The sequence below is a fragment of the Zeugodacus cucurbitae genome, chromosome 5 (genome assembly GCF_028554725.1).
Source record: "Zeugodacus cucurbitae isolate PBARC_wt_2022May chromosome 5, idZeuCucr1.2, whole genome shotgun sequence".
NCBI classification, from domain to species: Eukaryota; Metazoa; Arthropoda; class Insecta; order Diptera; family Tephritidae; genus Zeugodacus; species Zeugodacus cucurbitae.
In genome coordinates, this window is record NC_071670.1 from 60,374,360 (window position 1) to 60,600,000 (window position 225,641).

General features: G+C 32.3%; 11 protein-coding genes across 16 annotated transcripts; all 11 read right to left on the bottom strand.

Annotated features, from left to right (window-relative positions):
- Positions 1-203: 203 nt before the first annotated feature.
- Positions 204-112,982, bottom strand: LOC105219502 (transcription factor mef2A). 6 transcript variants are annotated; one of them, XM_054232182.1, is made up of 6 exons: positions 107,663-108,555; positions 106,576-107,487; positions 105,309-105,840; positions 100,827-102,574; positions 32,629-33,018; positions 204-4,808 (listed from the first exon to the last, which is right to left on the bottom strand). In XM_054232182.1, the coding sequence occupies exons 4-6, from the start codon at positions 101,764-101,766 to the stop codon at positions 2,914-2,916; spliced, it is 3,225 nt and encodes a 1,074-aa protein (XP_054088157.1). In that variant the 5' UTR covers positions 101,767-102,574; positions 105,309-105,840; positions 106,576-107,487; positions 107,663-108,555; the 3' UTR covers positions 204-2,913. The 6 variants fall into 6 exon arrangements, with proteins under 6 accessions (XP_054088157.1, XP_054088156.1, XP_054088155.1 ...); XM_054232181.1 differs by having other exon boundaries at positions 105,309-105,842; positions 107,611-108,555; XM_054232180.1 differs by having other exon boundaries at positions 106,565-107,487; positions 107,611-108,555.
- An 11,542-nt stretch (positions 112,983-124,524) lies between these two features.
- LOC105219503 (putative exonuclease GOR) lies at positions 124,525-126,221 on the bottom strand. The gene has a single exon (XM_011195679.2). It carries the CDS (start codon positions 125,916-125,918, stop codon positions 124,548-124,550), a length of 1,371 nt encoding a protein of 456 aa, XP_011193981.2. The 5' UTR covers positions 125,919-126,221; the 3' UTR covers positions 124,525-124,547.
- A 3,329-nt stretch (positions 126,222-129,550) lies between these two features.
- LOC105219504 (uncharacterized) lies at positions 129,551-131,620 on the bottom strand. The gene has a single exon (XM_054232189.1). The coding sequence runs from the start codon at positions 131,618-131,620 to the stop codon at positions 129,953-129,955; it is 1,668 nt and encodes a 555-aa protein (XP_054088164.1). The 3' UTR covers positions 129,551-129,952.
- Positions 131,621-136,050: 4,430 nt separating this feature from the next.
- On the bottom strand, positions 136,051-139,718 carry LOC128922157 (FK506-binding protein 5-like). The gene is made up of 2 exons (XM_054231797.1): positions 138,497-139,718; positions 136,051-138,296 (listed from the first exon to the last, which is right to left on the bottom strand). The coding sequence occupies exons 1-2, from the start codon at positions 138,591-138,593 to the stop codon at positions 136,051-136,053; spliced, it is 2,343 nt and encodes a 780-aa protein (XP_054087772.1). The 5' UTR covers positions 138,594-139,718.
- Positions 139,719-158,064: 18,346 nt separating this feature from the next.
- Positions 158,065-160,188, bottom strand: LOC128922290 (putative exonuclease GOR). The gene is made up of 2 exons (XM_054232251.1): positions 159,915-160,188; positions 158,065-159,594 (listed from the first exon to the last, which is right to left on the bottom strand). Exons 1-2 carry the CDS (start codon positions 160,009-160,011, stop codon positions 158,297-158,299), a joined length of 1,395 nt encoding a protein of 464 aa, XP_054088226.1. The 5' UTR covers positions 160,012-160,188; the 3' UTR covers positions 158,065-158,296.
- Positions 160,189-163,985: 3,797 nt separating this feature from the next.
- Positions 163,986-166,477, bottom strand: LOC128922158 (putative exonuclease GOR). Its single transcript, XM_054231798.1, has 2 exons — positions 165,875-166,477; positions 163,986-165,554 (listed from the first exon to the last, which is right to left on the bottom strand). The coding sequence occupies exons 1-2, from the start codon at positions 165,969-165,971 to the stop codon at positions 164,257-164,259; spliced, it is 1,395 nt and encodes a 464-aa protein (XP_054087773.1). The 5' UTR covers positions 165,972-166,477; the 3' UTR covers positions 163,986-164,256.
- Positions 166,478-173,829: 7,352 nt separating this feature from the next.
- On the bottom strand, positions 173,830-174,988 carry LOC128922159 (putative exonuclease GOR). The gene has a single exon (XM_054231799.1). It carries the CDS (start codon positions 174,986-174,988, stop codon positions 174,089-174,091), a length of 900 nt encoding a protein of 299 aa, XP_054087774.1. The 3' UTR covers positions 173,830-174,088.
- Positions 174,989-180,273: 5,285 nt separating this feature from the next.
- Positions 180,274-182,006, bottom strand: LOC128919771 (putative exonuclease GOR). Its single transcript, XM_054231800.1, has 3 exons — positions 181,910-182,006; positions 180,945-181,589; positions 180,274-180,896 (listed from the first exon to the last, which is right to left on the bottom strand). Exons 1-3 carry the CDS (start codon positions 182,004-182,006, stop codon positions 180,274-180,276), a joined length of 1,365 nt encoding a protein of 454 aa, XP_054087775.1.
- A 7,714-nt stretch (positions 182,007-189,720) lies between these two features.
- On the bottom strand, positions 189,721-198,281 carry LOC105220610 (uncharacterized). The gene is made up of 3 exons (XM_054231801.1): positions 197,767-198,281; positions 196,159-197,446; positions 189,721-190,859 (listed from the first exon to the last, which is right to left on the bottom strand). The coding sequence occupies exons 1-3, from the start codon at positions 197,861-197,863 to the stop codon at positions 189,980-189,982; spliced, it is 2,265 nt and encodes a 754-aa protein (XP_054087776.1). The 5' UTR covers positions 197,864-198,281; the 3' UTR covers positions 189,721-189,979.
- Positions 198,282-206,987: 8,706 nt separating this feature from the next.
- On the bottom strand, positions 206,988-208,788 carry LOC105208966 (exonuclease GOR-like). Its single transcript, XM_011179075.2, has 2 exons — positions 208,570-208,788; positions 206,988-208,447 (listed from the first exon to the last, which is right to left on the bottom strand). Exons 1-2 carry the CDS (start codon positions 208,670-208,672, stop codon positions 206,988-206,990), a joined length of 1,563 nt encoding a protein of 520 aa, XP_011177377.2. The 5' UTR covers positions 208,673-208,788.
- A 7,513-nt stretch (positions 208,789-216,301) lies between these two features.
- LOC105208953 (uncharacterized) lies at positions 216,302-219,745 on the bottom strand. The gene is made up of 4 exons (XM_011179062.3): positions 219,241-219,745; positions 218,054-218,222; positions 216,955-217,266; positions 216,302-216,882 (listed from the first exon to the last, which is right to left on the bottom strand). Exons 1-4 carry the CDS (start codon positions 219,594-219,596, stop codon positions 216,472-216,474), a joined length of 1,248 nt encoding a protein of 415 aa, XP_011177364.2. The 5' UTR covers positions 219,597-219,745; the 3' UTR covers positions 216,302-216,471.
- Between the last annotated feature and the right edge of the window lie 5,896 nt (positions 219,746-225,641).

Consider the following 225,641-nt stretch of genomic DNA (forward strand, 5'->3'; position numbering starts at 1 on the left):
GATTTTCCACGATCCATTCAACTACTGACCCCACCCCCTCCCTCCACAGCTACCACTGCCAGTGCAAGCACGTGACTTGTGCAAATAAAAAGAGATTTTTTGTTTTTGTTTCAAATTATCGTAAAAAATAAATCGAGCTTTATTTTTTAGCAGCCATAAAATATCTCAACAAAAGTGTTGGATGACATTTTATGTTCGTTAGGTTTGTTTTTTGTTTTGTTTTGTTTTTGCATTTTGCATTTTGTTGCCATTTTGCTTTTCAAGGCTTAAGTTTTGCTGATAATTGATTTGTTGTATATATATTTTGTGTGTTTGTTTTTTACATTTTGTTGTTGTTGTTGTTTACTTTTACTTAATAGTAAAGCAGACACTAGTGAAAATGTGCGCCATACAAAGGTGTGAAAATCGAGTTATTGTTAAACATAATAAAGTAAATGTAAAGAGAAGAAGAAAAACTTACAATACATAAAAACAGCAATAACAACATTGCTTTGCTTGACATTTGCTTTTTGTTAAGTTAAGTTTTGCTTTTGCTTTTGCGTTTTTCTTGTTTTTTTTTTTTTCTTCAAGAAAATTTAACAACCTTTATATGCTCAGCTTGTGCTACATATGTATGTATGTTTGCTTGTATATACTATGTGTATGTATATGTAGTTTTAATCATTTTTAAAAACTAGGAACATCTTTTTACAATTTTTTTTTTCGCTTTACAAATACATATTTTTATTTTTTTTCTTACTTTGCTTTTTCATACTTTATGCTTCTTGCATATTTATGTATGTTTGTTTGTATAATTTTATTTATTATAAACAGCGCAACATTGTTGTAAAAAATATTTCTATTTTTTTACTGCTTTCTTTTACCAACTCTTCTTTTTTGGCCTACAGCCTGCCTTTGTATGCAAAATGTTTAATATTAAAAAAAAAAACAATATTTCTCGCAATAACGCTACAAAAAAATTACAACTTATATTTCTTGCTTTTCTTTTACAAAATGATATATATATTTATATATGTATATATGCTTGCTAACGTAGTAAACTTACAGCTAGTATTAAAAAAAATTACTAAACTAATTTTGCATGAAAATGGTGGGAGGTCAACAAATGTGTTACCACCTTACAAACGATTTAAAAAAAATATATTTTTTTTGTGCTTTTAGGTATGTTTTTAGTTTTTTGGACATTACTTGTGTTTTATATTTAATTTTATTTTTTTCTTAGCGAAATTATTATTTTGTATTAAAATAATTTTTTTTTGTTTTTATTTTGTAATTTTTTAATATTTTTGTCTAATCGTAAATGAATGATGTAATCGTCAATAAATAAAAAAAATAACATGTTATTATGCAAAATGAATTGTAAATTAATGAACTAAAAAGTTGCAAATGTTAAATCGTATGTATGTAGGTATTTTAACAATGTTAAAAATTAACATTAACAATGTAAAATTTGAACTACACTCTCTAGCGTAGCTCTTACATGTATGTATGTATGTTTGTATGTACGTTTTGTGTAAAAAAAATGTTATGAAATGCAAATACATAAAATAATATTCGTATGTTTCCTTATGAATGTGGTTGCAAATCGATATTTTTTATATGCCTATTGAACATTTGTATTTACAAATATTGGTTTGAAAATGTATTTCGAACGAAAACTAGAGTTTGGCAAAATTGGAGTGAAATTTTACAAAAAATTTTAGACAATTTTAGACAATTTTTTTATAAGAAAAAAACAAATTTTTCAAAAGAATATAAAAAAAATTAAAATTAGTTTTGAAAAAATTTTAAAAAATTTTTAAAAAAATTTGGAAAAAATGTTGAAAAAGTTTTGAAAAAAAATAAATAAAAATTTAAGAAACAAATAAAACAAAGATGGAAAGCAATTTTGAAAAAAAAAACATATTTAAAAAAATTGGAAATTAGTTTTCAAACATTTTTGAAAAGCAAATAAATAAAAAAAATTACAATTTTCAAATTAAAAAAATATTCAAACTTGATTTTTTTTTAAATAAAATTAAATTCAAAATATTTGAAGGAAAAAATAATTGTAATTTTAAAAATTTCGAAAAAAAAATTATTTCAAAACTTTTTGAAAAATAATAATTAAAATTTTTTGTAAAAATAAAAATTTAAACATTTAAAATAAAAAATATTTTTAAAATTAAACAAAAAAAATTAGTATTAAAAAAAAATTATAATTTAAAAATTATTTGAAAATTAGATTTTTGAAAAAAAAAATCCATTTCACTCATTTTGTCTATTTTTCGTGTATTTAACAAATCTTTTTCTTGTTAAAAAAAAAAAAAAACATTTTTCGATTTCACTCATCATGATTCCATTGAATTTACGTAGGTGGTGAACTGAAAAATATAAATGAGAACAGCGCGCGCTAGTGCAAAAAATCACAGCAATAAATCAGTACATTTTTTAAATAATTCCGCTCCATTTTTTGTAATGTGAACATCAAGCAGCTTTTGAATAATAGTTAAGAGATTTCCCACTTTCTTCTGGTACGGTTTTGAATTACATAATTGACGCGAGTCACGGCGTTTGGACAGCGCCAGCAAGTTGATACTCAACTTTAAACTTTACAACATATACGCTATATACTCTATATACTATATATAATTGTATGTATGTTTGTGTGTTTTGCGTATGCCTGATTAATTAGTAAGAAATGAAACAGAGCTTGTAAATTACAAAAAAAAAAAAATAAAACAACAACATTTTCATTTACAAGTATTTAACCAGTTACAATATATATACGCACACGAACACAATATACAATATGTATATGTATGTATATAAAAACACAGACACTCACTTAAACTCAGACACACAAAAACAGTGAAACAGCCCACTGTTTCACTTGAACCCCCTCTCAAACATACACACTCCAAATCCACTCGCTCAATACGCCGTCGGTCGCATCTCCTTGCGTACTTTCCACAACATCAACTCCAGGCAGGCGCGTGAGTCCTCGAAGCTGCTGTGCCCCGCATCGCCACACTGTATGTCGCGATTGAGACACGCCTTGGTCAGGTTCTTGAGCGCGCGCCGATAGGGGAAACCACTCGAGTGTGGGAATGCGATCGATGTGTCGATAATGCACTTATGTACTATTCGCAGCACACGCAAATCATTGTCCAACCCGTGACCGATCAGTATAGTATCGGCGTCGATCAGTTGCAGCAGATCGCGCTGCACTTCCGCGAGCGTCTTCACGCTCTTATTCGAGTGTGCGCAGAGATCTTTCTCGGTAATGCCCGAGAAACGTGTATTATAGTCGACAATTTCGACTTCGGGTCGCACGAAATGCTCATAGACGAGCTGACCATCGTAACCCACGACCGTCACCTTGGTCACTTCGAGTCCGCGGCCGGTGAAGGACATCTCGCAGTCGAGCGCATACACTTTCGTCGGTTTGTCATCGCAACGTGCACGTGTATGCACGAAATCGGTGTAGGGTCCATTAATGCCGACCACAGCGCCGGTCCAAACATGCAACGGATTGCGTGAACAACCCTCTGTATCTTTAGTGCCTGAACAGCAGGTGTATTGTGTGGTATAACCCTTGCTGCCCGTGTACAGATTATACAGTTTACCCCAGTGGAAAGTGCAGCTCTCGTAACTGAGGTACTCACCGGTCTCGGTGACGTGGAAGGTGCGCATACAACGTACACACTGCTTCTCCAACGACTGGTCGTACTGTGAGAATATCTGATAGCTGCCGTCGGGTGTGAAGCATGCTGTCGTGGTGGCGGGTTCATCCTCACCGGCTTCGCTCGAATCCGAGTCCATTGAGGGTGGGCTGGAGTCGCCTGAACCTTGACCCGAATCTGTTGAATTATCACCGCCGAGTGTCCATTGTGTTTTAAAACTGGCGGTGGTCGTTGTGCTGCTGCTGGTCGACGTGTAGTGCACTTGCAGTCCATCGACTGTATTGACGACATCCGTTTTGGTGGACGTGTGATGTGTGTGTACACCAGAAGGGCGTGGTAGACACTTGTAGATCTCAATGCAGCCCTCATGTATGGCGCTCTCAACGGGATAACCGTAGACGCGCAACAAATTCGGATCGATGATATAACGGCGCAACTGCTGCACCAATTCCGGCTCCGACATATTCAGTTTGGTGTGCTGACGCAACGGTGGTGCGAGTGCGCGTGCGATCTTGCGGAAATTCTCCGCATTACGCTTGCTGGCGGTGGGCGAGGCAGTGGGTGAGCAATTTGCCGAATTGGTGGGTGAGCTCGCGGCCGACGAAGTGCTCGAGGCCGAAGATGAGAGCGAATAGGTGGATGATGCGGAGGAGAGTGCGCTGCATACTGATGAGTTCGATGCTGAATTGGTGAGCGCGTGTGCACCGCCATTAACCTTAGAATTATTGTTGTTGTTGCCGTTGTTGTTGTGCTTATTGACCGCCTTCAAAGCAGCTGCTTTAGTGCACTGCTTACGCAAATTAACGCTGGTGGCCTTTGCTGTTTGTTGTTGCTGCTGTTGGTGTTGGTGTTGCTGTTGTTGCTGCTGTGCGGGACGTCGATTCTCTTTGCTGTCCTCATCGACATCCATGGGAATGGCTTGAAGTTGGTCGTTGGCGCTCTGCTCATCGTGACGCTTGCGGCGGCGCTGCTGTCGATTGCGGCGCGCCTTATTGCCAGCTTTCTTATCCGGTTGCGACATCACCGCGTAGACGGCGCTCAAGTCTTCATTGCTGGAGCTGGAGTTGAGGTCATCGCTGGCGGCCGCATCGCTCGAGGTGCTGTTACGATGTGCGGGATTGTGGCGCGCGGCCAACATATTGTCTGCAAGAGAGTAGAAGAAGCAAGGGTTAATTGGTGGAAGATTGTGTGAGGAGATATAAAAGATAATGATAATATATACAAAATACATATTGGAAATCAATTGAAATGCTAAACTTGTTGGCGTGCGCGCGTCCTTGAGCCTAAGCGCGTGAAGTTGTTAGTAAACTCAACACGCGTTCAACACTTCTGGTTTTACATGGCTTATCGCGGCGTCTAACAAATTATCGACACTACAAAGCGCTCATCCACACGTGTGTGTATGAGTGCGTGCGCTCCTCGCCAGCCACTTTGTACACTGTTGGCATAAATCATAAAGCGCTCAAGTCAAAATATTAAAAAAGAAGAAATATGAACTTAATCCCTCTGTGGTCTTCATAAATAAAAATTTGTCTTTCACATCGCGCATTATGACAGTTGCAGCTGTTGTTGTCCGTCCGAAAAAGTAAATATTGATTCTTTTGTTTTATTCATTGTATTTTTGCTGTACCCTTAAGTAAATGACAGACAATCGGCCAATTTGGTATGGCTCGTGTATATTTGCACAAATTAGCTTTGCAAATAATTTATTTAGTTTCGATTCAATTATTTGCAATATGTGTGCGCTCCATAGATTCTCTCTGTATTTTATTTTATTTACTTGCAAGCTTTTTTTTGATTTTTAATTTGTAGCTTTGTGCGCTTTATAGAGTCTTCGTGCAATTTTGATTGTGTGCCACTGATTTTGGCAAAGATAATTCGACAATAAATTAGTTATTTTGATCGCATTTATGATAGTATTTGGCTAAATGAAGCGATGGTATTGAATCTTATGACCAAATTGAAGTTGATTTGGTTTTTAATGGAAAACAAAAAAATTTCAAAATAATTTAAAAATAAAAAATATTTAAAATTAAAAAAAAAATGTTTTGGCAGAGTTGCCAAATATTTGAAATTTTTAAGAAAAACATCTTTTATTAAATATTATACTACAAAAATAGTAAAAGGGAAAAAAATTATAAAATGTAAACAGAATATAAAAAAATATTTAAAAATGAAAACAATGTTTTGTCAGAGCTGCCAACTATCTGAAGTTTTATAGAAAAAAAATATTTTACAAATTATTATACCGATGAATAGACACTTACACGTAAATATAATTGTCGTAATAAAATAATTTTTTTTCAGGGTTGCCAACTGACTATTGAAAATTTTTCGATATTAAGAAAAAAATTAAATTTTTATTTTTGATTGCTCATTGCGTGAAACTATTTGGTGTTTTTCAACCAGAGTTACCATATTTTGTTAATTTTTTTATTATTTTATTCTTAAATACCGACTACTAAGTAATTAAAAAAAAAAACAGAATTTACTGCTGAAAACGTAGTCAAAGAGAACGATATTTATACTAATTTCAACCACAAAATATTTTATGAAAATGTTGAAAATTTATTTTTAGGTATTTTTTATTAAATTTGTTAAACAGGGTTGCGAATTAAATTGGATAAAATTATTGATTTCATTAAAAAAAAAATACTGATTTTAATTGTGCGAATTTTTGCACTATTACAAATTTTTTAAAAAATCGTTTTGAAATTTTATAAAAATAAAAATAAATTTGAAAAGTGAAAAATTAAAAAAAATAATAACGAAAAATCAGCAAAATTTAATTAAATTACCGAAATTAATTAAGAATTTTTATTTATTTTTTAGAGTTGCCACAATTTTTTTACCAAAAATTTAACGAATGTTTTCACTTGCAAAAAATGTTTTTAGTAAATTGATCTCGATTGAAATTTCTAATGAAATTATTCAAATTTCTCATTAAATATATTTAAAAACACCACACATCAAATTTTCCTTTTATTACTTATTTAGCTTTTTAATGCGAAATTGATACCTTAAATGCACACGCTCCACCCACATAATCACAAAAATTCATTCATTCAATTCTCAGGCGTGTGTAAAAAAATATTTATTTCCTCATTTACAAGCGTTTACAGGGTACTTGCGAATGATTTAAATAAGTAAATGTCTACCGGGCGTATACGTAACCTCAGACAGGGCGTTGGTTATACATGCATACAAACATATATTTATAAAGGTATGTCAGTCAAGCACACTCACTATGTAAATGGGGAAATGAAATGCGCTCAAGCGTGCCTTACTGCGCGCATGCATGTACATATTTACATATGCGAGTATGTATGTTTGTATGTGTGTATAGGCGCATGTTATAAATAATTTATTGTATGCGGAACGACGCTGATATCGCGGCAATTTAAAGGAAGTAAAATGTATTTTAATTTCATTTCATTTTATTTCCTTAGGCTTTTTATGACAAAGCCATGTAATGTGTGTATCCAAGTAAATAAGTAATTTATACATATATGTATATTTATGGTTGTGTAAATAATGAAATGTGCGTAATTCGTGGGCGGAAGAGATTACTACGTGCGCCTGCTTTGATTTATTTAAATTATTTGTTGTGTAATTTTGTTGTTGTTATTTTTATAAGTGATTTATTTTAAATTTTTATTTTTTATTGGTTTTAGCCACATGTAGTTACACGCCATTGAGGAAGTATTTTTTTGAAGGATGAGTTGAGATATTTTAATAAAAGTTTGTAACACAGGGTGTATTTATAATACTTAAATACATATGTAAATAATTATATAAAATTAAGAAAAATTAAATTTAAATTAATTATTTTTTATATTTTTTGTGTAATTTATTTAATTAATTTTTAAATAAAAAAAATTTTAAATAAAAAAAAATTTAAATAAAAAAAAATGTTTAAATAAAAAAAAATTAAATAAAAAAATTTGGTATTAAAAGTAAAAAAATTTATTATTTTTATTTTTTTTTATAAAACTTTTTTTTAATAAAAAAAAAATATTTAAAAATTTAATTAAATAAATTACACAAAAAATATAAAAAATTAATATATATCATAAAATAACATAATATTATATGAAAAAAAATTTACAAAAAAAAAAAACAAAAACAAAATTCGCAGATATGTTTATTTAGGGGCGCCTATGAAAACTTGAACCCATTCTATGAACTTCATATTAACTTTATTATAATTTTGTGGGCGTAACAGCATAGGTACTTCTCAGGCTATTGACACCAGTAGCGCCTCACCATTCACAAAGGCAAATAAACGAGAAATTAATGCCGGCAAGGAGTGTGCTTTATATACAAATAGGTTGATCATATATATATACATACATAAGTATATATACAGATCTACATACATATATAAAATATATAAGACACATGACACTCAAACAGCAACCATATATGTTCATTAGTATGTGCGCTGTATGATCAACAGCGCCTTAACTTCCACCCAAAATCATGCGCTAAGCGCTAGCTTATACACTTGTCACCGCCGTTGAGCTTGACACTTGCCAAGGACACGCTGTTCAAACACTGTCGCGCTTAATTTATGGCCGAAAAGTCAACTGGCTTTTTTTATGTCGAGGAATATATTTTCTTGATATGAAAAGACATATGTATCTACCACATGTCTGTTTATATGTATGTATGTTTGCTTTGATAGTGGAGTTTTGTTTGCTCGTTAAAATGCTGCGTACGTGTACTGAAATTTTAGCATAAACTGAAAACTTAAACAAACAAAAAAAATAAATAAAAAAATTGAAATAAAAAAATTAAACAAAAAAAACTATAAAAGCAGCAAACAAGAAACCAGCAAATGCTGTGCTGCTTCAAAAAATGAATGAAAAAATTGGAGATATATCTCGTTTAAATGGAATTGCTTAAAACATTGCTTGTGTGTGTGTGTGTGTTTTAACTACAGCAAGCTCTGCAACGTGCTTAGCATTTTGAGGAAGCATTTGCGCTTCTGATAATAATTTGCTTATGCAGTTACGTCAATTGTATGTGACACAGGTACATATATATTATATGAATATATAACTATAGATCCAAAGGTCCAAAGAACGCCTCATACAAATTCATAGAATCACACTTATTGCCATTACTTTTTTTTTAATAATTAAATATGGAACTGACGACAGCTTGAAATTATTGTTATCGCTTCAAAAATTATATTTTCATTCATTTTTATTTGAATTTAGCCATTTTGCAATTATGGAGTAGTACCAAACTAGTGCTCAAGCGACCATTTATAGTAATCTCTGTTCTAAATTGTTGTAATAAATGAGAAATATAATTATTTTTGTTAAAAAATACATTTTTCAAGTTTTATATACCAGTCCGAAACTAGTACCGTATGAACTAGTTACTTTGAAACCAGTTTCAAACTGGTTATTTTTCAGAATTTTGTGCCAAAGCTTTATTTTTGTATTTTGTTATTCATACAGTTAAAATATAGTTAAAAACCAACTGGACCATATGTAACTAGTTGCGGACTAGTTGGTGTTTTTTCAAAAATTAACTTGAAATTAGCAGCACTTCTGTAAAATTATAAATATTTTGTACTCTTTGGGTTAATATACTAGTTTGAAGTGCCATAACTCGCACTCTTCTGCCATAACTCATCAACTCAAAATGATCAAAACACGCAAATATTGAAATGTTAGTTATATACATACTTTGTAAGTATGTTAGCCTATTTTATGCTTCAGTGTATGCAATTCATCATTTATGGTCACTAGCAAGCAAGCAAACACTTTCGTGAACATTTCATATTATTATATCTCTTTTTTTTCTCCAAATATAGACATTCAAAACACTGACCTTAGCTTTAATTGAATTTTGTTGTTGTTATTGAGTGTTGTGGTTAGTACACAGTCAAGCCTTAGCAAATAGAATATTCTATTCGCATTTATTTTTGTTGCACGCGCATATAAATAATGACACAAAAAATATTTATGGCGCATAAACTAAGAAAAAATGACAAAGTAGAAGAAGAAGCAGCCGGAGAAGAAGAAGCGCTAATACTAGACATGAAAAATATACTAATACTATATAATTGTGGCTAAAAAAATTATATTAATAAGTGCTCAAATAAACTTCAGTTGATTGTCACGTAAATTGGCCGCAGCGGTTGAGTGGCGAATATTAATATTAATAATAATAATAATAATAAATTTAATATAATTCATTATGTCTGTAGAGGAATATGTATGAGGAAAAATGTTCGTAACTCAATTTATGATTATTATTATTTTTTGTTTTTGCTAACAATTAGCTAGCATCTGGCGGCGCCGCCATTAGCCAACTGAGTGCGTGTGCATAAAAATTGCTGTGTGTATGTATGGATGTGTGTGTAATTAAAAATATTTTTTAGTCAAATATAGCTGTGTGACTCCAGCTGCGTACTTCATTGCTTGCTGTTGACATTTTCATGCTGACCATCACTATGTTTGCGCTGTTTCATGCTAGAGATGAGCACTGAAGTCGTTTTTTTTATAGAAATTGAAATTTTTCTATAATAAATTTTTGCTTATTTGTTTGTGTGTGTGTGTTTATTATGTTGTAATTATAATTCTGCGTACGAGACAACTATTAATAAAATACGTCTATACTATAAAAATTTAATTGCTTATACATAATTAATGCTGTGGCTCAGAGTGGGACGTGCAAGCCCATAAATGCTGATTGGAGCTAGTGGAATTTTTTCCATGCGTTCCATTGGCTGTCTTATCACCAAAAATATGTGACGCGGCAAGTTTTTTTATTAGTTGTAATTTTTGATAGTTTTGCGGTTGTGGCGTTTGGAAGTACTGAATGTAGTATTTTTTTTTTTAATTTTAGTACAAATTATTAAATATTGCATAATTAATTTTTGTATGTTTTAGTTTTGAAAATTTTGTTTTTCAATATGTATTCCAAGTAGAAATATTAAAAAAAAATGCATAAATATTATTTAAAAAATTTCACAAAAATTCTTTTACGAAAAAAAAAAATTTAAAATTTGTTGAGAGAAATTATATAAAAGAAAATTATTTTTTATAAATTGAATTTAAAGTTTGAACTTAAAGAAAATAGTATACATTTCATAATTAAGTTAAAAATTACATCAATTTAAAATAATTAATTTTTTTTATAATTTTTATGATTTTAATTTTAAGTTTTAATCAAAATAAATCAAACCAATTTTATTTAATTAATTTAAACAAATTTTATAAATATGATTTTTGAAATCAAAAATAAAATAAAACAAAATTTTTTAATTAATTTAAAATTTTATGTGAAATATTGCTTTCTAGTTTGAAATTTTTTCCCTAAATTTTAGCAAAATTTTCATTTGTAAATTATGTTAAAAATATGAAAATAATTTGAAGAATTTATTTAATTTATAGTTTTAATCATAATAAATCATATCAATTTTATTGAATTAATATAAAGAAATTTTATAAATAGGATTTTTTAAATTAAAAATAAAATAAAACAGAAATTTTGAATTAATTTTAAATTTGATGCAAAATATCGCTTTCTGGTTTGAAATTTTTTCATAAATTTTAATAAAATTTTTATTTGTAAGTTATGGTAAAAATAAAAAAATAATTTGATGAATTTATTTAAAAATAATGCTTAGAAAAGCAATCAAATTTTTTTAATTATTAAAAATTAAATTCGAATTTGTTGATATAAAATAAAATTATTATTACACACGAACAATATATTTTTTTATTTATATTTTTTTTTGTATAACACAAAGCTAAATTAATAAAAAAAATCATAAAAAAAATTAATTTATATTTAAATTTAAACAAAAATTTATATTTAAAAAATTCTGAAGAATATTTTTCAATATATAAAAATTACAATAATAAAAAAGTATTTAAATTATTTTTTTTTTTTTGTAAATTTGAGCAAAAATATGCCTATATTTAAAAAATTCTAAAGAATTCAATATATAAAAATTAAAATAATAAAAAAATTTTTTTTGTAAAATTTCAAATATATAAATATAAATGATTATTTATTTTTTTCCCAAAAAAAATATTAAACATTTTTTTTGTTTTTTTTTTCCTAAAAAATAAACATTGCAATTTATATTTAACTCCTGCTAGCAATCACAGCGTATTATGTTACTAATTACTCTATACTCAAACGCTCATACTAGCACACCACTAAAGTGCATATTACTAAATCACTTGCAAATATATTACATAACACCTTGGTAACTAACTAATGAACAGTGTTAACCAAAGAAAAATAATAGCAAAAATAAAGCAGAAAACTATTAGGTTAAGCTTGAAAAAAAAAAATCAATGAAAATCACTGCAGCAAACGCGTTGAGTCGCGCAAAGTCAATAATGCAGCAACAACAATAATAATAGCAACAGCAACGCTAAACGCAGCACGCGCTGCATATTTATGTTAATTTATATTTAATTACATCATCGCACAGCAGTGGGCGCATAGCAAAACGCGGTAATAATTGCATTGGAAGTGGTGTACAACAATAACAGCGCACATACAGAGGCAGAAATATATATATTTATTTATGCATTTAAATACATACAGACTTATTTTTATGTTTTATATATGCAGACAGACATGTATGAATGTGTATGTGTGTGTATGTGTTAGCTGTCAACAATGCAATTATTCATAGTTGTTGTTGTTGTTGTTGCTGCTTTTCATATTGCTCACAACGAGGCTATTGACAGTGCCATGCAATTGCAATTGTTTATAAACAAACCGCATTGTTGCTAACAAGCGAACAATGGACGGCCGCACACTAACACACACATATACACTGCTATATGCATATATGTATGTGTGCATGCATTTTCAATGCTGCCAATTGACTCATAAGCCGGCTGCAAATTGTTGACAACAACAAAATTAGCCAATAAATTGGCGTCGCACAAACAGTTAAGCGAGGTTAGTTATACGCCAGTTGGAGAGAGAGAGAGAGAGGTGGGGTGGCGTGTTGCGGTCTATAGTCACTAGCCGCGAACAGGTGTGTGTGTGTGCGCGAAAAAACATTAAATAATATAAAATAAAGAAAAGTAAGAAAATGAAACAATAAACGCGCAGCAGACAGGCGTTGCAGGCGCACGGACAAGCGCGGACGCACTTGACAGTCGCGGGCCATTTAAGGCGTCATCGAGGAAAACGACATTCGCGAAGTTAACGTCACGCTGACACGCCGTTGTTGTTATTGTGCTTAATGGATTGCAAATAAAATTGTTGTTGTTGTTTTATTTATTATATATATGTTACGTGCTTATGAGCATATAGTATACATATATGCTAAGGTGTTGAGCTAAATTGCCTACGCTTAGGTTGTTTTTGTATTTTTTGTTGTTAAAAATAAATATTTTTTTGTGTCAAAATGGCTTTACGAATCTTCATAAAAGCCTAAAAATTATAAAAATAAAAATATGTACTTAAAATTTCATCAAGAATACGTACTTCTAACACTAGAAATTTTATTGTTGTTCTTAATTGTGTCATAATCTTGTCTTTGATTGAATGCAAGCTACTGATATACATTTTGTTGGTTGAATTCTATAGAAAAAGTAGTAGAAAGTGTCAAAATGGCAAAATTTTAAAGATAGTCTAGTAATGGTCAACAGTAATTGAGAGTTAGTACCGAAATTATGGCTTTCAAAGACAAATATGAAGAGGTTGCTTAGCTTTACTAAAAGCGGAAGAGTTAGTGACAATTATGACAGATTTAAAGCTGTAAAATTTATTTAAAAATTGTTAAAAATCCATAATATTAATAGCTAACTGGTTACACAACTAGTTACCAAATGGTTATGTTTAGCTAAATATTTGCTTACTAATTTTTTTTTCATCAAAATATACTATTTTTTCAATAAAAATGTACTAAATGTGCTAAAAAATTATTTTTAAAAATTTCTTACAGCAGCTTTTAATAACATAACAGTGTACTGTTAATGCAACAGAGCCTCTGTTAGAAGCACAACTCTACTGCTATGCATATTTTAAAAGTTTTTATTATTTTTTGTATCAATTTTCCACAACAATTATAATTTCTACACGTTTCATTTCGTCGTATTCTTTGTATATTCAATAAACTGCTTAACAGTAAAACCATTTAACATGGCAACAATTGTTTACACTGTTCAATACTAACAGCTGATGTTATCAGTAAATATATTTGTTCGTGTTAAATTTTGATTTTTAGCAAATTCTGTAAAACTCTAACGGCAAAAATTTCCATCACAAAAAGCTAATCAATCGTCTGATTATAGTGAAATTATGAAATCAAAACAAAATAAAGGAAACATGTGTAGTCTATCAGCTGCCAATCAGGCAAACAAATTGCTATCTTTTACAAAAAAAAAACGCTTTCGCTCCAATACACAGCCTGCCTCAATGTACAAACGATTTTATTAATTTATAACATACATACATATGTATGAAGGGAGTGTAGAAGAAGAGCACATGTTTTTGGCTGTTTACTAAGAATTACAGTGGATTTGGAGGTGATTACACCTATATACTACACATATATAATTTCATACCTGTTCACTATTTCTCATCAAAAAGAACACAACAAAATATACAATATAAAAATTAATGCACAACAACAACAACAACAACAGCAACATTAATATACATATCACTGCCACCACCAGCAAAAGTAGCAAGAACAGTAGATAGAGCGACAGCAGAGGAGCGCAGCGAAAATTGCTCAAGTTGTCAAGTTGTCTTGTGTGTAAAATGATTTTGACATTTTGTCATTTTGTGTTGACATACTCAGCATTGTTGTTGTTGTTGATGGTGGTGGTGCTGTTGTCGTAGCTACTACTTGCTTGCGTGTGAGTTTTGTGTGCGCTCGCACAGGCCACACGCTGCTGTTGCCTACAAATGGTTTGTAAGGAATTTTAAAATTTGCCGGCCAACAAATTGCGCTGACAATTCATAAAATTCATATTATTTATAAAATTTTTTGCATATTTTTTTAATGCTTTTTGTTGTTGTTTATTTTTGTACGAACTTAAAATGCTAATGAAGTAGGAAATAATATTTATGTTTGCTTCTATAAAGTGCTTCCCATGCGGGGAGATTTTGTATGAGGAAACAGGGTGCTTAAATGTGTAGATATGTATGTATGTATGTAAATTTATGTAAACAGGTGTGTAAGCCTTAATTTATGGCAGACATTTAATTTTAGGCGTAGAAATATTTTTTTGTCTGTCGACACATTGAAAGAAAACAAACTTTAACTATTTTGAATAAAAAGTGAAGTCTTAAAAAAAATTTATTGAATTTTAAAAATATTTTGGAAAAAAATTTCGAATAAAATAATAAAATAATAAAAAAATTAAAATTAACAAATTTCAAAAAAAAAATTTTAATTTTATGGGTTTATGTTGGACATTTTAGAATTTGTGAAAAAATTTTAATATTTTTTTATGGTTTTGATTTGTTATAAACCAATACTATTATGCCATTTATCAAATTTTAAAATTTTAGTTTTATTTTTTTTATAATTCTATTTAGTTCAACATACCTATTAGTTCGCTGTCACGCTACAATTCTGTAGTGATAATCATCAAATGTGCTACTGAACACGTTGTGGCGCTAATGAAAACAATAGCAAAAAATTTTAGCGATATGCTAATGGCTTTCTATGCGACGCAAAAGCATTGCTGATAAGCTGTTCGTCATTTGTCAACGACAAGTGGTTGATAGTAGCGCATAACTTATGATGCATGTATGTATATACAGATTTTGGTAAATTTTTTTGTTTGTTTATCAATTAGAGTGATTATTGTATAGTGAATGAGAGATATTTAAAAAATTTTTTTGGTAGTGTATATTTTTTTTAAAAACTTCTTAAGTTCATTTTACTGAAAATAAAATTATAAAAAAAATATTTATTTTTTAATTTTTTATTATTGTAAAAAAATATTTTTTTTTATTTTTCATTGTAAAAAATATTTTTTTTTTTAATTTTGTTATTGTAAAAAATATTTTTTTAATTTTTTTTATTTTTTTAAATATTTTTTAAGACTTTTTGAATTTTTTGAATTTTATTTTTAATATTTTTTTATTTTTTAATTTATTTTGAATTTACCTAAGAAAATATCATAAACAATTATTAAATTGTACAAAATTATATATTTTTCAAAAACCGCAACTAACTAAAATGTTTATAAAATATTAATATTTGATATTTTAAAGAATTTTTAGAATTAACAAAATTCAAAATTATAAAAAAAAAAATATTTTGAAAATTTCAATTAATTAACCTTAGCTTTCAAAAGATTAAAGAAATTTCAAAGTAAACAAATTTCAAAATTTTTTATTTTATTTTTTAATATAATACTTCAATATGTTAACTCCATATTTCAAAAAAATTCCATATAAAGAAAAAAAAATTCAGAGTTACCAAATTTAAGAAAAATTACAACAACAATGTTGAATCAAAAAAATTTATAGTTTCTAACACTGAAGATATTTCGAGTTAACAAAATAAAAAAAAATTAAAAATTACAAAACTTTGAAAAAAAAATCGGAGCGTTTTGAATTTTATTTTTTTTTTTATTAATTTATTTTTTTTTAATTAATTAATTTATTTTTTTTATTTAATTTTTTTGCCTTTTTCTACTTCATTTTTTTTAATCTTAATTTTAAATTTTTTTATATTTTTTGTTACTTTTTTTACTTCATTTTTTTACTTCATTTTTTTTTTTTTAATTTTAATTTTAAATTTTTTTATAATTTTTTTGATTAAATTCTTCTTTTTCCTTCAATTTTGAAAACGTTCTCCACTGTAATAACTCATTAAAATATGATCGCCTGCTGAGTAGTGTTCTAAACATATGCGATGAGCTACCACTGCTAACTGCTTAGTATGGCGCTATCGTTGCTAACGACCATACAAACATACATACATACAATCTATATATATAAACTTACATATAAATAAAAGCAGCACGTTGCGGCAGTTAGAAAAGCGTGTAGACACAAATTTATTTATATGTACATATATATTTCAATTTCAACTGTTGAAAAAAAGGTGCTTGGTCACTTACAAGCGTCTTTTCTTTCACATTGTCTTCTCTCTTTGTTGTTATTGCTGTTGTTTTTTTAACACGTCCTGCGTCGACACACATACCTACAGCACGTACAAATGATTGCTGCCAATGCTGTTGGTGATTATTACCTATTTCATTGTAGCGACAGCAGCAACCATGTGCTTGCCTGCGGTAAGTCGGTGATCGTGTTCAAGGCGAAATGCGTAAATGCGAGTATATATGTATTATAAATAAATATATTTATTTCTAGCAGCGTTTTGTGACAGATTTCGCACGCCATACACGCCAACCACGCGCTTATCTCGCCTATCTCTCTATCTCTATACATTTACTTATCAATTTATTTATATTTGTATTTGAATTTTTGTATTTTTGTTCTTAAAATGTATTAATTAATTATTAAACAAATACGTATTAATTTCAAGCGTTTGCTGCTTATCTGCTTGGAAATATTACGAGTTTATGAAATATAAAACATGTGTTCTACTTAATATATTCGCATGCATAAATTGTGATCCGCGCGACGACAGTGCGTATGAGTAACCAGCAGCTGTTGGATGACATGCAATACATGTAAATATGTATGCATGTATATATGTATATGTATTTATTTCTGTGCATTATTATGCGCATTTCGTTGCTTGCACTCCACCAAATAGCCGCACAAATATCTATAAATAAATTGTGACACAGAAACACAATTTCCAAAAAGTTAGCCAAGTATGTTTGTCTATATATCTCTATATCTCTATATGTATGTGTGTTTGTCTGTTGTTTATTTATTGCAATCGCTTAAGCATGAAAATCAAATCAACTATGCTATGCGATGTAGTTCAATAAATTAGCACAGCAAAAATGAGACCATATAAAGCATTGTCCACAAGCAGAGCTGCAATGGAACTAGATATACTCATATATAGATATATATAGATATATGTGTATGTATGTACGTGCAATTTGGCGCATAAAAGCCGTTAGCGCATTTGAGTTTCTTTTGTTCGGCATCTAACAGACATGCAAAATCAATTGTAACTAGAACATAAGTATATTTCACTGTAGTTAATAGCCGTTTAACAGGCATATGGAAATTAGAAAAAATAACAAAAAATATAAAACTACAAAAACAAGGTAAAAAACAACAACAAAAACAGCAGCATAAAACAACAACAATAAAACATAAGACAGCAAAAAAGAATCATACCGCTGCCACTTGTTCGACGACCTGCTTATTCATGCCCAGAAATACACGCTTACTAAGTGCAGCTATCACACGAAAGCAGGTAGTAGTTACGAGCAGCACGCGAAACTTAACGCGGCCACCAACTTGTAAAGTGTTCGAACAACACACTTTCAACCATAATCGCATAACTTTGTTAGTGTGTGTGCGTGTGCGCTCGTGAGCCGCATAAGTTTGCCAATAATAATACTAACAGTGCCATAAAAAAAAGTGCCGGCATTTTCAAGGTTCAATTTTTTCCTAGCACTTCAATTGCCACTAACACACGCGTTACTTGTTGTTCTTGATTTTTCTTATACACTAATTTTTTCTGCTTCTTCTACTACTTCTTCTAACATTTTTTTCTATTTTTTTTTGCATTTGTACTCAACACGTTTCTGTTTGTATTGTATTGTGTGTGTTTTTATTGTTGCCAGTTACTAAGTCTATGTCTAGTATTTGATGGCGGCATAAAGTGTGAATGATTGATTTGAATTAAGCCGGTTTGTTGTTGAATTGTGGTATAGTCCACAAGAACAAGTCATAATGGGGTTTTATGCAAAAAAAAACAGTAACAATAAACCTAGTATTCGCATACGTCGGCGGTGAACTTGTTACCGGGTAAATGTGACAGACAGTCTAACTGACAAACTAGTTGTTGGCGACCGGCATTTACACGCTCCGTTAATTAAGCGGTCAGTCACAGTGGTAGTGTATTGACTGTTATAGTCTGGGAATTAAGATGTCAGTGAGTTTCATTGTCTAGAATCTTGTTTTAAAGTCATTTAATTAATATTTGACTTGTTAACTAAATCATTTAGTCAATCAATTTACCTTTGACTTGATTAGTTTCAAAGTCATTTAATTTCTATTTGGCACACTGACTAAATCAGTTAGCCAATTAATTTATCTTTGATCTGATGACCAAATCAAATAATCAATCAGTTAGTTATACAAGTCAATAGTCAATGATTTTATTTTCGACTAATTAGTTAAGATGTAAATTTATCATTAATTGATTAATTTCTCAAAAAGATGAAACTTAAATCACTTAGTCAATTGGCTGTTTAATCATTTCATTTATTAGCGAATGATAAGTCATAAATCTAAGATTTATTTACTAAAAAGTCAGTTTAGTAAGTTTCCTCTTCCCTGAATACACATCAAAGTCAATTGACTACTGAATCATTTAGTTTAATGACTAATTGCTACTTGATTGTTTTGTTTCACCGTAACACTGATATTTAATTCCAATAATTTTTTCAGTCAGCTAAGTTAGACAGCAACAGTTGTTACTGTCAATAAGTTAGTCACTGAATAAGTCAATTTGCAAGTTAATTATACAAATATAAATAAATATTGCATATAAATCTTTTAAGTGATCTAGTTATAGTGATCTAAGTTAATTAATTAATTAATTGTTTAATTAGCAAAGTCGTTCTGGTGATTTTCAAGTAATTTCTTTATTTAGTTTTTTTAGTTCGAGACTTTATTAATATTTGCTAATTGAAATTAAATATATAATCATTCATAAAATAAAATTTGAACTAATCAGTCGAACAATTAGTCAGTTAATCGCTAAGTCACTTAAAAACTATTGACTTACTAATGATTCATATGGAATCTCTAATTCACTTAGCAACCATGTTCTTACTACAAATGATCAAATAATTTCATTGGTTGTAAGTCACTCATCTACACAGAAATAAATCAGTTAGTGACTAAAATATCTTTTGCGTTAGCTCTTAAGCCTAGAGTGGTGTGCCTTCTGCTGATTTGCAAAGTAGCAAAAAATCTACTTAGAAACACGCATATTCTATCTAAAGCTACTTTGTCTTCAATTTTGGTTGTCACGTCTGTATTTTTGGCAATAAAGTTATTAACAAAAATGATAACTTATTTTGAATTGACTGCAAAAAAATATCCATTAAATTCTTATTTCAAAAGCTTTCAGCTTCGTCAATGGAGCGTGGGCTGTTAATAATTATTTGAAGTGGTTGAATGACACTTCACAAAATACCAATTATTCGCATAGACTATAGATTTCATTAATTTTCGATAGATAATGACACTTGGCGAATATTTAATGTGTGTATTTGCAAGAATATTATCGAAAGTAAAATGCTATTTATTGGAAAAAAAGTAATTAATGACAGGCAGGTAACAACTGGTTAAAAGACTTGAAGTAGTGTAGTACAAGTAATATATGGCATTTTTGGTATTATTTTGGTATTTTTTATAAACTAAGTAATAATATAAGTAATTTACCAAAAAAAATTAAAAATTATTAAAAAAAAAATTCAAATTATAAAAAAAAATTAAGAAAAATTAAAAATTATAATATATATATTATTATTAAAAAAGAAAAAAAATGTTATAATTTTTTTAATATAATTTTTGTGAATTATTTTATAACAAGCTTTTAATTTTTTCTTTTGGAAAAACAAATGAAAAAAAAAAAATATTTTTATTATATTTTTTTTAATTTTTTCAAAAATTTATTCAAATTTTTTTTTTTATAAATATATTTTTTTTAATAAAAAAAATAAGAAAAATTCATATTTAAAAAATTAAGAAAAATTTAAAATTAAAAATTATAATTAATTATATTATTATTAAAAAAAGAAAAAAAGTTGTAATTTTTTTAATAAAATTTTTGTGAGTTATTTTATAACATGTTTTTAATTTTTTTCTTTTGGAAAAAAAATTGAAAAAAAAATATTTTTATTATAATTTTTTCAAAAATTTATTCAATTTTTTTTTTAATTTTTTTTTTTTTAATTTTTTTAATAAATAAATTTTTTTAATTACTTATAATTAAATATTCACTTTTTATGTCAAAAATTTATTATTTCGCTATTTAAGTTTGGTAATTATACATCAGCTGCTGCATCACTGCGCTGTAAACCCAAAAAATTTACAATTATAATGAACTGTATTTCAACAGCAAATACATTTCAGAAAATCCAAAGTCATTCGTGCAAAGTGCAAAAGTGAGATGTCACAAGTCGCTCTTAAATAACTTTTATTGCACTTCACCAAGCCAAGTAACTAACTGTAATTGCAATTAAGTGCCGACTTAAGTGATTTGAAGAGTCAAAAGTTGTATGCAATAATTGCCGCATAACGGTAACCAGTTAATTGCGTTATAATTTATAGTACATAGCTAACTATTGTATGTACATATGTATGAAGCTCGTATATACCTAAGTGAGGAACTAACGCAATGATTAAGTGCATATGCGCAACCTAACACACACATACATAAATATGTATACGGACATATATAAGTGAAATTGCATGCCTGTGTTTCCAGCATATGCGCTTATTACTATTACTATTATTTTATTTTATTTTTTTTCCTTTTTTCCAAAAGCCACACTATAAAACTTGCAAAACGGAAATTAATTGCAAACTGAATTACAAAGTGTTATTACACTTGGCTTGTCGGTTGGTTGAATGGCTTTTTACGCTTTAATGAGCGTGCTAATGGGTAATTGCAACGTTGACTGCCAAGCATTATGATATGTGTTTGAATGGGTACAGAGTTGCATATGCAGTTACTGTCAGGCGTACATACATACTCGTATGTATACATACATGCAAGGGAGCATAGTGTAAGCTATGCAATTATAACGGTTAACAGCAGCGTTAAGCCAAGTTAGCACAAGTCAAGCAAGAGCGAGAAAATTTTATATAATATAATATAAAGTTCATTAAAAATTTAATTAAGATTTTATAGAAAATTAAAAAAAATTAGTATAAAAATTATAATTAATTAAATTCATAGTTTATAGTTACATTTTTTATGATTCACTCCTACTAAGGCAGCTTTTGAAATTAATTAAATATGTTGAGTTTTTAAATTATAACAAAAAATTTTGATTTTTAAGTAATTTTATATTAAAATAAAAAATAAAAAATTTATATATATTTTTTTTTTTAATTTTTGATAGTTTCATTCATTCCTCCATGGTATACAGTGCGTATACGCAACATATTCTGCCAACTTCTATCATTACATGCTACTTTATGGAGTTATTAAAAGTACAGTAAGCAAAATGTGTTGTAATTGTTGTTGATTTTTTTATTTTTTATCAAAAAGTATACAACTGAAAAAAATGCATGCGAGAAAAAATATTAAAAAAATGTCATGACATAAAAAAATTAAGTATTCAATTTCAAGATGATCCCCTTAAATTTTTTATTATTACTTTGATGTTCTTCAAACATTTGCATTTGAAACAGCACTCCAAACACCACTTGGGTATTACCCCAGATATTGCTTGATCAAATTGGAGTAGGGAATTCCTATACACTTGAAGACCGCACATAAATTTTGCGCTATCATTAGCTATCAAAAAAATTGAGCGCACGTTTTATTCCAAGCGCTCATCTTAATAGCTACCCCAAAGCCAGTTGAGCGTAGCTTTCAATGAGCTGACAAGCGCTTACTCTAGCGTGTGAAGATGACAAAACTCAGCGAAAACCACACAAGCACATACACACAGAGATGTATTTAGAAATACATTATACGCGCTATTACTCATTAAAAGCTGAAAAAAGCGCGCAATAAACATACGAAATTTCGTATTTCAACTACACGATTTGTGGTGATTGTGTACTTGTATATACGAGTAACGAGTATTTCGCGCACTAATTGCGCGCACTTGAGCAAGCGAGCGCTTGTGACACGCTTAAAGCGGCTTTGCACAATTAAAGGCAATGGCTAAACAAAAAATAGAAAACAAAAAAAAAATAGAAAACAAAAAAATCAAAAAAAAAAATTTTTAAATAAATAAACTCGAAACAGCGCAAAGTGGCAGCAGAAAAACAAAACAAAAAAACGCAAACCACAATCCACTGTCAAGTGTCACCTTTTAATGGCGTGAATTTATAACTTTTAAGAATATTTGGCTGAAAAAAGTTCTACACACAACACAGAGTTAAGCTTGCAAAACATCTCCAGCGCCAAAGCAGCTCATTTAGGTGTTGTGTAGAATTAAATTTTGCTCTCATGTTGCGCTACTACTACGCATTTTAATTGACATACTCGTCGAGCTTTCGTGTGTTTTTTTGTTTTTGAGCAGATATTTCAAGTATATAATATATATATATTTGTGTATAATATATATACATTTCGTGAGTATACACCTAGTTATGGGTATCTGACTACATAATCTGCGGCCAATTACGCGGAATTTCAAGCTAATATATTTTGGTGTTTATTATAAATAAATTTTTGTTTTATTTTCGCTTCATTCCTGTATTACTCGTCTTATAAATCTGATAAGCACATCAAAATGCAAATTCTTCCATCAACATATTTTCATTTTGTTGCAATTATATGCAGTAGTATGTGTCTTATTGAATTTATTGGATGAAATTTAAGAGTTCTTTGGCCCAAATATAGCATAATTTTTAAATTTTAAGGTGTATTTAATATCATTTAAATTTTTTTATTGCTAGTTATCAATTTTTGTTAATTTCTACATTCCACGCTCCTAAATGTAGGCAACATTTTCTTTGTCGATTTAGTTCTTTTTAACCTTTTTCTCTTTTTAACTTTCTTAACCAACTAATTTAACCAATAACGTTCCAGTAATACTTTTTCTAAATATTTTCATCAAAATAAAAAATTTAAAACTTCAAAACTTTGCTTTCCATACATTGAATTATCTTAATGTCTTCACAAATATTTACAAATTTGCCTACCAACTACTCACAGCTTTTAAAAAACATTCTTATAAATCATCACATTCGAAAATTCCTAACCAAAACCACCTCTTGCGTCTATTATTATATCATGTTCACTGATTCATTTGTGAATTCAAAGGAATACCAATGGCAATTAACAAATGATGCGGCCTTTGATAGTTAAATTACCGCAATTTGTATGCGATTTATACTGATTAATCACAATTGCCACTTCAAAGTAAGCATCAAAGCACATTTAAATGCCAGGCCTTGTGTATTTATTGGTGAGTCATAACAACAAAGTGTATTGATTTTATTTTGGTTTTCGATTCTATTTAATATTATTTGATTTTATTTTTACTTTTAAATTTATTATTCTAAACATATAAACGTTGAATAACAATAAAATCGCTTGCTTTTGAAGAAAATTTATTTGATAATAAATTATAAAAAGCTCAAATGGTTAGGCACAGTTATTAATTTGTTAATGGTACTTGAAATAATTCCAAGCTGACTAAAGTGAAAGTATGAACAAGAAAGCGGAACTGATAATATTTTATAATTATTATTTTTTAATTTTTTATTATCAGTGATTTTTACTTAATATATTAGGGCTATAAAAAAATTAATTAATTGAAATAAGTATTGTTATTGTATCTTTTTATTTTTTTATAATTCTTACACTGAAAAAAGAAAAAAAATTAAAAACACAAAAAATAGAAGTCGAAAAAAAAACAAATTTATCTTTAAAATAACTGTAAAAACCTGCAAATGAGCTACAAAATGCTGAAAACCCGCTTGTAGGCCATCGCACACTGTTCACCGTACGACCTCAGTGGTGTCTACCATAAAGTTAAGCGCTAACATCGTTTTTATGAGCCTACTAAACACTCAAATGGGGGTTAGGGCCCACGTGACCCCAATGATAATGCCGCAGCGGACGTTAGAGTAGCCAACTAAAGGAAATTCGAAGTCAACGACTTGCAAATTTACAGCAAAATTGTGTTAAAAATAGACAGACTTGCATGCGGACTGGCAGACAGACAGACAAACGGTCGGACAGACATAGACGAAGATAAAGTGCAATCATAGAAGTGGAAAAAAGTAATGATTTACTTCGGTGCATGTAAGTGCATATACTTAAATATATGTGCTCATGGATATATGTACTGTACGCTATCTATCGTTTGCTTGTTGTTATTGTTTTTATTGCATGGTATATTTAGACTGTAAATATTGCAATGACTGGCTGATGGGTCTATACAAATGCATGCGCATAAACATTGACAGCCGGCCGGCCGGCAAATGCCTACACTAAGAAGTTAGGGCTTGTGTATGTTTGATGTGTGGGTGCCCTGTAGGACAATGAATGAAATGTTAAAAAAACCTAATGATAAAAAATGCTAAAAAATGAAAATTTTTTTTAATAAAATTTAAATTAAAAAAAATTGAAAAATTTGTTCATAAAATTTTTTGTAAAATTTTTTTTTTATTATAAAAATAAAATAAAAAAAGATTTAAATTAATTGAAAATTTGTAATAAAATTTAAATAAAAACAAAAATTTTTAAATGTTTTTGTAATATTTTTGTAAAAATTTTTTTACTATAAAAATTAAAAAAAAATTATTAAATTTTTTTTCAACAAAATCAGCATAAATTCATTTAAATAAAATTTATCAAAAATATCTTAAAGCACCAAATTGCGTTCGCATTCCCTACAGTCTCTATATAAATACTTTTTAAGCGATTTACAGTTGAAATATTTGCACTACACACACTCACACACGCATGAACGCATCATCATTTGCCGTATGCTTTTATTGCTTGAAAACTATATGCATGGGCGGTCGTGTGCGGCAATAAATGGGAAAATTGCAGGAAATCTCTGTTTAAAAAACACACCGAGCAACAACACAAACAAACAGATAGCTTAGGGCAAGACAAAAAACAGAGTAAAAACAAAAAAAATGAAGTCAAATCCAATTGCACTAACTGCCCCAATGCGTGCGCAGCTATAGCCGCCGGATGGACAGATTTTGTGTTAACATAGATATGAAGATGGATAGATAGAGAGATATATACATAGAGATATAAGCGTGCATATAATTATGCGAGGGTGGCGTTGAAGCAAACGTAGAATGAGTGAAGGTGAATTTTGGTGCAATATTTAACAAAAAAAAATTTTTCTGGTAAAAATATTTTTTATATTTTCTGGTAAAAATATTTTTTATACTAAATTTTTAATTTGTTAAAAATATATTATAAAGTTCTTGCAACTATTAATATACGTTTCGTTAAAATTTTAATTGAATATAATTTTTTTTATTATTATTAAAAAATGTTTATTTTATTTTTTTACTATTTTTACTATTAAAAAAATTTTATTTTATTTTTAATATTTTTTTTAATTTTAATATTTTTTTTTATATTTTTATATTTTTTGGTTATTATTCTATTTTTTTATATTTGTTTATAATTTTTTATTTTTGTTTATTTTTATGTGTTTTTTTTATTTTTTTTTTCTTTTTTTAACAAATTTTTTTTTTTTTTTTTCTAAAACACATTTCTATCTCAAAATGCCACATTTTTCACAATTTGACCCAGTTTTCCCAGTTTTATTTTTTTTTTAATATTTTTTTTAATTGTAATATTTTTTTTTATATTTTTTTATTTTTTTATATTTTTATATTTTTTTATATTTTTATATTTTTTTATAATTTTTTATAATTTTTTATTTTTTGTTTATTTTTATATATTTTTTTTATTTTTATAAATTTTTTTCATATTTTTTTTTTTCTAAAACACATTTCTATCTCAAAATGCCACATTTACCCCAGTTTCCCAGTTTTGTGCATTCCACACACTTGGACAAAGCTGTCAACTAGTTTTTAACTGTTCCAACTGCTCATAGCAACCAAACAAACTAAGCCAAATATCAATATTGACACTCATAATTCAAGTATAAACAAAATTGAAGTGTCTTAAATTACGCAAATCATTTAGCGTTGTACTTGGCTTATCGCTAATTCACCACTTTAGCACACTAACACACTTAAAAATATATGGCGCTTAATATAATTGCAAAAAAAAAGAATACCTGAGAGTCTCTGAGAGATGTCAGTATGATGCAATCTAATAGTGTAATTGCGAATGAATTTCTAATAAGGATGTGCTAGCTTCAAGGTATTATATAATAATCGAGAAATAATTAAGCAAAAAACTTAAATTTAGTTGAAGTTTTTAATTTAATTTTTTATTTTTTAAATATTTAATTTTTTCTAAAAAAAAAAAAAAATAATTCTTATCAAACAGGAGTGCAATGAAAAAAATTTAAAACAAAAATTTTTCACCCGTATTGTAAACAAATATAATCAGTTAGTTATAATTGCAAATCTCACTAAAATATTTTTCGAAAAAATCGATTTGTCAGCTCAAAGCGTGAATTGCTTATCACTCGTTTATTTTGAAAACAACCTTTACTCGTTTTACTATTTATAAATTGCAACGCAAAATGACAACACAAAATTGGTGCATATATATATTATTTCACATATATGTAATGTATTTATATATGTTTGTGTTTAGCATGAGTTTTTCGTAAACAAACCATTAAAAGTGGCCTGACGAATTCTCGTAACGATTTGAGGACTTATTTTAGTAGTCATAATATTTGTGCGCGAAAATAGAACACAACAGAAAGTATTGTGATAGGCTATAGAAATACTCGTAGTATACTTGTAAATGCCAAATTGAAATACGCAATTTCGTACGTAATTATTGACTTGAGCTGTAATCTGTTGCAGTAACAGTTGTAGAACGTACTCATTTGAGATGAAAGGAAGCCGCTGTTATTTACATTTTTGTTAATAATATTTTTATATAATTTTCAAAGTCATAAATTTCTAGAGAAATTTATATGGGAAAATAAAGAGTGTTTGAAAAAGTGGGCGTGTCAAAATGCATATAGTGTTATCGAACACTTTGAAAGTATCCATTAAAGAGTATTGAGAACCATTGTTAGAATATTTGTTACTCGTTTCATTCACTCAAAAAGTTAGATTCAAACGATTCTAATATTTTTCGGAAAGATCGAGAAAAATGTTCCGAAAAAATGTCAATATTTTCATATAGAAGCTCTCTGAATCCTTATATCCATCAATAAATTTTTTACTTATTGAGAAAATTTTTGATTAAAGAGAGTTTCATACTTAATGTCTTCAAAAAGTTTTGTGATATAATATTGAGATCTACTACAGAAATATATCAAACACACATATACTACTGATTAAAGCAAGAGCTTACCAAAAAGTGTGCGTGGCACTTTTCGCAAATGCTGAATTTTTGTGACGAATGGTTTCGAAAGTTCATAGAACCGAAATTTGATATGAAGTGATGTAGAAATATAGAGAAAAAATATTGAGAATAGGGTTGTCATACCAAAAATTTTAAATCAAAATATTTACTTTACTAATATTTGAATTTTTTTTAACAAAGTTATACACTTTCTCTGAAGGAGCGAAGAAATTATATGAGGTCTTCAAAAATTATTTGGATAAGCGAATTTTAAATTTTTTAAATTTTTCTTTTTTATTAAAATGTATAAACCTTTAAATTAGAAAATAATTATAGGGACTAACACACAAGTCATATTAAAAAATAATAATAACAAAAATTTTGACATATTATTAAAAAAGAATTAATTAAATATTCAAATTACTAAAAAAAGACTACTCTCACTCACAAAAACTTTCCATAATATTTTTTTAAAAAATACTGATAATTACCAAACACTCAAGGCAATATTAAAAGAAAAGGTAGAAAAAGGCATGCCAATACTATTAACTCATCAAGCAATTGGCGTTGGGAATCGCGTGAGTCAGCAAACGCAGCGGCAAATTACTTAATTTGGTTAAAAACAAAGGTGCTTACAAATTTCATATTTTTACTATACTTGAGTACAATTTGTATAGCTTTTGTATGTTTTTTTTATATTTCTGTTTCTGATTTTTTTTTCACTTTTTTCTGTGTTTTGCCAGACAAGCAGAATTGTTAAGTATTAGTCATCGTAGAATCGCACACGATAATATGTAAATAACTGTGTATTCAGTGAAACACGATTTATATGGCCACTTGAAATGGTAATATGCAAACAACAACAACAACAATAAGAAAAACAAAAAAATCATGTCACAGTTATCAATACTCATTTGGCATATGACGAAGTCGCTGACTATGGAGTTGACAGCGGTATTAGTAGCGACTTTTTTTGCGAAAATAATATTACTAAATTGTTTAAAAATATCAAGTGAAGTAGTTGAAAGAGTTATACACGTTTTGTTGAAGATAAAAAGTTTCGCTGGAAATTCTGTCATGAGTGAGTTGACTACGCGCTGGAGATGTGCATAACTTTGTTTTTTTTTTAATATTTATTGCTGTTGTTGTAATAAATAAACTTGCAGTAACAGTTAGCTGGAGTTTCACGCCCAAGAGTCAAATGTCAAAATACATAAGTGGTTGGCGCTGCAATTTGCTGCTAAATGATGCGCATAACCGGACAACCAACCCATTCCGGTTACGACTGATTAAGGCGTGCATATATTTCTCTCTGTGATTTCTAAAAAATGCAAAAATATTTTCTACTTGTTTATGGGCTTGCAGTCTGTCTGTGGTAGATTGTCAAAGTTTATAAGTGCCTTTAGTTGTGTTGATGTACATTAAGCTTGGGAGAGAGATTTGCCATGAGCGTAAAAAATTAAAAAAATAATTTAAAAAAAAAATCTAAAAAATTTAATTTAATAAAATTAAAATTTGTTACATATTAAAAAAAAATAATAAAAAAATTAAATTTGTTAATTATTAAAAAAATTAATAATTTAATTTAATAAAATTAAAATTTGTTACATATTAAAAAATAATAATAAAAAAATTAAATTTGTTAATTATTAAAAAAATTAATAATTTAATTAATAATTTAAATTATATATTTAATTAATTTAATTAATAATTTATTTTTTTTTAATAAATAAAAAAAATTAATTTAATAAAATTAAAATTTGTTACATATTAAAAAAAATAATAAAAAAAATTAAATTTGTTAATTATTAAAAAAAATTAATAATTTAATTTTTTTTTAATTTTTTTTTTTTTAAATAAATAAAACAAATTTAATTTAATAAAATTAAAATTTGTTACATATTAAAAAAATAATAAAAAAATTAAATTTGTTAATTATTAAAAAAATTAATAATTTAATTTAATAAAATTAAAATTTGTTACATATTAAAAAAAATAATAAAAAAATTAAATTTGTTAATTATTAAAAAAATTAATAATTTAATTTAATTAATTAATAATTTAATTTTTTTTAATAATTAACAAATTTATTTTTTTTATTATTTTTTTTTTAATATTTAACAAATTTTAATCTAATTTAATTTAATTTTTTAGGTTTTTTTTTAAATTATTTTTTTATTATTTATTAAAATATTTAATTTATTTTTATGCATGAATAATATTTTTTATGCTTTCAAATTAGTTATTAATTAATAAGAACTTTTCAATTTATTAAATTTATTATCTATTGAGAAGTTTATAAAAAAATTATTATAATTAATTTAAAATATTTTTCTTTATAATAATTTGTTTTTTTTTTTGGTACAATTTAATTATATATTTTTATTTATTTGCTTTCAAATACTTTAAATTATAAATTAGACATTTTAATATATTTTTCTCATTTAAAAATTTTCATTACTACAGTTTAATTTTTTTAAATTTATTTTTGAAAATGTTTATATTTTTTAATATTACGTTTTAAAAATATTAAAAAAAAAAAATAAAATTTTATTAATTTTTATTATAAGCAAAAATATAAAAAAATAAAATCTCCAACTCATTATTCATTTAAAAAAGGTTAAAAAAAAATATAAAAAAGAAACAAAAAGTAAAAAAATAAAGAAAACAGTGTTGAGCGCGAAAACTGGCTAGTCAGTTTAGAAGTTGAGGAAAAAAACTGGAAATGCGCTTTGGCCTGAAAAATGAGGTGCGAAGCTAACACTTCCTTGTTTTGGCTATGACTATGCGCGCACTTGAGACATTAACATAATTAAGCAATAAAATGATCGCTAATTTGGGCGTTTGTGAGGCATGTTTAGGACATGGCAGGGTGGAGATATGTATATCAATAATACAAGATGTGTCAATACGCACAGAGTACCAGACTTAAAAGTCAATAAATAAAAAAACTTGCGTATTTTTTTAAACTATTTCAACAAAACATCTGTTTGCCATAAATGAGTCAGAAATATTTTTTTTATTTTTTTCTAGCCATAAATGCGTCTTGCCTCATTGTGGAGGCGCAGTGTATGACGCGGCGTATGTGGAACATTTCATTTCAATGCGTTCAAAAACTGTAAAGTGTTTATAATCATTTCTATTTCAACGTCTAATGTTCTTCACACATTTTCGTTTCTTTAATTTATTTTTTTATTCATAATTTTATAGCATTTCGCATAATTGAAAATATTTTGCTTTTAAACAAATATGCACACTCAATTGGCTGCCAAAGCGATTTTCGTAAACTTTAACAATATTTCACACTTATTTCCGCCACTGCTACAATTTGCAGACTTTGCTTTGTATTTTTTTTTTTTAAATTCTTGCTTTAACGCCCTTAATGGCGCTGCCGCTGAAAGCAATTTCATTTCAATTCCAGGCATGTTTTAATGTCGTGGCACATTAGTTCTGAAGTAGTCGTAAATAAAATAAACAAAGGACCCATAAGCATTTATAGCTTATGCCGTAAAACTATAAAATTTCTAAATAAGTAGTTGTGTGAAAAAATCTCGAAAAATATGATTTATATTTTTAAATAAAGTGATTTCAACATTTTTGTATACATTTTGTTGTTTTTTGTATATATCATTTGTTTATTATTTTTGAATTTTTGACTCACGCATTTGCTATTTAATACAACAATAACAACAAAACTTTTTTGTATTCTCCATACAAGTAGCGCCACGTTAGCTTTTTCTAAATTTAAGCTCACTGGAATGTTGCGCTTCACTTCACACTTAGTGTTTATTGCAACAAACAATTTAGTTGTGTTAAAATCTGTATATATATATATATACAGTTGAAGCTAATAATATATCAATTTCATATTTATAATTTTTGAATAACTGAAGTGAAATTTCCAATATTTTTTTTTAATATTTTTTAAAAACTAATATTTATTATAGCTCATTATTGATATTGTTTCATATTCAGTCAAGAAGAGAGTGAAAAATTTTAGTAAACATTTTTAATGAAATTTTGAGTCGAAAAATTGAGTGAGAAGTTGAGTGTAAAAAAATAAACGGAGTGAAAAACTTGGACAACATGTTTAATTATTTTACTTTGGAAGAGTAAAAAAAATGCTTTTTTGGTGTACCTTGCCATTACACTTTACCATAATATCTCCGCCAATCTGACTCATTCATGTACTAGTACAATTTTTTTTAGTCTCTCTATTGGTCTAAAAGTACGTTAAAATGAACACATCCATTCTTTCACATTCACACACATTCATTCTTTATTCGAAACAACGATTGTAAATAATTTGAGTTCGTTTTTTTGAATGGAAATTTTGAGCGATTATTTTTTTTCGCATATCATCGAAAAAAAACCAGTGAAAATAACTTGAGTTAAAAATTGAGTGAAAAGTTTTGAGTCAAAAATTCTGAGTGAAAATTTTGAGTGATTATTTTTTAACATATTTTAAAGAAGGCTAAAAATAGTTAGCATATGAAACGCTGCGCCAACAAATTGTACAATCAACAAACTGACACAGACTTATAAATATCCAAGAGAGCCACTCGGCATAATTCATTCATATTTGTTAAATCAAATGAGTCACTCTTATATCATTTTGTAATATAACTTATTCTACTCAAAAAATAATTTTAACTAATTTGTACTCACCTTCGGCGCATGAAGATATATACCGATGATCGTAACAGTAGACCATTTCACGACCCAACCAATCATCAACCGTATATTCGGTTGTACGTTTTTGTGTTGTTGTTGTTATTGTTGTGGTATTATTTTCCTGACGTTTAGCGTTCAAACGCGTTTTACGTTGTTTCTGATTATGTTGCTGTGGCTGTGATTGCCGATGCGCATGATGATGATTATGATGTTGTTGTTGCTGTTGATGACGTCCATTTGTAGAAATACCCGAATCGGATGAATCAGTTTTAGCATTCAATTGTGTATTGCTACTATTTTGCTGTTGTTGTTGTTGTTGCTGATAATATCTAGGGTTACGTATTTGTTGACCAACTCTGCTACCATTACGTTGCACAGTGTCATCTGCAAAGAGTGGAACAAGAGAGAGAATCAGAATTAGCATTTTTGTTGTTGGTTTTTGGTAAATAAAACTATGAATGAGCATAGAAACAACTAAAATAGTACGAAATTAAAAAAAATACTGTTGTTGCTTTTGTTTTTGTTGCTGCGGACATTGTGCTTTATTGCGCCATTGTTTTGTTCATTCTAACGGTGTTATTTAGAATAGATAGAAAAAATGCAAAGTAGCATAAAATGAGACCGGTAAAAATGCAAAAAAAAAACGAGGTAAATCGGAGAAAAAATATTTGAAATTTAAAATAATGAAAATTATTGTTGTTGCTGACAAAGAATGCTAATACTGCATAGCTAACGGTTTGCGCTGGCGATTTCATATGGTTGGCAGCATAACGAGTTTGCATTGTATTGCGAATCAAGTTTATAACGAGTAATTTTATGTGCAGTTTTTTTTATGACAACCGCAGGTACTTTTTATATTTTTTATAGATGCATAAATATGCAGATATATGCATTTTATTTAGCTATGAGTATATTAGTGGGGTTTTATTAAGAAAAAATATATGGAATTTTTTTTAAACAAATTTTATCGAAAATATTTTATAACTTCACTGAATTGCGCAGGAAATTTGCTTTTTGTAATCCATTTATGTGCCAATTTTCTGTTTGCAATGGCTTACTTGTGCGAAGTATAGTACTTTTTTATGCTTCAAAAGCAATACTAATGTGGTTTTTGCAATATTTCAAAGAAATACTTTAGTTATTTTCAGTAAAATTCCTTTCAGAAATATATGAAAAGCTTCAAAATGCCATCAGTTATAAAAATACACACACTTTTCATTCACACATATCACTCATTTGTAATTCTGCTCCAGTTTATGCGTAATTTTAATGACTTAATTTGTGTTCCACAAGTTCAGACTCAATATAACTCACGAAATATGAGTAAATATTAAAATAATTTTATTTATTCCTACTTTATAATTAAATAATCACCACCAGTTGTCGACCGGAAGTATATAGCATCATCATTTCCGTTAACTAATTTGAGTTATTTTAACCCAAATAATATTTAAATAAATTGCACTTCTAACACCTTCACCTAAAACCGTATTTAAGTTTTATTGCTAATATATTTTATTTAATTAACCATTAATTTTCCAAATGTGTTGACAAATATATATTAGTTGTCGCGTCTTAAGCGCCGGCGCTTAAAATTCTTTCACTGTAGCAAACATTGAAATTCGCACCATTTATCTCGGTCATGTTCACTACACCTAAATTAATTTAATTTTTTTGGTTTTGTCTTTATTTTTGGATATTCTCTATTGAAGCTCTTAATTTATTATCTATTTAATATGCATATATTCTGCATATTTTGAACTTTAATAAACAAGACTTTTTCATTTCTTTAATGACTATGAAAAATTTATACTTGTTATATTATAGATTTTAAGTATTCTGCATAAATTACATTATTTGGATACTCAATAGCTTTGTGTTTGTAGATATATATTGCTGAGTAATTTTGCAGTTTATTTGTTTATTTTACTTGGTTGGAGATAAATGTTTTTATACAAGGGGTATAGTAGTTTATTTTTCAAATTTCAAATGAAAATTATAATATTTGATTTAAAATTTTGAAGTGCATTATACATGTATTAGTACACATTCTTTAACCAAAACTGCTTCAATAAATCTTACTTAAATCCAAAAAGCCTGTACAACCCCATTTAAAGTTCTCTTCAAACTCTCTAGCTCAACCCTCTAGGTCAGTAATATCATATCAAATATATAATCTACTTCATTTCATTCAAATTGTCTACCATTCTGGAGTATTAAGTCCATTTCTCTTCATTTTAGAGCGGAAATTCAACCTTAATTTCTTATCAATAATGAATTTTGCAATATTTTTCTTGTTGCCAATTCCATATTTATAAAATATTTTGGTTGCCACTCACGCGTAATTGGCAAGCAACACGTTTTTGAACTACTTAAATTATTTTAAAGGTGATTTATAATTATACATAAAGGGTGCAATTTAGGAATCTTTTGTTGGAAAAAGAAATTTCGTTTTCGAAGATATTCGAAATTTTCATTATTTACAATATTTTTATTCGTATTTAGGCAATGCGCCAAAATGTAGGCAACGATTTTGATGCTATAATAAGAGATATTTTATTTATTTCTCAAGAAAACATGATTTTATTTGAGATATACAATAAGTGAGAAATATAAAAAATTTAAAGTGACATTTTTTAATAATTTAATTTAAATGAAATAGTTTAAAAAATTTTAATTAAAAAAATAATTTTTTTGAAAAAATTAAAATTTAAGTTGCGCTGAAAAAACACCCTTTACACTATCAAATCATATATTTTCTATACCAAAAATTATATCAGCTGCTTCTTTCGTTTATCTCCCATCACAAGTGTGACTACCTGAAAACCTAAACATATTTAATCACTCTCTAAATTTCCAAGTGCATACTAAGTTCCATGTTAAGTTTATAACCGAGTTTTAGTCGATAAGTTTTTCAGTGTGTGTAATAGGCGCACAGCACTTAGCAGCTGGCTGGTGACTAAAGTCGCCTGATAACACACAGAAAATGTGTGCAAATATAAACATGGAAAATAAATGACACAAACACACGCCTTCCGCTTATCAATCTGAACTGAACGATAAGATATAACTCGTAGTAAAATAAGATACTACAATTGGCGCTTTTTATTATTTTTTATACAAACAATTTTGCGATACGAGTATATGTTTATTGTGTGTGTGTGCGAATATAATCTGTTGTGGCGAAAAGCAAAGGCGGTTGGGAACAATAATATGATTTTTATGAATTTATGACCGCCGCTTGCGGTTATGTACGATTCTAACAAACCAATATTTGCAGGAAGCTTTACACACCATAAGTCAACATAAACGCTATGACATATCAGCTGCTCGTGATGGCAGGCATGCGTATATACATATGTATATATATTACACATATATGTGTATAGTATATATGTATGTGCTTAATTAAATAAAAAGCTTGTGCGTTTTAATTTAGTGATAGCGCTGGCTTTTCGGTATTCACAAAATAAATAAGCGAAATATTGCGTCGTAGCGAAATTCTAGCTGTAATTGTAAAGTAGCTCAATAATTATACTCGTATGCTATTACTAATGCTAATGCTAGCTGATATTTTTTGTTAACTTAAGTGCGTTAAATATTCTGGAAAAAAATAAGAATTAAATAAAAAAGTTGTTTTGACGTCAATCAAGTAGATTACAAGATACTACAAAAAATCATATACATGTATATTTATATGTATTTAATTGTATTTAGATATACATATATAGTCATATGCTTTGTGTGTGATATGATTTTCTTATATCATTTCCTTGTTTACAATCGCCATTAGCATACTAAATACGCATTAATAATTGTATTGATATTATGATTACCACAAATGGAGTGGAGTGCTCACATAAGTGACGCTTATGAAACAGTGCAATTTTATTTTTTGTTAACCCAGTAAGCATATTGTCTGGAAGGTTGTATAAAATGAGGAAGATATTAATGAGAAAATCACAAAAATATATATTTTTTATTTTTATTATTTAAAAAATAATTTTAATTTAATAAAAAAATTAGAAACAAAATAAGAATAAAATATTTAATTAATTACAAATATAAAATGAAAAAATTATAAATGAAAACTGTTTAAATAAAAAAAAACTATAAATTAAAATAAAATGAAATTGTCAAATAAAATATTAAAGAAATGTTAGAAAAAACTAATTTTTTTTTATGAAATTAAAATGTTTTGTTTATAATATAAAATACAAAAATTTGAAAAAAAATATAAATTAATATTATTTTATATTAATATTTTAAACAACAAAATTAATCTAAAAAAAATAATTTAATAAAAGAAATAAATAAAAAATGAAATTGTCAAATAAAATATTAAAGAAATGTTAGAAAAAACTAATTTTTTTTTATGAAATTAAAATGTTTTGTTTAAAATATAAAATACAAAAATTTTAAAAATAAAATAAAGTAATATTATTTTATTTATAGTAATATTTTAAACAACAAAATTAATCTAAAAAAAAATAATGTATTAAAAGAAAATAAATAAAAAATGAAAATAATATTTATTGATTATAATATATATAAAATAAATCAATATTATATTTTATTAATATTTTGAACAACAAAATTATATACAAAATTAATTTATTAAAAAAATACAAAAATATAAAAAAAAGTATTTATTTATTTCTGTCATGCAAAATGCTTAGTAAATTTTTCTTACTTTTACATTTTTTTATAATTATAATTATTAATTATATGTCATACAAAATTTATTCATTTTTGTCAATTAAAAATATTCAGTAAATTTAGCAAGCAATTTTAGTTTAAAATAAGTATTTTATCAAAATAATTTCTTTTGCCTTTGACTTGACAGAAATTTAATTTAATTTACTCTAAAAATATTTTTTTTTTTTCAATAAAATTTATAATCTAAAAATTTTCCATTAATTCATTAAGCCTATTTAATCCTTTAAACCTCAAAACCTCAAAACCCTGACCACAATAGCAATTTCTGAAGAGCGCTCATCCGCTTTTATCGGGACTTCCGCGAATTTTGCAAGCATTGATTGACAACAATACAACGCACGATTATAGCACAATATCATTGGCTGACTGACTCACTGCATTGATAATTAATTAAACGCAAGTGTTTTTTTTAATAATTTTCCTTTTTTTGTTTTTTTTTTTTGTATAGCGATTTGTCATTTAGTAGGCGTGTATCGACTTTTATTTCCTCTCTCCGCACGCTGCAAACTGCCGCAAACCAGTTTGTCGTATGCAAGCCTATTTATACTTTTAATTGCCGCTATTCACACGTATATAAGTATATCTGTAGATGACCATGTGTGAGTGTATGTGCGTTTGTAGTTGCGCATGCAATTTAATCAGCAGAAATTTCATGCACTGCGTAATGAATACTCACCGCCGCTGCTGCCTTATTGAAAATGTAATCAATTGCGCATGCCAAATTGTAAATATCAACGTTTTGTTATTGTTGTTATTGTTTTTGCATACAGATTTGGGCCAATGTACATTATTTCATTACAACAACAATAATAATATTGTTAAATTGAAACAAATAAATAAATAAATAGGCAAATGTGTAGTGAAATGCGTCATCGTATTGTGGTAGACGCCAACGCCAGAATGACATTCACATAATTTTAATGAATTTGCCTTTTACAATTTTATTTGATGCGTGTGTGTATACAAACAAACATACATATGTACATATATACTATATTAATAAGTAGGAAGTAGCTGCATGTTAGGCGGAAAAATAGTTCAACGCACACGCACTCATTAATGAAGGCGGCGCCTATTTAAATGTTTGTGTGTGTGCGTGTGTGTCAATTGCCTCGTATAAATTAATTGAGTGGAAATAATTGAAACGCACAACAATAAAGTGTTGCAGAGAATTATATGTACTTAAGTATCGCGTTGTAAACAGTTCAATTATGTTTTTGTTGTGATCAATTAAATTTTTATTATTTTTGTAATTTACATGCTTGATTGAGGAAAAATAGTTGAAAATAGTAAGGCAAATTAGAAATTGACAACAAATTTATGAAATTTAAATCTAATATTTTTTAATTTAATTTTTTTATAATTTTTAATTTATTTTATTTTATTTTATTTTTTATTTTATTTTTTATTTTTATTTTATTTTAATTTTTATTTTATTTTTTTTTATTGTATTTTAAATTTAATTTAATTTAATTTTATTTTAATTTATTTAATTTTATTTAATTTTATTGTATTTTAAATTAAATTAAATTTTATTTTATTTTAATTTATTTACTTTTAATTTATTTAATTTAATTTTAATTTATTTAATTTCATTTTATTTTTATTTCATTTTATTTTACTTTATTTAATTTTATTTTACTTTATTTAATTTTAATTTATTTAATTTAATTTAATTTTATTTTATTTTTTATTTTTATTTTATTTTTATCTTATTATTTTTTATTTTTATCTTATCTTATTTTATTTTATTTTATTTTAATTTGTTTAATTTTAATTTAGTTAATTTAATTTAATTTAATTTCAATTTATTTAATTTTATTTTATTTTTATTTTATTTTATTTTATTTTATTTTTATTTTTATTTTTATTTTATTTTATTTTATTTATATCTTATTTTATTTTCTTGTATTTTATTTTTATCTTATTTTATTTTATTTTATTTTATTTTATTTTATTTTGTTTTATTTAATTTTAATTTATTTAATTTAATTTAATTTTATTTTATTTTATTTTGTTATATTTTATTTTATTTTAGAACACTCAATTTTCATTCAAATTCAAATCAAAGATGATTCAGTCGCATTTCTACCCTTCAAAATCCAAGCTTAGTAATTGACTGAAAATTTTTAAATATAATATTATGTTAAAACCCACAACTTAAGATAAGAACAAAGCACTTGTTTCACATAAATGAGCGATATGTATTCAGCATAGCGAATTTCTTGGTATTTCAATGAATGATATGTTTTATTATAATTACGATACATGACATGTATATTTAAATTACACATACCTTAAGTTTATGAAAAATGTGTGGAAGTCGCTGTGCTTACTTAGAAATATTTATTTCTAATTAAAAATGTTATCAATCATTGAATATTCCAAAGCGAGCATGAATCTGTTCGTTTTCTGAATACGTTGTAAAATGAGCATTCTTACACCATTTCCTTGTAAACTCAAACTGTTATATAAATACGCTCCATGCATTTCCAATGACTACAAACTTTCCCCAGTAATTTCCTAATCACCTAACAAGGATATGCTTTACTTAAACAAATTACCTACACTACTTTAATGGCATAATTAATGAAATGTACACACAATATACCGTTAGTTTACGGATTCCCACACTCACAGTAGCTGCCTGTCGTAATAAATATTCATTAAAATCGAGCCAGAGGCGAGCTTGTTTATGCAAATCTTGACATTTATTTGCAATTAAAAACTCTTCATATGAACCTGGGCGAAAATGATATGCATTGGAAATTTTCAATTATCACCCATGTGCTGCTCATGGTAGGCGAATCGAAATGAGCAGTGTACACAGCATATGAGTTCGTATTTTATACACATTTACTACTTTTGCATAGAAGCCGACTTGATTTATGACAGCCGGATGCTGTGCTGAAGGCTTTTAGCATTTTATAGCGGTGTGTGCAGCTTATAAAAACGCAAGCAATTTGCTAATTTGCCAATTAATTACCCTATGACTTTTGTGTTAAAAAAAGCAATCAACAAAGTAATAGGGCGCTATAAATTAGCTAGTGCACCGTGTAATGTTATATTTGTCGTCTCATGTAATGGAAACCTTGAGGTGTATGCTTTGATGAAGTGAAGAATAGTAAGTAGAACAGAAATCAATGGCACATATTTTTGTTTTTTCATCAAAATATGTCACTCATTTCAACACAAGGTCATTCAAAAGTGATAAAAATATGTAGACTGAGAAAAAGTTTTTTCAGTTTTTGTAGTTAAAAACAAAACTGAAAAACCAGAAATATCTGGCTACAAAATGTAGATTTTCTTCTATGAAAAGCTTAGAAGTAATTTTGGTTTTTAATATATTATTTGGGATTTTAATATTTTATTATATTTTTTGAAATCACTAAAAAGCGCTATAAAGTATATATTGTAAGAAAATACTACCAACAACACTGGAAAGTGTAATTTTTTAACTTAAAAAAAGCTCACTGTTTTTCTTTGAACTTTAGAGTATGCGACTTCGCTTAGATGAGCCTAAATGTATACCTTATTTTTCAGTTATTTCTTAATTTCTGTCTGTCATATCAAAATAACAACTTTAACTGATTAAATACAAGTTAATTTATTTAAGCCAGAGAATAGCTGGCTACACCACTTCCAAAAATAATTTAAAATATTAATTATGTATGTCTATGATTTTTCTAATCCTAAGTTCAGCCTAAATGTAGGCAATACTACTTTTACTACTTATTTATTTATGCTTCTAATTTTAGTACAAAATTATTATAAAAATATACTTGAAAATATAGAATTGCAGTCAAAATAGATTTCATATGTTCAAAACAATGCCTTACTACTCATATTTATTTATGATTATTTTTAAATCCACACTAATTGTTTACTAAATATTCGTAAATGACGTGCACGTGACGCTTTCCGCTCGGCCACACACGCAATTACGCGCACGAGCTTTGCCAAAATTTAATTTTTTTTCTATTTTGTATAAATATTCCAACAAATAAACTAAAAAATTTAAGCTTACTGAAGGGAGAAAAAAACAAATGAAAACAGAATATATGAATTACCAACCAGAAAAAGGGGGCAAAACTGTTTGCATTTAGTATATACTTGAGTTGTATTTTTAGCTAAACAACAAAGTCATAAACAAACACCGACCGAATATTTATAAAATAACCCACTTTTGTGATATTTATCTGTGTTTCAACACATTTCACTTTTCACTTTCCATTTTCAGTTTCAATTTCAAAGCGAAAGATCAACGTCAACAAAACAACAAACGTCTGCACAAATAAACTATGCAAATGCTACAACAACTATACAACAATAAATTTGCTTTGCAGCCTCTTGCAGTAAAAATAAGCATACAATTATAACAACAAAAAATAGAATATAAAATAAAAGTCGCATTCAAGCAGAACGGCAAGGAAACAGCAGCAGCTTTATATGCCTTTACAGCAAGAAAAAAATGAGAAAAATTATGTAAAATGTATATGTGTGTGTGTGAAAAAATACAATTGTGCAGTGATTTGTGTAATGTGCGCTATGAGCTAGCTGTCATTATTAATGAAGCTATTAGCAGCAGAGCGGCGACGACGGCAATGTCACAGTTGCTTGCGCGGCATTTCGGCATACGCGGCGTATGAGTAACATATAGCGAGTGCAGTTGGAAAGGGGTGAGTGCAGTTTTGTATTATATATATTATATTTTTTTCTATTTTATTTCTTGTTATTATTTATTATTTTTTTTTTGTTTTATTTTTTGCTTACTAAACTATTTTTAAATTTTTTTAAAACCCATACATTTATGTATTTATCAGGTATCTGCTTGTCTCGTAAATTTGATGAAAATTATGCCGAATGTCAAAACTAATCAAGCGTATAGTGTATATAGCATATATACACATAGTGTGTTGATTTGTTTAAAGAAGAAAAGCAAAAAAAAAACATTGTTGTGCGTTTATAGTTTGCCGGTCTGTATAGGCTGTCGTCAGAAATGAAAAGTGATTAGGGTAATTTGTACGCAATGAGTTGAAGTGTTGTGAGAGTTGAATACATGTACACGAACAAACAAAACAGACATATATATGGTTGTATATGAAAATTTAGGCATATTATTGTATGTTCGGGTAGGAAAAATATGAAAAAATCGTTAAACATAAAGCAAATAAGTAAAATTGATTGATGATGAAGAGTATTATTTGCCACTTTACATTGTTTATATAGATATCAACTAAATAATTGTTTTTTTTTTTAATGAATATATATATTTTTTTTCATAATACTTATAAAGTATTAAAAACAATAATTTTGATTAAATTTTTTTTATTTAAAATACATTTAAATATATTAATTTTCATTAAAAATAATTTTCAAAAATATTTTTTTTTATTAAAATTTATTTAAAAATATAACATCAATTTCCATGATTTAATTTTTTTTATTTTAAATTTATTAAAAAAAATAATTAATATTTTAAATAATATTTTTTTTTTTAATATTTTATTATTATTTTTTAATGAAAGCTCTGTTCATTTAATGAAATTATTTTTTTTTTTTAAATATATTAAAGAAATATTTTAAATATTATTTTTTTTTTAATATTTTATTATTTTTTTATTAATGAAAGCTTCAGAAAATTAAAAAAATAAAATATTTCTTTCGATATTTGTAAAAGTTTTTATGTTTCTGTTCTTCAATCATTTGGAAATCATTTTCAATGAAAGCTTTTCAGTTGTATGAAAGCTCCGAAGATTTAAAAATAACACAATTTCCATGCATAATTTTTTTTAAATAAAATTTATTTATAACTATAATAATAACTTGTATTACTTATTTATTTATTTTACTTAAATTGATTTAAAAATTCAATAATAATTTTAATTTTTTATTTATTTATAATATTTATTTTTATATTTTTTATTAATTCTAAATATATATTTTTATATACCATATTTTCATGAAAATATTGCATGCCATAAATTTTCCATTATCAAAAAGTAAATATAATTTTTCTAAGTCATTAAAAATGTTATTAAAAGCAATAAAATTAAATGTTTATAAGACAATAATAAAAATAAAATTACTAAATAAATTTCATTAAATAAATATTATATAAATAATGCTGAGAAAATACATTAAAATTTTATTACTTTAATTAACACACAATATTTATAAAATTACAAAAAATAAACTTAAACTGCCAAACCACACTGTAATATACACTTGTAAACCACAAGGAATGTAAATTACGATAACACAGCGCTTATCTAAGCGAATGTATAAAAACATTTATCATTTGTAGTTTTCCATGTGTTTCAGCATTTCTCGGTCACATGAACTTCATAAAAATTATAATTTTACAATAATTGAGTGCCTTATGTGCGCATATTTACATTTGCAATAATAACAAATAAAATCGCTTAATATTTCATAAAACGCCACAAGCGTCAGTGCAGTTATGTTGAAATATTTATGAAATCAAAATTTATAATTAAACCATTTCAATTGTTTTTGTTGCTCTTATTCTTATATATGTTAATTAGCAACTGCTTGTGCAGTCGCAACACGTCTTGCCTTTACTTCGGTGCACTGAACTCTCTTTGTCGTTGCTGCTGCTCATTGTCAAGTGCATATCGAAATCATTTTCTCGATATTTTTTTAACTTTTTTGTTTTTGTTGTGCTTACTGACTTTCATAATCATGAGTCGCTTGTGCAATTGCATTTTTTTCGCTAATTGTACTATATGCAATAAGTTACGGTAATAAGTAACTGTAATAAGTATTTTTAAATTATTTTTTTATCTGTTTACATAAGGGTTAGTTAATTTTTTGCATTATGGAAATATTTACAATTTTTTTGCAATTTTTTTAGAAATGGATAAGCATAACTGCTTTCATAATATTTACGTAATAATCTTCCAAATAACTTTTAAATGAAAGTTCGCTCGATTTAGTGAAAGCTTTAGAGAATAATGTTATGTCATAATTTAGAATATATTTTTACGATACACATATTTTTATGTTTTTTAATTTACAATATTTTTTTAATGAAAGCTCTCTTTATTTAATGAAAGCTTCAGAAAATTAAAAAAAAATGTCTTTCAATATTTGTAAAGGTTTATATGTTTCTGTTTTTCAATATTTTTCTAATGAAAGCTTTTCAGTTCTATGAAAGCTCCGAAGATTTCCTATTATATCAAAGTATTTAAAAATTTTGTAATAATATGTACTTCATTCATTGTAACATTTTTCTAATTTTCGTTTCTATAATGAAAGCAAGCAAATTTCAAGGCTGAGCTTTTAAGATTTACGAGCACACAAAGCTCTTTTCATACTAAATAAAGCTGTGCAACAATAGAGTGTATTTACAGCTCTCTCACAATCACTTGATTGAATACTATGAATATTTATAATTTCATTATAATTTATATTAACTGGTCTGTCATTCACTAGTGCTTTTGTGAAAGTTTCACATCTATGGCGCAAGTCACAGTCAGTCTATCTTCCGTTAGTCATTCCCAGACAAACATTTTCGCTTATACATTACTTCCCAACAAATTTCCCATAATTTAACTATGCTCCCACCCACATTTTCCTAACAAAAAATATTTTTTTTTTGTTAAAAAATTGAAGAAGAAAACGAATTAATGGACAAAAGCCAACTTTCTCTTGCAAAGTGCAAACATACATATTCACACAGCTAACGAATTTTAACAGTATATGTATATATATGTATTTTAGCATTCTTTCAAAATCACTTGCATTGCGCAAATCAGAGAGACCAGCAAAACCCAATAATTAAAAGCGAAAATATTTACAAAATAATAATCACAAAAATTCCACAAATAATTTATGCACATTACTTTGCTTTGAAATTGCTTATTTCAAATGGCTAACAATGCAGGAAAATATAAATGAAAGAGAGAAATATTCGAAAAATCTGGTATTTCTATTAAGGGTAATGTATACCGTTGTATGAATGGCTGTGCATTTTCAAAATAATTGCTTTCGAACGTTTAAAGTATGATTAAATAACTGTTGTTTAAATAATACACTTTATAATTGTTCATAAGCTTAGAGCTGGCAACTAAACACTGGCAGCAAAAGTTAAAAATGTGTTACCGTTACGCGCGAATGCGGCCATTTCACGGCAACTTCATTTTCAAAATATTTTCTCATTGCTCTTTTTCTTTTATTTTTTGTTATTTTTGCTTTTGGTTTTTGCAAACTCTTACGATATTTTTTTATATTTTTTTATTGTTCATTTGATCGGCGCAATTTTCTCTGAACTAGGCAGTTCGGGTCTTAATTAAAATTCCATTTTTTTCACTCATTCATTAGTCTGTCTGTTTGTAAGTTACTGCAGACATATTAAAAAAATTTCCCTGCATTTGAAAGTCATCAAACAAGTCCATATGAAATTACTCGTGTAATTAACATTTAATAGGTTGATAAGAAAAAATTTTATTTGTACGAGTACGAGTACTTGCTGGCGGTCATTTGGCAAGACAAAGCATTTATTTGTCCAGCATTTTTTGCTTTATAGGTTAGTTATAACTCGTATTTAATGTCACTTTCTATGGCAATAATTTCTAGAGCGTAAAAAAGTTGAAATAAATTTGCACCAACTACTTCACAAAGCACGAATTAGCTGAGAAAAATTAGAATGTGTAGTTGAAAGTTCAAATGTGATGAGAAAGCGGTACAATTAACGGTAGTTGTGGTTTTCTTGCGCACCTTTTGGCTTATTTTTCCTTTTCAGCTCTAAAAATAATATATACAAATTTTTAGTGAAAGCTCTAACTTTTTATACGTGAAAGCTCGTAAAGTTTGAGTGCTTTAGCGTAATTTTGAAATTTGTTTTTAATGTAATAAATTACAGCCCGTAAATTAACTTTAAAGCAAGCCATGAAAGCTTCCATGAAAGCTCAGCTATTGTCCAAATTGTTACCAATGTGTTAATAAACATTTTTCATTTTGTTGGATATGAACGTTCCATATACCATGTTTTGAGTTTAAATTTTCTTTTTCATAAAAATGCAGTTATTTCACTTTAACATCGAAATGTGAAAGCTTATTATAACTGTGCAATGAATCTTAAATTTTTACCAACTATATACTAACTGACATATTTGATTTGCTTAAAAGCTAGTGAAAGCTTTAAAAGTATTTGCTGCATAACAATGAATTTGTGAAAGCTCTACAAAATTTGTAAATTTTTCATTTGAAATTTTTCTCGACGACAATCAGTCTATCTTATTAATGAATTATAAATAAAAATTACGAAGAGTCTTTAATTATATTAACTGTTAAAAAAATTAGTATAAAAATTTATACCCAAGCCATGAAAGCTTTTAGGAAGAAGAATTTTGTTTTCATAATAATTATTGAGACCGTAAATTTAAGGGCTTACGAGAATTTTTATGAAAGAAAATGCTTAAAAACTTGAAACTTTTAAGCAGTGAAAGCTTTATGGAAAGCTAAGCTTTAATAAGCAGAAAAATTACTAATTTTTTTTTAATGTTGAAATAAAAATCACGGGTATTTATAAATTTCACACAAATAAAGTATAATTTTAGCTTTGCGCCACTTCCGCCTGAAAAATTTCCAAGCACGGCGAAACTTACTCATCACCGAAATACAAGTTAAATGCGACATTTAAACATTAAGCGCATACAAATTAATTGAAAATGTTGGGCGTATAATTTAAGAATTTTATTTGCTTTTAATTATAATTTTATATTCATTTTTTACTTCTGAGAATATTTAAGAAATATATTTTTGGTGAGGGAAATTTCGACATATATCACCAAGCGTTGGTGGTTTACTGTGTATATTTGCGCCTTTGAGCATAAATCACCCGCGTTATTGTGGGTTTTATGTGTTTTTGTCCAAATTGAAAAATCTACATAGTGGGCCACCACAGAAATCATTCAAAAGTGTTGTAGAAACGCGTTTATTGTCTTTATTTTTGTATCATTTATATTGTTTTTTTATGACGTTTTCGACGTTATTTCGCATTTCACACGCACTTTGTCATAAATTCAAGCTAGTGACCCTCACCGCCAGCGATATTGCATGAATGCGAAAAATGTGAAATTGCGGTTCCTGTTTTGTAGACTCATGTGATTCTCATTTATTTGATTTTTTTGTATGCAAAAATGATTTTAAAAATATCAAATTTATTTTGAAATTGTTTATTAATTATTATATATTAATTTATAATAAAATCAGAATTTAAAAAAAAAATATCTTCTAGTAACAGTTTGGTCTATAAAAATTGAGACAAATTTCGAAAATTCAATAAAATCAACTAAAATAAATATATGTTTACACATATTTGTTTACAAAAATATTTGTTTTCTCATTATATTATATGTTTAGAATTTAATTTTAAATAGCATAACACACTAGTTGTTGTTGTTGTATGGACATTTTTCTTGAATGATCTTCATTCTTCTTCATTGATAAACAACGCGGTGGCACGTACTCATATGCTCTACAATGCGTGGGCGTGTTCTAAATACAGCCAGTTCGAATTTGTTTTGAAATTTTTCGAAATAATCAAATAGCGAACTGTTTTCAAGATTTTATTTTCGTACAAATATTATAACCAAATTAAGTCGCTATTTAAAATTCAGCATGATTCACCCCAACTGAGTCATTTTGTATTGACATTTTTACACATTTGTTTTTGTTTTTTTTCTTTTATTGTTTACCTTGTAATCGTCTCTTATACCAAATATGCAGAACATGCTGTGCACAACTATCAGCTCAGCTGTCAAACATCAGCAAAATGTCACTTTCTTCACTGACGTACAGCATACAGCATATTTGCCATACCCACTGCTGCTTTTAGTAATTCTCTTTTGCGCGGCAATTCGCTGCTGTCGAAACACGTTGTCCTAGTCGTCTTCATTAATTTGTGATGTTGAAGATTTTCGAAAGAAAAAAGACGCGACGTACCAGCTCGTACCTGGCGCCTACGACATAACAAATGAATTTCTTTCGACATTTTTTTTGTTTTTGTTTTGTTGTCTTTTTATCGATTTCGTTTTATTGCATTTTTTCTAAACAACGCATTTTGTTGTATTTCTTATTGTTGTTGTATATATAATTTTTTTTATATACGTAAGTGGTTACCGGTTACTGGCTCTTGACTGCTTTGAGTTGAATGAAACGCCTGCGCAGCCTAGCCGTTGTTGTTGTTATTCTAATTTTGTTTTATTGATTTTGAATTATGGGTTATTTGAATCGCATTTTGAGAGGAACGTAAACAATTCTTAACGCTTTATTGTTTTAATGGGCTCGTTATGTTTGTTGTTTGCTTTGTTTTTTTTTTTTTCTTAGTTCTAATTCAAGTTTGGTGTTCTTAAAATGTTGTTGTTGTTTTTTTACTTTTATTTCAGTTTTACATATATTTTTCGTATGCTACTTCATTTTTTGTTATTTTTTAGCTGATTTTTTGTTCGGAATTTAACTTATTTTGTTTTGATTTTCGCGAACTTTGTATTCTACCAAATCATTTGTATGGTTATACTGTTATTTTCTTTAGATTATTCTCAGAACAATTACTCACGTTACATTATAACTGTTGTAGAATTCCTTACTTCCAAATAAGCAGTGATTCGCCAAATTGTGTGGTATAAACCACAGTTTTCTACAAACTAATCTTTTGTTTCTTGGATTCTTAAACTATAGTATTAATTTCTGTGAGAACTCATGCCAAAATTAAACTGTTGAATACTAAGAAATGTATTTTTAAAGATACAAATTGTGTCATAAAATTGGGAACAATACAGCCTAAGCTTCACATGAAAGCTTCGCAAGTTAACATAACTTCAACTAACCAGTTCCCAACTAACCTCACTTAAGTTAGTTGTACTCAAACTCTCTTCAACTTCTTTCAAAAACTCTCTGCAGGTCAACAATTGCTTCTATTTTTAATAAATATCTCTTATAGATACCTAAAAACATAACCTATAATACTATTAAATATAAGACTCATAGCATGACGAACTAATACTCTCAAAATCACAGAACAAAGAAATTTCTGACTCATCACATAGCACGCTCCTTTTAAAGATACGAGTACTTAACTGTAAATGACACAAGCGAGTCAATAACTTTAAGAATCTCAGAAACTTAACAGAGCATGAAGCCATCAGCAGCGAAAAGAGGTGTGTTGCATTTATGGAAGGAAGTAACAGCAAGAAAAGTCTCCCTCCAGTAGTCACATATATAGATTTGTGGAATTCAGTGAGTGTAATTGAAAAAAGTCAACGACTTGAAAAGGAATTTATTTCGCAATTTGTAATGCCATGTGTGAGGAAGCGCTTGGCTGGCAACAAGAGCAAGCAAGCAGCATTAATGACTAATCTTCAGAGAATTGGCGCGCAAAAAGCGATGCCAAGCCTGAATATGCGCGGGAAATACTGAAAATGATTTTGCAAAAGTTAAAAATAAAGAATACTAAGCATTGCAAAAAATAGTAGTATAGAAAGGAGAGGAGATGGCAGTAATTGGTAATAATCACTGTAGCAGCATGGCAACAGTAGCAAGTGGAGTGTTTAATGGTTTAAAATTTCTATGAGAGTGCAAATTTCTTAAGAGAAAATAAAATGAAAAAAAAATTCTCACGACGGAACTGGTGATAAACACTTTTATGACTCCTAGTGGAAAATAAAATATTTTATTACACTTTTGGTAATAATAAAATTTTGAACCGAGTGGACTTTGGTGAGAATATTATTTTTAGCCAAAGTTAGGCCAAATTCTACACATTTTAGAACGCGTTAAAAATTAATAATAATTTATGAAAATTCTAACTAAATCACAAAGCAGGAAAAAGAGCCTCGGGAGCACGAATTTTGAGCGAAAAAATGTTCTCAACAGCGAAGATCCCCAAAACGACTTCAAAATCATTCAAAAAACTACAAAAAAATGCACATAAATCACAAAACTGCCTTTTACCCGCTTTTGACACAAAGTAAATCTCCGACAAAATACCGTAATACCGTTAATTTCTTACTAATAACACTTACGAAGTTATTAAGTCATTTCTCATTTTTGTACAGCACCGTCAGCCAGCGTAGGCTTAAGAAGCTGATAAATTAATTGCTGCAAACTCGTTTTTCGTGGTCGTCGTGGTTAACGAAAAATAAATAAATAAATAAATATGACGCCAATAATGACGCGACAATGGCAACAACATGCTGCTGTCACCATTGCCGAATTAAAAAGCATGACCAACGATGACAGCACCGTGTTGCTGCAGACCACAGTGGCACACACTGAACATATGGCGTATTATTAACTGTCATTGGGTGAGTAGTATATAGTATTGAAGACTTCAGAAAAAAAAATTAAAAAAAAAATATGGAGTTGAATGCTACTCGAAAAGGTTAAAAAGAAAATACTGGCAACATTGAGTCATATGATATGAGGGATTATATACACTAGTATATTTCACAACGCCAACACCAGAAAACTTGCAACCGAAATTTTGGTTATGAAAAATGGAAATAGCACATTAAAAGTGTGAGTGTGAGTGTGTGTGTGTGTGAGGCGCATGTGAAGAGAGTGACTTCATGCTTGTAAGTGGTGTCTACGCCGCACAGCAAACTGGTTATTTGAGAAAGAAGTGAAAGTTACAGGCGCTTTATTAAGTACACACTTTTTACCGAAAATCCAAGCGTGGTACGGTACTGACAGAAAGTAAGAAACGAGCAACAAAAACAAAAAGCAAAAATAACAACAACAACAAACAAAATAATACTAAATTAAAATGCATATAAGAAAGCAAATGTGCTACTTGAAATGACAATGTGCAGTCGGCCAAGCGAACAACAGCAACAGCAACGACGACGAATAAAATGGGGGAAATTGGCTGGAAAGCGTGTTTTTGTTGTATATTTTTATATGTATGTATGTGCGTGCAATCAAATGGAAAAAAAATTGGGTTTTTAGACGAAAGCAGACATGAAATTGAAGCGTGTTTAAATAACGAAAGAAAAGCAATATTTTATATGCGATGGCATCTTGACTTTTATTATATGCACATAAATACACATATGTATATATGCGTATGTATGTAAGTAAGCGGAAAGTTGCAAGCGCTATTGAGATTAAATCTGCAAGCGACCATCACAACCGCAAGCGGAGCGGCAAAGTGGAGACATGACGCCACCAGCGCTAGAGAAGACAGAGAAGAGTTGTTGGTTATGTAAAGCGTACAATGTTGGTTAAATGAAAAGGTGAAGATGAAGAAGCAGCAGCAACCATACAATACGGGGTGTTATGTGATGCCAGAAATGAGGAAGACTACCGTTAATGGTTTGATAAAAAGTTGCAATGCACGGGAAGTGGGTGAATAATGCATGTTGCGGTTAAAATTACAAGGAAGCTTTGTGACTTTTTTTAATTTTTGCTTAGATTTTAATAAAAAATTAATGCATGAATTATTTTTAAAATTTTTACGGAATATATTTTCTTGAAATTTACAGAAAAAATGCATAAATTATTTTTAAAAACTTCATATTTTTTTCCGATTGTATTGAAATCGATGCTCACATTGTTGAAAAAAAATTGAATAAAAAATTATTAAAAAAATTAAATTATATAAAAATTACTTAAAAAAAGAAAAATTATATAAAAGAAATATTTTTTTGAAATGAATTATTATTTTTTTTTTTTTAATAATTTTTTTTATTTAATATTATTTTTTAAATAATTTTTTTTTTTAATAATTTTTTTTTTAAGTTGATAAATTATTCTTAAAAAATATAACGTTATTTATTATTTAATTTCACTGAAATTGTTTTTAATTATTACAAATAATCCTAATAAAGAATGTAAGTTATAAATAAACTATTAAAAAAATAAAAAAAAATTAAAGAAAAATAAAATTAGCGAAAAAAAAATATTTTTTTTTAATGATATTTCATTTTCATTTTTTAATGATATTTCATTTTCATTAAAAAAAAATATTTTTTTTTAATTTTTTACAGAATATTTTTTACTTCATTTTTACAAAAAAAAGTGCTCACATTATTTTTCAAAAATAAAAAAATGTTGATTAATGCTAAAATAAATGCTTAAGTTATTTAAAAAAAAATATATAATATAAAACTTTATAAAAAAAAAATATTTTAAAAAATTTATAATCAATTTAACATTAGTTTTTTCTTAAATTTCACTAACAAAACTTGTTTAATCATTACAAAAAACCGTAATAAAAAATTGTAAAAAAAAAAATAAAAAGAAAGTATTTTTGAAATAGTGCCAATTATAATGATTTATAGATATGTTATAATGACCGACAAGTTGTTTTGAAAAAAAAAAAAATATATTAATAAACAAATTTTATATTTTTTATTTATATTTTATATTTTTTTATTACACTTAATTGTGAAATTTTCCAAGCCACAATCTTCACAACACTTCCTCTATCTTTCACAATCTTCACACATCTTTTTTTATTATCTACAAAAATTAAATTTCTTCAATCAACAAACGAAAATTATAATTGATTTAATAAATTCCAATGTCAGCGTCTGTTTTATATCCAACAAAAACTATGCACAAAATTGCTGCTGGTAGAAGACGCCCGCCTGCCGGCCTACCAACGGTGTTTTTTATTACTCAATCAACAAAACAAAACAACGTTGAATGATACCACATCATTTTGTATGTTGTTTCAAGAAAGCACAACTAGACTGTCTATAATGTTAAACAGCGTACACCTATTCTTGAAAACTCAAGAATTTACAATTTCTTGTTTTTTAAAAAGAAACAATTTGTGTAAATTTATATTTTGTAAACAGCAAGATTGTACATATTCCACACAAAACTTTTGGTTTTTACATTTTTATAAATTTTTCTTGGCTCTGGCCTGCTTGAGTTTATTACTTGCGATTTATGCGTTCCTTTGTTTTGTGCTATTTATTTATTAAATAAAATAGCTAATAGGATGTATCAATGTTTAAAATAATAGGTTTTGCTGTGGGCAGCCAAGGTCGCGCAAATGTTTATTGTTTGGACAATTGCCACAGACGGTATTTTTTTCAATGTTCCAAAAAAGCATCTGGTCAGTGCCAAAAAAATATATATGATTTTTTGTTTCGTAGTTTAGACTGGTCTACGTAACAGTGAACACGCCCTTGCGGGTTTAACAATTTCTATTTGTTTTCTTAAATAAATTGCGCAGCTTATATTATTCTCTTTCTTTTCACCACTTTTCACTTATTCTTATATTACTTTTCGGGAGTGTGAAAGTTTATGCTTTTTGGTGAAAGCTTTTATGTATTGAAGTTCTGTAGAGATGATTTTATTCATTCTTATTTAAAATAAAATTCAAATAATATCTATGAAAGCTCCGAAAGCTTTATTATGATTTTTAATGAAAGCTTTCACGTATTTAAGTTCTGTAGAGATGTATTTTATTCATTCTTATTTAAAAATAATAATCAATTAATTGTTATGAAAGCTCTAAAAGCTTTGAAAATAAGTAATTTTTAAAGCTTTCGGCATTTAAGCTTCCACTTCTCTAGTAAGGATCAACCAGATCAACTCATTAGCAATGAGCTTTCAGTCTAAAATCACATTTTGAACAGAGAGCTTTCATTTTAATTTTTATTTTTTACATATAACAAAGGTTCTTTTAGCATTTGTGAACTAAACAGATCTTCACCGAAAGCTTAGAGCAGCTTTTAAGCTTCCACTCCTTCCACCCCTTGGAGTGGTTAGCTCCAGTTGTATATAGTAGCTGAGCTTTCCCTTTGAACTACTATTTGATCTGTGAACTTTCACCTCCAGCTTCATTTTACATTTATATGCATTTTATAAAAAAAAAATGCCTTCCTATTTTAAAACCTTGCCAATCCTCACATACGAACTCTCCCCAAAAATTGCATTGCTAATTTTGTATTCACTTAAAACTGATTTTTAGAAAGTTGGTTTGCGGATTCACCAACGTCAACCAATTTTTTGTGTTATTTGTATTAATATAAACTGAGATCAAATGTAGATTAAGACATTATATCATCACGACCTTTCACCAAGCGCCCTACTTACTAACAATCAATTTAAATATATTCATGACTATATTATGCAAATACGAAAATCAAAATAAACAATTCAGCTGCAGTGCTGCCCGTTTACATAATCATATTGGAAATGAAGGCACAGGCAAACAAAAAATCAGCAAATCTCAGCATAACACCAAATTATGAGGTTAAATAAAAATCATAATAATAAAGCACATTAAGTAAGCATGAAAGCTTATGAAAAGCAAGTAAGCGAGAAAAAATCGAAAAAAAAGCAAAAAAATAAACGTCACACACTTTCTTTCTTGTTGAGAAAGGTCCAAGTGTTAATGTCTTAAATACATACAAACAAATATTACAAAACATATAACAACAACAAAACATAATTCATGCAAAAACATGAATAATCGAATTTCAATATGACAACGCGCAGATATAAGCTTTTGCGAGCTTAAGCGTACAAATAATCATAAAGGCATATGCGAAAGACTTGTATGCCTCTGTGTGCGCCCACCCTGTATCTGTATTTGTGTGCCACTTCAAAGCCATGGAAATTTTACTAACTTCACTGGCTGACGTTAGAAACAAGTTTAAAGCAAAACTTTTATTAGCCTATAATGCATGTGGAAATGAGTAGAGAAAGGTTGTCAAAAAGAGCACACAACAACAACAACAATAAGGAGAACAACAACAACACCGCATCAACGCCAAAGATGTCTTACAAAATAAAGCAATTCAAGCATTATATACTTGTAATTCAACGAAATCATGCGATCCCAAAAAATCAAAGCCAACATAGTCAAAAAGCAACAACAAACAACAACAAATTCATCAGAAACATAAAAATTTAGCGAAGCGAAGCAAATGCGAAAGAGAGACCATATTTAGTTGCTTGCATATGGCTGGTGTGTTGCTGCCTTACGAGTGTAGACTATAAATGGAAGGAAATACAAGTAAAAGGTAAACAGTAAATAAAGCAACAACACCAACAACAATAAACTAAATAAGACACTAAAAACTTAATGCAAAAAGCAAACAAACAAAGCAGCCAAGCAGAAGGCAGCAGCAATGAGTGCGGCGAAAACGCTTTCTTTCATTATGCCATGAGCATGCTGGCATTTGAATATATATATATGTATGTATGTACATATATAAAATTAAATATATAATATATAAGCATTCATGCATACGCACCAGCATGTATCACATGTCTGCGGTCAGCTAGCGCTATCACAGCTCATCATCACATATCGGTTGTGCGTTTGAGCTACTTTCGGAAATTATTTTACTTTTTAGCATTTTCAATTTAATTTTCTTCATTTTAATCTTCACTTTTTTCGTTTTGTTTATTTATCATTAATTTTAATTTTCTTTGCGGCTGGCGGTAGACATGATCCATGCTGGGATTTTCTTGATATATGGGTGGGATATGTGCGCTGTTGTGCACCGCAGGCAGTGCAGTTGCGCTGTGGGTAGCTTCAATGCTTTCAAATTAATACCTTTTCCTTCAATGAATTGGATTGGAAATAAAATTTTGAAAATTTTAGAATTTTTTAGTACTTCAAATTAACTACTTAAATTAATACCTTTTCCTTCAATAAATTGGATTCGAAATTTTTTTTTGAAAATTTCGAAAATTTCAAAATTTTTTAGTACTAAAATTGTATTAGTTCTAAATCAGTACTAAACTTGAGTGGTAGTATTTTTGATCGAAATATTTTGTATCGAAAATTTTAACTTCTTTTAATTTTTTAGTACTAAATTTGTACTAAAATTGTACTAGTTCTAAAATAGCACACAACTAGTGTGCTATAAGGTGAAATGTTGTCTTTTGAATAATGTGGAGAGTTCCAAAATGCACCGTATTTATTAAAACTATCAAGTGATAGTTCTAAAATAGTACTAAATTTTGCAATTAGTACTAAACCTATAAAATTCAGCATTAGTATTTAAAAAAATAGTAATTATTACGACAATAAAATTTAATTCAAAACTAAATACTCCAAAATAGTACTAAAAATGGTATTAAATGCCAGACTAATAGTATTAAAAATTCTTGAAATTCGTCATTGAATTTTTTTACATATTGTTATATGTACCAGATATTAAAAAATATATTAGCTTATGTAATATCTTTTGGCAACCTTAGTACTAAAATAGTACTAAAAGCTGAAAATAAGCGGTACTAAAACTTAGTTTTACTTTAAGTACATTGAAATACTTCTGAAGAAAGCCAGAGATAAGATTTAGTACACTTTAGTAGCACATTTATAACCATTTTAGTACAATAAACGTAAAAAAAGAATTGTACTAAATTTGAAAACTTAGATTTACTTTTAGTACTCCAAAAAAATAAAATTTTAGTACAATAGTAGAACGATCAATAAAAATCTCTGTACTAAACTCTAAAAGTAAGATTTAGCACATTTTTAGTACAACAATGAAATATTTATAAGCCTCAAAAACTCAAATTTAACCCAAACGATTTCCTACAGGGCTTTAGCTGCAAGAGAGCTCCAATGTAATTGCAGCTGCAGCGGAAATGTGCATGCGTAGCACTCATATAGGTATATATGTACTAAGGAAATATATGTATATGTAGCTATAAATACATCATATGTCACGTTGTCTGTGTTCACCAAACCGAAATGAATGAAATCTTCGCGGGAGTCATATGCTCGAAATGTTGTAAAAACAAAAAGAAAGCGTGTAAGTCAGAGAATACACAAAGCAATTAATGCTAAGAGGAAGTAAGCTTGAGTGGCTGGTGAGATGTGTGGGCAGGTGTACGCTTCAATAACGCCTAGGGAAGCACTTTGGAAAGCAAGTACGCATGAAAAACGTGAAATGAAATTCACAAAAAAATTTCGAGTTACTGTAATTTTCGAAGTACAAGCAAGCAACAAAGCATATTTGTTATGGCTTTTGTGCGACCTGCACGCATACACGTGCGCATAGTGACCCATTAAAAGTGATACATGCGCATGCGCACGCGTCGCGGTGTAAATTTTGTAGCACTACGGCATACTTATAATGAAAGCTTGTAGAAAAGTGTGTAGAAAATGCTTGAAGAGAGTAAATATATTATTTTAAAGAAGATTAAGATGGTTTGTGTGGTTTTAGAGGAAAGTTGCTGGAGTTTCTGGTAAAAAATTATTTTGTAAAAATATTTTTAAAATTCATTTAAAATGCATAAATAAAATATATTTAACCCTCCATGCCTACAAAATGCTAATTTTTTTTTTGTTCACCTACAGTTGCACTCAAACTGTCACTTCCCTTTGTTTATTGCTGCTGGCAGCAATTTATGTATTGTTTGCTGGCTTTTTGTATTTGCTTGCCGCATGCACGGCTGTACAAAAATAATTACAATTGTTTCCATGCACATTTTCCAGTTGCATATTTTTGCATACAAATGTCGCCCCATTTACTTCACTGCCTGCTTACTTGCAGCTACTTCATTGGCGCGCACTTCACACACACACACACATACATCAACACATGCTTGTATGCATATTTATGCATGTGGCTCCCTGCCCAAATGCATTTTAACGCGCTACCCCACATTGCATGCACGACGATATGTACCTTTGTTTGTTTGTATGTTGAAGCGTATTTTATGCATTAATTGAGTGCTGCTGCCACCAGCCATAGTCGCTTCATTTTGCGTGTCTGCACGTAATTTTCAGTGGCCGCATTTAGATATACTCGTACACATAGTTTTTTTTATTGTTGTAGCACATTTTTGCATGTGCAATTTTTAATGTAATTTTTACCATAATATTTTAGTTATATTATTGCCGTTATATACACCAGCATGTTAAGCGCTTTGTTGGATGAAAATTAAAATTAATTTTTTTTTTGAAAATTTATTTAATTTAATTTGGGTTGGAATAAATTTTTTAAATCATATATTACCAACATATAAGTCATATTTAATAAAAAAATAATAAATATATATGTATATTTTAAACAATTTATAAAAATAGCATAACTCGACTTAAGCCAGTTTTTCGAAATTTCACTAAAAAGTTTGCATTTCAAAGTTAATTTGTTTATTTATGCCATTTCTAAGCTTTTTTTTGCGAAAAAAAGTACAAAAGCAGAATAACGGTATAAATTTCAAGCACATAAACAAGCTTATATAGGTTATGTAAGTAGATATATATATATATTTTTCCGCAAAACTATCGCTTTGCCGCTTAAAGCATTTAATTAAGATTAATGAAATGCCAAAATATTAAATAAATAATTTGCGAAAATTATAAACCAAATGAGTTAATGAAAATCTAAGACATAGCGTAAATACGAAAAGCGCGCAAAGCTAATTAAATGTTAAACAGATTTCATAATACCGTAATGTGGTGCGAAAAATATACAAAAAAAAATTTAAAAAAAAATTATGAAATTTTGCAAAAAAATAAAAATAAATTAAAAAGAGCGAAAATTGCCACAAAAGCAGATACAAACAAAAACAAAGTGTCATAAAGATGCGAAATATGTGTGAAAAAAGTTTAAAAAGACTTAACTGCATTATCTTGAAAAATATTTGCGCGCAAACAAATGCCATTTAGAAAGCAAACAATAATAAAAGCTTTGCCAAAAACTACGCCACAGCAGTTTTTTTTTTATATATTAGGTATGAAAAAACTTAACAAAAAATATTAGAAAAAAATTTAAAAAAAATTTTGCAATATGAAAAAAAAATAAAAAAATAAAACATTAAAAAAATATTTGCAAATATGAAAAAGGAAATATTTAAAGCGTGCAAATAAATAGCAAAAATTATTTCAATATTTAGCAAACATTGCATTTCATTGCAGATAATTAGCTGCTTTGACGTATACCATATATGTTATTATTAACTAGAAACATTTTTTAACTAGTTGAGCACCTTGAACTACTTTGGAAATATTTTTTTTTCTCATAACTAAGCGACAAATATTTTTAGAATATTTTTTCTGACCTTTTTTATGAGAAAAATACTACCGGGTATCTAAATTATATATATATCTAAATCATAATACTTTAAAAATATTTTTTTTTACTCATAAATGAACGACAAATATCTTTGAGTATTTTTTTTGACAATATTTGTGAGAAAAAAACTTCCAGATATCTAAACCATATATATATGTATGAATATGGCATGTAAGCTTGCTAAAAATATGAATTATAGTTAAAGCGCCTAATTGTAGGCAATATATTATCGCATACACACTGATATTTCCGTTAACAAAAATTACATGTTGCCTACATTTAGGCTAAACTCGATTTCGAGTTTTTAAAAAATATATAAGACTAGAGGTTAGAGGAGTTAATGCAAAAATTATTACTACGAGTTTAGCGAGAATAAAGTGTAGAATGCTTATAAATAATTCAATAGTCAAATATATTTATGTATGCCTCAAATAAAGTCTTATTCACATCTATATAAATTTAAAAAATTCTAAATCTCTTTTTTTCAATTTCACTATTTTTTTCCACTATTTATCTCCCCATTTGTCTTTACTACTTACACACATATGCGCTAATCAAACAATCATGTCAACTTGTTCACATTGCCGATAAGATTTGTTGAGCTTGCTTGTGCTAATGTTTTACTACGCTTTCTACAATAGGTAGCATCATTATATGATATCAAAAACGAAAAAAAACAACAAAATATGTGTAACCACGCGCACCGCAAACCACAGCTGATAGTGTGCCATAAAGTAACAAAAATCGCACTCAATTTGCACGGACTGAACAGTCTATACCTCCTGCTGCCTAGCGCCGCGTTGAGTGCTCACACTCAGTCAGCAACAATTGAAACATGAAAAATTCACAATCTAAAAATGAAAAAAAAAAAACCAAAACATCTGTAGTGCTTGTTATATTTAGTTAGTGCAAACAATTCAAGGTGATGCCTTGTCGTCGTTTCTTATCAGCCTTTCGCGCACTTTAGCCGCATTTCGATTTGAATGTCACTACATTTCACCGCAGATAGTTCATATTGCTTATCGCCGCTCATATTTACGGAAATCATATGCTAGTAATTAGTTTGCGGTGGTTTTTAGCTTTTTGAATAACTTTTGAATGATAAAGCAAATTTCGTCCTTTAATAACATTTGAGAATGCTATATTATATCAATAAGTTGAATTTCACAATGCAGAATGTGATAATATTGTATGAATAATGCGAAGAAATCACTAAGCGCACTTATATCATATTATCATTTATTTATGATCTATGGTAAATGATAACTTTAGAGCTTACAATTAGTTGATCACGCGTGTGTAAAATCTGACAAATTTTAGGTATTAAAAATATTGAAAAATAAAAGCAACATATTTGGTAATAAAATTAAAAAAACAAAAATTTGCCTCGTGGATAAATTATTCGCCGCCACGCACAAATGTATGCTACATTTTTTCATAGCAAAAATCGTTGCCTACATTTAGGATGGAAAATTAAGTGAATTAAGTTTATGAAATAAAAAATACTTCTTTATTATCACTACTAAACCGTGAATATCTCGCCATCAGCAGTCATATCTGCTACTTGCTTAGCTTATAACTCCTTATTTATCAAAAAATACTACCAGCAGTTAAAATACTAAACTTAAGCCATTAAATACTTGTAGAAAATATTTACAAATATGAAACGTAATATCATAATCAACTAACAGCTATCTTTAGCCTCTATGTTTAAAGTTGACAGGAGAGCATGCGCTCGAAATGACGTAAATGGCAGCCGAAAATCGTATTGTAAATGACGTGTACCACACTTTTGTTTACCAAACAAATACGTAAAACATACTCAAGTGCTAATACTTTAATCAAATGTGATTGCATTAACATAAATAAATGCGAAGTCATGAAAAATATTAGCTTTCTATTCAAGTGTTATGTAATAGAGCGCGTGCAATAGCATTAATTTTCTCCGGTAGCTAAATTTTTTTTAATTTATTATATTATTTTTGTTAAATGCGAAGCGTGACTAAAATTAGTCTAGACGGTAAATTTTATGTTTTCTCTAGTTTTTTTAAACTTGCTCTACTTTTAAAAACATAAGACTGTGGAGAATTGCAGTTGAAATTCACTGTTTCTTTTTTGAAGTGCTGTTCAAAAAATTTATTTTTTATTTTTTTTTTTATTTATTTATTAAGTTTATTTTATCACCTAAAGAAATTATACCAATATTTGCCAACAATGTTTTTTGCGTCACATTTGTCGCTCATTTTGTATATTTACGAGTTTCTAACGTGTTATATTTTTTTTTTGTGTTTATTTCCAACGTTAAAGTGAAATGAGGTTTGGGATTTCCCCTTAAGTAATTCATGCCGGCAAATGTTATTAAATAGGTTAACTATTTTGCCATATCGTATTTGTATTTCAACCGCGAGAACAATTTTTATTTTTATTATATTTTTAATACGAGTTTTTTTGAAATTCAGTATTTTTTTTACAGTAAAATTTTTAGAAAGAAATTTAAATAATATTCAAATTATTAATAAAAAACCAAAAAAAAAATTAAAGAATATGATTAAATGATTTAAAATTTTATAATATGTTAATTCAATAAGATTAAAAAAAATATATTTTTAGTAAAAAAATATGAAAACAAAAATATTTTTTTTTTGTTTTATTTAATTAAAATTGTAAAAAAATTATTTAGGTAATTTTTTAAATAAAAAAAATTTTAAAAATATAATATGTAAGTTATTAATACAAAACAAATAATGAAGGTATATGATTAAAAGATTTAAAATTTTATAAAATATCAATTCGATAAAATTAAAAAAAAAATTTTATTTAAAAAAATTGTGAAAAAAAAATTTATTTTAATAAATAATTTTAATTTAAATATTTAAAAAAAAATATTTTATTTTTTTATTAATAAAATATTTTATTTTTTTATTAATTAAGAAATTGTAAAAAATTATTTCAATATTTTTTATTAATTAATGAAATTGTAAAAAAAAATATTTTATTTTTTTATTAATTAAACAAATTGTAAAAAAGTTATTTTTTCTTATATAAAAAATATTTTATTTTTTATTATATTATTTTTATATTTTATTTTTTATTAATTAAAAAAAATTATTTAAGAAAATTTTTAAATTAAATAAAAAAATTAAACATTTTAAATTTTTTTTAATCCATAAACTTAAATTTTTGCTTGAAATTAGAGGAGCAATTTTTAATTTTTTTTTTGTTTTTTTTTTAATATTATTTTTTATTTTTTTTTATATTATTCTTCTTGTTTCACTTTCTTAGAAACACTTGAACATTAGAAATTATATTATGTTAAATAGATTATTTTTTTTAAATATTTTAATTTATTTAATTGGTATATATATTTATTCACATTTATTTGTTTTTTTAAGCAACACGCCAGAATTTAAAGCAATTAATTTTTTTTTTTTCACTCACAAAAATAGTAAACTTTATTACTTAGGCGCGCAAATTTTTTTTTTTGAAAATAACACTGTTTCATGATTCTAAAGCAGCTAGTTGGCTTAGACGAATTTTGCTCTTTAATTGAACAAAAAAACTGGACTTATTATTTGTCACCATTTTATACAAATTAATTATAATCCCACACAATCTCGACAAAATTAAAATTAAATTTTATAAAAAATATTAATAAAAAAATTACTAAAACTATATGATACAAAAAATTATGATTCCAAACACACGACTAAAGTAAAATTAAATTTTTTAGGAAAATATTATTTAAAAAAGTTTACAAAAAATTAAAACTCACTTTTTCGCCTTATCCGCCGTAGCACAAACGCCAACACCACAACAGCCAAAATCGGTACAGCCAACAGGCTAAGCACCTTATAATCCATGATATCCAAATGCTCGAGCATATCAACGTAGTAATCCATTTTCAATACAGTTTTTTTATACACTATTTGCACACACACAAATTAACAATCTCTTGTAAATATATGTATGTATGTATATTTGATATGTTTGACTTAAAAAGTAGTCTGCGACACTGCACTTTAATTTATTCTGTCCGACTTACGAGTAACAGTCCTTTTCACTTGAAGGCGTACGCGCGTTTATTTGCTAATAAGCATAAAAATGTCCTGCGACTGATACTTTACACAAACACAGTTATACACTTAACACAACTGAAACAGTGCCGCCTGAGAGCGTGGACAGCAATTTGCATAGATATATTTAGAATATTTAGAATGTGCTGGCGACGTGTTCCAACCACCGCTAGTCACGTATGAACGCAGCACAACGCAACGGAAGATTTCTTGTGTTGGCTTTTTCGACTTGCCTTGTCTTGCTTTGTCGGTGGTATCAAGGACCACGTGTTGTACTGTACGACGCGCGCACCAATACGTATGTAGTGTCTGCCGCGTGGGTTCAATATCCTTTTGCTAAATGGATCCTTGCTGCTAGCTGGCGGACTGCTCGTTGGTGCTCTCTTGCTTTTCTTCTGTTGTTTGCTGCTTTTATGGCTTCCTGTGCGACGACGCTCGCTCTGTCGCCTCTTCAACAGATGTGTGCGCCTGTTCTTTGTTGCTCTTCGTGCCTTTTTTAGCAATCACTCACTCGCTGTTGGTGATTTTTTTTTATACGTGCACTTAAGTATCCTTACGTGTTGCGCGCTCAGTTATGCACAGGACGCGCGTTATTTTGCTGCTATACAGGGTGTTCCAATAGTTTATTTTTTTTATGGAAAATGCTGCTTTAGTGTCCTTGCGCAATTATTTTTCTTATTTTTATTTTTGTATTTGTATTTCTTTACAAAATTCTCTTTTCTCCGTTTGTTTGCTTTTTTCTTGTTTCTTTGTCTCAGTACTCTTATTCCGTTTGTTTGCTGCTTGTCTCAATTGTCACATGTGCTTTTGCTTTTACAAAGTTTCTATTATGTTTGTACAGTGTTAGGTTGGCGTTGACGATTTGCATGTGTTGTTGTTGCTGTTGTCGTATATATTTCATTTGGCTGCGCGCTGGCAGGACATGCAACTCCATGTTCAATTGCAATTGCACTGTGTTAACGGTGTTGCCACACAATTAATATTTATTTAATTTTGTATTTTTCGCTGCACTTTTCTACTAAGTTTTAACCGTTATGCGCGCACTCGTTGGCTTGCTAACACACACACACATAAGTACACGCGTACACTTTAAAACTTTTTGCACTAAATTTGTTGTTGTTGTTTTTTATATATTTTTATTTTTGTTTTCTGAAATATTTGCTTTTTCTCTATTGTTCACTTGTTGTTGTTGGCTTCACTGCAAAAAAATATTAAATATTTTATATGAATTTCATGAAAATTATTTCAATAAACTTGCATTCGGCTTTGTTTCGCACGTTTTGTTTCGTTCAGTGAACGTGTCACAATACACAAATGCATAGCGTTTTCTTGTTTTGAAGTAATTTTTTTTTTTTGAAGTAAAATTAAATTTCTTTTAAATGTCACGAATTGCCACGCTTTTGTCAGGCAAAATCATATGATAAATTGTTTGACATTTAGTTTATATTTTTTGAAATTTTTTATTATTTTTTTTATCCTAAAATTTTCTATTGTTTTTTTTGTATTTTTTTTTTTTGTAATTTTCGTTTCACTTTGCGATTTTTTTCGTAAAATTCTCCAAACTAACACGCTGTTTACACTTTGTCGAAATGTTCAAATTTTGAAGCGTTTATATATTTCATTATATATTTTTTTGTGTCTTCAGCGCGCTTTCACGACAAATTATTATTTATAGTGTCACAAATGTCGCGACATTTAACGCTCTGACAGCGTAATATTGTTTTTAGTTATGCATATACAACTTTATATATGAACATACGTACATATGTAGTACTTATATATATGTATACAAATATATATATGTATGTATGTTTATTCACTTTTGTTTTTGCTTGCTGAAAATTTTCACGTTTTGTTTTCCTGCATATTTTTGTCTGTATGTGACTTTGAAGCGCGCTGAATTTTCACACCCACACGACGTCAAAGCGCAACAATGTACTTATATATATAGAAAATCAACTATTTTGACGCGTTGACAAAGTATTTTCAATTTATTTTTGCTTTGGCGCTGAATTATATTCATTTATGTGCTTTTGGGTTTGTAGGCAAAATAATATTTTTATTATTCTATTTTTTGTTGGTTTTTTATTAATATAATTTCTATACGATTTTGATTAATAATTTTTTTTATCATATTATTATTTTTTCTATTTATAAAATTATTATTATACTTTTGTGATATTTTTAGCATTTATTTTTTATACAATTTTTATTTTATTTAATTAAGTATGTTAAAATATTTTCATATCTTTATTTTTCCACAGTTTTCAATTTCATTATTTTTGTTTTTGTTTTATGTTTTATTTTATTATTTATTTTTATATTTTAAATTTTATTTTGAATTGTAACTTTTTATTTTCTTCTTAATGTTTTTATTTTATTTTATTTTATTTTATTTTAATTTTAATTTTAATTTTAATTTTAATTTTAATTTTAATTTTAATTTTAATTTTAATTTTAATTTAATTTAATTTAATTTAATTTATTTTTATTTTTATTTTATTTTATTTTATTTCATTTTATTTTATTTTATTTTATTTTTTTTTATTTTTTTTTTATTTCATTTTATTTTATTTTATTTAATTTTATTTTATTTAATTTAATTTTATTTTATTTTATTTTATTTTATTGTATTTTATTTAATTTAATTTTATTTAATTTAATTTAATTTTATTTTATTTTTATTTAATTTTATTTTATTTTAGTTTATATTATTTTATTTTAATTTATTTTATTTTACTTTATTTTATTTTATTTCAATTTATTTTATTTTATTTTTTCAAAATATTTTTCAAAGTGCTCAATAATCATCCATTTATTTTTCCAATAATTTTTATTTTTTTATTTCTATTTTCATACTTTTCTCACTTTTTAATAACCACTTGTGTTGTGCTGTTCGCTCGTTTGTTGCTTTTCAAATTAATTGATTAATGTACTTGATTGTCAACAAGCTTTGATTAGCTGTAAGCATGCGAAAATTGACATGCAAATAACTATTTATGCAATTAATTTTCAAAAACATATATATTTTTCAACTTAATCTTTAAAATTTTTTAATTATGTAATTTACTTTTTTTAATATTTTTAATAACTGCTACACACACTTTAATTATTTTGGATTTTTCAATATTTTTCTCAACATGTAGATGTAAAACGTTTTTAATTAACCGCATGCCAAGTTGCTCGTAACCGCGCGCAAGTGTTAACACTTTGGCCAATCGTACTGAACTAAACGCGCACGTTGAAGCGGCAGTCGTACAAGTATTGCACTGACTGCCCGTTGGGTGTTGAGCAAAAGTCAAACAGAAAAAAATCATACAAATAAACGAATGAGTTAGCAGAGCGCCAAAGTAGTCGGCAAGCGGCGCCATGCTCCAACTTTCTAGCGAGCAAGCAAGCGAACGCAAGCTTAGAGAACGCCAACAACTGCTGCAGAGCGCCAAATATAGCGCGCAAAAAGTTTGGCGCATTGGCAAACCGGTTTTTACTACGATTTTTTCGAAATATTTGAAAGAGTTGAGGAAGCTTACCTAAACTTAAATAATAAAAATTGATTTAACTTATATTCTAAAAAAAATAAAATCATATTTTCTTAACAAAAAACTTTATTTTTAACAAACATTTTAAAAATTTGTATTATTAATTAGAAAATACAGTAATTTACCCGCTCAACACCTCAAACACCCACTTTCTCTCGCTCTCTCACACTCTTTCTTACACACTCTCACGCTAATTGCAATGTTTTGCACGTTGTTCGAAAATTCGAAGTTCGCATTGTGCTCCCCACGTTGGCCCCAACAAGCATGTGCTATTCAATGCTTTTAAATATATGTCTCTCTTTTTCGCTCTTTCTCCCTGCACATTGCAATGGCCCCGCCTGCACCGGCACAGGCCTCCAACAGCAACTTGCGCGCAATTCTTCATAACTTCTTTACCAAACCCCACCGCTTGGAGCCGGTTAAATTGATTTTACCGGGAAAATTTTTTATACACTGAAATTCCGCAAATTCGCCATGCCTTTGTTAGAATTCATAAATTGTGCAATTTTTATATAAAAATTACATGACACTACGGTCTTTTGATAAATAAATGTTATATATTTATATCTATGTGTAACGATTTCCTTGGGAAATTAAACCGCATCCATTTCGTAATTATGACTTTGCTCTGGTAGCGGAAGACTGTTTATCTGACTGGGTACACACAGCAATTGTAAACAAAGAATATATGGATTTGAGTTTGTGTTTCAAAATTTGTGACTTCAAGTCAACACAATATGATGACATCGCCAGTCTGAATTTCAGCAGATGCAACGGTCGTTTACCCAAAAAAATTAGAGTGAAGAATAAGGGGGGTTTACAGTATACAACTCATTATTAATAACGAATAAGGTTAAGCGCAAAGTGCAACGAATATACTTGTCATGGTGGATTTGAGAGAAAATTTGAGGTTAGGTTAACTAAAACGTAGAATTTAGATCGCTTTTATTTCGTGGAGAGTTCTTCAACCAATTGGTATGAAATATAAATTTTAAAAGACTCCTGAACTCAATAGATCACAGTTCACAAAACTCCTTAAAAGAGTGAGAAACAAAAATTGGAGGTTAGAATAATTGAGACTTAGATTTTATCTCACTTGGAGGTTCATTCAATGTTTCCTTCTTCCTAAACTAATTTTAATAAAATAACAACTTTTTAAGATTCTTAATCAGTAGAGATCACAGGTTGTTGGTGTTGTTTTGGAGACAGAACACATTCTCAAAATAATGTTGGAGAATGCCGAAGAGTTCAAAATCGTTTCCGAATGAAAATCCGAATTTTTATTGTCTACTATTGACCCGTTTGTTGTTGGATCATCAAGTCACTAAGTTCGTTGAAGTAATATAAGCCTTGAGATTTACTATGCCATCTGTTAAATTATGGATATTCTAGAGCCTTAGATCAGTATAGTAGTTCTCGACTCTCAAATAGCAGTTTGATGAAAATCTTTAGATCACCTATTAGCGGTTAGATTAGATAAGATTAGATTATACAAGTCTTATGTCCTTTCTTGAAGTCAATAGGACCAAAAAGGTTGTGAAAATTGAGTTCTAAGCCTCTAAGCCTTTAATTGTATATATGTCTACCAATAAAACAAATTAAATAAAGATGGCAACTCTCGCGCCGATTAATATTTAAATAAAAGTTGCACTTTTCAATAATTTGTTTTTAAAATCAGACAGGGTTGCCACCTGATTTTTTTTTTTTTTTTGTAAAAATACTTGCTAAAAAAGCCTTGAAAATATACTCAAAATAAAAAAAAAAATTGTGCCAAATCGGTAATAATTATTTTTTTTAAATAGTTATACATTGTTTTTAAAATGATTTACTTTTCAGTAAAATAATTATTTATAATTTTTAATTTTTTTTTTAATTTTATTAAAAATTATAAAATAATTATTTTATAATTATTTCAGTCTTTAAGTTTTTTTTTTTTGCTTTTCACTGATTATTTTTCAATAATCTATAATACTTCTTCCTTTAAAATATAAAGCTTCCCACTAACAATAATTTTAGAGTATGCCTCTTGCTACTTCACTTTCAAGCCTCTATTTTCCATAAGTTATCAATTATCAATATTTATTAGCATGTGTCTGTTAAATACATATGTACATACAAAGTATTAACGAATATATTTACAATTGACGACACGTGCGCGTGGTAATTAAATACATAATCAATAAAATACAAACAGCAACCTTGCCCTTAGTATTAATGAAAAAAGTGAAAATATACACAAACAGATCTGGAGATAAGAATTTGTAAATATATAGGCGCACATGTCTTTCTAGTAAAACTAAAGTCAAAAAACTCGCTTAGCAAACACACGTGCTTTTTTTGTTCTTGTAAATTCCCATACTTTAAATACACATAATTTCTACGCAAACCGGAATACCCAAGGCATTTTGTAAGAGACGTCAAATGACACACGCAAAAGCAACAACAATAACATTTGAAAGCCTTTCCCAACGCAATACAAACTGCCCTCCAACTGGCGCTTTGGATGACAAATACCAATGGCAATCACCACACTTCACCGCACCAACTCTCCTGCTGTCTTAAATATGATACATATGTTTGTACGTAACCATGTGCGCTCAGAAGCTCCCGTAAAGAAATCCCAATGCGATTGCCATTCATAGTTATCGCTAAGCGCCTGTAGCTCCCTGAGATTTTCACTCATACTCCTCACTGAGGTGAGCAGAGAGAGAGGGTAGTTGGTAGTTATAGCAACACATTTTCTTGTCTGTCAGTTCGTACTTTGATTCATTGATTTGGTTTCCGTTCGCAACTTCGCAACAATCCATGTGAATGCGGTCAACACGCGGCCAACATGTGCGCCAAGTCGAGACAACTCAAAAAAGCCCTTGATTATCTACTTCCCGTTTGATAGCGTGCATACATACATACATACATACTTACTCACCTAGAGATATGGATAATCTGCGAATATTATAATAACAGGTATGAGAAAGCGGTCAGGTCAAAAGAATGACAAAGCAGTTTATTTATCTTTGAACGCACACCAACAAGTGTGTCTCCCCACCGCCTGCCAACTAGTCTGTTATTCCCGCCAACGAGTATACAAGCTTTAGAATAAGTCGTGATTAACCAGAAATTCCATGGAAATCCCACTGCATGCTCGAGATGACTGCGCGCCTGTTCAACGTTATGGCATTTTGCCAGAATTGATAAACTTGTTGAGTTTTTCGTTTTCCGTTTTACTCAACGCCGGCGGTGCGCATAGGGAATGACGTGTTTTAGTTGCTTTTTAGTGATAGCCACTTCGTCATTCAAAGATTCAAAGAACGTGGAATACCCGGCTGCAGTGTTGGTGAGTGTGAGAGACTGTGTGAGAGCGTGAATCTCTTAGTAGCTATGAAGTTTTTTTTTATTTTCGATAACTATTTGTTGAGAGCATCGCACAGCGCATAATAGTGAGCGCGTATATTTTGAAAAGCTTTTTCGGTGCGGCTTGTTGGGCTTTTTCGATTTCGAAATTTCATTTTGTGGCGCGGAATGTTACCATATTATTTTTTTTTTGGATTTGTGGGTATATTTTTTATTAAAATTTGGTATTTAAATATTTTACATAAATTGTGGTACAAATAAAAATATCACAATAGGAGAATTTCGTTCTAATTAGAGAAGCAATTTTCCTATGGAAAATATATAATTCTATATTCCTTAATATTATCTACTTGTTCTGAATTGTCAGTGCAATATAGTATACCAAACAGTAAAAAGAAGATTCTGAGCAATTTTTTTTAAGTATTCGAAACGAAAAAGAAACCCCCGGCTTAATTGTATTACAAATTAAAGATGCCACTTTTTTATAGTACTAATCTCAGTACCAATTTACATTGCTGAAGCAAGTGGTTCTCACTTAAAGAATGATTTATATATAGCGGCATCATCCTTAACAACAAAATAATTACATATTTTTCATAGAATATTTTCCTCCAGCTTTATTATTCTTGGGTGGTTCTTATTCAGATCCCTGGGCCTTTACTTTTATAGTCTAACTAAACTTTAGCCTGAGAAGAAGCTTAGTTCTTTGCAGAACATATTAAGTTTCAGCTTCCACCGGAGTAAGCAACCACTCGTAAGCAACTGAAGATGCTTCTAGTTTCAGACCAACTCCAAAAAATTACATATTACATAAATATCTAATCTTTCTGCCTTTCAGACGAAGCTCTCATTTTGTACAACACGCTTATATTAATAGTGTTTGAACTTCAACTGGAAGAAGAATCCTTGGTCTGCAGTTATCAGCCTATACTTACGATACTTTATAAAATATCACTCCGATTGCAATTGGTCAACAGATGGAAGCCATACTCTTTTTCTTTCCATAACCTCTTTTTCCGTATCTTGACTTTGATGGTATATGGACCCAGTGCAGAAAATGGTTTTGGTGCTTTCGATCTAGTACTACCACTTCTTTTGTTAGTCAATTAATTTTTTCCTTTTCTTTCTTTCTGGCTGTGTGACTAGGGACTTAGACGATTTATACTCGTTTTTATAAACCACTAAGTCTTAACCCAGAAAATAGTAGAGGTTTAATTTCATATAATAATATGAACACTCCATAAAAATCCTCTGAGTTGTATCATACTCTGCCGAGTAGATTGGACTGTCGTAGATGCAATCTCAACATGCTTAGCATAATATGATTATATACAATGCATATACTATATTTATATAAAAATTGATTTTTGCTTTTGTTGTATATACTTTTTTTTTGTTTTATTGTTGTTTATCATGCACTATTCAAAAAGTAGCTAGTTGCTTAATCACCCGCACGTTTCGCTGATCATTTGCTAGCACATGATTTTATCAAAGCAAAATCAAGCTTTTATGTAAATAAATATCTGTTTTTATGTTGATGAGTGTTTGGCGTGTGTTTTCTAATTTCTAGTTTTCAAATTGTGCCGATTTGGGCAAAATCTCATTCATAGTTGCAAAAAGCATGTAATTCCATAGAATCGTATATATGTATGTACTCACATAAAGGCATATAAATACATATAGTATATACTTAATGCTAAATGAGTTAGTTCAACTCATTATATGACAACGTGAGTAGTACAATAAAATAGTATAGTATATCAATAGTCTAACGAAATACTCGTGATTCAATAATTATTTAACCGTCTATGTTTTGCTATTATTTGCCTGCTGATTATTATTAAAAAAAATTATACAAAAAATTCAAACTGCATAAATTAATAACCCAATTGATATTTCAAATATTTCATTTCTTTTTGTTTTTTTCATCGCTTAATTCAACGCTTTGCATCACCCTTGCCTGGCGATATACACCGACAAACAAATTGCAGACAAATTAACGATAATAAATTAAAGCGAACAGCAACAAAAAAGAAGCGGGTCAATAAAAAATGCACTTGAATTGATTTATATGCAATCATACTACACTACATATTTGATTTATTAGCAGCCTAATTTAATTTGATTTAAATTAATTTAATTACATTAGCGGCATTTACAACACACAAACACACTCTCAAATTGACGAGTGGAATTGTTCACCGTATATTTGTATTTGTGTATGTTTTGGCGAAAATGATACCTCACTTGTCGATTAAATGAATTGTGTTCTGGCATTGAGTGTCTTAATTGCCGCGCTGAGCTCATCTGAACATCTTTTGGAGTTCGCAAAAACAAAAACTACATCCATAGATGAACAAAAGTATTGCTCGAGCGGAACTAAATTTAGTTTAAATGTGGAGTAAAAATGTTTGCCAGCTGGCAAATGCTATCATGTATCTATTTTTTTAGTAATTGTTAAAAAAGACACTAATTTTTGTGTTCTTGTGTAAGTGAAGCTTCACAAAACCTTATATAACAAATATGTTTTTATATGTTTTAGAACAGTCGTTCGATGCTATTAGGTCTACAACTTTGCTTCCGCCGTTTTTTTTTTGTAAATTTAATTTAATTTTTTATGTATAAAAACGGCTACAAATGTCGATGAGCCTCAGCCGCACTTTTCTTGGAATTAAAAAAGAAAAGCAAAAATTCCCGCAAATGTCGAGAATTCAGCTCAGAAAGTGACATTTTCAGTTGAGAATAAGTTTGGGATGCAAACAGATCTCTACAAATATTTTGTTGGCTTAATTTTAACACAAATGTCCAAGATCGATATAAAAAAAAATCGATTTAATCGACCAGTGCTTGACCCTAGAGACATCTATTGGAAAACGGCGGAAGCAAAGTTGTAGACCTAATATTACCTCAGAAATGTACATATATACATATACCCTTCACAACTTTTTCATATTTTAACAAACTACAGATCAATATCTCCACAAATGTTGCCTACATTTAGGCACGCAAGCAAAAATGTTATTCCCTTTGAAATAAATACTTTTCAAAGCAAAAAAGTATTAATAATTGCTATTAAAGTATGAGTATTACAATACATTTTGTGTTTTAACCAATCGAAATTAACAGTATATTTCGGAATAAACTAAGAAGTTGAAAAAATAAATAGTCAAACGTTTAAAATTATTAATAGCAACTTTTTTGTCCATTTTCTTAGGTTTAAGAGTCTGTGATACTTATTTTTTATATAATTTAGTCAAATAATATTTTAGCCTAAATGTAGGCAACATTTTTTTTATTATTTAGCTTTTTTGAAATTATTAGAAATATTTTTCTTGAGAACATTTGCAATTTCCGTATTTCAAAAATATTCTTAAATTGTTTGACGAACAAAAATTAGAACTAATTATTTTGAATCAAGGCAACTATAACCACTACCGAGTAAAATACTTTTAAACATTACACAATTAGTCTTCAAATACTCTAAATAAAATAATAGTGTTTCAAATACCCGCGCTTGTTAAAACGCGAATAAAATGATAAGTCATCAAATCACTGAACTAAAACTCAACAACCCTAAATAGCCCTATTAGAATTGTGCTACCGATCTAAATTACCGCTAATTGCATGATGGTTTATCACTAATCGCAGGTTTTAACCTGTCACGAATTCAAATGAGCATGGAGGTGATAATTAGCAATATTATGTAAAATGACACATTGGAGTGTGGAAAATAAATAAATAAATTACACTGAATAGACATGTAGAGCTTATGTTGATTTGAGGATTCGTAAATATATAAATCATCATGAACATCTATATTTAAAGCTGTTAATCGGCTATAAAATCAGTCTACAAAAGTAATGATGATTTACAATATTTTTTGTAAACTAATGATCACATATTCCTTCTCTAGTTTTTTCGACGTAAGGAAGAGCTAAGTTCGGGTGTCACAGAACATTTTATACTCTCGCAAATTATTTATTTAATTTTATTAATTTAACACACAATTTGACCCACATATTCGTCAATTATATGGCACCAAGTCCATTGCAAGTTGGAAAACCTAATATTAGGTATATGGGAGCTAGGTGAAATTATGACCCGATTTCACCCATTTTTTGGCACGGAGACATATTATTAGAAGAAGATATGGAGATATGGTTTTTGACCCATAAATGGTCGGAGCTACGCCCTTTTAAAATGTTGTATACCAATTTGTGTGCAGCTCTTCTGTACCACCTTTATCATGAAATTTTCAGTTTGTGGTGTTTTTCCTAGTTTTCAGCATAACCTTTGTATGTGAGGTGGACGTGGTTATAAACGGATTTATTTCATTTTTGGACTGTATAAGGAAGTAGCGAAAAGAAACGACACTAGAGGGTTTGGTTAATATAGCTTTAGTAGTTTAGGAGATATATATATTCCCAAAGAAATTATATCCAAATATGCCCCTTCTTAGTGGGATCCCTGGAGCCAAATTTTACTTTTATAACTTTATTAATGGCTTAGTTATGATACATTATAGGCTTTCGGTTTTCGCCATTTTGTGGGCGTGACAATGGTCCGATTTCGCTCATTTTCCATACCTACTTTCTCATGGGTTTTCTTTTATTTCTGGGTGACACAAACAACCGTTATGTGAACAAAAAAAAGTATAACAATTAGAGATCGTGTAAAGTTATGTAGCTGAGATTTCTTCGGATAATATTTGAAATAATAATGATCTTTTTTGACACAAACGAAGTCTATTCAGAAGTCCACAATAATAAGGATTTATTTCCAAAATGATGAGTCAACAGGATATGTGTTCTATCTCAGTTTTCTACTTCATTTCCTTAATGGAAAACGCTCCTTCTTAATACCTTTCAATCTTCAAAAGCCTTTCGGTATCACAAATTCTACAAAAGCAACAACATGTAGACCTCAAATTCAAGTTCACATAAACTAGCAGCCACGGAAGGTCATCCATTACTTACACAGCTGTAATGAGTAGGAGTAATGCCCCTTAAATTTATCAATAAAAATATGTATTTATGTGCTAACTACTGCTGCCACATTTTTTACGTGATCGACTTTATCACAACTCAACTATAGCCTATAGAGTTCAATTAACTACGGCCTACCATAAAACAAAAATCATTGAAACGTTTGCGGCGGCGGCGGCTGCTGCACGGTCGCGACGCCTACGCCGTTGAACCCGACTAGTTGAACAACCTGTGCAAAACAGCGCCCCGCATCATTTTATCCATGCAATAACACATGTAGCGACATATTAATCTAAATGAGCCCATGTCTTTATGAGTGTGTGTATTTGCTTAACATCAAGTAGATGCGCTGAGAGACTGCCTGCCTGCCAGCTCAATGCGTCGCGTTTTATTTTAATTAAAGCAATTAATTCTTAACAATGTTCGCATTTGTAGTAACTGTAACAGTTATTGTTGTTGTAGTTGCTACTGTTGTTGTTTTTGTTGTTATCATGTTTATCACAACACTGTGCGATTGCGGTTTTATCGTGTTGTACTGGCGTTGGCAAAAAGGGTGGCTGCTGTTGCTGCTGCTGGTTTAACTTTTACATTTCGGGTTGAATAACTGGATTGGGATCAATGGATTTGCTGTCTTTCTGTCTGTGTGTGTTTGTATGCATGTAAATCGGCTGGGTCATTGCGCTGTGTCAAGTTGAAAGCACTTTAGATATCAACACTCGGCAGCAGCAGCAGCATCCACATACACACACTCAATCAACGGCCTTAAGGCAAGCGCATTCACACGCTCACACACACATACAGAAAGCTGTCAGGGCCTAATCTTGTGACTTGTGACTATTTCTGCGTTCATTTATATCTTCATTATTTATATGTATGTATGTTACAGTTATAAATATGCACTCGTTTGCGCATAAATATCGCTCGAAATCTGCATGTGTCATTCACATAGGCTTTCATGTCTATACTCTGTGTGTATGCTTGCCAGTTGTGTGTGTCTGCTTGCCGGCCGGCCATTCATTCACTTCGTTTTGTCAACGGCAAATTTCAATGAACTTTCAAATAATATATTTTTTAATTTACCTTTTCAAAAAAATGTGTTTTAATTGCCTTTCGCTGCATTTCTCTTGTGATCAATTAATCTCTTTTTGATTTTTTTTGTTTTTGGGTTTACCTGTCGCTTTGAGTCATGCGCTGCAGCTATTAAGCGCTCTAAATGTATTTAATTGTGTATTTAGCTGCCGGAATGTAAACATTTGACAGATCTGTATTTGATGTTGAAATTCATATTGAATTTTTATATTTTTCAATTTTGCGAATTCTGTTGGAACAGCTTTGCTTATGGGTTTTCTGCATTTTGGAGTTTTTAGAATAATAATAATATTTTTTTTCGATTTAGATATAATGAAAAAAAAAAAAGATTTTCTTTAAAACCCACTGGTGCTTCACTGGGTTCAATAATGTATTTCTAGATACTGTCAAAAAAATTATAGATCTATTAAATATCCATGTAGACTATAGAAAGACTTTATCCATAGAAAGTTTTAGCCAAAATTACTAACTTGATGCAAGTAGAGAACTAGCTAAGGATGTTGAGCGACAGAAGTTTAAATATTAATTATTTGACGGAATACTTAAATAGTGTTAAACAAAACTAGAGGTTGCCACTTTTTTAAAAACGAAAATAATTAAAAATTGCGATAAGATTGGACAAGAAGCACTCCATACTGAATAAACTTTAGAGTGTTTGATTGTTGACTGAAAATCAATTTTAAAAAATTTTGAAAAACATATTGAAAAAAATAAGTTTAATTTGGAATATATAATATAACAGTATTTAGTAATGTTCACAGTTAGAAATCTTTTTAAGGAGTGTTGCCACTTAATTAATTTTTAATGAATTTAAATTGAAGAAATAGAAAAAAAATTTCGCAATTTGAGCACCTAATTAGGTTTAAGAAAAACTTATGTCATAGATATTTAGAGAGAGTTATATGAAATTTAAAAAAAAGGATATACGAGTTTTTAGTAAAATCGATCAAATGCAACGAAATTGTGTAACACAGAACAGTAACGTTCGCTAAGTTTGATGCGACACCATAGTGAAGGCTGAAGCAATTGAATATTAAATTTTAATTGTTTGGTGTAGTTTTTAACACAAAAACTTTAGAAGGTTGCCACCTTTTTAAAAAGAAAAATTTATTTTTAATGATATAAAAAAGCAAACACCAGACACTGAAGATATTTGAGAAAAGTTACAGCTGAAAATCTTTTTTTGTAGGATTACCACCTTTATCAAAAATTTAGTTCAGTAAAATGCATAAAATAAACTAATTTGATCAATTTGGCATCGCATATTGCTCTAATATATGTATGTAGCTACATATACAACTAAAAAAAAACTATTAAAGCTCACATTTGGAAATACTCGTACGGGAGTGTTGCCACTTGTTTATATTTTTGATGTAATTAAATTGAATAAATATATAAAATATTACAAGTTCGGCAACTAAATAGATTTAGGAATAATATTTTTGCATTTTTGAGTAGGGTTGCCAACCGCTTAAAATATTAATTGTGAAAAATTGGTACCAAATATTTAATACTAGAATTTTGGTAATAAATTAAAGGTTTTGGATATAAAACTGGGTTCAAAATGATTCTCTACTATTACCTTTCTAGTAGACTTTAAAAGTATTGAAATTAAATGAAGATTATTATGTTCAAAAAAAAATTTATTAGAAAAATAGTTTATTTTCGCTATTTAAAACACCAACAATTTGTTTTTTTTTTGTATTTTCTCTGAAACTTTTAAGTTGATCCGAAAATTACTTTTCGAGTTATTCGATAAATAACAAGCTAGTGTGAAACTGTAAATACGTTTTTCTCAAAACTACGTTTTTTAAATTGGTGACAACTGTAAATCGAAAACCGCTCAATAGATCTTTTATAATACATTATTATCCTGGGTCGAGATGATTTTATTATCAAAAATTTCGAACTCCAATTAACTGTCGAATTTTTCCCGAAAATCTAGGAAAAAATAACCTAAGGCCGCCATTTTGTTAATTTTTGAAAAATATAAAAAAAGATTCGATCCGGCGCAGGATTATCTATTTATAAAACTAATTTTTCTTATCAACAGAAATTACAAGTCTTTTATTTTCAAATTTTCGTGAATTCAAGTCAAAACATTGTGTAATAATGTCATATTTTTACTTTTTTGAAGTACCATGTTTTAATAGCAAAAAAATTACTGAAAATTGTCATATTATTTGCAATTGAACTACGTACCATGAAATTTTAAATCTTAAATTAGTATAAGACTTCTTTTGCTGTTTTCTTAAAGTAATTAAAGGGTATGAACACTGCAAAATTCGTTTTAAGTTTCATACGTTGCCTACATTTTGGCGCAAAGCATAAAATATCATCAGCAATATCAAAAAGCAGATAAAATTAGATTTTTCCATTATTTAAATAGAATATATATTAATCGATTTAATATTGAGAAAATGCATTTATAATTATATTAATTCTTCGAATATTATCAAACTGAAAGAGAGACTTTTTTCAAGGTTGTAGGTAAGACAATTTATTGAACTTAATTTTTTTTTTGCTAATAATCAGTCGCAAAATGCGCAACCATTCGTTACAATTACTTATAGTAAACAAAAGCAAACTTAAGTTATTTTGTTGTTTGCACAACTGAAACCTGCAATGACATTTACGAATATATTTAACGATTTATAAAAAACTGGTTAATATCAAAAAAGGGTTTCATCTTGAAAATCGACAACTACGTACTACTTACTACATTTAATTTTAATTAAATCATTTGTACTGCGCATAATTTTTATAAAAAAAAATTGTTTTTTGTAAAACGTGTAATGCCAACAAGTAAACCGTGAGTTCCCATTGACTGCGCCATTTCGGCATTGTCTGACACAATTAATGCTATGCATATTTAACTTATGCGAGAGTACTCGTATATATTTACGAATAACAAATATAATATTTAAATGCGAATTATAAATATTTATTTGTATTTTGTAAATCGCAATTCACAATTTGCATGTAAGTATGTGCTGCATAAAATTTGTTTTCTGTTTTTTATTAAAAAACAAATTTTTTACGTCTTAAAAAATCTAGAAAGCCAAGTGAGCTGCAGGAAAGCGCGCTCTCACTCACTCACTTCCGCCGGCAAACGAGCGGCTGAGCGCTGTGCTGTGTGCTTGGCCTTTCCATCTTCGGCTTTTGGGGCACTGACTGCACTTTCTTACTTTATTTCTTTCTTTATTCTTTAGATAAATATTTATTATGGTTCTTTTGTTTTGTTGCTTTTGCTGTTTGGCTGTTTATGACAGCTCAGCGCGGCGCGCTCGATATTGGAGGTTAATAAAATGATAGTCAAGTCAAGGTTGACTGGCAAGGCGCAAGGCAAGAAAGACGCATTTGAATTCGTAGAAATGCGTCAAATGATATGTCTAAGTGCGATTAGAAGGGGGCTCGCATTAATTTGACTACTAAGTCAGTGAACTCCATTTGTTGGTAATTGAACTATATAGCGATGAGAAAAACAACAATGTGCCACTTCATTGTGGATGCTTGTCACGATTGTTGACTCGTAGGTGATTGATTCGTTGTATGGAGAGGTGTGGCGCTTGGAGCAAATTAATTGGAGTGAGTGAGTACGTAGTGGGAATAGTGTTAGATCATCTCTGACTCAAGTATTTAATGCAAGTTTTGGTGAAATAGCTTCTTTGTAATATTTAAGAGAGACTACTTGCTTACTAAGAAAATGCGCAATTAAATTGAGCTAACTATAAGTTCTTATATAAGACTCTGAGCTCACCAATTGATATTTTGTCATTTGTTTATTCATCAACTCACCTGAAAAGAGAGAAAAGAGTTGTTAATAGATTTTCGAATCAAGAAAAATATATTTATATTTAATTATAAAATAAGAACTTAATTTCAAGATTTACTAAAACCAAAAAAAGGTGTCTTAATTGTTACTCGATTTCGGTCATTTTCCCATCGTAAGATGTTATGTTCAATTTAACTATCTTTAGCAATTCAAGAGATCTAACAAAATAAAAAATAAATCAATCCCTTAACACTTTTGATTTCATTGATCATTTTTGATACCCAATAAAGCGCCAACCACGCAGGAAGTAATAAAATGTTTATGCTTGTAATGCTAATTATCGCACAGTAGGTGAATTCTCCAATTCTAAAAATACACAGAAATGCATATATGCAAACCGGCAAATATTTATCAGTGCACTTGCTACGTGTGCAAAATTTTTAAAATCAAAAATCTAAAATAAACACAAATAAATTAGCACTTCACTTCTAACAGAATGCTTCCTGGCTTGCGAGAAACCAAATGCAATACATTACAAAAATAAATAAATACAAATACAAATGTGGCCACTTAATCTTCTGGCATGTAATAGCTACGTAAGTCCATACATATGTATTTATATATATTTATATGTTCACAGTATTTATTTATTAACTGCCAACGCAATCCAGTCGCGCAAAATATTGCAAAAAATGTGATGTCAAAACTTCCTGTTTGGTTGTTTGCCAGAAATTTTCTTTTGTTTGCCAATGCTATCTGCTTGGCATTAAATCTTTGGAATGGTCAAGATTTTGCTTAATCATTGCAATAGCTGCATTCGTACTTTCTAATAATTATACTTTGGAAAAACATTGCATTACTGTGAAAAAATCTTAGCTGGTGTATTCTAAAAAGTTGCGGGCCGGAAAATTTCTCTGAACTTGTTAAATTCGAAAGATAACAGTATCAGTATTCACAAAAAAAAAAGCTGAAGTAAAAGAAATAGAGGAGTATAGAAATATAGGATTACGATTACATTTGAGTTATAATGATTACAATTACGTAAGTGTACTCCACTCATTTTTGTTACAATTACTGTTGTCGCAATAACAAAATATTGATTTACAATACTTTAATTGTAATCATTATTGTGAGATTACAAGTAATGTAACCATTACAATAATTGTATATATGTAATGAAAATTACTCTATATACGATGTATTTTAGAATTATATATGAAGTTATCTTAATAAAATGTCTTACCAAATTTTCAGTACCTTAAATGTAATCATAATTACAAGTAAAGTAATCAATTTAAATTAGGATTACAATGCTTTGTTATTGTTAAAAAATTAGAATTACAATTGCATATCAATTTAATCAAGAAACGTATTACTGATATAGTAGTCGCATGAGTTTCATTTGTCAGATTACGATTACTGTAATTGTAATCACCAAGGTTTTAATGCATATTAAATAGTAGTAATGCAATAAATTTAGGAAGTTATATTAATCGTAAATCTTTATAAAAAGAGTTTTTATAAAAATATTATGGAGACATTTCCATTAAGACAACCCTTATTAGTCCATGTAAACTTGAAGGGTAGTATTTATTAAAGCAGTATCATTAAGGGGCTATACCAGTGTGACATTTTCAAAAAATCGATTTTTTTAATTTTTTATTTATTCGGAAAATTTTTTACGAAAAAAAACGAATTTTTTTATTCGGAACTACGCCATTTTGTCAATTTTTGATATTTTTCAAAAATCGTAGGTCATTATATAGGAAATATATTTAACTTTAATAGCCTTTTTGAATTTTTTTGTTTCAGTAACTCATTCGGCCGGAATCATGTCAGCAGTTGGAGAACTTTTTTTTTTGCACCTCCGAAGACAGCGCATAACTCCGTTATTTTTCAATATTTTTGTAAAAAAATGTAGAAATGTAACTGAAAATATACCTTATTATGTGTAAAAAGCTTCGAAACAATCAATCGAGTACTTTCTTTTAAAAAAAATTCATGAAAATCGCCTAATTTTTCATGGGTTACACTGGTACACTGGCCTCATAAGATGAAAACCTCGAGATACACCATAATAATGAAATATTTCTTTTAATTTGCTCGATGGATATCTTGTTTCAATATTACTAGATCTACTCGACCACTCCGAAGAAGAAGAAAGTGTGAGATAAAAGTATAAACCTTTTGTAAAGCGATTCCAAAATATATTACTGAAGAACTTAAGATTATATTTGATACGAATTTAGCTATACAAGAACTACTAATGAGCTTTATGAGTCCGAATAATCCGATCTATAACATCACTGCTCATCCGCTAACTATTTTTCAAGTGAATGCTTCTCTTTTGCCCACAACTGTTGTTGGCATAAAAATCGTATAATTGCAGCTAAAGAAAGACATTTAAAGGGTGATTTTTTAAGAGCTTGATAACTTTTTTTAAAAAAAAAAACGCATAAAATTTGCAAAATCTCATCGGTTCTTTATTTGAAACGTTAGATTGGTTCATGACATTTACTTTTTGAAGATAATTTCATTTAAATGTTGACCGCGGCTGCGTCTTAGGTGGTCCATTCGGAAAGTCCAATTTTGGGCAACTTTTTCGAGCATTTCGGCCGGAATAGCCCGAATTTCTTCGGAAATGTTGTCTTCCAAAGCTGGAATAGTTGCTGGCTTATTTCTGTAGACTTTAGACTTGACGTAGCCCCACAAAAAATAGTCTAAAGGCGTTAAATCGCATGATCTTGGTGGCCAACTTACGGGTCCATTTCTTGAGATGAATTGTTCTCCGAAGTTTTCCCTCAAAATGGCCATAGAATCGCGAGCTGTGTGGCATGTAGCGCCATCTTGTTGAAACCACATGTCAACCAAGTTCAGTTCTTCCATTTTTGGCAACAAAAAGTTTGTTAGCATCGAACGATAGCGATCGCCATTCACCGTAACGTTGCGTCCAACAGCATCTTTGAAAAAATACGGTCCAATGATTCCACCAGCGTACAAACCACACCAAACAGTGCATTTTTCGGGATGCATGGGCAGTTCTTGAACGGCTTCTGGTTGCTCTTCACCCCAAATGCGGCAATTTTGCTTATTTACGTAGCCATTCAACCAGAAATGAGCCTCATCGCTGAACAAAATTTGTCGATAAAAAAGCGGATTTTCACATTTCGAACCGAACACTGATTTTGGTAATAAAATTCAATGATTTGCAAGCGTTGCTCGTTAGTAAGTCTATTCATGATGAAATGTCAAAGCATACTGAGCATCTTTCTCTTTGACACCATGTCTGAAATCCCACGTGATGTGTCAAATACTAATGCATGAAAATCCTAACCTCAAAAAAATCACCCGTTACTTACCATTTATCACACAATTCCGCATTTGCATTAATTGGAGATTTCGCACAATCACTTTCTCATACAAAATTTTACAAAGCATTTCAACTTAATGAACCGTCTCCGGGACACTACTGATAACGCGTGTGTAGCTTTTCGCTTGCTGCCCGAACGAGCTGAAAGACCGCGCACTATATAGAGTGGCGATGGCCGACAATGCACTTGTAAGCGCCTACTTGGGCAAGTGAGTAGATTATGAGCTCCAGTGACACAGCATGTGGTCCTATGTGTAGGTAGGAGTGGGTTGCAAGCGACTTTGAAAACGAGCATTAACCCAAGGCAAGGCAAATAGCAGCCAGATAATTGTGTATAAGTGCGCATGTGTATGTCTGTGGAAAGGCTTATATGCAAATGAGCAGCAGGCAATTGACATTGACGGGGTGCATTTCTCCCGACATTTCTGCAATTGTTGCGTATTTATTTTAGCTCATAATTAAATGCCACAACAACACACACACTGATTATACATTTGCTTAACTTTTTATTGAAATTTTGTTTTCTTGCAATTATTTACACAACTTTATGGAAAGCCCTTTCAGGGGGTTAAACAAAAGCGCGCCATTATTGAGCCTACAGTTTGCATAGGTGTGTGCAGTGCCTCGGAGTTTAATGAGTTTGTAGATTTACGCAAATCGGTTTGAAAATTCCGAAAGTTCACATTTATTGTTTTAAACTGCTTTTGAAGCTTTGTTGTGAGTTCAGTAACACCATACTACGCTTTATAGCTAAATATGGTCCCCATTTAGCTCTTGAAAGCACTTTTCGCGATCACTTCTAGTATAACTTCAACTGAGAGTACTGTCATAGAACACCCTTTACTGATATTAAGTGGTGGGAGTTGGTCCGATAGTGTAAACTCAGGTTACTTAAGGTTCTTTGGCTGTTATTAATACAGCAATAAACTTCTATACTTAGCCGATAGATCACATCATCCACTGAAGTGTTTCCAAACCAACTAATTATTCCTGGTCTTCGTGTTCAAAAAAATATATTATAGATTTTACTGAATATGGATGATGACATGTGTATTGTGAGATTTTAAGAGTCCATACAAAATCTTTGGTAAGGAAAGACTCTCTTAGAGTTCAGAATTTGGCGAAGCGCTTTGGTTCCGCATTATATCAGAAGTCTTTCAGAATGAGTTGTAGAGATTAATTCAAAGGCAATGAAATTGAAAACCTGTTTTTACTCTACAACTTTTTCCTAACCCATTTGGCACTCAAACTCACGATGACTCATATTTTTAATTACCTTTTATCATATCAACATTCCTTGAGTATTTTTCTATATAGAGTTGGCTTACATCAGACGTCAGCTCTCTTTCAGCTTTAGTAACACGATGACAACTACCTAATGGAAATCTATCTTTCTTCGAAAGTTTTCAATTTGAGAGTAGAGGAAATGCACTATATCGACTACGTCGAACAAATCTCATGAAGAGAGACCTAGACTAACCATTTTATTGGTTTACTATTATGATCTGGATCCAGGCCTTTTCATAGTCGTGACTTTAGTAAGATTTTTAGGTTTTCTGGAATTTCTTGCGAAAATAGTATATAATTGATGAAGTCAAAATGTAAGCGGCGGGTTCGAAAACTCGTATCGACAGAATAATACTAAAGCAGATAAAAGTGATCGAATCCTAGCAGTAACGGCAAAGTACCAGATTTCCTTATCATAAAGAAATGTTTGTAATAATTTGTGAAAAATGTTTGAGAAAAAGAGTTATTCTATACTTTATTGTACTACAACTTTCCTGAACCTATTTCTTTAGACAATCAGTTTACCCAAAAATCACACTGGGATGCCAAGCGAGAACACTTGTCTTTTGACAAGAACAAACACATTATATACATAGTAGTATGTATGCTATGTTTGAGATGGTGTAATCGTCTTTATATAGCATTGGCGTGCGATTCTTGTCACTTTCTACGCGTTTTCTTTTCGTTTTCGCTTATTTCGTAATTTCATTTATTTTTTCTATTCATTAGATTTGCTCAGCAAACCACAAGCGGAAGTAAGCAATCTTTCATTAGAATCCCCAAAAACCTGCGCAAGCCAACCCCAACCAATTACTTACATAATTACATAAATATATGCTATGTACTGGGTACTAGGTCTTGTGCGCGTACAAGCCAAATTAAAAAGTCACTCGCAGCAAGCGTACGTTGGCTCAGGTGCTGTTGGCAACATCACGTTGCGGTGGAAAGGCGCGCGCTGCCGTTTTTTTTTGTTTTTTTTTTTTATTTTATTATTAGTTTGCCATTTATTTTTGCAATATCATCTGCTTTCAATTTTAATGAAAATTTTTGTGTGAATTCATTTAAGTGCTTTTAAATAACTGGCTACGGTGTGCGAGAAAAACTTGTGATTTCACTTGCCATGTGAATTGTGATGAAATAATCAGTGAAATTGAAGGCCAACACGATAACCAAGTGTAATATTTGATTGTAGGGGACTAGTGAAGGGAGTGGTTCCTGGGTGTGTACAAATGGTATACAAGTTAAGGGAAAAGAATTGACGAAGACGTTCGCGATTTTAAGTTTTTCGATCTAATATTTCCATCTAGACGGCAACTTCATAATACCCCCCTCGTAGAAGCCCTCCTCCTTATTTGCGAAGAACTCGGACAGCTACTTTTCACAAACTTCTTTTGAGTTCAACTTTACACCACCAAGGGCGTTCGCCATGGACAAGAACAGGTGGTAATCACTTGGCGAGAGTGAGAGAGAGAGCTTTCAACCTATACGGACGTGTATTTTATGCGCTCCGTGATTATTCTCTAAAACCTAAAATTAAAATAAAATAAGTAAAAAACAAAACAACTTAAACAGTGCATTAAGCAAAGCGTTAGTCAATAACGCCGAAATTGTTAGCAAAACAAAAAAAAAATCACAAAAATAAAAGTGTACAAACAATAATAAATACGAAATAACAAATTCTAAGTGCGAGAAAATAAACAATAAACAATAACATGAGCGCTGCGCAGCCTCACCAACAAGGCCGTAGGCATTCTCTGAATGCCTACTTTAGCTTTGTCGAGCCTGCAAAACCAGCTCCTACCAACAAACAAGGCAAAGGCGAGAAGGATGAGACATCTCAGCGATCAACGGAGCAGCACCCTAAGCAGAGCTTAGCAACAACAATAGTAGCAGAGAACGGCAGCCAACAACGGCCAGCAACAAACACGAACGCATCAACATATAAGCAGGTACCTGCAAGCGAGCAGACAGCGAAGAAAACGCAAGGTGAGAATGCACAAATCAAAAAAGGTCCATCTGTTCAGATTGGCATTGACCGCTACGTCAATATTAAAAGGAAATTAAGTCCTGTGAAGTCAGCGGTCAATCCTAACAAATTTCTAGGCGGCACGCCAACCAAGAATAAACCTGACGTTTTAAATGGCAACAGATTTGCCGTACTAAGCACTGGTTCTGATGATGATGCGAAGGGTACCACCACAGTCGCGTATGCCAAACCGCCCCCAATATATTTGCGCGAGCGTAGCTCAAATACTCTTGTTGCTAAATTAAGCGAAATTGTAGGTACAAAAAACCTTTAAAAAAAGGCAATATAGATGAAACGAAAATACAGACATACACTGAGAAAAGTTTTATGGATGTTGTCAAGTTTTTGTCGGATAAAAACAAAAATTATTATTCCTATCAGTTGAAGAGCTCAAAGGGCCTAGCTGTAGTAATTAAAGGTATAGAGTCATCTGTAGACTCTAGTGAAATCAAAGAAGCTCTTGAAGAATGTGGCTTTGAAGTTAAAACTGTCGTAAACATCTTTAATAGAAATAAAGTACCGCAACCCATGTTTAGAATTGAATTGATGCCGAATTCTAACCAGCTTAAAAAGAACGAAGTGCATCCAATATATAATTTAAAATATTTGCTCCACCGTAGAGTAACCGTAGAAGAACCACACAAAAGAAACGGTCCGGTACAATGCACCAACTGCCAAGAGTATGGGCATACCAAATCTTATTGCACTCTACGCAGTGTTTGTGTGGTATGTGGAGATTTACATCCCACTTCAAAATGTATCCTCAAGAAAGAGGATTTAAACAAAAAATGCAGCAACTGTGGAGGAAGTCACACTGCCAACTACAGGGGTTGTCCTGTTTATAAAGATTTGAAATCGAAGTTGTCACAGGGAATTCAAGCACGACGTAATCAAATGTTACATACTCCCCGTACTGACATTATAGATATCACAGACCATATTCCGAAATCTAGTAATATTAAAAATAATACTGTACAAGGGAGCTATGCCAATGTTGTAAAAGGCAACAATGTACAAATGCAACCACCGTAAAATCCTCCAAATAGTGGTATTGAAAATATGATTCTAAATCTGACTCAATGTATGACACAATTCATGTCTACGATGCAAAACATGATCCAAGATTTAATAAAATCACAAAACCAAATGCTGCAAACCTTATTAAGTAAAAAATGAGCATACTAAACATTTGTATATGGAACGCTAACGGTGTTAACCAACATAAACTAGAGATAATTAGATTTCTGTCTGAAAAAAATATAGATGTAATGTTAATATCAGAGACTCATCTGACAAACAAAAACAATTTTAAAATACCGGGATTTAGACTGTATGTTACAAATCACCCGGATGGAAAAGCACATGGCGGAACGGCAGTATTGGTTAGAAATCGGTTAAACCACTTTACTCTGGGTTCTCATGCTACAGCACAGTTACAAGCTACAACAATATCGTTAAAAAATCGGGGTTGTGATTTAAATCTATCGGCTATATACTGCCCACCTCGTTTTAAAATTACAGATAGCGAATTTAAAGACTTCTTTGGAACGCTAGGTCATAGATTTCTAGCAGGTGGAGATTATAATGCAAAACACATGTACTGGGGGTCACGTCTTAATAATCCGAAAGGACGCCAGTTGTACCAAACCATTATGAACCACAATAACCTTGATATAATATCTCCTGGTAAACCTACATACTGGCCCAGTGATCGTAACAAAATACCAGATTTAATTGATTTCGCTGTAACCAAAAATATAGATAGATCACTTGTGACAGTTGATACATGTACAGACTTATCTTCAGATCATTCACCTGTACTAATAAAGTTGTGTGAAGAACCCATATTCGTTGAGCCAAAGGTGGGTCTAACATCTCACAAAACGAACTGGTTAAAATACAAAAAATATGTGAGTAGCCACATTAATATTGATGTAAAAATAGATACAGAAAGAGATATTGATGAAGGTATAAGAGAATTTAATGATGTAATATCAAATGCAGCTGTCATAGCAACACCAAACATAAGCAATAAACCGATTATCCGCAGAAAACTCACTAATAATGAAATAGAAAAGCTTGTAAATGAAAAAAGGCGAGCTAGACTTGAATGGCAGTTAAATCGCTCCCCTTCTACTCAGCTGCAACTAAAATATGCTGTACGAAAACTAAAAACAGCGCTTAAACGTGAGGAAGAATACCACACTCACAATTATATAAAGAAACTGTGTCCAAATTCAAACAAAGGAAATTCTCTTTGGAAAGCCCAAAAGTCAATGAAGCCTCCAGTCGACTCCAACTTGCCTATAAGAGGCTTGGGTGGAAACTGGGCAAGAAGTGACGAGGATAAGGCAAATTGTTTCGCAAATCACCTAGAAAAGGTATTTCAACCTAATTGCCCAAAGAACAGCTTTAAGCTGCCAATCATCTCCAATAGCGCTAACGAGTCGCTTGGGTCTATTCAAACGTCATCTTCTGAAATTATTAAAATCATAAAAGAGCTGAATCCTAAAAAGTCGGCAGGACACGATAAAATTACTCCAAAAATGCTAATTGAGTTACCAAATATTGCTTTAACAGTACTCTCCTTGCTCTTTAACGCTATTCTCAGTTTCGGGTACTATCCAAGTTCATGGAAAAAGTCGCAGATCATCATGATAGAGAAAACAGGTAAAGACTTGACACAGCCGTCTTCATACAGACCAATCAGTCTTCTACCCTGTCTTTCTAAAATATATGAAAAAGTGTTACTATCAAAGATGTCTCCTTTCCTCCTTGAAAATAATGTAATACCAACGCACCAATTCGGTTTTCGTGCAAAACATGGCACTGTAGAACAAGTAAATAGAATTACTAACGAAATCAGAAGGGCGTTCGAGTATAGAGAGTACTGTTCTGCTATATTTCTAGATGTGGCTCAGGCGTTCGATAAAGTGTGGCATGACGGGCTTTTATATAAGATTAAAAAAAGCTTACCTCTCGAAATGCATAAAACCTTGGAGTCTTATTTAAAAAATAGAAAGTTTACTGTCAAAGTAGGAGACTTCATATCTGAAGAACGACCAATAAAAGCTGGTGTACCTCAGGGCAGTGTTTTAGGGCCAACTCTATACATAATATATACAGCAGACCTTCCAACAGCTAGTAATATTTTGACATCAACTTTTGCGGATGACACAGCTTTAGTGAGCCGAAACAAATGCCCAATTATAGCATCAAAAGTATTAGGAGCGCATTTGATTTTTGTCGAAGAATGGCTAGCAAACTGGCGTATAAATGTAAACGAACAGAAGTGCAAGCATGTTACATTTTCTCTAAGACCAAAAACGTGTCCGGCAGTTAAAATGAACAATATTTTAGTACCCCAAGCGACTGAAGTAACATATCTTGGTATTCACTTGAATAGAAGGCTCACGTGGAGAAAACACATATCGTGCAAAATAACCTGCATGAAGATAAGAGCAGCACATTTAAATTGGCTTTTAAATAAAAATTCAAAACTTAGCCTAGACAACAAAGTTCTATTATACAACGCGGTCATAAAGCCGATTTGGATGTACGGCATCCAACTGTGGGGTACGACCTGTGCAACCAATATCGATATAATTCAGAGATTCCAATCAAAAATGCTTAGAACAATCACGTGCTCACCATGGTATATGCGTAATGAAAATATCCATAAAGATCTTGGTATTCTCATGGTAAAGAAAGAAGTAGAGAACAGCAGAAATAAATATTTGTCCAAACTCCGCGATCACCCAAACCCATTGGCTAATGCTTTATTACATTCTTGTAATCAATCACGTCTAAAAAGAAGAGATATGCCAGCACACTGAGGAGCAACGTTTCACCAAAACAACTCAATCAATTGGTTGAGCTTGTCTAGTTTTAATTAGAATTAAGATTTTATAACTTATTGTTAGGCTCCAAAGAGCAGATTCAATAAATAAAGAATTATATGAAAAAAAAAAAAAAAAAACTTGGCGCTATGTCCGGGCTATATGGTGGATGCGATAATACCTCCCAACCGAGCTCCCGTAGCTTCTGACGAGTCATCTACACCCTTCCTGTTGGCCAATTCGGAACGCTTCTGATCGATCGCCTGCTTCAAGCGGCCCAGTTGTTCGCAGTAGATGGTAGAATTAAGCGTCTGGCCATATGGGAGCAACTCATAATGGATGAATCCCTTCCAATCCCACCAAACACACAGCAAAACCTTCATGGCCGTCAATCCCGGCTTGGCCACTGTTTCACCGGCCTTCGACCAAGACCGTTCTCCCTTCATATTGTCGTATGTGATCCATTTTTCGTCGGCAGTCATGCATAGCTTCGTTTTGTAGGTTATGCCAAGAGCTTTCAAAGATGTATAGTATTGCCAAATAAGAGCTCTGTTGCGCTTTATACACAGCCTCGAAATTTAAAAGACAAAAAGGCGGAAGGTAGCCTAATACACCTTTGATAAAAAATCCTTATTTCTGGTAATAATTATTATTCCTAAATTCTGATTAAAGACTTTGAAATACTCTATTTACTTTGTCTATATTCAGAAACAATATCAGAAGCTTTACATCGGCTGCTGAGGTGTTTCAAAAAATTTCCGATATCTCTTTATTCACCATCGAACCTTCAACCCACCCAGTGGTAGTCATGCAGCCAACCCTTGAAAACTGTGATAAGTGTTTTGTTTACATGGCTTATGTCAATGGGCGCCTGTCATCGCCTTTTTAAGTAAAATTTCAAAAGCGCACAACAATCAACAACGCATCTGAAAATTATCATAAAGTAAATTCAAAAGTCGAAGCACATTAAGGCACACAACTCACAAGTAAAAACAAAAAGAAAAACACTCAAAACAAAAACTATCAACAAGTTCCACACAAAAGAAGGTTAACCAAATACGGTTATGACCTACGTCAACTTCATGTAAATTTACAGTCAACAGATAAACAAACACATACAAACGTACAGAAAACGGTTAATAAATACGAGCGACAATTACATGCTACAAAAGAGTGAAAGGTGCGCCGTAACGCCATCGAATGAGCTCTTACAGGGCACACTGCACCAGCAGTAAAAAGTATAATAATAATAAAAATAAAAAAATAAATATGAACAAAAGCGTACAACAATACAACAAAAATAAAAATAACAATAATAACATAAAAGTCATAACAACTATACATACAAATAAAGAGAAACCTTAACGGTTGAGTGCCGGTTCGATGATTTTTACTTTGTCTCTGCTTGCACGCCTTTTTAAGTGGGTCACATAGAGGCCAACCAAGCAATAACAACAACCACAACAATGATGAGGTGTAGCGGAAGATGCCATAAATGGGTTGTATGCCTTTGGCTGTTGGCAACGGCAAAGTTTTTTTTTTGTTTTTTTTGTGCAACCAAAAATAGTTATACAGATGAATGTCACTCCAAGTGAAAAGTTTGTGGGGAATATGAAGTATATATATATATATAACAAAGTATATAATTTCTACTCAGGAATGAGATTAAGAAAATACTGGACTAATTTCGTCTTAACTACACCTTCATCTAAAAATTCTTAATGGTTAATGGGTCCGTTAGAAAGTTGGAAATAGTGGTCGTAATATACCACGTAAACACACACATACGAAAGAATGTATATATATATATTCCTTTAGTTAAGTAATTGCGATCTACATATAAGTCGTTGAAACCGAATAAAGGTATCGGCTTTCAAGGAAATTATATTTACATTATTAACAGCTAGTGAAGGTACATTACATACTTTCATAGATGTAATGTCACAAAGTGTCCTATTCTCAGCGTTTTTTCTTTATTCTGTCGTTTCTAGATAAAATATCTTTCACCTTTTTCAGTTCACTTTCATTGAAATTGACTAAATTTTCTGTTTTTTTTTTCACTATATTCTCTGCCCCAAATTAATTTTAAAGTACGCCTTGTTCCCAGATTTCTATAATTGCTACATTGCTCTAGGCAATATCTGAACCAACTTAACAGTTTCTGTGCTTTCTTCATTCATCCCGTTCTTAGAACCATCTCGTTCGCGTTTTTTGGTGCAAATCTATAACTATCTTTGTTGTTTGGTATTTCAGCCAAATTGTGTTAATATCCTTCTACATATTCTAGTGTTATGTCTCGAAAATGGGCAAAATCGCTTAACAACCACGCCTACTTCCCAATCAACCGGAAATTATCCCAACACCAACTCAAACCAGATACAGATTAAAGGAGACGAAAGTCCTTCAGAGGAAACGGATATTTGATAAACGATACGGATGTTCGAGGATGCTTTGCTTTTAAAAACAAATTTCCTGTTGATTTTTCATTTCCGTTTCCGAGCCTACTCTACTTCCGCTTCCAGTTTAAGTTGATGATGGTTACACTTCCGGTTACGATTGTTCAATATTCTTCCGGCCCATAACCTTCCCTCATGGTACATCCGTTCGCCCATATGTATGTACATACAGTGGAACATCTCTAACTCGAATCACCATAATCCACAATTACATAAATGCTGACTCGATAGTAAAATTTTAAATTCTGTATTATCCCATGGTGAAAAGTTCGATTTATGGAAGGAATTTTATATGAAAGTTACCTTCTATTGCCACTTCAAGAGTTCGAGTTATGGAGAACTTCGAGTTATAGAAGTTGGAGTTATGGAAGTTCCCTGTATATGTGTACCGCTGCGCTGCCCAACAAAGCAGAGCAGAGCATCAGTGTGGACCGATTTTGATGATCTTGGGTCACTTGGGGGTCACTCGAAATCAGGTTTATTTTAATGCTGAGGATTCCATATTAGAGTATTCAATAACCTATTTTCTATATTCTTGATATCTTTTGGATGAGATGAGCTCAGATGAACTATTATCAAATATCGTCAAATGAGACTAGTTAAAAAATACGCCTCAAGAATATACCTATATTTTTGAGATTACAATCTTACGAATTATACTGATACTCATTTATTCATAAACAAGATCATGGCAATATAATATATTAATGAACTACGTAGTAAACGGTTGGTCAATAAACTCAAATTTACCAAAAAAAAGTGTGCAAAAAAAAATTAATTAAGTCAAAATTACCGTGAGATATAGAATGAGTAGTCAGTCGGTCAGTGGAATATATATACTCACATATATACGAGTATACTCCACAAGACGCAATGAATTGAATGTCGTTTGTGCTCATTAGCTTATCGCCATCATGTGCGCTGGCAGCCATATACACAGCCCTAAAAATCTTGACACTTGCGAAATGCCAGTGTATGTGTGTGTGAACACATTATACAAATTCTTTAAGCAAATCAGGTCAAATGCCTTAAGCAACAAGTACCCATGTATATATTGATATTTGTATATATATATAAGACTGCGCGAATTGTAGTATGCAAATACGTAAATGGAGTCTCCATGACGTATGATGTAAGACGATTGTAGTAAAAAATTATATTAATAATAATACAGTGGCGTGCAACACAAAAGGGGTTTGAATGTGGGGCACCTTTGTCTCAGTAACTTTGTCTCATAAAATTTCTTATCACTGGAACAGGAACTTATTTCGATGAATCTAAAAAAACTGTGAAAGCTCTTTTTTTTATTATATGGAATTCTGTACCTGATTACCCCCAGTTTATGAAATAATTTTTGTATTTTAATTTTATTTAATTTCATTTCAAGATATTTTCCATATTTTCCCGAATTTCTGATTACAATTCAGTAAATTCTTTTTATGGGTACTAGGGGAAATAATAATAATAGCTATAGGATATCATCTATTAGAATCACATTGTAAAAAAGTTTTAATCTAAATATGAGAACCTCCTTGAGTTCTATGTCAATTATGGCTTTCTGAACTAGTTGGTTACAACTAGTATTGGATTTGTTTCGAATAACTTTATGGATGTGACAGTAGTTCGATTTATTTTATTTAGCATTTAAATGTGCAGCAACTTAAGGCAGTAGTCTGCTTTACAGGCTTCAAAAAATCGATTTTTTTTTTGTTTTGTTTTAAATCTCTTCCAAAACTATCCAAGAATATGTCTTTAAAATTCCAGGAGGCCAATTCCAGATTTTTTCGAAGCTAGAGCAGTTTTAGTGGCCGAGCGTCGAGCAGGTGCGAATGCTCAGGCAGACCTTTAAAGCGCGTTTTCTCGAGTTTTCATTTTCACAAGTGTTAGAAAACGGTACCGGCGATAGCAAAAAGAATATACATATATCCGATCGAAAAAAACCAAAGTGATCTAGCTTCAGTATTAAATTATCTTCTATGTGAACTTGACAAAAGTAGTTGAAGTTGGACAAAAGTATTATTTAAACTACTTGTTTTGCAACTTAAAGTCAATTTTTTTCCTAAAAAAGTGTTTTTTTCCAACTTCGAATTTTATAACTTCTTCGGTATTTTTGTAGTTCATAAAGAAAAGAAACTTATAAAAATTAAAAAAAAAAATTGGTTCGACTGTTTCAGATGCATCGCACGACCTCCTTTACCGGCACCGATTTTCAAGTGCAGACACCAGGCGCTCCAGAAAAATACTTACAACTTTGAAAAAATTTCAATATTTTTTAATAATAAATATTGTGTTTTAAGCCTTAAATATAGTACACTATCGTCTTAAAATTCCGTTTAACGCAATCATTTCCTTCCCTTAAAAAAAAAAGGTTAAAAAACGGTTTTTTGCGTCTTCTAAAGCAGACTATTGCCTTAAAGTACTAAGGAGCCAGGGCGACGAGTTTGACCAACATATTGCAATTATTACTCATGCTACTCATACCAGAATGATACAAAATTAGGCATGCTAGTCATAAGCACTACGAACCGTCAAACTTAAATAGTAATTGAAAATAATTTCATTCTATTCATTTATGATCGCACGAACTAATTTAGTTTTTCATCTAACAAACACAGAAGTAACAGTGGAACTTCCATAACTCAAACTTCTCTAACTCGAACTCTTGAATTGGCAATAGAAGTCAAATTTCATACAAATCACCTTCCATAAATCAACTTTGCGACCGGGCCATAATACAAAAAAGAGTCCCTCTATATCGTATGGAGATTAACAAAAAATATGATATTACACTTATCGATTGCATAAATCAAGTAACATGGCATGGCATGGGATACAGACGTCAAGAGCCAAACAATAGTTTTTTTGTGGATTATGGTGATTCGAGCTAGAGAAGTTCCGCTTTATATATTTTTCAAATTTTCATTTTTATTTAAACTTTTCTAATTTTATTTAATCATAAAAATTGTATTAAATTTGCTAATTTTTTTGTTAAACCTTAAAATTAGGTTAATTTTTTATTTTATTGTATTTAATCGCAAAAAAATTACTTTCAGATGAATGCGGTTGATAAATTCCAAATTTAACTTTAACTCAAACCTAAATATTTGGTAAGTAAGCTATCAATTTTTATTTACACCAACAAACCTATAAATTCCAGTATTGCAAGGTTATAAAGCACAAACTGTTGCCTACATTTAAGCGCGCAGTTCAGAAAACTCCATAGGGATGTAGAAACAAAATTAAAAATTTAACTAAAAATATATTCAATGAAAATTCAAATTGAGTTAATACGGAAAACCATTATTTATATACTATATTTCAAAAAATATAAAAGTAACCACCCTCCAAGCTCCCGACGCCACTGTCTAAAAGCTCAATGACGCCATAAAAAGCGATTTTTTAATCAAATTTTAATTTGTGCACATATAGGCTACTGACCTATTTAATTGAAATATACAAACTACAGCGCAAAAAAAAACAACAACAAGAGACGGAGTAGGCCTGCAACGCAAACAGCGTGTTGTTTATCGCACTTCAGCTTAAAGCTTTGAGTTTGAAGCTTTTTAATTTTTTGTGTTCAATTTTTTCTTATCAAACTGATTTTGTTTTTGGAAACTTTTTTCGCAACTTTTTCTTGCGCAGCTTTGCCTAAACTTTATTATTAGTGCAATGAACTCTTCGCTTCAAGTTGTTGTTGTTGTTATTTATACATATATTTGTTTTTATCTTTCACTCAGCTGGTTAATGTGTATTGTCTATATCTATAAAACTGTGAACTCATTCTAAACAAATTTAGCCGCCCGCCTTGGCGAACTCGTTTTTACCGCTATTATGCAGTCACACCCGTCACACGCCGCGCAGTCAACAACCGAAAAAAGATTTTATTATTTTTGGACTTAAAAAATACATATTTTAGTTTCTTTTCTTTTTTCCTTTTTGTTAGATTTTGGCTATTTTAATCTTTTGTTCGACGTTTGCAGAATATTTAGCACAATTTTTTTGTATTTTTTGTATTTCTATTTCTATTTTGTTGTTATTGTTGCCTTTTGAGCGGTTTCACATGATTGCTGACTATTATTGTTATTGTTATTATATTTTATCTCATTTCTTCAGCCATTTTTTTTTTGCTGCTAAGTCTTGCCGACGCGCTTTGATTGTGTTGTGCCCACAACCACCCGCTCGTGTTGCTCGTGCGCTCGTCTGGCTTTTCGGCTCTCCCGCGCATTAGTGGTGCTGGTGGTTTCAATGAGTGTTAGACGCCATTGGTGTTGGTGGCTGCTTTTGACCTCGAAAGCAAAGCGGCGCAACCTTAACCAACTGCAAGTTCAATGCCATGCATTGACCTTGAGTCGCGCTACCACCCCATTGCGACGCAAATGGGACTAGCTAACTGCGCGCATGTGTTAGTGTATTTGTTTAGAGTGAGTATAGAGCGCGCTGCAAAGGTGTGTTTGTCATGTTTTTTTTTAGCTGGAATTGATTAATTTGGATTTTGTTTTTTATCAAATAGCAGTTTGCAAATGCAAAAGTAAACAGTTACCGTTGTACCTTGTACCTATATATACCTTCATACATACATATTTATATGAATTGCATATAATTTTTTTTCGCTAAGCAAATTTTCTGTGCGCACAAACAAATATTGAGATAAATAAGTGCAGACAGTGAGTTTAATAACCTGTGAAAGTAAGCAAAAACAAAAACAACAATTACTTAATCAAATACAACAACAATAACAACGACAATAACTCGTGCACTTTTGCGATTTAGCTGTGAAACCAGTTGAAAGTCATTTGAAAGCCCCGTTGAAAACCCCGTCAAATCATCATAAAATCTCACCTCATTTGCTATTGTTATGGTATCTGCCTTTTATTGTTGTTGTCCCTGTTTTTATTGTTGTTCGTTCCTCAAAACATGTGTTTGTGTGCACTTGTATTAGCATTTTGTTTAATTAAACTGAGTTATCTGGCATTTAGAACTGTTTGCAATGGCTCTTCAAAATGCGCGAATAAACAAGGTACGCTCAAACAAATTTAAACTGAAAAGTGGGTTTAGTCATGCATAATCTAAAAAACCAAAAATAACTGCAATTAAGCAATAAGATAATTTCTTAATTAAACTGGTGATGAGTGCATTGATTAACATACATATGTATAATACATGCAGTGATACCACGTAAGGGTAGCTTTCTGGTAAGTTCACTTCTACGAATAATTTGGTGTCATTCTACAAGTGCTACTTTTGCATATGATTTAGTTTCTATGACGTCTGCGATTAATATGGTAAATAGCTCGTTTTGATGGATGAATAACTGGTAGAGTAATTTGATTTGGTTCTTAACGGCAAAAGTTATAAAAGGTACTGCACTTTTTTTAGAAAGAGTGAGTTGGCATACACGAACAGTTTAGAAGCTCCAGAAATGAAAAAAATAATATCAAGGAAAAATGTTGTAGTGAACTTTTCATCAATAATTACATACATATATACATGCTTACAATGTTCTAAAGGTTTATTTTGTCTCAAAACTTGGTTGAAGACATTTAGAGTGAAAAGAATAGTGGAAGAACAGTAGAACAATACAATGCTTCCCTTTGACCATGTCAGCTTATTTAATATTATTAAAACTTGACGAAATTTTCACAATTTTTCTTTACACTAAAATATAAAAAATATTTGCTTAAGCATCGCACCAATGGTTATCCTAAACAATTGGTTATTATGATGTTAATTTCGGTCCCCACTTGTCTCCTCCAATTTATCTGTTATCAATAGAGACAGTATTACAATAGAGACAGTACAATAGGTCCAGTGGGACACTTTAAAAAAAAATAAAATTTTTTTAGTTTATTCGATAGTTCATACTTTTAAAACTATCCCGTGAAATCAGCGAGGTCGTATCTAGAATAGTTTTTGAATGGCACTTTCTAAAGAGCGACCGCTCGCAGGTATTAATCTCTATAGTTGTAACTTTAAATGTGTTTTTCTCGAAAGGACATTTTTTCAAAATTCGCTGACATCATAACTCAATGAGAAATTGATTCAAATTCAAAACTGAGTATTCTTGGTTATATTTGTAGACAATAACCCCCGATATTTTTGATTGGTTCAAAATTGTCAATTTGGCATTCAAAAAACGACAATTTGTTTACCTAAAAAAAAACAAAATTTTTTAGAACTACGCCATTTTGTTAAATTTTTTTTCTTTTTTTTCAAAAATCGTAGGTCATTAGATAGCAAATACCTTCAACTTTAATAAATGTTTGGATTTTGTTTTATTTCAGCTACTCATTTAGCCGGAATCATGTCAGTAGTTGGGGAACTTTTTGTTTTGGCACCTCCGAAGACAGCACATAACTCTGATATTTCTCAATATTTTTCTAAAATAATACCTTATTATGTCCAAACAAATGCGAACCATTCGATCGAGTACTTTCTTATAAAAAAAAATCACGAAAATCACCCAATTTTTCATGGGTTACACTGATATACATAGACCACTGATTGACCACTTTTTCTCTATTTCTCTTGTTAATTAGCGAAGTCATCTACTAAAGTAGAATATAAACCTATCTCATAGGAGCACCGTTTATATCATAGCTCAATTTATTCAATGATCTCATTTCTGTCATGAAAAAACAATTCCCACGTTTGGGATGACTATATTAAATTAGAGCTCAATCTATCCAAAGTAACTGGGGTTCTATATAAGCATGGTAAAATTCAGACATCATTCCCGTCCTACTTTATGGTGCAGAAGCGTGGACGTTGTCAACATTCGATTAGACGACACTAGGAGTTTTCGAGAGAAAGGTTTTGCGGAAGATTTATGGTCCCTTAAACATTGGCAACGGCGAATACCGCAGAAGATGGAATGATGAGCTGTATGTGTTGTTCGACGACATAGACATAGTCCAGCGAATAAAAAGACAGCGGCTGGGACATGTTGTTCGAATGGACGAAAGTGCCCCAGCTCTGAAAGTTTTCGATGCAGTACCCGCTGGTGGAAGCCGAGGAAGAGGGAGACCTCCTCTCCGATGGAAGGACCAGGGGGAGAAGGACCTGTCTTCGCTTGGTATAACCAATTGGCGCCAAATTGCCAAAAGGAGAGATGCGTGGCGCGCTGTTGTGGACTCGGCTATAACCGCGTAAGCGGTGTCTATGCCAGTCAAGAAGAAGAAGATTCAGACAAATTAATTCTATCATTACTTCTAAGAAGAAAACCAAAAAGAATAAGAACTAATTCTCAAACTAAAACTCAGAAAAAACTAGTAATGACCCAATTAGAATCATGTCCAAAATGTCTGATTGGATTGTATTGCAAAAATAATCTGGTCTAAAAGCTATTCATGATATTTTTTCAACTAGAATCTTTTTGGAATCAGTTTCATAACAAATTTATTCAAGTTCAAGGCAATATTTAGTTATTTATTAAAATTAAATATATTCGTCATTTCAAATTCCCTGTTCAAATTATTTTGACTATCAGGAAAAGGCTGACAAATGTTACTTATGCCCAATCCCGTGACTAATTAACTGACGTAAGAGAATAAATGTGGTTTGTTGCTCTTAAAACATTGCCCAAATATACATCTTTTTAATTTTTTAATGCAACAATCATGTTGTTTAACGGTTCATTAAAGGTCAACACTCACCTTTCTTTGTGTTGGAAATTTCCGCCTCCTCAGCTAATTGAGTTGATTGATGTGGCAATAATGCGGTTGTACCGTTACTTATTACTGCAAGTGTTGTCATATTGATATCTTCATCCACTTTGTTGTGGTTGTTGTTGTTGTTGTTGTTCGAATTTGTATTTTTATCGTTAACATTGTTGTTATTGCTGCTCAAATTATTGTCGTTTACAACATTATTAATGTTGATAATGTCTGCCGTTGTAGACAACAACAACAACGCGTCTGGTAAAGTGGTTGTTGTTGTTGTTGTTGTTGCAACTGTTAACTGCGGCGAAAGCGTTTCAGTTGTTTTAATCACAAGCGGTATATTTGTCATATTCACTTGTTCTTGTTGTTGTTGTAGTTGCTGTCGATTTGGCTGTTCTTCCGGCATTTGTTGTTGTTGTTGTTGCTGTTGCAAGGCTTGTTGTTGTATTTTCTGCTTCTTGCGACGCTGTTGATTCTGCTGTGTTGACATTTCTGTCGACATTTTTATTGTTGTTTGCTTACGTTGTTGCTGCTGTTGTTGTTGTTGTTGTCGCTGGCCGATTATGCCATTTAAATTTTTCCTCTGCATCCACTGATGGTGATGGTGAAAGTTCGGCAAAGTTCTTTGACGCTGCAACAAGTGTTGCAAATATTGTTGCTGCTGATGATGTTGTTGTTGTTGCTGCTGGCAAAATTGCAAGTAATTGCTGTTGAGGCCGCCGCATGGATAATATGCCGTGGCATTGTTGAAGAAAGGCCAATAGCCGTTCATATTGTTTTTGTTGTTGTGCATAATGTTGTTGCTGCTGCTGGTGTCCAATGGTGATTTGGGCGCATTAGGGTCCATCACCGCGGCCACCTTGAGCTGTGCCGCCGGCGTGGCGGTCATTGGCGCGCTATTGCGCGGCACAAAAATCGGACTATCGATATTCATGGCGCCGCTGTGTGTGCCGTTCTCACTGTGTTCCAATGCGTTTCGTTTCGTTCTGTTTCGCGAAAGCGCTCTGCTGCGCTGCTGAGTTTTCTTTGTATTTCTAGGAAAACAAATTGATTTATTTTAATATATATTTTTCTTGCGCTTTGCCGTTAATTAACGGGGCCGTTGACGTTCGCACAAAACAATATTCCAATTGCGTCGTTGTTGTTGCTGCTGCCGCTGCTGATCACTGTCGTCGATCGCCACGCGCGCTTATCGCTTCGCTATGTGTAATCGATAAAATATCTCAACTTCGCAGAGTGCCCGATCAGCAGATGAGCACGTCCGCTTTGCAGGAAATGTGTGATCAAATGCAATAAATTGCTAAACGCGCACAATTGTTGTTGCCGATAAGCGATGGCAGCGTTTACGCGGCGTTTATTTAACAAATGTACGGAATATAAAAGTAATTGCTTGTTGTTGTTGCAGTAATTGCCCGAACTTGTTCGTTTTGCAAGTTTACTGGCAAATTGTGTTGTTGTTGTTATTTTTGTTGCACGTATTTTCCGCTGCAATTGTTGTTGTAGTTTGCGTGTGGTTAGAGGCGGTGGCTCTTGTTTTTGGTGTTGTTGTTGTTTTGGTCGTTTAATTAATTTTGTTGATTTTTGTTGTTTTTGTTTTGAGCAAATTTGCAATTTGTACATAGTATGCGTTTATTTATCGATTTAGCGTTGCTCTGCGAATTATTTGATTTTTCTCTGCAGCGGCGTCGCTTCAATTGTGGCTAGACGATCGCGCTGTTCTACGTCAGAAAAATTAATATAATCTGCAAATAGAAAATAAAAATTAATAGATTTTGAGGATTTTCATATATTTTTTGCATGAAATGTATCATGATATATAAATAATTTAAAATTTTAAAACTTAACCCTTTAAAAAATCTAATTTTTTCAAAAATTTTATATTTTTTAATAAATTATTCGAATGTCACTTTTAAAGTAAATATTTCCTAAAATTTAACGAATTGAAATCATTTTTGATACAAATATGTACAAATCGTCTAAAGAACACCCAATTCATGGATTAGTTTTCTTTGTTCTCATCCATAAGATCCCAAAATATTCATTTGTAAAGCTCCTTCAGAGAAAAGATTTAGTTATATAGAGCATTTTCGAAGCTAATCCAGTCATATACAATAAATACAATAAAAAAACCGCTTGATGAAATTTCAAATCAAGTTTCGTGCCCCCGGTAAAACCTTTAATAACAGCAAGATGTTCAAAAAAAAGGGTCAATTGTGGTCACTTGAACATGTGGTTGATGATTGCAGCCAAGCAGTCTTCACAGTTGAGTCCCCGTTTTAGATGGCGGACACAATTGAGTGTGCTTGGTCCACTAAAAGCGATTAGGTTCTCCAGCGATCAGTGACACATGAAGTGAATGTTCATATTTGGGGATTACTAACAAAGCATGAATTTGGTAAACTAATTGTGTTCACGAAAAATTTGGTTGCGAAATTCGTGATAACCATACACCGTCATGGACTTCTGGCATCAACAGATATGTGGTTTAAGGCATAAAGCCGCCATTGGTACTTCAAGAGGGACTTACTTCTTACCTACATATGTATGTCTACAATAATAACAACGAAAAGTAAAATCGTTATGAAGTCATTAGAAATCAACAGCTCTCGAGGAATGAATGTATATTAGGGATTGATTTATTGGTTATAAAATTTAACTTCATCATACTTATACCAATTCACCACATATTAACGAAGCGTAAACATTTATCTTCGCTCTTTCACATTATTATCGAGTTTTTATATAACCTCAAAAGGCATATACCCGATGTCCGACTCAAACATCAGACGTTTCATTGTATGATCTAAAGAGCATAAGAATTAAGTATAATAATAGTGAGGAAACATTGAATAATCCCATGTAAGCTTATTTTGATTCAAAAGTAGTTCGTTACACAGACCATAATTCAGAATTTTATTGGAACTTTCGAAAACGGTTTTGAAATGAACTTCGAAATTTTTCACAGTTTATTGAACGTTGAACTGATTCAAATTTTTTATGGGTTGTAAATAGTGGGAAGGCACTCATAAATGTTGTATTATAAGAAAGCACACATTTTAAAATATCTTTTGAATATGATTATCCACAGTTTTAAAATGTTCAAATTCACTACAATTGATAGTAAGCAAGTTTTTACAATTGACTATCAAACTAAAATGGTATAAGAAAGCTTATGGTAGTAAATATTTTATATATAAGGGTATAAGGTATATAAAGGAGGTAACAAAAAAAAATATATATGGATGGGAAGTATCTGGTCTTAAACTAAAATTTTTTTTAATAACCTTTTAGAATTAGTTATTTTTTTTAGAAAGATTGCTATAGTTTCAAACATTTTATTAAAGATTTAATAACAATTTGATATGGAGTTATATTCGAGAAATGTTATTATTTTCCAAATGATTATTCACAAATCATGCATATCATTACTAAAGTATGATAATAAAATTAATAAGTAAAGTAAATTTTTAATTTATAGACTTTTAACTATGAAATTACTCCATTCAATATCAACAATTTTTTATTAAACAATATATACATACATATAAAAGGTATCTGGTACTGAACACTTGTCATATATTTAACTAAAACTTCAATATTTTTAAAAAACAAAACTTAATTTTTATACTCTCGCAACAAGATTGCTAAGAGAGGCGAATATTGTACTGAGGGGCTGCACTCAAATTGGTATACACAATTTTAAATGGGCGTGGCTCTTCTAACTTAAGGGTCAATAACCATATCTCCGAAACTACTCGACCAATTTCAATGAAATTTGGTTGGTAATCGTAGCATCTTAATGATAGGCCAAATCGCTTCACAGCCACGCCTACTTCATATATACCAGAATTTAGAAGATGATCTGAATCGTTTACTTTACAATATATAAAGTAAGTACTAGGGATATCGGAACAGAACTTTGCACAAATACTATGTTTATTGTGTGGTAGCCCCATTCTAAAAATCGCTAAAATCGATCCATATATCGAAAATGAAGACCTGAGTGCTTCTAATAAAGTTTTTACCTAAAATATAGATATCTCAGATATTTTATAGAAATTCAGAGAGAAGATTTATGTCTCCGTGCCAAAAATGAATGAAATCGGGTCATAATTTCCACTAGCTCCCATATATCTAATATTAGGGTTTTCAAACTTTCATTGGACTTGACCATATATATGCCGAATATATGGGTCAAATTGTGTGTTATATTAATAAAATTAAATAAATAACTTGCGAGAGTATAAAATGTTCGGTTACACCCGAACTTAGTCCTTACTTGTTTTATTTTGAAATACAAGACATTCACTTAGTTGCACACGACTGTCAATATTTGTACAAATATACGCTAGTGTACATAAAACAAATTACTTATATCTTATTTTTAAACAAGTGTACCCACAAATGCCTATGTGAATACACACATATGTATGTATGTATGTATGTAAATAATGAATAATTGTGCAAAATATTTACCGTGTTAATTTGTCGCCTTATTTACACGTCACAAATTTGCAATAACATTAACAACTCGAGTGCATTTCGCAAACAGAAAACCAGCATGAAACACCACAAGTCAAAATCAATTCTGAATAACTGGCGAGTGGCTTTTTCTTTTTCGCACTTATTTGTAATATTTTTTATTTTTGTTGTTACTAACTTTCGTTTGACACGTTTTAAACAGTTATTGGCATTTATTATGAATTATTTGCACTTATGCCTTTAACAAATTATTAAATGTTGGCTTTTCTGCGCAAAACAAGTGCAAATCCATACAAACAACTAGATAGTTGTGTCCGTGTATGTTTGTTTGTTGGTGTTGGTGCGCACGTTGTCGCGCCACTCGGCCTGACGTCAGCGCAATTATTTTAGGGATTTCTACGAAAATTCTATGAGTGTGTTTATGCGGTTGCTGTTTTTGCAGTTTATTTTTTATTTCGCTTCAACACTGCTTTCACAAGACTTACTGCGTTTTAAGCACAAGCGCAAGCTTTGGTCACTTCTTTTTCTCTATAAAAAAAAAAATTTAATAAAATTTTGGAATTAAAATATTTTTTTTTTCAATTAAAATTTATTTCTTTTAAAATTTTTTTTATGAAAATTATTTGTATTTTTTTTTAATAATTTTTAATTTTTTTTAATTAATTTTTTTTTATGTAAATAATTTTTTTATAATAAATTATTTTTATTTTTTTAAATTATTTTTTTTTTATTTAAATAATTTTTTTATTTTTTAATTTTTTTATAATAAATTATTTTTATTTTTTTTTTAATTATTTTTAATTTTTATTTCTTAATTAATATTTTTTTATTTAAATAATTTTTTTATAATAAATTATTTTTATTTTTTTAAATTAATTTTTTTTTGTAAAAATTTATTTTTATTTTTTTTAATTATTTGTATTTTTTTTTAATTAATTTTTTTTTATTTAAAAAATTTTTTTCTTTTTTAATTTTTTTATAATAAATTATTTTTATTTATTTTAATTATTTTTAATTTTTTTTTAATTAATTCTTTTTGATTAAATAATTTTTTTATTTTTTACTTTTTTTTTTATACTAAATTATTTTTATTTTTTTTTTAATTATTTTTAATTTTTTTTAAATTCATTTTTTTTTTAATAATTTTTTAGTTTTTATTATTTTTTTAATTTTTGTTTTTAAATTTTATTAATTTTATTTTAATTATTTTCTACTATTTTGCCTGCACTGCCGCCAAAACAGCTGATTACTTATGTATCACCTTCACTGCCTTTGTTTACATTTGCACTGTATACTGAAATGAAATTACATTGATGATCTCAAAGTTCAGCGTCGTCTGTATTATGTATGTCAACAGTGTTATATATGCACCCGAAACGTTGTGGAAACGGAACAAAACAAGTCTCAACCTTTAGACAATGTATAAGCAGCGAAGCCGTTGCGTTGATTAAGCGACGCTTTCTTCGTTTGTTTTCTTATTGCTTGTTGTTATTGTTGTTTTTAAGAAGTTTTATTCTATTTTTAAGTAATTTTAATTTCAACTTTCTTATGTTTGCATTCTTTAACACTTTTTACCGCTATGTATTATTATTATTATTTAAATTCTTGAAGAATTCTTCTTTCTTCATCTACACGCCAACAAGAGCTTTCACTTTGCACTGTTATTATGAAGACAGACAAACATTTGTCAATATATCAACTTTTTTATAGTAAGAACTCAACAAATTCTAGTCGAGCAACAACAATGTGTCCAATGACTGATGACTACTACAGGCTGACTGATGTTGACACCACAAATTCGTTTTGTGTTTTATTAAATTTTGTTTTTTATTGTTATTATTGTTGTTGTTATGCATTTATTAATGACAAATGTGCGCTGACTGCGACCAGACTTGGCAAGGGCCTTACACAAGTTTTTTGTTTGTTTTTTTGTAAAAAAAATTTTTTTTCGCATGCAACAATTTTTCACGCCACACACAAAGTTCACTGCAATTAACCTGCTCTGCGAACTTTGCACTTTCTCGGAGAAAAATTTGTGCTATTTACATATGATTTTGTGTAATTCACAATAGAAATATGCTTTCTTATAGAATGTGATTTCTATAGCGTTCTGCACTTTACGCTGGCAGCGTTACGTTACGGCATGAGACAACAGTTTTCGCAGAAGAATACACTGTAGTTGAAAAAAAAATAAATATTTGAAAAAGGAAATTATAAAAAAAAAATATTCCAAATAAAGTTAAAAAACTAGATTTATATGAACAACAAATGATATTCCCGTTATCAACACGCTTACGTATTAAAAAATTCCCGTTTTCAATTTAGCAATAATTTATTATTTTTTGCACCTTTTTTGCGTTGTGCGCCAGCATCTAGTCTAGTCACTTGGTATATTCTCGTAAATTTATTTCAACAACTCGTGGCACAACGCTAGCGCGTCTTACCGTTAGGGGAACTACGAACGTTTTGAATTAATTTTTGACTTGCACAATTTTTAACACGAAATTGATAAAAGCAAATCACACAACGTCAAAGCAGCGGCGAAAGAAGAAGCAGCAGCACCAACAAACAAGCAAAGACAGAAGAAAAAACAGAATGAAGCAAAAACACAAAAACAAAAACATTAACAAAAATCACCAAGCAAAAGCAAAAGTAAAAGCAAACAAAGGCAATAGAGCATTGCGATAGTGTCGTAAGCAACACGTAAAACACACACACACATATACACTCATGCGCTTTACTGTTGTTGTATACATATACTAATAATCAGCAATGGCGAGCTTTTCAATTTCTTCGCAGCATTTTCTTGCTGTCTGCGTGAGCGTAAAGTTTACAAAGAAATTCTTTGCACGACGCACACAGCATGAAGGTGCTCTCAGAACAGTCGCTCACACACGAACACACACACACTCACATACACTCGCTGATGAAACAAAGCCAAAAGTTGTTGAAAATAAACTAAGTGAAAATCTTCGAAATCAAACACAACGAGATAAATGTGTTATAAAGAGTGTATAAATAATGAAAAAAAAACGAAATTATTGCTATACCGAGTGAAACAAAGAAGCCAGAGTCGGTCGAATACTGGAAGCTTTTCACTCTACATACATATATGGATGTATAAATGAAGGTGTCCATTTTAGTGGTGTCAAAGTTTAGACCACAGTGCAATAATTTGTGACTCATCTCAATTATCGTAAACTGAAATTACAGCAAGTCCCACAATATGCAACGCTGACTTTGAAAAACTAACTCTTGATGATCCCAAACGCCTTAGATTCGAATGCATATATCACCTAATTTCCATTGAGGTTCCAGAGGTCGAATTGTTGGGAGGTAATATAATTTTGTCTTATTTGAGTTCTACATATAAAAGTTGACCCTAAAAAACGTAGCATACCTTTAGGCTTCAAGAGGTATATAGCTTTTGCTCAAATCAAAGACGGATAAGTGGTAATTTAAGGAGAAAGAACACCTTATCGGAAGTTAATCAAGGCTGCCTTGATGTCTAGGTCATAAAATGGAGAGCATTCTGTATATTCTGTGATAAATTGTGCTTTTCTTTTTTTTATCAGCCAACTCTTTTCTATGTTTTCTTGACTATTTATGTATAGGTATTCAGTCCAGTTGCTGTCTAGTCATCCGTTTTTTTTTTCGAAATAAAAATAATATTTTTTAATAAAATTCAGTATTTTAAAAAATAATTTTTTCCATTAAAATTTATTCCTTTTAATATTATTTTCTATTTTTTTTTAATAAAAATTTATTTTTATTTTTTGAAATTAATTTTTTTTTATAAAAAATTATTTTTTTATTTCTTTTCATTAATTTTTTTTTTTATAAAAAAATATTTTGTATTTTTTTTAATTAATTTTTTTTTCATTTAAATATATATATTTTATTTTATAATTTTTTTTTTATTTCTTGTTTTTACAATTTTTAATATTTTATTTATTTCAATTTATTTTCTTTTATTATTGCTTTTTCTGATTTCTTGCTTTAATGTAATACGTCAATAATGATTACTTCACAGAATTCGCATTTCGTCAGAGAGTACCTTTAGGTACGTCATGGTTTCAGCTACTTTTATGTTGGTCTTCCTCGTCGATGAAATAAATCTATAAAGTATTTTCATTAAAATGACAATTGACAATAATATTTAGAGGTCAAGAAACATAAATGAACTTAATATCACCGAAGAAGACAACAGTTCTAAACTAATCTAATTAAATCTTCCAAATTTAAACCATTCCCTATTCTTTCAACACCCACCCTAGTAAATACAAAAATCTTTGTGATTTCATAATTTACACATTTTCAATAGTAAAACACAATAAAATACAATTTCGCTCTCTCTGTGAGTGTATGCATAAGAATTCTCAATTCTTTATGTCTCGGGCCATGCTGAAGCTCTCTTTTATGAGTAAACAAATAAGTTAGTAAAAAAACGCAACAGAACACAATCAAAGAATCTTTAGTCAATTTATTGTAGTTGTTTATTGTAATGTGTATGCAATAATAACAACAAAGCGTGTATACAAAATCAGCTGTATTGATTGAGAGAAAGTACAGCAGGCGGCCGAGCAGCAACAAGGCATGCAAATCAAAAGCTGTGCACAGTGGGCGATTTTGGCAAAGTGGTGCATTAAATTTAATAAATCATAGTAAAACAATAATAATAATATTATTATTGATTATATTTAGAATTGAAAGAATGGAATTATTATCTTAAGTGGAGATAGTGAAATATTTTCATGTCCCAGAATTTTTAATAATAAAAAGTTTATTGATAAATCAAAACATTAAAATATAAAGAATCCTGAAGTGGTTTAAATCTTTTAGCAGTAATAAATAATTAAAACTTAATATATTTAATATATATTTTCTAAAAATATTTTGGATCTAGTCGAAATAGAACTCGAATTAATGAAAGCTAAAAATATTGTAACTCATCTATAGAAAAAGAGCATATTTGGTGTAGCGATAACAATATCTATCGATTTCTAATAATAATAATTCTCAACAACTTTTTTTAAGTTTTTGAAAGCAAGAGAATGATCTAGGAATTATTATTATTCATTACAGTAGTTTTACGAAATAACGAATATTCGTTTTAACGGAAACCGCCTATAACGAACAAGCAAATTTGTTACATTGAGTACCTTAAAGAACGAACATCTATGATTTGTAAGTACTCGGTTTAACGAACATCATGAAGAAGACATATGAAGAAAGAGAAAATAATATAATAAATAACATCGAACCAGAATTAAAAAAAAAAACTTAAAAACTTTCAAAAGAAATGTCCAAATTAAAAAAATTTTGAATTTTACAAAAAAGCTTAAAATTATTGATCAGCACCAAATAGAAGTATGAGTATGAGTATGGATTTGAATTGTTTTATTATGGTTTTTCATTTTTTAACAAATAATTAATAAAACAATTTATTAAACTGCAATTTACGGATATATAACTCATTTTTATTGATAAAAATACCTCTAAGTGAGTACTCGAATTAAATAAAAATTCGATGTAACGAACAGGCCTGACAATTAATGTGTTCGTTATTTCAAAAAACTACTGTATTTCGCTTAAATTTGTTATATAATAAGTTTTTAAAAATTTTCGAAAATATAGAAATTATTTTATTAGTATTGTGACATTGAAGAGAAAAAAAAAATAAAAATATTGCCTACATTTAGGAACATATCATAAAGATTGCTCAGAAAATGTTGTCTACATTTAGGGTATACTAAATATGTTAGGTATTGCACAGATTGTAAGAATTTAGTTTTATTTTAAATGAGAATTTCAGTGCTGCATATGATTTCAAAAATGATTTAGTAATTGCTTCGTGATCATATCTTGGGAGATCTTGGTATATATTATAAATTAAAATAAAAATTAAAAAATTATTTTATTTATTCACTTTTTTCTATTTTTAAACCTTTTTCAACCAATTTTGATATATGTAGATAAAAGCGAAGACTATATTATATACTTTTTTAATTCTACTGATTCAAAAAGGTCAAAACAAAGCCTTTGAAAATAAAAAAAAGCTCCAAAGCTGCAACGGAAACCTATTAGTATACCAAATATTAGTAAATATTTTGTTTTTAAAGTCAACAAAAGCCGCCTATTCTTGTGCCATCTGTTTTTGGTGCTGAGTGAGCAGTAAATGAGTACACATACACACACACACACACACATGCACAGAAAAACCAACTTAGCAGTTCATAATGATCCTCAAAAAGGCAAAAAACTGAACCACAATGTAAGCTTGTGCGCGAAAAGCAAACAAAAACAACAGCAAGCTAAAATAAAGAGAGTGTGGGTGCCATTATTCGTGGAGTGTATGTGCGTTTTGTGTTGGGAGCGCACGTTTCGTGTTGTTGCAACACTTTGTAGTACAACAAACACTACAACACACGAATATTATATGAACTTATGACGCAAACGCTTTGCATATTCGTTTGAGTACAAATTTTGAACACTATGTGGTCATGTTGTTATTGTTTTTGTTTTTTCTTTTTTTCTTTTGGTGGCGAAAACTTCCATAAAGGTAATATGATAGATGACATTGTGAAATTTCAATTGCAATATTTATGCATACACAATAATAGGCAATAATTCAAGGGAAATACCAATTGTTCAATATAATATTTTTTGAATTTTTTTCTTTTCAATTTTTGGATATTGGTATTTCAATTAATGTTGTTTCCAAGTAAAAAATAATTGTTTTTTTTTTGATTTTGAAGATTATATTTTTATTATTATTTTTTAACAATTTTAGCTTTATTTTTGGAATTTATTTAAAAAAAAAATATTTAATTTTATTTTTTATTTTAAATTTATTTCAAAAAAAGTTTATTTTAAATTTATTTTAAAAAATTTTTATTTTTAGTTTACTAAAAAAAAAATTGTTTTAAATTTCTTTAAAAAAAAATTATTTTAAATTTATTTCAAAAAAAAAATTATTTTTTTTAATTATTTTTTATTTATTAAATTTCTGAAATTGTTTTCTTTTTATATAATTTTTTGGATTAAATCTAGTAAAATATTTTTTTTATTATTGTTTGGATATTGGTATTTCAATCAGTATTGTTTCCAAGTAAGAAATATTTGTTTTTTATGTTGGTTTTTCGTATAAAATGTATTTTATTTTTTTTTTTATTTAACATTGTAGTATTACTTTGCACTGATTTTTTTCTTATTTTTTTAATTAAAAAAATATTGAAAATTCTGATTGTTTTTCAAATTTTTATATATTTTTTTTCAATTTTTTTTTTTTTCAATATTTTTTTAGTTTTTTTTGTGATTTAATTAATCCTCACTAACTTTCCGAAACTATTTTCAAAATATATGTTTCTTATTGCACACACCACACTTACAAGTACACACACCCCCGTGTCACTTGCTTTCTTCTCACACGCGCTCAACTTCCGCAATATGTGGTAAACAGCTGATATGCTTACGTTTCGTTTTCGAAATACGTGTATACACAATATACACAGACACACACGCCACTGAAACGTTTTTACCGTTCACATGTACGTATAAAATGTACGTACAACGTTTTGCCTTACAATAAACGTTCAACTTGCCGCGTGTCTTCGACCGTCTACTCGCGTCGCCAACAACGAATCGCGCGTTGTTTCGTACAAAACTGAAATGCTCGCCACCGCTTCTAGGCTTGCACACCCAAAGTAGTACACGCGCGCCGCGTACGCACACACACACACCCATACCAACTCGCCAACTAATATAGTGTAGTGACACACACGTACGCTCAGTTGGCTCTCATGGCAGCCTGTGCTTGTGCTCCATATAGTAAAACAGGCCTGTTTGTAAGCGGCATGTTTTGTTTTTTCGGGGTACTACTTGGGGCAATGCTGCCAATGACTGCTATGCACTACAATTGTTGTTGTTGTTGTTGTCATTTAAGTTTATTGTTGTTAGCGTCAGTTGTTGTTGCCATCGTAGCGTAGCACGCGGCCAACTTGTTGTTGACTTGTCTACCTCATTGCACACGTTGGCGCTCGCGTTGATTGTGGCCGACTTGGAATTTGTCGATTCCGCTGTCAAGTTTGCGGTTGAGCAACATTGCTGTCAATTGTTTTTTTTTTTTTTTTGTTTTTGGTAGTGTGTAGTTATTAATTTTTTATGTTTATTTTTTTCACTATTTTTTTTTTATAATTTTTTATTTTATTTATTTTTTATTATTTTTCTCTTTTTTGTAGTTGTTGTTGTGCACTCCAAAAATATGCTTCTATGCAGGAGACCAAAACAACATGCAAATACAATTTTATCAGCTATCAATATAAAGCTTTTTTTCAAATAGCTACACATAAACATACATACACACACATAGTATGAGCATATAAATATATATATATATATATATATATTAGTGCCTCAATCTCTTAGCAAATAGCTGCGACAATCATCAGTCAATTAGTCATAGACGAATTTGCGAATTTTCAGTTAGTTCACTCGCATTGCTTGTTTGTGTGTGTGAGTGTATGTGTTTGTCAGTCAACAACAGCAAATAAAAAGTGTGTTATTTTCAAACATTTCTCTATTTCAATTTTGTAGCACATAGTAGTGCATACATTTGTACATATATACATATGTATGTTGGTATTTACTCTTCATGTGTCATTTTCTATTCACTCACTGAGCTATCAGATACAATATGAATAGATGCTATTTTCAAAACAAATTGATTGCACACTTTTGTCGGTAAATAGCTAGTAAGAACATGCAGTACAGTGTGTCTAAAAAATATGCGTATAAAAATATATGATTTTTTTCTAAAAAATGTTCAAATTCTTTGAAAAGTACTCCAAACAGGTTCCACTCCATGTAGACTATAACAAATTTACGTATACGTAACATTTAAATGTAGAAGCAGCTCGAATGAAAAATCGGTGTGATTATGGAACATTATTTTATGAGCGTCCCAGGAATGTTATCTCCATTTGACGATAGTTCTACCAGAGATATGATGGAAATGGCAACCAAAAGCCGTATGAAATTGTTCTTGAATATCGCGTTTTTATCAGCAGAGAACGCCTAAACATAATGCTGGTAGAAATTTTGTCGAGTGGAGGTGACACTGGAGAAGATTTTTGTCAACGAAAGAGAAAAATACTTGCTTCACTACCTTATTCGTCAGTCACAAATTATCATTATTAACGATTCTTAGACCTAGAGAACTTTAACATAATATTATTCGTCGCTTAATACATATAGACTGTTTATAATTAAAAGAAATTATTTGGATAAGTAGTATCTTAGCTTATGTCTTTATGACTAAAAATTTAATTTTTTAACAATTCCGATTGAATTTAATATTAATATGGCCCTGTAATCTCAATGAATTAAGTATATATATTAAATATTTTATTGTTGTAGGAGCATAAAATATTCTTCACATATTTTTGGAAATGCTGCCCACTTGACAGTCCTTTATCAGAAAAAATTATTTGTGCGCTCCAGTTACATAGCTCAACGAATTAGGTTTTATAAGTTTTTAATCCTCTAACAATCATAACCTTATTATATATGATTCCACATGAGAATGGTTCCATATAAAGGAATACATATCAGTGAGAAACATTTTGGACCCCTTCATCTAGTAATGTCCAGAAACCATTACATTAAATACAAAGATCTCAGCAAACCTTTATGGGGATAGTCAGTTCGTGATTTCACTGGTATTCGTCTTTAAAAACCCTTATGTAAACCCAAACAAAAGACTATGGCTCAAAAACTTAATCAACAAAGCCGTATATAAAGACTGCCCTAGATATTAAAGGTGAATCTTGTGGAGAGAATACAATGAGTAGTGGAGATGCAGCAAGTTCATTATACTTGAGCTAAATAAACGTCTTTACAAACGAGATATGCAGCTTCTGAAGTTTTTTCGTATTGATCTCAAGTCTTCCAGTACTATATATTAATTCTTGATTTATTAAAGCAATTTGTCCATATCGATGTATTTGAAGCTGGACTTTCTCAAACGATTTTCATAATAAAATATTTCCCTCTAGTAAGAGAGTATTTCGTAAATATTCGTTGACATTCGGAAAACAGCTGATTATTGAGCTCAGAAATGAATGTCAGCGCGCTCTCTTTGTCAACAATTTTGTTACATACTTTAGGCACATGGTGTATGCTATAGAGGTGTAAAAATAAATGCACGTCGAAGTAACTTATACAAATGCTCGATATATAGTATCATAAAGATATCGCTTTTATTTTCCAAAGTATTTACGCAATTGACTGATTTACATACATATATTCTTTTTTCCAATACTCTCTCATGGCACTCATGTACATGTACATGTACATGCGCCGAGACATATGTACATCTCTTCACATATCGGCATAAATGATTTTATTTCACATTGTCTATACATTGATCTCTCTGTCACTAGAGCGTCATAGTTCAGTGCCATTTATCTCAACTGTTGCTGACTGCAAACACACGAAGACACTCATACGCACGAGTGTGTTACAAGTGAAGCGAAGTGTCTTCTACCTCAACTGTGGGCGTGAGCGTACGCGTGTGTCTGGCGACACTGCCACGAGTCTTATTGCGTAAATGACCCTCAGGCAGATGTCGTTGAGCTAAATGCCCTCAACACAAGTCAGATAGATTTTAATTATTTTCTGTTTACACACTCTAACACAAATACAAACATACAAAAACATATATAAGCTAATATGCGAATATAGTAATATAATAGAATCTATTTGCGAACCATTGTCACATGTTGCAAGCGGTGTCAAGTGATATTAGCGCACTTTTTCAAAGTATGTGAGTCGGTTTATAAAAATGTTGATTTGATATGTCTGTGATTTCTATTTCTATTTTATTTTATTTTCCATATTCTTTTTTTGTAATGTAATTTGCTTTGCACACAATCTTTATGCGCGTATGTATGTGGTGTAGGTGGCGCCGTTTTGCCTATTAATGCACACACACATACATAAACAAATAGTGAAGTATATCTTTGTGCGTTCATATCTACTCTATACACTTTTGAAAAGGTCAAGACTGGATCCACACTATTCGGTACATTTGCATACTAATGCGGGATGAAGTGTATAAGTGAATGAAAAAAAATCAAATCAAAGACAAACACTGAATATGACTAGCGATTGAGGTCATATTTTGAAGGTCTTTACAATATGGAGAGCGCCGTCGACAAGACAAGAGCTGACCTTTGTTGGAGGAAACAGATGTGAGTATGTAGCAAACAATTGGTTGGTGGCACGCGGTTATTGGTGTTGGATGGTAGCCAAAACAATAATATAACAATAAGATCATAATTGAATGAAGAATATAAAACAAAATAAAATAAAATAAAATAAAATAAAATAAAATAAAATAAAATAAAATAAAATAAAATAAAATAAAATAAAATAAAATAAAGTAAAATAAAATAAAATAAAATAAAATAAAATAAAATAAAATAAAATAAAATAAAATAAAATAAAATAAAATAAAATAAAATAAAATAAAATAAAATAAAATAAAATAAAATAAAATAAAATAAAATAAAATAAAATAAAATAAAATAAAATAAAATAAAATAAAATAAAATAAAATAAAATAAAATAAAATAAAATAAAATAAAATAAAATAAAATAAAATAAAATAAAATAAAATAAAATAAAATAAAATAAAATAAAATAAAATAAAATAAAATAAAATAAAATAAAGTAAAATAAAATAAAATAAAATAAAATAAAACAAATAAAATAAAATAAAATAAAATAAAATAAAATAAAATAAAATAAAATAAAATAAAATAAAATAAAACAAATAAAATAAAATAAAATAAAATAAAATAAAATAAAATAAAATAAAATAAAATAAAATAAAATAAAATAAAATAAAATAAAATAAAATAAAATAAAACAAATAAAATAAAATAAAATAAAATAAAATAAAGTAAAATAAAATAAAATAAAATAAAATAAAATAAAACAAATAAAATAAAATAAAATAAAGTAAAATAAAATAAAATAAAATATAAAATAAAGTAAAATAAAATAAAGTAAATTAAATAATTTTTTTTTTCGCGGGAGAGGGGGTGGAAAATGCCTACCGCATCATCAAAGCTGTCGTCGCAGCAATTGTATGTGCCACTCGCAGGCCACTAAAAACCCCCCCTCTAGGGAACCGTCGCCCACCCTGGAACCGCTTTCGCATTACTTCAGGGTGGCGTTCCATTTTTCTCATAGAGAGACTTACGTCTGCGCACCTGCGTCCAGGTCCCGCTTTTTGTTATGTAGCAGATTAGCTATGTATTTCTGGATAATATTCCAGTTTTCGCTGCTCACCAACATGACGCTGACTATATTGTCCGCGTTTATTGGCCCAACCAGGTCCTCGACGGCTGTGCGTTCCTGTTGCCAATGCACACATTTAAAGAATGTGTGTTCAGTATCATCTTCTGTCGCGTCGTTGTATAGGCAGGACGGCTCTTCGACTTTTCCCATTCTGTGGAGATACTTTTTAAAGTATCCGTGCCCAGATAGCAGCTGTGTTGTGAAGTAGTCCACTTCTCCAAATTTGCGGCTTGTCCATGAGTTTAGTCCTTTATGAGTCTGGCCGTCCATTTGCCGCGGCTATCATTTTCCCATCTTCGTTGCCATGCTAATATTGTATCCTTCTTTATTTGTTCTATAGCGCTCTTGTTGTTTTGACATACTGTCTTTAGTTCCCACAGCTTTTTTCTTTTATATGCTAGGAGGTCAATTGGGACGTTTCCGCTTATAACTAATATTGCGTCACCTGGCACTGTCCGATAGGCTGATGCTCTGAGGGCTGCGGTGCGATGCACTCTAGCCAGTAATTTACGCCGATTTTCCCTTTTTAATACGTCTGCCCAAACCTCTGCTCCATATAATAAGACGCTAGTGGTTGTCGACATTAGGAGCTTTCTCTTTTCTGGGGTGGGCCCTCCTATGTTCGCCATTAGTCTGCTAAGCTGGGATGTTATTTTCGCTGCCTTCCCTGCGGCGTGCTGGATTTGTGCCCAGAAAGTTAGTCAGGGGTCCAGTCTTACACCTAGGTAGTTCACTGATTTTCGTGTCCTCAGAGTGTCCGTAGTAGTTTGCATACTAATTTCTAATGGGATGTGCTTATTTGTCAACAGTAGTAGCTCTGTTTTTTCTGTTGCCAGTTGGAGGTTATGTGAGTCAAGCCATGCTTGCGTCCATATCATGACCTGATTCAACTTTCTCCGGGCTTCTTCTGTGTCTCGGGCTATAATTACTGCTGCGATGTTGTCTGCGTAGCCAATTAAGAACGATTCATCTCGATTCATTTCGAGTTTGAGTATATCGTCGTAACTAATGTTCGACAGGTCTGGGCTGCTCCTGGCGTGACCGCTATTTGTCGGGATCCCTCTTTTGTCTGGTATACGAGTTTTCGGTTGCTAAGATAAAATAAAATAAAAAAATATATATGAAATAAAATAAAATAAAATAATATAAAATAAAATAATAAAAAAATAAAATAAAATAAAATAAATAAAATAATCAAAAATCGGTAAAATAAAATAAAATAAAATAAAATAAAATAAAAATAAAATAAAAATTAAAATTAAAATTAAAATTAAAAATTAAAATTAAAAATTAAAATTAAAATTAAAATTAAAATTAAAATTAAAATTAAAATTAAAATTAAAATTAAAATTAAAATTAAAATTAAAATTAAAATTAAAATTAAAATTAAAATTAAAATTAAAATTAAAATTAAAATTAAAATTAAAATTAAAATTAAAATTAAAATTAAAATTAAAATTAAAATTAAAATTAAAATTAAAATTAAAATTAAAATTAAAATTAAAAATTAAAATTAAAATTAAAATTAAAATTAAAATTAAAATTAAAAATTAAAATTAAAATTAAAATTAAAAATTAAAATTAAAATTAAAATTAAAATTAAAATTAAAATTAAAATTAAAATTAAAATTAAAATTAAAATTAAAATTAAAATTACAATTAAAATTAAAATTAAAATTAAAATTAAAATTAAAATTAAAATTAAAATTAAAATTAAAATTAAAATTAAAATTAAAATTAAAATTAAAATTAAAATTAAAATAAAAGTAAAAGTAAAAGTAAAAGTAAAAATAAAAATAAAAATAAAAATGAAAATGAAAATGAAAATGAAAATGAAAATGAAAATGAAAATAAAAATAAAATAATAAAAAAAAAATAAAATGAAATAAAATAACAAATAAAATAAATGAAATAATGATGAATAGGTATATGGGGACTTAGAGCATTCATGGACCGATTTCATCCAATTTCACCACAAAACTATAGTATAACTAATATTAAACGAAACACTGGGAACTCATAGATGGTATCTGGAGCCTAGAAAAGTACTTCAGATTTTTCAAAAAAAACCAAATTATATAAGATATAAATTACTAATAAACTAAAAATAATGCCATATTCATTTAGAAATTTCCATCTAAAGCACAAGGGTTCTGTGGAATACCTCGCATGTGATTTTCAATGGAAATTTAAGTGATTAATCACTATAAATCACAGTGTATTTGCGTCCCACAGCGGCAAACCCCATCAATGCTATTACAACTAATTTGATAGCAAAGTGCAAATGCAAAGCAAATTATTGTAATTTATTTATACAAAAATAATAATAAATTAAAAGCAGATTGAAAAATAAATAAGCTAAACAAATGAAACTGAACTGCGTGAGACTGCCAATTTTAACACACGCCTCATCTCGATACCCTTGCAAATAAACAAACGAATGTGTTTGCAAGTCGGCATCTTTAATCACACATACTCGCTCTATATTTGCTCTTCTCTAATTCCACATTGCACTTCTTTCTAAACAAAAGCGAATGCGATTATGTGCGATGTATTTCAAAGTTTATTTGCTTCAATCTACAAAAGCGACGACAGCAAAAATCACGCGAAATACAGTAGAAAGATAAGCAAATGCAACAGTAAATAAACGAGCGTATAACAATTATAAACAAATATGCATAAGTACACATACAATTATAGCGTAGAATCTCATTACCGAGAAAACAGATGCCGATAAGCTTTGAGCTGCTCCTATATAGTATGTATGAATATATATATATATATATATAGTAGTTTGCTACTTGCTTATATTTATTTTTTCACTTCGATTTCATTGTAATATATAGCAAACCGGTCGTCCTTCTAGTCTGCTTTTTATTCAGTGATGGCTCTAACTTATATAAAATGGTTACTTCAAAAAGTATTTAAATGTATATGATTGGCAGCTTGAAGTTCGATAAAAAGCTCTCAATTTTACTAACAGTTTCCACTTGATTATTTAAGGAGTTACATTGGTTTTGCAGGGTAAAAAAATGCATATTTTCTATATTTTTTTTCTATGTAAAATATATTTTTTTTAATTCAAACTTTTATCTGTCTTATAGATACATATGTATAATATTTAAAGAATAATTTCTAAAATTTTCAAAACAAAAAATAATTAGACCTCCTCCATTGTGACGTTATTTCCCGTGATCCCACGGAAAAAGGTGCGTCCGCGTTGGCAGCATAACTCCTGACAGGAAAAAAACAAAAAAAAAAATAATTGTTTTAGGTAAGACCATAAAGTACTGCTTGAACAAAAGAAAGACAAAAAAATAAAAATTGGAATTTTGGCAGACATTTTTCCAAAAAAAAATAAAAATTTCGGTCAAATTAGCTTGACATTTTTTTTTAATAGTTGTAACTGAAAAAAATGAGTAAATTGTATCTCGAACATCTGTGCAAAATTTCATCAAGATCGGTTGAGTAATTTTCGAGAATATTTGACAACCGACTTTGAAAACACGGTTCCGAGAAAAACGCGTTTAAAGTTTTGAGTAACAATAATACCTGACTTGAAGCGCACACCTTCCACAGGTTTTATCTCCGAAACTATTATTCGGATCGACTTAAAACTTTAGGATAATATTCTAGGGATGATGTAGAAATTAATAAGCAAAAAAATAAAAAATCGATTTTTTGAACCCACGAAACCCATGTAACCCCTTAAAGTCAACCACTAATTGAAATGCTCAATAATAATACTAATGATGTAGCATTATTATCGATCATTACAGACATTTCGATTGGTTATAAGAAATTTTCTCTTATCAAAATACATCCAGAGAATAAGTAGCAATTGAAAAAATCTCTTCCTTAATTTAAAAATTCTCTTGATCTACGATTGAAACCATGAACCAATAATTCTTACTATAACACCTAGTTCCCAAATATACAGATTCCTACACTCTCATTTCGAAAATATTAGATTAGTAGAAAAGAAAACAATAGAGATTTTTCTGAGCGAATGACAACCGGGTTCAATATTTTGAAAATCTCAGCTGTCAAAACATACCATTCGTTCTATTTGTTGTTGAAGCAGGTGTTTTGAGAGATGTTGACTGTGATGTTTGAAAATTCGTGCTGAAGTCTGAAAACTAGGCGACTTTGTGTTGTTGCTTTACATTGTCTGTATTTATCGAGTATAACTTTACATGAAACACATCTACAATCAATGGGGAAACGATGGAAGTCTCCACGACTTGAAACTTACTATCCATTTTACATACCAGAATTTCTATAGACACCACTATATCTCTATCTATCTATTAGCCAAATGTACATTTTGTTATACTATACTCTGGGTTCCAAAACTGTTCACCTGTTTAAGATAGTTTCACAAAAGTACTCTTGTATCCCATTTCGAATCTAAAAAGTTTGGTTTCGTTGAAAATACAGTCGAATCACGTCTTCTGTCAAGTAACATAGACCATCATAACTGGGTGTGATTAAATATTTGTACTAAGAGTTGGTTTGAGAGAACATATTATAGCGGGTTTCCTTTCTCACGTTAAGCTATCGTTTGCTATCAAGTTGAACACCTAGTCGCCTAAGTGTGGAACGATTGATACAGATAAAATATTGTCGCCGCGGATGTTCTGAAAGTTTCAAAGGTCCATACGTCCAAGATCTTCTCTATTGAAGTGACAGCATTAGTGTACAGAAACGATTAAATTTGTTTTACTTACCGAGGCATAGTAGAACAACGACCGATTCATCTTTAATTTTTTTTTACTTCATATATGGGTTTCAGCTATCTTTGATGCAAAAAAAATATTTTTATTCTTTGGGAATCACATTTATAATCATTTCGGCAGAAATACAATTTACTGTTAACAGCCCGAGTAACACATGATTTTTTTTACCGAAAAACAGTTATGTATATGCTAACTAAAAATAGACGTATGCGACACACCTCAATAAAGTGCCGACAAAAAATATAAAAACAAAAAATCGCAACAACAATTTCACCGCCAACAAACACAAACACGCCTATCAAAAGTCGAGTGCATATACATACAGACATATTTATATGCCAAATAAGAGCAAGAATTCGGCGAAAAAGAAATTACACCAAAGTGCACAAACTGTTTCATCAGCTAAATAAATATAACACAGGTTATGTACATATATACTGACTTATACATATATATAGATATACATACATAGATACATATGTAAATGTGTAGCTGAGAGTGTGTGTAAATATTTGCCAGCAATTACATTAATAGCCGGTCGAGTAAAGATGGCAAAAAAAAAATCATAGAAAACAGGAAGAAAACACAACAAATGAAATCAAAACAAAAACCGTGAAAACAAAACTTGAAAGAGTCGGAAACGTATGCGGCAAATAGCATTTTATTTGCAAATATGTTTTCAAATAATTAAGCCCGTTACAACTATTATGCAAATATTGGCGTTTGGTATTAATTGGCATGGCTTAACGTTCGAGGCAACTGGTTGTTGAGTTCATTTCAAGTTTAATGTACTTTTCCACGCGGGTACACTACATTTAAGCTCACTTGTTATCTTGCTAATATATCTCACAATATTAAGCGATATATGCGGACTAAACCCCCCCGTATTTTTGAAAAACCTAAAATTAGGTATATGGGAGCTAGGGGAAATTATGAACCGATTTTAATCATTTTTGCTACACAGACTCACTATTAGAATAAAAAGATTTCCTCTGAATTAAATTTAAATATCTGAGAGATTTTCCGATATATTCGGTGAAAAATTAGCTTAAGGTACTGAGTTCTTCATATTCGATATCCGGGGCATTGAAAAGTTATAGTTAGATTTCGACAATTTTATCACAAGTGATGCCAAGGATCTTATACAGGTTTGTGTAAAGTTTTATTTCGCTATCTTCATTGGTTCCTTATGTACATATATCTTATAATGTGAAGGAATAAGATGGAGTTCAAAATTGAGTTACTTGGGAAGTTGTCGTGGTTGTGTACCCGATTACATCCATTTTCCACACGTGTCATCAGGGTGTCAAGAAAATATTATATACCGAATTTCATTGAAATCTGTCGAGTAGTTCCTGAAATATAGTTTTTGACATAAGTGGGCGATGACACGCCCATTTTCTATTTTGTAAAAAAGATCTGAGTGCAGCTCCCTTCTGCTATTTCTTCTGTAAAATTTAGTGTTTCTGACTTTTTTCGTTAGTGAGTTAACTAACGCACTTTTAGTAATTTTCAACCTAACCTTTGTATGGGAGGTGGGGCGTGATTATTATTCGATTTCTTTCATTTTTGGACTGTATAAGGAAACGGCTAAAAGAAACGACTGCAGAAAGTTTGGTTTATATAGCTTTATTGGTCTGCGAGATATATATAAATAACCGATTTCGGGGCGGGGCCACGCCCACTTACCAAAAGAATTACATACAAATATTTCTTTTATGGCTTAGTTATGACACTTTACCCGTTATAAGAAGAAAAAACATATTTTGAAAGAATTATGTACCGAATACTACATCAACCGAGGAGGTTTTGGACTGACCGAGAGAACACTCTAGACAGCCAATATTTTAGTACTAGCCTTAATAAAAATCGCATATGGAAATCTAACTTGAATAATAAAATAACTAAGCATACAGAGCAGATCAGACGATAGAAAAAAGATCAGAACGATAAGTAACTTAGGAGCCCACTATAATTTTCCCTCTAAAATATATATAAGATTTGACATTTTTTTTATCTAAATACTTAATTTTTTATTTGTATAATTTTAATTTAATAAATATTTTTATTTCTAATATTTTTTTATTTATAATATTTTTCGTGTTAATATGCAAAATTCATTAATAACCTAGATGCGTTTGCACGGTCTTTTTGGAGGAATATTTTTACGCACTTTCCACATCACCAGATCCAAACTGGCAAGTGCATCTTCCACACTATCGTGACCGTCTTCGCTGCATTGAATATCGCGCTTTAGATATTTCTTCGCCAAGTTTTTCAGCGAATGACGATATGGAAACCCAGATGGGTGTGGGAACTCATATGCCGTATCGACGACTTTTTTGTGTACAATCCGCAACACACGTAAATCATTTTCCAAACTATGACCAATGAGTATAGTATCGGCGTCGATCAATTGCAACAAATCCTGTTGAACTTCGACTAGAGTCTTAAGGTTTCTGTTATGAACCTGGCATAAGTCACTCGGCTTTACACCCGAGAAGCGTGTACAGTAATCAACAATTTCGGCTGTGGGACGCACAAAATGGTCGTAGACCACTTGACCATCATAGTCAACCAGGGATATCTTGGCCACTTCGAGTCCACGACCGGTATAACACATCTCACAATCTAACGCATACACTTTGCTCCTGCCTGCCGATTTAACAGAGGGTGGTGGTGTATGTAGAAAATCAGTATATGGTCCATTTGGACCTCCCGTAAAGCCGTTCCACACGTGCACGATATTACGTGTGCAACCTTCTGAGCCTCTGCTACCCGCACAACAAGCATATTGTCCGTTTATGAATTTACCCCAATGGTAGATACAGTTGTCCGTAGTTAAATATTTTCCCGATTCGTTAACGTAGAAGGGACTATCACAACGTACGCAAAAACGTTGTCCGAATCCGTCCACCTCATGGGTACATAAACGTAGTAGATCAATGCGCCTACGTGCACGCACATGAATATCAATACAGCCTTCGACATAACTCGGCACTGGATAGCCATATTTGCGCAACGCACACGGTTTCATGATATGTCGACGCAGGCGACGAGCGAAATCGGCTTCAGATATATTAAGTTTGTTATACAATGGCGACTCCTTGTTAGCGAGCTGGAGTACCTCCAGAAGTGTTGTTATTAGTTGCGTCTCTTCTTGGCGCTGCTCTTCCTCTCGTAGCTCCTCTTCCTGTTCTAACTCTTCCCGCTTCCGAAGTGCTTCTTGTTGCCATGTGAGTACATTTTGTTGCACTCGTATATCCTCTATTTGGTTCGCAATTTCTTCTTGCTGAAAAAGAAGCTCTCTTTCTTGACACCTAAGTGCTTCTTGTCTTTGCTCCAAGACACACCGTTGTTGATTTGTTGTCAACGGTGTTGATTCCTGATTCAAGTCAACTTGACCGGGTGTGGTTTTGGTAACAACCAAGATATTCTTTACAAGTGAAAGTAATTCTTCTTCGGCATTTTTGTAGTTCATTGCTGAATACTTATCCATTTTTCAAGTTTTGGTATTTTGGGAAACTGTAGATTGAAAATTGTTTACTTTTTCAGATGTTTTGCACTATTTAGTTGATAGTTGATTTAGTAGATAGCTTTTTCAGCGTTTGTAATTCTTTTCCACAAGAAGGTGTTGCGACCAAAGTAGAAGCGATACTGTAGTTACGAAAGGATTTTCGCACCTTTTATAGGTGATTCGCGGTCATTACACTTACCTTGCAGGTAGCCAAAGTTTGATCAGCTCCTTCGGCTCATCGCTTTTTTTTTTATTTTTCCAAGAATTTACTCCGTTTTCACCTTTGTATGATCGTGTAACATAATCCTTTTATGTTAATCTATTGTTTTTCCTTGCACCATGGCGTAATTTTTACCTGAAATCCGTTACCTTTTTACTGCAAGCGCTTAAAGTGTTTTGTTTGATTTCAAAATTTCCACGAATATTTTCAATATTTTTGTTTTTGATTTGTATTTTGTGTGTGGATTTTAGAAAAATTGCATAAAATATGTTTTTATGGAATAATGTATTAATTAAGAAATAATATTAACTTTAATGAATTATTTTTAATTCAAAAAATATTTCGAAACTAACTTCAGTATTAAAAGAAAATATTTTGAAGTTGATTAAATATTTAAATTTCATAAATATTTTCTTGATGAAGATGAGAAAATATATATTCTAACACAAGATAGCGGCTCTAATCTAATACGTGTTTCGTTAATTTTTAGAAGTGATTTTTGAATCTGTTTCAAAATTCATAAATTGTATGCATATTTCATAAAATGAAATTAGTATGGAATTGAATAACTTGAAGTTTCATATAAAGTGGAATTTTCAAAACGAAGAAACAAACTAATTTAGTTATAAGAATATGTATATTTATTTGCCCAAAGTCCGAAGGGGTTTAATACAGCCAAGCGAGCTTTCAAACGTTCAAAAATATATAAAACAAGTAAGGAAAGGCTAAGTTCGGGTGCAACCGAACATTTTATATCCTCGCAATTTATTGTTGTAATTTTATAAGGATAACACAATTCGACCCATATATTCGGCATAAAGTTCAATAGAATAACGAAAATCATTATAAATAGTATATGGAGACTGAGGTAATTTTATATTACCTATAATTAGGTATATGGGAATCTGGGGGAAGTTATGACCAGATTTTAACCATTTTTGGTACAGAGACAAACTGTTATAAGAAAAAAACTCAGAGGGAATGAATTACATTAAAATATCTGAGAGATTTACCTATATTTTTACCATTAGCCACTAAGTTCTTCAGGGGCCTTGAAAAGTCATGGTCCGATTTTGACAAATTTTCCAGAAGTGATGTCACAGCCCAAATACAGTATTTGTGTAAAGTTTTATCCCGCTCTTCATTGGTTCCTAATGTATATATTATAAAGTGAACGAATCAGAAGAATTCAAAATTGAGTTATTTGGGAAGTAGGCGTGGTTGTGAACCGAACCGCCGATATTCCACCCGTGTCATCAGGGTGTCAAGAAAGTGTTGAGATATGGTTTTTAACCCATAAGTGGGCGACGTCACTCCCATTTTCCATTTTGCAAAAAAATCTCACTGTAGCTTCTTTCTGCTATTTCTTCTGTAAAATTTTGTATTTCTGACGTTTTTCGTTAGTGAGTTAACGCCCTTTTAGTCATTTTCAACATAACCTTTGTATGGGAGGTGGATGTGGTTATTATCCGATTTCTTTCATTTTTGGACTGTATAAGAAATGGCTAAAAGAAACGACTGCAGAAAGTTTGGTTTATATAGCTTTATTGGTTTGCGAGTTATATACAAAAAACCTATTTGGGGGCGGGGTCACGCTCACTTCCAAAAAAAAAATACATCCAAATATGCCCCTCCCTAATGCGATCCTATGTTCCAAACTTTATTTTCATAACTTTATTTATGGCTTAGTTATGTATAGGTTTTCGGTATTTGTTTGTGGGCGTGGCAGTGGACCGATTTTGTTCATCTTCGAAAGCTCCTCATGGTGTCAAGGAATATGTGTTCCAAGTTTCATCAAGATATCTTAATTTTTACTCAAGTTATGCTTGCACGGACAGACGGACGGACAGACATCCGGATTTCAACTCCACTTGTCCTGATCATTTATATATACATATATAACCCCATATCTAACTCTTTTATTTCTTGATGACACAAACAACCGTTATGTAAACAAAACTATAATACTTTGTGCAAGATGTTGCGAGAGTATAATAAGAAATGAAAGCTTAGTTTGAGTTTGTAATGAAAATTTTATACTCTAGCAATTTATTTTTATTAAGAGATAACACACAATTTATCATAATGTTCACTAGAATAACGAAAACCATTAAGTATGGTATATAGCGGTTGGGGTGATTCCTGGACAGATTTCACACATTCTCGCCTCCAAGCTACATTATGTCTACGATTACACGTTCATTTTCTTCTTTTCTGCTAAGATATGTACCTCACATATTAACCGATATATACGGTATAAATATTAGGTATGTGGGGAAGTTTTGTTAAGAAAGAAAATGTAAGAAATTAGACACAGGCACTGAGGTCTTCATGTGCGAAATAGGGGCATTTGAAAAGTTATAGTCCGATTTTGACCATTTTTTAAATGAACGACGTCACATCTACAACGCAGCATTTGTACAAAGTTGTATACCATTATCTTCATTGATACCTTATTTATACATGCCAAAGTGAACGGTGAACGTATCTGACGTGGTAAACCACGAATTCTCCCATTTTCAATCCATAGCATCAAGGTATCAAGAAAATATCAATGTGAAAAGAAATCCTCTGTCAGTGCAAAGCTTTATCAGTGCCATAAAGTTTCCATTAAACTTTTAGGTCCCTTATATGTTGAATAACAGCAAAATTAAACCCACAAAAAGAAATATAATTTCTTTAAGCATTTAAAGCAGAGCAGTAAAATTACAAGATTAATTGCGAAAATGGGTCAAACATTTAGTTCTCAGATTAGACAGTTATAAATTAGACAAAAAATATTTCATCTGAAAAATTGCACCAAAATATTGACTCCACTCAGTAAACTGAATATTCTCTACAACACGTTCAGCAATAAGTTTTTCGACTTTCCTTTTATTGATAAAATTTCGAAACATAAAAATACTAGTAATTTTAAGCCAGCTTAATTCAAGTCCGATTTATCATAATTCTGTATATGCTGCGACATCTTAAGCGAAGGATATTTTTAATAGAACGGATTACGGTCCTGATTAAAAAAATTATGCGTAGGCACTCAAGTTTGGTACCTGAGGCCATGAAAAGTTATCTCTTTTCGAAATTATTAAATGAACGACACCTCCAATGTAGTATTCGTGTAGAGTTTTATTCCGATGATTCTTGATTTACATATATATTGGCAAGTGAACGAATTCACAAATGTTTTGTGAAGCTTTTTTTAGCCGCAGCATCAGAAGGTCTAGGAAACATTACATGCCAAGATTAGTTGAAATCAGTCGAAATTAAGTAGTTTTCAACATAACCTTTGCAATGAGTTGGTCGTGGTTATTTTCCGATTTCAAATTCCATATTCATGGTATGGGATGAGGTACTAAAAAATGTGTGTCCAGCAAGTTTGTCGAAAAAAACCGTTACTCATACTAAAACCACTTGAAAATCGATATTCAATCGAATAATCCAACCGAAGAGAAGTAAAATACAATCAAAATTAAAATTATTCGACTAATTTTCTTACAGAGACAAGTCTATTTTTATTAATAGACTATTTTGGTGAAGGACAATATTTGAGTTGAGTTGTAGCAATCAAAAATCATCATTTTTGAATCGTCATCATAAATTTTCCATATTTTGCCATTTAGTACTACTAGTCCTATCAATTCCCAATATAAAATAATAATTTTCAAAACAATATTTGTACAGTTTTAATATGTGTATATATTTTTCCAGCATATATCTTTTCAACTTTAATAACAATTTTAAATCTAACAACTTTTTCTTGTCTCTACGACTAACTGCTTAAAAAATAAAAAATACATAATCATAATTCCTCCAAACCAATATATTTGCGTACTTTCCACAGCATCAACTCCAAGCATGCATGCGTGTCTTCCAAACTGTCGTGACCCTCCTTGCCACATTGTATGTCGCGCTTTAAGTATTTTTTAGTCAGATTCTTAAGCGAACGACGATATGGAAAACCCATCGGATGTGGGAACTCGTATGCTGTGTCGACGATTTTGTTATGTACAATTCGTAACACACGCAAATCATTTTCCAAACCATGACCGATAAGTACATCGTCAGCTTTAATCAGTTGCAGTAAATCCTGTTGAACTTCTTTTAGCGTCTTCAAACTTGTGTTCTGCGATTCACATAAATCATTGGCAGTTATGCCCGAGAAGCGAGTGTTGTAATCTACAATGCTGATTGTGGGTCGCACCAAATGGTCGTAGACCACTTGACCATCGTAGCCAATCACGGTTACCTTGGTCACTTCGAGTCCACGACCAGTAAAACACATTTCACAATCTAGCGCGTAGACTTTAGCAGCAGTAGCTGTTTCAGTAGAGCGTGAAAGTGTGTGCATGAAATCAGTGTATGGTCCATTTACACCACTCACAACACCAGTCCATACGTGTTCTGAATGTTGCGTGCAACCTTCCGAATCCTTAGAACCTGAACAGCAGGTGTATTCTGTAATACAGCCTCCTTTGTTGTTAAATGTACGGTTTAGTTTACCCCAGTGAAAGGTGCAACCTTCGTGAGTTAAGTATACACCTGCATCGTTAACGTAGAACAGACGTCCACAGCGCACACAAATTTTCTGGAATTTCTCATCATACATGATTTCTCCCAAGACGTCTTCATCATCCTCACTCGTGTCGTTAGAGTCACAATCCAAACCCGAATCCGACTCCGTTGAAATCGAGGGTGTACTGCTTCGGCTAACCGAATCGCTTGAAGTGCTTTCTCGTAAAGCAGGCTGATATGGTAGATACTTAAAGATCTCGATGGAACCCTCATGAGAGGTACTCTCCGTTGGGTAGCCATAAAGACGCAATAAACTCGGTTCCATAATATATCGTTCCAAATGTTTCACGAACTCAAATTCCGACAAATTAAGTTTGGCAAACTGCAGCAAAGGGGTAACGACATCAGTTTTTATTTCGTTGCCAATACAACTCGTGGTTTTATCTGATTGTTTCTCTGATTTCATTAGATTTTTATTTAGGAAATCCTCATCTTCAAGTTGTTCTAGTAACTGTCGTTGTTGTTTCAGTTTGAGCTCATGTTGTCTTTGCAATTCTTGCTGACGTTGTTTCTTCTCGCGTTGCTCTTGCTTCCGCGAGAAGCGCTGTTGTTTCACGGTTTCCTGACGCTTCTTTTTGTGCAATAACTTTTTCTCTTCAAGCTCTTGTTGCTGTTTGAGCTTTTGCTCCTCTAATTGTTGTAGTTTCTTTTTTTCTTTCTCGAACATCTTTCTAATTTTTTCTTCTTTCTTCAGAACTTCTTCTCTCTGCTTTTTCATCTCTATCAGCGCTTGCAGTTGCCTCGGCTGCAGACGATTTCTTTTAGCAGAACTAAAGGCTCGATTGTCCAAGTATTTTGGTCCAAGTTCCCGGAATGCTATCAAAAATCGTAACAGGGGTCTAATGATGTAGTCATACAGGGGTCTAAAGAATGATTGCCGTGATCGTTGAATCATTTTTAAATTCGGTAATTAAATTTAGATTTTTAAAAAAGCTATGTAATGCGTTGTGTTCGAAGTCTAATCGAAACTATGCTAACTAAAGGATTACAGTGACTTATATACTCTGTTAAACGTTATTATCAGATCCGTTTTTTATATGGTAGACATAGCTTTGTAGGTCAGGTATGTATATGGTATTTGACCTTGTTTACCTCGGCCCAAAGCTTGCAGATTATAGCTCTTGGGTACCTACCTGGCAGGTAGTTGGTCGAACACTCAATGGCGCAAATGATCTTTGATCGACCCATCCTTAACTAGTAAACAATAAAGTTTCTCAAATTAATTTCTTTAAATCAAATTAATGCAATTAATTTGAACCATACCTTAATGATTGGACTACTTGTTTTATAGAAATTATTTCCATGTCATCTAACCTCTGTAGGTAAATCTAGGAAAATTCTTTTTAGATTCTTGTAATTTCACAATAATTTTTGATAACACTAGTATTCTATGGGTTTTGAACTCCTGTAAGAACTTAAGTTACTAATATAAATATAATTAATTTCTATCAGCAATGACACGTAACACGTCTGTCCCCAGTACAGTTGCTTCTACCTAACCGGGACGGACCCGTATTCTTATCCGGCCGACGACTGTCAAATCGGCACCATCTCTCAAAAATATTTGGGGAATGTTTTACACAAAAGTGATATAAAACAAGTAAGGAAAGGCCAAGTTCGGGTGCAACCGAACATTTTAAACTCTCGCAATTTATTGATATATTTTTATTAAGATAACACACAATTTGAAAATCCTATAATTAGGTGTATTAGAGCTAAGGGAAGTTACACTATTAGAAGAAAAATATTTCCTGTAAATTAAATTAAGATACCTGAGAGATTTACCGAAATTTTCGGTGAAAATTTACCATGGGGCACTGAATTCCTTATATTCGATTTCGGGGCTTTGAAAAGTTATAGCCCAAATTCGACAATCACATGTGATGTGATTCAAAAATGAGTTATATGGGAAGTTGTCGGGATTGTGAACCGATTATGTATCGAATTTCATTCGAATCGGTCGGGTAGTTCCTGAGGTATGGTTTTTGACCCATAAGTGGGCGATGTCACGCCCATTTTCCATTTTGTAAAAAAATCTGAGTACAGCTTCCTTCTGCAATTTCTTCTGTAAAATTTAGTATTTCTGACGTTTTTCGTTAGTGAGATAACTCACTTTTGGTAATTTTCAACCTAACCTTTGTATGGGAGGTGGGGTGGTTATTATCCGATTTCAACTAATTTCATGGTGTGTGGTGGGGTACGTAAGGGAACCGACAGCAGCAAGTTTGGTTTCTATAGCTTTATTGGTTTGCGAGATATATACAAATAACCGATTTGGGGGCGGGGCCACACCCACTTCCCCAAAAAAATTACATCCAAATATGCCCCTTACTAGTGCGATCCTTTTTTCCAAAGTTTACTTTTAAAACTTTATTTATGGCTTAATTATGACTCTTTATGTGTTTTCGGTTTTCGCCATTTTGTGGGCGTGGCAGTGGTCCGATTTTACCCTCTCACGGTCCCAAGTAACATGTGTTCCAAGTTTCATCAAGATAGCTCAATTTTTACTCAAGTTATGCGTTGCACGGACGGCCGGACGGACGGACAGACATTCGGATTTTGACTCGTCACCCTGATCATTTTGATATATATATATATATATATATATATATATATCTAACTCGTTTAGTTTTATATTTATACAACCGCAACAACTTTTGTTGCGAGAGTATAAAAACTCAAAATTATAAAAAAACTAGCTTTTTACCCGCGGCTTCGCCCGCAGTGGAGTCATTAAATAAGTATGAGAGATAAAGGGTAAGGGTATAATAATAGAAATGAGTCAATATGATAACTAAATTTGATTGTTTTGCTGAGATTAACAATTTTAAAAAATTACTACAGACAGAAGTTTCAACACTTTAATATGTGCTTATTGAAATGCAACAACAAATGTTAAAATATATTTCACCGTAACACAAATAAATAATTCTGAATTCTAACAATTTAAAAAAATAAAATACAAAGTATTAATTTAAGATATTTTTGTAGACAATGTTATAAGTTTTCCTGTCGCGTGCAAATTTGTGTAAATTCCTGGCACTGGATACACGTGAACAGGCTACATAAAGATGACCATGAGAGAAGCATGGGTTTTCTAAATGCACTCCTGCTACCTGTAATGTTTGTCCTTGTGCCTTGTTTATAGTAACAGCAAAGATAAGCTTGACGGGAAACTGAATCCTTTTAAATTGGAATGGAAGGTCAGTGGGAATAATTGGTATCCGAGGTATTATAACACTATTTCCCTTACCGACACCTGTTAAAATAGTAGCCAAGTATGTTTTGTCCCAATTTTGTTATCCGAAGCTTTGTTCCATTACATAGCCGAGGAGCATCTAGATTTCGCATAAGCATTACTGGTACATTTAGTTTCAATTGAAGTTTATGTGACGGGGTGTACCGATAGTTCAAGTGAATTTAAAAACTCCACAGGATATGAAGTACTTAGTTCCGTATCCATAATTGTATCCATTGACAAATATTCCTTCATTTCTCCCTGAACCTCGTTTGGTGCTAATATTGCTCTTGCACACAACCACTGATCACTACACAAATTTTGTTGTAATTCCGGAAAAACATTAGCAATGAGATCCACATCACTTTCTACTAAATTACAAAATTCTCTTGACAGTGATATGTAGCCTTCAGCGTCAACGTCTAAACAACCATCATCAATTTTCAACAACATTTCTGCGTAAAGTCCTGAATCCACGTCATTATGAAGATGCACCCTCATATTCGTTTTCAGGCGGAGTTTTTAACTGTCGACCATAAGCTTGACGATTTAATGCACGCTTGAATTTCATCTGCTGGTGTCCCCCTCTGAATCACTGGGTGGGTTTAACGGAAATCACCTGCCAATAAAACTACCATGCCTCCCATTATATCTGTACTATCTCGCAAGTCCTGGAGGGTCCGGTTTAAAGCTTCTATAGCCTTCTTGTGAGACATTGTACTTTCATCCCACACTTAAAGATTGAATTCTACCTCGTGAACTATTTTTACTAAAATTACAGATGGGCGAATCTTCCTGTGCCAAATTCAATGGTAATTTTAAAACGGAATGTGCCGTACGACCGCCGTTTAATAGCGTCGCGGCAATACCTGACGAAGCTACGGCAACTGCTATTTTTTGGTCTTTTCTGACGGACATTAATAATAAGTTAAGTAAAAACGTTTTTTCAGTTCCTCCTGGTGCATCGAGAAAGAAGAGTCCACCACTACCGGAGTCTATTTTACGTAAAACTTGATGGAAAACATGATTTTGCTCTGGAAGTAATTGAGGCACTAATTCTGTCACTTGATGTTGCAGTGCTATGAAATCATAATCTAGCTCTCGTGCAATTCCATTATCAAATTCATCCATATTGTCTCGTCGAGGGCTCGACATTCAAAAATCATCTAATTTTTTTTTTTTTTAATATAAAGTACCCTATGTTACTTCTAGTACCTTCAAGAGTATACGTACAATGTTTCATGATGATCGGTTCAGTAGTTTTTGCGTGAAAGCGTAACAAACAAACTTACATTCGCATTTATAATATTAAGTAGGGATGGACACGCCCACGCCACCATTTACTTTTCGATTGAACCCCATATTTCAATATCACAAGAACTAGTTGATCAATTTCAATAAAAAATTGCAGTATAATATTTCCTCGATATTCTGATTATTTCCAACACTCTAAAAATGCCCGGAATCAGTTCACAACCAACTTCCCATCCCATTTATCTTCCTGAGGTATCATATTGAAATTAGACAACATTTCTTCTTAATATGATTCCAGGGACATTCATGCTTTTATGCTTCCCTTTTCCCATATATCTAGTATAAGGATTTTTCAACTCCGTATATATCGATTATCGGTGACTTTACACCATAAATAAACGCAAACGGGTGAAATTATACTACGAAATATCTCAGCTCCATATGCTCTCTGCTGAGTTAGTTGTAGTGGACATTGAGTTGAAAGTATGCGTCAAATAATAAAACACGCTCTCTTCTTTCCCAAGCCTCATTCTACCGAATATACAGCTGAAATCGGTCTAGATCCATATATCTCTAACAAACAGGCGTTTTTGGGATTATCACCTGTTAAAAAGTTGGACCAAGTTATTTAAATAAAAAAATGAGGTTATGTTTCTGTTTTTGTATTCAATATTTATTTTTTTGTTTTGTTTTCAAAACAATGAGGTTATGTTTCTAGATTTTTTGTATTAAATATTTTTTTTTTTTGTTTATTTATAAAATAAACTAAATTTTAACTTAAGAACTAACAATTGAAAATTACACGCCATTCCGTCAATCAGCCAATAGTCCTTCTAGGGACTGTTAACAACACCGCTCCAAATGTGTAAAGCACTACGTATGCAACCCTCCGAATCTTTATGGCCCTTACAGCAGGTATATTGTGCAGTGTAACCCTGCTTACCCTTATACATATAGTGTAAAGTACCCCAGTGATAGGTGCAAGTTTCGCTCTTTAAATATTCGCCTAAATCATTGACGTAGAAGGGGCGGCCACAGCGTATGCAATCTTTACGGAAGGATTCATCAAACTGCATATGGTTTTGATGTTTATCACTCTTCGGTAGACCATCCGCGTTATTATCGATAGTATCGGGTATTACAGAGAAGGATCTCTGACAAGATTTATACTCCATTTCCAGCGATTTACGACTAGTTGAATTTGAGTTTTCTATCGCCGAAATTGTACCAGACTCATCGACGTAAGCTTTATCAATGGTCATTACTGAGAAGGAACTTGATTTAGAATCCGTGGTTGGTGATTTGCACTTTTCTATTGGTGAAATTCCACCGAAGTCATCGCATCGAGTGTAACTTCGATCTTTGTCAATGGTCTTTACTGAGGATGACCTTAATTTAGATTCCGTGTCTGGGGATTTGCTTTTAATTTTTCCTATTTTCAAAATTCTACCAAAGTCATCGCACGCATCAAAGCTAGTTTCTGAGATTACAGAGAAAGAACTACAACTATTTTCAGATTCACTGGGTAGAAATTTGCTATGACTTGGACCACAGTGTTCAATTGATGAAATTCTACCGAACTCATCGAACATTGTGTAGTTTTTATCTCTGCCATTGATCATTACACCAGCAACATTTTCATCATTGGTTTCTGATATGACCGAGAACGAACTGCAATAACTTTCAAATTCAATTACTGGTCCTGTCGGCAAAATTTGGCCGAGCTCACCGAACTGAATGTAGTACTGATCGTTGCTCTTAACAGAGAATGAACTTGATTTAGACTTCATGTCTGGCGATTTGCAGTTAGATTTGTCTATTAGTGAATTTCTACCGCACTCATCGGAGAGAGTATGGCTTCCATCTTTGTTCGCATCTGTTATCACTGGGTTGGATAAACTATCTATTATTGGTGACTTCCTTGTATCAGTCTTTTCTATCCGCGAAGTTGAAGTGCTATCAGTAGAACACCCTTCGTATGCGGTTAATCCAGAAAGATTTGGTAGTTCTTCGTGGATCTCCACACATCCTTCGAGCGTGTCGCTCTCAACAGGATGATCATCGTGCCACAACGGATTTGAATGCTTAGCACACTCAGCCTCCGGCATGTCGCAAGCTCTGGTGAGTGGATACAACGATTCATCCAGAATTACGGAATTAATCACATTATCATGTTTTTGTTCATCACAGTTTTTAGCTGTTCCTGTCTTTTCGAGCTGTATCTCCTGCTTCAACTGACATATCTGTTGCGTGAGCAGCTTCTTCAGTTGCTTTTTCTTTACATCTGCATGACCCGGCAGTTGCCGTAATTTGTCTAACTCTTGCCTTAACTGATTTTTCGTCGGCTTCTCCTGTAAGTCGTGTTGTTGTCTTGGTATTGATGTTTGTTTCTTGCATTCGTGTTGCTGTTTTCTTGACACTCGCGTACGATTCAACAATAACTCTTTGACTCTCAACTCTTCCTCTAGGTGACGCCTTTGCAGAGACTCCTTAGCTTTCAGCTCATCTTCCAGTTGTCGCTCCTGCAATAATTTCTTCTCTCTTAGCTCTTCTTCCAGTTGTTGCTTCTGCAATGAGTGCATAACCCTGAGTTGCTCCTCCAAGTGACGCATTTTTAATTCTCTTTTGGCTTTTAGCTCCTCTTCAAGGTGTATTTTTTGTAATGCATGCTTTGCACGGAGTTCCTCCTCCAAGTGACGATCCTGTAAAGCATCTATAACCTCCTCTTCCAGTATTAACATCTGCAATAATTTCTTTTGTGGCTGCTTTCCATACAATCTCGGGATCTGCCAGGCATTGGTTTCATCAACTTCCACCTCTTGTTTTGGTTCGTTCTTCACTTTCTCTTCTTCCTCTGGTTTCTTGAACTCTTGCTGATGTTCCTCCTGCCGTTTTTCTTGTTTTTGCTTCAGTTCTTCGGTTTTCTTAAGTTTTTGCTCCTGTTGCCTCTCTTGTTTTGGCTTATTACATTCCTTTGGCATCAGTGCTGAACGTTGCCGGTAATGCAAACGATTTCTATAGCCCGGCCCAGCTCTCCAATATGGTTGAGGCATGAAAGCACACATTAGATTCCAATTTGCTGTAGAAAAGAAAGTAGAATAAAGATTTCTTTAGAACAGAGGTAAAAATGGGAAAAAATAGCTTCCATATATAGAAAAACGATGTTAAGGAGTCTTAAGTTTATCAGTCTCAGCTTTCTAGTATGTTTCTATTTGTTATCTGACAAAAAATTGTTCGATTCGTCACTCTCTATATTTTAGGAGTGTATATTAAACTTACCTCCCACTTGATACACCGGTCCCATAACGAAAGCATAAACGGGCATGACGCCGAAAAATTGTTGATCAAAGGGGTACATAGTTTGATAACGATTCATTTTGAATAATTCTATAAGACTCTTATATTTGGTATGTGTTTTTGGAGTGTGTTTTCTAATATTTTAACTAAGTTAACTCAGAAATATAAAATATTTTTTCTATAAAATATTTGTAATTTTTTTGCTTTATGCTGCAGTGAAGAAAATTGCGCGATTGTGATATGATCGAAGTAGATTCGAAACTAAGACGAAGAAGCGATTTCGTTCGCTTATAAAGTCGGCTCTCAGCATACAAGTTAACGACAGCCTCCACACAGCCACTTGAACATAACTGTAAACAATATTGAATCTTTACACTTTGTACTTGTGCGGGATCGTAAATTAAAATCTTTGCTTATTTAAGATTTCGATATACTTTTTCCGTTCGCATTAGAATAATCCATTCTTATACAAACAATATTTGTAGACCTCACAAGAAGGCATAATAAAATTAAAACAGAACACTTAACGTTCTGCCTAAAAATGCTGAATATGATATTAATGTAAATTGACACTTTCTTTGTTTCCAACTCAGCTTCAATATGTAATAACCCTAAGTAAATAATAAGAAAATGTATAAATATTAGTAACTTGAAAATAAAGGATAGATTTTGTCTCCGGCAATCGTACCGATATGACGTATTTTATTTCTCTGCGCGTTTGCAGATAGAAAATTATATTTTTTTATAAATTCCCGCGATACGGGAATTAATTGGCGCCCAACGTGGGGCCACGAAAAACAAAATATCCTTAGGAAAGGATACGTGATCGTGGTCATTAAATTGAACTCACACATAAAAGATCCTTATAAAGGACAAATAACGAAAAAATAAAATCCTTGTGAGAAAAGTAATAAATATGCAAAAAAAAAGCATAACAATAAAAGTGAGAAAAATTAAAAATTAAAAAGTTAAAACCAAAACGTGCTATATCACGTAAACTAACTAAATCTTTAATATAACACGGGTCGTGCCGCGTAAACAAAAAATAATAATTAATGTTAAAATAAAATATATTTTAAATAAAAAGTACCGATAAAAAAAAAAAAAAAAAAACACTAAAAACAACGTGAGAAGTGCAGGACAACATTGGAGAAAACGATTATACTCAGAAGACAACATTGAAGAAAACAATGATACTCAGAGGACAACATTGGAGAAAAGACAACGTGGGAAGTTCCGGAAAATTTATAGAAAACAGTAAGATTAATAACATTAAAATTATATATATATATATTTATGGGGAACACCCAAATTAAACCTAAGTATATTAGATTATACTACTGCAAAAATTGCGGTGGGGATCACAAAGAGAAAAAGTGCCCCAGAAAAAAATAAAACATAATTTATGGTTTGTACAACCAATAATAAAATAAAATAAAGCTGCGATTCACCACCTTCGGGGGGACCCTCCAGCTTATAACAAATAAAAAACTCTGCGATTCACCACCTTCGGGGGGACCCTCCAGAGAATCATAAAAATGTTTAAAGTCTATGCGACTAATTATATAAAATTTGTTTTAAAGAAATGACTGACTCGGACGCCCTACCCGATCATCTGAATTACGACTTAATAAACAAATTAGTAGACAATTTAAACGATTACGGAAATAAAGAGAATACAGAAGGTTTTGTTTTTAATTATTACTATCAACAAAAACAAAAGATAGATTGCATGAACAAAGTGTTCTCTTATATAGGGAAAAAGCCAAACGCCACATTAGAAGATTATTATAATAGGGATACGAGAGAAACTGAAACTATAGCTATGATACAGAGATCAAAAAGACCGCAATGATATAAAATTATATAAAAAATAAGTAAAAATATAAATTAAGGCTCGACCAGCCATATAACAAATTTAAAAGACCCTCATAACTTAGCTCAATTCTGCGAATCCTACAAAAAAGGACCCTCCAGAATAGAAGAGCATCTCTTCCTAAAAGAGATTATACAAATATAAAATAATAATAAAATTCTTTCTCTAAACTCTAGAAAAAATAATATAAATTAATCATGGCTAATGAGGCAGGATTAACGGTAGATCTAATTACGCGCCTGATTGCGGAAAGTAATATTACATTAAGGCAAGAAATAGACAGATTAAAAACTCAGGTTGAAATTGAATCACACAGAGTAACAGATTTTCAGACGGAAATAATAAATGACAATATTCAGTGTCATGAGTCACTGGATGTTATAAAATCCTTACCAGAATTTGCGGGAAGGATAAACGCTTATGTTAGCTGGCGAGAAGCAGCACATAACGCTATGAGCCTATATATAAGAGGTAGCCGAAAGTACTTCGCAGCCCTTACGATTATGCGTAACAAAATTACACTAGAAGCAAATGACACATTAACCAACCATGGTACTGTGTTAAATTTTGACGCAATAATCGCGCGTCTCGACTTTGCATATTCGGACAAACGTCCAATACATATCATAGAACAGGAAATGAGTGTTCTACGACAAGGCTCAATGACAGTCATTGAATATTATAATTTAGTCAACAAAAAACTAACGTTGATGACTAATAAAACCATTATGACTTATGGAGGGGCCGCACCAATAACAAAAGAATTGAATAAAGAGAATAGAGACCAGGCTCTTAGAATCTTTATAACTGGACTTAACGCTCCATTAAGAGATATTATATTTTCCCTCTGTCCGGAAGATTTGCCAGATGCATTGGCCAAAGCTCAGGAATTAGAGTCCAATAATCAGAGAGCTCGATTTGCACAAAATTTTGCAAATGAAAGGACAAGAGTAAAACAGTTATATCCAAGTAATAATTTACGATTTCCTCAAAGGAACAACATGCCAAAACCAGAACCAATGGACATAGATCCATCTATGTCTAGATTATACCGAAGGGAAACTTACCAAAAGCCCCAACAAAGCAATAACCATAAATACCAAAATTTTGGAAAACCATTAGCCAGTACAAGCCATCAAGCCAATATGGACCAATCAAACAGGTATATTTCAAATAAAAACAACCAAGGAATAAAACGACCAAGGGAAAGCAATTATAGCTTTCGCCCACAAGAAAAAACCCAAAAAATAAACAACATGAATGAGAGTCATTTTTTAGACAAGGAGGGGATGAACTCCCCTATCTAAAACTCTACGACTCAAAAATAAAGAAAAGTTTAAAAGCTCTAGTCGATACAGGAGCAACCTCTTGCTACATTAAGCCTGGGGTTTATAATAACAAAAACGAACTAGCCATTTATAAACGGATAAAAACCGTGAACGGCTATTCCATAATAAAGTATTATCATATAATAACCATATTTGGGGTCGAAGGAATTTTCTACGAAATAGAAGGTTTAGAATCGGATCTCCTTTTGGGATACAATTTCCTTAAAAAAATTGAGGCACTTATCGATGTGCCCAATGGGAAAATAAATTATATGGAAAAAAATAATAATAAAAATGAAGCAAACAGTATGAACATTTATTTTGAAAATAAAAATGGAGAAAATATAAAAGTCAAGGAACAAAAAGTTTCCGCTCAACCAACCGATAAAAATATTGGTATAAATAAAAAAGGTAAGGAACATAAAGATTCCGTAAAACTAGCCGAAACAATTACCGGCAATATTATATTAAAAAAATTTTTTTTGGGACAAAAAGATCCTAAAACGCCAGCTGAAGATTTATACCAGCAGAATGAAAATAATAAATATACAAAAAATATTGTGGAACGAAGAAGTTCTACAACGCCAGTCGATGTATTTACCGACAATATAGAAAAGGAAAACTATCTAAACAAAATTATTTTAGAGGAAAAATTCTCTAAAGCGCCAGCCGATGAATTTACCGGCAACATGAACGATAACTATTCAATATTGGGTGAAAGTGGCTCAGAAATGAATGGTGATAATGACAATTATTATTCGGAAAATAATTCCGAAAGTTCAAACAATGAAAATCAAGATGAAGAATTGAGAGATCTTAAAACACATATAAAAGAAAAAATTGCTCACATGCATTCAAGAATTAATACAAACTTTCCCTTTATGACAAAAGTAAAAGCGGAAATAAGAATGAAGAATGAGGATCCGATATGGAGCAGACAATATCCATATCCCTTATCTGTAAATTCATTTATTAATGAAGAAATAAAAAAATTGATTAATGAAAATATCATAAGACCGAGTAAAAGTCCGTATAATTCACCTATTTGGGTGGTACCAAAAAAGGGTACAAATGAGAATGGAACACCAAAACTTAGAATGGTAATTGATTACAAAAAGCTAAATGAGCATACAATTTCCGATCGTTATCCTATTCCGGATACTAACGTAATATTGTCTAATTTAGGCAAAGCAAAATATTTTTCAAGCATCGATCTAGAATCAGGATTTCATCAAATTTTAATGTCAAAGAATGATATTGAGAAAACAGCCTTTTCCGTTAATAATGGGAAATATGAATTTTTGAGAATGCCTTTTGGTTTAAAAAATGCTCATAGAATTTTTCAGAGAGCAATGGATGACATATTGCGAGAACATATTGGAAAAATTTGTCACGTTTATATGGATGATATAATTATTTTTTCAAAAAATATAACTCAACACTTAAAGGATTTGGAAACAATTACAGAAATTTTAAAAAATGCTAATATGAAAATTTCATTAGAAAAATCAAAATTTTTCGCGAAAGAAATAGAGTTTTTGGGTTATGTAGTAGCTAAAAATGTTATCAAAACAGACCCAAATAAAATAAAATTAATATTAAATTATCCAATACCAAGAAACTTGCGGGAATTAAGAGGTTTCTTAGAGCTTGCAGGATATTATCGTAAATTTGTTAAAGACTATGCAGCGATAGCCAAACCTTTGACAAAATACCTATCGGGAGAAAATGGTAGGATTTCTAAAAATAAATCAAAAAAATTTGAAATAACTCTAGATGACGAAGGAATATCTGCATTAAATAAATTAAAGAATCATTTGGCTTCAGAAATGGAATTAACACAACCTGATTACTCAAAAATATTTGTATTAACTACCGATGCATCTAACTTTGCAATGGGTGCGGTACTATCACAAGGAGGTAAACCAATTACCTTCATCTCAAAAACTCTTAATAAAACTGAAAGAAATTACGCAACTAATGAGAAGGAGCTTTATGCCATTGTTTGGGCACTAAAAAATCTACGAAATTACCTCTACGGTGTAACCAATTTGGAAATACATACTGATCATCAACCATTAACATTTGCTTTATCACCCCGTAACCCGAATCCAAAAATGAAAAGATGGCACGCAATTATAGAAGAATTCTCTCCTAAATTTGTATACCAACCCGGTAAAACCAATGTAGTAGCAGACGCACTTTCCCGCCTTCAATTAAACCACTTAACAAACGAATCGGAAGATTCAGAACACTCAGCACAGAGTAGTGAAAACAATCAAATAAAGGAAACACAAAAACCATTAAATCAGTTTAAACAGCAAATTGTACTAAGTAAAAATAGGTTCACGATTCATGAGTTAATCGAAACATTTGGGAATAAAAGGCATTTAATAGAGTATGATACAATAGAAAATTTAATGACGATTTTGAAAGAATATATTCAACCAAAGTTAGTGACGGCAATTCACTGCACTGTTGAAGACTTGCACGAAATCCAAGAAGCTCTAAAACAAACCTTTCAAAACAAATTTGTATTTACCAAACTTTTTCCAATGGATATTATTAATAGAGAAGATCAGTCCGGATTAATCGAACAAACCCATAATAGAGCTCATCGAAGCTATAATGAAAATCTTAAACAAATAGAGAAATTGTATTATTGGCCCGAAATGAGGAAAAGAATGAAAGAATACATTCGAAATTGTATGATATGCAATAAAAATAAATATGATCGCCATCCTAAGAAAATACCAATAGGTAAAGCCCCAATTCCAGAGAAAGAAGGAGAACAGCTTCACTTAGACATTTTTTACGCACAAAAACTAAAATTTATCACATGTGTAGACGCCTATTCAAAATTTTTAATATTGAAGCATATAGAAGACAAGTCAAATATCGAAGAAAAGGTTTTAGAATTACTACAAACCTTCACAGATGTAAAACAAATTACTTTAGATAATGAACCAAGCTTTACCACACCAACATTTAAATCCTTAATGCAAAGGTTAAATATTGAAATTTACTTTTGTGATCCACGTCATAGCACAACTAATGGACAAGTTGAAAGAGTTCATTCAACTATAATTGAAATAACCAGATGTATAAAAGAAGAATACAATATTGTCAGTAATTTAGAAACAGTACTTAGAGCAGCGCAACAATACAATAAAACAATACATTCGGTAACGAAATTTAAACCAAATGAAGTACTTTATAATAAGGTAAGCCATGAAAATTTACCAACCACTTTAAAACAAGCACAAGAAAAAATGCTAATGTCTCATAATAAACATAGGACAGATAAGCAATATCATGCTGGACAAATTATTTATGAAAAAATAATAGGAGAAAGAAATAAATTAGAACCTAGGTATAAGAAACAACAAGTTAAAGAAAACTTGGGAAATAAGATAATAATAAATAATAGAAATAGAATTATACATAAAGATAACATAAAATCATAATTATTTATAGGTTTTCAAAATGATCCTTTCAATTTTCACATTATTAATTGGCTTAACGACAGCTGATATCATAGATTATACCCGACAGGACTACGTACTTATTGAAAATGGAGACGTTTCCATTTATGAAGAATATGGAGATATATTTCACATCATTAATTTAACAATCTTTGAAAATATAATAGCAGAGGAAAAAAGAAGTTTTTATAACAATATGAAGTATAGAATAGATAATAATGATAATTTAGAAATTACCACTCAAGAAACAGAATCAGAAATATTGTTAATTGAAACTTTATTAGGACAGTTAAAACAAAACCATATTAGACAAAAAAGAGGAATAAATGAATTAGGTACACTTTGGAAATGGATAGCAGGAACTCCAGACCATGACGATTTCATAAAAATAAATGATAGATTAAATGATCTAACAATAAATAACAATAAACAATTTACTACAAATTCAGAAATTTTTAAAGTAATAACAGAATTAACTGATACAATAAATAATATTAAAGGTGATAACACAGCCAGAAAAATCAAAAGAAGAAGAAATCAATACATTATACATGAACTACAAAATATAATAAATACAATAACATTTGGGAAAATAGGAATTTTAAATCCAACAATTTTACATTTTGATGAATTAAAAAATATAACATATTACCAACATGGTACAATGACCATTACAGACTTAATGGACATTTCAAAATTTAAAATAGCACAAAAAGGAGATATAATTATACTTTATATCAAATACCCTAAAATAGAATTAACATGTAAATACTATGATGTAAGAGCCATAGCTCAATTAGATGGTAAGCTTATAATTGATCAGAACATAACGTATTGTAATAATAATTTTTTTAATATACAAAATTGTAAAACTGAAATTACAAAAACATATTGCAAATTAAATAAAAAAAGTACATGTTTATCAGAAATATTAAATAAAAAACAAGGAAAATGTAAAAAATTAAAAGAGAAAAATTTGAAAATAGAAGAAATAAAACCAGGAGCAATATTAATCTCAGGAAAAAATATTGTAGACAATCAAACATTAAATGGAACATATTTAATAACATTTGAAAATAATACAGTGATTAATAATCAAACTTATGAAAATATAGAAACAAAAATCTGGAATTATTTTAAAAACAACCATATCAATAATTTTGAAATTTTAGAATATATTGAAACAACTAATAAACTGTTAAAATTAGATAATATAAACATTTTAGCAGAACGGAATAAGGATATCAAAGTCTATTCATATTTTTGGTACATCATTTTAATCTTGGGAATACTTTTCATAATTTACATAATATTAAAATTAAAAAAATCTCGCGAAATTCCCAAACCAATAGAAAATGTGCAACTACAAGAAGTCACATATAATGCTCTTTTAGATCAAATATATAAATTAACTCAAAATAATAGTGAATCGGGGACGATTCATCTTAGGAAGGGGGGAGTTAACGACAGCCTCCACACAGCCACTTGAACATAACTGTAAACAATATTGAATCTTTACACTTTGTACTTGTGCGGGATCGTAAATTAAAATCTTTGCTTATTTAAGAATTCGATATACTTTTTCCGTTCGCATTAGAATAATCCATTCTTATACAAACAATATTTGTAGACCTCACAAGAAGGCATAATAAAATTAAAACAGAACACTTAACGTTCTGCCTAAAAATGCTGAAAATGATATTAATGTAAATTGACACTTTCTTTGTTTCCAACTCAGCTTCAATATGTAATAACCCTAAGTAAATAATAAGAAAATGTATAAATATTAGTAACTTGAAAATAAAGGATAGATTTTGTCTCCGGCAATCGTACCGATATGACGTATTTTATTTCTCTGCGCGTTTGCAGATAGAAAATTATATTTTTTTATAAATTCCCGCGATACGGGAATTAATTTACATGCTGCGCAGGTAGTCTATTATTGGCCGCCAAACATTAGCGTAATCCTTTGTTCTCTAATTTATAAGTACTTAGCGCTAAAAGCGTTGAAGGTCAATTGAGTACCGTTGGAAATTTTAGAACCTTTTTAAAATGCCGATTTCCAAATATCTTTTATAGCAGTATTTCATTCAATAATTCTAAAATTCAAAATTGAAATCTGGTTTGTCTAAATCAACTTTTTTTCAAATTTTAGTTATATGAGAGAGGTACATGGTATGTTGCTTAGTGATCCTGCTTTTAATATCACAAAATGCGAATACTCTTTTAGAATAGCTAAAATTCATATCCCCATACATATCTCTCCTTCTCTTGTAATTCAATTGACTGAATTAAATCGCAGTACTGCTACTTTATACATTATTCCGAAAACTGAATTTTATTCAGAATACTTTTGGTACGTGAAGAGTTTCACGTCGTCATTATGACGACCTGAGGTTTTTAAATTGCAGATTGCAACCCTCAACTTTGTTTGAAATACTACAGTTAAAAGTAGTCCAACGCATAGAACTACACAAACGAATAACTCTCCCACTATATCATAAATTAAACAATAATAGCTTTGGTCTTCGGTATCGTTTGCTAAAGAACAAATGCACAATAAAAAGACCTTCATTTAAGCTATTACATTCTTGGTATGTTCTATACAGGTAGGGCGAAATACGTTTTCCATATAAATCACTTAAGAATCCTTGCAGAAACGCCTTTGTTGCGCGAATTCAGGTAATCGACTTTGGTTAGGGGAAAAGCGTTTTTGTATATTAGTTTCAAGAATTTGTTCCCAAGAATTGCCTTGGTAATTAAATAGATCTTTCTTCTTTTAAGAATAAAATAAAGGAAACAAGCTTATTAAGATAACACACAATTTGAAAATCCTATAATTAGGTGTATTAGAGCTAAGGGAAGTTACACTATTAGAAGAAAAATATTTCCTGTAAATTAAATTAAGATACCTGAGAGATTTACCGAAATTTTCGGTGAAAATTTACCATGGGGCACTGAATTCCTTATATTCGATTTCGGGGCTTTGAAAAGTTATAGCCCAAATTCGACAATCACATGTGATGTGATTCAAAAATGAGTTATATGGGAAGTTGTCGGGATTGTGAACCGATTATGTATCGAATTTCATTCGAATCGGTCGGGTAGTTCCTGAGGTATGGTTTTTGACCCATAAGTGGGCGATGTCACGCCCATTTTCCATTTTGTAAAAAAATCTGAGTACAGCTTCCTTCTGCAATTTCTTCTGTAAAATTTAGTATTTCTGACGTTTTTCGTTAGTGAGATAACTCACTTTTGGTAATTTTCAACCTAACCTTTGTATGGGAGGTGGGGTGGTTATTATCCGATTTCAACTAATTTCATGGTGTGTGGTGGGGTACGTAAGGGAACCGACTGCAGCAAGTTTGGTTTCTATAGCTTTATTGGTTTGCGAGATATATACAAATAACCGATTTGGGGGCGGGGCCACACCCACTTCCCCAAAAAAATTACATCCAAATATGCCCCTTACTAGTGCGATCCTTTTTTCCAAAGTTTACTTTTAAAACTTTATTTATGGCTTAATTATGACACTTTATGTGTTTTCGGTTTTCGCCATTTTGTGGGCGTGGCAGTGGTCCGATTTTACCCTCTCACGGTCCCAAGTAACATGTGTTCCAAGTTTCATCAAGATAGCTCAATTTTTACTCAAGTTATGCGTTGCACGGACGGCCGGACGGACGGACAGACATTCGGATTTTGACTCATCACCCTGATCATTTTGATATATATATATATATATATATATATATATATCTAACTCGTTTAGTTTTATATTTATACAACCGCAACAACTTTTGTTGCGAGAGTATAAAAACTCAAAATTATAAAAAAACTAGCTTTTTACCCGCGGCTTCGCCCGCAGTGGAGTCATTAAATAAGTATGAGAGATAAAGGGTAAGGGTATAATAATAGAAATGAGTCAATATGATAACTAAATTTGATTGTTTTGCTGAGATTAACAATTTTAAAAAATTACTACAGACAGAAGTTTCAACACTTTAATATGTGCTTATTGAAATGCAACAACAAATGTTAAAATATATTTCACCGTAACACAAATAAATAATTCTGAATTCTAACAATTTAAAAAAATAAAATACAAAGTATTAATTTAAGATATTTTTGTAGACAATGTTATAAGTTTTCCTGTCGCGTGCAAATTTGTGTAAATTCCTGGCACTGGATACACGTGAACAGGCTACATAAAGATGACCATGAGAGAAGCATGGGTTTTCTAAATGCACTCCTGCTACCTGTAATGTTTGTCCTTGTGCCTTGTTTATAGTAACAGCAAAGATAAGCTTGACGGGAAACTGAATCCTTTTAAATTGGAATGGAAGGTCAGTGGGAATAATTGGTATCCGAGGTATTATAACACTATTTCCCTTACCGACACCTGTTAAAATAGTAGCCAAGTATGTTTTGTCCCAATTTTGTTATCCGAAGCTTTGTTCCATTACATAGCCGAGGAGCATCTAGATTTCGCATAAGCATTACTGGTACATTTAGTTTCAATTGAAGTTTATGTGACGGGGTGTACCGATAGTTCAAGTGAATTTAAAAACTCCACAGGATATGAAGTACTTAGTTCCGTATCCATAATTGTATCCATTGACAAATATTCCTTCATTTCTCCCTGAACCTCGTTTGGTGCTAATATTGCTCTTGCACACAACCACTGATCACTACACAAATTTTGTTGTAATTCCGGAAAAACATTAGCAATGAGATCCACATCACTTTCTACTAAATTACAAAATTCTCTTGACAGTGATATGTAGCCTTCAGCGTCAACGTCTAAACAACCATCATCAATTTTCAACAACATTTCTGCGTAAAGTCCTGAATCCACGTCATTATGAAGATGCACCCTCATATTCGTTTTCAGGCGGAGTTTTTAACTGTCGACCATAAGCTTGACGATTTAATGCACGCTTGAATTTCATCTGCTGGTGTCCCCCTCTGAATCACTGGGTGGGTTTAACGGAAATCACCTGCCAATAAAACTACCATGCCTCCCATTATATCTGTACTATCTCGCAAGTCCTGGAGGGTCCGGTTTAAAGCTTCTATAGCCTTCTTGTGAGACATTGTACTTTCATCCCACACTAAAAGATTGAATTCTACCTTGTGAACTATTTTTACTAAAATTACAGATGGGCGAATCTTCCTGTGCCAAATTCAATGGTAATTTTAAAGCGGAATGTGCCGTACGACCGCCGTTTAATAGCGTCGCGGCAATACCTGACGAAGCTACGGCAACTGCTATTTTTTGGTCTTTTCTGACGGACATTAATAATAAGTTAAGTAAAAACGTTTTTTCAGTTCCTCCTGGTGCATCGAGAAAGAAGAGTCCACCACTACCGGAGTCTATTTTACGTAAAACTTGATGGAAAACATGATTTTGCTCTGGAAGTAATTGAGGCACTAATTCTGTCACTTGATGTTGCAGTGCTATGAAATCATAATCTAGCTCTCGTGCAATTCCATTATCAAAATCATCCATATTGTCTCGTCGAGGGCTCGACATTCAAAAATCATCTAATTTTTTTTTTTTTAATATAAAGTACCCTATGTTACTTCTAGTACCTTCAAGAGTATACGTACAATGTTTCATGATGATCGGTTCAGTAGTTTTTGCGTGAAAGCGTAACAAACAAACTTACATTCGCATTTATAATATTAAGTAGGGATGGACACGCCCACGCCACCATTTACTTTTCGATTGAACCCCATATCTCAATATCACAAGAACTAGTTGATCAATTTCAATAAAAAATTGCAGTACAATATTTCCTCGATATTCTGATTATTTCCAACACTCTGAAAATGCCCGGAATCAGTTCACAACCAACTTCCCATCCCATTTATCTTCCTGAGGTATCATATTGAAATTAGACAACATTTTTTCTTAATATGATCCCTGGGTCACTCATGCTTTTATGCTTCCCTTTTCCCATATATCTAGTATAAGGATTTTTCAACTCCGTATATATCGGTTATCGGTGACTTTACACCATAAATAAACGCAAACGGGTGAAATTATACTACGAAATATCTCAGCTCCATATGCTCTCTGCTGAGTTAGTTGTAGTGGACATTGAGTTGAAAGTATGCGTCAAATAATAAAACACGCTCTCTTCTTTCCCAAGCCTCATTCTACCGAATATACAGCTGAAATCGGTCTAGATCCATATATCTCTAACAAACAGGCTTTTTTGGGATTATCACCTGTTAAAAAGTTGGACCAAGTTATTTAAATAAAAAAATGAGGTTATGTTTCTGTTTTTGTATTCAATATTTATTTTTTTGTTTTGTTTTCAAAACAATGAGGTTATGTTTCTAGATTTTTTGTATTAAATATTTTTTTTTTTGTTTATTTATAAAATAAACTAAATTTTAACTTAAGAACTAACAATTGAAAATTACACGCCATTCCGTCAATCAGCCAATAGTCCTTCTAGGGACTGTTAACAACACCGCTCCAAATGTGTAAAGCACTACGTATGCAACCCTCCGAATCTTTATGGCCCTTACAGCAGGTATATTGTGCAGTGTAACCCTGCTTACCCTTATACATATAGTGTAAAGTACCCCAGTGATAGGTGCAAGTTTCGCTCTTTAAATATTCGCCTAAATCATTGACGTAGAAGGGGCGGCCACAGCGTATGCAATCTTTACGGAAGGATTCATCAAACTGCATATGGTTTTGATGTTTATCACTCTTCGGTAGACCATCCGCGTTATTATCGATAGTATCGGGTATTACAGAGAAGGATCTCTGACAAGATTTATACTCCATTTCCAGCGATTTACGACTAGTTGAATTTGAGTTTTCTATCGCCGAAATTGTACCAGACTCATCGACGTAAGCTTTATCAATGCTCATTACTGAGAAGGAACTTGATTTAGAATCCGTGGTTGGTGATTTGCACTTTTCTATTGGTGAAATTCCACCAAAGTCATCGCATCGAGTGTAACTTCGATCTTTGTCAATGGTCTTTACTGAGGATGACCTTAATTTAGACTCCGTGTCTGGGGATTTGCTTTTAATTTTTCCTATTTTCAAAATTCTACCAAAGTCATCGCACGCATCAAAGCTAGTTTCTGAGATTACAGAGAAAGAACTACAACTATTTTCAGATTCACTGGGTAGCAATTTGCTATGACTTGGACCACAGTGTTCTATTGGTGAAATTCTACCGAACTCATCGAACATTGTGTAGTTTTTATCTCTGCCATTGATCATTACACCAGCAACATTTTCATCATTGGTTTCTGATATGACCGAGAACGAACTGCAATAACTTTCAAATTCAATTACTGGTCCTGTCGGCAAAATTTGGCCGAGCTCACCGAACTGAATGTAGTACTGATCGTTGCTCTTAACAGAGAAGGAACTTGATTTAGACTTCATGTCTGGCGATTTGCAGTTATATTTGTCTATTAGTGAATTTCTACCGCACTCATCGGAGAGAGTATGGCTTCCATCTTTGTTCGCATCTGTTATCACTGGGTTGGATAAACTATCTATTATTGGTGACTTCCTTGTATCAGTCTTTTCTATCCGCGAAGTTGAAGTGCTATCAGTAGAACACCCTTCGTATGCGGTTAATCCAGAAAGATTTGGTAGTTCTTCGTGGATCTCCACACATCCTTCGAGCGTGTCGCTCTCAACAGGATGATCATCGTGCCACAACGGATTTGAATGCTTAGCACACTCAGCCTCCGGCATGTCACAAGCTCTGGTGAGTGGATACAACGATTCATCCAGAATTACGGAATTAATCACATTATCATGTTTTTGTTCATCACAGTTTTTAGCTGTTCCTGTCTTTTCGAGCTGTATCTCCTGCTTCAACTGACATATCTGTTGCGTGAGCAGCTTCTTCAGTTGCTTTTTCTTTACATCTGCATGACCCGGCAGTTGCCGTAATTTGTCTAACTCTTGCCTTAACTGATTTTTCGTCGGCTTCTCCTGTAAGTCGTGTTGTTGTCTTGGTATTGATGTTTGTTTCTTGCATTCGTGTTGCTGTTTTCTTGACACTCGCGTACGATTCAACAATAACTCTTTGACTCTCAACTCTTCCTCTAGGTGACGCCTTTGCAGAGACTCCTTAGCTTTCAGCTCATCTTCCAGTTGTCGCTCCTGCAATAATCTCTTCTCTCTTAGCTCTTCTTCCAGTTGTTGCTTCTGCAATGAGTGCATAACCCTGAGTTGCTCCTCCAAGTGACGCATTTTTAATTCTCTTTTGGCTTTTAGCTCCTCTTCAAGGTGTATTTTTTGTAATGCATGCTTTGCACGGAGTTCCTCCTCCAAGTGACGATCTTGTAAAGCATCTATAACCTCCTCTTCCAGTATTAACGTCTGCAATAATTTCTTTTGTGGCTGCTTTCCATACAATCTCGGGATCTGCCAGGCATTGGTTTCATCAACTTCCACCTCTTGTTTTGGTTCGTTGTTCACTTTCTCTTCTTCCTCTGGTTTCTTGAACTCTTGCTGATGTTCCTCCTGCCGTTTTTCTTGTTTTTGCTTCAGTTCTTCGGTTTTCTTAAGTTTTTGCTCCTGTTGCCTCTCTTGTTTTGGCTTATTACATTCCTTTGGCATCAGTGCTGAACGTTGCCGGTAATGCAAACGATTTCTATAGCCCGGCCCAGCTCTCCAATATGGTTGAGGCATGAGGCGGTCCCATAACGAAAGCATAAACGGGCATGACGCCGAAAAATTGTTGATCAAAGGGGTACATAGTTTGATAACGATTCATTTTGAATAATTCTATAAGACTCTTCTATTTGGTATGTGTTTTTGGAGTGTGTTTTCTAATATTTTAACTAAGTTAACTCAGAAATATAAAATATTTTTTCTATAAAATATTTGTAATTTTTTTGCTTTATGCTGCAGTGAAGAAAATTGCGCGATTGTGATATGATCGAAGTAGATTCGAAACTAAGACGAAGAAGCGATTTCGTTCGCTTATAAAGTCGGCTCTCAGCATACATGCTGCGCAGGTAGTCTATTATTGGCCGCCAAACATTAGCGTAATCCTTTGTTCTCTAATTTATAAGTACTTAGCGCTAAAAGCGTTGAAGGTCAATTGAGTACCGTTGGAAATTTTAGAACCTTTTTAAAATGCCGATTTCCAAATATCTTTTATAGCAGTATTTCATTCAATAATTCTAAAATTCAAAATTGAAATCTGGTTTGTCTAAATCAAATTTTTTTCAAATTTTGGTTATATGAGAGAGGTACATGGTATGTTGCTTAGTGATACTGCTTTTAATATCACAAAATGCGAATACTCTTTTAGAATAGCTAAAATTCATATCCCCATACATATCTCTCCTTCTCTTGTAATTCAATTGACTGAATTAAATCCCAGTACTGCTACTTTATATAATATTCCGAAAACTGCATTTTATTCAGAATACTTTTGGTACGTGAAGAGTTTCACGTCGTCATTATGACGACCTGAGGTTTTTAAGTTGCAGATTGCAACCCTCAACTTTGTTTGAAATACTACAGTTAAAAGCAGTCCAACGCATAGAACTACACAAACGAATAACTCTCCCACTATATCATAAATTAAACAATAATAGCTTTGGTCTTCGGTATCGTTTGCTAAAGAACATAATGCACAATAAAAAGACCTTCATTTAAGCTATTACATTCTTGGTAGGTTCTATACAGGTAGGGCGAAATAGGTTTTCCATATAAATCATTTAAGAATCCTTGCAGAAACGCCTTTGTTGCGCGAATTCAGGTAATCGACTTTGGATAGGAGAAAAACGTTTTTGTATATTAGTTTCAAGAATTTATTCCCAAGAATTGCCTTGGTAATTAAATAGATCTTTCTTCTTTTAAGAATAAAATAAAGGAAACAACCTGTGCAACCAATGCAGTTAACTACGTGATAACTGATAAAGATATTTTAGTATAGTATCCCATTATACACCATGAAAATACGTGAAATCGGATTATAACCACGCCCACTACAAAGATTATGTTGAAATTTGAGGTGTAGAATAACTTATTGAACATTTTTTTAAAATCGAACTATAGCTTTTCAAAGCTTCCGATATGGAACACGAAGATCCCAATGCCTAAGGATAATATTTTACTAAAAACATCGTTAAATCTCTCAGACAAAATGGGTTAAATCTGATCATAACTCAGCTAGCTGCCTTTTCAAAAACACGGTGGGATTTATACCACATATTTCGGTTAATATGTGAGACATCTTAGCAAAATGAAGGGAACGTATAACCTTGGATGACTGATCCAGAAATTTCCCAAGCTTCCATATGCTATATATAATGATTTTCGTTATTCTCTTTTCGAATTTATGCCGAATATATTGGACAAAATAAATAAATAAATTGCGCGAATATAAAATGTTCGTATACACCCGAACTTAGCCCTTCCTTACTTCTTCAATTATTCAAATCAATGGTTTTAACTGACGAACAATTATCTTCCATACACTTTTATAAACATGGAAAGCCCTTGAAAGCATAGTGTAGTCTACTCACTTAATATGACATGTAAGACAAAAGATCGTAGCAATACATAAGTATTTATCTGGAGTAAAACCCTAGACTCTCCTACTCCTGTAGGACCCCCAGCGGTGATCTAGTGGTTGATGACCAGAGTATACTGTGTTTGTGGAGGGAACACTTCTCCAGCCTGCTGAATGGCAGTGAAAGTACAACACCAGGAGATGGCGAACCCGATTCCCCGACCGTGAAGAAATTAGAATAGCAATTACCCGCTTGAAGAACAACAAGGCGGCGGGGGCCGATGGATTGCCGGCCGAGCTATTCAAATACGGCGGCGAAGAGCTGATAAGGTGCATGCATCAGCTTCTTTGCGAAATATGGTCGGAAGAAAGCATGCCCGACGATTGGAATCTCAGTGTACTCTGCCCAATCCACAAAAAGGGAGACCCCACAATCTGCGCCAACTATCGTGGGATAAGCCTCCTTAACATCGCTTATAAGGTTCTATCGAGCGTACTGTGTGAAAGACTAAAGCCCACCGTCAACAAACTGATTGGACCTTACCAGTGTGGCTTTAGACCTGGAAAATCAACAACTGACCAGATATTCACCATGCGCCAAATCTTGGAGAAGACCCGTGAAAAAAGGATCGACACACACCATCTATTTGTCGACTTTAAAGCTGCTTTCGACAGCACGAAAAGGAGCTGCCTTTATGCCGCGATGTCTGAATTTGGTATCCCCGCAAAACTAATACGGTTGTGTAAGTTGACGTTGAGCAACACCAAAAGCTCCGTCAGGATCGGGAAGGACCTCTCCGAGCCGTTCGATACCAAACGAGGTTTCAGACAAGGTGACTCGCTATCGTGCGACTTCTTTAACTTGATGCTGGAGAAAATTATAAGAGCTGCAGAGCTAAATAGAGAAGGTACAATCTTCTACAAGAGTGTACAGCTACTGGCGTACGCCGATGATATCGATATCATTGGAAACAACACCCGCGCCGTTAGTTCTGCTTTTTCCCGCCTGGATAAGGAAGCGAAGCGAATGGGTCTGGTGGTGAACGAGGACAAGACGAAATATCTCCTGTCATCAAACAAACAGTCAGCGCATTCGCGTCTTGGCTCCCACGTCACTGTTGACAGTCATAACTTTGAAGTTGTAGATAATTTCGTATACCTAGGAACCAACATTAACACCGATAATAATGTCAGCCTTGAAATCCAACGCAGAATCACTCTTGCCAACAGGTGCTACTATGGACTGAGTAGGCAATTGAAAAGTAAAGTCCTCTCTCGACGAACAAAAACTAAACTCTACAAGTCCCTCATCATTTCCGTCCTACTTTATGGTGCAGAAGCGTGGACGGTGTCAACATCCGATGAGACGGCACTAGGAGTTTTCGAGAGAAAGGTTTTGCGGAAGATTTACGGTCCCTTAAACATTGGCAACGGCGAATACCGCAGAAGATGGAATGATGAGCTGTATGTGTTGTTCGACGACATACACATAGTCCAGCGAATAAAACGACAGCGGCTACGCTGGCTGGGTCATGTTGTGCGAATGGATGAAAGTGCCCCAGCTCTGAAAGTTTTCGATGCAGTACCCGCTGGTGGAAGCCGAGGAAGAGGGAGACCTCCACTCCGGTGGAAGGACCAGGTGGAGAAGGACCTGTCTTCATTTGGTATTACCAATTGGCGCCAAACCGCCAAAAGGAGAGATGCGTGGCGCACTGTTGTGGACTCGGCTATAACCGCGTAAGCGGTTTCTACGCCAGTTAAGAAGAAGAAAACCCTAGAGGCTATCAAGAACTTGAGTTTGATATAATTATTCCTAAACAATTCTCTAGCGATGATCGATCTGGATGTTACATTTGAGAAATAGGGTCAAAATCTATTTGAAATGACTTTTATGATAGGTCGAAGACAATCAGTTTATAAAGAAACTGAAAGAGGAATATACTTTTTTTTTGGTAATCGGCTTATGTGAGTCCCCTTCACAGAAATTTTTTTATTATTTTTGGACAAACAGCGGAAATATTATATTTTCAAATTCATCTCATCTCCTTAACCCCATCTGAAAAGCTTACGAAAATAACTCCTAATTTTTCAATTCACATTTCTAATTAAAAATTTAAACTTCAAATATTCTTTTAAATTAATTTATTCAATTTTTTTTTTTACTTTTATTTTTTTTTATAATTTTTGGGAGGATATTGATATTTTCAATAATGAAAGTATTACAGAATCATACATTTTCTACAAATACATAAGTGATATAATAACAACATTAATATATATCACTCACTCTCTCATTTACTCATATGGACTGTGGTGGACGAGGCGACAGTGCACCATTGAATGTTATTTCAACAGAAAGGAATAACAAGTAAATTCCCAGATAAGACACCTTTGGAATGTGGAGGAACTTGACGCAGCAGCGTTGAATAAGTAAGCACGAAATGCTCTCAGTGCGATGGGAAATTCAACGCAGAGCATGATTTATTTGTAAAGAGCCACGCCACCACAGCGTTGCCGCTAGGGTGCACCAAACAGACATAGCGCACTCCTAGCCTTTACCACCGATGCACCACTTATGAGCGCTTCATGTCGATGCCCACTTTCCACAGCATCAGTTCTAAGCATATACGAGTATCCTCCAAACTATCATGATTTCGGCCGCGTAATTGTATGTAACGATTCAAGTACGTTTTTGCCAAATATTTAAGGGAATGGCGATGGGGAAACCCATTATAATGTGGAAACACAATGGACGTATCCACAACTGTCTTATGAAGAATACGCAATACGCGTAAGTCATTCTCCAAACCATGTCCAATCAATATAGTGTTGGCGTCGATGATTTTCAGCAAATCACGCTGCACCTGGCGAAGAGTCTTTACATTTTTATTGCGCCGATATACATCTCTCGCGCGCACACCGGAAAAACGCGTGTTGTAGTCTACAACATCAGCAATGGGTCGCACAAAGTGCTCATAAACCAACTGACCATCAAAGTCAATCACAGTAACTTTGGTCGCAGCCAGTCCACTTGCAGTGTAACTCATTTCACAGTCCAAAACATACACCTTGGCCTCGGCGGACTGTGGACCGCTTGTCGTGCGTACGAAATTGTTATAAGGACCATTTATGCCGGACACAACGCCGTTCCACACATGCACTGAATTAGTGGTACAACCCACTGACTCTTCAGAACCTGCACAACAGGTATATTGAACAGTATTTCTTAATGTAAACAATTTACCCCAATGGAAGGTGCAATTCTCGAGCGTTACATAAAAGCCAGATTGTGTGACCTTGAAAGTACGTTCACAGCGTACGCATTGCTTCTTCATATTATCTTCATCCGGCACGAATTGACGCTCCAACTCAATTGGATCCTCATTGTCGTCAGTGTTGGTGGACGCTTCATATGAAAGGCATGGTAACTTTTTGTATATGGTTACTTTACCGCGGAATTTAATGCTTTCTACAGGAAAGCCGTAGGTGCGCAATAGTTGTGGTGCGACAACATAACGTTGCAATTTCTTCACCAATTCCGACTGTGAAATATTCAGACGATTTATGGCGACATATTTTATGGTAATACGAGGCGCCCGAGGCGCCTTTTTATTTTTGTTTTGTTTACTGCGTTGGTCCTGTTCGTTCTGGCGTACCACAGCGTTTAACAACCGTTCATATTCATCAAATTTTTTATTTGCTTGCAAAAAGATTTTCCAGTTAAGCATGTCAACAAATGTTTGCCCTTGCCTAAAAAGTGCCTCTGCCTCTGCTCTGACGCTGGGTTGATTATGATGTGCAATAAGCTGATCTTTGTAATTTACCCACACCTCACCGGTGCTCCACCTCTGGTGAGCCAGAGGTCCATCGGCTGAAAGGAAAAAAAATGCTTGTAATTAGTTGTATGTTGGTGAGCAAATTAAATATAACAGTAAATATTGTAGAATACCTAGTTAATATGCCTAAATGTATGCTATAATTTCGTAATATGGCCTGTAACATATCGAAGTCAAAAAACTAAAATATTTTAATTATTTAAATTCTCGATAAATGTTATTTCTAGTCACAAGCTAATATACTCTTTTAGAGTATATTTGATGTTAAGATATTGTTAATAATTCTTTTTCAAATGTCTGATCTATCTATCTGAATTAAAAATAAAAAATAAAAATATATATTTATTATACTTACGTTGCTTAATAGAATGCAAAGCATTCTGACACGCTGCGAGCATTTCAAAACTGTCCCCGCGTTTGAAAACTTCTGCCGGACTATCACTTTGAGCCATATTTTCTTGCAGTTAGTTTTTAAGCAAAGGATTTTAGTTCTTCTATGTAAGATTATGCACGATCTGATGGTTATATGGATGGTTATGACTCAAGTATTTAAAAAAAATTTTAATGTTATTTTAAAATTTTTTGACTATCGTTAATTTTATTTTAAAAATTTTTAATGTTCTTTCACAAAAGGCACACAAGAACTCTATTGAGGCTAAATTTGAGTTTTAGAATCACAGAAAAACACCGATGTATTTTCGTTAACGACGAAATCGCTAGTGAAGACTTCTGAAAAAATTCTGGCTTTTATACAAAAATTTCCGTAATATCAACTCCAGAATCATAACTTTTCAGGTAGTTTGATTACAGGTGACCGCTGTTAACGAATGTCCTTTGACATAATCGCTTATAGTATTGCTCTCTCTGTCGTACTTATTGTCAACCTGCAGAGATGGAAGATAGTTAGTTGTTTGTCACTTTAAATCATCTATTGTTTGGAATATAAGCTAAATCTCAGTATTTGTTTAGTTTAGTTTTTGTTTTTACTTATTGTTATAGCTGTTTTTCTTAATAATAAATGTATTTTGAGACATAATAAATTGATGTTTGATGCTAAAAAGTCAGTTTTTAATTTATAATATTATAACTTCCTACTACATTCAACGATATTATATCGTTTTTGTACCAAAATTTTACTGATTTTTCTGATAATCTGATTCCAAACTATGTTAAGGAAAAACTCTCTAAACGTTTATATCATCCATAACACTATTATATAAAAATAAATATTATATTAAAATGGAAATAGGTGTCTATCAATTATAGGGAAAGTAATCTAGTCTCAAAACAGTTCAGGTTTTATTTCAGAAAAGTATAAAGCAGCAAACAATTTCTCAATAAACCATATTAATCATTGTTCAACATTAATTTGAAATAGAAATAAATTAATTTATCGAAATAATTTAAGTTGATCTGCCTTCATTCATAATCAAATTTCGCTAAGGAAGCATCCTTCGTTAGAGTATACAACACTCTACTATATGTTAAAGTAAATCAAAATATTAGAAATAATATTTTTTTCTCTGCAGAATTAAGGTACGAACATATTTTCTTAATACAAAATAAATATATAAATAGCTCCATAGATGCGAGAAATCATTAAGTTTATTAATGTTAATCACTATCATCAAAGCTTAACCATTCCGTTCCTCAAACCCCACAAAATTTGATTTCGATGAATAAAATAAAATAAAATTATAATAATTCACTAATATAACGGTAATACAGTTGAAATTCCCAGTTTTCTATTACCCACAACAATTTTGGGTATTTGCATACCTTTGGTTTTTACAGCTTATAAATGCCGCGGAAATTCGCAACCCTTAAAAACACGACCTTGGCTCTCCCATAAATATAAAAATTCACACAAAATAATTGAAAAACATGTTTTTCGGAAATCGTCAATAATTGAGTTTTCCTAAAAAGGCTTAGTTTAAACCGTGTAACCTTAAACCACTTTAACAGCGAAAATTTACCGCAAAAAAAGTATTCAACAATACAGACACAAAGGAAAATATTCAAAGTAGCGGTGGTAAACAATGCTGTTATAACAGGTAATTGAGTTAGTTATGCGCTAATATACAGTTTTGAAGTATGCAAACATGAATGAGGGACATTTTGAAGGACAAAAATATTTCAATTCAGAGAATTGTTGATCCATTGCATAATATAGGGTTTAATGTCGGTGTCTGCATTTACAAAATTTATCGAGTTGCCGCCTTTATTGGCCAAAGCAAATAATAGCTCTTTTGAATTTTTGAGTAGTGAAAAATACTTTTTCGATCACCTCAGATGGCATAACAATGATTTTGGCACGAAATTATGCTGCGAATGTTACTTGCATTGTCTTTTAAAATTACGTTGCTTAACAGGAATAAGTATAGTCAAATCTGCAGTTCAGAGGGGCGAGTCAGTTTCACCTTTTTGTACTGCAGATATTGAAAGACCGTAATAGTTTGTGTCATGGTGGTCGATGTTGTTGAGACCATTCGCACTCAGTGTGTATACCAAAAATATCAACAATTCAGTAAGATATCTATTATTAATATGATATTAAGTGTACATCTTTTCCTTACTATAATAACACAGACTATTCTCCAAGCAATATTAAAAAGTTATCTTAGTTGCCAATAATTATTAAAGAAACTTTTATAAAAATTTATGAAACCCTTTGAAACAAGGACAGGTTTACCCAGCTATTACATCCAATGAGGCTAAGCATCGTACCAGTGCATATATGGTGTGTACAGTTCAAATTTATAGTAAAATTTAGAATTTTTTTTATTAATATTTTTAATATACATATTTAGAATCTATTTTATTGTAAATAATTACACAATGAGGATGAACTATGATAGTGTAAAATAAATACCAAAAACACATAAAAATTTACAATAATTGAATTGAAAGGGGGGAACTAGCGGGTGGCATCTCTTCAAAACATTCTCCAACAGTTGAATTGCAAATATTAACTTTATGGTATCCCAAAATACAACGATTGTGTCCTTTACAGTGAGCTACTTTAAAAGTCGCTGGAAGACATAATTTTTCTTATATCAAGGGAGCCTCACTATGGTGCGAAGAACTTTATTCTGAAAAGCTTGAATTAATTTTATTTTTTAATCCGCTAAACCTGTCCCAGATGTGAATGCCATACGTCCAGATCGGCCTAGTATTACCTAGCAACTTCTTCTACACTGAGGCGGAATCTTGGCGTTAGGATAATATAGCTGCGCCAGCTTTCTCTCTGCATGTTCGTCTCTTATTCATTAAAAGCGCATGTGTTTGTTGATAACAAACAACTGACCATATAAAGACACTTGAGGACAAATTTTGTGCCTGAGGGTATACACCACTTGCACGGACTTGTACTTCCAGAAAATAAGAAAAAAGAGTTTGGTCTAGAGAAGTCGTTAATCCAATCTATTGCAAGACATAAATATAAAGGTTTTCCAAACATTTCCGAAGCTCTTCCGACCATCCAAACTTCAGATATACGACCAAAATATTACAAACGTTATCCCCTTAGATTCAAAGCTAACGATGCTTTAAAATCACACTCTACTATCGATAATAATTGAACTATTATAGAAAGGCGATATTCCTATACCTTAGAACCGTGAGTTGGGCACTCAGTGCCCAATCTCATTTTTGATATTGAATTTCTGGGGATAGGGCAGTCCAAAGTTGACAAAATTTTAAGTACATAGCTTTTATAATAAGAAAGTAACGGCATTTTATATGGTCAGTACGCTATACGTGACTTGGGGCACTCAGTGCCCATAGAATTTCTTCTTATATTTTGTATGAAGAGGCGTAGAGAGATGCGTGGCGCACTGTTGTGGACTCGGCTATAACCGCGTAAGCGGTTTCTACGCCAGTTAAGAAGAAGAAAACCCTAGAGGCTATCAAGAACTTGAGTTTGATATAATTATTCCTAAACAATTCTCTAGCGATGATCGATCTGGATGTTACATTTGAGAAATAGGGTCAAAATCTATTTGAAATGACTTTTATGATAGGTCGAAGACAATCAGTTTATAAAGAAACTGAAAGAGGAATATACTTTTTTTTTTGGTAATCGGCTTATGTGAGTCCCCTTCACAGAAATTTTTTTATTATTTTTGGACAAACAGCGGAAATATTATATTTTCAAATTCATCTCATCTCCTTAACCCCATCTGAAAAGCTTACGAAAATAACTCCTAATTTTTCAATTCACATTTCTAATTAAAAATTTAAACTTCAAATATTCTTTTAAATTAATTTATTCAATTTTTTTTTTACTTTTATTTTTTTTTATAATTTTTGGGAGGATATTGATATTTTCAATAATGAAAGTATTACAGAATCATACATTTTCTACAAATACATAAGTGATATAATAACAACATTAATATATATCACTCACTCTCTCATTTACTCATATGGACTGTGGTGGACGAGGCGACAGTGCACCATTGAATGTTATTTCAACAGGAAGGAATAACAAGTAAATTCCCAGGTAAGACACCTTTGGAATGTGGAGGAACTTGACGCAGCAGCGTTGAATAAGTAAGCACGAAATGCTCTCAGTGCGATGAGAAATTCAATGCAGAGCATGATTTATTTGTAAAGAGCCACGCCACCACAGCGTTGCCGCTAGGGTGCACCAAACAGACATAGCACACTCCTAGCCTTTACCACCGATGCACCACTTATGAGCGCTTCATGTCGATGCCCACTTTCCACAGCATCAGTTCTAAGCATATACGAGTATCCTCCAAACTATCATGATTTCGGCCGCGTAATTGTATGTAACGATTCAAGTACGTTTTTGCCAAATATTTAAGGGAATGGCGATGGGGAAACCCATTATAATGTGGAAACACAATGGACGTATCCACAACTGTCTTATGAAGAATACGCAATACGCGTAAGTCATTCTCCAAACCATGTCCAATCAATATAGTGTTGGCGTCGATGATTTTCAGCAAATCACGCTGCACCTGGCGAAGAGTCTTTACATTTTTATTGCGCCGATATACATCTCTCGCGCGCACACCAGAGAAACGCGTATTATAGTCGACAATCTCAGCAATGGGTCGCACAAAGTGCTCATAAACCAACTGACCATCAAAGTCAATCACAGTAACTTTGGTCGCAGCCAGTCCACTTGCAGTGTAACTCATTTCACAGTCCAAAACATACACCTTGGCCTCGGCGGACTGTGGACCGCTTGTCGTGCGTACGAAATTGTTATAAGGACCATTTATGCCGGACACAACGCCGTTCCACACATGCACTGAATTAGTGGTACAACCCACTGACTCTTCAGAACCTGCACAACAGGTATATTGAACAGTATTTCTTAATGTAAATAATTTACCCCAATGGAAGGTGCAATTCTCGAGCGTTACATAAAAGCCAGATTGTGTGACCTTGAAAGTACGTTCACAGCGTACGCATTGCTTCTTCATATTATCTTCATCCGGCACGAATTGACGCTCCAACTCAATTGGATCCTCATTGTCGTCAGTGTTGGTGGACGCTTCATATGAAAGGCATGGTAACTTTTTGTATATGGTTACTTTACCGTGGAATTTAATGCTTTCTACAGGAAAGCCGTAGGTGCGCAATAGTTGTGGTGCGACAGCATAACGTTGCAATTTCTTCACCAATTCCGACTGTGAAATATTCAGACGATTTATGGCGACATATTTTATGGTAATACGAGGCGCCTGAGGCGCCTTTTTATTTTTGTTTTGTTTACTGCGTTGGTCCTGTTCGTTCTGGCGTACCACAGCGTTTAACAACCGTTCATATTCATCAAATTTTTTATTTGCTTGCAAAAAGATTTTCCAGTTAAGCATGTCAACAAATGTTTGCCCTTGCCTAAAAAGTGCCTCTGCCTCTGCTCTGACGCTGGGTTGATTATGATGTGCAATAAGCTGATCTTTGTAATTTACCCACACCTCACCGGTGCTCCACCTCTGGTGAGCCAGAGGTCCATCGGCTGAAAGGAAAAAAAATGCTTGTAATTAGTTGTATGTTGGTGAGCAAATTAAATATAACAGTAAATATTGTAGAATACCTAGTTAATATGCCTAAATGTATGCTATAATTTCGTAATATGGCCTGTAACATATCGAAGTCAAAAAACTAAAATATTTTAATTATTTAAATTCTCGATAAATGTTATTTCTAGTCACAAGCTAATATACTCTTTTAGAGTATATTTAATGTTAAGATATTGTTAATAATTCTTTTTCAAATGTCTGATCTATCTATCTGAATTAAAAATAAAAAATAAAAATATATATTTATTATACTTACGTTGCTTAATAGAATGCAAAGCATTCTGACACGCTGCGAGCATTTCAAAACTGTCCCCGCGTTTGAAAACTTCTGCCGGACTATCACTTTGAGCCATATTTTCTTGCAGTTAGTTTTTAAGCAAAGGATTTTAGTTCTTCTATGTAAGATTATGCACGATCTGATGGTTATATGGATGGTTATGACTCAAGTATTTAAAAAAAATTTTAATTTTATTTTAAAATTTTTTGACTATCGTTAATTTTATTTTAAAAATTTTTAACGTTCTTTCACAAAAGGCACACAAGAACTCTATTGAGGCTAAATTTGAGTTTTAGAACCACAGAAAAACACCGATGTATTTTCGTTAACGACGAAATCGCTAGTGAAGACTTCTGAAAAAATTCTGGCTTTTATACAAAAATTTCCGTAATATCAACTCCAGAATCATAACTTTTCAGGTAGTTTGATTACAGGTGACCGCTGTTAACGAATGTCCTTTGACATAATCGCTTATAGTATTGCCCTCTCTGTCGCACTTATTGTCAACCTGCAGAGATGGAAGATAGTTAGTTGTTTGTCACTTTAAGTCATCTATTGTTTGGAATATAAGCTAAATCTCAGTATTTGTTTAGTTTAGTTTTTGTTTTTACTTTTTGTTATAGCTGTTTTTCTTAATAATAAATGTATTTTGAGACATAATAAATTGATGTTTGATGCTAAAAAGTCAGTTTTTAATTTATAATATTATAACTTCTTACTACATTCAACAATATTAAATCGTTTTTGTACCAAAATTTTACTGATTTTTCTGATAATCTGATTCCAAACTATTTTAAGGAAAAACTCTCTAAACATTTATATCATCCATAAAACCAATATATAAAAATAAATATTATATTAAAATGGAAATAGGTGTCTATCAATTATAGGGAAAGTAATCTAGTCTCAAAACAGTTCAGGTTTTATTTCAGAAAAGTATAAAGCAGCAAACAATTTCTCAATAAACCATATTAATCATTGTTCAACATTAATTTGAAATAGAAATAAATTAATTTATCGAAATAATTTAAGTTGATCTGCCTTCATTCATAATCAAATTTCGCTAAGGAAGCATCCTTCGTTAGAGTATACAACACTCTACTATATGTTAAAGTAAATCAAAATATTAGAAATAATATTTTTTTCTCTGCAGAATTAAGGTACGAACATATTTTCTTAATACAAAATAAATATATAAATAGCTCCATAGATGCGAGAAATCATTAAGTTTATTAATGTTAATCACTATCATCAAAGCTTAACCATTCCGTTCCTCAAACCCCACAAAATTTGATTTCGATGAATAAAATAAAATAAAATTATAATAATTCACTAATATAACGGTAATACAGTTGAAATTCCCAGTTTTCTATTACCCACAACAATTTTGGGTATTTGCATACCTTTGGTTTTTACAGCTTATAAATGCCGCGGAAATTCGCAACCCTTAAAAACACGACCTTGGCTCTCCCATAAATATAAAAATTCACACAAAATAATTGAAAAACATGTTTTTCGGAAATTGTCAATAATTGAGTTTTCCTAAAAAGGCTTAGTTTAAACCGTGTAACCTTAAACCACTTTAACAGCGAAAATTTACCGCAAAAGAAGCATTCAACAATACAGACACAAAGAAAAATATTCAAAGTAGCGGTGGTAAACAATGCTGTTATAACAGGTAATTGAGTTAGTTATGCGCTAATATACAGCTCCGTATTGTTTTGAAGTATGCAAACATGAATGAGGGACATTTTGAAGGACAAAAATATTTCAATTCAGAGAATTGTTGATCCATTGCATAATATAGGGTTTACTGTCGGTGTCTGCATTTACAAAATTTATCGAGTTGCCGCCTTTATTGGCCAAAGCAAATAATAGCTCTTTTGAATTTTTGAGTAGTGAAAAATACTTTTTCGATCACCTCAGATGGCATAACAATGATTTTGGCACGAAATTATGCTGCGAATGTTACTTGCATTGTCTTTTAAAATTACGTTGCTTAACAGGAATAAGTATAGTCAAATCTGCAGTTCAGAGGGGCGAGTCAGTTTCACCTTTTTGTACTGCAGATATTGAAAGACCGTAATAGTTTGTGTCATGGTGGTCGATGTTGTTGAGACCATTCGCACTCAGTGTGTATACCAAAAATATCAACAATTCAGTAAGATATCTATTATTAATATGATATTAAGTGCACATCTTTTCCTTACAATAATAACACAGACTATTCTCCAAGCAATATTAAAAAGTTATCTTAGTTGCCAATAATTATTAAAGAAACTTTTATAAAAATTTATGAAACCCTTTGAAACAAGGACAGGTTTACCCAGCTATTACATCCAATGAGGCTAAGCATCGTACCAGTGCATATATGGTGTGTACAGTTCAAATATATAGTAAAATTTAGAATTTTTTTTATTAATATTTTTAATATACATATTTAGAATCTATTTTATTGTAAATAATTACACAATGAGTATGAACTATGATAGTATAAAATAAATACCAAAAACACATAAAAATTTACAATAATTGAATTGAAAGGGGGGAACTAGCGGGTGGCATCTCTTCGAAACATTCTCCAACAGTTGAATTGCAAATATTAACTTTATGGTATCCCAAAATACAACGATTGTGTCCTTTACAGTGAGCTACTTTAAAAGTCGCTGGAAGACATAATTTTTCATATATCAAGGGAGCCTCACTATGGTGCGAAGAACTTTATTCTGAAAAGCTTGAATTAATTTTATTTTTTAATCCGCTAAACCTGTCCCAGATGTGAATGCCATACGTCCAGATCGGCCTAGTATTACCTAGCAACTTCTTCTACACTGAGGCGGAATCTTGGCGTTAGGATAATATAGCTGCGCCAGCTTTCTCTCTGCATGTTCGTCTCTTATTCATTAAAAGCGCATGTGTTTGTTGATAACAAACAACTGACCATATAAATACACTTGAGGACAAATTTTGTGCCTGAGGGTATACACCACTTGCACGGACTTGTACTTCCAGAAAATAAGAAAAAAGAGTTTGGTCTAGAGAAGTCGTTAATCCAATCTATTGCAAGACATAAATATAAAGGTTTTCCAAACATTTCCGAAGCTCTTCCGACCATCCAAACTTCAGATATACGACCAAAATATTACAAACGTTATCCCCTTAGATTCAAAGCTAACGATGCTTTAAAATCACACTCTACTATCGATAATAATTGAACTATTATAGAAAGGCGATATTCCTATACCTTAGAACCGTGAGTTGGGCACTCAGTGCCCAATCTCATTTTTGATATTGAATTTCTGGGGATAGGGCAGTCCAAAGTTGACAAAATTTTAAGTACATAGCTTTTATAATAAGAAAGTAACGGCATTTTATATGGTCAGTACGCTATACGTGACTTGGGGCACTCAGTGCCCATAGAATTTCTTCTTATATTTTGTATGAAGAGGCGTAATTATCTAAAGATTTTGGAGATTGTTGTGGATTTCTAATTAGTTTCGCATAAAATTTTCGAGTAAGCAGTTGATTTTTAGTTGTGACAAATATATATTTTTGAAATGAGTAAGGAATTGCCGATTTATTTGGCCAACTTACGTCGCGAATTGACGGAAGGAGAAGAGGAGAATATTTCAAATTATTTGAATGCTAATGATAGCGATGATGATGATGGTGGAAGATAACTTAAATTTGGTGGTGACCACGAATCGATACCCAGTGACCAATCGGACTTTGGAGATGATAATGCTGAGCCCATTAGAGATCCACGTTTCGAAGAATATATCCAGGAGGAGGCTGCTGTATATATGGACCCTGACGAAAGCAAATGTGATTTGAACTGAAAAATGGCAAGCGGAATTGGCATTGGACAATGCGTAGACAATCAACGTCACTATGCACAGAAAGTTTTGGATCTAAAAGTAATGCCTTCATACGCGTTTTCAAAGCGTTTCTTGTTGAAGGTATTGCTCTTGAGACGAATAGGAAAACTGAAAGAGTAATACAGACAAACATTCATCAAACAGTTCCAAAAAAATAGGATATTGGCAAGACACAAATGAGGAGGAACTATTTGCTTTTATTGCAATAATTTTATTTTCCGGTGCTGAGAAGGCAAACTTAGTTCATGCTAAGATCTTTTTCACAAAACTAACATGCCCTTTTATAGAGCAGTGATGTCACTGCATCGGTTTGAGCAATTGTGCCATTTTATACACTTTGACGATTCCCTGACTCGCGCTGAGAGACTACGATACGACAAATTGGTGCCTATTCGTCATGCTTGGACATTATTCTTGGCGAATTTGCCGATACCATTCGTCCAAAGTAAATAATTAACAGTTGATGAGCAGTTGCTTTCAACAAGAAACCGATGCAGTTTCCGCCAATACCTTCCCTCTAAGCCTAGAAAATATGGCATAAAAATGTTTTGGCTTGTTGGCGCAAAAACCAACCACTCACTTGCAGGCGAAGTATATTTGGGTGCACAGCCTAATGAACAGCGGTCGCCTGGTATTGCGCGCAATCTCGTTATGCGACTCACCAACCGATATGTGGACAGAGGTATGAATATCACGATGCACAATTTGTTCACAAACTATAACTTGGCGAAAGATTTGCATGTGCGGAATACTACATTGGTGGGCACAAAAAGAGGCAATAAGTCGCAACTGCCAAAATTATTTACATCCTCTGACATTCACCACAATGCTGAAGCCAATACGGACTCAGACAATGATGAAAATGTGGACAATACTCCAACAATGTCTACAGCCAATCAAAATGCATCAAAGAGACAGCGAAGAATTTCACCCATTTAAACAGTTCGAAATTAAAACTTTATTTGATTTTCATATTTTTCAATAAAAATACATTTGTTTCTAACAATAAACACAAGTTTCAATAAATTATTTGCAAAACCAAGCGAGATATTGACGTTTCTGTAAAAAAAAACGTGTAAAAAGTACATTACTGGGCACTGAGTGCCCAAGTCACGAGATTAAGTTGTATAGCCATGTCACGGTTCTAAGGTTAATCATTTAAAAAATGATCGCGCTAACTTGCTAACTTTTACAACATTATACCAATTTAATACCATAAAAATTCCTTGTAGAATTCATGGATTATCAGCGCGGTCCAAAAACACGCAACTAACGCAAAATCAATTTTTTTTGAATTTCCGGAAAGTGTAATATCTTAAAAAAAAAATTAAAAAAAAATAGATCGCTGGGACGCTCCAAAACGCTCGTGTGAAACTTTAAATGCGATTTTCCATAAAACTATGTTTTTTGAACTGGTGACAACTGTAATTCGAAAATCGCTTTAATGAAATTTATACAGCTTTTAGAACACATAATAAACTCAGGCCTGATCGTAGGATTTCTTTTCTCAAAAATTTCGATTTTTTTAGACCAATTAACTGTTGATTTTTTCCCGAAAATCTAGAAAAAAATTCCTGAGGCAGCCATTTTGTTAATTTTTGAAAAAAAGCTTCAATCAGGCCCAGGATTATCTATTTATAAAACTAATTTTTTTTATCCGATTGATTTTAGATGAATGAATAGATGAAATTTTGAAACTTTAGAAATTATTATTTTTTTTTTCTAATTTTCGTGACTTTAAGTTAAAACATTGTATAATAACGACACTTTAAAACTAAAACTACTTTAAAACAAGTAAGGAAAGGCTAAGTTCGGGTGCCACCGAACATTTTATACTCTCGCTATTTATTGAAGAAATTTAACCAATACATATATGCGGAATAAAGCTCCCCGTATTTTTTAAAAACCTATAGTTAGGTATATGGAAATGTTATGACCCGATTTTAATAATTTTTGGAACAGAGACACACTATTAGAAGAAAACAATTTCCTCTGAATTAAATTGAAATATCTGAGAGATTTACCCATATTTTCGGTTAAAATTTATCCTTAGGCGCAGAGTTCAACATGTTCGATATCTGGGGCCTTGAAAAGTTATGGTCTGTTTTCGACAATTTTTTCACAAGTGAAGCCAGAGATGATATGCACTAATTGTGTAAAGTTTTATTCCGTTATCTTTATTGGTTCCATATGTTTACATTATAAAGTGAAGGAATAAGATGGATTTCAAAATTGAGTTATAAGGAAAGTAGTAGTGGTTGTGAACCGATTTCGCCCATTTTTTGTCCGTGTTATCAGGGTGTCAAGAAAATATTATATACGGAATTTCATTCGAATCGGTCGAGTAGTTCCTGAGATATGGTTTTTGACCCATAAGTGGGCGATGCCACTCCCATTTTCCATTTTATAAAAAATCTGAGTACAGCTCCCCTCTGCCATTACTTATGTAAAATTTGGCTTTTCTGACGTTTTTCGTTAGTTAGTTAACCCACTTTTAGTAATTTTCAACCTAACCTTTGTATGGGAGGTGGGTGTGGTTATTATCTGATTTCAACTATTTTTATGGTGTGTGGTGAGGTATGTAAGAGAACCGACTGCAGAAAGTTTGGCTTTATTAGTTTGCGAGTTAAATACAAATAACCGATTTGTGGGCGGGGCCACGCCCACTTCTATAAAAAAATTACATCCAAATATGCCCCCTCCTAGTGCAATCCTTTATTCCAAATTTTACTTTTATATCTTCATTTATGGCTTAGTTATGACACTTTATGTGTTTTTGGTTTTCGCCATTTTGTGGGCGTGGCAATGGTCCGATTCTGCCCATTTTCGAACTTGACTTACTCAAGTTACAGCTTGCACAGACGGACGGACAGACATCCGGATTTGAACTCCACTCTTCAACCTGATCACTTTGGTATATATAACCCTATATCTAACTAGTTTAGTTTTGGGTATTACAAACAACCGTTATGCGAACAAAACTATAATACTCTCTTTAGCAACTTTTGTTGCAAGAGTATAAAAATAACAAGATTTAATAGCAAAAAAAAAAATACTGAAAATTCTAATTTTTTCGTGTCTGACTGACCCCCAAACTCCTTAAAGTAATTACCTCTTCAATAACGAAATGCAATGAGGAAAAGCAGCTCATAGTTCAAGAAACAACAGATTAATTCAGACATTTGTCGAAATTCAATAATTGTACATAAAAATCCCGTAACCTGTACTCTGGTGCAAAAAGAGAGCCAAATAGAAGAGTGAAATATTCCTCAGTACCCGGATAACTGGAAGGTTATCTAGAACTCCGCTTATGTCGGTTGTTAACAGCTCACACTTAGTTGCTTGTTTGTGTTGTTCAAAAACAATACTGTAACGATTCCAAGCCTCCATATTCGCCAGTCATAACTCCGTGTTATTTATTCTTATTTATTCATATTTCCAAAAATAAAGAATACCTTAAAGTGACATCGTTTTACAAGCATATATGAAATTAAATAATGTGGACGAATGAATAAATGTTAAAGCCAAAATTCCTTTTATTTTTTGAACACATAGCTGAATGATTTATTTTTCAAATTTATACTGAAAAGCTTCCAACAATCTCAAAAAATTTCACTCAATTCTTAAAATATTACATTGAGACATTTTTGTTATTTGTTTTGATTACGAATTTACTAAAGAATTTTCAATACCAATTTAACCTAAAATATATATGTTTAATTAAAATACAAAGTTTTCTTTGAAATTACTTTATTAAATTTTATTATATTTGCTTTTTTCAATTTTCATGACTTTCAAATAGTGAAAGTGTTACAGTTTTCAATTACAATCTTAAACTTAAATTACTACAAACAAGTAAAGCATGGGTTCTTCATAATAAAGACTAGCAAAAAAATCTTGCTCTAACAGGTACACAACAATACTCATGTGATTACACTCACGTAACTCACTTATTCACACATAAACATATTTCTCGAGTGAGCCGAGATGCTCACTAAGCAAACCTAACCGAATTCAGACTTGAGACGAAAATTTCTCGAATTTTTTGGGACTGTGGTGGACCAGATTGACGACAAAGCGCTATTGATTAATATTTTAAGAGGAAATGACAGCAAAATAAATTCCGTGGCAAGACACCTTTGGAATTTTGGGGAACTTGACGCAGTTGCGTCGAATGAGGAAGCACGAAATGCTCTCAATGCGATGAGAAATTCAACGCAGAGCATGCTTCATTTGGTAGAAGCCACGCCACCACAGCGTTGCTACAGGGGATCACCAAACAAACGTACCCATTGACTTTACAATGGATGACCACTTATGAGCGCTGCATGTCGGTGGTAACCTTAAACAGCATCAGTGCCAAACAGGCACGAGTATCCTCTAAACTATCGTGACTCTGACCGTCTAATTGAATGTCGCGATTCAAATATGTCTTTGTTAAATGTTTAAGAGAATTGCGGAAAGGAAAACCGTTGGTATGCGGAAAGACAATGGACGTATCCACAACTGTCTTATGCACCAATCGTAGCACCCTTAAGTCATTCTCCAAACCATGTCCAATCAATATAGTATTGGCGTCGATTATTTGCAGCAGATCACGCTGCACCTCGCCGAGTGTCTTCACATCCTTGTTATAAAATTTACAAACATCTCTCTCGCTCACACCAGAGAAACGCGTATTATAGTCGACAATCTCAGCAATGGGGCGCACAAAATGTTCATAAACCAACTGACCATCAAAGCCAATCACAGTCACTTTGGTCACAGCCATTCCACGTCCAGTGAAGCTCATTTCGCAATCGAGCGCATACACTTTGGGTTCGTCGGATTGTTGCCGGGTGTGTATGAAATCAGCATAAGGACCATTAATGCCGGGCACAGCGCCGGTCCACACATGCACTGAATTTGTGGTGCAACCTACTGACTCTTTGCTACCCTCACAACAAGCGTATTGCATTTTGTAATTGTTATAACTGGTAGGAACTTTTAGCAATTTACCCCAATGGAAGGTGCACTTCTCGCGGGTTACATATACACCAGCACTTGTGACCGAGAAGGTACTTTCACAGCGTACGCATTGCTTCTCCATTACATTCTTGTTCGGCACGAATTGTCGCTCCAACCGAATTGGGTCCTCATTGTCGTCGCTGTTGGTATGCCTTGCATAGAAGGGACGTGGCACCTTTTCCAAATATCTTTTATAGCAGTATTTCATTCAATAATTCTAAAATTCAAAATTGAAATCTGGTTTGTCTAAATCAACTTTTTTTCAAATTTTAGTTATATGAGAGAGGTACATGGTATATTGCTTAGTGATCCTGCTTTTAATATCACAAAATGCGAATACTCTTTTAGAATAGCTAAAATTCATATCCCCATACATATCTCTCCTTCTCTTGTAATTCAATTGACTGAATTAAATCGCAGTACTGCTACTTTATACATTATTCCGAAAACTGAATTTTATTCAGAATACTTTTGGTACGTGAAGAGTTTCACGTCGTCATTATGACGACCTGAGGTTTTTAAATTGCAGATTGCAACCCTCAACTTTGTTTGAAATACTACAGTTAAAAGTAGTCCAACGCATAGAACTACACAAACGAATAACTCTCCCACTATATCATAAATTAAACAATAATAGCTTTGGTCTTCGGTATCGTTTGCTAAAGAACAAATGCACAATAAAAAGACCTTCATTTAAGCTATTACATTCTTGGTATGTTCTATACAGGTAGGGCGAAATAGGTTTTCCATATAAATCACTTAAGAATCCTTGCAGAAACGCCTTTGTTGCGCGAATTCAGGTAATCGACTTTGGTTAGGGGAAAAGCGTTTTTGTATATTAGTTTCAAGAATTTGTTCCCAAGAATTGCCTTGGTAATTAAATAGATCTTTCTTCTTTTAAGAATAAAATAAAGGAAACAACCTAATGCAGTTAACTACGTGATAACTGATAAAGATATTTTAGTATAGTATCCCATTATACACCATGAAAATACGTGAAATCGGATTATAACCACGCCCACTACAAAGATTATGTTGAAATTTGAGGTGTAGAATAACTTATTGAACATTTTTTTAAAATCGAACTATAGCTTTTCAAAGCTTCAGATATGGAACACGAAGATCCCAATGCCTAAGGATAATATTTTACTAAAACAAGTAAGGAAGAGCTAAGTTCGGGTGTAACCGAACATTTTATACTCTCGCAATTTATTTATTGAACTTTATTTATATTAATAAAACACAATTTGACCCACATATTCATCATATATAGTGCATAAAGTCCATTGAAAGTTGAAAACCATAATATTAGGTTAGAAGCACCGAGGTCCTCGTGTTCGATATATGGGGCCTTAAAAATCTATGGTCCGATTTCGGCGATTTTTAGAATGGGGCTGCCACACTATTAACATTGTATTTATGCAAAGTTCTGCACCGATATCTTCACTAGTGCTTACTTTATATATTGTAAAGTAAACGATTCAGATTGTCTTGAAAGTTCTGGTATATAGGAAGTAGGCGTGGTTGTAAAGCGATTTGGCCTATTTTCACAACATATCATTGGGATGTAAGGAAACTATTACAAACCAAGTTTCATTGAAATCGGTCGAGTAGTTCCTGAGATATGGTTTTAAACCCATAAGTGGGCGACGCCACGCCCTTTTTCCATTTTGTAAAAAAATCTCAGTGCAGCTTCCTTCTGCCATTTCTTATGTAAAATTTGGTGTTTCTGACGTTTTTCGTTAGTGAGTTAACCCACTTTTAGTAATTTTCAACCTAACCTTTGTATGGGAGGTGGGCGTGGTTATCATCCGATTTCTTTCATTTTTGAACTGTATAAGGAAATGGCTAAAAGAAACGACTGCAGAAAGTTTGGTTTATATAGCTTTATTGGTTTGCAAGACATATACAAAAAACATATTTGGGGGCGGGGTCACGCCCACTTTTCCAAAAAAATTACATCCAAATGTGCCCCTCCTTAATGGGATCCTATTTTCCAAATTTCATTTTCATAACTATATTTATGGCTTAGTTATGACACTGTATAGATTTTCGGTTTCCACCATTTTGTGGGCGTGGCAGTGGACCGATTTTGCCCAACCTCCTCAGGGTGCCAAGGAACATGTGTTCCAAGTTTCATTAAGATATCTTAATTTTTACTCAAGTTATCGCTTGCACGGACAGACGGACAGACGGACGGACAGACATCCGGATTTCAAATCCACTCGTCATCCTGATCATTTATGTATATATAACCCCATATCTAACTCTTATATTTCTTGGTGACACAAACAACCGTTATGTGAACAAAACTATGATACTCTGTGCAACAGGTTGCGAGAGTATAAATATCGTTAAATCTCTCAGACAAAATGGGTTAAATCTGATCATAACTCAGCTAGCTGCCTTTTCAAAAACACGGTGGGATTTATACCACATATTTCGGTTAATATGTGAGACATCTTAGCAAAATGAAGAGAACGTATAACCTTGGATGACTGATCCAGAAATTTCCCAAGCTTCCATATGCTATATATAATGATTTTCGTTATTCTCTTTTCGAATTTATGCCGAATATATTGGACAAAATAAATAAATAAATTGCGCGAATATAAAATGTTCGTATACACCCGAACTTAGCCCTTCCTTACTTCTTCAATTATTCAAATCAATGGTTTTAACTGACGAACAATTATCTTCCATACACTTTTATAAACATGGAAAGCCCTTGAAAGCATAGTGTAGTCTACTCACTTAATATGACATGTAAGACAAAAGATCGTAGCAATACATAAGTATTTATCTGGAGTAAAACCCTAGACTCTCCTACTCCTGTAGGACCCCCAGCGGTGATCTAGTGGTTGATGACCAGAGTATACTGTGTTTGTGGAGGGAACACTTCTCCAGCCTGCTGAATGGCAGTGAAAGTACAACACCAGGAGATGGCGAACCCGATTCCCCAATCGACGATGAAAAAGGAAAGGAAAGGAAAAGATGTTCCATTGCCCGACCGTGAAGAAATTAGAATAGCAATTACCCGCTTGAAGAACAACAAGGCGGCGGGGGCCGATGGATTGCCGGCCGAGCTATTCAAATACGGCGGCGAAGAGCTGATAAGGTGCATGCATCAGCTTCTTTGCGAAATATGGTCGGAAGAAAGCATGCCCGACGATTGGAATCTCAGTGTACTCTGCCCAATCCACAAAAAGGGAGACCCCACAATCTGCGCCAACTATCGTGGGATAAGCCTCCTTAACATCGCTTATAAGGTTCTATCGAGCGTACTGTGTGAAAGACTAAAGCCCACCGTCAACAAACTGATTGGACCTTACCAGTGTGGCTTTAGACCTGGAAAATCAACAACTGACCAGATATTCACCATGCGCCAAATCTTGGAGAAGACCAGTGAAAAAAGGATCGACACACACCATCTATTTGTCGACTTTAAAGCTGCTTTCGACAGCACGAAAAGGAGCTGCCTTTATGCCGCGATGTCTGAATTTGGTATCCCCGCAAAACTAATACGGTTGTGTAAGTTGACGTTGAGCAACACCAAAAGCTCCGTCAGGATCGGGAAGGACCTCTCCGAGCCGTTCGATACCAAACGAGGTTTCAGACAAGGTGACTCGCTATCGTGCGACTTCTTTAACTTGATGCTGGAGAAAATTATAAGAGCTGCAGAGCTAAATAGAGAAGGTACAATCTTCTACAAGAGTGTACAGCTACTGGCGTACGCCGATGATATATCATATCATTGGAAACAACACCCGCGCCGTTAGTTCTGCTTTTTCCCGCCTGGATAAGGAAGCGAAGCGAATGGGTCTGGTGGTGAACGAGGACAAGACGAAATATCTCCTGTCATCAAACAAACAGTCAGCGCATTCGCGTCTTGGCTCCCACGTCACTGTTGACAGTCATAACTTTGAAGTTGTAGATAATTTCGTATACCTAGGAACCAACATTAACACCGATAATAATGTCAGCCTTGAAATCCAACGCAGAATCACTCTTGCCAACAGGTGCTACTATGGACTGAGTAGGCAATTGAAAAGTAAAGTCCTCTCTCGACGAACAAAAACTAAACTCTATAAGTCCCTCATCATTCCCGCCCTACTTTATGGTGCAGAAGCGTGGACGGTGTCAACATCCGATGAGACGGCACTAGGAGTTTTCGAGAGAAAGTTTTGCGGAAGATTTACGGTCCCTTAAACATTGGCAACGGCGAATACCGCAGAAGATGGAATGATGAGCTGTATGTGTTGTTCAACGACATACACATAGTCCAGCGAATAAAACGACAGCGGCTACGCTGGCTGAGTCATGTTGTGCGAATGGATGAAAGTGCCCCAGCTCTGAAAGTTTTCGATGCCCGCTGGTGGAAGCCGAGGAAGAGGGAGACCTCCACTCCGGTGGAAGGACCAGGTGGAGAAGGACCTGTCTTCATTTGGTATTACCAATTGGCGCCAAACCGCCAAAAGGAGAGATGCGTGGCGCACTGTTGTGGACTCGGCTATAACCGCGTAAGCGGTTTCTACGCCAGTTAAGAAGAAGAAAACCCTAGAGGCTATCAAGAACTTGAGTTTGATATAATTATTCCTAAACAATTCTCTAGCGATGATCGATCTGGATGTTACATTTGAGAAATAGGGTCAAAATCTATTTGAAATGACTTTTATGATAGGTCGAAGACAATCAGTTTATAAAGAAACTGAAAGAGGAATATACTTTTTTTTTTGGTAATCGGCTTATGTGAGTCCCCTTCACAGAAATTTTTTTATTATTTTTGGACAAACAGCGGAAATATTATATTTTCAAATTCATCTCATCTCCTTAACCCCATCTGAAAAGCTTACGAAAATAACTCCTAATTTTTCAATTCACATTTCTAATTAAAAATTTAAACTTCAAATATTCTTTTAAATTAATTTATTCAATTTTTTTTTTTACTTTTATTTTTTTATAATTTTTGGGAGGATATTGATATTTTCAATAATGAAAGTATTACAGAATCATACATTTTCTACAAATATTTTTAAAAAGTAAATAAAAGATTCTACACAATAAAGCCTCGTATACATTAAGCAACTTGACCTTACGGATACATAAGTGATATAATAACAACATTAATATATAACACTCACTCTCTCATTTACTCATACACATCCACCCATTCTCTAGAAATCGTAAACCTAAACCAAATGCAGACAATCGACAATTTTTTTTATGGACTGTGGTGGACGAGGCGACAGTGCACCATTGAATGTTATTTCAACAGAAAGGAATAACAAGTAAATTCCCAGATAAGACACCTTTGGAATGTGGAGGAACTTGACGCAGCAGCGTTGAATAAGTAAGCACGAAATGCTCTCAGTGCGATGGGAAATTCAACGCAGAGCATGATTTATTTGTAAAGAGCCACGCCACCACAGCGTTGCCGCTAGGGTGCACCAAACAGACATAGCGCACTCCTAGCCTTTACCACCGATGCACCACTTATGAGCGCTTCATGTCGATGCCCACTTTCCACAGCATCAGTTCTAAGCATATACGAGTATCCTCCAAACTATCATGATTTCGGCCGCGTAATTGTATGTAACGATTCAAGTACGTTTTTGCCAAATATTTAAGGGAATGGCGATGGGGAAACCCATTATAATGTGGAAACACAATGGACGTATCCACAACTGTCTTATGAAGAATACGCAATACGCGTAAGTCATTCTCCAAACCATGTCCAATCAATATAGTGTTGGCGTCGATGATTTTCAGCAAATCACGCTGCACCTGGCGAAGAGTCTTTACATTTTTATTGCGCCGATATACATCTCTCGCGCGCACACCGGAAAAACGCGTGTTGTAGTCTCCAACATCAGCAATGGGTCGCACAAAGTGCTCATAAACCAACTGACCATCAAAGTCAATCACAGTAACTTTGGTCGCAGCCAGTCCACTTGCAGTGTAACTCATTTCACAGTCCAAAACATACACCTTGGCCTCGGCGGACTGTGGACCGCTTGTCGTGCGTACGAAATTGTTATAAGGACCATTTATGCCGGACACAACGCCGTTCCACACATGCACTGAATTAGTGGTACAACCCACTGACTCTTCAGAACCTGCACAACAGGTATATTGAACAGTATTTCTTAATGTAAACAATTTACCCCAATGGAAGGTGCAATTCTCGAGCGTTACATAAAAGCCAGATTGTGTGACCTTGAAAGTACGTTCACAGCGTACGCATTGCTTCTTCATATTATCTTCATCCGGCACGAATTGACGCTCCAACTCAATTGGATCCTCATTGTCGTCAGTGTTGGTGGACGCTTCATATGAAAGGCATGGTAACTTTTTGTATATGGTTACTTTACCGCGGAATTTAATGCTTTCTACAGGAAAGCCGTAGGTGCGCAATAGTTGTGGTGCGACAACATAACGTTGCAATTTCTTCACCAATTCCGACTGTGAAATATTCAGACGATTTATGGCGACATATTTTATGGTAATACGAGGCGCCCGAGGCGCCCGAGGCGCCTGAGGCGCCTTTTTATTTTTGTTTTGTTTACTGCGTTGGTCCTGTTCGTTCTGGCGTACCACAGCGTTTAACAACCGTTCATATTCATCAAATTTTTTATTTGCTTGCAAAAAGATTTTCCAGTTAAGCATGTCAACAAATGTTTGCCCTTGCCTAAAAAGTGCCTCTGCCTCTGCTCTGACGCTGGGTTGATTATGATGTGCAATAAGCTGATCTTTGTAATTTACCCACACCTCACCGGTGCTCCACCTCTGGTGAGCCAGAGGTCCATCGGCTGAAAGGAAAAAAAATGCTTGTAATTAGTTGTATGTTGGTGAGCAAATTAAATATAACAGTAAATATTGTAGAATACCTAGTTAATATGCCTAAATGTATGCTATAATTTCGTAATATGGCCTGTAACATATCGAAGTCAAAAAACTAAAATATTTTAATTATTTAAATTCTCGATAAATGTTATTTCTAGTCACAAGCTAATATACTCTTTTAGAGTATATTTAATGTTAAGATATTGTTAATAATTCTTTTTCAAATGTCTGATCTATCTATCTGAATTAAAAATAAAAAATAAAAATATATATTTATTATACTTACGTTGCTTAACAGAATGCAAAGCATTCTGACACGCTGCGAGCATTTCAAAACTGTCCCCGCGTTTGAAAACTTCTGCCGGACTATCACTTTGAGCCATATTTTCTTGCAGTTAGTTTTTAAGCAAAGGATTTTAGTTCTTCTATGTAAGATTATGCACGATCTGATGGTTATATGGAGGGTTATGACTCAAGTATTTAAAAAAAATTTTAATTTTATTTTAAAATTTTTTGACTATCGTTAATTTTATTTTAAAAATTTTTAACGTTCTTTCACAAAAGGCACACAAGAACTCTATTGAGGCTAAATTTGAGTTTTAGAACCACAGAAAAACACCGATGTATTTTCGTTAACGACGAAATCGCTAGTGAAGACTTCTGAAAAAATTCTGGCTTTTATACAAAAATTTCCGTAATATCAACTCCAGAATCATAACTTTTCAGGTAGTTTGATTACAGGTGACCGCTGTTAACGAATGTCCTTTGACATAATCGCTTATAGTATTGCTCTCTCTGTCGCACTTATTGTCAACCTGCAGAGATGGAAGATAGTTAGTTGTTTGTCACTTTAAGTCATCTATTGTTTGGAATATAAGCTAAATCTCAGTATTGTATAGTATTGTTATAGCTGTTTTTCTTAATAATAAATGTATTTTGAGACATAATAAATTGATGTTTGATGCTAAAAAGTCAGTTTTTAATTTATAATATTATAACTTCTTACTACATTCAACAATATTAAATCGTTTTTGTACCAAAATTTTACTGATTTTTCTGATAATCTGTTCCAAACTATTTTAAGGAAAAACTCTCTAAACATTTATATCATCCATAAAACCAATATATAAAAATAAATATTATATTAAAATGGAAATAGGTGTCTATCAATTATAGGGAAAGTAATCTAGTCTCAAAACAGTTCAGGTTTTATTTCAGAAAAGTATAAAGCAGCAAACAATTTCTCAATAAACCATATTAATCATTGTTCAATATTAATTTGAAATAGAAATAAATTAATTTATCGAAATAATTTAAGTTGATCTGCCTTCATTCATAATCAAATTTCGCTAAGGAAGCATCCTTCGTTAGAGTATACAACACTCTACTATATGTTAAAGTAAATCAAAATATTAGAAATAATATTTTTTTCTCTGCAGAATTAAGGTACGAACATATTTTCTTAATACAAAATAAATATATAAATAGCTCCATAGATGCGAGAAATCATTAAGTTTATTAATGTTAATCACTATCATCAAAGCTTAACCATTCCGTTCCTCAAACCCCACAAAATTTGATTTCGGTGAATAAAATAAAATAAAATTATAATAATTCACTAATATAACGGTAATACAGTTGAAATTCCCAGTTTTCTATTACCCACAACAATTTTGGGTATTTGCATACCTTTGGTTTTTACAGCTTATAAATGCCGCGGAAATTCGCAACCCTTAAAAACACGACCTTGGCTCTCCCCTAAAAATAAAAATTCACACAAAATAATTGAAAAACATGTTTTTCGGAAATTGTCAATAATTGAGTTTTCCTAAAAAGGCTTAGTTTAAACCGTGTAACCTTAAACCACTTTAACAGCGAAAATTTACCGCAAAAGAAGCATTCAACAATACAGACACAAAGAAAAATATTCAAAGTAGCGGTGGTAAACAATGCTGTTATAACAGGTAATTGAGTTAGTTATGCGCTAATATACAGCTCCGTATTGTTTTGAAGTATGCAAACATGAATGAGGGACATTTTGAAGGACAAAAATATTTCAATTCAGAGAATTGTTGATCCATTGCATAATATAGGGTTTAATGTCGGTGTCTGCATTTACAAAATTTATCGAGTTGCCGCCTTTATTGGCCAAAGCAAATAATAGCTCTTTTGAATTTTTGAGTAGTGAAAAATACTTTTTCGATCACCTCAGATGGCATAACAATGATTTTGGCACGAAATTATGCTGCGAATGTTACTTGCATTGTCATTTAAAATTACGTTGCTTAACAGGAATAAGTATAGTCAAATCTGCAGTTCAGAGGGGCGAGTCAGTTTCACCTTTTTGTACTGCAGATATTGAAAGACCGTAATAGTTTGTGTCATGGTGGTCGATGTTGTTGAGACCATTCGCACTCAGTGTGTATACCAAAAATATCAACAATTCAGTAAGATATCTATTATTAATATGATATTAAGTGTACATCTTTTCCTTACAATAATAACACAGACTATTCTCCAAGCAATATTAAAAAGTTATCTTAGTTGCCAATAATTATTAAAGAAACTTTTATAAAAATTTATGAAACCCTTTGAAACAAGGACAGGTTTACCCAGCTATTACATCCAATGAGGCTAAGCATCGTACCAGTGCATATATGGTGTGTACAGTTCAAATATATAGTAAAATTTAGAATTTTTTTTATTAATATTTTAAATATACATATTTAGAATCTATTTTATTGTAAATAATTACACAATGAGGATGAACTATGATAGTATAAAATAAATACCAAAAACACATAAAAATTTACAATAATTGAATTGAAAGGGGGGAACTAGGGGGTGGCATCTCCTCAAAACATTCTCCAACAGTTGAATTGCAAATATTAACTTTATGGTATCCCAAAATACAACGATTGTGTCCTTTACAGTGAGCTACTTTAAAAGTCGCTGGAAGACATAATTTTTCATATAGAAAGGGAGCCTCACTATGGTGCGAAGAACTTTATTCTGAAAAGCTTGAATTAATTTTATTTTTTAATCCGCTAAACCTGTCCCAGATGTGAATGCCATACGTCCAGATCGGCCTAGTATTACCTAGCAACTTCTTCTACACTGAGGCGGAATCTTGGCGTTAGGATAATATAGCTGCGCCAGCTTTCTCTCTGCATGTTCGTCTCTTATTCATTAAAAGCGCATGTGTTTGTTGATAACAAACAACTGACCATATAAAGACACTTGAGGACAAATTTTGTGCCTGAGGGTATACACCACTTGCACGGACTTGTACTTCCAGAAAATAAGAAAAAAGAGTTTGGTCTAGAGAAGTCGTTAATCCAATCTATTGCAAGACATAAATATAAAGGTTTTCCAAACATTTCCGAAGCTCTTCCGACCATCCAAACTTCAGATATACGACCAAAATATTACAAACGTTATCCCCTTAGATTCAAAGCTAACGATGCTTTAAAATCACACTCTACTATCGATAATAATTGAACTATTATAGAATATAGATATTCCTATACCTTAGAACCGACGCTATACGTGACTTGGGGCACTCAGTGCCCATAGAATTTCTTCTTATATTTTGTATGAAGAGGCGTAATTATCTAAAGATTTTGGAGATTGTTGTGGATTTCTAATTAGTTTCGCATAAAATTTTCGAGTAAGCAGTTGATTTTTAGTTGTGACAAATATATATTTTTGAAATGAGTAAGGAATTGCCGATTTATTTGGCCAACTTACGTCGCGAATTGACGGAAGGAGAAGAGGAGAATATTTCAAATTATTTGAATGCTAATGATAGCGATGATGATGATGGTGGAAGATAACTTAAATTTGGTGGTGACCACGAATCGATACCCAGTGACCAATCGGACTTTGGAGATGATAATGCTGAGCCCATTAGAGATCCACGTTTCGAAGAATATATCCAGGAGGAGGCTGCTGTATATATGGACCCTGACGAAAGCAAATGTGATTTGAACTGAAAAATGGCAAGCGGAATTGGCCTTGGACAATGCGTAGACAATCAACGTCACTATGCACAGAAAGTTTTGGATCTAAAAGTAATGCCTTCATACGCGTTTTCAAAGCGTTTCTTGTTGAAGGTATTGCTCTTGAGACGAATAGGAAAACTGAAAGAGTAATACAGGCAAACATTCATCAAACAGTTCAAAAAAATAGGATATTGGCAAGACACAAATGAGGAGGAACTATTTGCTTTTATTGCAATAATTTTATTTTCCGGTGCTGAGAAGGCAAACTTAGTTCATGCTAAGATCTTTTTCACAAAACTAACATGCCCTTTTATAGAGCAGTGATGTCACTGCATCGGTTTGAGCAATTGTGCCATTTTATACACTTTGACGATTCCCTGACTCGCGCTGAGAGACTACGATACGACAAATTGGTGCCTATTCGTCATGCTTGGACATTATTCTTGGCGAATTTGCCGATACCATTCGTCCAAAGTAAATAATTAACAGTTAATGAGCAGTTGCTTTCAACAAGAAACCGATGCAGTTTCCGCCAATACCTTCCCTCTAAGCCTAGAAAATATGGCATAAAAATGTTTTGGCTTGTTGGCGCAAAAACCAATCACTCACTTGCAGGCGAAGTATATTTGGGTGCACAGCCTAATGAACAGCGGTCGCCTGGTATTGCGCGCAATCTCGTTATGCGACTCACCAACCGATATGTGGACAGAGGTATGAATATCACGATGCACAATTTGTTCACAAACTATAACTTGGCGAAAGATTTGCATGTGCGGAATACTACATTGGTGGGCACAAAAAGAGGCAATAAGTCGCAACTGCCAAAATTATTTACATCCTCTGACATTCACCACAATGCTGAAGCCAATACGGACTCAGACAATGATGAAAATGTGGACAATACTCCAACAATGTCTACAGCCAATCAAAATGCATCAAAGAGACAGCGAAGAATTTCACCCATTTAAACAGTTCGAAATTAAAACTTTATTTGATTTTCATATTTTTCAATAAAAATACATTTGTTTCTAACAATAAACACAAGTTTCAATAAATTATTTGCAAAACCAAGCGAGATATTGACGTTTCTGTAAAAAAAAACGTGTAAAAAGTACATTACTGGGCACTGAGTGCCCAAGTCACGAGATTAAGTTGTATAGCCATGTCACGGTTCTAAGGTTAATCATTTAAAAAATGATCGCGCTAACTTGCTAACTTTTACAACATTATACCAATTTAATACCATAAAAATTCCTTGTAGAATTCATGGATTATCAGCGCGGTCCAAAAACACGCAACTAACGCAAAATCAATTTTTTTTGAATTTCCGGAAAGTGTAATATCTTAAAAAAAAAAAATTAAAAAAAAATAGATCGCTGGGACGCTCCAAAACGCTCGTGTGAAACTTTAAATGCGATTTTCCATAAAACTATGTTTTTTGAACTGGTGACAACTGTAATTCGAAAATCGCTTTAATGAAATTTATACAGCTTTTAGAACACATAATAAACTCAGGCCTGATCGTAGGATTTCTTTTCTCAAAAATTTCGATTTTTTTAGACCAATTAACTGTTGATTTTTTCCCGAAAATCTAGAAAAAAATTCCTGAGGCAGCCATTTTGTTAATTTTTGAAAAAAAGCTTCAATCAGGCCCAGGATTATCTATTTATAAAACTAATTTTTTTTATCCGATTGATTTTAGATGAATGAATAGATGAAATTTTGAAACTTTAGAAATTATAATTTTTTTTTTCAAATTTTCGTGACTTTAAGTTAAAACATTGTATAATAACGACACTTTAAAACTAAAACTACTTTAAAACAAGTAAGGAAAGGCTAAGTTCGGGTGCCACCGAACATTTTATACTCTCGCTATTTATTGAAGAAATTTAACCAATACATATATGCGGAATAAAGCTCCCCGTATTTTTTAAAAACCTATAGTTAGGTATATGGAAATGTTATGACCCGATTTTAATAATTTTTGGAACAGAGACACACTATTAGAAGAAAACAATTTCCTCTGAATTAAATTGAAATATCTGAGAGATTTACCCATATTTTCGGTTAAAATTTATCCTTAGGCGCAGAGTTCAACATGTTCGATATCTGGGGCCTTGAAAAGTTATGGTCTGTTTTCGACAATTTTTTCACAAGTGAAGCCAGAGATGATATGCACTAATTGTGTAAAGTTTTATTCCGTTATCTTTATTGGTTCCATATGTTTACATTATAAAGTGAAGGAATAAGATGGATTTCAAAATTGAGTTATAAGGAAAGTAGTAGTGGTTGTGAACCGATTTCGCCCATTTTTTGTCCGTGTTATCAGGGTGTCAAGAAAATATTATATACGGAATTTCATTCGAATCGGTCGAGTAGTTCCTGAGATATGGTTTTTGACCCATAAGTGGGCGATGCCACTCCCATTTTCCATTTTATAAAAAATCTGAGTACAGCTCCCCTCTGCCATTACTTATGTAAAATTTGGCTTTTCTGACGTTTTTCGTTAGTTAGTTAACCCACTTTTAGTAATTTTCAACCTAACCTTTGTATGGGAGGTGGGTGTGGTTATTATCTGATTTCAACTATTTTTATGGTGTGTGGTGAGGTATGTAAGAGAACCGACTGCAGAAAGTTTGGCTTTATTAGTTTGCGAGTTAAATACAAATAACCGATTTGTGGGCGGGGCCACGCCCACTTCTATAAAAAAATTACATCCAAATATGCCCCCTCCTAGTGCAATCCTTTATTCCAAATTTTACTTTTATATCTTCATTTATGGCTTAGTTATGACACTTTATGTGTTTTTGGTTTTCGCCATTTTGTGGGCGTGGCAATGGTCCGATTCTGCCCATTTTCGAACTTGACTTACTCAAGTTACAGCTTGCACAGACGGACGGACAGACATCCGGATTTGAACTCCACTCTTCAACCTGATCACTTTGGTATATATAACCCTATATCTAACTAGTTTAGTTTTGGGTATTACAAACAACCGTTATGTGAACAAAACTATAATACTCTCTTTAGCAACTTTTGTTGCAAGAGTATAAAAATAACAAGATTTAATAGCAGAAAAAAAATACTGAAAATTCTAATTTTTTCGTGTCTGACTGACCCCCAAACTCCTTAAAGTAATTACCTCTTCAATAACGAAATGCAATGAGGAAAAGCAGCTCATAGTTCAAGAAACAACAGATTAATTCAGACATTTGTCGAAATTCAATAATTGTACATAAAAATCCCGTAACCTGTACTCTGGTGCAAAAAGAGAGCCAAATAGAAGAGAAAAGAAGAAATATTCCACAGTACCCGGATAAATTGAAGGTTATCTAGAACTCCGCTTATGTCGGTTGTTAACAGCTCACACTTAGTTGCTTGTTTGTGTTGTCCAAAAACAATACTGTAACGATTCCAAGCCTCCATATTCGCCAGTCATAACTCCGTGTTATTTATTCTTATTTATTCATATTTCCAAAAATAAAGAATACCTTAAAGTGACATCGTTTTACAAGCATATATGAAATTAAATAATGTGGGCGAATGAATAAATGTTAAAGCCAAAATTCCTTTTATTTTTTTTAACAAATAGCTGAATGATTAATTTTTCAAATTTATACTGAAAAGCTTCCAACAATCTCAAAAAATATCACTCAATTCTTAAAATATTACATTGAGACATTTTTGTTATTTGTTTTGATTACGAATTTACTAAAGAATTTTCAATACCAATTTAACCTAAAATATATATGTTTAATTAAAATACAAAGTTTTCTTTGAAATTACTTTATTAAATTTTATTATATTTGCTTTTTTCAATTTTCATGACTTTCAAATAGTGAAAGTGTTACAGTTTTCAATTACAATCTTAAACTTAAATTACTACAAACAAGTAAAGCATGGGTTCTTCACAATAAAGACTAGCAAAAAAATCTTGCTCTAACAGGTACACAACAATACTCATGTGATTACACTCACGTAACTCACTTATTCACACATAAACATATTTCTCGAGTGAGCCGAGATGCTCACTAAGCAAACCTAACCGAATTCAGACTTGAGACGAAAATTTCTCGAATTTTTTGGGACTGTGGTGGACCAGATTGACGACAAAGCGCTATTGATTAATATTTTAAGAGGAAATGACAGCAAAATAAATTCCGTGGCAAGACACCTTTGGAATTTTGGGGAACTTGACGCAGTTGCGTCGAATGAGGAAGCACGAAATGCTCTCAATGCGATGAGAAATTCAACGCAGAGCATGCTTCATTTGGTAGAAGCCACGCCACCACAGCGTTGCTACAGGGGATCACCAAACAAACGTACCCATTGACTTTACAATGGATGACCACTTATGAGCGCTGCATGTCGGTGGTAACCTTAAACAGCATCAGTGCCAAACAGGCACGAGTATCCTCTAAACTATCGTGACTCTGACCGTCTAATTGAATGTCGCGATTCAAATATGTCTTTGTTAAATGTTTAAGAGAATTGCGGAAAGGAAAACCGTTGGTATGCGGAAAGACAATGGACGTATCCACAACTGTCTTATGCACCAATCGTAGCACCCTTAAGTCATTCTCCAAACCATGTCCAATCAATATAGTATTGGCGTCGATTATTTGCAGCAGATCACGCTGCACCTCGCCGAGTGTCTTCACATCCTTGTTATAAAATTTACAAACATCTCTCTCGCTCACACCAGAGAAACGCGTATTATAGTCGACAATCTCAGCAATGGGGCGCACAAAATGTTCATAAACCAACTGACCATCAAAGCCAATCACAGTCACTTTGGTCACAGCCATTCCACGTCCAGTGAAGCTCATTTCGCAATCGAGCGCATACACTTTGGGTTCGTCGGATTGTTGCCGGGTGTGTATGAAATCAGCATAAGGACCATTAATGCCGGGCACAGCGCCGGTCCACACATGCACTGAATTTGTGGTGCAACCTACTGACTCTTTGCTACCCTCACAACAAGCGTATTGCATTTTGTAATTGTTATAACTGGTAGGAACTTTTAGCAATTTACCCCAATGGAAGGTGCACTTCTCGCGGGTTACATATACACCAGCACTTGTGACCGAGAAGGTACTTTCACAGCGTACGCATTGCTTCTCCATTACATTCTTGTTCGGCACGAATTGTCGCTCCAACCGAATTGGGTCCTCATTGTCGTCGCTGTTGGTATGCCTTGCATAGAAGGGACGTGGCACCTTTTCCAAATATCTTTTATAGCAGTATTTCATTCAATAATTCTAAAATTCAAAATTGAAATCTGGTTTGTCTAAATCAACTTTTTTTCAAATTTTAGTTATATGAGAGAGGTACATGGTATATTGCTTAGTGATCCTGCTTTTAATATCACAAAATGCGAATACTCTTTTAGAATAGCTAAAATTCATATCCCCATACATATCTCTCCTTCTCTTGTAATTCAATTGACTGAATTAAATCGCAGTACTGCTACTTTATACATTATTCCGAAAACTGAATTTTATTCAGAATACTTTTGGTACGTGAAGAGTTTCACGTCGTCATTATGACGACCTGAGGTTTTTAAATTGCAGATTGCAACCCTCAACTTTGTTTGAAATACTACAGTTAAAAGTAGTCCAACGCATAGAACTACACAAACGAATAACTCTCCCACTATATCATAAATTAAACAATAATAGCTTTGGTCTTCGGTATCGTTTGCTAAAGAACAAATGCACAATAAAAAGACCTTCATTTAAGCTATTACATTCTTGGTATGTTCTATACAGGTAGGGCGAAATAGGTTTTCCATATAAATCACTTAAGAATCCTTGCAGAAACGCCTTTGTTGCGCGAATTCAGGTAATCGACTTTGGTTAGGGGAAAAGCGTTTTTGTATATTAGTTTCAAGAATTTGTTCCCAAGAATTGCCTTGGTAATTAAATAGATCTTTCTTCTTTTAAGAATAAAATAAAGGAAACAACCTAATGCAGTTAACTACGTGATAACTGATAAAGATATTTTAGTATAGTATCCCATTATACACCATGAAAATACGTGAAATCGGATTATAACCACGCCCACTACAAAGATTATGTTGAAATTTGAGGTGTAGAATAACTTATTGAACATTTTTTTAAAATCGAACTATAGCTTTTCAAAGCTTCAGATATGGAACACGAAGATCCCAATGCCTAAGGATAATATTTTACTAAAACAAGTAAGGAAGAGCTAAGTTCGGGTGTAACCGAACATTTTATACTCTCGCAATTTATTTATTGAACTTTATTTATATTAATAAAACACAATTTGACCCACATATTCATCATATATAGTGCATAAAGTCCATTGAAAGTTGAAAACCATAATATTAGGTTAGAAGCACCGAGGTCCTCGTGTTCGATATATGGGGCCTTAAAAATCTATGGTCCGATTTCGGCGATTTTTAGAATGGGGCTGCCACACTATTAACATTGTATTTATGCAAAGTTCTGCACCGATATCTTCACTAGTGCTTACTTTATATATTGTAAAGTAAACGATTCAGATTGTCTTGAAAGTTCTGGTATATAGGAAGTAGGCGTGGTTGTAAAGCGATTTGGCCTATTTTCACAACATATCATTGGGATGTAAGGAAACTATTACAAACCAAGTTTCATTGAAATCGGTCGAGTAGTTCCTGAGATATGGTTTTAAACCCATAAGTGGGCGACGCCACGCCCTTTTTCCATTTTGTAAAAAAATCTCAGTGCAGCTTCCTTCTGCCATTTCTTATGTAAAATTTGGTGTTTCTGACGTTTTTCGTTAGTGAGTTAACCCACTTTTAGTAATTTTCAACCTAACCTTTGTATGGGAGGTGGGCGTGGTTATCATCCGATTTCTTTCATTTTTGGACTGTATAAGGAAATGGCTAAAAGAAACGACTGCAGAAAGTTTGGTTTATATAGCTTTATTGGTTTGCAAGACATATACAAAAAACATATTTGGGGGCGGGGTCACGCCCACTTTTTCAAAAAAATTACATCCAAATGTGCCCCTCCTTAATGGGATCCTATTTTCCAAATTTCATTTTCATAACTTTATTTATGGCTTAGTTATGACACTGTATAGATTTTCGGTTTCCACCATTTTGTGGGCGTGGCAGTGGACCGATTTTGCCCATTTTCGAAAGCAACCTCCTCAGGGTGCCAAGGAACATGTGTTCCAAGTTTCATTAAGATATCTTAATTTTTACTCAAGTTATCGCTTGCACGGACAGACGGACAGACGGACGGACAGACATCCGGATTTCAAATCCACTCGTCATCCTGATCATTTATGTATATATAACCCCATATCTAACTCTTATATTTCTTGGTGACACAAACAACCGTTATGTGAACAAAACTATGATACTCTGTGCAACAGGTTGCGAGAGTATAAATATCGTTAAATCTCTCAGACAAAATGGGTTAAATCTGATCATAACTCAGCTAGCTGCCTTTTCAAAAACACGGTGGGATTTATACCACATATTTCGGTTAATATGTGAGACATCTTAGCAAAATGAAGGGAACGTATAACCTTGGATGACTGATCCAGAAATTTCCCAAGCTTCCATATGCTATATATAATGATTTTCGTTATTCTCTTTTCGAATTTATGCCGAATATATTGGACAAAATAAATAAATAAATTGCGCGAATATAAAATGTTCGTATACACCCGAACTTAGCCCTTCCTTACTTCTTCAATTATTCAAATCAATGGTTTTAACTGACGAACAATTATCTTCCATACACTTTTATAAACATGGAAAGCCCTTGAAAGCATAGTGTAGTCTACTCACTTAATATGACATGTAAGACAAAAGATCGTAGCAATACATAAGTATTTATCTGGAGTAAAACCCTAGACTCTCCTACTCCTGTAGGACCCCCAGCGGTGATCTAGTGGTTGATGACCAGAGTATACTGTGTTTGTGGAGGGAACACTTCTCCAGCCTGCTGAATGGCAGTGAAAGTACAACACCAGGAGATGGCGAACCCGATTCCCCAATCGACGACGATGGAAAAGATGTTCCATTGCCCGACCGTGAAGAAATTAGAATAGCAATTACCCGCTTGAAGAACAACAAGGCGGCGGGGGCCGATGGATTGCCGGCCGAGCTATTCAAATACGGCGGCGAAGAGCTGATAAGGTGCATGCATCAGCTTCTTTGCGAAATATGGTCGGAAGAAAGCATGCCCGACGATTGGAATCTCAGTGTACTCTGCCCAATCCACAAAAAGGGAGACCCCACAATCTGCGCCAACTATCGTGGGATAAGCCTCCTTAACATCGCTTATAAGGTTCTATCGAGCGTACTGTGTGAAAGACTAAAGCCCACCGTCAACAAACTGATTGGACCTTACCAGTGTGGCTTTAGACCTGGAAAATCAACAACTGACCAGATATTCACCATGCGCCAAATCTTGGAGAAGACCCGTGAAAAAAGGATCGACACACACCATCTATTTGTCGACTTTAAAGCTGCTTTCGACAGCACGAAAAGGAGCTGCCTTTATGCCGCGATGTCTGAATTTGGTATCCCCGCAAAACTAATACGGTTGTGTAAGTTGACGTTGAGCAACACCAAAAGCTCCGTCAGGATCGGGAAGGACCTCTCCGAGCCGTTCGATACCAAACGAGGTTTCAGACAAGGTGACTCGCTATCGTGCGACTTCTTTAACTTGATGCTGGAGAAAATTATAAGAGCTGCAGAGCTAAATAGAGAAGGTACAATCTTCTACAAGAGTGTACAGCTACTGGCGTACGCCGATGATATCGATATCATTGGAAACAACACCCGCGCCGTTAGTTCTGCTTTTTCCCGCCTGGATAAGGAAGCGAAGCGAATGGGTCTGGTGGTGAACGAGGACAAGACGAAATATCTCCTGTCATCAAACAAACAGTCAGCGCATTCGCGTCTTGGCTCCCACGTCACTGTTGACAGTCATAACTTTGAAGTTGTAGATAATTTCGTATACCTAGGAACCAACATTAACACCGATAATAATGTCAGCCTTGAAATCCAACGCAGAATCACTCTTGCCAACAGGTGCTACTAAGGACTGAGTAGGCAATTGAAAAGTAAAGTCCTCTCTCGACGAACAAAAATTAAACTCTACAAGTCCCTCATCATTCCCGTCCTACTTTATGGTGCAGAAGCGTGGACGGTGTCAACATCCGATGAGACGGCACTAGGAGTTTTCAAGAGAAAGGTTTTGCGGAAGATTTACGGTCCCTTAAACATTGGCAACGGCGAATACCGCAGAAGATGGAATGATGAGCTGTATGTGTTGTTCGACGACATACACATAGTCCAGCGAATAAAACGACAGCGGCTACGCTGGCTGGGTCATGTTGTGCGAATGGATGAAAGTGCCCCAGCTCTGAAAGTTTTCGATGCAGTACCCGCTGGTGGAAGCCGAGGAAGAGGGAGACCTCCACTCCGGTGGAAGGACCAGGTGGAGAAGGACCTGTCTTCATTTGGTATTACCAATTGGCGCCAAACCGCCAAAAGGAGAGATGCGTGGCGCACTGTTGTGGACTCGGTTTCTACGCCAGTTAAGTAGAAGAAAACCCTAGAGGCTATCAAGAACTTGAGTTTGATATAATTATTCCTAAACAATTCTCTAGCGATGATCGATCTGGATGTTACATTTGAGAAATAGGGTCAAAATCTATTTGAAATGACTTTTATGATAGGTCGAAGACAATCAGTTTATAAAGAAACTGATAGAGGAATATACTTTTTTTTTGGTAATCGGCTTATGTGAGTCCCCTTCACAGAAATTTTTTTATTATTTTTGGACAAACAGCGGAAATATTATATTTTCAAATTCATCTCATCTCCTTAACCCCATCTGAAAAGCTTACGAAAATAACTCCTAATTTTTCAATTCACATTTCTAATTAAAAATTTAAAGTTCAAATATTCTTTTAAATTAATTTATTCAATTTTTTTTTACTTTTATTTTTTTTATAATTTTTGGGAGGATATTGATATTTTCAATAATGAAAGTATTACAGAATCATACATTTTCTACAAATATTTTTAAAAAGTAAATAAAAGATTCTACACAATAAAGCCTCGTATACATTAAGCAACTTGACCTTACGGATACATAAGTGATATAATAACAACATTAATATATAACACTCACTCTCTCATTTACTCATACACATCCACCCATTCTCTAGAAATCGTAAACCTAAACCAAATGCAGACAATCGACAATTTTTTTTATGGACTGTGGTGGACGAGGCGACAGTGCACCATTGAATGTTATTTCAACAGAAAGGAATAACAAGTAAATTCCCAGATAAGACACCTTTGGAATGTGGAGGAACTTGACGCAGCAGCGTTGAATAAGTAAGCACGAAATGCTCTCAGTGCGATGGGAAATTCAACGCAGAGCATGATTTATTTGTAAAGAGCCACGCCACCACAGCGTTGCCGCTAGGGTGCACCAAACAGACATAGCGCACTCCTAGCCTTTACCACCGATGCACCACTTATGAGCGCTTCATGTCGATGCCCACTTTCCACAGCATCAGTTCTAAGCATATACGAGTATCCTCCAAACTATCATGATTTCGGCCGCGTAATTGTATGTAACGATTCAAGTACGTTTTTGCCAAATATTTAAGGGAATGGCGATGGGGAAACCCATTATAATGTGGAAACACAATGGACGTATCCACAACTGTCTTATGAAGAATACGCAATACGCGTAAGTCATTCTCCAAACCATGTCCAATCAATATAGTGTTGGCGTCGATGATTTTCAGCAAATCACGCTGCACCTGGCGAAGAGTCTTTACATTTTTATTGCGCCGATATACATCTCTCGCGCGCACACCGGAAAAACGCGTGTTGTAGTCTCCAACATCAGCAATGGGTCGCACAAAGTGCTCATAAACCAACTGACCATCAAAGTCAATCACAGTAACTTTGGTCGCAGCCAGTCCACTTGCAGTGTAACTCATTTCACAGTCCAAAACATACACCTTGGCCTCGGCGGACTGTGGACCGCTTGTCGTGCGTACGAAATTGTTATAAGGACCATTTATGCCGGACACAACGCCGTTCCACACATGCACTGAATTAGTGGTACAACCCACTGACTCTTCAGAACCTGCACAACAGGTATATTGAACAGTATTTCTTAATGTAAACAATTTACCCCAATGGAAGGTGCAATTCTCGAGCGTTACATAAAAGCCAGATTGTGTGACCTTGAAAGTACGTTCACAGCGTACGCATTGCTTCTTCATATTATCTTCATCCGGCACGAATTGACGCTCCAACTCAATTGGATCCTCATTGTCGTCAGTGTTGGTGGACGCTTCATATGAAAGGCATGGTAACTTTTTGTATATGGTTACTTTACCGCGGAATTTAATGCTTTCTACAGGAAAGCCGTAGGTGCGCAATAGTTGTGGTGCGACAACATAACGTTGCAATTTCTTCACCAATTCCGACTGTGAAATATTCAGACGATTTATGGCGACATATTTTATGGTAATACGAGGCGCCTGAGGCGCCTTTTTATTTTTGTTTTGTTTACTGCGTTGGTCCTGTTCGTTCTGGCGTACCACAGCGTTTAACAACCGTTCATATTCATCAAATTTTTTATTTGCTTGCAAAAAGATTTTCCAGTTAAGCATGTCAACAAATGTTTGCCCTTGCCTAAAAAGTGCCTCTGCCTCTGCTCTGACGCTGGGTTGATTATGATGTGCAATAAGCTGATCTTTGTAATTTACCCACACCTCACCGGTGCTCCACCTCTGGTGAGCCAGAGGTCCATCGGCTGAAAGGAAAAAAAATGCTTGTAATTAGTTGTATGTTGGTGAGCAAATTAAATATAACAGTAAATATTGTAGAATACCTAGTTAATATGCCTAAATGTATGCTATAATTTCGTAATATGGCCTGTAACATATCGAAGTCAAAAAACTAAAATATTTTAATTATTTAAATTCTCGATAAATGTTATTTCTAGTCACAAGCTAATATACTCTTTTAGAGTATATTTAATGTTAAGATATTGTTAATAATTCTTTTTCAAATGTCTGATCTATCTATCTGAATTAAAAATAAAAAATAAAAATATATATTTATTATACTTACGTTGCTTAATAGAATGCAAAGCATTCTGACACGCTGCGAGCATTTCAAAACTGTCCCCGCGTTTGAAAACTTCTGCCGGACTATCACTTTGAGCCATATTTTCTTGCAGTTAGTTTTTGAGCAAAGGATTTTAGTTCTTCTATGTAAGATTATGCACGATCTGATGGTTATATGGATGGTTATGACTCAAGTATTTAAAAAAAATTTTAATGTTATTTTAAAATTTTTTGACTATCGTTAATTTTATTTTAAAAATTTTTAACGTTCTTTCACAAAAGGCACACAAGAACTCTATTGAGGCTAAATTTGAGTTTTAGAATCACAGAAAAACACCGATGTATTTTCGTTAACGACGAAATCGCTAGTGAAGACTTCTGAAAAAATTCTGGCTTTTATACAAAAATTTCCGTAATATCAACTCCAGAATCATAACTTTTCAGGTAGTTTGATTACAGGTGACCGCTGTTAACGAATGTCCTTTGACATAATCGCTTATAGTATTGCTCTCTCTGTCGCACTTATTGTCAACCTGCAGAGATGGAAGATAGTTAGTTGTTTGTCACTTTAAGTCATCTATTGTTTGGAATATAAGCTAAATCTCAGTATTGTATAGTATTGTTATAGCTGTTTTTCTTAATAATAAATGTATTTTGAGACATAATAAATTGATGTTTGATGCTAAAAAGTCAGTTTTTAATTTATAATATTATAACTTCTTACTACATTCAACAATATTAAATCGTTTTTGTACCAAAATTTTACTGATTTTTCTGATAATCTGTTCCAAACTATTTTAAGGAAAAACTCTCTAAACATTTATATCATCCATAAAACCAATATATAAAAATAAATATTATATTAAAATGGAAATAGGTGTCTATCAATTATAGGGAAAGTAATCTAGTCTCAAAACAGTTCAGGTTTTATTTCAGAAAAGTATAAAGCAGCAAACAATTTCTCAATAAACCATATTAATCATTGTTCAATATTAATTTGAAATAGAAATAAATTAATTTATCGAAATAATTTAAGTTGATCTGCCTTCATTCATAATCAAATTTCGCTAAGGAAGCATCCTTCGTTAGAGTATACAACACTCTACTATATGTTAAAGTAAATCAAAATATTAGAAATAATATTTTTTTCTCTGCAGAATTAAGGTACGAACATATTTTCTTAATACAAAATAAATATATAAATAGCTCCATAGATGCGAGAAATCATTAAGTTTATTAATGTTAATCACTATCATCAAAGCTTAACCATTCCGTTCCTCAAACCCCACAAAATTTGATTTCGGTGAATAAAATAAAATAAAATTATAATAATTCACTAATATAACGGTAATACAGTTGAAATTCCCAGTTTTCTATTACCCACAACAATTTTGGGTATTTGCATACCTTTGGTTTTTACAGCTTATAAATGCCGCGGAAATTCGCAACCCTTAAAAACACGACCTTGGCTCTCCCCTAAAAATAAAAATTCACACAAAATAATTGAAAAACATGTTTTTCGGAAATTGTCAATAATTGAGTTTTCCTAAAAAGGCTTAGTTTAAACCGTGTAACCTTAAACCACTTTAACAGCGAAAATTTACCGCAAAAGAAGCATTCAACAATACAGACACAAAGAAAAATATTCAAAGTAGCGGTGGTAAACAATGCTGTTATAACAGGTAATTGAGTTAGTTATGCGCTAATATACAGCTCCGTATTGTTTTGAAGTATGCAAACATGAATGAGGGACATTTTGAAGGACAAAAATATTTCAATTCAGAGAATTGTTGATCCATTGCATAATATAGGGTTTAATGTCGGTGTCTGCATTTACAAAATTTATCGAGTTGCCGCCTTTATTGGCCAAAGCAAATAATAGCTCTTTTGAATTTTTGAGTAGTGAAAAATACTTTTTCGATCACCTCAGATGGCATAACAATGATTTTGGCACGAAATTATGCTGCGAATGTTACTTGCATTGTCATTTAAAATTACGTTGCTTAACAGGAATAAGTATAGTCAAATCTGCAGTTCAGAGGGGCGAGTCAGTTTCACCTTTTTGTACTGCAGATATTGAAAGACCGTAATAGTTTGTGTCATGGTGGTCGATGTTGTTGAGACCATTCGCACTCAGTGTGTATACCAAAAATATCAACAATTCAGTAAGATATCTATTATTAATATGATATTAAGTGTACATCTTTTCCTTACAATAATAACACAGACTATTCTCCAAGCAATATTAAAAAGTTATCTTAGTTGCCAATAATTATTAAAGAAACTTTTATAAAAATTTATGAAACCCTTTGAAACAAGGACAGGTTTACCCAGCTATTACATCCAATGAGGCTAAGCATCGTACCAGTGCATATATGGTGTGTACAGTTCAAATATATAGTAAAATTTAGAATTTTTTTTATTAATATTTTAAATATACATATTTAGAATCTATTTTATTGTAAATAATTACACAATGAGGATGAACTATGATAGTATAAAATAAATACCAAAAACACATAAAAATTTACAATAATTGAATTGAAAGGGGGGAACTAGGGGGTGGCATCTCCTCAAAACATTCTCCAACAGTTGAATTGCAAATATTAACTTTATGGTATCCCAAAATACAACGATTGTGTCCTTTACAGTGAGCTACTTTAAAAGTCGCTGGAAGACATAATTTTTCATATAGAAAGGGAGCCTCACTATGGTGCGAAGAACTTTATTCTGAAAAGCTTGAATTAATTTTATTTTTTAATCCGCTAAACCTGTCCCAGATGTGAATGCCATACGTCCAGATCGGCCTAGTATTACCTAGCAACTTCTTCTACACTGAGGCGGAATCTTGGCGTTAGGATAATATAGCTGCGCCAGCTTTCTCTCTGCATGTTCGTCTCTTATTCATTAAAAGCGCATGTGTTTGTTGATAACAAACAACTGACCATATAAAGACACTTGAGGACAAATTTTGTGCCTGAGGGTATACACCACTTGCACGGACTTGTACTTCCAGAAAATAAGAAAAAAGAGTTTGGTCTAGAGAAGTCGTTAATCCAATCTATTGCAAGACATAAATATAAAGGTTTTCCAAACATTTCCGAAGCTCTTCCGACCATCCAAACTTCAGATATACGACCAAAATATTACAAACGTTATCCCCTTAGATTCAAAGCTAACGATGCTTTAAAATCACACTCTACTATCGATAATAATTGAACTATTATAGAATATAGATATTCCTATACCTTAGAACCGACGCTATACGTGACTTGGGGCACTCAGTGCCCATAGAATTTCTTCTTATATTTTGTATGAAGAGGCGTAATTATCTAAAGATTTTGGAGATTGTTGTGGATTTCTAATTAGTTTCGCATAAAATTTTCGAGTAAGCAGTTGATTTTTAGTTGTGACAAATATATATTTTTGAAATGAGTAAGGAATTGCCGATTTATTTGGCCAACTTACGTCGCGAATTGACGGAAGGAGAAGAGGAGAATATTTCAAATTATTTGAATGCTAATGATAGCGATGATGATGATGGTGGAAGATAACTTAAATTTGGTGGTGACCACGAATCGATACCCAGTGACCAATCGGACTTTGGAGATGATAATGCTGAGCCCATTAGAGATCCACGTTTCGAAGAATATATCCAGGAGGAGGCTGCTGTATATATGGACCCTGACGAAAGCAAATGTGATTTGAACTGAAAAATGGCAAGCGGAATTGGCCTTGGACAATGCGTAGACAATCAACGTCACTATGCACAGAAAGTTTTGGATCTAAAAGTAATGCCTTCATACGCGTTTTCAAAGCGTTTCTTGTTGAAGGTATTGCTCTTGAGACGAATAGGAAAACTGAAAGAGTAATACAGGCAAACATTCATCAAACAGTTCAAAAAAATAGGATATTGGCAAGACACAAATGAGGAGGAACTATTTGCTTTTATTGCAATAATTTTATTTTCCGGTGCTGAGAAGGCAAACTTAGTTCATGCTAAGATCTTTTTCACAAAACTAACATGCCCTTTTATAGAGCAGTGATGTCACTGCATCGGTTTGAGCAATTGTGCCATTTTATACACTTTGACGATTCCCTGACTCGCGCTGAGAGACTACGATACGACAAATTGGTGCCTATTCGTCATGCTTGGACATTATTCTTGGCGAATTTGCCGATACCATTCGTCCAAAGTAAATAATTAACAGTTAATGAGCAGTTGCTTTCAACAAGAAACCGATGCAGTTTCCGCCAATACCTTCCCTCTAAGCCTAGAAAATATGGCATAAAAATGTTTTGGCTTGTTGGCGCAAAAACCAATCACTCACTTGCAGGCGAAGTATATTTGGGTGCACAGCCTAATGAACAGCGGTCGCCTGGTATTGCGCGCAATCTCGTTATGCGACTCACCAACCGATATGTGGACAGAGGTATGAATATCACGATGCACAATTTGTTCACAAACTATAACTTGGCGAAAGATTTGCATGTGCGGAATACTACATTGGTGGGCACAAAAAGAGGCAATAAGTCGCAACTGCCAAAATTATTTACATCCTCTGACATTCACCACAATGCTGAAGCCAATACGGACTCAGACAATGATGAAAATGTGGACAATACTCCAACAATGTCTACAGCCAATCAAAATGCATCAAAGAGACAGCGAAGAATTTCACCCATTTAAACAGTTCGAAATTAAAACTTTATTTGATTTTCATATTTTTCAATAAAAATACATTTGTTTCTAACAATAAACACAAGTTTCAATAAATTATTTGCAAAAACAAGCGAGATATTGACGTTTCTGTAAAAAAAACGTGTAAAAAGTCTAAATTTTCAAACAAAATACATTACTGGGCACTGAGTGCCCAAGTCACGAGATTAAGTTGTATAGCCATGTCACGGTTCTAAGGTTAATCATTTAAAAAATGATCGCGCTAACTTGCTAACTTTTACAACATTATACCAATTTAATACCATAAAAAATCCTTGTAGAATTCATGGATTATCAGCGCGGTCCAAAAACACGCAACTAACGCAAAATCAATTTTTTTTTAATTTCCGTAAAGTGTAATATCTTAAAAAAAAAAAATTAAAAAAAAAATAGATCGCTGGGACGCTCCAAAACGCTCGTGTGAAACTTTAAATGCGTTTTTCCATAAAACTATGTTTTTTGAACTGGTGACAACTGTAATTCGAAAATCGCTTTAATGAAATTTATACAGCTTTTAGAATACATAATAAACTCAGGCCTGATCGTAGGATTTCTTTTCTCAAAAATTTCGATTTTTTTAGACCAATTAACTGTTGATTTTTTCCCGAAAATATAGAAAAAAATTCCTGAGGCAGCCATTTTGTTAATTTTTGAAAAAAAAGCTTCAATCAGGCCCAGGATTATCTATTTATAAAACTATTTTTTTTATCCAATTGATTTTAGATGAATGAATAGATGAAATTTTGAAACTTTAGAAATTATAATTTTTTTTTCAAATTTTCGTGACTTTAAGTCAAAACATTGTATAATAACGACACTTTAAAACTAAAACTACTTTAAAACAAGTAAGGAAAGGCTAAGTTCGGGTGCAACCGAACATTTTATACTCTCGCAATTTATTGAAGAAATTTAACCAATACATATATGCGGAATAAAGCTCCCCGTATTTTTTAAAAACCTATAATTAGGTATATGGGAGCTAGGAGAAGATACTTTTAAAAAACCTACAATGAGGTACATGGAAATGTTATGACCCGATTTTAATAATTTTTGGAACAGAGACACACTATTAGAAGAAAACAATTACCTCTGAATTAAATTGAAATATCTGAGAGATTTACCCATATTTTCGGTTAAAATTTATCCTTAGGCGCAGAGTTCAACATGTTCGATATCTGGGGCCTTGAAAAGTTATGGTCTGTTTTCGACAATTTTTTCACAAGTGAAGCCAGAGATGATATGCACTAATTGTGTAAAGTTTTATTCCGTTATCTTTATTGGTTCCATATGTTTACATTATAAAGTGAAGGAATAAGATGGATTTCAAAATTGAGTTATAAGGAAAGTAGTAGTGGTTGTGAACCGATTTCGCCCATTTTTTGTCCGTGTTATCAGGGTGTCAAGAAAATATTATATACGGAATTTCATTCGAATCGGTCGAGTAGTTCCTGAGATATGGTTTTTGACCCATAAGTGGGCGATGCCACTCCCATTTTCCATTTTGTAATCTGAGTACAGCTCCCCTCTGCCATTTCTTATGTAAAATTTGGTTTTTCTGACGTTTTTCGTTAGTTAGTTAACCCACTTTTAGTCATTTTCAACCTAACCTTTGTATGGGAGGTGGGTGTGGTTATTATCTGATTTCAACTATTTTCATGGTATGTGGTGGGGTATGTAAGAGAACCGACTGCAGAAAGTTTGGTTTATATAGCTTTATTAGTTTGCGAGTTAAATACAAATAACCGATTTGTGGGCGGGCCACGCCCACTTCTATAAAAAAATTACATCCAAATATGCCCCCTCCTAGTGCGATCCTTTATTCCAAATTTGGTTTTCGCCATTTTGTGGGCGTGGCAATGGTCCGATTGTGCCCATTTTCGAACTCGACTTACTCAAGTTACAGCTTGCACAGACGGACGGACAGACATCCGGATTTCAAATCTGCTCGCCACCCTGATCACTTTGGTATCGAAGGGGCATAAGTTGTTAAAAATTCCAAAAAAAAAAATTTTTAATTTTTTGCTATGAAATATTAATTTTAAAAATTTTTACGATATACAGTTTCAAAGTTTGAGAAATTCTGTACAAAAAAGTCGAATGGTGTTTTAAAATCTGTTCATTAGTTTTAAAGTTATGGCGGTTCGAACATTTTTTTACAAAAAACTTTGGCCCCTTATAATATGGCAACCCCGCGTTACACAGACCTAAAACCATATGTTTTATTTTAGGTTTTACATGTACTATAAGATATATAATTGCCAAAGAAAATAAAGAACTTTTTTTTCAAGTGGCTTTTTTTCCAGAGAATGCCCCATATATAACCCTATATCTAACTCGTTTAGTTTTGGGTATTACAAACAACCGTTATGCGAACAAAACTATAATACTCTCTTTAGCAACTTTTGTTGCGAGAGTATAAAAATAACAAGATTTAATAGCAAAAAAAAAATACTGAAAATTCTAATTTTTTCGTGTCTGACTGACCCCCAAACCCATTAAAGTAATTACCTCTTCAATAACTAAATGCAATGAGGAAAAGCAGCTCATAGTTCAAGAAACAACAGATTAATTCAGACATTTGTCGAAATTCAATAATTGTACAGAAAAATCCCGTAACCTGTACTCTGGTGCAAAAAGAGAGCCAAATAGAAGAGAAAAGAAGAAATATTCCACAGTACCCGGATAAATTGAAGGTTATCTAGAACTCCGCTTATGTCGGTTGTTAACAGCTCACACTTCGTTGCTTGTTCGTGTTGTCCAAAAAACAATACTGTAACGATTCCAAACCTCTATATTCGGCAGACATAACTCCGTGTTATTTATTCTTATTTATTCATATTTCCAAAAATAAAGAATACCTTAAAGTGACATCGTTTTACAAGCATATATGAAATTAAATAATGTGGACGAATGAATGAAGCCAAAATTCCTTTTATTTTTTTTTTAACAAATAGCTGAATGATTAATTTTTCAAATTTATACTGAAAAGCTTCCAACAATCTCAAAAAATATCTTCTTCTTCTTAACTGGCGTAGAAACCGCTTACGCGGTTATAGCCGAGTCCACAACAGTGCGCCACGCATCTCTCCTTTTGGCGGTTTGGCGCCAATTGGTAATACCAAGTGAAGACAGGTCCTTCTCCACCTGGTCCTTCCACCGGAGTGGAGGTCTCCCTCTTCCTCGGCTTCCACCAGCGGGTACTGCATCGAAAACTTTCAGAGCTGGGGCACTTTCATCCATTCGAACAACATGACCCAGCCAGCGTAGCCGCTGTCTTTTTATTCGCTGGACTATGTCTATGTCGTCGAACAACACATACAGCTCATCATTCCATCTTCTGCGGTATTCGCCGTTGCCAATGTTTAAGGGACCGTAAATCTTCCGCAAAACCTTTCTCTCGAAAACTCCTAGTGCCGTCTCATCGGATGTTGACACCGTCCACGCTTCTGCACCATAAAGTAGGACGGAAATGATGAGGGACTTGTAGAGTTTAGTTTTTGTTCGTCGAGAGAGGACTTTACTTTTCAATTGCCTACTCAGTCCATAGTAGCACCTGTTGGCAAGAGTGATTCTGCGTTGGATTTCAAGGCTGACATTATTATCGGTGTTAATGTTGGTTCCTAGGTATACGAAATTATCTACAACTTCAAAGTTATGACTGTCAACAGTGACGTGGGAGCCAAGACGCGAATGCGCTGACTGTTTGTTTGATGACAGGAGATATTTCATCTTGTCCTCGTTCACCACCAGACGCATTCGCTTCGCTTCCTTATCCAGGCGGGAAAAAGCAGAACAAAAAATATCACTCAATTCTTAAAATATTACATTGAGACATTTTTGTTATTTGTTTTGATTACGAATTTACTAAAGAATTTTCAATACCAATTTAACCTAAAATATATATGTTTAATTAAAATACAAAGTTTTCTTTTAAATTACTTTATTAAATTTTATTAAAATGCTTTTTTTCAATTTTCATGACTTTCAAATAGTGAAAGTGTTACAGTTTTCAATTACAATCTTAAACTTAAATTACTACAAACAAGTAAAGCATGGGTTCTTCACAATAAAGGCTAGCAAAAAAATCTTGCTCTAACAGGTACACAACAATACTCATGTGATTACACTCACGTAACTCACTTATTCACACATAAACATATTTCTCGAGTGAGCCGAGATGCTCACTAAGCAAACCTAACCGAATTCAGACTTGAGACGAAAATTTCTCGAATTTTTTGGGACTGTGGTGGACCAGATTGACGACAAAGCGCTATTGATTAATATTTTAAGAGGAAATGACAGCAAAATAAATTCCGTGGCAAGACACCTTTGGAATTTTGGGGAACTTGACGCAGTTGCGTCGAATGAGGAAGCACGAAATGCTCTCAATGCGATGAGAAATTCAACGCAGAGCATGCTTCATTTGGTAGAAGCCACGCCACCACAGCGTTGCTACAGGGGATCACCAAACAAACGTACCCATTGACTTTACAATGGATGACCACTTATGAGCGCTGCATGTCGGTGGCAACCTTAAACAGCATCAGTGCCAAACAGGCACGAGTATCCTCTAAACTATCGTGACTCTGACCGTCTAATTGAATGTCGCGATTCAAATATGTCTTTGTTAAATGTTTAAGAGAATTGCGGAAAGGAAAACCGTTGGTATGCGGAAAGACAATGGACGTATCCACAACTGTCTTATGCACCAATCGTAGCACCCTTAAGTCATTCTCCAAACCATGTCCAATCAATATAGTATTGGCGTCGATTATTTGCAGCAGATCACGCTGCACCTCTCCGAGTGTCTTCACATCCTTATTATAAAATTTACAAACATCTCTCTCGCTTACACCAGAGAAACGCGTATTATAGTCGACAATCTCAGCAATGGGGCGCACAAAGTGTTCATAAACCAACTGTCCATCAAAGCCAATCACAGTCACTTTGGTGACAGCCATTCCACGTCCAGTGAAGCTCATTTCACAATCGAGCGCATACACCTTGGGTTCGTCGGATTGTTGCCGGGTGTGTATGAAATCAGCATAAGGACCATTAATGCCGGGCACAGCGCCGGTCCACACATGCACTGAATTTGTGGTGCAACCTACTGACTCTTTGCTACCCTCACAACAAGCGTATTGCATTTTGTAATTGTTATAACTGGTAGGAACTTTTAGCAATTTACCCCAATGGAAGGTGCACTTCTCACGGGTTACATATACACCAGCACTTGTGACCGAGAAGGTACTTTCACAGCGTACGCATTGCTTCTCCATTACATTCTTGTTCGGCACGAATTGTCGCTCCAACCGAATTGGGTCCTCATTGTCGTCGCCGTTGGTATGCCTTGCATAGAAGGGACGTGGCACCTTTTTATAAATGACGATTTTTCCCTCTTCTACAGCGCTTTCGACGGGAAAGCCATAGGTGCGCAATAGCTGTGGTGCGATGATGTAACGACGTAGAGACTCTACAAACTCGGACTTGGAGAAGTTGAGTAGTGGGTAGTCAATTAGTGGTGAAGCGACTGCATGTGGATTTGCGGCACAATGGCCGGTGTTTTGAATAACTTCAGGCTTTTTCTCCCAGTACTTTTTAGTGGGTGTTTTCTGTGGTTTTCTTTGGTTAACCACGCTCTTTTGCGCTTGGTGTTTGGTAACTTGTTTTTGCAATTTCTGTTGCTCTTGCAGTATATTTGGCAACTGCAATGACATTCGTCGATTCTGCATGGGCACAATTGGTTGGGGTTGTGGTTGTGGATGTGGTTGTGGATATGGTTGTGGATATCCATGTGGTATGGGTAGATGTTGTTGTTGCCAAACTATTTGTGGTGCATTTTGGTGAGGATGGTGTTGGATTTGTGGTGCGTGCTGGTGGAGCATACGCAGGTGCAGATGTTGATCTGAGTGTCTTCTCATTTCTTCACCGGATCGGTGGAACGGTTGTGGTGGTCTCATCATATCTGAAATAATAATGAAAAATGGATTTAGATTTAGTTTTATGATTAAAAATAATACATTGTTTTTGACTTAATATATCAAAATTATAATTGAGTTTTTAATTGCGTTACAAATTTATACTTACGAATTAATTGTTGTTGCGTAAAAATCTGATTTAAATCGATCAGATTTATTTTAATATGATGTTGTCCTTGTATTAATACGTTTTCACATCTGAGATAAGACATTTTTCGGTTTTAAATTTGTTTTTCAATCAATAAATTTTGGTTTTTAAAGTAAATATATTTGCTTCTATTGCAGATCGTTCAAAGACTCAAGACTTATTATTGACTTTATATAATAGACTGTAAGAACTGTAGAACTCTAGCGAAACACTGATGTTTTCTCGATCACTTCGAAATTGTTAGTGAAGACATCTAGAAAAATGCTGGCTTTTATACGAAAATTTCTGTAACCCAGCTTCAGAATCCCACCTTTTCAGGTAGCAAGATTACAGGTGACCGGTGTTAACGAACGTCCTTTGACATAATCGCTTATAGTATTGCTCTCTCTGTCGCACTTAAAGTTAATGAAGCTACCTGCAAAGAGAGAGAGAGAGAGAGAGTTAGTTACCCTAAAAAATGAAAACATTTGTTTTTCATTTTCTAGGTGATTCTATTTTTTTAAATGTAACGAAAATCCTTTATTATTTTGCTTTTTATTGCAAGCTTTATTATCAAGAATATATGAAAATTATAAAATTATAAACTCCAGCCCAGTCTATGAATTTACAATATTACAGCTTCGTATTTTATGCAAATATATTTTACCGTTGTCGAACTGAATTTGTACCAGAATATACTTATTTTTCTGAAAATCTCAAATTATATTTAGGAAAACTCTCTATACATTTATATCATCCGAAAAACTTGTATTCAAAAATAAATAATTTACTTTAAAAGAGAAATAAATGTCTACCACGTAGTAGCAATGTCCAAGGTTTATTTCAGTAAAGTAAAAAATAGCTAATATTTTCTCAATAAACCATATTAATCAATGATCATTATAATTTTAAATAGTATACTAATTTATCGAAATAATTTAAGTTGATCTTAATTTATTCAAAACGTAAGTTTCCTTCGTCAATCAACACTCTACATATATGTATGTTAAAAAATATTAAAAATAAATTATTTTCTCTATAAAATTATCAGAAGATAATATTAAAAAAAAACAACAAAAAACGTTAACTTCGGCTGTACCGAAGCTAATATACCCTTCACAGGTGCATTTCTTTTAGTAACTATGTGTTTAAGCAAATCTAAAGACGTAAGAAAAAGAAAAAGTAAGTAAAAAAAAGAAAACATTTTACTAATTCTTTTTAGTCGGGTTGTTTGCTACAAACATTAAGGTTATATAGTTAACCGATCTGAACAATTTCTTCGGAGATTATATTATTACCTTAAGCAGTAATCCATGTCATATTTCGTGAAGATACCACGTCAAATGCGAAAATTTTCCATACAAGCCCTTGATTCCGATCGTTCGGTTTGTATGGCAGCTATATGCTATAGTGAACCGATCTGAACAATTTTTCCGGATATTAAATTATTTCTATGAACAATAACTCACACCAAATTTCGTGAAGATATATAGTAAAATGCGGAAGTTTTCCATACAAGCCCTTGATTCCGATCGTTCAGTTTGTATGGCAGCAATATGATATAGTGGTCCGATATCGACAGTTCCGACAAATGAGCAGCTTCTTGAAGAGAAAATAACATCTGCAAAACATCTAACATCGCAAAACGATATCTTAAAAACTGAAGGACTAGTTCGTATACAGACAGACGGACATAAATCGAATCAGCTCAAAATACTGATCATGTATACATATATATATTTTATAGGGTCTCCGACGCTTCCTTCTGGGTGTTACAAACTTAATATACCCTGTCTGTTCAGGGTATAAAAATATCAAAAATAAATTATTTTCTCTAAAATTACCGGAAGATAAAATTCAAAATAAAAAAAAATTAAATCAAAATTGTTCCATAGATTCGAGAAATCATAGAGTTTATTACCTAAAACCTTAATCATCATCAAAGGTGTCAAAGGTGGCTAATATTTCATACCTACATATTCTACAAAACCATACGAAAAATTATTGCTTCCGTTTCGATCGTTATAAAAACTAAAGTTCGATAAACAAAAAAAAAATATAATAAAATTACATGAATCTACTAAAGACTGACTGCGGACGTAAAATTCCCAATTTTCTGTTAACCAAAAAAAAACTGGAAATTGACTTTGCTTGGGATTTTACACCTGAAATCTGCCTTGGAAATTCCTCAACAAGCAAAAACAAGATCTTAACCACTCCGCATTTAGTAAAATTCACTCAAGATAATTCGACAATACTTGTTTCCGAAAATTGAAGTGATCTCGAACGATCTCCATAAAGCGATTAACATTCAATCACAACAATAACAAAACCTTACCTCAAACTAAGGCATTCACAATACTTACAAAAAAATATATAAAATAGTGATAGAGAACAATAGCACCGGTATTAGTTAGTAAAGCACTAATAACAGCTTAAAATTGCATTTACATAATTCTAAAAAAACATGTTGAAGGACAAAAATATTTTGTTAAAAGAAATAATTGCAAATTTAGTCATGTTAATTATTTAAGATATTTGCGATGGGGGCTTTAGTAATACAAAACACTTAATTTTATTTTCATGCATTTACATTTTATGAATTTTCGTCAAGCCGTGGAAAACATCCACATTGCCTCGTTCAATATAATTTTAATTAATATCTAAGATTACAATGGTTAAACCCATTATTTCAAGTATTAACAATAAACTGTACTAATTTCTTTAATTTCTATGTAGATCAGCGCCTTGTTGATCCATTATTTGTGATCTTTCGGTTAACATTTTTATGAGTTTTCAAGGCCAAAATGACAAAAAATGAATATGTGGTGTACGTGAGATCATACAACTTTTTCTTACACAAAAGTCTATTAAGTTGAAATATGGAGTATGGCTAGTTCTTTGAATGTATTAGGGGTGGGTAGTACCATTCATGCAGCATCTTTAATGTCGGTATGAAATTACAGCAGAATCCCGGTTACCCGGTTTAATTAAAACCAGAGATATTCCGGATAATCAATTTCAAAGCGAATCAAAAAATATTTTAATCTTAATAAATTTTTGTTATGTAGGGGGTTTCATACAGCACGAGCTATAACGATATGTAATTTAAAATTTTTGTTGAAAATAACTTGTGATTAATCTTTGACGCATTATATCACACCTTTTCATTACGGGCAAGTCCTTGATGCGCTTCAATTGTGACTGTATAAGGACTGTATAGAGTCTGATTCGTCACGCCTTTCAAATCACTTAAAAGCAACATCTAGAACTTTAAAAGCTTTTGGTATTTGAGAGACATACATCCCCAGTTTGAATCTCTTCATCATCTTCTCTCTCCTTATGTTCTTATGACCAAGAAAATAAAGATAATGGTTTACTATTATTTTTTCAACTGGATTTCAAGCAAGTGACAGCAACGGTTGACTCAAATAAATCCATCCGAGAGGCCCAATGTGAGCTGTAACATCTGTCAAAGAGACCAAATCCGAAAAAAAGTTCCCCCATCGAAAACCAGATATATAAAAAATCCCGTGATTTGAGATGTTGTTAAAATCAGTGATCGTTAAGATACATATATTTAAATCCAAATTTTGAATTAAAAAACAATCTTCGTTGAAAGCTAAGTTTGACAACTTGCCAAATATGAGCTTGTATTTTCAAAGTAACGAAAAACAAGTAAGGAAGGGCTAAATGTTCGGTTGTAACCGAACATTTTATACTCTCGCAATTTATTGATGTAAAGATAACACAATTCGACCCATATATTCGGTATAAAGTTCAATAGAATAACGAAAATCATCATAAATAGTATATGGGGACTGAGGTAATTGCTCAACCGATTTCACTCGTTTTCACCACCAAGATACAATGTATCGAAGACTATACGCTCCCTTAATTTAATATTACTTATAATTAGGTATATGGGGTTTGGGGGAAGTTATGACCCGATTTTTACCATTTTTGGTACAGAGACAAACTGTTATAAGAAAAAAATTAAGAGGGAATGAATGAAATATCTGAGGGATTTATCTATATTTTCGGTGAAAAATTACCCTTAGGCGCTGAGTTCTTCATGTTCGATATCAGGGGCCCAAGTCATGTTTCGTTTTTGACAAATTTTCCAGAAGTGATGTCACAGCCCAAATACAGTATTTGTGTCCCCCGCTCTTCATTGGTTCCTAATGTATATATTATAAAGTGAACGAATCAGAAGAATTCAAAATTGAGTTATATGTGAAGTAGACGAAGTTGTGAACCGATTTCGCCCATATTCCACCCGTGTCATCAGGGTGTCAAGGAAGTGTTATATACCGAATTTCATTGAAATCTGTTGAGTAGTTCTTGAGATATGGTTTTTGACCCATAAGTGGGCTACGCCACGCCCATTTTCCATTTTGTAAAAAAATCTCAGTACCATTTCTTATGTAAAATTTGGTGTTTCTGACGTTTTTTGTTTCAACCTAACTTTTGTATGGGAGGTGGGCGTGGTTATCATCCGATTTCTGTCATTTTTGAACTGTAAAGGAAATGGCTAAAATAAACGACTGCAGAAAGTTTGGTCTATATAGCTTTATTGGTTTGAGAGTTATATACAAAAAACCTATTTGGGGGAGGGGTCACGCCCACTTTTCCAAAACAATTACATTCAAATTTAATTTTCATAACTTTATTTATGGCTTAGTTATGACACTGTATAGGTTTTCGGTTTCCACCATTTTGTGGGCGTGGCAGTGGACCGATTTTGCCCATTTTCGAAAGCAACCTCCTCAGGGTGCCAAGGAACATGTGTTCCAAGTTTCATTAAGATATCTTAATTTTTACTCAAGTTATCGCTTGCACGGACAGACGGACGGACAGACATCCGGATTTCAAATCCACTCGTCATCCTAATCATTTATGTATATATAACCCCATATCTAACTCTTATATTTCTTGGTGACACAAACAACCGTTATGTGAACAAAACTATTATACTCTGTGCAACAGGTTGCGAGAGTATAATAATGCAACAGATATAAATTTATTGACATCTAAAAAAATCATTAAAATGTCTTCCAAATTCATTTTATGACACTTGAACTCCTCGTGTTCTTCATTTAACAGTATCAATTTCCAAATACATCAAATGTGTTAAATAAATATAAACCGTCGACTAAAAAATCTTTTGTACGAACTTTAATGACCAAAAAATGCACAGCAAAAAATTGGGCTCCACCAGTAGCTACTTTATAAATATTTCAGCAAATTTTTTCACGCTTGTCGCTTGTAACTCTTTTGCTCATTTGTCAAATTTGCTTTTGTAATTTTATCGCGACATAGCAATCGCATTTTGCAAATTGTTTTGCGCTCTTTGAGCCAAGCTTCACAAGAAGCCAAGCTAAGTATCGCCATGATTTATGTACCAATAAATCTTACGTTAAGTTCCCCTGCCCGTAAAGGTGTTAAAAAGGCGTGAAAATGTTAGAGGAACCAGCTAAGAAGCGGGCATCACACAGCACTCGTCAGCAGCCATAAACTGGCACTTGGTCTCTGGTGCGCAATCTGCTGATGGACGGACGGTAAGAGCCGAATACGTGCTAAGTCAATTACCAAAAGTAGTGAAAACAACAAAAAATGGGCAAAAAATAACCATTTGAAAATTGACCAAAGTGGCCGGTTATGGCCGCAACCAGTTGTTGTAGTAATGTTTGTTTAGTTGTTGTTAGGTGTTGCATTACAAGCAAATAAATACCAGCGATTGTCAAAATGCAACCAAAACAACAACAAAAAACCTGTGCAAATAATAAAAAACAAAATAATTTGTAAGAATTACTGCAAAACAAATCGTTTGTGCCAGTGCCAACCACACAACAAATGGCGAATCTATCAGTTGACATTTCGCGTTTTATCGCCTCTTCGTTTTGGAAACATTGGCTGTGACATGTTTACAAATGGTAAACCAAAATATTTGACAAATATCAACGCCGCTTACGCATGTCAGCCATGTGTGTGTGTGTGTGTGTGTGAATGTGTGAATTTTTCAAATTTCATTTTCGAATTGACAGTTTGGCCGTACACTATTTGACAGCCAAATAATTTGAGCATAACATACCGTTCGCTTGTCCAAATGTCCATGTCCATGCAAGCAATCGGCCATTTCGACAAGACCACACATTGTTCAATGTAGAATTTCTTAAGATTTTGCGAATTGCGTTCGATAAGAATTTGGTTTTGAAAAAATATGCATGTACAAGTAGGAATATGTATAAATGTTGAAGAAAAACAAATTCGTATGAGACAATTGATGGACGGATTAGAGCATATTATTGTGGATTTGGCAACTGTGCAAAAATATTGCAACATCGTCTACATAGATCACTTCTGACATGGGACTAAGAATTTGCTGTATGTATGTATATATAAGCATACATGCCTTATAAAGTTAAAAATAGCATAACAGAGCACAGAATTGGTATTCCAATATAGCAGTTATTACATAATGCCAGCGGAATATTCGTTTGCCATTTTGGCCATGATCGATAAGCTAGTAGAGCTAGAGCGTTAAGATTAACGGTAACATCAAAAAAAAAGTATTTGAAAATAAGTTCCAAGTTTCCAACTGAGTTCTATATTCAAATGAATCGGTTGGATAAAGCAACCCATTCACAGTCGAATTTGTTCTGCTCCTTTATGAGATGCTCGAACTGTGAAGGAGAGAGAGAAGTGGCGCACTACGGTCGATTCGGCTATAACCGGCTAAACGGTTGCAACGTCAATCACATACATACATATTGACAACAATTAGACCGTTTGAAGGAACCAATCTCTCAGAAGCGAACAGTTTTGACCAAAAGGAGATTTATATTGCACCTTCTGTATAACGTATGGGCGATACATATCGATAGTCAGAAGCACTGGGGAGCTTGGTTAGAAGATTCTTTTGCATCCTCCTTATAGTCTGAACCTGGCACCACGTACTTAATACCCCATCCTGTCTATACCGAAAGATTTTGCTCGTGAAAATCGACTAACCCAGTTATTTGCCAGTAGAGATGAGGGTTTCTATGAGAGTAGCATTATTAAATTACCTTAAAAATGGTAATAAGTTAACGAACAAAACCGGAACCATGGAATCTTTTTCAAGTATCTGGGACGATACACAGATTATAGAGATCTTGCAATTTTGCTATACAATTTTTGTGGAACGACTTGTGTAATTGCTCTAAGTTGGAAGCCCTACGAATGAACCGATAACCTCAGTCAGTCACTTATAAACTTTCAGTGTATCCTTATATGTAATAAGTCTATCTTGCATAGGGAACTCGTGAGAACTGCAGTACCCCCTCCAATGTACATAGAAGACTAGTTACCTTAAATTATTCAAAAAAGAGTGTAATAGAATTTTAGTGAGGAATAGAGGATCCTTGTAATACAAATATATAACGGTAGCGTCGTGTACCAGATCTGAGTAGACTCGTAAGAGACGCCTCAGGTTAGATTATGTAATTGCGTGGCCATTTCCATTAGTTTTCAATACCATGTTTAAAGTTAGACAGAACCAGAAGAGCTTAGTGGTTATTCTGAGAATGTGATCCAATAAACTTTCAAAATTTAATATTAAGAAGCGAACCAACCAAAGTCGTCCTACTTGGCTAGTTATAACAATCTGTATCTGTATTAAGGAAATTTTCATATCACATATTAGATCCGTGAAATAAAAGTCATTAACAAATCTATTGTAAAATATATTTCCGCTTAAAATTATTAAATATTGCTACAACTACAACTTAACAATACAGATAATTAATGTAACTAATGAAAACAACCCAATTATGAAATGAAATCAAGAGCTTTGCCACGCCCTCATGCTATATACTATTATATTAGATAAACAATCCCGCCTCAATCGAATATACTCAACTCATCGAAACGTTTGACTGCATAGCGTAATGTATCCGTGGTTCTTGGATTTGAGGAGAACATCAGTTGTACTTTTTTGCGCGCGAATTCCTGATTAGTCATCGCTTCGATACTGTTATCGAAAGAGTCCTCTTTGCGCATTGCCACCATTGGCAGGAAGGCATACGACGAGAAAAAGCCGTACAATTCACGTGCGCGGATCTCCATTTCGATGTCGTGCAGCGTCGGTATGTGTTCGTAATGCATGCGTTCGAGTGAGTCTCTCAACGCTTCATAGTAAGTACGCACGAGGAAATCGCGACGATTAACCAACACATCCAACTGTACGCTGCTGTTCAGAAAGAAGTTAATATCGCAGCCGGGGCTACCGAAAAAGCTGTTCTGAAAATCGAGCTGTAAGGCGTATAAGAGAAAGGAGAGTTATTTTTAAATATATTTTTTTAAATAGTAATTGTTGTAACTCACGAATATTGCATCTATGGGCTTTGTTGATTGCTGCTCATCATATTTGTACATGAAATTGTTCACCCATAAGTCACCATGATTTAGCACAGTTATTTCCCCAGGTCTCGGTTGTCCAGTTAACACGAGGTTCTCTTTAATATTATCGCAGTGACGATGTAATTTCACAGCAATCGCCTCATACCCTGGCCACTTGGACACTACATCGGCGAGTGTGCGCAATTGAAGTGACATGAAATCAATGAAACGCTCATTGGTTCGTATATAGTGTTCGTCCAGCATGCCGCTGGTGAAGTGTTCGCGAACGCTGGGATCCTGAAGTGAGGCAAAATAATTAAAAACTAGAATAAGTGGAAATATAAGAATATTTCTTAACTTCAGACTATAAAGTTTGATAATATTCTCACATTTAACCTTATTGAAAAAATTAGGGAGACTAATAAGTTCTGCCCTAATTTAGTTTTCTGCAGCCACAAACTTTATCATCTGAATGTTATTATATAGCGATTAGTGGCCAATGTGAGTGGCACAATACTAAGTTGCGACCCCTACTTCGACCATTATAAGAAACGTTTTTTTTCGGACAAGTCTACGAGTCAAACATCGAGCATATTTGGTACTTCCTATCCACAGTTAAGTCCTCCTTATCGATGAGAAGACTATCTGACGAAGAGAGATGATGTCCTCCTATTCTTTATCAGATAAAATGGTACTATATACCGCCTCCAACGGACTGGCATTTGATTTAAGAAACCTCAATTACGATTTCATCGAAAGAATCGATAGCCGTTCGACATTCAATTTTTCACATGTTAAACTAAAATAATTTACATGAAACGCAATTAAATAATTACACATCAGTTTCTTAAATTCAATTAAAATTTTACGCTGCTTACAGACATCTATATGTATGTGTTTACCGATAATTGTCAACAATGAACGCTTAATTTTTTCTTTTTTTATGCTTATCGCATTACTTAAGCCGTAATACAATGCCCGAAGCGCAATAGATAATGTGGTATTCGGAAAAATGCAGTCTTATTGATAAGCGAAGTCACATCCATACTATATGTACTATATACGAATCACTTAAAATACCAACCTTTTCCATTAACACCATAGAAGTTGCATGAAATTTGCCCAATTTTTGCAATATAACCAAGCAGTGTTCCTCGTCCAGTCCATTTTGGCGACTAGCCAATTTATAGCCATACTGGGTGAGGTCGTCGAAGACTATTGTCTGAATGGGTTCTCGAGTGGTGTAGAAACATCTGAAAATGTTAGAAGTGGTAAATAATTGATGATTTTCGAGACAAAAAATTCAAACCTTCACTGAGAGCAACAATAAATTAGAAAATGAAAATAATAAAAAAAAATCAAGTACATAACCTCGTGAAAGCGATCAAAAACTAATAAGATACATCAATTTTTTGAAATAGGAATATTTTGCAGATTTCAGATCTAAGGTTAGTTTAGGTTATGTATAGGGCTGATCCTTTCGCCAAGTGTTACAAGAAATACCATTTTGACAGCTAAAGCTAAAGTCCTTTGTGTTCTTTAAGATCTTAGGCTTACTAAAAATTAGTGTATTTATTAGTGTATGAGCTTTTGCTGGTATCACTAATGACAAATATTATATAATTCCATTTATCAACATAGCTAGTGGTTCTAGCTAGGACAGGATTGGAAACACCGGTTCAAAAACTCTCTACGATGGTAAAATCCACAGAGAAATATCCGCCTTTCGTAATATACTGAAATTTCCAGGATCAGTCAGCAAAATATTCGAATAACAACACACCCAGAGAACAAGACCTTACGTTAGTTGAGAGGTAATTCTAACTGATCCAATGTAATCATGGAATCACTTTTATAAAGTTTCAATCATGTTATTACCAAATATATGAAATCCTTACACAACATTCTAAAGGCATTACAATTCTTGGAAAGTTAATCTCAATACCTTAATCTCACATGCCTTATATGATTCCACATCCATGGAGTAGATATGCAACTGACTAATTTTATATCAGACCCCACTATCCAGAAGCGGTATGTTATGACTCTCGGATATGGAGGATAACTTCTTTTTTCAAGAGGACCTTGATGCCATGTAAATATGTTTTAAATTAAAAAAAAATCTTTTATAAAACACATTTTGAGTTTTTTTAATGTCCTGTCACTTAGAGAAGAAAAACTGAGTTTTAGAACACAATCAATAGATCACTTTGAGAGTACCTCTCCAGATATGAGTCTATGTGTAACTCCAAAACTAATCCCCTAACTCACCTGGGCCCGAATTTTGCACCATCGCCAATCAACACCTCCAAACGACCGAGCACATCGAAATAGAAAATTTTCTCACGCAAATAAACCGCTAACTCCTCCAGAAACTGTGTGGCCGGTGTTATGGCAATACTCTTCACAATCAACGCCAACTCCTCATCCAACTGTCGCTTGCTGCTCCTGTACAAAGCCTTGGCACGATATATTTTACTGCAATAATTCTCACCGCCTCCATTCGATTCGGCGAATATGATTTTCTTTATATCGACACGCATATCGCGCAGACCATCCTCTAAGGCGGTTTTGAAAAATTGCTCATTTAAATATTGCGGTGGCTCCATTTTCGTTTCTAATTTCATGCTGTCGATATTAGGTCCTTCCTGTATTAACAAATGTAGGCTATAATTTTTAAATCCTGTGAGCTTATATTATATATTCCCGATTCCTCGTTAGTAACACGCGTTATTTGATTTCTTTCTAAACGGTTCGAGCTGGTAAGGCAATTCTATTGTAACTGTGATCACTACCCAGTGTCTACTACTAAATATAAACTCGGATCTTAGTCGTAACTTTGGCAATCGTTTGGTCTTATCTAAGAAATGTGCAGCAGCTAACGGTTTGCAGTGAACGTCAGCGGCGTCGAGGCACTCAATGTGGCATTGTGCTTGCAGCGAACCGTAGTTGCCGTGTTCGGACAACGGGAGCGCATCACACACCCACACAAACACATATAGACAGACAGACCTATAGACATTATAATCGACACCCACCGCTGCAGCAGCGCTCACCAACACAATCGGGCAGACAAAAATGTAGCGTCCATTTATTGGCCTCGTAGATAGCGCGGCATTATCTTTCAAGTGGTTGTGCATCGTATATTACATATTTGTAAAAATACGAGGATTTGTAGGTATATGCTTTGTAGGTGTGCTGGAGGAATATTTTTTTTTGTTTTTATAGAATGGATACACTGGTCATGTCTTTTTTGACTGTTTTGTGTGAGATATAAACGTAAATTTTTCCGGGGAAAAAAGTGAGGTCCTCGAAATTCTGATAAGCGTCAACCACGACCGGTTTCCAACCGGTTAATCAATTTAAAAACCAAAACAACAAATATTTTCGTTTTATATTATTATTAATTTTGATAAATGTTTATGTAGTAATATAGGATCGCTCACATCAATCTATCCATAGTAGATGTAACCAAATATGTTTAGTCGTTCTAATATATATTGTTTATTTTGAATATATTTAGGGCTTCTTCGAGAGTCACCGTGTTCTCAATTTAATCGTACTCGAGATATATATTTCTATAAACGATATACCCTTCTATAAGAAACTTAGAAAAATTGAATTGATCTAATCCATAGTGACCTTCGAAAAATATATAACAGTTTTTGAGCAAGTATCTTGACTTCGATGACTTCTTATATATGCTGACAGAAGTCATGATCTCATTTACTTCCTCATTTAAAAAATCAGAATAAGAATTTTCAAGAGCATTGAACATAATTAAAAACATATTCCTAGAAGTAATAATTATGCTTTGTTCCACAAAAAAAAATTATTTTGTCAACAGGTCAGCTCAGACGATAACCTTGAAATTACAAGCGCAAATAAATTTGATGAAAGCTTTACTAAACAAAATTACATATACAAACATATATATATTTTTTCATAATATTTTTGTTTTCCATTGTTGTGATAGTCCAAAATATATATGTATATACTATGTATTTACTCATAGGCATAGAGATTAAAATGAGAACACCCTTAACGTTTCAAAACCCATTACAACAATCATACTTGAGTTAAATTAAGTACTCTTCGAACTGCTTGAGTGGAAATTGCTTACCCCTTCACAAACAAAGTGCTAAATTTTAAGAAACAACTTCGTTCTTGTGCTACAATTTGAAAATGAGTGGAATGAAGTTAAGGCTCAAGGGCATTTAGGTTAGGGATAGAGCGAAGTAAAGCTAGCAAGTATAAGCAGGGAATCAAGCGAGGTCAATCAATGTGAAATCAGACTGCAACCACGCCCACTTTTCATAAGATACAATGTTAAACTATGCTAGATTGCCTTTCTTTACAATGGATAAATTAAAAATCAATGAAGATATGGTCGCAACCGATTTTTTTTAATTGCGTTCATATATTTGGTTTGGAGGTTCTTAAAAACGCTAATACGAGGGCTGCTATATATTTTTGGCCTAATAATGAAAATAGGAATATTTATCAACGAAAATGGTTTTATTGTTTTTCAAAATATTCTCCATCAAGATTTATACACTTTTGCATGCGCTCAAACCAATTATCGAAGCACTTTTTTTGAGCCCTTTTTTGAGCGATTGTCAAATTGTGCGGGATCCAACGAGAACAAACCTTTTTTACGGCCAGGTGTTCATGCAATATCGAATGTATGCTGGTGGGAGAAATGCATAGGCATGCCTCTATCTGAAGATATGTTACATGACGGTCTTGCATTATCAGTTCACGTACGGCATCGATGTTTTCTGGCACAACGGCTGTTTTTGGACAACCTTCACGGAATTCGCCTTTGAGCGAGCGTCGGCCACGATTGAATTCGTTGTACCAGTTTTTCACAGTGCTATAGGATGGTGCTTCATAGCCATACAAAGATTTTAGTTCATCGATGCACTCTTGTCGCGATAATCCACGTCGAAAGTTATGAAAAATTATCGCACGAAAATGTTCACGAGTTAATTCCATTTTTTGGCCGAGATGAATTTTTTAATTCCCTGTAAATAAAACAATTCACGATTAAATGACAAAACGTTCTGAGTGATGTTATGCTAAAAAATGTCAAACTTTCCAATGGAAATGTCAGATTGCACCTGGCAACACTTAGTGTTGCCTAGGCCAGAAATATATATAGCAGCCCTCGTATATCTATTACAGCTACATACAAGGTATAAAAAATATACTTTATATATACTAGTAAATACTAGTAAACATTTACATTTATAATCTATTAAATATTTTATTGTTCTAGAAAGAAGCGTCTTAACTCAAGTGGTTATAAGTGGTTTACTTAAAAGTTCACTTATATTTTATCGTATTATTTACATATATGAGTATATATAAAAGGGTACAAATATTTACTCACAATAGTAAATAAGTCGCATAAAATGCCATAACTATCATATAAGTGTGACTAAAGGTCAATTGCTTTGATAAACTGTCTGAGCCTTCAGACTACGCAGTGCGAATTGGCCCATTTCAAACCAATGTATGTTCGTTTGACTTACAATTTATATAGATATATTGCATATAACTATAAGCGATAACTTTTATGAAAAAGTATGCTACTAACTAGAGGTTAGAGAGCTATATTGCTACTACGCATATTCAGAACCCAGTTTCGATCAATAACAGAAAAAAGTTCTACGAACGATCCACGAACCCTCCGACCGCATTTCTGTCATGAAAAAAGTTTCTTGTAAATTCCATTAATTGTTCGAGTGAGTTCGAGCCTTTTTATACTCTTGCAACAAAGAGAATATTATAGTTTTGTTCACATAACGGTTGTTTGTAAGTCATAAAACTAAACGAGTTAGACATATGGTTATATATATCAAAATGATCAGGGTGACGAGACGAGTCAAAATCCGAATGTCTGTCTGTCCGTCCGTCCGTGCAACGGATAACTTGAGTAAAAATTTTTTTTTTTTTTTTTCATATAATTCTTTATTTATTGAATCTGCTCTTTGGAGCCTAACAATAAGTTATAAAATCTTAATTGTAATTAAAACTAGACAAGCTTAACCAATTGATTGAGTTGTTTTGGTGAAACGTTGCTCCTCAGTGTGCTGGCATATCTCTTCTTTTTAGACGTGATTGATTACAAGAATGTAATAAAGCATTAGCCAATGGGTTTGGGTGATCGCGGAGTTTGGACAAATATTTATTTCTGCTGTTCTCTACTTCTTTCTTTACCATGAGAATACCAAGATCTTTATGGATATTTTCATTACGCATATACCATGGTGAGCACGTGATTGTTCTAAGCATTTTTGATTGGAATCTCTGAATTATATCGATATTGGTTGCACAGGTCGTACCCCACAGTTGGATGCCGTACATCCAAATCGGCTTTATGACCGCGTTGTATAATAGAACTTTGTTGTCTAGGCTAAGTTTTGAATTTTTATTTAAAAGCCAATTTAAATGTGCTGCTCTTATCTTCATGCAGGTTATTTTGCTCGATATGTGTTTTCTCCACGTGAGCCTTCTATCCAAGTGAATACCAAGATATGTTACTTCAGTCGCTTGGGGTACTAAAATATTGTTCATTTTAACTGCCGGACACGTTTTTGGTCTTAGAGATAATGTAACATGCTTGCACTTCTGTTCGTTTACATTTATACGCCAGTTTGCTAGCCATTCTTCGACAAAAATCAAATGCGCTGCTAATACTTTTGATGCTATAATTGGGCATTTGTTTCGGCTCACTAAAGCTGTGTCATCCGCAAAAGTTGAAGTTGTAAAAATTGAGATATCTTAACGAAACTTGGAACACGTATTCCTTGTCACCCTGAGGAGGCTGCAAAATCGGACTATTGCAACGTCCACAAAATGGCGAAAACCAAAAACCTATAAAGTGTCATAACTAAGCCATAAATAAAGTTATGAAAATTAAATTTGGAATAAAGGATCGCACCATGAAGGGGCATATGTGGATGTAATTTTTTTGGGGAAGTGGGCGTAGCCCCGCCCACAAATCGGTTATTTGTATATATCTCGCAAACCAATAATACTATATAAACCAAACTTTATGCAGTCGGTTCTCCTACGTACCCCACCACACACCATAAAAATAGTTGACATCGGTTAATAACCACGCCCACCTCCCATACAAAGGTTAGGTTGAAAATTACTAAAAGTGAGTAAACTCACTAACGAAAAACGTCAGATACACTAAATTTCACAGAAATAATAGCAGAAGGAAGCTGCACTGAGATTTTTTTACAAAATGGAAAATGGGCGTGGCATCGCCCCCTTATGGGTCAAAAACCATATCTCAGGAACTACTCGACCGATTCGAATGAAATTCGGTATATAATATTTTCTTGACACCCTGATGACACGTGTGAATGAAAAATGGGCGAAATCGGTTCACAACCACTACTACTTTCCTTATAACTCATTTTTGAATTTCATCTAATTCCTTCACTTTATAATGTATACATAAGGAACCAATGAGGATTGTGGAATAAAACTTTACACAAATACTGTACAAACGAAGTATTATCGAGGCTGCAGAGTGTTAATCACTACCAAAATACAACTGTCGCAAAAACTACATGTTTCCCAAGTACGGAATTTAGGTCTCGGAACTGATCTCATGAATTACATTTTTATAAATATATATTTTACTTATTTATTTCTAACTCTAGTTTAATAACTAATAATATTTAATCCTCATTTTTGTAACATGACTCGGAACATTTTTAGAACATCGATACTTTTAGAAATGAATATCTGGCCTCGAACCTCTTCTTGTGCCATTTTGCGTCGGAATTTTTCTTTCAAAATCGAAGTATTTTTTCTCTAATCATTTAGGGGTTCCCGGTGTTGTAATATACTGTTCATGGTTCAGTTTAGACCAATGACAGTCCTATCATATAACAAATGACTATCTTCTTTTAATGGTGATAAGCACATTATTATTGCAAAGTGATAGCTTTTTAATGACAATTTACAATACCGCCGAGCAAACTATTTTTATGAGGTCTTATTGGAACCACTTACATTTGAACTAAAAAAAATCAGGCATAAACTATTGATATATCTACTAAAGGGTGCTACACTTGTACCACACGTATGTTTACATACATAAATTAAATATATAATGTTTCAATTTTAATTACAGTTATTAAATTTTTAAAGCTTTGATTATTTTATGAGCATGTGGCGTTGCGCTGTTGCCAACCTCAATCAGGCAGTTAAACGCCACAGGTAACTGGCGCGCAGAGAAACGGGTGCAACTTGAGTTGGTTTGAGGCACACAAAGTATTTATATATATATATGCATTTTGCTTTCTATGATTTATTTTCTTTCTACAGTTACTTCATATCAAGTAAATAGGTCTTTCAAACGCCTCTATGTAATAGTTAAGGTCAGATTTGTGGTAATGAAGGCATAATTGCCGGAGAATGGAAAACTCTGGCGCAATCTTCCGCACAATCGTTACGCTTCTCTAAAGATATACTTATGTATATTATTAACCATATACATATTCATACATATTTAGGCTATATAATTACGCTATGCATGGGTATATATGTACATATGTGTGAAAGTATGATGTAGTAATCAGTTGCACTCATCATAAGTGGGTCAGTAAACTGTATCAGCAACCTTAAGTGGCAAACAGTTTTCA

Coding starts and splice junctions, on each gene's coding strand:
- LOC105219502 (XM_029045105.2), bottom strand. CDS start 101,766: ATGAATATCGATAGTCCGATTTTTGTGCCGCGCAATAGCGCGCCAATG. Junction 33,019..100,826: donor AATTTCCAACACAAAGAAAG/GTGAGTGTTGAC, acceptor CACTCTTTGCAG/ATGACACTGTGCAACGTAAT. Junction 4,809..32,628: donor TATATCTTCATGCGCCGAAG/GTGAGTACAAAT, acceptor ACTCTCTTGCAG/ACAATATGTTGGCCGCGCGC.
- LOC105219503 (XM_011195679.2), bottom strand. CDS start 125,918: ATGGATAAGTATTCAGCAATGAACTACAAAAATGCCGAAGAAGAATTA.
- LOC105219504 (XM_054232189.1), bottom strand. CDS start 131,620: ATGATTCAACGATCACGGCAATCATTCTTTAGACCCCTGTATGACTAC.
- LOC128922157 (XM_054231797.1), bottom strand. CDS start 138,593: ATGAATCGTTATCAAACTATGTACCCCTTTGATCAACAATTTTTCGGC. Junction 138,297..138,496: donor ACCGGTGTATCAAGTGGGAG/GTAAGTTTAATA, acceptor TCTTTTCTACAG/CAAATTGGAATCTAATGTGT.
- LOC128922290 (XM_054232251.1), bottom strand. CDS start 160,011: ATGGCTCAAAGTGATAGTCCGGCAGAAGTTTTCAAACGCGGGGACAGT. Junction 159,595..159,914: donor TTTGCATTCTATTAAGCAAC/GTAAGTATAATA, acceptor TTTTCCTTTCAG/CCGATGGACCTCTGGCTCAC.
- LOC128922158 (XM_054231798.1), bottom strand. CDS start 165,971: ATGGCTCAAAGTGATAGTCCGGCAGAAGTTTTCAAACGCGGGGACAGT. Junction 165,555..165,874: donor TTTGCATTCTATTAAGCAAC/GTAAGTATAATA, acceptor TTTTCCTTTCAG/CCGATGGACCTCTGGCTCAC.
- LOC128922159 (XM_054231799.1), bottom strand. CDS start 174,988: ATGAAATACTGCTATAAAAGATATTTGGAAAAGGTGCCACGTCCCTTC.
- LOC128919771 (XM_054231800.1), bottom strand. CDS start 182,006: ATGGCTCAAAGTGATAGTCCGGCAGAAGTTTTCAAACGCGGGGACAGT. Junction 181,590..181,909: donor TTTGCATTCTGTTAAGCAAC/GTAAGTATAATA, acceptor TTTTCCTTTCAG/CCGATGGACCTCTGGCTCAC. Junction 180,897..180,944: donor GAATTGCACCTTCCATTGGG/GTAAATTGTTTA, acceptor CCTGTTGTGCAG/GTTCTGAAGAGTCAGTGGGT.
- LOC105220610 (XM_054231801.1), bottom strand. CDS start 197,863: ATGGCTCAAAGTGATAGTCCGGCAGAAGTTTTCAAACGCGGGGACAGT. Junction 197,447..197,766: donor TTTGCATTCTATTAAGCAAC/GTAAGTATAATA, acceptor TTTTCCTTTCAG/CCGATGGACCTCTGGCTCAC. Junction 190,860..196,158: donor AAAGTGGGCATCGACATGAA/GCGCTCATAAGT, acceptor CTGCTATAAAAG/ATATTTGGAAAAGGTGCCAC.
- LOC105208966 (XM_011179075.2), bottom strand. CDS start 208,672: ATGTCTTATCTCAGATGTGAAAACGTATTAATACAAGGACAACATCAT. Junction 208,448..208,569: donor TACGCAACAACAATTAATTC/GTAAGTATAAAT, acceptor TTATTATTTCAG/ATATGATGAGACCACCACAA.
- LOC105208953 (XM_011179062.3), bottom strand. CDS start 219,596: ATGAAATTAGAAACGAAAATGGAGCCACCGCAATATTTAAATGAGCAA. Junction 217,267..218,053: donor CTATGGTGTTAATGGAAAAG/GTTGGTATTTTA, acceptor GCCTCACTTCAG/GATCCCAGCGTTCGCGAACA. Junction 216,883..216,954: donor AGCCCATAGATGCAATATTC/GTGAGTTACAAC, acceptor TACGCCTTACAG/CTCGATTTTCAGAACAGCTT.